We start from the raw sequence: 288358 nt of genomic DNA on the forward strand, positions 1-288358 counted from the left end.
AGGTCTGAAGTTTTCTGAATTTCCATCCATATCTCTTACTATTTCCCCAAATGCAATGAATCAAACTTATCTAGCTCTCTTCCTGACATTTTACCTATCCACACTCTATTATGACTCAAATATTAATATCTTCATGAAATAAACATATATGAATACTTAGTCTCCTGTTTAAAAGAGGAGTTGAACTTTTTTGAAAATCTTTCCTGATTTTTAGCAGCACGACCAAAAATTTCGTTGGTATGTGATTACCATGCATTCCTAAAATTAATGTCTGAGAGAATGTGATGCTGCATTTATGTCTCTTATGACCTTATTCCTCCTTAGGTTTTGAAAGCTTCCCGTTGTCTACTGAAAGAGTTACTACTCCTGCATGTGACTTTATAAGGTGTATAGTGTAGTTTCAATTTAGGTTACCAGGCTCATTTTTATCTTCCATATTGTAGACATGTCTTACTAGAACCTGAATTCCAATTTTATTGGAATTCTCTCCATTCTCTGAATAAACTATTAATTTTTATGGTTTTTGTTACTGCTCTGTCAGTTTCATAGGTTATCCTGGTCTTTCTGCTTTACTTCATGAACTCATGAAGTAGAGTTAGCTCAGCGTTCCTTTTACAAATACTATTACTTTTTTTAACGGAGAAAAATTTTTGTAATACTAAACTAGACATCAACAAAAGCATGATATATATTCTCAAGGTCTTAAATTAACAATTGCTAATAATTTTCCAATTTAGTTTATTTTTAAGAAAAATTACTGTTTGAGAAAATCACATAATGCTCATTATAATAAATTCGAATAATGAAGCAAAGTACAACAAAAGAAGTTAGAAAGGAAAACAATTATAATGATTCTCATATTCTTTAAACCAATTTAATCTTTAAATTCATCAATGCTCATGACTAATTATTTTAACATATCTCTTGAATTCCCAAATTCTTAATTTTTATTTAGCCCTTAAATGACTATATTTCACCTGCCAAGTAGTTTTTTTAAGAAAAACTTAGGCTCTATCATGTTTGGGAAAATCAACTAGTTGCTGCTGTATTTGATGGATATTTTGCTGTATGTAATATTCTTCTGTCATACTTTTATTCCTTCATAATTCACATGTAAACAAACAAATAAATCTCTGTTTCATTGAGGTTGCTTCTAGAATTTTGTCTTGTTCTTTTTTTGAAATATACTTCCTTGTTTTTGCACTTTCTTTGATTCTCTGTGTTAATTTCCATGCTTTAGATAAACAGCCATCTCTTCCAGTATTGATGGAATGGTCTTGTGCTGGAGATGAAACTTAATCTTTCAGCTAGCCTGAGCTCATTATTGTCTCAAACCTTTGTGATTGTTAAGCCATCTTCTTTGTTCTTAGTGCCTCTCAGTATTTGAGGGAGCACCAAGACCTGTCATTCACAAAGGAGAGGCTGTCATTCAGCACCTTGATGCAGAATGACTGGAAGCCAGATTCTCAGGCAGCATCTTTTAAAGTATGCAACCAGACCTCTTTCAGGGAAATACTGGGAGAATGGCATTTCTGTCTGCTTCCTCCTCACTTAGCCCTTAGGGGGAACAGCTGGTTAAGAATTGTTTCTTTGTTTGCTACAGTCCTATGTGACTCAGGAATTCGAGTCTTGCTCATCACCAGATCAAGGCAATCAAGGGGTAAATCCCTAGGGTTGCAGCTGCAAATCCAGGCACCTGATGTGTGCAACAGCTCCTTCCGGGGGACAGTGGTCACTTGGATGTGTGCTCAATTAGAAGCCTAACCATTTATCTAGAGTTTTCCTCTTTCAGGGAAAGACTGGGAGATCGTCATTTCTGTCTGCTCCCTCCATGCTGAGCCATGGCTGGGGGGTTGCGATTGCCACACACACAAGCCCATTAAGGGCTTGTGAGTACTCAGTGTGGCAATCACAACCAACTGTTTGTTATAGTCTTATGGATCTCAGGGATACAAGCCCTACTGGCTTTCAGTTCTAGGTGTTTTGGGTGCTCAACACTCAAGTGGAAGTCTCAAATGTTGCGTGCTAAATGTTGGGTCCAAACCCTTTGCTCCTCAGGGAGAAGCTGGAAGCTGTGAGTTCCCTCCTAATTATATGTCACTGTGCCGGAGTTGGGGTTTAGGCAAGAGTGTATCTCAGCCTAGCCTACCCATTCTGACAAGAGTGATTTCTCGTTTAGCCAATGTGTAGGAGCTACTCAGCTAGTTTCCGGATTTATTTCAAAAGAAATTGCTCTGAGCGTAGCTGTAGATTCAGTACACCCATGGAGGTAGGTGAGTTCAGGAGCCTCCTATGTCACTATATTGGGCCAGAACCCGATAAATCTGTTAATAGTTTGCAAGCCATAGATGTCTCTGTCGTCGCTATAATAACAACAATTATACAGACAGTCCTCATTACAATGATTTGACTTACAATTTTTCAACTTTATGATGGTGCAAAAGTAATACACATTCAGTAGAAACTGTACTTTGAATTTTAAATTTTGATCTTTTCCCAGGCTAACAATATTCGTTATGATACTCTCTGATGATGCTGGGCAGGGGTAGTGAGCTGCAGCGCCTAGTCAGACATGTGATCATGAGGGTGAATAACCAACACGCTGCAGTGTACTGTGTTGTCAGCTCTTTTTCAATATTGTGTTCTGAGCACACTTCAGATAGGCTGGGCTAAGCTATGATGTTCAGTAGGTTAGGCATATTAAATGCATTGTGACATGATATTTTCAATTAATGATAGATTTATCAGGATGTAACCACATCATAAGTCGAGGAGTATCTGTAGTAAAGCTTAATATTTATTAAATAATTGATGTATGTAAATTGTATTAATATAACATAATTAGACATCTAATTTTTAATGAATAAGAGGTATGTATATCTTGTATCATTCTGACTACAAATATTATAATAACCTCTAAAATGTACTGAATATGTACTATCTGTAATTTTCCCATTTTCTGGTAATTAGTAGTGTCTTGGCCAGCATTCAAACTTGGTTTTACTTAAGTCCAAGTCTATTCTATCCAATCATTGTCACTTGACTCTCTGCTCTGGTCTTACCTGTACCTCATTCCCTTTAAAATGTCCTCTTAGTAGTTCAATTTCTATGAACGAAGTGTTTCTCTGAGTATAATGCTCACTTTTTTCCTTGTTTTATCTTCCTTTCTTCTTATCCCTTGTCATCAACTGGTACTGTTTAGTCTTTATTAATAGTATCTCCTTTGTCTGTGAAGTTTGAATTAAAAACACGGATTCTTTATCAGAGGAGTTTTTATTAGACTCTATTTGAAAAATATGTGCTATATTTTTAGCTAGTGAGATGCCCAATCAACATTCTATGAAATGACTTACCACACACTTGATGGTTATGTCCTTTACTAATGTGAATTATAAATAAGAGGCCTTGTTTACCTAAAAAATAGTATGTGAAGTGCCTAGAACTTGATATTCCTCATATTTCCCCAGAATAATATATTAATACTTATATATAGTAATACTTATAAATGGTAGTTTATTACTATATTATCATTAGGTTTAAAGTTGACACTTTGTGAATTGTCTCTAAAAGTGGAGCAGTTCTGTGTGTAATGCAGCTTTTGTAAAGTTGATATTTTTCTTTGTTTTGTTTATGATTGTAGTTTTTTTAAATTTTTAAACAAATTTATTTGTTTTTATTAGTTTCATCTGTACTAAACAATGTAATAGTTAGACATTTCACAAAGTGATAACTCCCCACCCCAATAGATTTCCCCTCTGGCATCGCATATATCTATTATAATTCCATTGACTCTATTCCCTATGCTGTACTCCATATCCCATGACTTCATATATATTAAATTATAGTTGGCATACAATATTATTCAGCTTCAGCTTCAGGTGTACAGCACAGTGGTCAGGCATCTATACCATCCATGAAGTGGTCTCCCTAATAAGACATGTGCCCATCTGACACCCTACCAAATATTTACAACATTGTTGATTGTATTCCCCAAACTGTCTTTCATATCCTGTGGCAATATTGTAGTTACAAATTTGTGCTTTCTAATCCCCTCCTCTTCGCCCTCATCCCCATCCTCCTCCCATCTAGCAACCCTCAGTTTTTCCTCTATATCTCTGAGACTATTTCTGATTAGTTTGATCATTTAATTCAGTTCATTTTTTTTTCCACATGTAAGTGAGATCATATGGTGTTTGTCTTTCTCTGACTGACTTATTTCACTTAGCATACTGTTCTCTAGGTCTATCTATATTGTTGCAAATGGTAAGATTTCATTCTTCTTTACAGGTGAGTAATACTCCATTGTATAAATGTACCACAGTTTTTTAATCCTGTCATCTACCGATGGATATTTCGGTTGTTTCTATGTCTTGGCTATTGTGAATAATGCTGCAATAAACATAGGGGTGCATATATTTTTTCAAATTAATGTCTTGGATTTCTCTGGACAGATACCTAAGAGTGGAATTGCTGGGTCATAAGGTAGTTCTAGTTCCAATTTTTTGAGATACCTCCATATTGTTTTCCATAGTGGCTGCACCAATCTGCAATCCCATCAACAGTGCACGAGGGTTCCCTTTCATCCACATCCTCGCCAGAGCTTGTTGTTTGTTGATTTATTGATGACAGTCATTCTGTCTGGAGTGAGGTGGTATCTCATTGTGGTTTTTATTTGCATTTCTTTAATGATTAGTGAGGTTGAGCATTTTCTAATATGTCTGTTGGCCATCTGTATATCCTCTTTTCTTAATTGTTTTTGTTTTGTTTTGTTTTGTTTTTTTGGTGCTGAGTTGAATGAGTGTTTTATAAATTTTGGCTATTAACCCCTTATCAGATGTATTATTGACAAATATTTTCTCCCATTCAGTAGGCTACCTTTTTGTTTGATGGTTTCCTTTGCTATGAAAAAACTTTTTAGTTTGATGTAATACCATATGTTTATTTTTTCTTTTACTTTCCTTGCCTGAGGAGATATATCAGTAAAAATATTACTCAGGGTAATGTCTGCAATTTACTCCCTATATTTTCTTCTAGGAGTTTTATGGTTTCAGGTTTTACATTTAAGTCTTTGATCCATTTTGAATTTGTTCTCATATATGGTATAAGGAGGTGGTCCAGTTTCATTTTTTTGCATGTGTCAGTCCAGTTTTCCCAGCACCATTTATTAAATAGACTATCTTTACCCCAATGTAAATTCTTGCTTCCATTGTCATAGATTAAATGAACAGTTGATATGTTTTTGAATGTTGACTTGTCAAAAATTATTCACAAAGGATCTTGAAACACAGAGAATCACTAAATGTTAGTGTTGCTATTGAAACCTGTTACTTTAGTGTACTGTAAAGAAAATCCAATAGTTTTATAAATAACGCTGATCCTGTTGTTTACTTACCTGTTACCATAACAAAATGCCTATGTATATTTATATACTCCAAAGATATCAAAATCTAGAAAGACTGTCACAGAAAAATATTTAATGGATACCAGCTATTATGGGTTGAATTGTATCTCTCTAAAAATCATATGTTGAAGTCTTAACCTTCAGAACCTCAGAATGTGACCTTATTTTGAAATCGAGTCATTGTAGGTATAATTAGTTAAGTTAGGATAAGATCATACAGGTGTAAGGTGAGCCCCCAATCCAAAATGGCTGATGTCATAAGAAATGGGCACGTGAAAATAGAGACACACAGGGAGAACATTATATGGTGAAGACAGAGAATGTAGTTATGCAGCTCCAAACCAAGGAATGGCAAAGATTAGAGGCTAAGAAGAAGCAAAAACGATTTCCCTACATTCAGGGAGTATGGACCTGCCAACACCTTGATTTTTAACTTATAGCCTCCAGACTGTGAGACAATAAATTACTGTTGTTTTAGGCCACCCTGATTGTGGCATTTGTTACAACACTCTTAGGAAACTAACACACCAATTTTTATTTATTTTTTATTCAAGGCCATTATTACTGTGCTTTAGCAGTTATCAAGAAATTAACACCTAGTATTAGCATATTTTAAAGTTCTTATTAAATGCTCACTATGCTTACTTTTCTATTTGCTATGAGCCCCACAATATGTTATGTGTTATTATTTGCATTAAATAATTATCTTTGGCAGAGATTTCAATAATAAGGAAAAAAAGTATTTTTTATATGTCCATATGCTTTGCGGTGCTCCTTATGTTTGACAGAGATTTCGATAATAAGGGAAAAAGTCTTTTTTATGTGTCCATATGCTTTGTGGTGCTCATTATTCCTTCTTGTGAGAGCAAAACTTTACCTGGTGTCATAGTCCTTCTGCCAGAAGGACTTTATGTTTTTAAAACACATTTTGTAGTGTATGTCAGCTCGTTATACGATCCTTCAGCTTTTGTATAAAGAAAATACTTTCATTTAATTTTCATTTTAGAAAGATATTATCACTAGGTATAGTTTCTAGGTTGATTGTTTAAAAAGATTTTTCTGTACAGTAAAAATGCTGCTCCACATTTCTCTGGATTAAGATTAAATTAAGACCCCTTAATTTAGGCATTTATACATTGTTTTCTGGGATATTAGACTTGAGCTCCAGGGAAAAATGAGAATAGTTATTGAAAGAAAAGTTTACTTTCATTTACCTATATCTATGCAGTTTACATCTTGACCCCTATTGCAGTCACTCTATAAAATAATCCTCTGTCTTCAGATAAGAGAGGTTGTGTATGGTAACTAATTAATTTTGAAATCTCAGTGGCTTAACACAACAAAGGTTTGTTTATCACTCCTATTACTTATCCCAAGTCAGTGGGCAGAGGACTCTGCTCCACATAGTCTCTCAGAGACCCGGGATAATAGAGGCCTTGTCATTTTGTAGCCAAAGGGTCATAATAGAGGTCACTACAGAGGGGAAGAAATAGATGAAGAGGGAACATCTATTCTAATTGACTCAACCTGGAAGTAAATATATCATTTCTGTTCATAGTTGGTTCAATTCACCAATTTAAAAAATTATATTAGACTTTAAAAAGGATACAAGATGTGATTTAAAAAAATACAGTGAATGTTTAAATAAAAAAAATATTACAGTAAAAGACACATTGCCATTAATCCCTCTCAAAATAGTCCCACTCACTTCGAACACACTTATTCCATCATGCTTGCTACTTTCTGAAGCAGTTCTGGAAGTCCTCTTTCATGAGTGTCTTTAGTTGCACTGTCGTGGCTGCCTCGATGTCCTGAATCAATTAAAAACGTTTATCTTTCATGGTCATTTCAGATCTGGTGAATAGGTGGATGAGGACACACTGTAATGTTTTTATTTGACAGAAATTACCATGCCAGAAGCGATGTGCGATATGGTGCATTGTAATGACGCAGGATGAAACTGTTTACCCACTTCATATTAATGCATTGTTCTTAATTTATGGCACACATTAAAACACACCTTCTCTCAACTGTAGCTCACACCTGACTGATTGCACCAAGCAAGTTGAAACTTGTCACACACTGTTTCTAAGGTTCAATGTGCTGCTTCCCTTATTGAAGATCCTTGCCTTTCCTTTGGATGGCACTCAGCAGCAGTATTAAACATATATTTTAATCACATCTTAGGAAGTGTGCTAAGATGTTTGCAAACAGAGACAGAGAGGCTGAGAAATTTTTTATTATTTACTGGTGTGACATTGGTTAGTAAAATTATACAAAGTTGAAAAATTTGGAGTCAATGAAAAATAATAAACAATAAAAAGTTAAGACAAATTAAAGTAATGAAAAATGGAAAAAAAAAGAATATAAGTGTTTGGAAAAACAATTTGATTTCCCAAGATTTCTTTTAACTACTAAGAATAGTTGCTAAAACTGTTCTGAATTTGGGAGTTAAAACATCTATATTAGTAAGATGACATTTACTTCTGTAACATTCATGAAAAATTTGTTTATCCAAAACCACCTCAGAGACTTAAGAAGTCACATCAATGGTCCTATCATGCATTGACTAATCGAGTAAACCAAGCCTAATCTAATGAATATTTGTTTTTTATTAACATGTTTTAGATGTTCAGTAATAATGTCTCTACAATTGAAATATGCATTATGGATATTGGGTATTTTTTTTGTTTTTTTTTTCTGTAATTTTTATTAAATTTAATGGGGTGACATTAGTTAGTAAAATTATATAGGTTTTAAGTGTGCAATTCTATAATACATCATCTATAGGTCCACTGTGTGTTCACCACCCAAAGTTAATTCTCCTTCCATCACCATATATTTGACCCTCTTACCCCCTTCTACCACCCGTGCACCCCCTTACCTTGTGGTAACCACTAAACTCTTGTTTGTGTCTATGAGTTTTTGTTAGTTTGTCTTGTTCATTTGTTGCTTTCAGTTTTATATCCCACATATGAGTAAAAGCATGTGGTTCTTGACTTCTTCTGTCTGACTTCGCTTAGTATGATAATCTCAAGATCCACCCATGTTATTGCAAATGACAGTATTTCATCTTTACTTATGGCAGAGTAATAGTCCATTGTGTATATATACCACAACTTCTTTATCCAATTATCTATCAAAGGACACTTCAGTTGTTTACCCCCAAAATCTGAAAACATTCATCTGTAAAAATATATGTACCCCTATGTTCACTGCAGCATTATTCACAATGGCCAAGATCCTGGGTACTTTTAATATTATTCTCTTGCAGCACATATGGTAGTTGTGATTATATCCACCTAGTTTTCTAATTCAGTTTCCCAAATGAGTCCGTCTTGTCAAATAAGCTGCATAACTTAATGGCCTAAGAATTATTTATCCTAAAACATATTGGGGTGTTGCTCAGTCTAATTCATGTTCTTGCTTGAAGCAATCTATAACTTATTTCTGGGAGCCACCAAGTAGATGTCTTTGAGATGAATGACTTGATCAGATTGGACCCAGTGAAGATTGAAACTCTAATACTTAGAAAACTGGTAACAGGAAGGAACAATACTAGCATTGTACCTATGTTTACTGTATGCATTTTTTAAAATTATTTTTTTTAATTTAACCATAATTGGTATACAATCTTCTAATGGTTATATTAGTTTCAGTCATACAATATATTGATTTGATATTTTTATACCTCACAATGTGATCACTCCACTCATTCTAGTAATCATCTACCACCATGTAAACTTATTATGATATTATTGACTATATTTCCCTTTGGGGATGAGTGAAAAGGGCAAGAGAAATACTGCATGCATTTAAAAAAAATTAATAGGTGTTATATTTTTAGAAAAGTTTTAGATTTACATAAAAAATAAGTAGATAGTTCACAAAGTTCCCATATACCTCCCTACAGTTTCCTGTATTATTAACATCTTACATTATGGTACATTTGTTATCATTAATGAACTAATATTGATACATCATTATTAACTAAAATCTATGATTTTCTCACATTTTTCTTATGGGCCTAAAACAATAACAATTATTTTTTCCAATTTTTCATCAGGACTGGACTCACTTGGGTAGTTTTGCTCCATATTGTTTTTGCTGGAGTTGGAACTTACAAGATGGCTTCTTCACTCACATGTCTGGCACCTCAGCTGGGATGGCTGAAACAGCTGAGACCCAGGTGAGCAGTCCATGCCTTCTTCCACCTCTCTATGTGGTCTTTCCAGCAGCATAGCCAGACATCTTCATATGGTGGATCAGGTGTGTCAGAGTGATGTTCCAAGGGAACAAGTCCTAATGTGCAAATGTTTATCAAACTTTTGCTTGTGTCACACTTGCTAACTTCCCATTGGCTAAAGTAAATCACACAGCCAAGACCAAAGTCAAAGTGAAAGGAGACTACACAGGGTCATGAATATCTCTAAGAGTAGTCTACCACACTGCAAGAATGACTAAAATTAAATTTTTAAAAAATGTTGGTGAGGATGTGGAGCAGCTAAAACTCTTATCATTCTGCTAGTAGGAGTATAAATTGGTCCAACTATTTTGGCAGTACCATTAAAGCAAAATACATTTACCCTATGACTTGGCAATTCTACTGCCAAGAGAATTGAGTAATTATATCTACAAAAAGATTCATATGGTAATATCTTAGCTTTATGCATGAAAGAAAAGCAAAACAAAACAAGAAACAATTCAAATGTACATCAACAAGATGATGGATAAGTAAATTATGGAATAGTTATACCATGGAATAACATACATAAATAAAAAGAACAAAACTGCTATACTTGACAGCCTGGATGAATCGCACAGACATTATGTTGTGCAAACGAAACCACACATAAAATACAGTCTATATAGTATGATTCCATTTAAGAGTAAAATTCCTGATTTTAGCACTGAAACGTCCATATCCATGAAATCTCTCAATTCCAGGCAAACTAGAATAGGTAGTCATGCTACATTCATATGAAGTTTAAGAATAAGCATAATTAACTCATGTTTATAGAAGGAAGAATAGGCATTATCTCTGGGTTGTATATTGAATAGAAAAAGACAGGAGGAACTTCCTACAATGTGAAAAATCTCTATATATTGAGCTAGATGTTGGTTACATGGATAGATACATATCTAACAATTCATTAGCTGTACTGTTAATTTTAGTGCAGTTTGTGTGCATTACTATATAAATATTATACCTCAATATAGATTTGGGAAAAAAAAATTCTGTACTTACAAGGTGTGGGGAAAGAACAAAATTTCCTTTACCCTCAAGTTTCCTTTGCCTGGTCTAATAATCAAATAGATGTGAGACAGATTAACAAGAGAAACTAACAAAATTTAATACATACATATGTATGGGAACCCCGCATACATGAGAGTCAGAGATCCCACATGCACAAGAGGTTCAGAGATAGAAAGGAAACATGGGTACATAAGACATCCTGAGCTAAGGATGAGGTAAGGTGAATTGGCGTCTTCAAAGGGTCATTGCAGGAAGATACGAAGAGAAGATGGTTAGTACATAGAAGTTTGTCCTGCCCTACAGACAGATCAAAGAGGTCATCTCTGATAACCTCTTATGAACAAGGCCCTTAACTCAAATTCTAGGTAGTTAAGGGAAGGGCAGAAGTTTCTGTTGAGACTGCATGCCACAGAGGCGCATCTTAGGGTGACTTGTTCTGATCCCCAACACTGGCTCTGTGATCTTAGCAATTTCTTAAAACAGTCTGAGCACAGCTTTCTCACATGTAAAGCGAAGATAACAGTAATTATCTCTCATGTTTGTGGTGAAAATAAATCAAATGATATTTATAAAGTGCCTAGCATATAGTAGACATTCAACTAATGTTGGCTCACATCTATGCAAATCTGAAGGTAAATGCCTTTCCCATGGGAAGATTTTCTGTTTCAGAACTTCGCTTCAGTGCACTTTCCATGCTGAGTCATGCATTAGCTTGTGACAAGTTATTTTCTTTAACAACTTTTCCTCTCAGCAATCACCACCTGTGATGAAAACACAGAGAAGGAAGCTACCTCCCGGCAGCTAAAAATAATAGCAAGCAATCTTTTGAACTATTTAGCTTGAGGAAAGAACAAAAAGTTATTTAGTCATAAGAGTGGTTCTCCACATCATGATGTATTACCCGCTGTTTTCTCAGGAGATGTTTCCTACTTCCTGTGAGATATTCCCAGGAAACTTTTGCTGAACGGTAGTCAATTGGTGTGAGCTCTTCTGCAACCATTCTTTTGTGAAAGTAACTCAACGTTCTCATTTTGGAATATGAATGACAGCAGAATGTCTAGTTCCTTTAAGTCACTTATGGCTCACACCACAGCTCTCAGAAGGAAGGCCTGGAAGGGTCCCCATTGCAATACTAAGAATACATTGATTCTAAGTATTGAGCAGCATACCTTCAGGCTTACAAGTCCAAACTCTGCAATCCCACTTTGTTCCCTCAGTTTTATGCTATTACAGAACGAAATATTCATGTTTCCATTCAGTTGAATTCCTGAGCATCTGGGAACTCTATAAATCTGACTAGGAATTCTTGGGACTTTTGGAGATAGTTTGGCAGAGGGCCAGGCATATTGTATGTCCTTGCCATTCGGTCCAGTACAATATTTTATTTGATTCTCTGTTTGTCTCCCTTTACATTATCTCTGGAAAAAGTCCACCTCATAAGCAAATATATAGAAACATATTGTGCACCTACAAAGCTCATCTGAGAGGGATTTTGTGGACATTAGCATTATTCGGAAGACATTTGGAGTTAAGAAACATGTTACTATATATTTTTCACAATGAGAACAGTTCTAGTTCCCATGATATGATGTGGACTTAGCACTAAAAACCTGGGTTTGAATCTAGTTCCACTCCATAAAGCTGTGCAACCTAGGACAGGTTACCTAAAACTCTGCAACTGAATATGTGGAATAATAAATAATGCATGCCCCTCAAGATTGTTATAAATCATTTATAAACTCATGTGTGTGAAAGAAGCTAGCACAACACTGTTTCCTTAGTAAGTGCTTATGGCAGGTTTGTGCTGTGTTCATGAAAATGGTTCCTGAAAGTTCAGGAAGTCCATCCTGAGAGGAGATTGTGAGGACAGGGGTCAGAAGGATAATGTCCTTACCTCATCCACATGAACCAGTCCAGACATGTACACAGGTCTTCAGCTCATGCTAATGTTTCTACCCCACTTCTGTGTTTTGGCCTTGATCCAATGTTCTACCATTGAGAAGGGATCTCTGCAACAAATGCGTGATAAGCCTTTGAGAAATGTTAAATCACAAAGCCATTAACTGCCTCAAGGAATTAGCTGGCCATTGCTTATTTCTGAGAAAATCAATAGTTTCCTGCCATGTTTACTAAATAAAGGAACTGAGCCTTATAGAGCATTGAAGATTTTAAAGCCTGGAATGTCTTTCTTTTTCTTTCTTGTGACTTTGTATCCCTTTGTCTCAAAAGGAAATTCTGCACAGATTAGAGATACCTGCCGAGAGCAAGAGCAGCTTGTACACTATGCTGAAATGAATTTCTAATTTACTTCATATAAAGACTTAGCCACGTGTTTTATAGTGTTTCTTTTAATAGTTTGAATTCCATTTGTATCATTTAATCTACTGTTTTGATGCTGGCAATGATATAAAAATTAATCTTTATTGACACGCTGCTTGAATTGAAAACAAACTGGAACATTTACACCTCTGTCGACTTGATTTTCTTAGAACAACTACGAGTAGAATGATTTCAGTGTTCAGCATAATTGCTCAGCTCTCTCCTTCTCTGGAGGTTGGAGTGAGTGGACAGTGTAGAACTTAGAAGTAGACATTGTGGAGTGATTTCAGGAAGTCAGAATCACCAAGACCTCCCCCCATATCCTTCATGAGGCCTTATTTATAATTAAAACCCAGGTCCTTCACGTAAGACTTGTTTCTTGGTAAATAAGCAAATCCCTCCATTGGCACCTCGGTTCTTTCCCCGAGTCCTGCAAGCCCTCCTCTCTTAGGTGATGTTAAGTGTCACGGAGAGCTATCTAAGGCGCAGCTGCCACCGGCACCCCTGGGAAACCCTCAAACAGCACTTCTCTGGGAGAAGGAGCAATCTGCTCTCTCAGCCCAGATCCTGAGCTTCTTAGTTTTCTTTTAAAGCAGAAATTCCAAACATTTACCCAGTACCTTTCCATCTGTAGCTCAGGAGTGAGTTTGTTTTATTATACATTAGTCATATTCTTCCCTTTTGTGACTTGGTGAGAAGCACAAACCCAGCCAAAACAGCTACTCAGGGATTTGCCAAAGGAGTGCCCCTGCCTTCAGTTGCTGTTGTTTTCTTTTCTTCATGATAATACTACTGCCAGATAGAGGACTATACACAGTCCAGCTATGACAAAACCTGTACTTCTGTGGAGTCAGATTCCCAGCACTCTCAGGTGATGACAAAGAAGCGAATTATTCCATGGTCCTGCCTGTTTTGTTTTCTTGATTAGTCTCTCTTCCTCCCTGAGGTTTTGCTGCCTGCATAGTTACTACTGAACTTCCATTTCCTCCAATCTTGGTGCTTTGCCCCTTCTCCTATGTAGCAGATTTCCCTCAAATCAGTACTTCTCGCTGTTCTCCAGCAAACTATAACTGATACATCATCACCAGCCTTGATGTGAATGAAGATCTGCGAGCAGATTTGGCACTATCTAATCAATACCTTGTTATGACCAAGCTCAGTATTATGGCTCCAGAGACTGAAATTGGACTGGGAATTATAATATGAGGCAAAGGCTGGAAAGTGAATGTATTAAAAAATCAGGATTTGAGGTGGCCGGATGGCTCAGTTGGTTAGAGCGCGAGCTCTTAACAAGGTTGCTGGTTTGATTCCCACATGGGCCAGTGAACTGCACCCTCCACAGGGTGCAGATTGAAAACAGTGGCTTGAGCTTGCAGCTGAGCGGCTGGTAGGTGGCCGGTTTCCTCAATGGTCAGAACGCAGTGCTCATACCACCAAGGTCGCCAGTTCAAGTCCCACATGAGCCAGTGAGCTACGCCCTCCACAACTAGATTGAAAACAACAACTTGATTTGGAGCTGAGCTGTGCCCCCAAAACTCGATTGAAAAAATAACGACCTGGAAAACGCACTGTTCCCCAATGTTCCCCAATAATTGAAAAAAAAAAAATCAGGATTCTAGAAGTTGTATCCTGATGGTCTAGAGAAGTGCTGTCCAGTGGAACTTTCTGCATGATGGAAACATTCTACAACATTTTGTATTGTCTAGTACAGAAGTCACTAGTCACATGTGGCTACTAAATACTTAAATGTGACTAGTGCAACTGAAGAAATAAATTTTTAATTTTATTTGCTTTTCATTAATTATAAATAAACACATGTGAGAAGTAGCTACTGTATTAGATAGCTTGTGTCTAGTAGGAAATACACTAATTCCCAGGGAGCCAGAGAGAGCACTAAAACCAGATATAGATCCCAGTGTGAGGAGCCAATGATTATACTCAAAGGCAAGTTAGGCAGGAGTGAAAGATAAAAGGGAGGAGAGGGGAGAAGGCCATTACAAGTACTTTTCTAGAAAGCTATCCTATACTACTTGATTTTATCAATAGGTTGGATTATTCTCAGAACTTGATGGAGGGACACTGGACCAAAAATGTCTAGATGACCCTTTTGTGCCCAATGTTTCCTCCTTAACAGATCAGTCAGCTTTTCCTGAAAGAGCATATATAGCTCAAAAAAACATGAAGATCAGCACGATAGCTTTTACTTTTGCAAATGAATGGTACAGCTTTGATTTGAATCAATTATTTTTATTAGTTTTTAGTTTAAAAGGGCTTCTGTTTACTATTGAATGTTTCCAAAGGAATCTGCATGGATTTATTTTTGAAAAGTACTCCTGGGGCGGCCCGAGTTGGTTAGAGCGCGAGTTCTCAACAACAAGGTTTCCGGTTCAATTCCCACATGGGATGGTGAGCTGTGCCCCCTGTAACTAAACACTGAAAATGGTAACTGACTTGGAGCTGAGCTGTGCCCTCCACAACTAGATTGAAGGACAATGACTTGGAGCTGATGGGCCCTGGAGAAACACACTGTTCCCCAACATTCCCAATAAAATTTTAAAAAAGGAAAATACTCCTCACCTTTATTTAGAGATTCCAGGGCACTTGTTTAGGGAAGGCACCTAGAAATAGCGCTAATAAAATGAGTTCGGAGATAGAATCAGATATCATCTCAAGCAGTCAAAGACAAGCTGCTTATATTTCCAGGATATAGGAGCATCGAGGAGAATCGCCACCATATCACTCTGTCCACGAGCATAAAACAGCACCTACTCAAGAGTGTTTAAGCAGGGAAGAATTTATTATTCATTCATTTATTTAACAAATATTTTACTTGTCCAGCACTGTTCTAGGAGTTGGAGATAGATAAATTACAAAACATTTCCCTTACCCTCAGAGGGAGGGAGTCAACAGGTAAAAAAATAAAATATGTCAGAAACCGGTACATTTAATAACGACAAAATCTGTATAAAAAGGGTAAGTGCTGGGTTTTACTGTATTTTACATTGGGTATTCAGGGAAAGAATTATAATAAGATAATATTTGATATAGGCTAGAAGGAAGCGAGGGCAGTAGCCATGTGCACATAGGAGGAATACATTTTGAGACTGAGGAAACAGTAAGTGCAAAGGCCCTGAGGTGAGCGCATGCATGTCATGTTCAATGAATAGTGTGAAATGTTCTGAGGGAGAACTGGAGCAAAAGATCTGAAGAAGGATGGTAGAAAAGTGATAGGGACCAGATAATGTTTGGTCTTAAAGAATGTTATGAAAACTTTTATGCTGAAAAGTATTATTGCATGCCACAAGATTGGAGACAATTACCTGGGAGAAGTGAAGATAGATAAAAGTGGTGGTCCAAAGACAGTCTGGAAAATTCTAAATGTTCATATATCAAAGAGATGAAGGAGAAACAGAAAGGAAACAGAGAAAGAAGGGCCAATCATGTAGAGAAGTGAGTGTGATGTGCCTGAAACCAAGTGAGAAATGTGTTTCAAAAGGGAGGAAGTTATCAGCAGGGCACATGCTGCTGATAGGTCAAGTAATGTGAGGGATACAAAATGCTGTTGGATTTTGCAGGGGTTAAGTCTTGGTAATTGACAGAGTAGCTTGCCAATCAATGAGAATGAAAACATGCTTTCAGTGAGTTTTGAGTTAATGAAAGGAAGAGTCGAGAAGACAGGTGAGTTAGAATACTCTTCTATAAAGTTTTGCTTTGAAAAGAAAGATAATGGCCATGGGAGATCATGGAACAAGGTATGGATTGGTAATGATGGGAGAAATTGTGCCATATTTCTATGTGCCAATGGGAATGATATAGAAGAGAGAAAAAGTGATAATCTAGAAGAGAGGGGGTCTTTGCTGAAGATACTCTTGATGATGTGAGAGGAGGTGAGGCCAGGTACACAGCTGGAGGAGTTGGCCTTAGACAGGAGCAGGGACTGATGTCTATACTAACAGGGTAAGGCAAGCATAAGATAGAGATGCAGGAGCATAGGCAGATGTTGGGGTAGTAGTGGGTGGAAGCCTGTTTTATATTTGCATTTTATCAGTAAAATAGAAATCATGGTCATCAACTGAAAGAGAAGGGGGAGATATTGGACATTTAAGGAGAGGAAAGTAAGTGTGACTTTGATGTCTAGCAGAGCTGGTGAGTGAAAGGTCTTGGAAAAAAAAAAAACAGTATGTGTTTGGGCATCCCCAAAGTCCTACTTAAAGTGACTGATCATGGATTTAAAGTAAGTTGGCGTGATCCTGTGTCCTTCTCTAGCCATGGTCATTTGCCCAAGTTAATTTTCCAATTTTACTGGATTCTTCACAGAGAATGTAATGGAGAGAGAAAGAAAAGGATATTGAGGATATATGCAAGGGGGTGATTACAATGATAAACTATGGAATATAAACTGGGTAAATAGAGAAATGAAGACAGTATACGCATGAGAAATGGTGAAAGGTGGTAAGATCAATGGATTAAGGGTTTAGGTGGGTTGTAAAATTGGGAGTGCTGGGGTCTTAGAGAGAACAAGCCAGAAGATAGAATATGGTTATTAGAGAACAGATTGCTTAAAATGAAATCATGGACAGTGTGGGGTTATTGGTTAAGAAAATGTCTACTGTATAAGAGTGGGAGTCAATGGGTAAGAATGTGTAGAAGATCAGATTACTGGAAGAGGTTAAAAAAACTCAGAGGCCAGGGCAAAGGGCCAGGGCAAAGGTGGATTAAAACAACTAGGAATTATGACAGGAGTTATTTAAGAGAAGCGATGGTGAGTTAGGATTGAAATCTTTAATATATAAAGGGAATGTTCTGAAAATCTGTTAATAACTGGGATAGTACATGTTTAATCTAACGGTATGAGCAGAAAAACTGAGGTGGGTTTAGGGATAAGGAAGGGACAATGGTGTAGAATCACAGATGAGGAATGGAGGACATCTTCCCTATTTCCAGGCACCAAGGTAGCCGGAGTGAGAAAAAGAGCTTCAGAGGAAGCAACGTCTCAGGGAAAAACCAGTTTTCAATTAAAGCAAGAAAGCACAGAGAATAGAGCATATAGGGAAATCTATATATTTTTTTAAATTTTTATTGGGAAATATTGGGGAACAATGTGTTTTTCCAGGACCCATCAGTTCCAAGTCAAGTCATTTTCAATCTAGTTGTGGAGGGTGCAACTCACTGGCCCATGTGGGAATTGAACTGGTGACCTGGGTGTTATGAGCACTGCACTCTAACCAACTGAGCCAACCGGCCACCCACTGGCAGCTCAGCTCCAAGTCAAGCTGTTGTTTTCACTCTAGTTGTAAAGGGCACAGCTCACTGGCCCATGTGGGAATTGAACTGGCGACCTGGGTTATGAGCACTGCTCTCTAACCAACTGAGCCAACTGCCGCCCCTGTATACTTTCTTACAGGTGAGAGATTGTCAAAGTACTTTTGTCTGTCTGTTGTCTTGATATTTCAGGAATACATTATTCAAATAGTGGATTCTAATGTCTACCTATAAAATAGAGCTTCTGTGGCTAAATGAAGAGAAGGGAGTGTACAGATCTCCACCCTGTCTCCTCTTGTCAGTCAATGAACTACTGATGGAGGGTTACTAAAGGACTGTCACCTGGGGAATGTCATGATTATTTTATGTTTTAGGAAGATCACTCCAATAGATCTGAGGAGAAGAGATTTAAATTGGGAGAAGTTGGAGAAGGGGAGACTGGTTGGAAGCCTATTATAGTGGCCTCCTGCAGACAGGACAATAGGGGCATGGCCTCGGCCAGTAGGGATGCGAAGTGGGGCCGACTGAAATGAGGCTGTTGAGGTACTTGAATTTAGGGAGAGAAGGAGAAAAGGAGTCAAGGCTTTGTGTTTAAGATTCACATACAGAAGGACTAGGGTTTGTAGTAGATAACTCAGAGCATGCCAGGAAAGCACACATTTAGGGAATATCAGGTCATGTAATAAATTCAATTTGGCATAAATTGAGTTTGTGGTACTGGAAAGCTATTTAGGTAGAGGTATTCAATATATAGGTAAAATATGTGCCTGAGATCAAGGAGAGAAGTGGTAGTAAAGATGCAGATGTGAGGATATTGGTAGCGATACCATGGATAAGGGCAGGCTGGCTTAAGGAAAACATGCAGAGAGAGAGGGAAAGGCAGCAAGGACAGAAATCTAGTGCACACAGCATTTTGAGATGGTCGGACAGAGAAAAACAGGTTCTGTTAGTGCGTAGGCATAGCCAGAGAAATTGCTGGAGACCCAGTTAGTATAGATCTGATTTTTGCTCACAAGTATTCCTCCCCTCCCCACCCTATGATGCCCCACCCCACCACGGTAGAGGGAGTATACTTCCTTGCTTAAGCAGGCATAGCAAATACACCATCTGAGCAAAAGCTTTAATTAATGTTCATGGAATGGTTCTGTGTTTTTTTTTTTTGGTTTTTTTTTGCTTCTGTCCTCTACTATGAAAGCAGCATGGGGCAGATGGTATCTAATTATCATGGGTCCCAAAATGAGAAGACATATGGAGCCCAGCCAAACGGTAACCAACCTATAGCCCTTATGTAATGTGAACAAGAAATAAATATTTGTTTTTTAAGACATTGATGTTGGGAGTTGTTTGTTGGTACAGCAAAAATAGACCAATGTTATTGGAGTTGTGCTGGGGAGGGAGATAGTGAGATAACACAAAGAAAGAGGTGTATCAAATAGAAGAGATGTCACATAGCATTGGAATCGAAAGATGCTGTTGAATATGGTAAGCTCCACATATGTGAGCACAAGATACCTGACAAATATCCAGGATCAAGGCTTACCTTTGACTAGACAATGAAGTTTATTTTGGACATTCCCCCTCTTGTTTACCCAATCCCTCCCTGTTATTTTCCCATCCTCCTGTCTCCGGGTGTCCCTCAGAAACAGAATCCTCTTTTTTCTCAGTTACCTGTCCTTTGTATTAGTGTCTCCTTTGGATTCAATAGACTTTGAACCTAAAGAATGTTCCGATTCTGTGAAAAACAGTGGGTGGATACTGGTACATTTAATCACACAGCATCCCACTCAGAAGGATGTTCTGCCCTTGGTAGAATTCCTCATTTGTTTGGCTTTGTAGGTTCATTTCTAGTATCCATATAAGATAATACAAAATCTGAAGGGTTAATCAAGCTGTACACATTCTGTCTAACCACATTTAATAAAATGAATGCTCAAATTCTTTCATCAGGACATGCTAACTTGAAGGCCTATGCTTTGTAATTATCGGCAGAAGTCAGTGGTTACAAACTGAAGCTTTGGGGTTCATATCTGGGCTCAGCAAACTCCTTGGTTTGTGAACTTGGGCATGTTACTTAACTCTGTACCTTAGTTTACTATTTTTTAATGGTAAAACACGATAATGTCTTTTGCATAGGGTTTGATAGTAGTTAAATCAGAAAATGCTTAAGAAGCATTTAGCACAGTGATTGGCACATAGTTAGGACTCAATAAGTGTTAGCTGCTATTATATTGATAATGTCATTATTATTACTAACCCGTTTCTTAAATTTGCTTCTTTGTATATGTAGTAGAAATCCCCGCTTAACTCTAATCTGGGATTTAGATGTGTTTGAACATGAACTAACAGGGCTGCTGTGAGGAGTTAATTTGAATGAGTTTGAATGAGGGTTTTTAGTGAATAGAGAATGAGAGAATATATTCTTGCACTTACGAAGTGATAGAAGATAGTTTGGTATGTCTTGCAGAGACTAGTTCCCCATCATGGTTCAGCCCAGCCTAGCCTAGCTGGTTCACTTCCAAGAACTGAGAACTGACATCTACAGAGAGAGGGGCTATACTACCCTAAATCTGTGTGGCTTCTCCTGAGGCACTGTTTTTACAAAGGATTCCTCTGGATATCAAGGTAAAACAACAGTGTTACTGTGAGAACTTGTGTTCTGGAGTAGAAGAGACTTTCTCCATCCTTCTACCTAGAACAGCAGCTTCAAGCTAGATAGCGCTCTGAGAGTGGACTCCACCAACACCTCAAAGCACTTGGGCGGCTCTTAGAGACACCATCTGCGTCATGAATGCCAACCTCTTCTGTGTGACTATGGCTGAAGAGGTAAGACATGCTTCATGTGGGTTCTTGGGCAATGGACACCAGTGATAATGGGATTAAAGCAGAAGAGTATGAAAAGATTACTTGAGAATTCCTACAAGATTCCTCAGAGATAAACATGGGTACTTCTTATAAATTGACCACATTTTAATTCCTAGCCTGGTGTAGCCTAGGGCCTACATGGACTCAGGCTGGGAGACATATAGTTGAAAAGAGGGCTGATGTAAAAAAGTAGCTAAATACCTTTCTGGTAGATTGGTGGAGTTCAATATCCCCAAATTTCTTTCACCTCCCCTAGTGTATGTATGAAATTCCATATAATGATTATGTTGTATTAAAAGTAGTACTGAGTTTATGAAGATACTAAAAGAAGGTTTTCAAAAGGGAGCAACTATGAGGAGCATGAAGGTACATATTGGGTTTATGAAGTAAGTTGGTGAGTGGCTGATAGTGGGAATAGGAGGATGGGAAAGTCACAAAACAACAGTTGAGGCCATGATGACAAATTCTGTGAACTTCACAGCTGTGTTCAGACACTGTATAAACTCTCAATTTAATGAACTAAGAGTATCCATTCTAGTACACAGGCACCATACACTTTGTCCTATTCAAGTATTACACATGTCTAAAGAGTGTGTGTGTGTGTGTGTGTGTGTGTGTGTGTGTGTCTCTGTGTGTGAAATAACAAAATACTAGCTGCTGTAACAGATATATCTTAAAATGTAAGTGGTTCAGCATAGCAGAATGGAGGGTAGGGATGTTGTACGGACTCAGCCACGTGTAGCTTATGACTTTGAAGTTCAACTTGTGTGGTGGATATGGAGATGCACCACCCAGGTCACCCTTCAGAGAAGGACTTGTTGCCCCAGCTATTGGGAGTGTCTTCAGACGTCATTCTCTTTAGAAACTGCCACAACTCTAGAGAGCTGCCTGGCCACAGTCACTTTCTAGAGTGGCCCACCTCCAGAGACGGATTGAAGTGGGCGTACCAGCTATTTCAGCTCAACGTGAACTGACTCTATTGGGTTGTATTAGCTCCTGAGATCCCATGGAGTCAGCTAAGGCTAGCCAACATCAGGCCTGCTTCACAGCTCGGCTGGTCCTTCCCACTTCGCTTTTTCCTCTCCTTCCCACAGGAATTGGTCCCTAGGCACTCCCTAATAAACACCCGGATCAGAGTCTGTTTACTATAAGAACCGAACTTTGAGAATTCCCTTGCAGCCAGTGACAGAAGATAAACGTCACCCACAGAAAGTTTGCTCTGAAAAGCACACATCACATCCACTCACATCATTAGCTGGAACTCAATCAATCACCTTGTCAATTCCTCCAGCTCCTCATTTTTAAGGAATCAGATATCCAGAAACATTGGACGGCTTACCCAAGATTACATAACTCATTCTGTAGTTCAGACCATTGCATTCCTTATTCTTCTGAGGAAGTAGTATGGTTTTGTTTTTCCCTTTAGATAAGGAGAGCCATGTAACTGTCCATCTCTTTTTTTGTCTTTGTTTCAGGAAAGTTCAGATACAAATTCAGAAATAAATTAGAGCAACTGTGTAATCCTTTATGGGATACTTTATTTATTTTCCTCTTTGTCATGACCCACTCTTCTAATTTATCTTTGCCCTGGTACTGCATTTTTCATTTTTCCCATTTACAGTTTATCATGTTATTGTGTTTCTGCTTCAAATTACCTCAAATTTTTTTTTAAGAATGAGTCAGCGTATATATAAATAAATGAATAAATAAATACATAGAAGCATGATTCAGTTTTCTTTATACCATAGCATCCTATTACTAACTCTTCCATTGCAGTGGAGTGTCATTATAAGGATGTTTCCATCTCATTATAAAATGAACTAACTAAACACACAGAAGGTCTGGTTTGAATAAAACTTATACGTAAGGCACCTGTTAAATAGCTACTGCCTATTAGAACTTCTAATTTCCAGATGGGGAATGGCAATGCAATTTATGATTTATGATTCAATTGTAAACTTTTTAAAAGGATGAGTACCTATCTGCCAGATAAAGTTTAATCAAATAAAATTCAATGAATTTTATGTTTTTGGCAGCTACTCTGTGGGTTCAAAATGAGCCATTCCAAGATGTGGCTCAGTGGTATGTAGATTACATTGAGCTAAAGGCAACTTTAGCCACAAGTTCAAGAGAAACTTCTGCCCTCCCTTCAACTACCTAAAAGAACTTGAATGAGGGGCATTGACCATAATAAGCTACTATCAGATATAACTTCTTTTGACCTACCTATGGGGCAGGGCAAATTTCTATTTACTAAATGTCCATTCTTCTTAGCATCCTGCAATGACTCTTTGAAGCCCCCAAAGTGCATTACTTCTTCCCTAGCCCAAGATGTCTTCTATACCTCAATCCACCTTTCTATCTCTGAACTTCTCTTGCATGTGTGGTCTCTGAATTTCTCATGCATGTGGATTCTCATACATATGTATGCATTAAATTTGGTTATTTTCTCTTGCTAACTTGTCTCATGTCTATTTGATTATTACACCAGCCAGAAGAAACTTGAAGGTAGAGGAAAGTTTCTCCTCTCCCACAGTTGGAACTGTGAACAGGATAAACTGACTGGCTGGAACCCCACCACTTACCCATGAGGCTGCTGCAGATGAAGAGATCCTGGGGCATCTGACACAGGCTGGCAGAAGGTAAGGGTTCTTACCATATCAGCACACCCCCAGATCTCTGTCTGCAAGATCCAGTGGAAGCAAAATACGTGAGACTCTTCTCTCTCTTCTAAATTCAATTGGCAGGAAAAAATATTTGTGAAATTAGTTTCTTGAGCTAGACGCTCTTGGTTACTTGATATGAATACTCAGGGGTTTCATTTTTCTCTGTCTGTCTGGTTTCTCTTGTTATATGTCCTGTGTGTTTGGTCTCATGACTAGCAATAATATTTTCTCTATGACCTGCAGCATCCAGAGGGTGTATTTGCCAAGGCACCCCTATTTGTTCATGACAAGCTATCAAAGGAGTTTTCTGGGCCTATCCTGTTTCACACAGAGATAGTCTATTATTTCTACCAGCTGGATGATGCATATACATTTGGTGGGCAGCCAAATAGTCTGTGGATCTACTTAGGGAATCTTCAACCTTATCTATTCAAGGGGGGGAATCACATGATTCCCTGTGTTTTGGCATAGCTGTTTAAAGATAGATCTCCCCATCTTTCTTAAGCTAATTCTGGGAGTCACTTTCTTGAGAGCGTTGCCTCTTTTTCCTCTCTCTTTTGGGGATGCCTCTTGTGCCCATAGAATTGTTTTGAGTCACTATAGATCCTACTGTGAAGGCCAGATGATAGATCCTTTTAACTAGGAAAAAAAAAAAAAAAACTAAATTGGAAAAAAAAAGAAAGAAAAATGTTTTTAGACGGCTCCCATATTGGTATAACAGCTAGTCATTAAGATTCCTTTAATAAGATGGGCAGAGATTAGAACAAAAATCAAAGTCCACTAAGATTCCTTCCTATGTACCTTCAGATATTTGCAAATACTTAAAAATATTTAGGGCATTGGAAGTGCAATTGTCCTGCACTTAAGAAGAAGCAATGAATGAAAAAGAATGGTGAAATCTTACTAAAAGACAACCTGAAAATTTTATGTCCAAAGAATTTGGCTTGGTAACTGTCAGGTTGAAAACTCCAAAATAAGGCTTGACAAAAATATGAGCTAAAGTCTATTTATGGCTAGAGTCCCACCAAAGTAGTGCTATTCCTCAAGGAAATTATAATCTAAAATTAAAATGGCTGTTATGAGTAATGTGCCAATTAAAAAGGAAAAAAATATCAGGATAAATAAAACAGACATTGTTGGGGTTAAATCAATGTTTTTAGTATAGTGCTATCAAAAGCTGAATGGGCCAGACTGACCCGCTCCCAAAATTAAAGGACCCCAAACAAGTCTGCTCTATTTACCCCAGTGTGGAGAATTTAAAAGACTACAAGGAAGTAATTACAATGAAAAACCTGAACAGCAATCACTTGAGGCAACTGTTAGGTGGGTTAAGTCAAGTTAAATACAGGGCTAAGGTCCTTCAGTTGGATCCCTTGTTGGGGAAGCAAAGCCTTTTTACTCAAGAGTGGGTAAAATGGTCAGGAGATAGAAAAGACAAATTTTCCAGATATGGTAATTCATGAACTTTGGTAACAAAATCCATGGTAAAGTTCTGACTCAGGCTAAAATTAGATTAAAAGAACATGCAAATGTAAGGATTAATAAGTTTATGAAAACTGGACTGTTTAAGCAGGATTTATGTTTTAAAAAAACTTATGTCAACTTTGATTGAATCTCTTACCTGATTATATTGTGGAATTAGAAATTGTGTCTCATTGGGAAACTGGGACATAAAGGCTGTCAGTTCTGTTTTTCAACGGTCACAGGGAAAGACTATAGAAGGTAACTTTGCATCCTCTTGGGTCCATGGGATTATTTAATACCACCAGAAATATTTACTGTTTATTCCAGCTGAAACCTGACAAGATATTCGAAAGGATTTAATAACTTTTTGATTAGAAATCTGGCCAAATTGGAAGATAATATATATAAGATTTGCTTAGGAGGGTACTCAATTTATTTTCTTGTTTGGGTATTATTTATGTGTCAATCTTGTTTTATGTGTACTATTTTAATTCACTTCGAAGTAAGAAGTAAAATGGAGTCTGGGTTTCTTCCTCCCCTCCCCCATCATCTTCATCTCCAGACATGTGGCAGTCACCACCTTGTGCTCAGGCTCTTTCCTGGAAACATTGTCCTCTAGAAAATCAGCCATGTTAAATTCAGACGTTCTGAACCCATTCTATTTACTCGCTGAGCTTTCCAACTTTATTATGCAAACTTGCTTTCCATTTTCTGTTGTTTGTGTTAGTTGACAAGTCTATCTTAAAGGGCACCCTTGAAAGAAACGATCTCAGACCTCTAGCAGACAATGGAATACATTCTTTGATTGGTTATACATTAATTTTAAAATGGCTTTAAAGGAATTCTTACAGCATGCAAACATTTGGTCATCTGAGCAAAATCTTAACTTAGTCCATATGCCAGAAACATAATTTGGATCCAGTTTTTCTTTTGAATTTTGTATTGTATCTGGGACACAAAAGCTACCATTTTAAAACGAAAGCTATGAGATCTCTCTCTATGTTTATCTGTATGCATAGGTATATCTATGTATGTGTGTTCTAGATATGGCATATTTTTATTGCTGAATGGTATTGCTAATTTATAACGTTACATTGGCTTAAACAAGTGCTTGTATGAGAATTCTCAAAAATATAACAACAAGAAACCCAATGCTATTCAGAATCATATGACCCGAGAAAATATTTGATATTAAAGCTGGTTTGAGTTTGGTTTGGTTAAATATCAGCATTAAATAATACTTTACTTGGTTCACTAATCCAATAAGTTTATATTATCTCTGCTGAAAAATTTGTCATCGAGAAAAAGAACTTGGTGTGATGAAATTTTCATAAGTAATATAAACTTAATTGTTAGAGCAAGTAAATTAAATAAATGTGAATGGAATAGAAAGTTTCTTTTAGGTTAACTCTTTAGCAATTCAATGTGTACTTAAAAAAGGGTTTTTGTTAGCTAAATTGAACAATGGATATTCATTGAATGTCTAGATCTTTCCCAAATAAGATAAAAATAATGAAACATTAAACCTATTAAACATAAGTTTATCTATTTTTTGTTTCTTAATACAGAGAAAGATATTTGGGTATATTAGTAAACATGTTTTATGCTACAAAAAATATTGTCCTATGAGGGAATATATTTCTAGAAATTATTAAATGTGTTCATAAATGTATCACTCTAAAGAATACTGATATAATAGTTCACAATTGCTTACTTCTTAGTTTTCCATATAAATTAATTTTTTTTTAAGGTTAAGAATACTTACATGTAATTAAAGCTACAGAAATTAAAAATAATAGGAAAAACAACTGTGTACATGAGAAAAATAAGATATCTTTTGGCTAAAAAAAAAGGTGTGGGATATGGAGATGTGTTTTTCTTAAGGCAAATTAAGCAATTTTATCCTGATTATCTCTGAATGGTGAGAGAACAAGAGTGTCTACTAAAAGGGACACAGAAAGTTGTGAGAAGTTTTTGAAAATGGCATCTTGAGAAAGGAAATATGTGAGGTCAAGGTGAATAAGATTGAAGTAAATTTAATCAAGCAAGTGAATTTAAATGTCAAAAGTAAGCTGATTTGCTTTTCTTTCTCTGCTCAAAAAGGACAAAGTTTCTGGGACAATTTGTCTACTACTGATATTGTGAAAAAGTTTTCTGCCTAGAAAGCAAAGATTCTATATTTTACCAAAATAACGTTCTATGTTTTACATTGCCTTAACATTTCTTGATTATTTAAGAAAAGTGAATCTCCTCAATAGTAAGAACTTAGTTTTGCTAACAATTATGTAAGCTTCTGTATTTGTGTTTGAAATCTTCTATTGCCATTTTGATTAAATGGATAATTAGTATGGGTTCATAATGACTTATAATCCTATTTAGTCAAGTGTCCAAACCTCTTGATATATTTTGACAAACTTCCCAAAATTTATTTAATAAATAGAGTCTTGACCTAGGAATAACTTTGAGATATTCCAGTAGTGCCCTTGGAATATCTCAAAAGATTTGTTTTTTCTCCTTATGAAAGATAAATATTAAACTAATTAGGTCTATTTTGGTTTGTTGAAATTACATGGGAAGCATTGTCAAATGAAAAATAACAGTGAGCCTTCTTTATGTAGTGTTTGTTTAAGTATATGTTATAAATTCTCCAGAAGTATATATGAAATTTCTGGAAGTCTGAGCTATCCTAACATAACATGTCTGTCACCAAAATTGAGGAACACACTAAAAGGACTGAACCTGAGTATTAGATTGTGGCACGTGTAGATGAAGTCCATTCTGTTTTTGTACAGAAATGACCCCTCATTGCCAGACTTTTGCCATCCTCATAGTCTTGTAACATTGCAACAGTCTATTTTTGAATCAGAGACATTAAGATGGGTAAACGATGATTGTAAATTAAATGAATAGTTGGGGCTATGAGATACCCAAGATGGCTGCTTGTTTCTTCCTGTTTCCCTAGGATATTTTTTGTTTTTGTTTTTGCATGTCTTCATCCACTATAGTACACTCGGGCTGGAGTTCATTCAGTTGTCGCTTAGGTTATCAATATGTTCCTGTTGTTGTATGTCTTTTCTGGATGAATTGAAGGGTTTCCCTGCCACAATGCTGATGCCCTTACAATGGCAAAGGAACTGTTAGAATATGTGTGTCCCATTTGAAGTATACCTTCCACAATCTCTAGTGATCAAGGCACCCATTTCATGAGCAAATCATACAAAGCTTGAGGGACAGTCTTGCAAACTTCTTGGAATTATCACTGACCCTATCACCCTCAATTATCAGGAAGGTCAAGAACACTAATGGGAAAACTGGATTCAAGCTGAACAAGTTTAATTACACAAAATTGAATGAACTGATGAAGAATGATATAATTATATGACTTTTATTTGAAACATTGCTGATTTTTAAACATTTTTTTCCAGATATAAGGAATTTTTCTTTGTCTTAAACTACCTATGACTTATAGCAATTTGTAAATTACATCTTTGTAAGCAATATTAAAACATTAATTTTTTTCTTTCTACTTGATCCCTCCAGAAATTGGAAACTCTCAATGAATGAATATTTTGATTTTCATGGCAATGTTTGTTTGCACAAGTTCAATAAGAATCTGTTCTCTTTGTAAGAGGTTATAATTAGAAACTGGTCTCATAACCAAGGCTTTGACTGGAATGTCATATTTGAGAGAGAAATGTATAGACTCAGATACGACCAGAAAGCTTTAAGGAGTTAAGATTGACTTTGGAAGCCAATAAAAGCAACTTTGGGAAAACAGCCTGGTACCTTGCTTCCATGGCTCGCAGCAGTCTTTCCAGATAAGGAACAAAGGTTGCTTCCTGGAAGGTGAAAATAAAGAAATTCAAGATATTTTGGGGACCTCAAGAGGAGAGGAACTCACTTGGTACTGCAGGCCTTGGCTGATGGCAAGTCCTTGCCTTGGCTTTTCTGACCTTGAGAGGCCTTTTTAAGTTCAAGCTGAAGATTCCTTATGAAAAATTCCTGAAAAGCAGATAAAAAAAGCATATGTGGTTAATTGCTATTCTTGAAGGACTTATACAAATAATAAAGCCAAGTTTATTGAAACTAGTCTTACTTTGCAAATAAATTAGTCTTGATTTGGCTGTGTCTGGTAAAAATGGTGGTGATTTTGGAGAGAAAATTTTTTTATACAAATCATGATATACCTTTGAGGATATTAGATTTTAGTGCTTGTTCATTGTCTTTTGAGGGGTTTTTGTTTTGTTTTGTTTTTCCTAATGTTTTACCTGTAAACTGGATGGGATCCTGAATTTTCCTAGGTTTCTTAAATATTTGGCTGCAATTCTCCAAACTAACATTTTCATTGTCCCATTCATTGGCTTGGAATCATTGAGAACTAAAATTTCTCTTTCCAAAGCCATGCAAGCTAAAGAGGGACAACTTGATATAGACTTCAGAGAAATCACAACAGTTCATCTTTGGACAATCTTCATGCCTGCTGCAAAAAGATCACCAGAGATATTCAAATTGCAGACTAGGAGAATTTAGCAAATCGTAACTGCCTATCTTCACTTCATCTGAAGATGATTCAAGACAGACATCTAGAAATCTTCTTGACTGCCTGCCTTCAGAACTCAGAAATGGGGATTACAGTCTGCTCTCATCATTAACCTTTGTTTCCAAGAGATGCCTCTTATTAAATAACGGATTGCTTGCACCATAGGCTTAACTTTAGGAGCCCACCGCCTCTTGAAATAAGGCACAGCTGTTTCACTGAAATGAACTTTTCTCAAGACTGACACTGGTTTAATGGGCTATAGGACAATCTACCAACCCAGCTTCTGGAATGTGAAACTTCTAAGTTTCAGAGGAGGGAACTGTGGGGATTCAGGAGAATCACACCAAAGAATGCCTCTGGGGCCTGCAGGTTGTTTAGAGCTAAAGGCAACTTTAGCCACAGGCTCAAAAGAAACTGCTGCCCCTCCCTTAACTATCTAGAAGAACTAGAATGAAGAGGCCTTGCCTATAAGAGGAGATTATCAGAAATAACCTCTTTTGACCTGTCTGTAGGGCAGGGAAGACTTCTGTGTACTAAGCACCTGCTCTTCTTATCATGCTGCAACGACCTTTTGAATCCCCCAAGTCACCTTGCCTCATTCCTAGATGTCTTATGTACTCATGTTCTCTTTCTATCTCTGAACCTCTCCTGCATGTGGGGTCTCTCATCCTCATGTATGCGGGGTTCCCATACATATGTATGTAATAAATTTGGTTATTTTCTCTTTCTAATATGTCTCATCTCTATTTTATCAGCCAAAAAGAAACTTGAGCATAGAGGAATAATATTTCTTCCTCCCCCACACTCTCATGTTATGTATTGTAAACCTCCACTTTATGTTCAACAAAACATGAGTTTGGAGAGGTCACTGTTTGCTCATAGCTGTACAATGTGGGAGCAGCAGCCCAGTCCTCCTTGCTTATATATTTTTTTCATTAAAACTTCTGTTTAATACAGGATTTCAGTGTCATTGTAAAGATAACATGGTAGCAATATCTACATATTCCCATCCTAACACCCATCATCCAGCTTTTCTCTTGAATTATATGCTCATGACATTTGAAACAACAATTCTGACTCTGGCTCCTCCTGTCTTCTCCTTCTATTATCTTGCGAACATTCTTCCCTCCAAATTCTCACCCCACTCTGCCCTCTCCAGTGATGTCCCCAAGCCCACATGTCTCATGTCTTACTCTTAAGGCAGGCAGTGAGTCTTGTCCAGTTCAGCTCTCTAAATTAAAGGAGGTTTGTGTATGTGTGCTGTCCTGAGATAAAACCCCAGAAAGTATCTCGGGAGGCCCTTCTGCTGCTATACCCAAGCTTGAGTCTCAGAGACCTGATCCCAGGTGAACTATTTCCTAACAAGCCTTTGGTTTATAAAGTCTTTCTTATCTTTCACAGACAGCATGTGTTTCCCTGGACTTGGGTTATTGTGGTTTTTAGTTGAAGCCTTTCCTTAATAGTTATGTTTAAAACAATTTGTCTAGGCTATAGCCAATATGGAAGAGTCGAATGGGCTCTGGAAGAAGTGACACACTGATCTGTACTCTCGGTAGAGGAACTTTAGCTCTGGCTTCCATGGAGAAGTTGCCTCTGTGGGGTGATTCATAGCTTTCCAAAACTTCTCTTGTATGATATATCAGCCCTACCAGTGTGTCAAAGATATTCTTCTCAAAATTATAGCTGTGGTTGCAGTTCCTTAGGTAATTTATTCTCATTGAAACCAGTATTATGTATTCACCCATTCCTCATTCATTCATTTCCTTATCATTCACATATTTATTCAACAAAGATGTTTTGAGTATACTGACAGCCAAGTGCTAGAATATAAGCTTCATGAGGGCAGGGGCCTTACCAACTTGTTTATAGCTATATCTTCAGGGCTTAATACTTAATACTATGGCTATCACTGAATAAATATTTAGTACATTTAATATACTATCTGTTGTGCCAATTACCAGTTGCTTGCACCAGCATCCACTCTCCTTTTCCCTTAGTCAACGGAATCCTGACTTTGAGCTAGGCATACTGTCACTTGATCTTCCTTGCAGCTAGTATGGTCATGTGGTTTTTGTTCAGGCCCATGGCATTCAGAGGACCTGCAGTGTGATACTACTGGGAAACTAGTTAAAGAGGATTGGTTCAGGTATAAAGAGTTATTTTTTTTATCTATCTCTTTACTATCTCTTCTAGTTGGGAAACTAGTTAGAGAGGATTGGTTCAGCTATAAAGAGTTATTTTTTTATCTATCTCTTTACTATCTCTTCTAGTTTACAACATAGATTTTTCCCTCACTATTATGATTGAGGAATAATGAACATAAAGTAAGATGTACAAATCTTCATGACATAGGTCAATAGACTTTTACATGTATGCACATCCATGAAATCGTTAACCAGATTAAAATATAAAATATTCCTAGCACCCCGGAATGCTCCTTCCCAGAAGTAACCACTATCACTGTAGATTAGTTTTTCCTGATTTTGAACTTATTGTAAGTGAAATCACTTAGTCAATCAAGCAGGGTCCCTTCAGGAAACAAAAATTACACCAATAATTTGAACAGGGAAATTTATTATAAAAGAATTGTTAACTAGTAAAAGAATGATCTAGTAAAAGGTACTTAACCAAGAAAGTGGATAAAAGAAGATGCTGAGGAGTACACAAGCAGCAAGTACAGATGGCAGCTACTACCTCTAGGGCTTTAAGTGATCAAGGAAGACACTGGGAGCTTAAAGAGGACTCCTCCCTCATCCCTGCAATTCAGACCTGGTTGGAGAGGGTTTAGCTCTCACAGGAGCAGGCAGCCTTCTGGGGACTAAGAACCTTTCTGTAAGTTATGGGCTGGAGATGGTGCATAGATGTGGCCCACCTGCTGGTAGAGAGACTGGCTTGGATGACACAGGCCTGTGTGGGTCTGTGAGTACGGCTGATGTGAGCACTACCAGGCCACCCACACGCCAATCTGCCAGCTGTCATGCACACCAAAAACAGTATCTTGGAACCACATAGGGGAGCTCCTTCTTCCTACTACAGATTTACAAGGTCTCTGCAGAACCATTTATTGATAAGCTTGAATGAACTGGCACAAAAAGAATGTTTACAGGGTCAAGTACCTGGATCACAAAGCAGGGCAAAAAAAAAAAAAGAGTAGATTTGGAGCTTTTGATAACTGTCACGTATATAACATACACTCTTCGTGCCTATCTTCTTTCACTCATAATTATATACACACTGGATTTGATAGCTGGAGCTCTAGCAGCCATCTGAAACTATGAAGTGACCTTTAGATGTGAGCCACGTGTATAAGATGGTGAGCGGAATGATAGGAACCTGGGTGCCTGGTGACAGCAATGGAGCTGCCATTCCATCACAGGACTTCTCAAACCTGGACGTTTTTAACCTGGGAGGGAAATATTACTTTCCCTTGTTTAAACCATGTGATTTCCTTTTTGCCCTGATATATGCAGTGGAACCAAGTGGAACACATGCTTCAAACTGTTCACAGTTTGGGTGAGACTGACGTGTAAACAAAAACAGTATCAGAATGAGAATGATAGTGGAAGGAACTAGAATTGATTGTTTTCTCTGTGCCAGGCCCTTGTGCTAGATACTGGGATACTGGGGAGAGTCTGATCTTCCTATCATTTTATTTTGTGTTCTGAGTGTCATATCAGCCACCACAGATTCTCGGTATATGTTTTCTGACTTTCAGTTTAGTGCTTTATTCTTTAATAACCCAAATGTTAGCTGGGATCACCTTGCCTCTTAAGAATTAAATAAGGTTTCCTAAATATCCAATTTTGCCCCCCTAGCCACCAAGTCTAAAACTTTTTCTAAAATTTCAGTTTAACCGTTGGGGATGGAGAAGGGGAAACGTGGTTGGGTACTGTGTTCAAGTTCTTACAGTTACTGCTGGTTAGAAACTGCTTCTTCAGTTTATGGATGAATTTTAAATCTTATTAATTTATGCATAATTTTCATACTGTATCAAGTCAGCTATGAAATTCCTAATATTTATTAATTTCTATAAAAATATCCACTCATACAAATCATTATTTATGAGTAATAATCTTTATTGAAAGATACTGAAGCAGTAGGCAGAGTAGTCTCTATTTTTAAAATTTATATTGTATTAAGTCTCTTGAAATGTAATATATTTAGATGGTACAAAAAATGTTGAAGTGGGACATGGTAAGTAGTCAACCAAATTTTCTATAGGTTGCTGGTCTTTTATAAACTGATAATGTCAATGAAAAAACATCCAGCCTAAGAGAAAGCTTATGAGTTTGTTTGAGCCAAACTGATAACAATTGCCGGGAAGAAAAATCTCAATGGATTGAGAAAATGTTCTAGATAATGGTGGTTTTTGCAACTTATTTTATATATTAGAATCAAAGGAAGAGGGTCACATGAAATCCTTTGGTGGTAGATTAAGGGGGTGGGAGAAAGCAAAGTGGGGAAATCTCTGGGACTGGATAAAAAGTAAATTGGAGAGACTAATACTTTGTTTACATTGGTGGGTACAGGATAGTTAATTTTACAGCACATAGAAATGAATTAAGGGACAGCAACAATGAGGGATTCTGAAATTTCCTGCTCTTGTGTGGGGGGCTGTGTCCTGAGTGGTTTGGAAAAAGGGATTACTCTTGCATTCCAAAGGTTTTTTATCTTAGATACAAAAAAGACAATAGACAGGGTCACTTAAGGTAAAGATTGACCTTTGTCAAGATTGACCTTGGCTACAGACCAAGGATGTGACTGCTAGCAACTACCAGCCTTTAGTTAGGAATTTTTATGCTCAGACCATCCTATGTGGTTAATTTTGGTCTCTGAGTTTGTAGGGCCTGCCATGCAGGCCTTCCCTGAGTTTGTCAGGTTTAGTATTGGCCCTCTTTTTTAATTTCCGTCCACACCAAACACTCTTAATACGTAAAAAGAGTCATTTGTGATAAGGTTGCAAGTAAATCTATTTTCTGTTTGTCTTTTTTCTTTTGATTTTTCTTATAGTGGTTTTGCCATGATTTTTTTTTTTTTTTCAAATTCATATAGTCACCCTTTTCAATCTTTTATTTTCTGTTAAAGCCTTAGGATACTGTATTTTAATTAGAAGGATTATCCACACTTCATTGTTATAATTAATTCTCTCAATTTTTTTCCTAGTGGCTTTAGGGCCTCTTTTCTACATATACATTTAAATCATTGATCCATTGGAATTTGTTCTTGTATAAAATGTTAGTTTATATCCACTTAATATTTTCCCAGATGGCTACCCAGTTATCCTGATACCATTTATTTAGTTCTTAATATTTCCCCTTTGATTTGAGATACTGCTTTTATTATTTATTGAATTGCCACTTGCATGTTTGTATTAATGGCTTCTATTTTGTTTCATCACTGTCTATTTTTAAATCTGTATCACATGGCTATAACTATTTAAATTTTATATGTTTTAATAACTGATAGGGCCAGTTTCCCTCATTACTCTTGTTTTTCAGAATATTTTTGACTATTCTTGACTTGTTTATATTTTCATATGAGTTTTTAATCACCAGGTATAGTGCAAGAACAAAATCCTCTTGGTATTTACACTGGAAACACAGTAGAGCTAGACTGACTTTGGAGAATTTAATCCTTTTTCATATCAAGTTTTTCTATCCCACACATTCTTTATTTGTTCATGACTTCTTTTGTCCTTCAGCAGTGTTTTACAGTTTTATTTCCATAGATCTTATCCATTTCTTGTTTTTCAGTTAATTCCCTTGAGTATCTCAGCGTATTTCATGTTATCTTTAATTAGTAATAACTTCACATCCTCTTTTTAGACTATCCAGCCCCAAATGTCAGCAGTGTTGAGGTTGAAAAACCTGTACTACACTCTACTGCCTTCCACCCATACCAACCTTCTTTTTGTTCTTCCAATATACCAAACTTCTCCCTTTTTAAGACCTTAAATTAGCTATTTCCTCTTACAGGAATATATTTGCCTCCAGATTTTTACCTACCTTTCTCCTTGTCATTCAGATGTCACCCTAAATACCTCTTTAGACAGGCATGTCTTACCTAACAATTAAGAACATTTCTTTATAGAAATTATCACTTCTGGTATTTTAAAAATAGGTTTGATGGCAGTGATGTTTTCTGTTATTATTTACTAGTGAGTGCCTATTGCATAGAAAAATTCAGGGTTTGTTAAATTATAAATAAGAGTTCTTTCCTTTAACTCCTACACATTTCCCCCCATTTCTCCTTTCCCTCACTTACATCTTACTTTTGGCCATCAGCACCTCAGTTTAGGAAAATCTAATATAGAAAACCTCTCTAGCTCAAATGAGAAAAAGCAACAAGGCCTGATGTCCAAAGTCCCAGTGGAGTCCCTCTATTCTTCCTGCCTAAAGTCCAAATTTTTCTCATGTCACATTATCTACAACTGGGAGAGCACCTGTCACCACCTCTGTCCCAGAATGGGCAGGCTCTTCCTTCTACCCAAACAAGCCATCCTGAGGAAAGATACAATTTCTTGGCGTGTGTAGCTTGACTGTCCTGGGGGTAGTACAAAGGCTCAAAGGAAGAGCTGCAGGGTATAGAGCCCCAGGGACTAAAGCAGAGCCTCACACCCTTGGCTTTTCCTTTCTCTTTCACGCAGCTTCTTATTGGCCTGTCCTTGCTTAGCTTCAGTCTGAAGAAAGGCTTCTCCAGGTCACTGAGGAAATGTTGTCTGGCTATCTTCTGGTTCCAAAGGGCTTGTGTAAAGGGAAATACCATTATTGGCCCTTCATGGATCACATCATCACCCCTGTACCAATGACCACATACCCAGGAGTGAATGAAGAACTCTGATTGGCCAGGTGCTGCTCCCCTTCCCTTGGTGACCAGAGTGCTCATTTCCAATGGCACTGAGGTTTGGATGGGGGAGAAATGCAGGGACAGGCAAAAAGTTAGCTACCAAAGTCCCTCACAAGCTCTTATTAAATAAGCCACTGGAATTGGATACTTGTCCATTGTGTATATGTTATTTAAAAGAAGATATATATGAGAACTGAATTACATAAGATATTCAATTAAATATTAATAGTTGCTGTTTGTTTTGTGATATGCTTGTTCTTATTTTAGTACTTTTTATTTTTTTGTTCATGGTGTTTAGAGAATTTGACCTAGATTTTCAGTACTATCTACTCAAATTTTGTTACTCTGTTATTATAGTTCAAAAGCCCAATTCTTTAACCCATTACCTTCCCAGAGGTATTAGTTCTATATGAGTCAAGTCCTATGACCTAACTCACGTAGGTAGCTATGAGTTTCTGCCAGACCCATGATGACTTGTGTGAGTTATGGAGAAGGGTTTTATCAGTCTCAATGCCTAAATTCCAGCTTCAGTACCAAACTGCACGAAAAGATTCACATGAAATTTCTACTGTGCAACTGAGAAGAAATGTGGCTGGGCCTGGAGCCCAGAGGATCTGAGACCTACTGCAGACTCCATCCTCTATTCTCTATAAAACTTTGGGAAACCACATAAATTTCTCAGACTCTCATCTGTCTTCATCTGTCAATGGAGATTTTGTTGCCAATTTCATAAATTCTGAGAAAAATACATACGTAAATTCATCCTATAAGATGGAAAGCACTATATATTTTTAATAATAATAATTATCAACCTGCTTTAAATCTTTCAAGTAACGAAATAGGTGATAAATACCCAAATCATGAACAAATAAAGTTCTAAAATGCATTTATTATCGGAACTGTTCATTTTCTAATAGCCAGCTACTTTGCACATTCCCCATTTCAAACACATAGAACTTGTCCTCTCTGTAAGTGTTTCCTTGAGGAAAAAATAGTATGCCATACATTTTCGAACACCACCATAATGTCTGCCATAGAGCAGGGCACCTAGACTGCTATCCATAAATTCATGTAATATTGAGTCATGGGACTGAACCATGAGGTGAGTGAAAGTAGGGTTGAGGCAGTTAAGGAGGGAAGCCTGAAAGCCGCACTGGAACTGGAGCCTTTAGTTATTGAGTTCTTAAGTGTGAAAGCAAGTTTAAATAAAATGTTATAGGTCTAGAATAGACTTCCCTTCTCAAGTCCCACTCTGCCTTCAGCGTTCTAACTGATGGTGGATAAACACAGAAAATAGGGCAAAGTAGGGGAAAGCATGAGCTTTATTAGGACTGTCTGGAATGGCCAGAGGAAAGACTATAATGGCACTTCCTTTCTATTGAACCTTGGAAGCCTCACAGCTTTGATTTGCACATTAGGTGCAGAGAGAGACTGAAGTTAGGGCCTGTCTGGAAGAATCAGGTGCATCTGGACTCTCGCAGGTCGTACTAGTTTCATATGGCTGCTGTAACAAATTACCACAAACTTAGTGACTTAATACACACTTCTGACTTTATAGTTCTGGAAGTTAGAAGTCTAAAATCAGTCTCTGTGGGCTAACATCAAGGCGTTGACAGGGCTCGTTCCTCCTGGAGGCTCTACGATGGAATCCATTTCCCTGTTTTTTTTCCAGAACCTAGAAGCTGCCCACATTCCTCAGCCCACATGTCCCTCTGCTACCATCACCATTGTGCTTTCTGTCTGACTTTGAGCCTTTTGCCTCACTTAGAAAAACCCCTGAATTATATTGGGCATATTCAAATAATCCAAGATAATCTTCCTAGCTCAAAATTCTTAATTTAATCACATCTGAAAAGTCTCTTTTACCATGTAAAAGAGAGGTCTAAGAACTCAAGAGAGAGAGTGAGTCATAGGGTCACAAGAGCTGTTGCTTGAGGCTTAATGTGGTGACCCACTTCTTATTTATTGTGGTCCAATGATTGTCAGGCTTTTCTAAGTCTTGCCAACCAAATTAGTCACTTGACCGGAGGGGCAAGTCCAGGTGGTGGTGAAGAGAGGATCTGTAAAAGTATAATAGCTATCTACTGCACCCTCTTGAGGAAAGAAGCACGTGTCTTCCCAGGAAGATATGCTGGTTAGAGGATGAGGGATGGCTGCCTCCTTTTCAGTTCTCTCTAGAGCCAGCTTTGGAGATGGATGGATATATGCACGGAATAAAGACACCGAACACAGACCTGTTCCCAATTCATCATCCTTCTTTTTTTTTTTTTTTTTTCCATCATTGGAACCTCTGGTTCCATTGTCACATCTCTCTTTTTTAAAAGATTTTATTAGGGAAGGGGAACAGGATTTTATTGGGAAACAGTGTGTACTTCCAGGATTTTTTTCAAGTCAAATTGTTGTCCTTTCAATCTTACTTGTAGAGGGTGCTGTTCAGCTTCAAGTTGTTGTCCTTTCAGTCTTAGTTGTGGAGGGCGCAGCTCAGCTCCAGGTCCAGTTGCCGTTGCGAGTTGCAGGGGACGCAGCCCACCATCCCTTATGGGAGTCGAACCGCAACGTTGTGGTTGAGAGGATGCACTCCAACCAACTGAGCCATCAGAGAAGCAGCTCAAGGTGCCATGTTCAATCTTAGTTGCCATGTTCAATCTTAGTTGCAGGGGGCAGAGCCCACCATCCCTTGCTTCTATTGTGGTTGAGAGTCCTTTGGCCCATGTGGGAATCGAACTTGCAGCCTTCGGAGTTAGGAGCATGGAGCTCTAACCGCCTGAGCCACTTTCTCACTGTCTCTAACCACCTTTTCCTTTTTCTTTATTTCAAATCTTAGGGCGAGAAATAGAACAGATAAGAGGGAAAAATAGAACAAAGATCAAAATAAGTCACAAGGAAGCTGAGCGGAGAAAGAATATGGACGACAGAGTGAAAAGAAGAGTTGTTCAGGGAGAAGTGGAGAAAGAAGTGACTTATCATCCTTGGATTGGTGACATGCTTCCAGCCCCCACGGCACTGCTGTCAGTAGAAAGACAGTGTGAGCCACAAATGCAGACTATCATGGTATTTTAAATTTCTTAGCAGTCACATTAAAAAAGTAAGAAGAAACCCATCATATTCAACATGTTACTTTAATATGCAATCAGTATAAACACTTGTTAATGACATATTTTACATTCTTTTTCTGTGCTAAATACTTGGAATTTCGTGTGTATTTATATTTGCAGCACATCTCAGTGAGGTTTAGCCACATTTCAAGTACTCAAAGGCCATGGCTAGTGGCTGCTGTATTGGACAACATAGCTCTAAGACATTTCGCTTCTCTTTTGATTCAGTTTTTTGGGAGATAAATTAACTCCTCAGAAAAGACAAGGATTTATGAAGGATGCTTGACTAAGAGAGTCAGAGAAAAAAAAACCACTTTCTTATTTTGATCCGCTCCACAACCTGCTGTGCAGATAATCTTTCAGTTTCCTCTAAAGGAAGCTGATACTTGAATCTTACATTTTCCACAGTGAAATCAACAGAAAAGAGAACAAATTCTAGAAGACATTTTGCACTTCCAGGAAACAGAGGCTGCATTAGGTATATTTAGCAGGTGGATCTGTTTACTGTGTTGTCTTGTTAAATGCTATGTTATTATTAATACCCTGTGTGAGTTTCAATACTTGATTCTGGTTATGACTTTATGTTGACTAGAGATGTAAGAAAGGAAAGTTAATGTGTTGTTATGGCAATGGAGTCTCGTGGAAGTAAGGAACAGAATAAAAGGCAAGGCGATTTTTTTTTCATCTCACACTACTACGTTCACATTTGCTATGTGGTGCCTTGTTTTCTCTCATCTTGCTTGCCTTATTTATTTACTTGTCATGGCATGAAACTTTAATTGAGGTGGGGCTGGCTGTCTTCATATCAAAGAAACATAAAAACAGATCCCAGGGCAGTCAGCCAGAGACTGCTCTTAGGCGATGCTCACTAAAGTAAAGTGAAGGTGCCAAGCAATTATCTGGTGATTCAGATCAATGTAGGTATTATTCATTCCTCACTCCCCAATATTCTTTTTCTGTTATTGGACCAGAATTACTAGTGAAATCTGCAAAATCTTCACTTTATGCTGCTCCTATAGGTTCTGTGTTAGCCTGAGGCCCACTCACTGGGGCCCAAAGACCCCGTTCTCTTTATCATGCCCCGGCATCTCCAATGTCAGAACTAAAAGGGTGTTTCTCGTACGAGTCAGGAACAGCACAGGATTTTGATTGTAAATTATTTAAGGTTTTCCAAAATCATTATTAAATACGGGGGGTTGCCAAAAAGAAATGTATACACATGCCTTGTATTCATCTTTTGTTATTGGTATATATTGATATTATAATTTTAATACAGTTTTTTCCTTTCTTAAAATGTGTATACATTTTTTGGCACCCTCTGTATGTTTTATAATATGTCCAAGGCGTATTTGTATATGTAATAAGATGTCCAGTGGGACAACTGCTGTTGTCCCAGAATTGTAGTTAAGGTCCTAAACTGAGGACAAAAATGATTTGGCAGCTCTGGGAGCAAATTTGTTAAGACGTGTATCAGCCATGGTGCTCCAGAAAAACAGAACTATGTAGTAGGATGTGTGTGTGTGTGTGTGTGTGTGTGTGTGCGCGCGTGTGTGTAGATCTAGACTAGTAGATCTACAAATGTAGATCTAGACCAGTGTTTGGCCAAACAATTGAGCACCATACTCTAGCCAAGCTAACACATAAAATTAACCACCACAGAGGTAATTATTGAAAAAAATATATTTACAGGACGTATTGAGACTCCATGATAAACTAATTATACAACTTAACTGAGAAGTAGGAGGAAGAAAAGAATGGCAGAGATGCAATGTGTTGACTCCCTTAAACAAACTTTTCTGGTAATTTATAGATGCATGTGGGTTGTATGTTTGTATATTTGTGGAGGGGAAAATGCAAGTAAGAATTATTTTTCATTCCTGTGGCTGTTTCCTTCAGAGACTTGACAAAGCTGTGCAAATACATAAAGGATCTTGTGTGTTCTGGGTCCCGTTAGCTCCACTGATTCACATTTGGACCTATGTTGGAGAACTGAGTGAGATATTATATGTCACTGCAAATCTAGCAAAAAATGATGATGATGATGATGATGATGATGATGATGATGATGATGATTGGGAATCTGAAATAGGGAAAGAAGAGATTCCTGCATGAACTCAGATTATATGGGGTTTTCGTTATAAATGTAAAAAGTAATCACAGTAATACAGTTAGGCTTTTAATTGTAGTACTAAGAGTATGACCTAATTTTGATATTAAGTCTTAGACAGATTTGCATGACTCAGGTAGGTTTATCTGTAAAGAAGGCAACGTATTTGTGTGTATGTATGTATTTATGTATAGATGTATGTGTGCATGAGTGTGTTCATTTGCACATATGTAAAACAAAAAAGGATTAAACCCTATGTTAGGCTACATGGCTTCACCATGTAGCCTGAGAGTCACCATGTAAATCTGAGAGTCATTTCTCCTTGTGAATTTGGGGTTGGGGCACTTTTTGTGGCCACTTTTGCTTGCACACACTTTAATGACTTCCTGCTATGTGTTTGCATGTCTCTGTCACTTTTATTGTCACCAATGTTCAAATGAGATCTTTTCATTTTGTGTGAATTTATTCTCTGATTTGTTTACAAGCTTCAGTGGTTGTTTACAAAACGCCTCCTAACTCTGTAGAACTCAGAGGCTAAATTCAGAGAATTAATATATTTCTTAAAGATAGTTACCATGTGAAATATTGCACAATTCATCCCTCCAATTCAGGGACTCCAGCACAGAAGCTGTAATATGACCATCCTTTCTTGATATATTTATACCAAAGCATTATATTACCCTTTAATTCAAGAAATTATTCTGAAACTCCTATTATAGAGCCTTAAGCAAATAGCAACAATAGCATGCAAAGATAAAGCATACACTTAGAACTAATTCAGTCATTATAATTTATAAATAGATGTAGTTCATATTTAAAAAACAAATCTTAATGCCATATTACCAGAAATATCTTCCTGATTTCCTTTTATTTTTATTTCATTAGGTAAGTAATGGAAAGAATGTCAGGTTTTGTACAGCTAAAGAAAAGCCCAGATGGGAATTGATTACAAACATTTATTAAGTATCAACTAACTGCCTACTCATATTCTTGACTCTGAAAGAAAATTTATGGGGAGGAGAGGGAGGTATTAAGGAAAGAAAAAAGAAATAGTACAACTCAAAATGTTGTTTGAAATACAAATCTCAAAAGTCAACACATTTATAATAACATGATAAATAAGGAGATGTAAACTTAAGAATTGTAGGAGTTTAGAGGGAGAGAGTAACAAAAGATAACATGAGTAGAAAGAGTTCATGAAAAAAGTGAAGTTTCAAGTGCAATATAAGGGATGGTGCTGAATGAGAAAGATTTTCATAAGCATGTAGGAGGAGGGCTAGGATTTCAACAAAGAGGGAAGAGCCATATACACAAAGGTCAAAAGAAGGGAACAAAGATGACAAGAGTATAGTTAGAGAAAAGGCTGTCTTATCTAAATGTGAGGCTTCCTGTTGGATAGGAGTGGGAAATAGCTTTTATAGTTGGGGAGAAAGACAAAATGTAATGGACAATTAAGGAGAAGATTTTATTCCAGCTATTGCAATAGGGGGAGTATTCATTAATGAGGACTATCTCAAAGAAAAGAGAAAAACATGGAATTTTATGAAACTAGACAGTCATTGAGGAAGGGTAGAGGTGGGTCTTATCTCAAAATATGTAAGAACAAGGCAGTTCTTTGCTGTTAGCCAGAACACAGAAGGGTGAATGGTTTTCTTTGCTTTTTTTTCTCTGTATTAAATTTTATATTTATTTATTTATTTATGTATTTATTTATGTATTTATTTATTTATTAACTGTCCCTGTTTTCAGCAAGCCCAAAGCTCAGATTAAGTTCAATGTTGTCTGATGGTAAGGAGCTATATATATGGAGGTCTTCACAAGGCAGACAGAGAAAGTTAGAAATGAAAAGGAGGCTAACAGGGAACTACAAAGGTTACATGATGAAGGTATTGTTCAAAAAGAAAAGGAATGCATCTTATTCCACATTTGGTTCCAACATGCAGGATAGTGTGGGATGAGCAGGTGAAAGAGAGAGCAGGTAGACGACACAGAAGATTGTTAGAGAAATCTAGAGTGAGTGGAGAGACTGGAAGACAGTGAAGTAAAATCTGACTGGATGGGTAATGTAGTATCACATATAGAGAATAAAGGGGAGGCGTGGATAAAGTTGATACTCTAACTGCAAGAAAAGAACAGCATGGTAATTTGGCAAGCAGAGTGTTTGAGAAAGAAGAAAAAAAGAGTAATTTGTTTTGGGAAATAACGAAAGTCTATAAAAAGAAGCAACTGAGCGAGAATATACTTTATAAGTTATACGTATTAATGTCTAATCACTATGTTGTACACCTGAAGCTAATATAATAGTTTGTCAACTATAATTGAAAAAAGTTTTTTATTAAAAAAAAATACAGTTCAATAGGACTTTCTTAATCCACTTTGAGATTCTTATGCTATAGAGTGCTTCGTAGGAAAATGATTGGCAGTTAATGGTGCTCGTGTCACCAAAAATTAAAATTGTTTAAAACTGCAATCCATGCAGTTGCTGAAGATTAAAGAATTTTAGCAATATGAGTCACAGTGAAGATGTGTTACAGAGAGAGGCTTGCTGGACTTGAAATCAGAGGATGGGGTTTCTGTCTTGCTCACAAGTTTTGTGGTCTTGCAAAGCACTTAACCTGCCTGAGATTCTATGCATACAGAAGGATAATATCTTTTCTGTCAATAAGAAGAAATAATGTGTTAAACTGGTTTGCACAACACAAGAGCTATGTAAATGTAAATGTTTTATTTTACTTTATTCACTTTGCACTTATTGCCAGAAAGCATTTGGGACAGCCTACATGTGTATAAAGAATAGAAAGATAAAATAAACATATATAATAATGATGGTAGCGTCTATTTCTTGAACATGCACTATGTGATAATCACTAAGATGCATGTGTTATATGCATCAGCCTCATAATATAGGCGACCTTTGAACAACATGGGTGTGAATTGCACAGATTTACTTATACATGGATTTTTTTCCAATAAATATTGTAAATGTATTTTATCTTATTATTTTCTTAATATCTTCTTTTCTCTAACTTGCTTTATTGTAAGAATACAGTATATAATACATATAATATACAAAATATATGTTAATTGACCATTTATGTTATCGATAAAGCTTCTGGTCAACAGTAGGCTATGAATAGTTAAGTTGTGTGGGAGTCAAAAGCTATATGCAAATTTTCAACTGTGTGGGGTAAGTGCCCCAACCCCCACATTTTTCATGGGTCAACTATAACCTTAAGGAGCAGTTACTTTTTTAATAATAATTTTCTAGACAAGGAAAATAAGGCTGAGAGAAAATGAAAAGGTCACACAGCAATGGTGAAGCCAGAATATAAACCCACGTATGTCTTGCTCCAGAGATTGAACTCTTAATATTATACTATAGTGCCTTTCAGAAATCAAATAGAAAAATCAAAGTAAGGCAGGAATTAAACAAAAATGGCACCAGGTATAAGGTAACACTAACTTTCACAAAATAGAGTCTTGTACATGTGCTATCAGCAAGACAGAAGTTAGGCTCTGAATATTACACTGAAAAGAACATATGATCAACTACACAATTTACAGTGTCAAGATAAAATCACACCAACTGCTATGAAAAAGTAGAATTATTCTAATAATAACACTAAAAGGAAATGTCTCCAGAGCTCTCAGTATGTTCAATATAATATACGTCTTCAGCAATATCCTTAACACCGGCAAAATGGTGAATATCAGATAAAGTACTATTATTATCATTGCATATGTAACATGATGTTAAAATTAGTTTAAACCAAGACACAGATACAAAATAGATGAGAATATCCAAAGCTAGATCACATATGCACACATGATATGCCAGTTTCAATTCTCAACAAGATAAATTAAATAAATGGTTGTCAGAATGAAGAAAAGGCAGATTTGTAGAGGCATATTTTTAGAAACTCTGTTATAATGCTGTGAGTCCACCTCCACCCCTCGGGGGTAGGTGGGTTGTAGGGTTGTCACCTTCTTTACCTACCTACTTCTGGGAATTTGATCTAGAGCCTAGGGAAGAGGAATTGCTTTTGCTCCACTTCGAGGTGACAGTTGGAACAGAGAAATGATACTGAACAGAAATGATAATGAAAGAGAATGGGAATGAAACCAGCCACCTCAGGAGTGGCAGCCTGTGAGCCAGGGGATTGTAAAGTCACTGCCAAGAATTCTAGAGGGAAAGGGTAGTAACATTCAACCAGGGGTGTTACTGACTGGTGACCCAGGGGTCTATCTGTTCATTGCCTAGAGTCCAAGAGGAGAAAGACATCATTGGCGATCAGGAGAAGCTCACTAGCTTAACCAAACGTACAAGCCTGCCCAGAGGACTTCCTGAACTAGCAGAGCAATGTGATGGGAGACATTATTCTGTTACTGTGAACCTGGGGAATCACACATTCACTGTTGTTGCAAAGCATGATGATTAGATGTCAATCGTGCCTTGCCAATTGAAAGATGCTTCTTCACATGTCCCTCTCAAGAAAACACTTTGATCAACTAAGAAGCATTAAAGAGCACTGATTAATGCATTAGATTTCTTGAGAGATCATAAGGAAAAGCGCATGTTTCAGTTCCACATGGAGGAAATGAAAGGCCATGGAGGGATTCGGTGATTTACTGGATGTTTTGAAGAGAACAAGGAGCTCTTATAAAGAATCATTTTAACACTCATTTATTTCATCTCTCAGTTTTAAGTCTTTTTCTCCATTTACTGAGTTAGAACATCCTGCCCTTTGTGGAAGGCACTTGGCTCTCTGTTATCCATGGCAAAGGCTAGAAGGCATGACAGAGCTTACTGTTAAATCCCTCACTTTAGCATTAGTGAGCTTTTGTGCATACTTCGTGTGCCTGGCATTCTGGGAAAACTCTCATCCCCATTCTCTTCTAACCTACAGATTTAGCTGGACATTGAATATTTTGTCCATCGACTGATTTCTCTCTTTTGATATTTGCTGCTTCCTAGAAACAAAGGCTATCACTGTTCAATGACCCTCTTTGTTTTTGGCCTATAATTCACAGGCAGTTGAAGTTGTTATGAAAATGGGTTTTCATCACCACTCAGGGCTACCCGCATGCCAGCACTGAGACTTAACATTTTATATCACTGTCCTCTCTCAAAACACCAAGGACTTTGCTTTCTTTTTCTTCTCTTTTTTCAGAGGCAGATGACTGAGCTAAGCCATGGGAAAGGGTTCAGGTGAGGCTCAGCAAAGTCTCACTCTAAGGCACCTGTGTGCAAACATCTGTTGGATGACTAGTGAGTGCTAGTTGGGCAGATTTGCTCATAGCTCATCCTGAGGAGGGAATTTCAAATTTCTTAACTTTTCAGTTTCTGTTTGGTCATACAAAGGCAATGTTAGAACTGTCAAATTTTTATTACATGATCAGGTGTTATCTCAGAAGAATTCTTGAGGGACAGAAAGGAAGAACCACTGAGATTGGAAGAGTTAGACAACAGGGTAGTGACTTGCTTAAATTCAGAATTTGTAAAGGGAGAGCTGGAATGAGAATTTATTCTCTAGCCATGTGGTCTACCTGTCCTAATAACCCTGTTCCTGTCTTCTAATGCAACCACACACAAAAATCAAGCAGATATTTAATAAGGAATAGGGTTTCCATTTTTGATCCAGATGTACAAAGTCAGACAATTAAGTTCGAGAACTCATCCTAGAAAAAGTGCTACATACCTCATTGCTGAATATCACTGTGGTCACCTTCGAAGTACTCCCCTTGGGAAGCTATGCACCAACGACAGTGCCTAGTCCACCCCTCAAAACAATTTTAGAACTCTTTTTCTGGAATGACCATCAGAGCTGTCGTTGTACTACCATTGATGTCCTGAATGTCATCAAAATGTCTTCCTTTCAATATTTCCTTTATCTTCAGGTAAAGAAATAAGTCATTGGGGGCCAGATCATTGGAGGCCAGATCAGGTGAGTAGGGAGGACGTTCTAATTCCGTTATTGGTTTACTGGCTAAGAACTCCCTCACAGACAGTGCCATGTGAGCTGGTGCACTGTCATGATGCAAGAGCTATGAATTGTTAGCAAAAAGTTCAGGTCGTCTAACTTTTTCACGCAGCCTTTTCAGCACTTCCAAATAGTAAACTTGGTTAACTGTTTGTCAGTTGGTACAAATTCAAAATGAATAATCCCTTTGATATCAAAAAAAAAGGTTAGCAACACTGTTTGCCACAAGTTCATAAACTTAATTGTCCGACCTCTTATTGTTACGGATACCAGGACTGGAAAGAACCCAAGCAGCACTCAGAGAGTTAGGAGAGTCAGCTTTATTACGCCAGCAGGCTCAGCAGGATCCTTCCCAAAGACTGAGCCCCTAGCAAGGTTTTGAGCAGGTTTTTATGGCTTGGGGACTTCCTGGAGTTGGGGAAGCGGGTAGGTGTCATCTGGTGATTGGCTCGGGGTGTGGCTTGGAGGGGGATTATGAGGAAGTGGGCTGGGGCTTAGGGTGGGGACCTCTCTCTCCGCTTGGACCACCATTTTAGGTCAGTTTCACGTGGCAGGGAACCATCTTAGGTCAGTTTCTCCATCAATATGGAAAATATCAAAATGGTTGGTGACTTGTCTTTTCTTAGATTTTACTTGATAAGTGAGAGGATTTCTGTAGCTTTCATCAGTAGTTAGAAAAGGATGTGCACATTCTCCGATTTATAAGATGATGGAGAAAAAGTGTATACATTCAGTAAGTCTGTTCAGTCAAGTAATAACAGCCTGAGTTTAAATTGCCATTTTTTAAATTAGTTTCAGGTGTACAAAACAATGTAATAGTTAGACATTTATCATTTATATCCCTCACACTGTGTCAACCTCCCTTCCCCCATCCACTATCCCTCTGGCATCGCACACAGCCATTACATTTCCAGTGTCTCTATTCCTAATGCTGTACTCCGCTTCTTGTAACTATATACATTTTTTATATATATATATATATATATATATATATATATATATATATATATAATGTATATATATACATTTTATATATATATGTGTGTGTGTGTGTGTATATATATATATATATATATATATATATATATACATATATAAACTTGTAGTTGACATTCATTATTGTTCAGCTTCAGCTTCAGGTGCCATTTTTAAGCACAAAATCTGACAGGCTTTGCTGGGAGAAGAGCCCAGGGGCTGCTCACTCTCTTTCCTTATCTTTGCTTCCTTTAGCATTTCTGATTACCCCTTAGTTTTAAGTTTTGCATTTATTTGGTCCTTGTAAATATCTTCCTTCTGCATATGGCCCTTTGTCAAGATCTCTTCGGCCCACACCCTGTCACTTGATAGTAGCTATTTAGTGCTTCCTGTGAGAAGACTACCTTCTGAGGATTTAGTGACTTAAATTTGGGGGGTTGCAGCCAATCCCCCATGCCTATTTTTGCTTTACCGTAAGAGGGCCTAACACTGAACAGATGTGTCTAATTTGTCTATTTGTTGGAAGTGTTCTGACACAAAATTTCTTGATCCTTGTTATTTAACTCTAAGGATTCTCTGAAGATTAATGTCAAATACAGAATGTTCTTTGTTCTTTGATCTTATGAGGAGTGAACTATTTTTCCCTTATTGACCTTCTACTTATAATTAATTATTAGGTTTAAATCTGATTTTCCTGAGTCTCTTCTGATATGGATCTGACCTAGGTTGGTATATGCTAAAAACACATGGTTCATTCGTTTTATCCTTTTTCTTTTTCTAAATTGTGTTCAGAGATTTAACTTATAGCTCTTTATTTATTAGTTATTAAAATAAAAACACAAATAATTCAACCCTCAAAATAGATATTTTTATCACATATTTAAGGATGCATACAAATTAAAATCAGATTTTAAAATGTAGAATACTTAGTATAGCCTGGTAACTTAAAAAAAATGTTTTTCCAATGTTCTTATCAATTACTGCTAAATTTTACTTTAGCTTTCCTTATGCTAATTTAAGGTGAATAGCTACATTTCTCAAGTAATTAAAAATAAATGCTCATTCGAGTTCTGATTTGCTTGCTACAGCCTCGTTAGCTCAAGCTCATTTACCTCAAAAAAAAAAGAAAAAAAAAAAAAACTGCACTACTCCCCATATACCTGCTTTAAAACTATCAGAAAGAAAACATTAAGTTCCTTTTCAACACTCCTGAATAATTTTTAAGACACCCACTTCCCACTTTGCCTCTTGTGCATATAATTCTCAACTCACCAACAAAGGTCCCTGTTCACTGTTCAGTGTGCTTCCTTCCTTGTGAGCAGCAACATATAATTCAGAGCTATGAAGGCACCAATTAGGGGTATCTCTGGAATGAGACTCTGCTATGATAACACCTCCCCAATTTTGCTTCTCATTGTTCTAGGAACTAACGTTACACACTTGTTATTTAACTCAAATTAAATTATTTGTGTAGACAAGATTCACCGGGGGGCTGATAAAAACTGAGATTAGTGACCTGACTCCCAGAGGTGCTGAGTCAGGAGCTCCTGAGTGGGAAACAGGAGGTACATTGTGAACAGCCTGTCATCTAACTCTAATGCAGGTATTTTAGATGAATCTTTCAGAAATTCTGCTTTATGTTTCCCAAATAATGTTGCACCGCAATTCTCATCCACTAGTAAAAATTTCAAATATATTTGAACAAACAGGTAAGAGTGAGTATATTTAAACATCAAAACAGAATTACTAAGGAATACTAATAACACACTCTTTGAAAAGTTAAACTGAGTGCTATTTCAGGCTTACAAATGACTTCCCTATAACAACACTTCTATTTTTTTTTTTTTTAGAACAGGTTTCTGGAGATCATAAAATGCTAACACTTATGTTAGGTAAATCCATGTACACTCTGATTAAATATCCACTGAATAGTTATATAAATAGTTATATAAATGTATTATCAGTATATTGTATACCTGAAACTAATATAATATTGTATATCAACAGTAATTGAAAAATTTTTTTTTAAATCAGATGGCAAGTGATAATTATATTATTTAATTGTGAGATAGATATGTGAATATCTCTCTATAAAATTGATTTGTTCAGATTCAGTAGCTTCTGGATGCTAGGAGAATTTAAAACATTTTTTCTCAAGAAGGTATATACTTCAGGCAACAAAACTAAAATTGATGGGGGAACTGACCTAAAATGGTGGCCCGAGAGAAGAGAGAAGGCCCCAGCCTAAGCCCCAGCCTACTTCCACATAACCCCCTCCGAGCCACACCCCAAGCCAATCACCAGAGGACACCTACCCCTTCCCCAACTCCAGGAAGTCCCCAACCCATAAAAACCTGCTCAAAACCTTGCTATGGGCTCAGTATTTTGGGAAAGATCCCGCTGAGCCCACTGGCATAATAAAGCTGATCTTCCTAACTCTCTGAGTGCCGCCTGGGTTCTTTCCAGTCCTGGTATCCATAACATTCTTGGTTCACTGACCAGGAAACCCAACCGCGCTAGCCCCTTGAGCCAAAGGTTTGGGCGAGAGCAGGCCATAGGGTGGTGGGAGAGCGCAGACAGAGCTAGGCGCACCCTGCTGATTTCGGCAGGCCTAGACCGGTGACCTCCCACAGGCTCCTGCTCGTGATGCCCTGGTGGACCCCCAGTAGAGAGAAAGGATGGACAGTCAACCAGGACATCAGACACGGTAGGACCCGGGAGCCCAGACCCACCCAGTTAGGCCTGCCTAAGGGCAGAAGGGGAGCCAGATCACCTCCCTCTGAGTCCCACTTCGGACTCTAGTTAGGGCCGTTCCGGGGGAGGGTGTATTTCCTCCCTAAATGAATGTGTCTGTGCTTGGTTCCAAACAGAATTCTGTGTGGCTCCACGGCCTGTCAGCTACAGAGCCCGAGTGAGCCCCAAACTGTGTTCCGTGGTAGTGTCATACGGCATAACGGTGATTCACACTCTCGGAGTGTGACCGGGCCTGGGGCTTACACGGGCACACCTTAGCCAAGATGTACCCAAAGTTCCCGAGAGGGAGATGGCCAGGCAGACACACCTGATTGAGACCCTTCCCTTGTCTATGCGACATGGAACATCATGGGAGGGAGTCACGGGAAACCCACGGTTCTAGACTGCATGTTAAAGAATTTCAGGAAGGGTTTCGGAGGCAACTACGGGGTCAAAATGACCCCTGGACATCTCCGCACTTTATGTGAACTGGAGTGGCCAAGTTTTGATGTGGGATGGCCCCCAGAAGGCACTCTCAACCTCCCCACGATTCACCGAGTCTACATAGTTGTCACCGGATGACCCCAGGACATCCAGACCGGTTCCCTTACATTGACTCGTGGTTGGAAATAGCCCGAACCCTTCCTCCTTGGGTACGGTTCTGCTCCAATAGTAAGGGACAAACCAGGGTCCTCGTTGCATGGAACCCACCAGGCTGCACCCAGAAAGACATGACTAAGACCACTTACCAGGGAGACCCCAACAAAGAGCCGCCACCACCTCCCTATGCACCACGGCCAATGGCTGGCGCAGCCCCGCCACTTCCAGACACTCCACTTCCAGCCTCGGCCTCCCCGTGGTGCCAATCCAACCAGCCCGGAGCCTGACTTCATAGGATTAGCGGGAATTGAGTCGGACTGAAGAGGACCGGGTTCGTTCAAACTCAGCCCCCACAAGCCCACGGTTGACTTAGATGTAGGGGGCCAAATAGTGACTTTTATGGTAGGTACTGGAGCAGAACCACGCCGGTGGCACCACTCAGGGACCGCAGAGTCACCATAATGGGAGGCACCGGGTATCAAGCTAAGAGCCGACCGTTCTGTCAGCCTCGGACTTGTAAATTAGGATGACATACTGTGTCACATGATTTCCTCTACTTACCAGACTGCCCAATCCTGCTCCTGGAACATGCCCTTCTTACCAAGTTAGGGGTGCAAATCTCCTTCGAACCATCAGGCCAAGCCACTATGTCACTGCATCCCCTGTCAGAGGGACTTATTCTGTCTATCACCACCCTAAGGGAAGAATAGAGGCTTTACAGAACCAGCAGTGTAGAACAGAACCCAGAAGCACACAGGGCCAATTTCCCGGAGGTTTGGGCTGAAGATAACCCGCCTGGGCTAGCAAAACATAAGGCCCCAGTTTTGGTAGAACTGAGACCTGGAGCTCAACCCCAACGGCTACGCTAATACCCCATCTCCAGGGAAGCTCGGGCAGGGATTCAAAAACACCTCCCGATCTCAGAGCAGGAGGGATACTCGTAGAGTGCCACTTGCCATGGAATACGACCCTCCTGCCAGTAAGGAAGCCTAATGGAGAATACCAGCCAGTACAAGATTTGAGAGGGGTAAACCAAGCCACAGTCTCCCTACACCCCGTAGCCCCAAATTCATATATTCTCCTCAGTCAGCTGCCCCTGGAGGCCAGATGGTTCACCTGCCTGGATCTGAAAGATGCATTCTTCTGCATTCGGTTGGTGTCCCAGAGCCAATCATTGTTAGCCTTCAAATGGACTGAACCTGATACCGGCCAGCAGCTCCAGCTGACATGGACTCCGCTCCCACAGGGATTCAAAAACTCCCCAACCCTCTTTGGTAAGCGCTAGCCTCAGATTTAGCCACCTTTCCTCAAAAAGAATACCGCTGCACTCTGTTGCAGTATGTGGATGATCTGGTCTTAGTCTGTGCCACCGAAACCGAGTGCCAAACCGCGATGCGGGCACTCCTGTCCCACTTAGCCGAGACGGGGTATAGAGTCTCCTGGAAGAAAGCCCAGCTCTGCAGAAAACAAGTACAATACTTGGGCTTTGTCATCTCCAAAGGACAGTGGGCCCACAGCACTGAGTGGAAGAAAGTCATCACCTCCCTCCCTTGGCCCACCAACAATCAAGCACTCCGTGATTTCCTCGAAGCTGTCGATTCTGCTGGATCTGGATCCCTGGCTTTTCAGCAATAGCCCAGCCCTTATATGAGGCTCTAACTGGTCAAGAAAAGGGCCCCCATTTCCCTCAGGGCCCCAGTACACCCTTTTACCCCAGGAGATCAAGTCTGGGTCGAAGATTGGAAATGCAAGCCCCTCTGACCCCGGTGGACAAGACCTCACACTGTCATACTTGTTACTCCCACCGCTCTTAAAGTTTCAGGCATAGCTCCGCGGGTCCATCACACTCGGGTTAAAAGAGCCCAGCTGGAGGACGACACCTAGATCGCCCAACCTGACCCAGCCCGTTCACTCCGTCTGACCCTCCGTCTGACCCTCCGTCTGACCCTCAAGAAACAGCCTAGATGAGCCTCGCTGCCATCTGCCCGGCCTCCGTCTTCGCTGTCATTGGACTCCTACGATTTCTAGCCTTTGCTGGTCCTCTTGGCTCCTACCCCTGGCCGGCCCACTCCTCAAAATCCTCCTCCTTGCTACCATCAGGCCATGCATAGTTAATGCTGTCATACATTTCATAGAGACCTCTGTCACCTGTCGGGCTACAGCCCAGATCCTTGCCCTACAGGGTTATCGTCCTCTTAGCCAATATGATGATCTCTAAGTTGTTACCACTTACGATCATCAACAGGGGGGACATGCTGGGGGAACTGACCTAAAATTGTGGCCCGAGCGAAGAGAGAAGACCCCAGCCTAAGCCCCAGCCCACTTCCACATAACCCCCTCCGAGCCACACCCTGAGCCAATCACCAGACGACACCTACCCTTTCCCCAACTCCAGGAAGTCCCCAACCCATAAAACTTGCACAAAACTTTGCTAGGGGCTCAGTATTTTGGGAAAGATCCTGCTGAGCCCACCGACGTAATAAAGCTGACCTTTCTAACACTCTGAGTGCTGCTTGGGTTCTTTCTGGTCCTGGTATCCGTAACAAAATAACAAAGTGGAACTGTATTAAAATCAAGAACTTCTGTACAGCAAAGGAAACAGTAAATTAAAAAGGCAATCTATAGAATGGGAAAAAATATTCACAAACCATATATCTGGTAAGGGGTTATTATTCAAGATATATAAAACTCATACAACTCAATAGAAAAAAATAATGAAAACCAAAACAAGCAAACCAATTTAAAAATGGCCAGAACACATGAACAAATATTTCCAAATATTCCAAAGAAGACATATAAATAGCCAACGGGTACATGAAAAGAAGCTCAATTTCACTAATCATCAGGGAAATGCAAATCAAACCCATAATAAGATACTACCTCTCATCTGTTAGGATATCTGTCATCAAAAAGACAAGAGATAACAAATTCTGGTGAGGATGTGGAAAAAGGGAAACTCATACACTCTTTTTCGGAATGTAAAATGGTACAGCCATTATGAAAATCAGTATGGCAGTTTCTCAAAAAATTAAAAATAAAACTACCAAATGGTCCAGCAATCCCACTCCTGGGTATATATCTGAAGGACCTGAAATCAGTATCTTGAAGAGATATCTGCACTCCCATGTTCATGCAGCATTATTCACAATAGCCAAGATATGGAAACAACCTAAGTGTCTATCAACAGATGAATGGACAAGGAAGATGTGGTATACATATGCAAGGGAATATTATTCAGCCATGAGAAGGAAGGAAATCCTGCCATTTGTGACCAACCTGGATAGACCTTGAGGGCCCTAAGCTAAGTGAGATAAGTCAGAGAAAGACAAATACCATATGCTATCACTAATATGTGGAATCTAAAAAACATGGACTCATAGAAACAGAAAGTGGAATGGTGATTACCAGGATCTGGCAGGTGAGGGAACTGGGGAGATGTTGCTTAAGGGTACGAACCTACAACAACTAGATAAATAAGTTCTGAAGATCTAATGTACAAATGTTGTTTAAAGGTACAAACTTGCAACTAGTAGACAAGTAAGTTCTAGGCATCTAATGCACAGCATAGTGAATAAAGTCAACAATATTGTATTATAAACTTTAAAGTTGCCAAAAGACTAGATCTTAATTTTTCTCATCACAAAAAGAAAGGATAATTATGTGAAGTGATAGAGGTGTTAGTTAACACTTTGGTGGTATTCACATTGTAACATATAAATGTATCAAATCAACATTTTGTACATCTTAAACTTACACAATGTTATATGTTGATTGCATATCAATTAAAAAAATAAAAAATAAAAGTCTATAAAAAAGAAAAATTGTGTGTGGGACAGCCTCATCCATGGCTTGTGGTGGTAAACATCTGCAGTCCCCAAGCTGAGTAAAATGTGAAAAGACAGTATAGTAGTTTGTGAAAACCAGTGTTCTAAATGGAGTTTCAAGAATTTTCCAGAATTTTACCTCTTTCTCAATAAAGGTCAATTTTGCTACTAAGCTAAAAGAAATATTGCAGTAATTTTTCTAGTTTTTTTTTACCTTAATTTTGATTCCTTTTTCGATATTGAAAGTGTTCATTAAAAGCTTTCATATAAAATTTGTTATATATAAAAAGTTACCATTATTATCTAAACAAAGAAGAGGAACTCAGGTGAAATAGGAATTGTTGAAAGCAGAAGGAAGAGAATGTTAAATAAAAATAATATGATTGTCATGAAAATCTTCATAGACGTAAGAGGAAATCTGTACTAGAATCCTCACGCCATCACTGTGTATCCCTGGGATGGTCACAGTTTCTGTTAATATTTGGTTACCCCTTCTCTAGAATGGAGTTGCAATAAAATCTTGATTTTAAAGCAGAGTTATTATCAATAATAGTTTCAGGAGATTTTCAACTTCCCTGAAAAATGGCTTCTTGAGCCATTTTCTTCAAACCTTACCGTGAGCCCCACCTTACATTTACATTGATGAATATACCTGGGGTCATCAAACACAGCGTTATACAAGTTGTGTGTTGTGATACATTTTGTTGTATATAGTAATTTATTTTTAGAACGGTAAAACCAAAATTTGAAATGATTTTCATTTTTAAATTAATTAGAACAGATTCAAGATTTTTCTAATAATATATCTTGCAAAACTCATTATTTGCATAGTGACACGCTTTCTAAAGTCTACATGAAGGTATTGAGCTTAAAGACACACTATAGGGAACTAACTATAATGCATACCATATAATCCAGTCTGTAGCCCAAAGTGAATGACCTCACTCTTAATAGTTCTATTATTTTAAAATTATTGTAATATTTTATATCGGGGTTTTATACTTTTGTAAACGAAGTGTTCCCTCTACCAAGGATCACCTTACTCCATCCAACTCTGTGATTCTCAAAGAATGGTTTGTAAAGCACCTGTGTCAGAATTATCTAGAATGTTTGTAAAAATGCTTATTCCTAAACATTACCCCAGATTTAATGAATTACGATTTCTGGGGTGGTGCCCAGAAATTTGCATGTTCAGTTTGCTGATGCATAGTGCAGTTCGAAAATCACTGCTATAGTACATTGTCTTACATTTCCACACTGTGACTGCCTTCTGCTACACCCACCTCACTGTGCCCTTTCCTGATTATTTATTACCATCTCAAAATGCTGGACAGAATGTTGTCTAAGAGAATGTTGATCCTGCCATGGAGATGCCAACATAGAGATGAACATGGAGCTGTTGACATTTCCCTTGGTTGACTGTGTCTTTACTCTTCACAATATAAATTCAGATTCAGAATTAGAATATTAACAGCATCACAGTAACTCCTATAACATATCCTCTCAGTCACCTCCTTCCCCAAAAGTAATCAGTATCCTGAATCTTATCACCATCGATTAGTTTGCCTGTCTTTGAATTTTAAATAAAATTGGATCATATAGTATGTCATCTTTTGTTTTTGACTTCCTTCACTCAATATTCTGTTTGTAATATCACTGCTCCGTGTAATGGCATGTAGCAGTTCATTTATTCCAATTACTGTATACTATTCTATGTGTAATTTACAATTTTTTAATCCACTCTGCTGTTGATAGAGATATAGGTTTCATTCAGTTTGGACTTGAATAATGCTATGAACATTCTATGTATTTAGTTATACTTTATTATTGACAGACGCTTTTTCCACTATGATTTAAATATTTGCATTTTTATTTCTATATTTTTTGCTTTATATATTTTGAAGTTATATAATTAGGTGCATAACAAATTAGTACTTCATTAGTTTTAGTAAATCAAGCATGTATTTTCTAGAAATATACATGTATCTCTAGTGTAGCCACTAGAAAGAATGCATAACTCACAAGCTAATAACAGTAAAATGAACTAATAAAAAATCCAATTAATAAACATAAGACAAGAAATGAGAGAAAAATAATTTAAAACAGGCAGGAAAAAAACCCAAATAAATTGTAAGAGGGTAAATTTTAATCCCCACATAGGTCACTGGTTACATCAAACATGAATGGACAAAATAATACAATTAAGAAGACAAAGACTTTCAGAACTCTACGATTTTACAAGCAATACACATTATATACAAGACAATAAATGTTAAAAATTATATTTTAGCTGGTACCATAGCCACATCAACTTTCTTTTGGTTTTGTTTGCATAATATGTCATTTCCCATGATGTTAATATTTTAATATCCACTGTCAACTTGTAACTGCTTCTTTGAAGGTAATATAATTCTTTCAGTTACTTTAACATAACTTTCCTTTGTTTTGTTTTTTAATCACTTTGGCTATAATTGGCTAAATGTAGGTTTCTTTATATTTTTCCTACTTAGATTTGTAGAATGTACATCTCATTCTTGATGTCTTTTGTTAATATAAAAAACTTATTATCTCTTCAAATATTTTCTATGTCTCATTCTCTTTAACTTCTCTTATTCTTTATATATTAGAGCATATGTCCCATATACTCTTTTCTATATTTTTCACCCATTTGGCCCTCCATGTTTCATCCTGTATATTTTTACTGATGTATCTTACTAATCTTCTCTTTTGTTGTGTCTGATGTGTCATTAAACCAATCTAATTAATTGTTAATTTTAGTTATTCATCAGTTCTATACTTTGACTTTTTAAAAGATCATTTTTTTGTGGTAAATTTTTCCATCTTTCAGCACATTTTGTTAAATTTATAACAATTGCTTTAACGTTCTTGTCACATAACTCCAATATCTAGATTAACTGTCAGTCTGTTTCTATTGTTTTGTTTGTTTGTTTGTTTTTGTTTTATTTTTGTCTTGTTATTTTGTTTAGTTAGTAATTTTTGAGCAAATAATTGATACATGTTAGAAACATTTTAGATGATGTGGACTATTTTATCTTGTCCAGAGAAGATTATCCTATTCTCTGGTAAGTAACAAATAAAATAAGGTTATGTTACCGCAATCAGAGACTGAGCTGATTCAAGACTTTAACCTTCTTCATAACTTTCTGTTTATTTCTGAGAAATTCCTCACTCTTAGGGTTTAACTGCCCAAGTGTCCCTCCCACCTGAGGATTTGGGATATTTACCAAGCTTTTCCTTCTTGGTGTGTCCTCTAATATTAGGTGCATAAAAAATTAGAAAATCATTAGTTTTAGTAAATCAAGCATGTGTTTTCTTGAGATATACATGTATTTCTAGTGTAGCCAGAACTCTAATTTTTGTCTCCTTGGTATCACGAGACTCCTAAAACTCTGATTTTTTTTCAGAGGTTTGCTGTTTGGCTTCTTTATTCTTAAGAATTCAGCAAATATTTCATGGGAAAAAATTCCAAGTCTCAGAATCACTTCTCAGCACTTCTTTTCATTCTGAGAACTGGAATCTCATAACCTGGCTGCTTTGACTTCCAACTTTTATTTCCTGGGCTCCATGAAATTGCCAAAATCTCTGTTGACTTTTCCACCTTTTACCAACAGCCCCACTGTCTGATTCTCAATATCTCACTCCAAGCCAAGAATCAGAAAATAGCTCTAAGAAATAAGAGTAAACAATACAGATATTGGCTATTTCTCCATAGTTTTCTCATCAAAAATCTCAGTCACACTAGTCCTTAGGGCTTTAGCACCTTTCAGATGCCTTCAAATAGATTTTTAAAAATTATCTGTATTTTGTAATTGTTACGGGTGGCAGCCTTGGTCTGCCACACCCATTCCATTATAACCTTAAATGCAAAGAAAATATAGACCAGTGGCACTTATGCAAAAATCATAAGTAAAATACCAACATAAGTGATTGTGGAGAAAGGTAGTCTCATATATGCAGTCACTCAACCCCCACAAAGCCACATGAGAATGGAAGTTGTGCCCAGAGCACTTCCTTACAAATACATAAAGTATCCTCATAATCTGTGCTAGAGTTGTCACCTTGTGTAGGGATAGTTTTCCTAGTTTCAGACTCCATGTGTACTCCTTTGTTCTGCTTAAGAATGTGCATCATATGGCACCTGGCCAAACCCACTACTATATCTATCCCCTGCAGGGAGAGGACAGATGCAGCATAAGAGGGTACCTTCAGACAAATTGATCTTTATCAACTGCTGGGAGGGACCCACTGGCCATAGAGTACAATGCCCACTATTAAAGCTGACCTTGTTCTCTCTCTTTTTCTATGTGAGTAAATTGTTGTGTCATCCAGTATTTGACTGCATTGTGTTTTCCTTGACAACTCTGATACCAAGATGCGGTGAACAGAAATTTCAGATTTCTGCTCTTCAGAATAAGTGATAGATGCTACTTGATCGACAATAATCCTGTAGTAGTACCAAAATATATTTTAAGCATTTACTAGTTGTTCCAGTTAGCTATTGCTACACACAATACTAAGTAATGTAGAACAAGAGCAAGATCACAAACCTACAATTTGGGGAGCACTTGGAAAGGAAAATGCATCTCTGCTCAATGCAACATCAGCTGAAACAGTTTGAAGGGTAGAGGTTATTCAATGACTAGGAGCTAGAATCATCTAAAGGCTTGTCATTCACATATCTGGAAGTTAATATGCGCTGGCAACTGGAAACTCAGACAGGGCTATTTAAAGAACAACTTCTCATGAATCCATGTGGCTAATTGTTTTCTCACAGATGGTTTTTGGGCTCAGTGCGTATTCCAAAAGACAAGAGAGAGTACAATGGAAAGATCTGAGGACCTAGTTAAGGGATTGCAGAAGAGGTCAAATAAGGAGAAATCCAGATGATATTGATATCTTAAGAGCTTAGGGCTTCATTGCTGACTAATAGCTACACAAATACAAGGCTTGATGGGATTAGTTCTGATGGTCCAGAAATATATTCAACTGTTTCTGGAAGTTCATACAAGATAAAATTGACATTATAAATGGTTGTGTGGGAGTACTCCCTGTATACTCTTTATATAGAAAACAATTTAAAAAGGATACTTATCTCGCGTCAAATACAAAGTAAATTCTATATGTGTAAAGACCTAATTTAGAAAAATATATTAAACTATAAAAAGGAAATATAGGAAAACCTTTGTGTCCTTGGAATTGGAAAGTATATTTTAGTCAAGTCGCTAAAATCACAACACAAAGAAAAAGATTAATCAATTTGATACTGTTAAAGATAACATTTTAGACTGACAATGGCATCATAAAATTAAGAGAAAGACTAGAAGTTAACATCTACCACACACATATGTGTGCATATGTGAATATATGTGTGCATGTATGTGTATGAGATGTGTGTGCATGTGTGTATGTGTGCATGCGTTTGTATATGTGTATATGTGTGTATGTATATATGCATGTATATGTGTGTGTATTCAAGTGTACATGTTTTTTAGTGTATGTGTTTCTATGTATGCATGTGTGTGTATATATGTTTGTAAGTGTGTATATGTGTATATGTATAGATAGGTGTGCATGTGTGTGTCTATGTGTGGGCTTGTGTGTATATGTTTTCAGGAGAAAGAGTTGCTACTATGGGAATGCATAGTAGCAAAAATCTTCCTCATTTTGAGTATTTTGAGATGCAGGCTCTCACCAGGGGCCTTCTTGGTAGATGCTGGTCATGGTTGTTCTTCCCATCACAGCAAAGGCCTGCTGGGCAGGACATCTTTTACCACATTGTGTTTGTTCTTAGCTAAGTGTTCTTAGCTAGGTGAGATTGGTTTGTGTGCTAGCAAAGGTAAAGGAGCCATGCCTACAGCTAAATGCCCAGAAAGTATAGTTAGCATTTGTATAATGTTTTACAGTTTACTAAAGTGCCTCTACATAAGTTAATTCATTTAATAAAGATTTGTCATAAAAGTATGTTCTTTCCACACTTTTTCACCCCTTATCTCACATTTAGTTGCATAGTGGTATATTTGAAGACCTTAAGAATAGATGGAAAATCAAGAGATAAAGAAAACCCATCAAATCACAGAGCGGCACCACCCAGACCCTACTCTGACTGCAAAAATTAAAGCAACAGGGCATACAGGCAGAGCTGTTTGGGTAGAGTGAGAGGAGTGCGGTTGAGCATGCATGTTGCTGTGCCATGGGAAGAGGGTCAGGAAAAGGAAAGTACAAGTGTGCACATGCACGCAAGGCTGTCCCAACCGGAGAAAGGGCAACAATACACAGGCACTAAGAGTCCCGCCAGGACCCTGTTCTGACTGTGCATAATTTAAGCAAAAGGTCACCCACGCAAGGCTGCCTATGCAGAGTGAGAGAGGCCTGGCTGAGTGCAGAAGGAGCTGTACCACCTGAAAACAGCAAAACCAGCAAAGTGCTGAGGTGCTTAATCACAGGCCTGCCCCAACCAGAGAGGGGGCCGAGCTGGTGGGGCACTGAGATGCAAGAATGCAAACCAGACCTGCCCAGACCCAGTTCTGATCACAGACAGTGAACGCAACCGGGCACAGCAAGAGGTCAGGGAGGAGCTTTGTTTACATCAGGCAACCCAGCCCAGATTAGAGGGCAAGGAAGCATGCACACACAAGACTCTCTCAACTGGAATCCACTGTTTCAGGCCAGGTAACACAATAGACAACACATGCTTGCCCCAAATACTACTTTCCAGGCAACGCTATTCAACATACAGTCTACACAGAAATCACTCTTTCAAAACTGGAAGAAATAGCTATTCTATCTAACTCATAGGATAAAACACAGAAAGTCAAACAAAATAGGTAGACAGAAGAATATACCCCAAAGAGAGGAACAAGAAAACCTCCAGAGAAAAACTCTAATGAAACAGAGATAAGTTATTTGCTTGATAAAGAATTCAAAGAAATGGTCATAAGGATGCTAAATGAACTTGAGACTATAACAGAGGAACTCAGAGTGAACCCTTCAGCAAAGAGATAGAAAATGTAATGAAAAAACAATCAGAGATGAAAAATACATTAGAGGCAATCGACAGTAGGTTAGCTAATACAGAAAAACAAATTAGCGACTTGGAAGACAGAATAGTGGAAATCACTCAATCACAAAAGCAAAACAAAAAAAGAATTTCAAAAAATGAGGATAGTATAAGAGATATCTGGGACAACATCAAGCACCCTAATATTCATGTTGTAGGGATTCCAGAAGAAGAAGAGAGAGATAAAGGGGCAGAAGGAATATCTGAAAAAACTTTTCATTTCTAGGAAGGAAACAGACATCCAGGTCCAGGAAGCACAGAGAGTTCCAAAGAACATAATCCCAAAGAGACACTCACCAAGGCATGTTGTAATTAAAATGGCAAAAGTTAAGGACAAAGAGTCAGTCTTAAAGACAGCAAGAAGGAAAAGACAAGTCACATATAAGGGAAACCCCATAAGGCTATTAGCTGATTTCTGCAGAAGCAACTTTACAGGCCAGAAGGGAGTAGCATGAGTTATTTAAAGTGCTCAAAGAAAGGAATCTACAACCTAGAATTCTTTATCCAGCAAAGTTATCACTTAGAAGTGATGGAGAGATATAAAGTTTCCTAGACAGGCAAAAACGAAAGGAATTCACCACCACTCAACTGGCATTACAAGAAATGTTAACAAGTCTTCTTAATGCAGAAAACAAAAGGCCATAACCAGCAATAAATAATACATGAAAGGAAAATAAAAATAAAAATATCACTGGTAAATGCAAATATGAAATAATCACAATGAATCAACCACTTAAAAAGATAATAGGAAAGTTAAAAGACAATAGTAGCAAAATTAACTATAACTACAATAAATAGTCAGGAGACCCACAAAACAAAAAGATATAAAACATAACATAAAAATCATAAAGATTGGAGGGGAAAGTAAAAATGGAGTGTTCTTAGAATGAAATTGAACTTAAATGCTTATCAGCTTAAAATAGATTTCTATAGATATAAATGGATATATATGAACCCCATAGTAACCATAAACCAAAACCATACAAAAAATACACAAAAAATGAAGAAAAAGGAATCCAACCAAAACACTAGGGAAAACTAACAAATCAAAAAGAATGAGATCAAGAGAAGAAAGGAACAGCAAAGAATAACAAAAACAACCAATAAAAATTTAGCAAGATGGCAATAAGCACATGCCTATCAATAATTACTCTAAATGTAAATAGATTAAGTGCTCCAATCAAAAGACATAGGGTGGCAGAAGGAATAATAAAAAAAAAGACCCTCACTTTAGCTCAAAAGACACACAGAGACTGAAAGTGAAGGATGGTAAAAGATATTCCATGCAAATAGAAAAAATTTTTTAAAAAGCTGGGGTAGAAATATTCATATCAGACAAAATAGATTTTAAAACAAAGAATGTAAAAAGAGACAAAGAAAGACATTACATAATTTTAAAGGGGTCAATCCAAGAAGAGGATATAACAATTGTAAATATTTACATGCCCAACATAGGAGCCCTCAACTATATTAAGCAAATGTTAATGGATATAAAGACAGAAGTTAACAGTAATACTATAATAGCAGGGGGCCTTAATACTACACTTACTCCAATAGATAGATAATCCAGACAGAAAATTAGTAAGGAAAAAATGGCCATAAATGCCACATTAGATCAGTTTGCCTTGATAGCCATTTATAGAGCATTACATCCAAACACTGCAGGTTACACATTTTTTTCCAGTGCACATGGACCATTTTCCAGAATAGATCACATACAAGACCACAAAACAAGCTTCAATAAATTCAACAAGATTGAAATTACAGCACGCATTTTTCTGAGCACAAAGGCATAAAATTAGAAATCAACTCCAGGAAAATAAACTGAAGAAAACACAAATACGGAGAGCTTAAACAACATGTTTCTAAATAACCAGTTCATAATAAATATTATTATATAATATTAATATAATTAATATAATTATTATAATAATTATTATAATTAGTATCACCTATTACTATATTACTTTTAATACTACTACTTCAACAATGGATAGATCATCCAGAGAGAAAAATAAGAAAACACTGGATTTAAATTACACATTAAACCAGATTGATTTAACAGACATTCTACCCATCAGCAGAATATACATTATTCTCAAACACACATATTCTTCAGGATATATCAATTGTTAAGCCAATAAACAGGTCTTAACTAATTTAAGAAGATTGAAATCATATCAAGCATTTTTCTGATCACAATGTTGTAGAATTAGAAATCAATGAAAAGAGGAAAACTGGAAAAATTTACAAATATGTGGAGATTAACCACGTTTCCGAACAATGAATGGGTCAAAGAAAAATCACTAATTCAAAAAGATATATGCACCCCTATGTTCATTGCAGCAGTATTTACAATAGTGAAGATATGGAAGCAATCTATGTCTTCATTAATAGACATTTGGATGAAAAAGAGGTAGTACATATATACAATGGAATATTACTCGGCCATAAAAAGGAATGAAATCTTGCCATCTGCAACAACATGGATGGACCTAGAGGGTACTGTGTTGAGTGTAATAAGTCAGACAGAGAAAGACAAATACCATATGACCTCACTTATACATGGAATCTAAAGAACAATGTAAAAAACAAACCATCATAACAGAAAGAAACTCAGAGATACAGAGAACAAACTGATGGTTGCCAGATGGGAGGGGGATTGGAGTGTTGAATGGAAAAGGTGAAGAAATTAAGAAGTAACTGACAGTTACAACATAATCATGGGAATGTAAAGTACAGTACTGTGACTATAGTCAATAATATTATAATAACTATGTATAGTATAAGGGGGGTAACAAGATGTATCAGGTGCTTACCTGTAAGTTATATAAATGTCTAACCACTATGTTATATACCTGAAACTAATATTAAATGTCAACTGTAACTGAAAAACAAGAAAAAAGTATAAGTAGATGATGTGATTAGTAAAATGCAAATTAATTGCATTAAAGTTGTATTTTAGTCTGCAAACCTTTTGAGAGCAAAAGACTATGTTTATTCAGTATCATATTTATCACATAACATGCACCTAATATATATGTGTTAAAAACAAATCTGATATGGATATGTAATTCTCAAAAATTGGGGGTGTACTAAAATAAAATTACAATTTTCAGAGGAATCAACATTTCTTTCTTTTTTTTTTTTAAAGAGATTCTCATAATTCAAAAGTTTCAAAACAACTGAGTAAGACTTCCAACTTGGGGTTGAATCTTTCCCAACTATATAACTGTATAGCTAGAACAAATGAAATTGGGTGTATCTGCTAGTAACATGGTCCCAGTACTGCATGTAAAATATAAGTGGAACTGCTCTTCATATCCTTGCAGGACAGAAATTGCCTTTTCTCTTTGTATAAAAACTACTGAGCTTACGCTACATTGTTAGACACTCAGTGGGTATTAGAAAATGTTAATTGGATGCGGAACCTGCCTTTGCTGTTCTTGCTGCTCCTGTGCAGCCCTGACATCTGTGTCTCTGTGCAGAGCTTCCGTACATAAAGAAGGGAGATGCTAATCCATATCTGGGTAGAAATGTAAGCTATTTTTATGAAGCAAAGAGTTACATAATGAGCCATGAATGGTGTGTGCACCTCTGGTATGAGACATGACTTTCCAGATATATTTAACCAAACAATCTCAGTCCCAAATAGGTCAACTTGAAACAGATCCTAATGCAGATTCCTCAGCTTAATTCTAACAGAGATATTTTTCCCTGCTTATTTCTGTCTATTTTCTTCCTAAGCTCAGTTATCTAAGCTGGGAATGACATCAGTATTAACTTGACATTCTTCTATTAAGTCAACAAAGTGCTTAGGGAGGAAACCACATACAACATTTATTGGTAAATAGATGAAACAGGAGACATGTCAAGAATCTCCTTGAAAAGCAGCAAGTCATTACGTGAGTCAGAATGAGTTAAAACACTGCAGTGTCTCCTTCTAATATGCATGTGGTCACCTTCAGCTCTGAGCCCATTTGTTCTGATACTCAGCAGGGAAGCAAATAGACAGGGTGGAGCCCCATGAATTAACATTGAACTGGGGCTGCCTGTAATTACTAAAAAGGCCTCCTTAGGCAAGAAACTTGAACACTAAACCTTATTTTAGAGTTTATTCAGGTTTCAGGCAAAGTAGAGGAAATTAAAAAGAAGTCAACTGATTTATTGTCTAGATTTTTTTTTTAATTAGAAAGTACTGCCACACCCAGGAAATGACAAGATGTGTAATATATACTTACCTCTAAGAATACTTAGCACTTTTGGGGTTGAGTATTTTAGTATTTCTAAAAAACAAAGCACATAAATTAATTTTGGGTATCACTAAGTCTGCAGAGCACATTCCCCCCCCCCCCGCCCCTTCTTCTTTAATATTATGCTTATTTCAAAGAAGCCTAAATAAATTCATGATGAGAATTCAGTCACCAACTGTTTTGTCAGCTGGTGTTGCTTTTTTTCCTAACAGAAGAGTTTAATTTTAGATTTTCATTTTAAATTAAGAGACAATCATTGTAATAATTTTACCTGTAATACACACAAAAAAATAAACTTAGTATTAAATGAGTTATTTTGGAATTCTAAAAGCAAATGTTAGAGACCTTAATTCATTTACTGCCTATAAGAATGGCAGTAATACTCTCCTAAGGTAGACAGAATTCCCTCCAATAAGTCATATTGCTGTTTCTAAAGATATAAGTAATAACGCTGTTCTATAAGAGTTTTTTCTTCCTCCTCTAAAGATAATTCCAATTCACAGATCCCAGATAGTTTCTATCAGGTGAGTAAACTATATCAAAATGCCAGCTACACTGTTTGGTAGGCACCTTCCTCAATGAGGTAGGTGCTTGGAGGATGTTAATGTGTCTAATCATGGCACAATTTAATAAATAACTGTAGTTCAAATAGTTTAAATCCATCTTATTCTTAGGAAATAGTTACTTTACTTTGAAAATTTTATTTAAGATATATTATATCAGGACTTGTTTAGAAAAGTCCATTTACTAGTTCTCTTTCTTGGTAATTGTGGTAACTGTTGAAGAGAAGTGGGGAGAGAAAGAGGGAGAGAGAGAAGGGTGGGGAGAGAGAGAGAGAGAGAGAGACAGAGAGACAGAGAGAGACAGAGAGAGACAGAGAGACAGAGAGAGAGGAGAGAGAGAGAGAGAAGCTTCCCTTCAGGGTGGCAAGAACTAACATATAAACTTTAGATTTGTGAACAGCAGCCATTTTGTACCATTAAGACTGGGAAACACATAGGGTGATCTGTGCTTAGAGAATCGCAGCAGATCTGTAGAGAGGAGCAGGACTGAGAATAAAGGTAAAAGCTTGGAGGAATTCCTTGTTTTTCAGGATGCTCCAGGCAGTGAATCTCTTCAAGAAACCCCATTGGGATGTCCAATGTCCTTCCAAAAAGTTTTCTTTTTCAGCTTAAGTTAGTTTGGCCTTAAATTACTTGCATTAAAAGGATCTTAATGAATCATCATCATCAGAATTGGAAACAATAAGAGACACCATAAAAATATCTTCCTTGGAAAGACACCAGTGACCAGAGTCGATTCCTCTCGCTCCTATTGTCTACTACCATTTTGTTGTCCTTGTTAGTCTAAAGAAAAGCTGGTTTATTATTGTTATTAACATTTCCCCACTTTTTAAATATCCTGTTATTACTATTCTTTATCACAAAGCACTTTGAAATTTTACTCAAAGAGCTTTAGCTTTATTTACTATTAACTAAAACATGTAAAACCTATTATTATTAAATCAGTATAGATGCCTGTTAGAAGGATGAAATCCAGTGTGTTGGTCTGAATATCAGGTAGAACTAAACACACGTGTATGTGTGTGTGTGTGTGTGTGTGTGTGTGTGTGTGTGTGTGTGTGTGTGTCAAATATCTTGAAGGTAATCCTCAAACCAGAAAAACACAAAGAAATGACTGGTGGACCTACTCCATCATTTCCTAACTTATTTTCCTTACTCACCCTGCTTCCCTCATTTAGCAGACCATCAGCAAAAACTGGCCACCTTCCCTCTAAGTAAATCATCCTCTTCTACCCATTATCTGACTTTTGTGAAAAAGTGAATGAAGAAGGGGTCAATTGAATGACCAAGCAAATAACCTCTGGTAGGTAGGGTGACACTGTTACAATCATATCACCCTTACCTCCAACACTTCACCTTCTAAGGTTTGTCTACAGAGGTATTTAAAATAAGGCAGAATAAAAACGCCAAGGGGTGGCAACTCAGAAATCTTAGTATGACTGAGATGGAAGTTTTTGAAATTAAGGTGGAAATATAGCAAATGAAAAGCAAAAGGCGATCATTTTAAAGATCATGACTTTGAAAGCTCCTACAAATAGTATCAAACACCATAATTCAATCACCACAGAATATGTAACCTCACAAAGCAAGGAGAAAAGGAAACCAAGCTCACTGACTTGTATCACATTCCGTGTAATGAAAACTGTGTGAAAAAAGTGTACTTCCCCATTCTCCTTTCCTACATATTACCTGACCCCCAGATTAAGTGCTTTGGGAAAGTTAGGGTACTATCTAGAGTCCACAAATGGTTCTTCTTTTGTTGATATCACTACAATCGCCATCATTTTCAAAATACTATCCCATTTTTGTCTATATTCAAAAATCCATTCCCTGGCAAAATGGCTATGTAAGCCGTGCACAAGATTACATTTACCAGGTACCTTACTAGGCTCCATCAATGATTCCTAACTCTGGTATAATCTGAACTAATGTTCAGATATATGACTTATATTGAAGAATCTATTTGGCAGTTGGATTTTAGATATTATAGATCATCTCCACAGGTGTACCTCAAGTATGAGAGCATTTTTTAATGTTGCTAGGCTTAATGAAATTCATTTTAAATATTCATGAGTCATTGAGGTATCTCCTGGACTCTTGATTAAAATTTTCTTTAACTGGTCTAAACACCAGGATGTCTGCTAAATATGTTTATTTTCTCTTTACTTAAGCTGGTGTTTCTCACAGTAAAGCATTTAATTTTGGAATGTTTCTTTTGACCCTCCAGTGTCTTTTCTCTAAACTATAAACAAATTCCTAACGTTAGATGAAAATAATTAATTGGAAGGTAAAAAAGGCACTTTAAAACTAAATAATGTGAGGGTTATACATTGTTTATACATCTTTTTTAAAAAAAGAGTTTTCATTAAAATAAAACCAGTTGAGAATCAATTTAATCTCAGAACTTTTATTTTATTGACTTCAAGTATCATGTGAATAAAACAGTGATGAAGATTTGATTAAAATCAACTAACGAATGGTTGTTCTTTGTTGACTAAAGGTTCTGGGCAAGGAAACAAGATACCAACATGAATAAATCATTATTTTGGTGCACAGAAGCTCATAGTCTAGTGGGAAAAACAGGATATAGGCAATTATCACATATTAGATTATAATAAATATTAAATAAGGGCATAAGCAACAAACCATGGGGACTCAGAGGGAACAGAAAACATCTCTGACTAGAAGAATCAAGGGTTACAGAAGGCTTTGAATGGCATTTAACCAAGACCTGAAGGCAAGGTGGGATTACTGGACAAGTGGAGAAGAGGTGGGAAAGGTATATTCTACATTGAAGAAATAGCAGGAGCAAAGGCTCTGATATCTGAAACTAAATGGAATATTTGGGAAATGGCATAGTTTGGGGAACATAGAAGTTGTTGTTGAGCGAAAAGTTAGAAAAAGCCTGGATGTAGATGACAAAAGGGGCTTGACCACTAATATGAGTCGGATGGCCTTTTGAGAGACGGCCTTTTGTGCTTTTTTTAGCAGAGAAGCTCCATAATCAGAACTGTGCTTTTAAAAATAGCCAGGGACAGTTGATATAGCCACTCAAAAAATTAAGTTCTCAAAAAATTAAGAATAGAATTACTATACAGCCCCGCGATTCCTTTTTGGGGTATCTATCCAAAAAATCTAAAAGCATTTATCCAAAAAAAAAAAAATAAATAAATAAAAAAAAAAAATAAAAAAAAATATATATATATATATATATATATATATATATATATATATATATATATGCTATCTTTATTGCAGCATTATTCACAGTGGCAAGACATGGAAACAACAAAAGTATCCTTTAGTAGATGACTGGATAAAGAAGATGTGGTACATATACACAATGGAATATTACTCAGCCATAAGAAAAGATGAAATACTGCCATTTGCAACAACATGGATGGATCTTATCACACTGAGTGAAATAAGTAAGACAGAAAAAAGTTGATATATATATGATTTCACTCATATGTGGGATATAAAACTGAAAGCAACAAACAAACTCATAGACACAGACAACAGTTTAGGGGTTACCAAAGAGTGAGGGGAGAGGGGGGATGGTAGAAGAGGATAAATGTGATCAAATATATAGTGATGGAAGGAGAACTGACTCTGGGTGGTGAACACACAACACAATGTATAACGATGTATTATAGAATTATACATTTGAAACCTATATAATTTTACTAACCAATATCACCTCAATAAATTTAATAAAAAAATTAAAATTAAATAATAAAAATAGCCATGGAAAGTGGGGAGACTGCACTGAAAAGGCAGGATGCTATTTTGATCTTTGCCAAAATAGAACTTTGAGAAATTATTTTTTTATTACAAATCATGTTTTCTGTTCGTTTGTTTTTAATGGCTCTGAAATAGGAGGCATGTATGTTCAAACACAAAAATCCCATTTTAGGATAGGTATTTCAGTGTTATGGTCTGGTGGATGATATAATCCTGGCTATCAGATGCTTTGGCACATCCGTTGCATCCCAGACCTGATTTTTCATAAAGCCGGTGCAAGAAGACATAATATGACATTGTGATCAGGAGGAAACTTTTATCAGAAATACTTGTTAATCCTACGTAAACCTGATCCCCATTACTTAGGAGGAGTGTATGTGTAATATGCTATGTAATTGCTTCATTTTCCCAGTATATCTAAATTCAGTCTCTTGAAGTATGAAAGGGAGCTCTGATGGAAATATGAAATTTCCCTTTAAAATCCCAAACCACAATATTAAAAAAATTATCATACTCATCAGTCTGAAAAGCAGCATATAATCACAGCAATCAGACCTCAACTTTTGTTAAGAGAGTAGAGGCTGGTGGTAAAAAAGTGTGAGTGCTGGAGCTAACTAAACCAGACTAGGTGCCTTTCTGTTTACTGGTTTCAGCTTCCTAAACTGTAGAATGAATATAATAGTACCTACTCATTAAGGTGTTATGAGGATTACATAAGATAATGCTTATTAAATTCTTGATACATCAAAGCATTTAATAGATGTTAATTGCTATGCACTGCATCGTTGCCTGCCACATGGTACACACATATTCTTATTAAAGACCACTTCTAGTTCTTAAGTGACAAATATTTGTGCTAAATAGTTTTTCATGAAATTTTTCTCCTTTTCTTTATTTGTTATTGATTATTGATTCTACTGTATGCTTGGCACAAGCCATTTTCATTTCAGTTATCTGTATCTACATTATATCCTTTAAGAAAATTTAAGTTAGCAGGGCATTCCTCTGCCTGGAATCATTGATATTTTTCATCTGCACAAGCAAAATCATTGAATGCCTTTCTCAGGCGCTCCTCCTCACCGGCTACCCCATTATCTTCTCTTATGTTGTTGGTTTTTTGTGTGTGTGTGTGTGGTTTGTTTGTTTGTTTTCTTTCCTTCTAGTAACCCAAACTGCATAGCCCACAGGATATCTTGGGCCTTTTTGTAAATGAGTGTGAAAAGGTCAGCATCCTTGGTAGAGAAGAGCTTATTTAGTTTGCTTTTCATTTCACCTAATAAAATGATAAATTTCCAGTTTAGTCTCAGGTTTATGAATTGCCAAAACTGGTTATACTGATATTGCAGGCCTACCTGATTTTGTCATCATGCGTTCTTCATTTGCGTCCTGTGATCCAATGAGTCTTCCTTCCTTATTTACACACACAGTCCATTCATCTTTTCATGATGTTGATTATCATAAGGTTTTCCATCTGCAACATCTCCTCCCTAATGTTGGCTTCTATCTAAAATGCATTCATCCTTTAAGTCTCAGCTCATTTTCACCTCTTTTGTGAATTTTTTCCTGATGACCTGAATCCTAGGAGATCCTCCTCTAGCTACCTTTTAAAAAAAAGATAACAGTTATGGTCTCCACCAAACAATTAAGCATTTTATAACATATTTATTTGTTGAGGGTTCCCTCTGCATAATTTTTCTTTCCTAAGAATTTTATCATCTATTTGAAATTATTATTATGCCTTATAATTTAACTCTATTGCCCTCAGCATCAAGCAGATTTGGACCAATAGAAGCTTCTGAATTAGTATTTTTGGCAGATTGATTAAATTCCATATCAAAATTGTTGTTCCCATTTTATATTACAACATCACTTCTTCACAAAATAATAGAAATTGTGTATGCAAAGCCTATAAAGTTACTTTTAATCAAAGATTAAAAAAAATGTATTCTAACTAGGCCAACAGGAAAAAAAATGACTTAATTGTTTTACTATTTGTCTACAATAGATTGGCTAGAAGTTTTTATTTTTTTGTAAGTCAATAATTTTTTTATTATCAGACCGAAAATATGAATAAGCCTGCGAAGGAAAATGTAATGTGGGAGGTTGGTGACTGACATATGTGCTGCATTTGTGCTTTTAAATTCTGAAAGGATGAATTAATTTCTTTTCCACCTACATCTTTTGCATTAAGTAAAATGTTTTATTAGATTTGTAAGTGTTAACAAGGTTATTTTCCATCAGGCCAGGTTTGTATATGTATGTATGTATGTATGTATGTATGTATGTATGTATGTATGTATATATGCATGTATGCTACACTTAAAATCCAAATTCACATTGTATTCTATTAGTACATCTTGGAAATTCACACCATGAAGAAGATCAGTGACACATATGGTTTAGGGATCCAAGAACTTGGAAATTGGTGTTCCCTTTTAAAACTAGACCATGTCAGTGACATGGAAAAGCTGATGTGCAGTTCAGCTTTCCTGACTCATTCCCAGGGATCTGTTCTGGATATGAAAAAAAAAGGAGAGCGATAATTGATGCATAATAATACAATCAACAATAGAATAAGCCTTACTACATGTAATTAAATCTTCACTTAAGCTTCAGAAGGCAGTCACTCTTATTTCCATCTTACAGATGAAAACACTGAGACAAAAAACAGGTTAAGTAATCTGTCCAAGGTCACATAAATAGTAGATGACAAAGCTAGATTTCAAACACTTTCAGTCTAGCTCCAGAGTCCACAATTCAATTGCTATACTATAATTGTCTCTTTGTCCATCATAATAATGTTATATTATTATGATCAGTACCATTAGTTGGAAAAATGTAATCTGCAACATACTGGGGCAGAATAATTATATTTCCATTCCCTTAAAACACACACACACTCTCTCTCTCTCTCTCTCTCTCTCTCTCTCTCTCTCTCTCTCTATCATACCACTCTGTCTTAAGTGATTAGCTACAATTTATAGTTTTATAAATGGTTTATAAGTTACATGTTAATCCATTACTATGTCTATTGCTAAACAGAGAAGAGTGTTTTTAAATTCTGTATCAGACTGCCATAAGAAATCACCACAAATGAGGTAAATAGAAGTCTTAAAACAACAGAAATATAGTCCCTCACAGTTCTGGAGGCAAGAAATCCAAAATCAAGGTGCTGGTAAGGTTGTTTCTTTCTGGAGGTTCTGAGAAAGAATGTGTTCCATGCCTCTCAGCTTCGGGTGGTTGCCGATAATCCTTAGCATTCCTTGACTTGTGGACACATTACTCCAATCTCTGCCTCTGTCTTCAAATGCGTTCTCCCTGTGTGTATCTCTATGTCCAAATGTCTCTCTTTTTATGAGGACACCAGTCATCAGATTAGGTCCCTCTCTACTCCAGTATGATCTCATCTTAATTTGATAATATCGGCAAAGACCCTATTTCCAAATAAGGTCACAGTCACAGACACTGGGGGCTAGGATTTTAACATATCTTCTTGGGAAACACAGTTAAACCCCCAGTAGGTACCTCTGGCCAATTTTAGCGTTTCCAAGCTATAATTCTACAATGAGGCTTAGTCTAGGAGCTCGTAGCTGCTGGTTTTATAAAACAGCCCATTTAAGACCAAACTATGAGGGAGAAAAAGGTTTCCTTTATTAGTTTATGACTTATTTATTTAGTGTGTTTGTCTATTTGATTTTGAAAGTATCACCTAGGAGCAAGCTGTGACCAAAAAGGAGCATTTATTATTATCTGTTTCCCTGTGCAAGCAAATTTCTACCAATGGTAGTGAAGAATGTACAAATTCCTCAGCACTACTTTGGTCTATCTTGTACCTAATATTAACTCAGTCTTTACTTACTAAGTTGCTGGATGCAATTCCTGCCATGACTGCGTTCCCAAAGGAAATGTAACACGTCTCACAAAAAGGACACCAGCTTATTTTACTTTATATTTAATTATATTAGATTTTCACAGTTTTTATTATTTTACTCTAGTCTTTTCTACAGTTTTCATGTCTATTCCTTTTCACCACTAATAATCATGTACCTGTTTTTAATTTTTTTCTTGATATTACAATATGGAATGTCTAACATTTATTCTCACAATTGTAACAATAGAAAATTAGTAAATTACAGAAACTTAAAAAGGATATAAGAATACTAAAGATAGTATTTTGATGTACTGGTGTATATTCTATGAAATTGCATTTTCACATCATTAATATTAATAACATATCAGAATTATTTACCACATTATTAAGTACTCTTAAAATGATTTCAAAAGCTGAATAATATTTTATCATGTCGCTTCATTATAATTTAGTTAATAATTTCTCCTTTGTTGAAGTTTTGGACGGATTTCCAATTTTTCTTTATTATAAATACTACTGTGATTACCAATTATGGACTTACATAATTGACCATAATTGTGATTATTTTCATAGTACTTATGCTTAGATGGAGAAATAATTAGTCAAGAAGTCTGAACATTTTAGAAGTTCTGGATTTATATTAATCAATTTATTGTAGCCAGATTCCACCAGTTTATATATTCTAAACAATGGATAAAAGTGTCTTTCTACTGTAGGTTTACCTTAATTCAACCCAATTGTGCAAATGCACAATTCTTTTCATTAACTTCTTTGTTACTAGCCTACTTAATCTAATTGTTAAAGAAAATTCTTGAAACAGTAAATGGTAAAGGAAAGTCTATTAGAATATCATGAGTGAAGGAAAAGGAAGAAAAGAAAATAGTGATAAATAAAATAGACTTTATCCTCTTGAGATTCTAAATTTGTTCAATACTATCTTTAGTATTCTTATATCATTTATAAGTTTCTGTAATTTACTAATTTTTTATTGTTTGTTGAGGCAAAAATGATAACATTGATGAGATTTTCAATGCATGTAGAGAAAATATTTAAGATCATCATATATAAATCGGGAAGGGTAATTACACAAAAGGAGACATGGTCTCCAAATGTTATTCAAACTGATAAAATGTCAAAACCAGTAGATTGTAATAAGTTATCTATGTACAATGGAATACTTATAGCAATTACTAAAAGTATATACACAAAGAGACCCAAAAAATAGTACAGAAAAAAACACTACAGAAAAAATAAAAGTGAAATTCCAAAAATATTTAAATAATCCACAGAAAGGCAGGAAAAAGAAAACAGAGAAGGAAAAATTGGGAAAACAAACAGAAAACCAAGAAATATGATGTCAGACATATCAACTATTACATTAAATGTAAATGACTTAAATGAACTAATTAAGATTGTCAGAGTGGAGAGGGAGAGGAAATGACCCAACTATATGATGTCTATAAGAAACTCACCTCAAATATAACATCATAGGCAGGTTGAAAGAAAAATGATGCAAACATTAAGCAAAAGGAAGCAGGAGCCTCTGTATTAATATCAGATAAAGTAAAATTCACAGCAAAAGGAATTATCAGGAAGAGGGAGGGACATTATATAATGATAAGAAGGTTAAACCATCAAGAAACAGAATTTCAAAATATGTGAAGCAAAAACAAAACAGAACTGAAAGGAGAAATAGACAAATTCACAATTATAGTTGGAGACATCAACAAAATTGATAGACTAACTACATAGAAAATCAGCAAGGACATAGAAGAATTCAACATCACCATCAACAAATCAATATTATAGAATGCTCCACCCAACAATATCACAGTCTCTTCAAGCACTTATAGAACATTTTACAAAATAGATCGTACATAGGTCCATCAAACAAACCTCTATAAATTTAGGATTTAATCATACAGAATGTGTTCCCTGGCCACAATAGAATCAAATGAGAAATCAGTAACAAAAAGATAACAGGAAAATCTCTAAATACTAGAAACTAAACTGGTACTTCTAAGTAATCCATAAATCAAGGAGGATTTTTCAAGTGAAAACTATTGAACTGAATTAAAATGAAAATGCAATTGATATTAACATGAAAATACAATTTGTAGAATGCAGCTAAAACAGTGCTGAAATGTAAATGTATAGTACTAAATGCTCATATTGGAAAAGAAGAAAAGTGTCAAATTAATAATCTAAGCTTCCACCTCAAGATACTAAAAAGTAAAAACAAAATTAATTCAGCAAATGGAAGAAAATAATAAAAATAATTGCAGAAATCAGTTAAATGGAATGCAGTAAAACTAGAGAGAAAATCAGTGAAACAAGGGGCTGGTTCTATCAAAGGATCGATAAAATTGGCCAAATTCTATCAATAGTGATAAAGAAAAACAGGGAGTGTCACAATTTTCCAATATCAAGAATGAAACAAAAATATCACTACAGACATTGCAAACATCAAGGGATGATAAAGGAATATACTAAGAACCAACTCTGCACATGTAAATTTGACAATCTTCCTGTGATTCTACAATTATTTAAAAAGAAAATCAAATGAAATAAGAACAACTTTTGAACACTTTACAGAAATAGATATTCAAATTACAATTAAATACATGAAAGATGCTCAAAATCATTATCCATAAAGAAAATGCAAATTAAAATCACTGGTCATCCAAATGATCTCAAATATGTTTACATAATTTATTTAGATTGCAGTGAAATAAATTCATTGAAATTAATTGAAATTTAAATAAACTTGTAAATTTTTGTGGATTATTGATTTAGGAAGCATTGCTTCGAGGAATATTCTATTTCTCTATCCTTGGTCTTTGATTTCCTAGTTCCTATCAGCTCCCATTTTCACACAGCCCTTTAGACTGATGAATCATTGTGAACTTCTTTAGTAAGCTTCTAGCTCAAAACCCTCCAGAAGGTTGCCTCCAGAATCTGCTCTAAGACTTCATGCTCTTGAATTCTTGAGGAAGAAGCCCTGCTCCAAGTCTTTCCTCAATCTTCTGGCAGTTAATCTGCCACCCTCCACGTCTCAAACACTCCACCCATCATTCTTCATGGCCAGCACATCCACAACCAGGAGCAATATTCCGCTGCTATGTCTGGGTTGTTAATATATTAAACATAAGGGACAGGTCAGCAATTAGTCTGAACTTTCTCACATCTTTTTCTTATACCAAGAGGAGTAAACAGAGAAACAAGGAAAACAAACAAACAAACAAAAAAATGTCTCGAAGGCAGTTTGTGTTCAGATCACAGAATCATATGAAAGTCAGATTAAAATGTTTGACATGAGTTTAGGGATTGGGCTACCATGGAGTTAGGGACATTACAAATGTTTTATTCATTTGTTTGGAGAAAAACTAACATGATTTGGTTTATTTAGTAATATTATTACTTTGTGAAAATTTAAAAAAAAACAACTAAATATTTTCTGAATTTGATTCAAGTCACTATCCCTGGAGGAAGTTTCCATCCCAATCCCAATGCCCTGTGTCATAAGTACAACCATTGTTGGCATTTATAACTCTGGAAATGATAAGTAACCTATAGATCCCTTAAATGTTAAGAGGGTTGTAAATTATAAGAAATGTGATGAATTTGAAGAAGAGATAGTACACAGGGTAGGCACTCTGGTCTTATCTAGAGAATAAATCAAGAACAGGAGAATCCAATCTTCCCCACATTTTCCAAAGCTATGAAACACTGCATTAAGTCGCCTCCGCTTGGACTTCTGCTGCATTAAGTGGCCACCATATTCTTGCTTCTGGGAACAGAACTTGGGTAGCAAGACTTAGAATGTCCTCACCCTGTCATGTCTCTTGAAAACAAATGATGGTAAAGATGACATGAATGTGGAAAGGTCAATTTCTAAGTATTAGCTTTTGCATTTGCCACGTTATAGGAGAAAAGTTTTAATAGTTGATAAATATGTTTAACTTTTTTTCTCAGGTTCACAAAATTTAATTCATCTCTCTCCTATTTGAACATGGCTTTGAATATTTCCAGCATAACTATATTACTAGCATCACTATGAAATTTATGGGTCTACTAGATGAGGGTTTCTCAGCCTCAGTACTATTGATATCTTGAACCAAATACTTCTTTGTTGGAACTCTGTCTTGTTCATTGTAGGATGCTTAGCAGCACGCTTAGCTTCTAACCTCTAGGTGCCACGACCATCCCTTCCCAGTTGTGGCAATCAGAAATACTTCCAGACATTAGCAAATGTCTCCTGGGAGACAAATTTTCCCTGGTTGAACACCTCTGTGCTAAATCAACCTACCTGAGAGGCAGAAAAGCATCAACTAGAATTGAGGTACAGAGAAATGTGTTAGAAGATTTGACCTAAAGATCTGTCTCATGAGAACAGGGATCTTTCTGCTGTCTGCATTGCTTTACCTCCAGAACCTTTCAGCAGTGCTTGGTAGCACATAAGGGCTTGATAAATATTTGCTGAGTGAATGAATAACCACTCTGAGAGGAGATGCTGGAAGAGATTAAGCAAAGACTCAAAGTGGTTACTGCTCATGAATTGATGTCAAAGTTCTTAGTAGATAGCACTTAGAAGAAAATTAGAGACAATCTAATTTTATGGTTAAATCGATGTAGCTCTCATTAGACGTAGTTTCTAATGGGAAGAGTTGAAGTAATTTCGCAACTGACCTTGAAAAGTTGGGAAACTCCTTCACAGACATCTATAGACAGCCATGAATAGAGTGTTTCTAGTTACTCACACGTGAAAGTCTCTGGGATTGTAGTCACACTTTGACTGCCAAAGAAGTTTGGGGATAATGTGGGTAATCTAATGATTAAAAAGACTCCACCATGGATGGTCCTATACCATCCAATGCTTAGTGATAAATGAAGGGAGACAACATGTCCAAAATATAGGAGAGTGATTTTTAAAATCTACCTTGATGTGAGGCACATCTGTGTATTTGAGTTTATTCTATACACAGGCCTTCTGTAATTCTTTCCTTTAAAAACAGAAGAAAAACAAAACATAACTACCTTTTTAAATTAATTACTTGTTCTTTGGAAATCATTCCCAATCCTAGACTCCTCAGTTAATGACACGCTTTTTTTTTTTTTTAGAAATGCTTTACTGCGTTGAAATGAATGTTATTATTTCAGAGATGAGCTAACACAAAATTTTGGATATTAGAAACAATAATATTATACTTTTAAAAGCCACTATACCAAATCAGATTAACTTTGTGAAATGCCCAGCCCAAAATCTAGTAGAAAATATGTGTTAGACTAAAGTTTATTAGTTCATCCAGCCAGCATTGATTGCTATCCCAGTGTGTCAGGCACTATTCTAGGTGTTTGCAAGGCATCAGTGAACAACGCAGACAAAGAATGATGCTTTGCTTACATTCTCGTGAGGAAAGAAACAATAACAAAATTTATAATAAGTAATTTATATCTAGGTTAGAGAGCAATAACTTCTTGGAAAAAAATAAAAGAAGAGAAAAAGTCAAGCAGGAGAAAAGGTAAAAGCGTCACTGGGGGTGGGAAGAGTGGACTGTACAAGAATCAGTAATACTCATATAGGGAGAAGAGCCAGTGAAAATGCACCTCCACATAAGCCAAAACTAGAATGTGTAAAGATGTATGTTAGGCTAGGACTTGATTTCATTTAATAAATGGTTTTATTCTTACTTTCATTTACTACACTTGAAGTTTGCCAAATTCTGAGGGATCTGGATCTTAACTCATTATTTGGTTCAGTTCAAATTCAACTCATACTTAATGAAGCATCTGTTATATTCTAAGCATTTTTCAGTACTTTCTACATACTAGGTATGGCAATTAAGTTCGTGAACTTGTTGCAACGATGTTGCTAACCTTTGTTGATATCAGAGGAATTATTCACTATGAATTTGTACTAAATTAAACGAGGTTGGTAGATGAAGGTAAATGGGATCAAACATATGGTGATGGAAGGAGACCTGACTCTGGGGTGGTGAACACATAATGTGACATATAGATGATGTATTACAGAAGTATACACCTGAAACCTATGTAACTTTACTAACCATTGTCACCCCAATAAACTTTAATTTTAAAAAAATTGCAGCAATTGAAAAATTTGAAACAAAAAGAGAAAAACGTGTTAAAAAGATAAACAAAACAAATCAGAACCTTCAAGAACAATGGGACAATATCAAACAGTTTAACACAGATGTAATTAAAGTCCTAGGAGAAAGACATAGATAGGCAGAAAAATTACTTGAAGAAATAATGATTATTTTTCAAAAATAGTGAAAGAAATCAAACCACATGTTCAAAAAGTGCAGAGATTTCTAAGCACAATAAATATCAAAAGCAGAAACACAGTTTTAATAAGCAAAAAATCAAAAGAACACAATTAGGTACATGACAGTCAAATTATGTAAAATCAGTGATAAAATCTTAAGAACAGCCAAAAGAAAAAGATATATTAAGTATATAGAAACAAAGATAAGAATTATAGCAGATTTATTATCAAACTTATGCTGCTAGAAAACAGTGGAGTGACAGCTTTAGACTACAAGATATGTTAAAGGAAGTTCATCAGGCAGGAGTACAATAACTACAAGGAAACTTGGACTAAAGTGAAAAATACTAGACAAAGCATAAGTGAAGTAAATATAAAAGAAATTTTTTATATTTAATCTCACTTTAAAAGATAACTATCTAAAGCAAAAATAGGAACACTTTACTGGGGGATTTTAGCATAAAGAAAGTATAATGTATGACAGCAACAGTTCAAAGAACGGATGGAGGAACTGGCATTACATTGTTATAAAAATCTTACATTATATGTATGTTAAGTGGTATAGTATTATTTGAAAGCAGACTGTGAAATATAAAAATGCATATTGTAAAGCTTAGGCAGCCACTAATTTTTTTATTAAAAAGGTAAGACTAAAAATCCAATAGCGAAAATAAAAACGAATTATAAAATATACTCAGTTAATTCAAAAGATGGCAGATAAAGAGGAAAAAAATAGGACAGGCAGAAAACAATCAGCAGGTGGATAGATTTAAAACCAATCATGTCACTAATTATACTACATGTAAAATGATCTAAACTCCCTAAAAAAAAAAAAGGCAGACATTGTCACACTGGATAAACAAGACTCAGTTATATGTTGTTTCTAAGAAATTCCTTTTAATATAAAAGAAATAGAGATGTTAAAAGTAAAGGCATGTAGAAAATGCACTACACAAACACAAATCAAAGGAAAGTTGGAGTGGCTATGTTATTATCAGACAAAGTAGACTTCAGAACAAGGAATATTATTATACATAAAGAGTGTCATTACATGATGATAATGAGTTCAATTCATCAAGAAGACATAGCATACAAAACCAATGTATGCACCTAATAACAGAGTTTCAAAATACATGACACAAAATGATAGAATTGAAAGGAAAAATAATTTCACAACTACAGTTTGAGCATTTGCCACTATTCTCTCAGTGAGTGATAGAATAAGTAAACAGAAAAACAATGAAAATAAGAAAGACCTGAACAACAGTGAATCAGCTTACCTAATTGACACTCAGGACACTCCATCCAACAAGAGAAAAATGTACATTCCTTTTAAGTACACAAGAGCATTCATAAAGATACATCACAGTCTAAGGTGCACAGCAAATCTCAGCACATTTAAAATAATCGAAACACACAAATTATGTTCTTTAACTAAAAGGAAATTAAACTAGACATAGACATCAATAACAGAAAGAGATTTGTAATATGCCAAATATTTAGAAAACAAAAACATTTTTTTTCCAAATAGCACAAAGATTAATGAGAAAGTCACAAGGGAAATTAGAAAATATTCTGAATAGAATAGATGGAAACATAACATAACAAAATTTATGGGACATTACTAAAGTAGTCCTTATGGGGAAACGTATAACACTAAATGCTTATGGTAGAATGCCAAAAAAGTTTTCAGATCAACATTGTTATCCCCATTCCCAGGCTCCAAGTCCCTGGCTGCGTGAGTCCTGCACAGTCTCCTTTGACAGCTCTCAGTTTCCATCCACTCACAGCGGACTCTACTGTGTACAAGTACTTGTAAGATCCAAGTTACCTTTCCTCCCTTTTCACCCCTCCCATACCCACTCAAGGGTTCCTAAGGGGGGGAAAGAAACACTTATCCTTCCACACCACCTCTTCGAAGGAATTCTCTGTTTTTCTAAAATATTTCCCTCATGAATCAGAAATGAATCATAATTCTTAAATATTGATAAGTTGTTGAAGTTGCTGAAAGAGTAAACACATGGACATTTCTCCTGAGGGAAATTATTGATTGAACTGGAATTGCTATCTAGCTCAAAAATGCTTTTGTCTTGTTTTGTTTTTCAGAAAAAGAATGAGGAGGTGGAAAAATATTTGTTTATTTGTTCAAATATATGATATAAATTATTTTTCTACCTGCTTTTTATATGAATGTAATGTTGCTCTCAGCCCCAGAAGGGAATCTAACCTCAGAGCAAAGCACACTGGTAAATACAGATTGACACATACTACAACTCCGCATTGTGTTTGAATAAGCCCAGAAAGTCAAAGGTGCTTTCTTTTCTCTTTCCTTTTCCCTCCTTCCTTCCCCTTCTTCCTTCGTTTCTCCCTTCCGACTTCCTTAGTATCTTTTTCTTTCTTTCTCTTCTTTTCCTGCTATCCCAGCAGACCAATGTCTATTGTGGACTCACATATATTTTTGATTGAACCAAAGAATCAAATGAACGAAGATGAATTTGAGCAATTACAGGCAGTTTAGTATTCCATTTTGAGTTGAGATCTGAGATCCTATAGTAAGCACATGAAGAAAAGTTTGCTGTTTTATTTATTTAATTTTTATTAAATTTATTGGGGTGACATTGGTTAGTAAAATTATATAGGTTTCAAATGTGCATTTCTATAATACATCATTTATATATCACATTGTCTGTTCACCACCCAGAGTCAGTTTTCCTTCCATCACCATGTATTTGATCCCTTTTGCCCTCTACTACCATCCCTTGGCCCCTTACTCTCTGGTAACCACTAAACTATTGTCTGTGTCTAAGAGTTTTTGTTTCTTTGTTTGTCTTGTTCCTTTATTGCTTTCAGTTATACCCCACATATGAGTGAAGTCGTATGGTTCTCAACTTTTTCTGTCTGACTCAATTCACTTAGTACGAGAAAAACCTGGTGTTTTAGTTTTTGGATTGGAGAAAGGGAAATCCAATTCAATTATGTAAGAATCCATTAGCTAATGAATAGTTTTGTCAGTTTTACCAGAAAAGTTTGGCTCAAATGTTTTGGTGGGCAACTGCTCAGCTCAGAAGAAACCAAAAAGAGAGAACGTGTGCTAGGAGAGATATGACCTGTACAAACTTACAGTGTAGGACAGAATATATCATTTGGTGAGGATCAAACATCTGAGAGTTGAGTTGAAGAAAATACAGCTATAAATTCTTCTCTCTGAGCATAAGGCTTTTGAATTTGTAATTATTTGCTTTGAAAGGTGAGTGGGTGTTTGAATTCATTGAGAACCTACACAAGTTACATGCTTCATGAATAAGGAACTGATTAATAAGAGTGGTCTATTTATGGAATCTATAAATGCCTGCTTCTCTAATGTAATGGCTTAAGGTTCAATCATCTGTATCATAAATTCAGAAAGACAAATTGCCAAGTGAGGGTTCACATTAAATATTCCTTCCTCAGAGATATTTCCTTGACCCTCTAGGGAATGCAGGCCCTCCCTAGTTGCCATTCTACCTTTTTTTTTTCTTTTTTTTTTTCTGTTTATCTGTCTACCTCCACCAGAATACAAGTTCATTCTGTTTTGGAAGCAGGAACTTAGTTTGTCTTGTATCTCCGTAACTAATAGGGTCTAGAACACACAAGTTACTCAACATTTAACTGAATGTCTAGCACACTAATTGCCAAACATACTCATGGATGGTGCCCATAAAGAGGCATGTTTAAATCTCCTAACACAAAGAATAGAGGCAGTCACATAAGGATATTACCATAAAAATTTGTTAAATAAATGAATAAATGGCTGAGTCAATGAATGCGTATAGGTATGTGATCAATCTAAAATCTCAGCTATGGACTGAAATTAAGAGACAATGGTTCTCAGTTTTGTGTTTCTATAAAATGACAATGGCTTGTTTCAGGGGCACTTCCATTTTGCATCACTCTTAAGACACCTGAGGTTCTAAACCAAAGAATGAAAAATTAAAATTCCCAGTTTCCTTATAATTATCAGCAGTTCCTAGAAGCAATTTAGTTCACCTCTATCTGCTCTAATTGAATGTGTACCAAGCATCCCTTTCCCACACATCTTCTTAGATTGTGTACAGCTATACAATTCATTTTGTCTCAAATTCTCTGAAAAGTTAACACTTGTTTATTTGTGTCATCACTGTCTCAGTCACCACAAGCCATGCTGACCCCTTCTACCTGATAGATGTGGGCACTGGGATGGGTACTAGGAGGATTTGCGTTGTGCCAGCAGAAAAGTGGAATACCTCCCGTCGCAGTATGATGTAGAATAATGTCCACATCTTATTTTCAGAACCTATTGATATGCTACCTTACATGGCAAAAGGGACTTTGGAAATGTGACTAAACTAAGTGTCTTAAGGTAAGGGATTAGCATGGATTATCCAGGTCAGCCAAATGTAATCACAAGGGTCCCTGTGTGAGAGATGCAGGAGGGGTCAGAGTTAGAAAAGATGATACGATAACAGAAACCAAGGTTGGAGTAATACAGGGCTACAAGCCAAGGAGTGTGGGAAGCTTTTTAGAAGCTGAAAGAGACAAGGAAATAGTTTCTATGTTAGAACCTACATAGAGAACTCGGTGCTGTTGACGCCTTGATTTTAGCCCAGTGAAACTCATTTCAGACTTTTAAACTTCAGAACTTTAAGATATTAAATCTATGTTGTTTAAAGACACAAAGCTTGTAATAATTTATTACAGAAGCGATAGAAAACTAAATTTAACAAATGAGCGTGATGCGAGACCTCACCTCAAGGAGCTTACAGAATAGCTGATTCTTGACATTCGACATATAGTTAATTGTCCAAGCCTGCATATCCCTGCATGGCCCCCTCATACCCTCTGCAGCATCCATCACAACCTTTACATTCCCACCTAGGCCTTCACCCTTCATTCCTAGTTAATGTGTTTATTGTTTCACACTTCAGCTAATGTAACAACCTCCTGATGATTCTTTCATTTTCCATGGACCAACTAGATTAATTTTCTTTCCAAGCTACTCAATCATGGAGCTCAACTCTCAAGGTGCTATAGGCTAAAGTGTCAATGCATCATAACTATCATCCAATGCATCAGCAGAACATCAGCCTCGCTTGGAAATTTTTAGTTCTCCCATATTCCTCCCATACAAAGGTCATCGTCTGTAGGCTGGCCTGTTGGTAAAAACTTTTGTTATATTTACTCTACCCGTCTAGTTATACCTCTCCGTACTTATTCTCTAAAACTGAACAAAATGCTCTAGAACACTCTATATCTTCCAATTTCTGCACCCTTTTCCTGCTACCTCTGTTGCCTAAAATGTTCTTCTTACAGTATCTATAGGGATTATATCTATCCCTCAAATTACAGACCCAAAACAACCATGACCTCTGGAAGAGGGCACCAGTATCACTTTAACTGGAGCTATCTTGCTGGTGATAGAGGGGAACGCCAAAAGAGATAATGTCTCCTTCATGTAACTTACTATTCAGTGAGAGTCAGATATTAGAACTACATAATTAATCATAAAATGACAACTATGCTAAGAGTCTCAAAGGAGAAGTACTCAGTGCTGTCAGAGCACAACTAATTAACCTACTCAGGAAGGCTGGGAAAAGCTTTCCTGACTGATCTGAGACCTCAGTGTTGATGAGGTGAGGGTGAAGACAGGAAATAGTCTAGGCAGAGGGTACAGCCTACGCATAGGTCTGTTAGCAGAAATGAGCATAGAATGTTAGAGGAAATGGAAGAAAGCTGGTGTTGCCGGCACATAGTGAGGAGCCACCTGGTGCTGTTGAAACAGGCAGAAACCAAATTTTGTGGACTGTCTCAGGCCATGTTATGGGTATTCATTTTTGTCATCAGAAGAATCATTGAAATATTTGTAGCAGGAAGGTGAAATAATCAGATTTGCAACTCACGAAGATTGCTCTGAATATAGGGTGGCAATCTATCATAAAAGATAATGACAGAGCGGATGCAACAGATTAATTGAAGTAGTGTTGGCATACGCTGATGATAGCTGGGACTCTCATGGTGATTGCAATGGTGGAAGTGGAGAGACATGAACAGATTTGAGACCAATTTAGGAGATGATATCAATAGGACATAATGAAGGACTGTATATGGGGGCTAATGGGGATAGAGAAGTCAAGGTGCCCTGGGTTTCTGGCTTTTATAATACAACAGAAGTTGGTAGAACCACTGACTGGAAGAGGACCAGGTTTGGAGTTTGGGTGACTGTACGATACCAATCACTGTAATTACTTTATGTAGTATCTTTCATAGTCAACCTTGTGTTATCATTTTAGTATATGCAGCACCCCTACCACCTGCACAGCGCCTAACTACATATCTCACACGTGGTAGAGACTCCATAAAATATTGGTTAAATGAATGAATTCACAAACCCCTGTCACACTTGCCAAGGCAGGTGAGATAAGAGCTATAGTGACTCACAAATAGTATAAAAAAATCTAATGAAAAATCATTCACCTATATCCTTGATTTTTGAGCAAGATTAGAAGATCAAATTGTAGGTATTTGTTCCAAATAATTAAAGTGGCTAATCTGTTTATTTAACATCTTCAGGGTTTATAATAACTGACAATTTTCTTGAAAACGATTATCTCATCTGTCAAATTGTGGTATAAGTCCCTAGAGCTGATGCTTTATAGTAAATAAATTATCTGGCTCCTAGAACTTTTGTTCTAGACCAAACATATTTTCCAGAAAGTTTATCCCCCAGACAACTAACTTTATTCCACTATTGGTTTGAGCTCATGTCATGGCTTCTTGGTGACAAGATATCTCCCTGAGTGTCTCCCTCGTGTACCAAAATCAGAGAGGCAACTCGGTTAAGTGAAGAAAGCTCTGGTCTCAGAGCAAGAAATCTTGGTTCATTGTCCTGGCTTTGCCATTAGTGAGTTATATAACTTGCATTAAGTCACTTAATTTCCTTGATCTTCAGTTTTCTCATATATGAATGGCAATTAGTCCTAATTTCAAAAGACTATTAGAAGTGAAGGACCTACCAAGAGCAAAGGAAATGTGTAATTGCAAACAATGTGTTGGTTACTCTGCATGTTAAAAGTCTTAGTATTCACATGTTTTAGGCTTGGTTTGATGAAAGGAATTTAGATTTGCAGCTAATGATTCCATTGCAACAAGATGATACTTGGTATTAGTATTACAATCAAGATGCAAGATGGTGCTGACCTTAGGAGCAGGCAAGTAAAAGAACTTTTACTAGCAGTTCTGTATGACGTGCTGTGAGGACACACACGTGCACACACACACACACACACACACACACACACACACACACGCACATATGCACACACACAAACTCCATTCAGAAAACAAAAGAAACGCCTTTCCTCAAAAACCCTGCCATACAAATAGGTAACTGATCTCAAACATAAGAAAAGCACAAAAAATAGACTGCAGCATACAAAAAAAAGATATCATGTTTATATGATAATAATAATAGCAAACTTATGCAGCATTTACTATGCAGTAGGAACTATTTGAAGTACTTTGGGTGCATGGCTGTGCTCATTTCCCATAACAACCTTATGTGATAAGTACTACTGGCATCTTCATTTCACAAATGAGGAAACAGAGGTACAGGAAGGGTTACCTACCCAATATCACAGAGTTACTGGCAGAACTGGAGTTCCATGCTCTCAGCCACTCCATGCCTCTCATAGGAGGCATGCCACCTCAGATCACTGAAAATAATTGTGTCCTAATTCCTGCCACACTCTGATAATAATATTTGTGTGAATAATTGGGGGAAATCACTGCATAAATTGTATAAATGTCTAAGCACTATGCTGGACACCTGAAACTAACATAAAATAATATTGAATGTCAACTGTCATTGAAAATAAATAAATAAATAAGTAAATTTTAAAAAGAATAATTCTTATGTTCTATAACTTGATACCACAGAGTTCTTAGTTGTCAGACAATTTTTTTACTAGTGACACATTTATTTTCTACTGATATAAATAGAAATAAAACCTTGCATAAGATTAATCATATTGACCTTAGTTTTCACCAATAAAAAATTTTGACTGGAGTGATGTAGAAGATCCAGAAAAGTGTCTTTTAACAATTTTAGAAAAGGGACAGATGCAGTAAAATCTGAAAAATATTTCAAACTCCAAATTCTACTTACGTAAGCTATTCGTTTTATCTAGAATGCTTCCTCCCTCCCCTTTCTCCTGGTTCTCCTTCCCAGGAAGATTCTTCTCAGGTATCACTTGCTACCAGGCAGCGCCATCTGACCATCCCCTTCTCCCTGCACTACTGATGGTCTTAGTGTCCCCCCTCCTATGCTCACTGCTTTCACAGCACCTGTGCTTCCCTCCATCGTGACACAAGCCACTCTGCATAGGGTGGTTTTTTTGTGTCTCCTCTGCATCATACAGCTCTTGAGTAATAGTGTCCTTCATCTTTATAACCTCAGCGTTTAGCATGGAATCGGGATCTCAATGTATGTGTGTAGAATGATGCACATAAACAGTTCTATTCTTTTTCATAGCAGGTTTTATTTAAGAACCACCAGTCTCTTCAGTGGGAATAGTTGATGAGAGGGATAAATGGTGAAATGATACGTGACCGATTCTGTGGCTATTGCAGATGTTATGTGTTGTGGGGAAGGGGGAGGGAGATGGGCAGAAGACTAGTGAAGTGGGGTATATTTTACTTCCTCCATCATTGTGACTCATCCATAAAAACAACGGAGGCAAATCCATGTCCTTGAACACTTGCATCTTTATCCTCCTGCTGCTGCTTTGGCAGCAGTCACCACCCACTATCACCACCACCCCAACTGGACTCATTAGCCAGAAAATACAGCACAGCCAGATTACATCACTCACTATGTTTCCTTGTCATCGTTAGCCAGTGTTTTACACTAGTAACAGATTAAGACTACATTTTCCAAAGAGAAATGATAAGTCCCCTGGATTTTATGGGACAGAGATGTGGGAGAGTTGGGGCTAAGTAAGAGGGACATATACTTGGTCTGACAATTAAATTTGCGAACTTGTTGCAATGATGTTGCTAACCTTTTTTTGACATCAGAGAGGTTATTCGTAACGAATTTATACCAACTGGACAAACAGTTAACCAAGTTTACTATTTGGAAGTACTGAAAATTCTGTGTGAAAAAGATGAAAACGACCTGAACTTTTCGCCAACAATTCATGGCTCTTGCATCACAACAATGTACTAGCTCAGATTAGTGATATTCAGCAATGAGGTATGTAGCACTTTTTCTAGGATGAGTTCACGAACTTAATTGTCCAACCTCATAATGCTATGCAGATTTTAATTAATTTATTTTTAATTCCCATACAGTGTCTGCATGGAATAAGTACATATAAGTGATGAAGGAATGAATGAAAACTCAGTTCTTTTGGAAGAAAAGAGGTAAGGAAGAGAAGAATGTCCAGGGATCAATTCAATTCATTCAGCATTTAGTGCAAACCAAACCCCACGCGGGACGTCAGAGTATGTAAAAATTAGTCAGGCAGCACTTACTGAACAATCTGTTGGAAAATGGAGTGGGATGTGAGACCCGTTGTGCAGAACTCTGGAGGACACGTGTGTCAGGATCTGAGGAAAGGATGAGAGAGAACAGGAAAGGCCTAAGAGTTCACAAGAGTTCACTGCATATGGTGACATGCACCTACACCTGGGTGTCGTCTTTGATGAAATCTTAGAAATTAAGATTAGTGACTATAATGATTTAAACTCAAGCAGATCTGGATTCTGAGATTTAAATTAGAACAGATGTCTTACTTTAGCTTTCTCCCCGGTCTCTTATCCTTTTGTGTTTCTAAAGAACTATGAAGTGAAAACAAAGAACTGCTCTTTTTTGTTTTCATGAAAACTGTGTTTATTTGGTGGGGATGGGGGGACATGATCATCTCTAACTATAAAACCCTGATGTGGACCTTAAATATGTGACTCTCTCCACACACAAGCTTCAGGTTTCATATGCTTATTTTCAATACTCAGTATACTAGTGTTTGCTCCAAAGGTGCTAGAGTCTTTTAATATGTTATCTGAAAGAAGTACCTCTCTCTGTCTCTCATTCTTTCTGTATCTCTGTCTCTCTGTCCATACATATGCATGTGCTCACAAAAGTTACATAGTCCTGTACCAGGTCCAAATTATTATTTCTAACTACTTCATAGATTTTTATTATTTTACCTGAACTATTTATGGAGCCCCTTCTATGCACCTCATAATACTATAATCATATAGGTGTCACAGTATAGATAGATGCATCTGTTAGTTGCCCCAGAACTATACTATCATATAGGCTGATTGAGGAGAAAAATATATATGTAAGTTTTAAATGCTTAGTGAATATATTATCGCATGCTAATGTATTTTGCTGCTTGTAATGAACTTTTTTTTTTTTTTACGTCATCTACTTTTACTCTCAAGCCACTAAGTGAGGCTGATGGGAAAGTTACCCATATCCCCATTTTCAGGATGAGGAAGCTGATAAAGGGCGTTAATAACCAGCCTATTGTCACACAGTTGGTTTAAGATATGGTCAGTAAGCGAAGTCACATCTTCTGAAATCTGATGCACTGTTCCACAATTGCCTCATTTGTCCTCTGGATAAGTCTAGGTAGAGAAAAATGCTCACATTTTTATGAAAGGACTCTGAGTCATAGAACTTGGAACCACATCGTTCTCCTGGGAGAGAAAAGCAGAATGGAGAGTCTGAAAGTGAATGGGACATGAGACCCAAATGAGAGAATGGCTGAGTGGGAATGAAGCCATACAAGAGTGAACAATGCTGAGTAGACATGGGAAAGATACCAGCTGGAGAGAGAGAGAGAAAGAGAGAGAGGAGAGAGAGAGAGAGAGAGAGAGAGAGAGAGAGAGAGAGAGAGAGAATATGGTTAATCAGTAATTGAAAGATGAAACTCTCTTCCAGGAAATGTTTTACATCTTTGTCCTACCAATAATAAGACCCACGAGGGGCCAACCATTAATTAATTAGATGGCTGGGTACATATAGATCTAGTTAAACCTTGGGCAAGCCAGGTGTAAGAAATAGGAGACATTTCTCCCTAAAATGATGCAACATAAAACATTTTGAAAATGCCAGCAGAAATTGAGAAGCCAATCCTAAAAGTTATATAGAAATGCAAAGGACCCAGACTAGGCAAAACAATTTTAAAAAGAAAAAGAAAGTTGGAGGACTTTCATTTCCCAATTTCAAAACTTATTCTAAAGTGACAGTAATCAAAACAGTGTGGTGCTGGCATAAAAATAGGCAATTGAAGTCCAGAAATACACCATTATACTTATAGTCAATTGATTTTTGGCAAAAGTGCCAAAGCAATTTATTAGAGGAATGGATAATCTCTTCAACAAATGGTGCTGGCACAATTAGTTACCTACAAAAGATTAATTTAACCCTTGTTTCACACTATACTCAAAATTTACCCCCAAAAGTGGTCATAGACCTAAATATAGAAGATGAATCTATAAACTTTTTAGAGGAAAAGAGAAGAAAATCTTTATGACCTTGGGTTAGGCAAAATGTCCTTGATATAACGCTAAAAACATGAGACTCAAAAGAAAAGAAAATGATAAATTGGACTTTATCTCTTACTTTTGGATATTTGAGCAGTTCAGTAAGCTCCAGCAGAAGAGTGGTGTACATTAAATTAATTGAAACTTCTTTGCGTCAGTAAGCTTTTAACTCATTCTCTGCTCTGATAAACTCATTAATTAACCAATAAGCCCATTAATTATCAGTAATTACATCCAGTAATTACAATGACAGGTAATAGTAATTGTAGTAGTTTCCTATGGCTGCTCTAATAAATTATCACAAAATAGTGGTTTAAAAATGACACAAATTTGTAATTTTATAGTTCTAGAAGTCAGAAGTCCAAACTCAGTCTCAATGACTTTTAAAGTTTCTCCTTGAAACTGGGCAAATTGTCAAGGTGTCAACAGGGCTGCTTCCTTCTGGAGGTTCCAGAGGAGAATCCTTTCTTGCCTTTTCCAGAATACAGACCAACTACATTCCTTGGGTCATGGCCCTTTCCTCCATCTTTAGAGCCAACAGAACAGCATCTTCAAATCCACGCTGTCTGACATCTGCTTCCTTCACCACATTGCTTTCTCTCCCTGACCTTCCTGTCTCTCTCTAATAAGGACTCTTGTGATTACATTGGGTTCACCCAAAAATCAAGAATAGTCTTCCCATTTCAAGATACTTAATTTAGTCACGTCTACAAAACCCCTTTTGTCATGTAAAGTAACACTTTATAGGTTCCAGGGTTAGAAGTGGACATCTTTGGAGGGTGATTATTCAGCCTACTACAATAATTAACAGTATTGTCAAATGTTAATTCTGAAGTTACCTAGAATATTGATTCCTTTAGAAGACACAATAAAACTAAACATAGCATTTTGATGTACAATTTAATCCTAATAAGATTTTCCATTTTGGAGGAAAAGAGGGGGGGTGGGGGAGAGAGGAGGCCGTCAGATTTCAAAGCTTATTCTGTATTCTGCACTTTTACTTTGATACTAAGAGACTAAAAATACCACCAAATGCAAATCACAGATACAGGGATCACGGTATGAAGAGACCATCACATTCGCATCCCTTGGTGTTTTGAAGGAAAGGGTATACTTAAGGGTAATTGCGGGACACCAGCTGGTAGAATGTTTAGAATGACGTCTTTAATTGTTTTAGTTTTCTTAAACATCTGGTCTCTTGTAGTAGACTTGTATGATAGACAATTTTAATTTTCTTTTGAGTTCTTGAAATAATTACTCCTGCCTTACTTTTGCAGTTTCCACTTGATTTCTCAGATAAAGTTTGAGATTATTTTAAATTCCAGATTATTTTAAATTCTAGATTTTGTGATTCTCTCTAATATAGTAGGTATAAGAAAGGTTTAATTACATTCTCCACATGTTAACAATTTCACAGTATCTTATTGAACGGAACAAGATTAATCCTAGACAAGTGACAGATACCATGGTTTGAGAAATTTGATATTTTAACGTCTGTATCCTGACATTCTGCCCTATAATTAGAGGTAGTTACTGTTTTCCAAGGAAAAAATATATTCATCTATTCATTTTTACTAATATTCTGCTTTGTTCACAAAAGGCCTTAAGAACTTTTTTTGTTTAAATTTGAAAATATGTGTCTGATGCAACTTCATTTGATATAAAAATCTCAATGGTACTTTTAAAGTGTCTCCTTGAAACTCTGCAACTCAGAAGTGAGAAAAGCTTCCAGGACTCGTTGGAGCCGCATTTTGGACTCAGGTATCTACTAACCATCTCAGATGGTGACTGGAATTGGCACACCAGCAATAGCTAATATTGCAGAGTGCTCTCCTGGATACATGCCCAGGACAGTGTGGACTCCTTCCACTACCCCTGAAATCTGGTCTGTGTCCAGCTGGGTGCTAGCACACTTAGTGCCACAGAGGGAAGGTGTGTCTCTGGCAAGGGTGGGTGCAGCTGCCGCCAATTGGGTAAACCTGTTCAGTCAGCTGCTGGAAGATTGATACTCACTGTGGTTGGGGGATCCCCCATCCATGGTTTGGGTGTAAACTTCAGCCTCACGTTGAAGTACTTTACAGGTACCTTCTTGGTTATCTTATGACAGCTGTATGCAGTAGGCAGCGTAGTTATTTCCATTTTACAAATGAGGACTCTGAGGTAGATAAGAAAATAATTTTTCCATCCTCTTGGTTTCCTTGGCACTTTTTCTGTCCCTAGTTTAAGGTATTATTTAATAGCGTGGGTTTTGGGGTCTATCAAAGTTCAGCTCCTAGCTTGAGCACTTACTACTTAAGTATTCGTGAGCAAGTTACTTAATTTCTTTACGTTTCAGTCCTCTGTAAAATAAAAGGAGTAATGATGACTTTCTCAAAGGGTTATCACAAGATCACCTGAGGTAGGGCCTATAAACTATTTAGAAAATGTCTGGCACAAACGAAATCTCAGTTCTCATTTGTGTTCTATTTTTCACTCCATTCTTTGTATTATAGTATTTTGTATGTGATTTCCTCCCCTGTTATAAGGTAAGCTGTTTAAAGAAAAGGACTCTGCCTTATTCATCCTGAATCCCTTGGAATACCTACCGCAGAACAGACTAGGTATTTATATTTATTCAATGTGTGATTTGCTTATTTATTCACATTACAAAACACCGTTGCTGTCCATATTGAATTTATTATCATCAGAAGAGTTTCAAACTTGTCTTCCAACAGCAGAGAAACCAAAATAAATGATGTGGTACCTATTAAATAGGAGTACTGTGCTGTGTATGATGGCTGGTGTGAACAGATTCTGTGGGAAAAGGGACTGTTTATCTGGCGATGTGCTTTTCTTGGCTCCTGCCATTGCTGGTGACACTCTCACTAATTATATCCAAAGGACATTTTTTTTCCGTAGCTGTTATTTCATTTATTTATGTGGAACTCCTGTTTTTCTGTCCTAAGCAAAAGAAAATAAGATTTGGGGAAAACTACAAAGTAATTAAGGCCTTGTTGAAAAACTTGGTAATGGAGTTAGAAAACTTGGAAAATATTCAGACATACCCATTGCCACATCTGAATAGCACATATCCAAAGAGCCCATGCAAATTAACCAGTTAATCAAGTTACTGCCAGTTATTTTCGAAGGTCAACAGACAGTTAGAAAAGTGTTTTGAGCATTTGAAAGGAATGAAATCTACTGATGATTTGTACCCAAGAAAAGTTGATTCAAGTAATTGGTTCAATTAAGTCTTAGTATGAGGGCTTCAGAACATCACATTTACTTTGTTCGCTGGAATGAGATCAAAATGAGGTAATTCATTTGGTGTGCTTTGGAAAAAAGTTAAGCCAGCTTTTATATGTAAAGCATTACATGGTAGTAGAAGAAATCAGCCTATAAACCCTAACAATAATAAAGCTGATATTATGGACAAACTCATCAGGATTAACTAGATGACTTAAAATGTGTTCTTATAACCTGTGATTCTGTGATCAATTGTGCCCATGATAATAACAATAGTAACCGTGTTTCCCCAAAAATAAGACCTAGCTGGACAATCAGCTCTAATGCATCTTATGGAGCAAAAATTAATATAAAACCCAGTATTATATTATATTATATTATATTACATTACATTACATTACATTATATTATATTATATCCAGTCTTCTATTATAATAAAATAAGACTGGGTCTTGTATTAATTTTTGCTCCAAAAGACACATTAGAACTGATTGTCCAGCTAGGTCTTATTTTTGGGGAAACACGATATTGTTTTTTAATATTTACTATGTGCTGGGTCCTTTACGTGTCATATGCCATTAAATATTCATTGCATTTCTAAGAATTCTGATTTCCATTGTGATTTCCATAAGTGAAGACCTGGAGGTTAAGAGAGCTTAAATGGCTAGCTCAAGGTCACACAGCTCATAAGAGGCCTGTATCCCTTAGACTTTCAAACCCATCTCTGGTTGACTCTAGATCCCTACTCTTGACTTTAAACCACACCATGTCCTATTTTCCATACTGTCTCTCACAGAGATCCCTACTTCCTTGGACTTCCTATGTGGACTCTTGGCCCTCTGTATTTCTGTACACTCTCCTTATTTTCAGTATTTTACAATTTTAAGTTTTAGAGAAATCAAAGTGATCAGAAGTATTTCACTTTTTAAAATGCATGATAAGACAGGATGATACGAATTCTCCAAAACTCGATCATACTGGCATTGGTACACTCAAAAGTGATGTGGAGACCACAGTATTCTGCTTTCACAATAACTGGTCCCCAGTGGTTGATGGAAAAGCAACATTTGATATGCTAACTGTGACACCTGTGTGCCATCTTTTTATTCTCTGAAAATAAACATCCCACCTTTCTCAAAAGAAATCAACGTGTTGCCATATTTATTTCCCATAAGACACAGATGTCTAATTTTAGTACATAAAATTATCTCAAAGATCATGAAAAACCTTGTTAATTTTAAAGATGAAGCCCAGAAGAGTTGTAACATGTCCAAGGTCGTATAGACGTCACACAGGTGTATTTATATGCACCTGCATCAAGCAAGCACAGTCACACTCCGACTTCCATTCTTTCACATATCCCTTTATTTACTGGTTCCATAAATGCTTATTTGTCACTGGCTAAGTGTCATGCATTGTATAAAGTCCTGAAGTCACTATCTCACTCCTTAAAATCACAGATTCTAGGGAATGGATACAAGAAAACAGGCAATATCAAATCTGGGCAGTAAGTGGTAAGCAGGGAAGTAGAGGGTGCTGAGGGTGTATATTCGAGCGGCATCTCACCCACCTAAGAGGAGATGATGTCAAAGTCAGATTTGAAGAATGAGCAGAAGCTAGCCAGGAAGTGATCCGTGTGTCTCAATTACCAGCGATGGATACTCACTCAGAGAAGAGGAAAGAATCATGCCATTCTTCTGACCTTGATAGATGAAGATTGCTTGTCTGCTGAAAATGTGGACTTTGATAAAGAGAAATCTTTTGAAAGGAATGCTGGCAGTTACATCATTAATTTCAAAATGACAGTGAGGACTCCAGGCCTGAAAAGCTTGATGGATTTAGGCTCATACATTCAGCAGGAAGGTAGCTCTCACTGAGATGTTTTCTGCAGGAAGGCCTAATCCTAAGCCAGGGAAAGTCATTCTAGTGTTAATGGATGGAGTAAGTCTGACTTCTCAGGACTCACACAGCACTCAAAAATGAGAATGAGACTCTTGCAATGGGATGCATACGTTGTTTTAACTGGGAGCTAGTATCCCATCCTTGGTATATTTTTTCATGGTGACTGTGCTGGTTATTTGCACATTTGCTCCACCCCCACATATATTCCCTTCCCCCAGGAGGCTGATTCTTACCAACTGCATCATCTGAATTTCCTTTCTCTGTGGCTTCTTACATAGTTCAGTGAAAGAAAAAATATTGCCAGAAGGTCATATGGTGGGAAGAGAAAGAGTATGGAGCATTTTTCTCCCACGCCCACTCAGCTTTAGTACTTGTGTGTGTCTCTCCGCTGAACAGTATCTGCTGGGCAAAACTTCTTCCACAGCTCTGGCTCCCACTGGGCTCCAGAAACACTACAGTTGACCTTTAAGCAATACAGGTTTGAATTTTAGGTCACTCGTGTGTGGATTATTTTCAATAAATATACAGATGGTCGTTCATGTCCCAGGTTTCACATCCATGGATTCAACCAACTGCAGATTGAAAACAGTATTTTCAATGGCAGTATGGGGATCCACGAATGTGGGGGGCTGACTGCATGCATTGTTCTACCCCATTTTATATAAGGAATGTGACCATCCATGGATTTTGGTATCCATGGGGGTCCTAGAACCAATCCCCTGAGTATACTGAGGCACAGCAGTATTTCAGTTTGAGGGGAGTCAAAAGTTATATGTGGATTTTGACTGCACGGAAGTCAGCCCTCCTCACTCTAAAGTCCTGCATTGCTCAAGAACCAACTATTTCTTTCCACTACCACATCACCCATAGGTTGGCAGTGGTTTCCTGCGTGTGTCAGTCACTGGTGTTCCCATATCTGCTGTTTTTCCCTTCACCCTGCTCATATCTCTGTAGTTCTTTTTTTTTCTAATTTTTTTTTTTCAGTTACAGTTGACATTCAGAATTATTCTGTATTAGTTTCAGTGTACAGCGTAGTGGTTAGACATTTATATAATTCATGCAGTGATCTCTCCAATTAGTCTAGTATCCACCTGGCACTATACGTAGTTGTTGCAACATTATTGGCTATATTCTCCATGCTATAATTTATTTACATCCCCATGACTATTTTGTAACTACCAATTTGTATATCTTAATCCCTTAAACTTTTTCACCCATCCCCCAACACCCCTCCCCTCTGGCAACCATGAGTTTATTCTCTGTGTCTATGAGTCTGTTTCTGTTTTCTTTGTTTGTTCATTTTGTTATTTAGATTCCACCCATAAGTGAGATCATACGGCATTTGTCTTTCTCTGTCTGATTTAATTCACTTAGCATAATACCTTCTAGGTTCATCCATGTTGTAGCAAGTGGTAAGATTTCATTCTTCTTTATGGCCAAATAATATTTCATTTTGTATATATATATATATATATATATATATATATATATATATATATATATCACATCTTCTTTATCCAATCATCTATTGATGGGCATTTGGGTTGCTTCCATATCTTGGCTATTGTAAATAACATAGGCATGCATATATCTTTTTGAATTACTGTTTTTTATTTCTTTAGATAAATACTCAGAAGTGGAATTGCTGGGTCATAATGTTGTTCTATTTTTAATTTTTTGAGGCCTTCCAAACCAGTTTTCATAATGACTGCACCAATTTGCAACCCCACCAACAGTGTACGAGAGTTCTCTTTTCTCCACGTCCTCACCAACACTTGTTTGTTGATTTAGTGATGATGGCCATTCTGATAGATGTGAGGTGATATCTCAACATGGTTTTATTTGCATTTCTTTGATGATTAGTGATGTTGAGCATCTTTTCATATGTCTATTGGACATCTGTATGGCCTCTTTGGAGATATGTGTATTTAGGTCCTCTGCCCATTTTTTTTTTTTTTTTAACTGAATTGTTTGTTTTTTTGGTGTTGATGTTTTAGTCTTCATTAAAGTCTCTATTTTCTGCCAGGACCCTGGCTGATCCAGTGACTGAACAATGATAACTCTACTTTCTATTTTATTTTGAGAAGTGGAAACATGTGGTTCTGAGAACAAAATACACAATGGCATCTGAAGTTTTTAAGCAAAACAATTGTTTTTATCTGAATAGAGAAGAGGAGATAAACATATCAAGTCTCTATTCCCAGGTGCTATAACAGGTATAAGGAGTCAATTTGTATAACACCACGCTGTGCATTGCACCCATTTTATAGATTATGTATGACAGGGCTGAAGAAAATTAAGAATCTTGCTTAACATCACACACACCTAGGGAAAAAAAAAAGGGGGGGGGCTTCGTTTTAAATTGGTTTTGCATGAGCTTTTCCCGCTTAAATCACAGGCTTACTCTCTCACTTGAAATATTTTTTCTTGGTTCCACTTTATGTAATTACCTGTGTCTAGATGTTTCATTGTCACCTCAAGATCAAATCCCTCTCTTGCTCTTGCTCTCACTCTCATTTTTTTCCTCTGCTCCAATGTCCCAGCTCAGCAAGGGTTGCAGGGTTCTACCTGTCTGTTTCATGATCTTAGAAGCTCAGAGACATGTATTTGTTATCACACAAAGTGAATCATAACAAACTAAGTGAAGCCTTCAGCTATAGCTCCTGTCCCAGATGAAGCAAAAATTTCTTTTCCTATTTCTTCTTACACTTTCTCTTTATACGATTAGCTATAATATACAAATGCCTAGATATCAAAAAGACCCATGCCCATTGCATTCCTATTCCTTCCCACTTTGAACACATCCAACAGTGGATAATTCATTCCCTTTTCCTAGCCACTCTCCTCTCTATACACAACCAATCAGGAAACATAGAATGGTTCTACTGTGCCACGTAAGGTGAAATGGGGTTGGGGGAAAAGGTGGCCACGACAGTGGGAAGTAATTGTGTGTGATGTCTTGTTCTTTCTCCTCAATAGATAATTATTTTTGAATTATTATAAAACATATATTTCTTGAATCATTCTTATTTCATAGTGTTTTTTTTACTCTTTATTTTATTCTACATCCATTTATATTCTTGTTCCTTAAAATATTTCCTCTAAATCCTTCTTTCCAGCTTTTCCTCCCGTGTGGGATTCTAAGCACTGAGCTTTTTGCTCCACCGTCCTGAGATTTTTCTCTGCTCTCATCATTGTTTCATGAGCACGTTAAGTCTCTCTTTTTATGTTATTGTTGCTGTAGTTTTCTCTAAATAAGTTAACACATGATGATGATGATGATGATGATAATGATGATTAGAGCAATATATCTCACACTGGAGTCTCCGCAGGAATGCTGAGTACATTTCTGAAAGTTCCCTAAAAAAAAAATTAAAATTTGGGTTTTCATTTGGTTTATGGTCTAAAAAATACAACTTGAAATTATCTAGGATCGTCTGGATGTATAAGCTAGGCCTGCTTGATTCCAGTACTTGCAGTAGCACTTGACTTCATTATTTCAATGAAAACAAACAGATTCTCATTCCAGTAATGTCAGAGGAGTTTGTATTAGACTCACCCTCCTGCTGATAACAATTGTAAACTCTGGACAAAATATAACAAAGAAAGTGTTTGAAATCACTGGAGAGAAACCCAAAGTATAATAGAAGAAGACATGCAATCCTTGGGAAAAGGGAAGCACCCTAGGTGAATTTCACCTGACTGATTTATCCGTAAGCCACTTCTCAGCCTGCAGTGCTTGAAAAATAGAGTTCAAGGCAGAAGTAGTAGTCCCTTTGGGTTATGGAGACTGAGGTTGGAGTCAGGGTATCCAGAAAGTCTAGAAATTGAGTGGGGGGAAACCTAAAAAGGAGATAACCTAAATTGTGCACCTGTAAGGTGAGATTGTAGGGAACTAAGCAGATATCATCAAATGAGAGTTTAAAAAGCTGAACAGATATTATAGCAGCTTCCTGAGCCTAAGAAGATAAAGATTACATTTCGGGTCCGGCCAGATTAGAAAGGCAGAATAAACAAAAAGACGACTATGCCTAAACAAAATATAGTCAAATCCTTGAAGACCAAAAAAAAAGATTAACTCTTAAAAGCATCCAGAGAAAAAAGACACATTATATTCAGGGGAACAATAAAACAGAGTTGTGTGACTTCTCATCACAAAGCAGAAGCCAGAAAATAATAAAATAAGATTTTAGAGTATAAAAAGAAATAAAAACATAACTGTTGACATATAATTCTATATCAAGAAAAAGTATCCTTCAACAGGATGGCAATAAAAAAAGATTTTCAAACAAATAAAATCTGAGAAAATTTGTTGTTAAGGTTACCACAGACTCAAAGGGTCCACTTACCTGAGCTCACTCAAGCCAAATAAGATGCAAGCAGGATTTTGCAGCAAAGAAAGTAAAGGTTTATTTAGGGAGTTGGTGCCAAGCCCAAGACACAGATGAGCTACTGCTCTCAAAAACCTGGCTCCCCGATGGCCTCTAGCAGCCAGGTTATAGAAGGGAAAAATCATTAATTGTGGTTACTATGGGAATTGGGGGCATTGGCTCTACTGATTGGTCGGGGCTAAGGCAACGGCAATTGATCATGGCTTCAGGTCCTGGTGTCAACATGGCATTGCTCGGTCCAGTTTCCGGGGGATACGGTCGGTGGGACCGTTCTGCTTTCATGAGGCCAGAGCGGAAATATAACTGAGCCCAAGGTGTTAGCTTTGTTTGACCAAAACCTTATTCTAGTTTGAGGTTTGGTTTTTGTAACTTGGTCATGGTTGATAGACCTGAAGCTTTATTCTTAAGTGAGTTTGATGCTGACCAGAGCCTAAGGTCCTAAGGGCTTAACGATTAAAGGAGTGTACATACAGTATATGTACAGGTAGGAGGATCTGGGGCAAAGAATGCAAGTGAATCATAGTTCTAGCTGGCAAAACAAAGCTACTTTGGAATAAAGCAAAATGCATGTTAAAGAAATGAAGAAATGTGCGGTTATAGCAACAGATACACATTACAAGAAAAGCAAAAGCAAGCTCTACAAATGGAAGAGAATGATGACAAATGGAAATTCAAATCTGCAAGAAAGAATGATGGTCACTAGGTCTGGTAAATATAGGGTAATTTTGTGGTGAACACACAATGCAATATATAGATGATGTATTATAGAACTGTACACTTAAAACTTATATAGCTTTCTTAATTAGCATCACCCCAATAAATTTGATAAAATTATCCATAATTTTCTTAAGAGTCTATTATGTGGTTAAAACAAAATTAACAAAATATTTTGGGAATTTATAACGTAAGTAGAAGTAAATATATAACAAACATAACACAAAGGACTAGAATAAATGGAATTATACAGTTGGATAGTTCTTAGAGACTATAATGTTATAAATGCTTATTATAATGCCTATAGCAACCATTGAGAGCAACCAGTAAAAAAGTTAAACTAAGAGTTATAACTAGTCTGTAGAAAAGACTTAATGTAATAGACCTGAACCTGTTAGAAAGTCCTGCTTGCAAGGTTGGGCTGGTATCTGGGAACTTGAATTTTGTTGGAGTTCCCACTGTCCATGTATGAATCGCGAAATTTGTAGAGAATTTTTATAAAAATTTATTTGAGTTAGACAGAGGATACACCTGAAAGCAGGATCTCAACAGACTGAGAAAAACTGCTTCTAAGAGTAACAGTTTGCAATTTCCTTTATGCATTTGAGATTATGGAGAGGACTAAGGAAGATTACACAAAAGTGGGAGAAAGCAAGGCAGAGATTGGGTTATAGTTCAAAATCACGTGCTCTGTTGAGGATGGTCGCACTTTAGAAGGAGGGGTCTGAAAGTCGCATTTCAAATGTGTATTAACCTAGATGCATAGAAATAAAGTACAGGGCTCGCTTAAGGCAAAGATAAGCCTTTTAGTAAAGAAGTTATAGGCCTGGGGTGTGACTACCCACCGTGACCTGCTCAGTTAGGAATTTATGATGACATTGGCCTATGAGGTTACTTTCTACAGAACTTTATTTTGTCCCCACCGCTGTTCCCTAAATGTAGAAACAATATGGCTTATGTTAAATACTCACCTTTCTTCTGGGAATCCAGAATTTTGGTACGTGCTAGGCAGAAGGTGTTACATGACCAGACCCCGATAAAAACACTAGGCACTGAGACGCTAAAGAACTTCCGTGGTAGACAACATTTTACATGTGTCTACATGTAATTTCATTGCTGAAAGAATTCAATGCACTTTATGTGACTTCACTGGGAGAGGACTCTTAGAAGCTTGCTCTATTTTCTTCAGACTTCACTTTGTATGGCTTTTGCCTTTGCTGATTTTATGTTGTATCCTTTCACTATGATAAACTGTAACTGTGACAATGACCACATGCTGAATCCTGTGAGTTTCCCTAGCAAATCACCAAACCTGAAGTAGTCTTGGGAAACTCCAATACAGCTATTAAACCAATAGTAAAATAAAATTTAAAAAAATTAAAACCCAGGTAGAATAAAAGTTGTATGTCTGCATTACATTTCATGCTAAAAATCTGAAGACATACCTATTTTAATTAAACCAACAAACTTAAACAGCTTTTATTTACCAAAGATTATCTCAAATCATTACATGAGCTCGAAAAACATTTGGGTGAGTTCCTATATTGCTGAGAGTTTTAGATATATTTAATTTGATAAGCACTTATTTTTAAGCCAATTAAATAGAGCTGTTTTACAAATTAATTTGTGCAATACCATCTGGAGGCAGAAAAATGCTACATATCTATAGCATGCATACATAGACATGCATGAACACACAGACAGATGAAAACAGAAACCTTATAGCTTTTGTTTTAAAATTTTATCCATGAGATACAATAATGCAAAACTCACTAGTTTATAAAAACATTGGATCCAAGGTGTGTTTCTGGCAGATAGCTACTTGCTCTGATGGTTAAGGCTTTTTACTACTAGTATGTGTGGAGGAGACAGTAGGACTTTTAATTCACTTTGTTTCCAAATAGCCTCCCCAACTTCTTTTCTGAGAAGAATCACCTCCCTGAAATTTGCATTTCAAGATACGCCCTAGATCACAGTTGCAGTAGAAGCCAGGGTAGAATATTTACACCTCAAAGGTACAGGAAAAGAATGCAAGTTCCTCCAAGAAAGATTTTGTATTTTTCCAAAATCTAGAATTTTACAAAGTCTACAAGCCTTTTGAAATGAATAGGGGAGATTTGGGGATTGGTAAAAATGGTAGGTGAGTTTTGAATTGCTTGCATTTTTTTCTTGTGAAGATCCAATTTATAAGACAAAGACCGTTGTTTTTAATTTCTGAAGGAATTGGGTTGTAACTTAAGTGACTGCAAAGTATTGAGCCCCATATTCAACCACACAATTTTCAATTTGCTTCTCTATATCAGGGCAAAGATCTTCAATTAATATGGAAGTCAAAAGATTCCTATGTTCTAGATTTAGAGCTCTGACTTTGGAATATTTTTCTTTCCTTCTAGGTACACTTATCTTAGGGGGAAAGGCCCCCCAAAAGGTTCCTATCAGGCTCTGAATATCAGCTTCCAATTTGGCCAACTTCTGACCATATGGTTACTTAAAAAATCCTTTCAAATATCTTGTCAGATTTTATTCTGTTCAAACAGTAAATATTCCTAACAGTATTGAACAACTCCATGGACCAAAAAAGCATCACCAAACAAGACTGAAAAGATGTTACCCTCCCAAAATCCAGAGCCACTCCTAAAAATAGCCCAAAGAAGAATTTAGACAATTCCCCTAGAAACTGGCAAATGGTAGGACTCCAGCCGCAAACGGAATGAAACCCTTATTTCTGTTTGGCCACATCAAGTGTCTACCTAAGAAACATCCAAACCTGTAGGTAATTTTTATAAGAGTTTATCTGAGCCAAAACTGATGACAATTGTCAGGAAACAAAATCTCAAATGTTTCAGAGAATAACAGTTTAGCAACTCCTTTTATGCATTTGAAATTAAGGAGGGAAGTTAAGGAAGATTACATGAGAGAAGAAAGCAAGGCATAGATTGAATTACAAGATTATGTGCTTTCGTAAATGTTGTTATGCCTTCAAAGGGCAATTACTTCTGGCACTTCAAAGGTGTGTTAATCTAGATGCACAAGAACAATGGACAGGGCTAGCTTAAAACTCTTTCACTAAGAAGTTATAGGCCTGCGGCATGATTGCCCACCATGACCTGTTGCCTTAGGAATTTATGGTTTATTACAGCACCTGTCTTCCATCCACACTACCCATAAATGGGGTGCAACACACATTTTTGTCTGGACATATTTTGGAGGCCCCCAACCTAACAGTTGCCAAGCCAAGTTCTCAGGACATAAAAGAAGACATACAAGAAGGCAATAGCTATTGCTGGGAGGGAAAGGATCCACAACAAATGGGTCTGGATATAGAAAGGAAGGAACACCATGCAATTTTACCTTTCCCTTATGAGGACACTACAGAGACCCAGGGGAGCTGACTCTGGTAAGACTTTTCATACTTTGCCAGCTTCTTCCAGTTTTACCAGGATCCCATTCTCAGGCTCCAGGGGGCATGGGGCTTAAAGTAGAGTGTAGCTCCTGTATGTACCAGAATTTGGCAAAGTTTTCTATTAATTTTAATTTCCCCTTGGCTGTTTAAAGGAATAACTGGTAGCAGTTTACTAGAAAATTCCTTGGATTCCTATCAACCCTCAGAGGGGTCCATATGGGAGCTCTTCTTTAAGGGTAGAAATTAGAGTGTTTGTAAGGCCACTAACTTGGTGGACTTTTGTTTACAGCCTGTAATCTCTTCTTCAGAGTGGAAAGGACATTGAAGTAGAAAATTACTAGAATCTAAGCACTCATGTAAAGGGGTACTTATATCAGGGGAGTAGTTGCAGCCATGTCAGTCTTAGTGTTTTGCTTTTGGTACCACTTTAATTTTTCATTAGCTTTTTACAATGACTCTTTCAATGAAGCTATTTTGACATCTTGAAGCCTTTTTGAGGCTTCTGCGTGCCAATTAAAGTGGATATTCCATCTCTTTGTTTGACTTGGAAGCTCTTTTTTAATTTATTTATTTATTAATGATTTTTATTTTTCATTTTGTTAATGTGGTGTATCACATTAATTGATTTACGGATGTTGAACAACCCTTGCATACCAGGAATGAATCCCACTTGATCATGGTGTATGATCTTTTTAATGTATTGCTGAATATAATTTGCATCTATGTCGGCCTGCATCTATGTTCATTAGCGATGTCGGCCTGTAGTTTTCTATTTTGTAATGTCTTTGTCTGATTTTGGAATCAGAGTGATAGTGGCCTCGTAAAAAGTATTTGGGAGCCTTCCCTCCTTCTGGATTTTTTGGAATAGTTTGAGGAAAATAGGTGATAATTCTTTTTTGAATGTTTTGTAAAATTCACCTGTAAAGCCATCTGGTCCAAGGCTTTTGTTTATTGGGAGCTTGTTGATTACTGATTCAATTTCCCTGGTGGTAATCAGTCAATTCAGGTTTTCTGTTTCTTCTTGAGTTAGCCTTGGAAGGTTGTATGCTTCTAGAAAATTGGACTTGAAAGCTCTTGAATAAACAATCTTGTCTAGTTGGAATGTCCCCCATAATGGCCACCATAATCCTAGGTTGTCTTAGTAAGATTTTGTCATTTTTGTAGATATCTACAGTTTTGGGGACCACAGTTCTTAAATATAAAATAAGCAGTTGTCTCAGACAGTGGAATGCTCAATTCTTTCAAATCTTAGCTCTCTCAGAGCTAAATTAATACCTAAGAGGGACATGTTGCTGGGACGGGGATTTTATATTGTTTTACAGTGTACCTCATTGTATAGAAATGTTCTTGAGATTGGAGGGTGACTAAGTGTCAATCTAACCCATTCCATAACTAACTTATCTTAGCTCAGGAGTCTCAGAATTAGATGGTGAGTACTCTATTAGCTTTTAAGTGTTCAATGTATACCCACCAATTATGTGGCTTTGGTTTTTGAAGTTCCCATTAATGATAGATATATTATTCCTTTACTTCATGTACACATTAACAGAAACCAACAGTACCGAGGAAATAGAATTGTGGACACCAGCAGGAACAAAAGAGATCATACTGAGGACTCATCAAGAGAAGGCCTTAGCAGAATACAATCAGCAATTCCTAAAGTAGAACTCTGGACTGAACCAGCAGACCCCCAAAAAATGGGAACTGCAGACTAACCAAGGCTTGGGACTTAGGCTCTGGGTGGAACTGTCTGCCAGCTCAAACTGACCTGCCAGACCATGGACTGAGACTATGGACTAACCAAGGGCTAAGGAGTGGCACTCTGTTGGAGCCTCCTGTCAGTCTATATTGATCAGTTAACCCGGGACTGGAAAGTCAATTAGATTGGAAGCTCAACAAAAAACAGCAGAGCTTGGAATCCAGAAAATCTTTCCCAGGGCTCTCAGAAATGGTGAGAAAGACAGAGAAATCAAAGGATTCACAAATACCAACAGCTGTGTTTCTCATTGTCCCCAAAGCCATCAGAAGTGTTGTTTGGATCACATCATTGCCACCAAACTATTAAAAAACAAAACATAATTAGTAAATTTTAAAGATCTTGTTGGCTTTATTCAAAGATCGATGAATCAGGCAGTATCCAATTTAGCGGATTGAAAGAAGCTCCCAAGAGTTAGTTTTTTGAAAAGAAAAAAATTGAAAATCTTTAGCTAGACTAACTTAGAAAAAAAGAGGGAAGACTAAAATAAATGCAATTATAAATGAGAAATAAAATATTACAATCAGTGCCACAAACATAAAAAGGATCATAAGAAACTACTATAAACAACAAACTGGATAATCTAAAAAAACTCACAAGTTACCAGAAACTTATAACCTACAATGTCTGAATCATAAAAAAATAGAAAGTCTGAACAGATCAATAATAAGTACGGGAGATTGAATCAGTAATCAAAAACTTCCCAACAAAGTAAAACCCAGGAGAAGATGGCTTTATTGGTGAATTCTACCAAACATTTAAAAAAGATTAATGCCTAATCTTAAACTCTTCCAAAATATTAAAACCAGGAAAGACTTTCCAACTCATTTATGAGACTAGCACTACCCTGAGACCAAAGCTAGACAAAGATACTACTAGAAAAGAAGCCACAGGCCAATATCCCTGATTAATGTAGATATAAAACTTCTCAACAAAACACTAGCAAACTGAATTAAATAGCACATAAAAGGGATCATACACCATGACCACATGGAATTTATCCCTGAGATGCAAGTTTGGTTCAACATACACAAATGAATTAATGTGATATATTACATAAACAGAATAAAGAATAAAAATCACATGGGCATTTCAATAGATGCAGGAAAAGTGTTTAACAAAATACAATGGCCTTTCATGATAAAAGTGCTTAACTATTTAAGAATAAAAAGAAATAACCCCAACATAATAAAGGCCATATATGAAAAACTCACAGCTAATATACTCTAGGGTGAAAAACTGAAAGCTTTTTCTCTGAAATCAGGAAGAAGACAAGGGATGCCACCCTCTCCACTTCTATTGAACATAATACTGGAAGTCTTAGCCAGAGAAATTAAGCAAGAAAATGAAACAAAGGCATCCAAATCAGAAAGGAAGAAGTAAAATTGTCCCTGTTTGCAGAGGACATAACTGTATAGCTAGAAAACCCTAAAGACTACCAAAAAAAAAAAAAAAAAAAAATGGTTAGAATTAATAAACAAATTCAGTAAACTTGTTGGATACAAAATCAACATGCAAAAATCAGTTGTGTTTCTATACAGTGACATTGAACTACCTAATAAGGAAATTAGAAAAACAATCCCATTTATAGTGGAATCAAAATAATAATTTACTTAGGAATAAACTTAACTAAGTATATAAAAGACTTGCACACAGCTGAAAAAAATTATAGAAGACACAGTAAAATGGAAAGATATCCTGTGTTCCTAGATTGAAAGAATTAATATTGTTAATTCTTTCAATTAATTGCATTGAATCCGTAGATAGCTCCCCAAAGCTATCTACGGATTCAATGCAATCTCTATGGAAATCTTAAAGGCATGTTTTACAGAAACAGAAAAAACAAACAAAATACTATCTTAATATTTATATGGAACCACAGAAGATTTCAAATTGCCAAACAATCTTGAAAGAAGAACAAAGACAGAGGTATCACACTTTGTGGTTTCAAAATATATTACAAAGTTATAGTAATAAATTAGTACAATACTGGCATAAAGGTAGACATATGGACAAAGGGAACCCAATAGAGTAAACTCACCAATATATGGTTAACTAATCTTTGGCAAGGGTGCCATGACTGCACAATGAGGGAAAAGAATAGTCTTTTCAACAAGTGTTTGGAAGTTACTATTCTCCCTATATTAAGTGTTTGTTAAATATTGAAATAAAAAAAATTTGTAACATTTATACATGGGTAAAAATAAAGACAATGATGGACACCAACATACCTATGTTTAAAAGGTAGAAGATTATTAGTATCTGTTTAAATTTTGGTGTGCCGCTCCCTGCTGTCATCTTAATTCCTACCTCATTCCTTTGCCACAGAGAGACAAAACTAGAATTAAATTAAATGTTGTGCTTATTAACCCTATGATATCATATAATATTATATTTGTGTGTATACATATACCAGAGGTGCCAAAAATGTACACATTTTAAGAGATGTTATCTATGTAGTACTTTTCGAAGTTGAATTGAATTAGAGTAGCAATGTATAGTATGATGGTCACTCATAAAATGGCGTTAATCAAATGAATGCTAGCATCATTCATTCTATTACAATTTTAATACAGTTTTTTCCTCTCAAAATGTGAATACATGTTTTTGGCACCTTCTGTTTATGTATATGTGAGTATATTTATATTCTAAGAGAACAACACATGACATTAATAAGATCAACAGATTCTGAAGTACTCTAGATGAGAACTACAGACTAGTCCACCACTGAAACGCAAGCTCGGCTAAAGGTTTTCACACACTTCTGGCTAAGAGAAATTGAAAGATTTGTAACACAGCACATTTTTACACTAGATTGTTGTACATAATTATGCTCAAATTAACTATGTGTTTCTCACTCTATTGATTGGATTTTCTTAGTCTCAACTGTAATAGAAGCTGACAATTCTTGAACATCTCCTTTATTTCAGATACTGTCATTCATTTTCTCATTTAATTTTCAAAACTCCTCAAATTATTATAGAAGTGTATATCTAGAAAGTAAAAGAAGCAAGATTTGAACTCAGGTATGCTCTACATCAAATATCTAGTCCTTTCTGCTACCTCTTGTTGCTGCTCTTAACGTATTCTTTTTGTAGTCTTCAGCAAGAGTTGGATTAAGAAATTTCCACATATTGTTATAAGTATCTAGGCTGCATGTATCCCCAATTAGCCATTGAAATACTGGTGCCCATAATAGTCAGTGGAGGGAAGGAATGTCTCTTACAAAAGATTAATTCCAGAATTAGTTCCTATTGCAAAGGCCTCATTCTAGCTCTTTAAATTTATCCCTCACTTGCCCTATATTAATATTCTGCTGCAGTTCTACTGTCTTTATAACATTCCCTGAACACTTTTGTTTATTCTGTAATTTTTCTCATGCTTTCCCTCTTATCCACAATGCCCATTCTCCTGCATTCTTCTTGTTTGTTTGTTACAGAGAAGTCCTCCTCTGCCACTCCCAGACACAGTGACCATGTACCTAGGACACTGTTTATCTGCATTGTTCACATGGCAAAAGACACATATACCCTTTGTTCCTTATTTACCCTTTGTTATATGCATGCCCTGCCTCCCCAATTAGATTGTTCCTCCTTGAAGGATAGTCTTATATTTCTTGCTTTTTTCCATCATATACTTGGTGTCTGGCTCTCAACAAGCCTTCAGTTAATGTCAGAGGTTGATGTTAGTGAGGGATGATGATAATGATGATGGTGACTAGGATGGTTATGTTAATTAATATCTTAAAAACTGGTCTGTTCACATGATAGGATGATATGAATGAAAAAAGTATAAGGCTAATATGGAATAATTGTTAGATGCTAAGCACTGTTCTTGTTTAATCCTTTCTCAAACCCTATGTGTGCTACTATTTTTCCCATTTTTAATGGGTATAGAGAAGCTGAAGAACTTTTCCAATGTAACACATAGTAAGTAGCAGAGCCAGAACTCTGGTCTTTCTTGGCCCCCAAAATCCATGCTTTTGAACTCTATGCTAATATATCACGAGAGCTGAAAAGCCTCGATGAGAAAACCAACTGGATGCATCAAGGCCCAGCCTGGAATGATGGACTAACAACTGCCATCTGGCAGTACATATTTGTTTTAAGAGCCTGTTGTCACTGAGATTCAAACCGGTATTTTGAAGTTATTGTAACTATCCAAGCAATCCTTTATTATAAATACTGGTTCCTAAGTATTTATAACAATTTAGCCCTGGAAGTATACTTAGGCACAACCTAATTTCACAAAATACCTTGCCCCTCATAAATTTAGCCCTTTATAAGACAAGTCACAAGAGGGTAAGAAAGGTACAACATTCTAAAATATTAGCATTCTTATAGGGGCTTTCACAAAGGAAAAACAGTACAATCAAATATAAAACATCAAATATAAAACATCCTTTTAAAAAATGTTCTTCTATTGACTCAATTATTTTTTCTTTCAATATGATGGAAATTGTTGCCTTTCATCTTTGTCACCCAAAGTCTCCAGCAATTTTCTTGCCAGGAGAAATGTCAACTTGGGGTATAACAGACTCCAGGCCTTTAAACCTCGTATGTTGACTGCAAGTTCCTTAGGACGTGATCTGCTTTTCCTGGCTTGCTTTTTTTTATATTGCTACAGGAATGAATATTAAGTATTTTATGTTCCATCATTTCCACTGTGGTATGTAATCATTACCATTAATCACAAGCTCTGAACATTTAGAGACTACATCTTCTGCAATGAAAAATAATAAAATGAACTAGTGTGTTTAGTGATCTTTGGGCTATTTAGAAGTTATGCCTCCAGTTGGAATAGAATGAAGATAATTTTGATGTTTTATATAGTAGAAACATGCAAAATGGTTGCTGAAAAACTAAAGAGGTTGATCCACTGGATAACGCTTTATCTATATTGATTTGATGTTTTTCAATAATTTATTAAATAAAACACCCCAAAATCTAATTTAAACTTTCTTGTCTCTATCTATGTAATTACTGAAGCACATTAGGCACCATGTCAGCCAAAAGTTTCAAAACAATAGTCTACAATTCTCTCTGCTTTTTAAAGACCCAGTCATCTCATAAACCACTTCAATGGAACAGCTCTTGCTAAGGTCATTAATGACCTAATAACTGTATATCTTGACGAACATGTTTTCATCTTATTCTTACAGGGCCACTATGATACTTTTGGGCACTGTTTACCTCTCCCACTTTCTTAAAACCCTTTCTTCCTTGGCTGTCCCTGGTCCACCTTGGATCTCTCTCTTTTTTTTTTCCTTATCTTTGTGGGTTTCTCTTATTTTTCCCTTCCCTAATTTCTGGTGTTCTACAAATTCAATCTTTCACCCACAGCTTTTTGATGCTCTACACTCTTTCTGCATCCGATGTAACAGTTTATGGTTTGAATTACTACTTATATGCTGATGGCTCCAAAAGCTACATTTTCAGTTCAAAGGAAGCCCCCAGAGCTTCAGACTCATATGTTCAAATGCATCTTGACTGTCCCATAAGAATTTCAAACCCAGCATATCCAAAACTAAATTTTCTATACTCTTCTCTAAGACTGTTCTCATTTCATTTTCCTTATTTTAGTGCCACTATCACTTGCCCAGTCACTCAAGCTAGGTACCTGAAAAGTAATCTATGATTTTTGCATCTCTTTCATACCACAGGCCCAGTAATTATTTGGCCAATTTTAACTTACATGTTGGTCTCAAATCCATTCTCTCATCTTCATCTTGACCATTATTAATATGCTATATTTCAGTCCTTCATTGTCTCTTGTCTATATTGTAATAAAAATCTCCCAATTCATTTGCCAGAAGTTTCATAGTTTAACCTACAAGGAACTCCACGATCTGACCTCTTCATACCTTTCCAACTTCATCTTTTGTGTCTCCTTCCATCTTCCTCATTAAGTAAACTGCCTGTTCGTTCAACACTCCTTTTCTGGAAGGCATGGACTTCATTATTCTTAAGCTTTTCTTGGAAGGAGACTACTCAGATAAAAACAATTATTTCTTTTATACTAGACACATAAAATATATTTTAAATAAATATATTTTCCAGGGGAAAAAATTAACTATAATTAATTTGGGATCATTGTAAATTTAAATATAAATATAAACATATATATTATACATATTAGCCAATATTGTCTTTAGGGTGATCAGGAAGACAATATCTTTAGTGCTTTATTTTGATTTCTAATCTCTGTGTGGTATAGTCTGTTACAGGTATTGTTGTATTTACTGCCTTTTAAAAAAGAAGTGTGTGTGTGTGTGTGTGTGTGTGTGTAACATATGGCATGAAGGCTTTTTGTGCAGAGTGACGGCAAACACTGATTGAATTTCATAGATTGTGATCTAAGAGCTACTTCTCTGTTTCTAAAAGGAGTTGCTGATTAAACAATGAGAGCGTTTAATGCAGAGTTCTATAATTACTGTAATGTCCCTTCTAACAGCTGCATTTTCTACGTGTATTTTTAGCAGAAGTGTTTATAAAAGCAGAACTATGTGTCCCTCTGCCCAAGGCCCTCTCTACCTGCATTCATTAATTTTCTTGTCTTCTTCGCTCAGTAAACAGTCATCCCACTCACCTTGTAGTGAAATATTGATTTTGAGGGAATTTATTTTAAGTGCCTGGGTATACTCACATCCTTTGCATAATAAAACCACTTTCTGGACAAATGTTGCATGGGTATTTGAATTTTAATGGATATTCAACGTTTGGATATGTGTTTCTCAATTTGGGATTCTGATGCCAGGAAATGTCAACATGTCACCAAATGTTCTTAAGAGCCTCTACCTCATTCCTGCCAACCTAATCCCACTTATTCATTCCCCAAGCATTTATAGGACTATATGAATAAGAAAAAGATAAAAGTCATGAATCATTCCCTCACTCTATTTACAGTGTAGTAGGGGAGGCAGGAAGCAAACTGAAATTACGAGATAATATATGGTGACTACCACAGCTAGATATCCACTGTTACCATGCAAAAGGTCTGGCTGCTTGCCACACGGAAGCCAAAACTCAAGAGGCAAAGTTGATGGAAAGAAAACTAGGTTTATTCCAAAATGTCAGCATTAAGGGAATATAGTAGACTCCTTGTCACAAAGACTGCCTTCCCACTCTTATACCACCAAAAGGTTTTATAGGCACGCAAGGAGAGGCAGAACAAAGAAAAGGAGAAGTTGGCCAGGCAATTCCTGAAAAAATGGCGCTTCTCAGTGGCTGGTGTGTCTCAGGGTCAGGAGCAGATCCCATACAGATGCAAAAACCACTCCCAAGTCACTAGGCCAGGCACAGACACACTGGGCTGGAAGTAAACAGAACCATTGAAACTGGTGGGTGTGCACAGTAAATGCTTAGCAAACAGTCATTAAGGTTTGGTGGGGGGGGGGGGGGGGGGGAACAAAGCAAAGAAACAAACTTTGAAAAAGTCTCAAGTCAACCTATCCTGTTAAATCGAATTACATCAGAGGTTTACATCTCACAATAGAAAATATAGGGTCACCGTTACACACAGAGCACTAAGGAAGCCCAAAGGAGGGCACTTAGCATCCATAGAATGGTCAAAGGAGCTACCTACAGAGGAGGAGCCGTGTGGGTAATGCTGAGAAACGTCATTGCTCTTGTCAGCCAAGTCCTTCAAGCCAACCATCCTTCCCAAAGCTACTTCCGGGTATTTTCATACTCTCCCTCAAATAATTTCTTACTTGGAATGTAAGAAGCTGTCATGTTGAATTCTAAATTAATTTACTGTTGTCATTTTTTATTTTAAAAGTTAACAATAGTTATCCAACAAACATTCACTGAGCACTTATTGTGTGCCAGGTATTGTACTAAGTGTCTAGGATATGAAAATGAGTAACACGCAGTTTGCATGCAAACTCCCAGTTATAAATTAAGTCACAGGGATATAATGTACAGCATAGGGAACAGAGTCAATAATACTGTAATAATTATGTATGGTAACAGACGGTTATTAGACATATTGTGGTGATCCCTCTGTAAGGTATATAAATGTTGAATCACTATGGTGTACACTACAAACTAATATAATATTGTGTGTCAACTATAATTAAAAATAAGTTTGAAAAAATAAAATAAAAAAAAAGAACTAGGCTTTTTATTATTTATTTATTTATTTATTTATTTATTTATTTATTTATTTTTAAAGAGGATAGTTTATTGAAAGCAAAGAGTGAGAGCTCCCAAGCAGGAGGGGGTCCCAAATGGGGGTGCCCCTATAATTTAAATAAATCAAAAATTAATTTTAAAGCCAAAAAAAGACACAATGCCTGTACTGAAGGAACTTTAAGAAAAAACAAAAAAACAAACCTTCAAATAATTAGTAATTAATATGTAAGAACAGTAACTGTGACATGTAGAGTTGTTTGTAGGGTCACAGAGAAAATGCATGTAACCCAGCAGAATTTAAAGTGGGACATATAAGGAAGTGAGAAGGCCAAGAAAGACCTATGCCTGAGGCAACAGCTGAGTTGAGTAGGTTGAGTAGGAGGAAATCACAGGGAAAGCCCATTCCCAGAAGAAGGGAGAGAATAAGCAAAGTGAAGGAGACTGGTTTAGTGGAAACACCACAAGGTGTGGTAAGAACTAAGGGAGGTGTTATATTTGGTAGTACTTAAGGCAATGTCAAAAGAATAGCAAGAAGTGAGGCTGCAGGGTAGGCAGGAACAGCGCTACATAGGGCATTGTGATTTCATGTGGTAATGTTGAGGCAGCGAACAACCTCAAATCTCACCAGCTTAAAACAATAAAGGCATTTCACTCATGTTATATGTTAGCCCTGGGTCCACTGTGGCTCTGTTCATGTGTCTTCTTTATTACAGGATTCAGGGAGAAGGGACCCCCTCATTTGAGACATGGCTATTCTTATGACAGAAGACAACGAGTTATGGTAGTAGAACTACACAATGACGCTTAATGCTTCTGTTCCAGTGTGACATGTGTCATTTCTACTCATGGGCAATTTCTGTATTACGACAATGATGGGCTAGATATTGTGGGTATAAATCCACATAAAGGATCCCCATTACATAGTAATTTACAGATCCGCTGGCTATAAAGTGTTTAAATCAATGATCCCAGAAGTGTGATAAATGATAGAGGTCCATACTAAGTGATCTAGGAGTAAAAAGGATTTCCCAAGAAAACCAAAGCTTGACTTGAATCTTGAAGTCTGAGATAATATTAGTTAGAAGTAAAAGGGAAGAAGGGCATTCCAAGCAAAAGAAATGGCAGATGAGAGAAAACGGAGGTGTGAAATACCTTTATTCAAGTTAAGGAAGTCCCATTTCTGATAGTATTTAAACTATAGATAATCATTGAAATTTATCAAATTATTTGGCTATAACTTTTGAGACAATGATACAATTATTCCCTTTTAGTAAATTTATGTGATTGATTTCTTTGATAGATTTTCCACTGTTGAACCATTATTGAATCCCTGGAATAAAATGTTTGATTGTGATTTATTACTTTAAAATCACAATAGATTCACTTACGTAAAATTTTAAATAGAATTTTGAAATCTATGTTCATAAATAAACTAGGCCTACATTTATCGTGGCTGTCGGAATCAAGTTCACACAAGTTTCATAAAATAAATTGGCAGCTCATTTTCTATTTTTCAGAAACAACTCTAAAATTGGGTATTTATTGGTTATTTTTCCATGATCATTTCTTATTTTGTGAATTTGCTTGTTTGCTGTTTTTATTATTATTTTTATTATTTCACTAGTTCCCAGCCCAGGTTGCTGGTAAAAATCACCATATAATCTATATCTCTATCTCTATCTCTATCTATCTATCTATCTATCTATCTATCTATCTATCTATCTATCTATCATCTATCTTATGTATCTACCTGTCATCTATATATCTGTCTATCATCTATCTTTATGTGTGATCAACAAATACGGTGAATGTTTAAATTTTAAAAAATTATTACAGTGAAAAACACATTGCCATTAATCTCCCTCAAAATACCCCCCCTCACTTCAAATAAGTTTATCCCATCATTCTTAACACTTATTTAATATTTTTTTTTATTGGGGCATATTGGGGAACAGTGTGTTTCTCCAAGGCCCATCAGCTTCAAGTTGTTGTCCTTCTATCTAGTTATGAGGGCGCAGCTCAGCTCCAAGTCCAGTCACCGTTTTCAAACTTAGTTGCAGGGGGCTCAGCCCACCATCCCATGTGGGAATTGAACTGGCAGACTTGTTGTTGAGAGCTCACACTCTAACCAACTGAGCCATCTGGCCACCCCTTGACACTTTCTGAAGCAGTTCTGAAAGTCCTCTTTCATAAGTGTCTTTACTTTATCTTCCATCATGACAATGCTCCATGTCACACGTCACTTCTGATATGGCAATTTCTGTCAAATAAAAACATTATGGTGTGTCCTCATCCACCTTATCTGGCACTGGATCTGGCACCATGCAACTACTGGCTCTTCCCCCAAATCAAAATGACCATGAAAGGTAAACGTTTTGAATCAATTCAGGACATCAAGGCAGCCACGACAGCACAACTAAAGATACTCACAAAAGAGGACTTCCAGAACTGCTTCAGAAAGTGGCAAGAACAATGGGATAAGTGAGTTTGAAGTGAGGGGGAATATTTTGAGGGGTATTAATGGCAATGGGTCTTTTACTGTAATAAGTTCTTTTATTTAAACATTCCCATATCTGCTGATCACACTATCTATATCTATATCTATATCTATATCTATATCTATATCTATATCCATATCCATATCCATATCCATATCCATATCCATATCTATATCTATATCTATATCTATATCTATATCTATATCTATCTATATCCCAATACTTAGGCCCTTCCCCATACCACAGTTAAGTTAGAATCTCTAGAGTAGAGATAAAGCATCTATTTTTTAAAACAATATACGTATTTTTTAAACCTTCCCCCGGTGATGCTAGTGTGCAGCCAAGAATACCCTTGAGTTAGTTCTTTTTTTATTCAAGTAAATAGCTTTTTAATAAGTCCTATATTTTTCTGTTTGAGGTCATTTTTTTTACTTTTATCTTTATTCATTTCTTTTCTTTTCAGTTTATTTTGCTGTTATTTTTCAAAACTTTTGACTTAATGTTTATAATCATATGTATTATATATTATTCCTATATTTTTATTATTTACATCGATTTACATACATTTCTATAATATACATAAAATTATGAATTTTCCTCAGTGCTGCTTTATTTTTTTTCTTTAAGACAATTTTGAGTTTATTTGCACTGTTTTTTCTCTGCAAATGATATGAATATATATTTAAATTAACTTAAACATTTTTAGGTCAGCTTTGTTATTATTTATTTTTTATTTCTTATTTATGTATTTATTTTTTTAACGTTTTTTTATTAGTTTCAGGTGTACGAAACAATCTAATAGTTAAACATTTATCGTTTATATCCCTCACACAGTGATAACCCCTCTCCCCCCCATCTACTATGCCTCAGTGCTACTTTAGATGTATCTTGTAGATTCTGATCTGTTGTGTTGTTGTTAACATTAATTTTTTAAAGTTCTAAATTACACCTTATAGCTCCTTTCTAGAGTTTTTGGATAGAATTTTTAAATTTTCAGATCGAAGGAATTTTTAAATAATTTGTTATTATAAATTTCTTAGATTTATTACATTTAGATCAGAGAATGTTGTCTGTATCCTCTCTGATTCTGGAATTTATTGACCATTATGTGGTCTAATAATATTTAATTTTCATGAAGTCTATGTGTACTTGAAAATATATTTTTATATGTATTGTGATCAGTGATGTATTTCTCTCTATAGATATGATTTACCTTATTATGATACTTATGCATTCTATTTTATATCTTTATTTATTTTGTTCACATGATCCACTGTGGACCTAGAGAAGTGAATTAAAGGATACATCTATTGATCTAAGCTACAGACCGGACTACAAAATTTGCAAGTTCTCCATCATACCTAGGCCCTCTCCTATACCTCAATTAAGTTAGAATCTCTAGAGTAGAGATGAAGCATCTATTTTTAAAGCAATAATTTGTTGCCATGATAATGGCTGCCTAGTCTTTAATGCTGCAAATCGCTCATCTGTACATTATTTAATGGTTTTTAAGCTAATTTTTAAACTTTGCAATCTTTTTGTTTCAGTTGCATTTCCAATACATAGCATACAGGAACAGTCTTTCACTAGGAGGGTCAAGTTGGAAATCATTCTTGAAAATTCTCTTTTACTCACCCCTCTGTTCTCCTCCTTCCTGCCTACACCTGCCCTCTATATCCAATCCAGCAGCAAACCCCATAAATATCATGGCAGAACTCTCACATCTACCATTTCTCTCCCTCCAACCACCTTAGTCCATGCTGACATCATTGGTTGTTCAGACTTCTTCTACCTAGTATCCTCTCTCCTGCCCTTTCCCCTTACCAATCCCTTTCCCTCATAGAAATCAGAATGATCATTTTTAACACTTGAATTAGATCTTGTTACACCTTTGCATAACATGTTATGAATGACTTCATCTAAAATCCAAACTCTTAAGGTAGTCCATGTGGGCCTAAATGGCCTTTTCCCTGACTAATTCCAGCCTCATCTCATGACACCATCTCCTAAGTGCCAAATATCCTAGCATCTTCTAGTTCCTCCAGCATAATGTAATTTCCATTCTGGAACTTTGTCTATGTTGTTTTTTTCTGCTTGGAACTCTCCTAGCTTCTCTCTTCATCTAATTAGCTTCTACTGCTATCCCAAGTCTGAGCTCTTAAGAAAATGTTATTTTCTCAAGAGACCATACCTGACTACCCATCTATATTAGGTCCTTCCTGTTATTTATAGAAAACCATGCTTTTCCTTCATATACTTACACAATTTCTACTTATATAGTTACATGTGCATTAGTTATATGTGTGTTAGTTGTCTCTCTCACACTAGTGCCCTGCTCCTTTAGGGGAGGGACTTGTGTCTGTTTTGCTTATCTTCAGGTATCTAGAGTCTAGTGTAGTTCTAGGCAAGTAGTAGATCCTCTACAAATATTTGTTGAGTTGCAAAAGTTATAATATATATAAGGAAACTCAATCTCTGAGAATGCATATAATTTTGCTTACGCATTAAAATTTTGAGATAACCCTAGTATGTTTTAATTCTAGTTGAACCCTACAAGGAGTTTTGAGAAATGTTCATTACACAAGTCAATAAATGTTAAAATAAAGTCAAAGGTTTATATTACTATATAAAATCCAGCTGGATACTGGCTGTGCAAACATGGCCATCCTTAGCCCTTGTTCTATGGGTCTCCATCCCTCCAAGGCAGGTACACCCAGTCTGGGCAACTGTGGCTAAACCTGCCCCAGGACTGTGGGTCCTTAGGCCTTAGAACATAAGACATACTTGGAGGGGATCCATTGCTATCCCATCAACACCACCATTAGATTTCATCTTCGAGTTAGAACCTGTTGATCATAAGAAGGCAACAGGGAAAACTCCTTTATCATATGAAATTTGAAAACATTAACAGGAACAACATCACTATTATTTTACCATGGAATTCTCTTAAAGGGAGACAGAGACATTCAAGAAGCTGAAATAGAAACCAGCATTTGAGCGTGGTTTTTTTTGAACCAGGAAGAAAACTGTAAAAGAAGTTAAAAGAGCAAACTTTCAAATTATTTTTCATCTTGGTTGGAAAGAAAAAAAAATTATTTGGGAGCTTTCTCAGGATAGGAAGTATTGATATCCTTGGCCTAATTCTTGTCTAGCACTCTTTGCACTGTTCCTCTCTACCACACCTCCCCCAGACTCTCTGCTATGGAGTGATCATTTGCATAATTAAACCGCTTAAAAGGAATGCTGAGAGAGTAGAACAAGCCATGCACTGAGCCAAATATTCTTCAAATGCCGTACTTACCTACATCCCCACTATACCAGGGAAACCATTAAACCATTTGAAGAGAAAGTGGAAGCTGTATACTGATATTCAAAATGCCCATGGCATATATTTTATGAAATCAAGAAATTTACCATGGGCCTACAGGCCTGAGGGCAGAGAGAACTGATGCACAGGCAAGGGGGGAATATGAGGGTCTGTGAGAACTGAAATGGAAAATTTAAATGCATCCTACAGCTCTTGGAGGTTGTCAAGGCTGAGCCCATATGAGTAAGGAGTTAATTCTCTCCATGGTTAGCATGACATACCCCATAAAATTCCAGCCCCTAGAGTCACTAGTTTGGGTAAATTACCTTTACGAAACTACTCCTAAGATGCACTAGGTTTTTTGGTTTTTGCTCAGAACACAGGAATAATACAAAGGGCTAATTTTGAATAGTGAAGAATTCTGGAGACTACAAGGGAAACCTCAAGCTGGTTAAATTTGATCTGAAAGGACATGACAACATAAGACGTTAGGCACAAAGGTTGAGTTGAGAAGAAAGCAAGAACTTTGCCTTTCCTTTAGTTTTGCCTTATGCTAACCCTCTCAATGCTTTCAGTCACCAGATGTTTAACTATTAATAATGTTAACAAGAAAAATCAGCTAAAATATGTGTGAATTGAAGCATCTGCAGGTTTTGGTATGTCTTACCTAATGAAAATGGACATGTTGGCCGGAACCCAGGGCAGTAGAGCCCTTCCTAGTGGAGGTTACTGAGCTTTCTCCCATATCACAGACTCCATTGCAACCATGGCCTGCATCTCTCCTGAGTAACATCTGTTGGCAATCATCCTGTGGGGTTTAATGATAGCCATATGTAGGGTGAACTTCAGCATCCATGGGCCATTAGTTCAAGCTGATGCCCCTCCTGTAGAATATATGCTTCATGAGAGGACATACCTTATCTGACTTGTTCATGGCTGTGTTAGCAGTATCTAAACCAGTCCTTGTATCATAGTAGGTGCTAAGTAATTACTGAATCAACAAATGAATGAACGAACAAGAAGCTGAAGCAGAAGCTGAATAGAGTGATCAACTCATCTGGTTTAAAACTGAAAATCCTGTATCCCAGCAACCACCTCAGGCTTTGGCACAACAGGATGGCCAATGACCCTAAAGCCCAATCATATAGGTGAAACCACAATGTACACTTGAGAGATAGCCATCCAACAAAGGTTTTTGAGCATCTAGTATGTTCCAGACATTGCACCAGGCACTAGGATTGGGGCAGTGAATAAGATCCAAAAACACCAAATGGAGCTTATATTTGTATGTAGTAGTCGTTATATACACAGATCAACAGACACACACACTATAAGATCAGGCAGTGAGATGTTCTATGCAGAAAAATGAAGCAGTAAAAATGATTAAAAGTGACAGGAGAGGGACACTGGTTTGGATATGGTGGTCAGCAAGTCTCCCCATTGTAAGCAGTGTTCTGAATGAAGTGAGGGAATAAACTTTGAGGATGTGTGGGAATAAGTGTGTTGAGAAGAGGAAAAGCAGACACATAGGTCTTGCAGCAGGAGTGCGTTAGGCCTGTTGGAGAATCAAACTTTGCTATTGTTTGAACTACCCTCTGGAGTTCAGACTTGTAGGAAAACAAGGCTGTGCGATCACCTTTCTTCACTTGTACATTCCTTTGTTCATTCACTTATCTCAAAAACATTTTCCTAGGTGTCTACTGCTTGCCAGGGGCTATGCAGTATCCTGGCATACAAAGATGAGATTGCCTCATTCTTGTCCATCCTTTCCCCTAAGGGATAGGGACTCTCTCCAGTATTCTCAGGAGTTGTCTGAGGTTATATGCTGAACAGACTAAAGATTTTAACCAGCCCTGCAGCCTGCTTACGTCCTACCAGTGCCATAGCCTAAAACATCCTGCTTTAGGTTGCACCCACGAGGCTCGTCATTGAAGCAATCACACAGAATTGGATAACTGAAAGGACTCACAAAACTCCATAGGGTGTGCCCTTCCAGGGCTTTAATAAAGGTACGGACATGGTACCACAGGAAAAAGAAAGCACAGGCAAATATTAAAGAGTTCTGAGACTTCTAGGTCCAGTCCCCAAGGTCACATACAAAGATACCTTGGTCTCAGGGTACAAGTTTACAGAGAGTCTTTTATATCCCACTGGTCATGTGGTTAAAATCAAGCTGTATAACCCATTAAATTGGGGCAAACCACGATGCTTTGCATTTCAGTAAACAATGTACAGAGAGTAATACATGGTGATTCCAGGGGAGTTTTGTACCTTTGTCAGCATGTTATAAATCATTAGCTACTACTTTTCATCCTTATCTTAGCTGAAGGTCAGTACCAGACCTCCAGGTGCCTTTGCCACTGTGACTGCCACTGACTCAGCACTAAACTGCAAAAAAAGTGAAGCTTCATCGGTGCCCATCTTCTTTCTCTGCCTGCTCATCACATCCAGATCCATAAGTTAGAAACCGATTTATCACCCGGTGAATCCTGAATTTACAGCTTCTGCCCATATATCCAACTCTGCACTTAATATCACTGCTTAGATATCCAGTAGGCATCCCCAACTTAATAGGTTCAAAATAGAATTCTCATTTTTCTCTCCATACCCTTCCCACTCCCAGTCACCCCCATCTCACTATGTGGAATAAAAACTCATCTAATTATACAACCCCCATCTCGGGATATTTTCTATTTTAAAAAAGATTTTCATTAAATATAGGTAACATATAATATTATATTAGTTTCAGGTGTACACCATAGTTATTCAAATTTATGTACCTAAAGAACTGATCACTATGATAATTTTTTTTTTTTAATTGGGGAGTACTGGGGAACAATGTGTTTTCCCAGGATCCATCAGCTCCAAGTCAAGTCACTGTTTTCAATCTAGTTGTGGGGAGTAAAGCACACCATCCCATGTGGAAATTGAACCATCAACCTTGTTGTTAAGAGCTTGCGCTCTAACCAACTGAGTCATCTGGCCGCCCCCAATCTATACTTCTTAATTCCTTCACTTTTCTCACCCAATCCCCCTCCCATCTGGAAACCATCAGTTTGTTCCCTGCATCTATGAATCTGTTCTGTTTTATTTATTTATTTTATTCTTTAGATTCCACATACAAGTGAGGTCATATGGTATTTGTCTTTCTCAGTCTGATTTATTTCACCTAGCATAATACCTTCCAGGTCCATCCATGTCGTCGCAAATAGTAAGATTTCATTCTTTTTTATGGCTGAGTAATATTCTATTGTATATATGTGATGAGGCAGAAATGCTTAATAAAAGTGATCCTGAAGGAGGACTGCCCAGGCCTGCATCTCCTCCCCAGGAACTGCCCAGTCTCATCTCCTATAAATAAATCTAAGATGTCCAAACCCTCATAAAAAGACGAGATAAGACCCAATTGGTATTAATTGATTTGTGGATATTCAACCAATCTTGCATCCTAGGAGTAAATCCCACTTGATCATGGTGTATCGTGATTTTAATGTTTGCTGAATTCAGTTTGCTAATATTTTGTTGAGGATTTTTACATCTATTGGCTTATAATTTCCTTTTTTTGTAATGGCCTATAATTTTCTTTCTTTCTTTCTTTCTTTCTTTCTTTCTTTCTTTCTTTCTTTCTTTCTTTCTTTCTTTCTTTCTTTCTTTTTTTTTTTTTTTTTTTTTTTTGTCTGTTTTTGGAATAGGGTAATGGTGGCCTCATAAAATGAGGTTAAGAGCCTTTCATTTTCCTGAATTTTTTGGAATAGCTTGAGAAGGATTGGTGCTAATTCTTTTTTGAATGATGGGTAAAATTTACCTGTGAAGCCAGCCAGTCCAGGACCTTGTTTGTAGGGAGTTTTTTTTTGTTTTGTTTTGGATTTTATTTTATTTTAGTTTTTTTTTTTTATTAAAGCTTTCATATCCTTAGTAGTTATCAGTCAGTTCAGATTTTCTGTTTCTTCTTGAATCAATTTTGGAAGATTGTACATTTCTAGGAATTTATCTATTTCTTCTAGATTGTCCAATTTGATGGCATATAATTGCTAATAATATTTACTCACAATACTTTGTGTTTCTGTTATTACTTCTCCTCTTTCATTTCTGATTTTATTTATTAAATAAAATGTCTCTATTCTTGATGAGTCTGTCTAAAGGTTTATCAATTTTGTTTATCTTTTCAAAGAACCAGCTCTTGGTTTCATTGATCTTTGTTTTGTTTTGCTTTTTTTTTTTTTAGACTCTATTTTATTTATTTCTGCTATGATCTTTATTATTTCCTTCCTTCTACTCAATTTGAGCTTTGTTTGCTGTTCTTTTTCTAATTTTTTTAAGTGTAAGGTTAGATTGTTTATTTGAGATTTGTCTTGTTTTTTAAGGTAGGCCTGTATTGCTATGAGTTTCTCTCTTAGAACTGCTTTTGCTGTGTCCCATAGTTTTAGGTCATTGCATTTTCATTTTCATTTGTATCAAGGTATATTTTAATTTCTTTTTTGATCTCATTGTTGACCCATTCATTATTTAGTAGCATGCTATTTAGCCTCCATGTGTTTGTCAGTTTTTTTTCTTGTAATTGATTTCCAGTTTCATACCATTGTGGTCAGAGAGAACACTTGATATGATTTCAATCTTCTTGAATTTATTGAGACTTGTTTTGTATCCCAACATGTGGTGTATCTTGGAAAATGTTCCATATGCACTTAAAAAAAAATGCATATTCTGCTGCTTTGGGGTGAAATGTTCTAAAAATATCTATTAAGTCCATCTGGTGTAGTGTGTCATTTAAGGCCACTGTTTCTTTATTGTTATTCTGTCTGGAAGATCTCCTCACTGATATCAATGTGTTGTTAAAATCCCCTACTATGATTGCATGACTATCCTCCTCTCCCTTTATTTTGGTCAATATTTTCATTATATTTTTAAGTGCTATGTTGGGTGCATAAATATTTATAAGGCTTATATCCTCTGGTTGGATTGATTTTTTTAATCATTATGTAATGTCCCTCTTTGTTTCTTATTATAGCCTCTGTTTTAAAATCTATTTTGCCTGCTATAAGTATTGCTACTCCAGATTCTTTTTTTTTTTTTTTTTTTTGTTTCTATTTGCATGAAATATCTCTTTGTATCCCTTTACTTTCAGTCTGTATAAATTTTTCAATCTGAAGTGGGTCTCTAGTAGATAGTATATGTATGGGTCTTATTTTCTTATCTATTCAGTTACCCTATGACTTTTAACTGGAGCATTTAATACATTTATATTTAAAGTGATTATCCATACACAGTTATTTTCATTTTATTATTCATCTCTATGTCCCCCCCCCCCCCACCCCTTTTGCTTCTTAAAGAAGTCCTTCTAACATTTCTTGTAATATTGGTTTGGTGGAGATGAACTCCTTTAGCTTTTTCTTGTCTGGGAAGCTCTTTATCTGTCCTTTGATTCTAAATGACAGCTTTGCTTGGTAGAGTAGTCTTGGTTGTAGGTCCCTGTTTTTCATCACTTTGAATATTTTATGCCAATCCCTTCTGGCCTGCAAAGTTACTGTTGAGAAATCAGCTGACAGTCTTATAGGCGCTCCCTTGTAAACTACTAGTTACCTTTCTTTCGCTGCTTTTAGAATTTTCTTTTTATCTTTGATCTTTGTTATTTTAATTATAATGTGTCTTGATGTGGGCCTGTTTGGATTTATCTTGTCAGGGACTCTGCACTTTCTGGGCTTGCATGCCTATTTCCTTCATCAGGTTAGGAAAGTTTTCAGTCATTATTTCTTCAGGTTCTCAGTCCCTTACTTTATCTCTTCTCCTTCTTGCACCCCTATCATGTGAATTTTGTTACACTTGATGTTGTTCCAGAGGTCACAGAGCCTAAATATTAAATGAAGCATTCTGAAGCACTACCAAAAAGAAAACCTCGAAATTAAAGCTGCTTCTCCCTGATATAGGAAACCTGTGAAAATTCCTGCTGGGAAAAGTAATAATACAGAATAAGGTCACCTAAGGACTAAGAGAAGGAAGCAAAATCAATCTACCCAAAGTGGGATCGTGTAGAGTTGGATGAGGGCGATTTTGATATAGAAAGAAAGTGGGTGAGTTTACTTTTTGGTTAAGGTGGGTAATATCCAGTCAAAAATAAAGTTAGTTATGTAATTCCTGAGATGACAGCAAATTCTACTTATAGATCAACTCAAAGAGTAAATTGTTTATTTAAGAAAAACTTCAGGTTTTAAGAGAGTTTTCAGAATGTAAAAAGATTTGCTGAATTTGGCTTTTTGACACAAATGCAAACAAAACCAAACATTTGTGGAAACCCAAATATACCTGCATTAGGAGTCACAATTGAGACAGATACGAAAAAGTAACTTTCTCATGAAAAATAAAATTCATGAGAGTACTGCTAAATAGGCTCTTGGCCTCTTACATTTTAAAAAGTAATCACTTCAGTTTGTTCTTAGGATTGCTAATAGTAGTACTATTTTTAATAGTCCCCCAAAGGTAGGACACAGGTTTATTGCCATCTCAATTGAGAGGGGAAAGTTCACTTGCTAATGAAGAGAGCCAAGTAAGAGTGGGGCACAGCAAAAAAGGGAAACCAGCAGAAGCAGCATCTTATAATGAATCAAGATTCACACACTGGAGGCATCACATTTTTAAAAAGAGAACACTAGCTAACAGCACTCACTGAAGAAACAATTGTTGATGTTTTCAGTTTTATAGAAGAGTGGCCCCAGAAGTTTTCATTTGCATGCTACATAAAGATGACCTTTGCAATAGTAAAAAGAAGATTTATACATGATCAAATATAAATAAACAAAAATAAAACAACTTTAAAAGTTGACTGTGTTGATCTTAAAAGTAAGCTTATAAATGTGTGACTTACTAACTAGTCTAGTAAGTTTAAAACATTTTAAAAAGAGGATAATAGTGACAAAATATAACTGGATTACATTTACATTTTAAAATGTTTGGAGTAGGATAAAATGTTGGCATTTTTTAAAAATATGTGACAGTATTATATAAATAATACTCAACTATAATAAACTTCTACGTGTGTGGGTGGATTAGTGAGGAATGAAGAAAAAACTGCCAAATTAAAAAAAACCTCTGTGTTGTGATAAAAAAATCTGTATATTTGTATGACTGATTTGTGTGAAAGTAAATATTAATTGGTAAAGCAACCCACTAAACCAAACTGTCTAATTTGGTGAATCATAAAGATTAAATTACACTGCATTTCTTTTTCTTTTTTTTTTTAATTGAAGTTTATTGGGGTGACAATGGTTAGTAAAGTTATATAGGTTTCAGGTGTACAATTCTGTAATACATCATCTATAAGGGGAGAGGGAGTGGTAGATGAGGGTAAATGGGATCAAATATATGGTGATGGAAGGAGAACTGACTCTGGGTGGTGTACACTGCATTTTAAATGCAACTTGATCACATACCCTATTTATTTTTCTCAGATATTAATTAAAAGTATAGTCTTTTCATATGTAAGCACTTTAGCTATAGAAGAAGCTACAATACATTACGGCACTACAACTGAAAATGAAAAGTACTGTTTCCCTGAGTCATGAGATAGATCGCTGGTGCTGAATTAAATCATTTTAGATCAATCGTGGAATGTGTTTCTGCCCCAAGGAAGAAGGCTACAAGCAGAGGATTAAATCAGAAAAGGCAACAGCCAGCACAGCTTAAAGATTCTTTTCCATGTCAGTTTTCCCAACTTTTCTGCATTTAAGCATTAAGTGGCCCTTCTGTTGTGTGGGAAAATGTTGAAACAGTCTTCAGTGTGTGTGTGTGTGTGTGTGTGTGTGTGTACACACACACACACACATATATATATATATATATATATATATATATATATATATATATGATTTAATTTCATAAGCCATCTAGGATTTTTGTTTGTTTGTTTGTTTTTTTCGCTTAAAACTAATTGAAAGTTCTGTTGGACAAACTCTACTGAGTACTGAGAAATCAGTGGAGAAAATACAGTCACTAGCTTTGTTTATTATACATTCAGATTCCTTAGTACAACAGTTTTTGTCTTTGAGCTTCTACTGGTTAAATGTCTTCCAGAGAATGTGCAGTCAACATTTCTTCATCTCAGACTGAGCCTGCATCTGAGCTCCAAAGCACATAATTCATCTATATAACTCAGGGTTCCGTTAGTTTAGCCTTGAAATACCTTTCTAATTAAGCCAGATGTGATATTTTCTCTTCCTTTCTCTTTTTTCTTTCTTTCTTTCTTTCTTTCTTTCTTTCTTTCTTTCTTTCTTTCTTTCTTTCTTTCTCTCTCTCTCTCTCTCTCTCTCTCTCTCTCTCTCTCTCTCTCTCTCTCTCTCTCCCTCTCTCTCTCCCTCCCTCCCTCCCACTCCCTCCCTCCCTCTCTTGCTCCTTCTGTCTCTCTTTCTTTGTTTCGTCAGTCAGTTGTTCCTTCATTTTTGTGTGTTGACAAAGCTCTTTTTAAGTCTCCTAAAGAATTAACACCATGGCAAAACTGGTTTTGGCAGAATCTGAGGATTATTACAGTCTTTCTGTGCTCTCAAAAATAATCTAAAATTTAGGTAATCTGTCTTTAAAACAGGATTACGGGGGGGGGGGGGGGGACGACTCTATTTAAATTGGCAAACTGCCAGCATGTTGAATTACTTCTCACATTTCCTAAAAATATTGAGTTATTTCAGTCATGTCACTTTTATTTTAATTTAGTCCCTGAATTACATTGAGATGTTTTCTTATGTTACCTGTAATACCTGTAAGTGGAAACTTTTCCAAGAACAACCAACAACTTTTATACAGTGGCTATTGAGATGACCGTAAAAGTGGCCTCACAGCTCTTCTGCTTTAAAAAACTAGTTGCTTTTGTTTACTTGCTTCTTTGTTTAAAGTTTCAGAGCCCATGCCTTTAGTTCAGCAAGCCCTTGCTGCTAAGTGTTCAGACAAATTCTGTAAGAAGGCTAAAATGTAACTTTGGAGAATAGGGAAAAACACAGAACCTTCTCATCAGCTCTGCACTAAAGAATCACAGTTCCCTCCAGGACGTTTAAACAAACAAATGAAAAACCTCCAATTTGAAGCTGCAAGTTATTTTCTGCATCCAAAATGAGACTTAAATTTACATTTGAGGCAGATTGTCCCTTTCCATTTTATTTAGAAAAATAATTCAAGAGAGTTTAGTAAATTAAAAAAAAAAATGTTTTAAAGGTACCCAATAATAATTCCTGGGGAGGATACAAAGTCTTTATTAACTAATAACCACATTTTGCATTGAGGATTTAAGGGTCTTATTAAGTAAGTTTTTTTTCTTTAAAGTTTATTGGGGTGACAATTGTTAGTAAAGTTACATAGTTTTCAAGTGTACAATTTAGTGTAAGTTTTAAAATGTGAGCCAGAGTTCTATGTCTTTTGGACAGATTTGGAGGGAGAAGGTGTGTCTTGCTGTTTGAATATAGAATGGCTGTACTGAAAATGGTTGCTTGGCTATAGGGATTTGAGAGGGTTCTTGTGCATGCATTGTGGGAGTGCCAGAATATATGGAAGGGAAACACTCATGCAAGGCATTCATCTTATGCTGGTAAAGGAATTACAAATGAAATTATTTAGTATTGACCTGATCTGGACATTATACCAAATATGTAGTTATTTAAGAATGGCTGATACAGAACGCTCGATACTGTGCCATTATGTTCTGAAGTTGCTGTCCTGCTTGACTCCAGGAAGGAAGATGGTGTACAACTTCAAGCGGTTCCTGGAACCCAGGATGCTTTCATCCAATGCGACCTCCAAACCTGACAATGGCATATTGCACTTCTAAGCACTGGAGATGGGCTTCTTTCTTGGTCTAGAACTACCTAAACTAGTACTCTAAGGAAGCAGTACATGGAAAAAGAGCATAATTAGGTCTCAGCACAACCTGGAATAAAGGGAGTTTTACTCCTATACGGTTTGCAAACCAGGGAGACATAGCCTAAAACATGAAGTGAAATTGTGATCCACCAGGGGAAGTTAGGGCAGAGTATTTACAAACCAAAACTGCAAGAAGCCAACTTTTAAGGGGATTGGTTGGTAAGGGAAGAGAAATCATAAATATATGTTATACATTTTCTGATCAGTTGGGGCAACGGGATTTTCCATTATCAGGTAAACAGCAGAGCAGTATCAGCAAGTGCTGTTACAAGATATGGCAAACATCCTAGTTCCTGCAAGGCTTGATAAAAACAAGATATGGTCAAGATCCTAGCTCCCTTGCAAAAACAAGTTTTTGTGATTAAACAAACAATATGGAAAGTGCCGTTTGTCACATAAGCAGAGAGTCCAAATTACAAAGAATTCTGAATAATTGGCCACAAAATTATTATATTATGGTGCTGAAGTCCACAGAGGTATAACAGGTGGAAGGCAGTTCCTATGGGATGGCATCTCTGGCTCCGTTTTAAAGTGGTTCCGTTTATATTGTGTTTCACAGGATGATGTCCTGACTTGAATTGTCGAGAAAGCTCATCAACACAGAAAAATGAAGCTAACTTACTGTGCTGGGGTCTAGCCACTCCCCTTCCTCCATGAAGGAGACAGTTTGATCCTTCCTTAATATCTCTTGCTCAGTGTTTTTTATGGTGTGTGTAAACTCTTACAATTTATGCTGCATATATATAATAGAAGGGTAGAATTTCCATTGGAATGCCAATTTGACAGGTATCAGGGTGCTAAAGTGAATGTAAAAGTGACTCCCCCACCCCATGTGGAAATTAACTGAAAAAATGTCCCCTAAAAACCTGCTGCATGACGCCTGGTTCCTCAGCCTGATCAGGTATGGGGAAAGGCTTCAGAGACAATGGACAAGAGACTGGTAAAAATATTTGTTTGGAGATAGCTATTGTCAAGCTGTGAGTCACTCCTACCAGTTTTGCAGGAGGGGGTGGCACTACCTTCTAACCACAAGCAGAATGAGGGGGGCTTCAGTGGGAACTCTCAGGGAGCTTCAACATGGCTCCATTCTGGGAAATCTAGGGGCTGGAGAAGCCAGAAGAGGCTGCAGTTTTGGTCTGCCTGCACCCCCCTGATCGTGAAAGCAAATAATATGTGGGTATTTTCCTGAACCACAGTGGGTCTTGTTGGAGAGAATCCCAAGTGAGAATGTTTTGAGTCCTGCCCAAAAGAATCACTTAATGGAAAGGGTAATTCTTAGCAACTAGAGGCTGTAAATTTGTACCATACACCCAGGGCTGAGAGTGGGGCATTAGTGACTAACCAAAGTAGAGAAACATCCACTCAGGTCATGAGAACTATAGCAGGAAAGGTCCCAGTAGGGAACCTCTGAAGAGCCCATGAAAGCATCACATTGATAAAGATTCAGAGAGAGTCATCAGCCAGGCCCTCCCAGGTCTAACAGATTTAATCAGCTGCTAGGACAAGTAAGCACAAAACCACCTAGCCAGGTAGGAATTGTTTTACCCTTTTTCACCTCTACTCTTAGAAGAAAAACAAAGCAAATGGGGAGGAAGGGAACAGGAGTGCAAGTTCACCTTCCCTACCTGCAACCTTGTAGGTAACCAGAAGGTCCAAACTGGGAGTGGGAGATGTAACTCAAAGCTATATTTAAAGCTTTGATTATTATGTGGAATTACACATTTATCCTAATTATGAATTGAGGTTGTGTTTGTCATAACCACAGATCACTAAAAGTGAGCAGAAAAGCCATGGGAACCGCCAAAACTCTCAATGGGGGCAGGGGAAAGTCATGCCCATTGAAGAAAGTTTAAAGGGATAAGTTTTTAAAAGTTTGTTAAGAAAAATAAAGGTATGTATTGATAGCCTTCTATAAGCTGTGCTTGTTATATGTTAGGTTATAAATAAATGTGAAAAGTTGAAGGGAGTGGTTCTTTTTTAGTGTACATTTTTAAATTTTTATTAAATTTATTGGGGTGACATTGATTAGTAAAATTATATAGGTTTCAAGTATACAATTCTATAATACATCATCTGTATATTGCATTGTGTCATTAATAAATGTGGAAAGTTTCGGGGAGCGGTTCTTAATCAGAGTTTTATACCAGGGTCACCGAAGGAGACACTGCAACTCATGTGCTCAGATTCAACCCTGGATATCCCGAATTGTCTGTTTGTGGTGGAGTTCCAGCAGGTGTGTTTTTTTGGGGAAAAATATTTCCAGAACATTCAGATGCTCATCCCTGATAACAAGCAATTTACTTACGTAAATCCATGGCTGCCCGTTCAATAATAAGGCATTGAAACAGAACAGATTTGGAGAGAAATGTGACTAACTTTTTGAGTCAGAATTAATTTTGAGCTGGATGAGCTACATTGTATACATATCATGCAATATTTCTCACAATATGTGAGGATTGGTAGCTAGTGCCAAAGGAGTAACAGCTAATGCCCTAAAGAGCAATCTGTATGCATAAACTGGAAGCAGGAGGCAGTTGACATGGGGACATTGCTGAATGCAGACAGCCGCCCAAGAAGGGGCCTGCAGGGAGCATTCAGGAAGAAGAATGCAGTTTTGCTCATGCGTGAGGATTATGGGGGTGTAGGGGAGTGGTGGATGCCTTTAAACATCACCTCTGAGTTTCTGAAACTCTTGTCACACTTGCAGCTCCTTTAAGTGGAAAGAATGCTAAGCAACTGGAAGTGCATAAAATCTTATGCAGTCTTCATTTTTAAGTTCAATGATATAGCAAATTATAGTTAAGAAAGTTCAGAGGGAAAAATCAATGTTTTATATTTTATGGGACTGCTAGAATTAGTTTGCTTCTATCAACGCGTCTTTTGAGTTCACACTTATTTTGCCGATAGGTCAACACAATCAGTGACTGCATTGAACAGAACATGTCCACATGACAAAATCAGCCTCTTCTTGAAGCTGTTGTAGTCAGAGAGACAGAATCTATTATATATAACTGAGACTTTTTCCCTGCCTGAAAGGATATTTGAGAAGCTATTAATCAGTTCCTTTAGTTAAAAAACAATCACAATAATCTGTTTAGTGCTTTACATTTTTCAAAGTGTTCTCAGGGACAATACATTTTTTTTTCACTCATAGAAATCTCAGGAAAAAGGTATGACAAGTACTAAAATTTAATCAAATATCCTAAAAACTGAAAGTAGCTACAATCTTTGGAGCTCCAGAGGTGTAATTGGTTACGTCTTACTTATATGAAAGTAACTACAACCTCTAAATGATTAAGCAAATTACTTTTCTCCTGGACTGTGCAGACAAACAGTAATTCTAAATAGCTCCATGTTTTACGTGTGCAATTCAATAGGAAGCTTTTGACATAACAAAATCTGACTAATGCAGTGCCTTTTCAGAGGCTTACTTTACCGAAAGGGGACTCTGCGAGAAATAAGGAAAGTTGATACAGGTACTATTATGAAGTGGGTCCAGGACCATTTCAGACCTCTAACAGTAAATTTTCTGAATTTGTGTGTCACTTTCAAACAGCCAACCAAGGGTAAGGTCTACCTCTTAAGACTTGTCATCATTGGTTTTCTGCTCAACAGCTGAGTTGCCAAAGATGGAAACACTTCTGAGAATTTAAAGAAGTTGGTCTTCCTCAGAACTAACAGCCCCTTCTCTCATACAGGAGAATGGGGTGTCGAAAGGGCAAAACTGAACCAAGTCTGAAACAGAACACCCCAAATCTCACTTATTTAACCATAAGTTGAATGATTCTGGAGTTTTTAATTAGGACCTTAGAGAAAATATCCATGAGATCAAATTTAAAACATCTTCACGCAAGGCCATATAAGATCAAGTGAGTAAAACTCTTGCAACTCATTTGTCTTCTCGTATTTCTGGCTATAAATTCTTATGAAAATGTTTTGTAGACTCTGTTAGCCACAGCTCAAATTTCTAAATAAGGAAAGTGCATCTGGTTTGAGTCCCGATTCCCCAGAGTAACCATGTAGCCTTCCTTGGTCAAAGCTGCTTAACTTCTACTCACCGTCCTTTTCACAACTGTAAAATTGGGATTACTACCAGCTACCTTGCTCATCTTTGGATGTATTAAGATTACATGAGATAAAATATATGAAATTATTTCATGAATTTCAGGCCACTATAGAAACAGCAGATTGTCATTTCTGTAAGATGTACTGTCCACTGAGGTCATATTTTGTCTTCACAGTTGCTGTTTGCAGCCCTTGTCCTACAGTCTCACTTCTCTCATCATTACCCAGTACTTTCTACTCCTTTCTTGCATTGACCTGGCTCTCAACTTTGTAGGTGTTGCCTTATGCTCTGATCTTGGCTTGATGACAATTGTCTTGTCTATGTTGACTGTTCACAAACATCATACCTGAGCAATCCCTGGCTTCCAGAACGCCATCCTTGTATCAGCAGGTCTGTCTAGTGGCTCTGCTAGGATCTGCCTCCAAAGGAGGAAGGGGATATATCCCTTTCTCTTACCTCCCGACTCCCATGGCCATTTCCTAGGTGCTGGCAAAGTGACTCTATATGAGGATGAAGGACAAGCTAAGAATGAAAGGGGTCTCATGTGTTCTTCACAAGGGTCAGCACTGGGACAAGCATGAATCTGCAGGTTGTGCAGGCACATGGGACCCTTTCCCCCTTGACTGCTTCAGATCCAGCCCTGGGCTCACTCCCAGATGCTTTGGAAATCGGGGGCAGAGAACCTCTTTTGCCCTTTCTATTCAGGGCAAACCACCTTGCCATAGGCAGGAAAGAGAACACAGCCCACCATCCTGTGCATTTTGACGTTTGTGCCGATGAGCTCCTTAGCAAAAATAAGCACCACAGAAGAGCATATAGAGAGACTTAAACTGTTTCTTTGCTCCCACTTTTAGGCAAAGCTTCAGAGTCACCCTATGAATCACAATACACCGGAAAAAAAATCTTTCACAAAATTCTTCAACATGGGATTTAAAAAATTCTCACAAGAGAAGGAATGGAAGGGAAAATTGACATATTATATGCCAAGAACTTTGGAGGATGTTTTTCAATGTGACCGCATCTAATATTCACATCAATATTACAAGGCAGCTAATGGACATCTGTCATTTGAGATCACCCACTATGTTATAAACACCCTCCTAACATTTTTATAATTTTCCACGTTATTAATTCTGCCTTCCGATGGCATAATCAATTCAAGGAAATGTGCCACTCTAACCTCCCTTCCAAGTACGTTGCAGGCAGGAGACCTTAGTCAAGCCCACCAATCAGATGAACCTGCATGAGTCTTCAATTTGGAAGTGAGCAGTATGAGTCTGAAGGCTTGTCATGGCATTTATATTACTGGTATAGATGACAGTAGAAGGGTCTAGTTTGGGAAGTAGTAAGAATAGTTGCAGGAAGGGTAAGTTCCTGGAATGTGTAGCAGTTGCAATTAAGCTGAGTTCTGTCAGGCAGATGGGAGGCAGCGGCAGCAGGTTTCTCACTGGGTCACTACTACAGCATGGTTTGCATTATTGTTTGTGAAAGCTTTGCTGAGAGTCTGTTTTTCTAGCCCTCCCAGCAATTCTGAGCTACCTAATGTGCTTTAATAAAGTCCCTTTTTGAGTATGAGATAACTGACTCACAGAGGCTAAACAATTTTCCAAAGGTCACACAGTTAGGTAGAGACAAGATGAAAATAGGAAAGCGGTCACCTCCCTAAGATACTGAACTGTTTACTGAAACATGTTGATCTCATTTTACCATCCTCTCTTATATGCTGTAATATTTAGCCTTCTTTACTCCAGGCTAAAACTTACAGACTGAGAATGTGACCATCCGAACGCCATAGTCCTTGGGGTAGAGCGGGGAGTTTTGCAGACAATTACAGCAACTACCCTTGGCATCAGCATCTAAGTGCTACAACACGCTCTCAACTGAAATGACCGTCACTGACTCAGACGTGTTCCGCCAGTGGTGGGTTTTGCACTCTGTGACTCTCTCTGAGTCATTTCAAGGTGAACATGTGTCACTGAACAGAATCCACAGCTGTTTATCAGACAGAAGCATATTGCAGAGGGTTATGAAGGGACACAAGAGCCAACGGGCTTGCTAGTGACTCAGAAGAGGCCCGGGGGGGGGGGGGGGGGCGGAAGTGAGACCTTATACTGTGTCCTGTTTTTCCACTCCTGTGTGGTTTTCATAGACGTCTTTTTGTATTTTTCAACCCAGGCATCTTAATGGTGATGAAGTAAGTGGCCCTTTCGGTATCACACATTTAGAAATATAAAGGGACATGCATGCAACAGATGGGCAGGCAGAAACAAACAGTCCCCAAATTGAAATATGTTCACTGAGACTAGGCACTTGGGAATTATATAGAGCAACAGTTTAATCCCAGACTAATACCTCCCACCCTTCTGCTGACATGTTCAGAGAATGAAATTGACTTTGACGTCTTTCTAAGGAACTCCACTGGGAACCAAATCTGCTGAAAGTAGTCATTACAAATAAAAGAGTAAACATTTTTAAATTATCAGATTCGCTCCATTATCTGTCTTCCATTATATATTCTGCATTGATCCCAACACACTGTGCTTTAATATTCGGTCTGAAATACAGTACGTACTAACTTTCTTTCTTGCCTGCCTCATTAAAATATTCCTCACATGCAATTACGTTTGTATTTTATTTTAGTTCTAAGCTACCGCACTTGAAGCTAGATTTTAGTCTGATCCCAAGATTTTACTATAGGAATTAAATAAAGTTGTTGCTTATTGGGAGGTTCAATGATATGAATTCTATGTGCAAAGCCTCACAGGCTGAAAATAAGATGTGTTCAAACCACTTGACCTCCTGAATCAGACTTTTTAGTACCAGATTTTTAGTAGCAGAATTTTTATTCCAAATGAAGTCTTATTCAAAACCCCATAATATAAAAATTGACATAAAATATATTTTAACAAGGTTATACATTTAAAGGTGCAAATTTTTCTTGTTTTAACATCAATGAGAACAGTGAAGCAAGCCATCTTGAAAAATACAAAAATTTGATATCAAGAGTGTGATTGACAGTTACAGTCATATTAGTATCTACAGCCAATGTATTCCTGTATACTTTGGATTGCACAGTAACGACAAAAAATATAATCCACACAGATAAACATTATAAATGTGGAAATTTTAACAGTTTCCTTTGAAACCTCAAGATATTCTTCAGTAATTTGATTCTAAATTTTTTTTTAATTTTTTAAAATTTTTCTCAAATTTATTGGGGAGGCATTGGTTATGACATTGGTTAATAAAATTATATAGGTTTTACATTATATATTACATGATGTAATACATCATCTATATATTTCCTTGTGTGTTCACCACCCAGAGTCAGTCCTTCCATCACCATGTATTTGATCCTGTTTACCCTCTTCTACCATCCTCCTCCCCCCTTACCTTCTGGTAGCCACTAAACTGTTGTTTGTGTCTATGAGTTTTTGTTTCTTTGTTTGTCTTCATTTGTTGCTTTCCGTTTTATATCCCACATATGAGTGAAGTCATATGGTTCTCGACTTTTTCTGCCTGACTTATTTCACTTAGCATGATAATCTCAAGATCCATCCATTCTAAACTTTAAATAAGAGTACTGTAAAATTGTATTCCAAAGTTGAATCTTATGAACTTAAAAATCAAACAAAAAGCACCCAAAACTTACAAGTTCCAAAATATCTGTAATACAGTATCATTGTGATGTAACCTCCCATATACGCCCTTGTTATTACACAATTCATGATTATTCAGTGGCCAGGACATAGACTAGGAAGATATGTCTAAGCATTGCTGAGCCTTTATTTCATTGAGTTTTGTGTGTGACATAAACATGTATTAGGATTAGGGGTGCTGACCTCCTGAGCAGTCAAAAATCCACATATAACTTTTGACTCCCCATCCCAAAAATTTAATTATGAATAGCCTACTATTGACCAGAAGCCTTACCGATAATATAATCAGTCAATTAACATATATTTTGCATGTTATATGTATTATATGCTGTGTTCTTACAACAAAGTAAGCTAGAGAAAAGAAAGTGTTATTAAGAAAATCATAAGGAAGAGAAATACATTTACGGTAATTATTGAAAAAAATCTATAAATGGACCTGCACAGTTAAAACCCATGTTGGCCAAGGGTCAACTATACTTCCTTGTACATTTCTATGTAAAAAACATATACAGACTACAATTTGCATGAAAATACTACCGTTTGCATGACAGCACACTCATACACACATACACAAACACAGAGTTTACTAGCACCATACGTTAACAAGCTAGAGGTTCTCCTCATGTTAAAAATGTAATATATCACCTATGAGTAGCCCAATGTTTTCAAATTATGATTTTAAATTATTAAATTTAATCAAACACAAAATTTTCAAAACTTCTGAAAGATAGCTTCTCTGAACTCTGAAAACCACTGTCATAAATCACACCAATAGATTGAAAAAAAAGTTTAAAGAGAGAAAGCAAACTCTTCATCTCCATTATCAGGATTGCATAAAAGTAGGACTAATACACTCCTGTCGCCAGTCCACCAGGAGTGTTCAAATGTGGGTGGATCTGATGTATCAAATGGATCCCTGTAACCCATCATGTGAAATCAGCATGGCAGAAACCACTGGAAGCTGGGTTTCAAGCTACACATGTTGCTAGTGATCACATAAACATGTTCAAAAGATGTAAGTATATATGAAAACCTTCTTATTCATAAAATAGAATAAAATAATATTTGGCCCAGAATCTTGATCCCAGTCAATAGGTTACTTGCCGTGCTTCCAAAGAAGTCTGAGGAGGGGTCATATATTTTGAGGGCTCTTGTGTGGGTAAAATGTATTCATTCTGTGCATGGAACACATGTTCACGTCTTCCTCTGTTATCACAAAGCAACTTCTGTCTTAGCGTTATCTTTAGTGGATGTGTATATTGTCTTAACATGGTCTTTTATCCCTTTGAAGTGGCTACAAATCAATAGTTTGTCCATCAGCCCATGGCAATAAGAGACTGAAATGATCAAGAGACATATATGTCTTGGCAACGACCTGCTGCCAATGAATGTATGAGACTGATCAGAGGTGAGGACACTGACAGGAATATGTAGTCCACCAAATATGTTTACTTTCAGCGACAGAAACAGTATTTTGCTGTTGGCATAGGAACTTTGTGGTGGAAGATCCATAAATCATTTAGTGCCCTGTCCATGTGAACTGTGTAAACAACACTGACTTTTGGCAGGATAGATACACATTTTGACATTTTCAGTGACTACAAAGATTAATAATGTCACTGTACTCCTTTAGCTCACTTCCCTCGGAACTCTTCTTGTTTTAAGTATATGCAGTATTTAAATGAATTCCTACCCTGATTCCATGCACCTGCCCCACTTACTTTTGGCAGCATTAAGTATGATTTTACTGTTTCACAACCCATAAATCATTAAATCTGTAGGCTCTCCCAAAAGATATAAAAGTTTCTGCTTCAAAGAGGAACCAAGCAGAATTTGATTCCTATGAAACTTGCAATGTTGGACAAACCTGCTAAATAAATAAGGGGCTTCTCATTGCTGAAGAAAGGGTGGGATTTCCCTGGAAGCATGGCCTTGTATTTTTTATTCAATTACCATAGCTGTTGAAGAACTTAATCCAAGCTCAGATTTGCAGGCCAGGTCCAAAACGGGCCTGTGGAGGGTGAAGAGTGTGACTCATGCTAGATTGAAGTAACCAGGAAATTTCTACTCTGGTTCTTGGAACTTCTCATTACAGAAGACTCCTGAAAAGTTTGGTCTTCTGTAATGATGAGGAGTAAAACTCTAGCTAGAGATATGTGTCACTTTCAGGTAGACCTTATTAACCGTAGATTAACCTCAGAGACATGCAGGATACATTGGCAATTATTGGTCTTAAACATAGGACTTCACCACAACACTTTCAACTGATGAAAATTCACAATGTACGATGTACAGAAAGCCCTCGATGGACACTATTGAGAAAAAGGAAAGCAGACTTATTCTTTTCTTCAACCATCCTAGGCCTGAGTGTAGTTAAAAAGGAAAAAAAAAATGAGACATACATTTTTCATGGGGCTCATAATTCAAGACCAAGCCCAAATTTATTTCAGACTATTTCTGGAACAAGGAACCTGGGATCTTTTATCACCCTGTTCTTTCTAATGAATGAAAGCACATTAATTCAACAATAGCATCTTAAAATCATAAACAGTCTTAGGAAATAATATGTGTTGGGAGTTGTCAACCAGAAACTCAAACCCCGTGACTCACAAGCTAATCAATGTTTGTCTCAATTGAAAGAATTTGAAACTTCTCTTTTAAAATGTGTGTTTTTCTTCTCAAGCTTGTCCTGGTAATGCTCTCAAGAGGTAACTTTGAATTATTAAGTTTCCCCATCTTCAGTTGTCTTTCTAAGGAGCCAAGGAGACCTTGGTAAATGATGACACACTGGCACAAAAGGAGCTCCATCCAGCAGTCAAAGGATCTAAGAGACAGAGTTCCATCAGTTAGCCAAATGACCTTGGACAAATCTCTCAATTGCTCTGGTGCTTGATTTTCTTCTCTGAGTAATGAGAAGATTGAATAAGATGGCCCTTTGGGTTCTCTTTAGATTTAAAGTTTTATACTTCCTTGACTTATGCTAAGTCTATTTTCTCATTTGAAAAATGTGGAACATAATGGCTACCCTGATTATCTCATAAGTTGTTTTGAAAAATATATAAAATGCTGAAGGTAACATCATTTACACACATTCTGGGCCAATTATATAAGCCCTTTATAATGCTATTCATTTTCTATCTAATATGTCAAAGAGCCTGGCCAATATTTAGATTAAAGATAGTGGGCTCTTTATCCACTGTCTTGCTCTACCCTCTAAACTATAATGTTCTTTAAAAGTCACTTGTCTCTTCCTTGTGTTGGTGTGTGGAATGACCTTGGACAAATCTCCAAGTGAGAATTTACAGATGTGAAATTAAATCTATTGACTGTAAAAATACCACAGTAAAAAGGGTAGTGATGATGTATCTAGAAAGACAACAAAATAAATTTGCATATCATGGATCCAACAGTGGGGACAGTCTTTTATATTAGAATTGTAATCCTTCTTTCAGAATAAATCGTTAGCTTTAGTACATATTAAATTAACATGTGGTAAGTTCCTTTCCTACCTTAACAAAGCATGGTTTTAAGCTGAGGGAAATTAATGGAATAATTTAATACTCTCATTTTGGAAGTAGGTAAATTGAGACATGGGCTGGTTAATGGTTTGTACAAGGTTGTAGGACTACAATGCTTGGTGCTGGGCCTCATCTGCCTCTCTTCTGACCCCCAGTCTGCTGCTCATTACATTACAGTTCCGCAGTAGGAACATGGAGCACTCAGAGAAAGGGGAGAAGACTAGATTTTATCATAATCCACAGTATGGTTCCCTATGATCCAGCCTTGTCAGTTAATACCAGCTATGTCCCCTTTTGTCCTTCACTTGGACCCATAGATCACTAAAGAAGGAAGTGCCATGGCTCCCAGTGCAGCGTCCCTGATTCCAGTAATTCCTCTGGGACAGAGCACAACCTCATCATATCCTGACATTTTGATCAGCCCACAGAGTTCTGCCAACATCCTAACATTAAAATCACTGAGAAATATCTAAATTTGTGTTGAAAAGACTGTTAGTAAAATTCATTGAAGGGATGAGTCAGAACTAGCTGTCCCTCTTTTTTCTTGATTTCACTGTTTTAAAAGTAAAAAGAAATCATTAGGAGAAAAAAAGTCTATACCCTAGGATTTTTAGGAAAAAAAATACAAGCTATTTACCAAAATACTGTAAATTGTCAGATTCCTCTCATTGAATCTGCAGGCTAATCAAGTATGTATTTAAATAAAAAACTGGATAGTATCTTTGGTGACTATACTTCAGTTTGCTCTTGCAATCAAAGCACATCTAATAACACTTAAGGAAATTCTGTATAAAGGTGAAATTTTAGCATGGCTGGAAGGAGTATTTTACAAATGAAGAATATTAATATCTTAGTTAGTAGAAAAACAGAGAAAACAGTGTCTGGTAAACTCGGAACAGTGACTGTAGTTTTGAAATGACAAGACTCTGAAATGGCTAATTATTATCCAGCAGATAATCATTAAAATATTAGCTCACGAAGTGTGATTATGGTGCAAGCCTACACAAAACTAACTGCATATTTTTCTACTTATTGAGACTTGCATAGTTACTTTTCTTTTATTATTATTATATTGCAAGAATGACATGATATTATGTAACTAGGCTGAGACAATCTCAGCACCTCCAAATATGGTCTCATGCTGCCTTTCATGGAGGAATTCTAGAATAACACCAGGTCATGGGAGCAAATACCTAATATGCCCCAAGCTCTGAGTAATGCAATCATTGTGTTCACCTTTCTCAATTCCCAGAAAAGTAGCATTTTTTTAACATTGAACTCACTCTGAGCTCTTTCCTATAGATGCAGTTTTTTCTGCTAAAGACCATATTAAAAGATAATTATACAAGTTTATTGGAATCCTGTGAGGAAAAAAAAGAGATAGGCTTGATATCCAGGTATAGTCTGTTAACCACAGTGAGGTAAATAATTTTATTCAATTTGTAAATATTTGAAAATATAGTAAAGTTGTGTTTTTTGTTTTGTTTTTTTCACATGTACAGGAATAAAGGAATAATCACTGGGAAATAAAGATGATTTTTCACCAAACTGTGAATCAAGACTCAAAGGTTTAGGTCCCACTTGAACTATGACTCCTATTTTTCAAAATCATGGTTATTGGAGTATGTTTTATATATAGTAAAAATCACTCTTTTTAGTGTGTAGTTTTGAGTTTTGATCATGCATACATTTATGTAACCACCAGCACAATTGTCTCACGTGGTTCCAAGCCCACCCTAGTTCCACAGAAATGGATTGGAGGAATAAGAAGGCCACACCGAAGAAAACTATGCAGTAATATCATTGAGGGCTTCACTAGAAAATACAATCTGCCGAACCAAACCCTCTTTATTTTACTAGGTTTAAACCCAGAAATTTATCAGAATTTGTCTCATTTCAAAAAATCTGAGAAAAGAGACTTTTTGGATTCCTGGACAATATGAACTTCCATGAGGCAAAATTGACCCGGAGGAAAAAATAGACTCATCTACAAGATAAATCACGACAGAAGGATGGGATATCTCAGGAAAAGTGTACCTCAACTTTTTTTCCCCTTAGGGTACACTTATATGGTTGTAGGATTTTATATTCCCCCTGGTGTATTTGAGATGTGAATACTGAGAAAGGAAGAAGAGAGCCATACCTGAGTGATGCCACCATTTCTTAGTTGGCACCTCTCTCCCAATATCCCTGAGGGTTTGGGTCCAAATCTTTTCCTTCTGGTAGATGTGAAGCCTGATGGGAGGACTATGGACCTAGATCTATCATACCCCACAGATCAATATGCAGTAGGATGCAGCCACTCTGCAAATGGCTGGACCTCCAGCTGTAATCTCAGGATAGTTGTCTTCTTTCACATAGGGCAGAGCTCTCTCTCTCTCTCTCTCTCTCTCTCTCTCTCTCTCTCTCTCTCTCTCTTTCTCGCTCTCTCTCTCTCAGAAAAAAATTGTTAAGGTAATCAAATCCAAGTAGATGCTATCAAACTTTACTAAGAGATAAAAGTAACATAAATTCGTCCTGGACTGTTGTTATTTTTCATAAAAAATAATTCAGTGGAATATATTAAATGTCCCTTCTATGACTTGATTATTAAAAAGTCATATATACTTCAATTATATTCTTCTGGTAACACAGCCATATGCTGAGATTTGTGTTTAATAAAAGTTGTTTCCTGACTTCAGGATTGTCCACGTCTTTGGGGCTCACTTTATGGAATATGAACAGTCATTGTTAATTGTGATGTCTAAGGTTTAGACTTTCAGATGAATATTTCCTTGCCCTTATTATTCAGTTTACATAGAATCAATATCTGAGGTAGCTGAAAAGTCTAAATCTATCTTCAGTCCAGAAACAGCTCAACTGATGAAGCTCCTACCTCTTCTGGGACTAGAACCATATGTGATTTCATGTTATGTTTCTGGAGAGGGCTAAAGCTTGAGAAATGCGGAAGTTGCTCTCGCTAAAGAGGAGAGAAGGATTCATGACTTCTTATACCAAGATGATATATCTCATGAGTGTGAAAATAAGACCAGTTGGTTATGGAAGGGAGGTGAGAATATTGGGAATGGCATCTAGAAAAGTTTCATTCCCTGGAAATCTGGGTGGGTAATCAAATGCAGCACAAGTTCTTTAGTGTGGCACAGGAAACAAGAATAAAATAATCTTAGTATTATAGAATTGTACACTTGAAACCTATATAATTTTATTAACCAATGTCACCACAATAAATTTAATTAAAAATTTTTAATGAAATAATCTTAGATGGAAATAAGCACCCATTCCAATCTGTAAAGAAATGTAAAAATGAAATTTGTAAACTGTAATACATTTAAACTCCCTTAAAAGTAAAAAAAAAAACAAAAAACAAACAAACAAAAAAAAAAAACAGCTGTGTGACACAAGTTAAAGGGAGTCTATTTTAAAAAGCCAAGAGATGATAGTGGATGAGCACATGCTTTATCTTCTGCATCACCAAGATTCACCCTCTTCCTCACAAATTTTTTTAAAAAGAGGAGAAAAAAAACACTGAAAGAATAAGAATTAACAAATGAATGAAACAGCTTAACTGATTTTTGGAAGTCAGAAAATAGGGAGATTAATGGATCCAGTGGGCAGAGATACTGAAGTCTTGAGTATGTTTGAAAGACGCTACAAAACTCTGGAGCATATCTAAGCTGAGAGTCAGCAGGTATAGCAAGGAGCAGGAGGAAAGAAGGGACTGAAAACCAGAGGATTAACTGAAGATCAATAAATATGTACTGCAGATCACTAAATCAAATAAAATAGGTGCACCCATACTATGTAGCCAAGCATGCAGAGTGCAGGCAGGAGGTCTTTGCTCTTAAGGGAAAAATCTGGTCTACTTGCCTTTAAGTAAGTTAAACAAAGTGTTTGTAGAAAACTAAAATGTATAAGGTACATACTAACAAAAAGAATAAAATTCTCTTGATTCTTAAAATCGGAACTTCTAAAGTTCCAGCCTGTCAACTCCTGCTTCCGGCTATGATTGGAATAACAGGATCTAATTTATGATTTTCATTAAACAACTGCAAAAACTGGGAAAACTACATGAAACAACAGTTTTCAGACATGGGACAAAAGACAGTGCAGGACAGTGATCCTTGAGAGAATTCAAACAAGTGAGACAAGACCTACAATTTCTGAGGTTACTGCCTGAAGAGAATTTCCAGGCTGCAGAGCAATTATTTTTATCCTTTATTTTGTCAATGTGGTGTATCATATTGATCAATTTGCATATGCTGAACCACCTCGTGCCCATGGCATGAACACCACTTGATTGCGATGTATTGTCTTTTTAATATATGAGGTCTGACGATTAAGTTCACAAACTTGTTGCAACAATATTGTTAACCTTTTTTTTTATATCAGAGGGATTATTCATTATGAATTTGTACCAACTGGACAGTTAACCAAGTTTAGTAGACTTCAGCAAGTTTTCTATTTGGAAGTGCTAAAAAGGCTGAGCGAAAAACTTAGGTAAAAACGACCTGACAATTCATGGCTCTTGCATCACCACAATGCACCAGCTGACAAGGCACTGTCTGTGAGGGACTTTTTAGCCAGTAAATAACCTCCCTATTCACCTGATCTGGCCCCCAATGACTTATTTTTTTACCCAAAGATAAAGGAAATATTGAAAGGAAGACATTTGATGACATTCAGGACATCAAGAGTAATATGACAACAGCTCTGATGGCCATTCTATTATAGAAAAAGAGTTCCAAAATTGCTTTGAAGGATGGAGTAGGCACTGGCATTAGTGCATATCTTTCCCAAGGGTAGTACTTCAAAGGTGACTGTAGTGATATTCAGCAATGAGGTATGTAGTACTTTTTCTAGGATGAGTTCGCTAACTTAATTGCCTGACCTTCATATTACTGTATTTGAATTACTAGTATTTTGTTTAGGATGTTTGCATCTATATTCATCAGAAATATTGGTCTGTAATTTTCATTTTTTTGTGTTGTACTTGCCAGGTTTTAGTATCAGGGTAACTATGGCCTCAAAAAGATCAGTTAGGAAGTATTGCCTCTTCTTCAATTGGTGTCTATTGTAACTTCTCCTCTTTCATTTCTGATTTTGTTTATTTGAGTCTTTTGTCTTGTTTTCTAATGAGTCTAACCAAAGGTTTGTTGATTTTATTAATCTTTCCAAAGAACCAACTCTTTGTTGCATTTATTTTTTTCTATTACCTATTTCTTCTCTAATTAAGCTCTAATTTTCATTATTTCTTCCCTTCTACTGACTTTGTGTTTCACTAGTTCTTCTTCTCTAGTACTTTAAGGTGCAATGTTAGGTTGTTTGAGTTTTTTTTTGTTTCCTGAGGTAGGACTGTAATAATATAAACTTCCCTCTTATTACTGCTTTTGCTACATCCCCCAAATTTTGATATGTCATATTATAATTCTCACTTGTCTCTACATATTTTTTGACCTTGTCTTTTTTTACTTTGACTCACTCATTGTTTGGTAGCATGCTGTTTAATCTCCACATATTTGTGTGTTTTTCTCCTCCATTACCTTTTACAGTTGATTTTCAATTTCAAAGTATTGTGGTCAGAGAATATGCTTCGTGTCATCATTTCAATCTTCTTAAATTTGGTGAGGCTATTTTTGCATTCTGACACATTGTTTATCCTTGAGAATTTTCCGTGTGTACTAGAGAAGAATGTATATTCTGGTATTCTGGGATGGAAAGCTCTGTAAATATTGATTATGTCCATTTTGTCTAATGTATTATTTAAGGCTATTTCTTTATAGACTTCTTGTTTAGATGACCTATCCATTGCTATCAATGGAGTATTTAGGTCCCTTACTATAATTGTGTTTTTGTCAGTTTCTCCTTTTAGTTCTGTTAGTAGTTGCTTTATATATTTTGGTGCTTCCAGGTTGGGTTTATATATGTAATGCATTCTTTATCATTGTAAAATGTCCATCTTTGTCTCTTGCTACATTTTTTATCTTGACATCTATTTTGTCAGATATAAGTATTGTTACACCCATTTTCCCTGGATGCCACTTCCTTGGAGTACCACTTTCCACTCCTTCCATTTGAGTCTGTTTGTCCTTGCAGCTGAGATATGCCTCATGAAGGCAGCATATAACTGGGTTTTGTTTTTTTCATCCATCCCGCTACTCTGTGTCTTTTAATTGATGAGTTCAATCTATTTACATTTAGGGTGATTATTGATATATGAAGATTTCCTATAGCCATTTTATCTTTTGTTTTCTGGTAGCTCTGTGTCTCCATTGTTTCTTTTCCTTGTGTTTCTATCTGTTATTTAAGTTGGTGATCTTTTTTCTCCATTTCCTCTTTTTTTATGTTATGTGTTTCAGTTCTAGATTTTTTTGTGGTTACCATTATTAGGTTTATACAAAAAAGTTTCATGTAAGAGTAGTCCTTTTTCTTCCGATTGTATCTTATCTCCATTTACCTGTATAAGTTCAGTTCTTTTCCTCCGCCCCATTTATGTTTGTGTTGTCACAAATTACTCCTTTTTATTCTGTGAGTTCATTTCCAAATTACAGTAGCTATTGTCTTCTTTTTTAATGTTATTACTTCCTTTAACCGTTATGTTATGTTTAATTGTTTAATATCTTATTCTGAACAAGGGTTGAAATTTCCTACTTCGCTCGGTTAGTCATCTTACTCATAGTTTTGTATGTTTTTGTCTTTTGGTTTCAGATAGAAGAGTATCCTTCAGTATTTCTTGTAATGCTCGTCTTGTGCTGATAAATTCCTTCAGCTTCTATATGTCTTGAAAAGCCTGTATTTTTCCTTCGTATCTAAATACATAAACATCATCACTGTCAGGTACTACAGAGAAGTAGTAATAAACAATATGCAAAAATGCTCCTCTTTGTAGATTTTTAGAATATCATTATCCTACCATAATATTAACCATCATTTTTATAAGGACTACAAGTTACTCTTAAAAAGATACGGTGTAAAAGAGTTTTAAATATATTAATTTAAACAAAGAATTAACCAACTCAATAATAATAATAAGATATTTGTATATTATTTGATACATTACTTTTACACACAATATCCCTTGTGGTCCTCAAAATTAAATTTAGTAGACATGATTAGTATTCCCATTTTCAACAAAGTACACCAATATGCAGATACATAAAGTTACTTGCCCAAAATAATAGCCAGAATTCAAGAAAGTCGGGCCTCAAATCCAAATCTTCTACTGCAAAAATCTTGCTGTCATGTGTTTGACAGTGCAGTTCCATTCACTAGGGTAAGTTTACATTAGGAGAAAACATTCCACTGCAACATTAGAAAATTCAGTAATGCCTAACTTTAAAAAAATCTCTTCATATTACTCTAAGAATATGAGTCAGATTCTGTGGCATTAAATACGAGTTAGTGGCAAACACATTATATCTATTTAAACATAATTACGTTACCAGTGTTCTTACTACATCAAAGCTAATTGAATCTCAAATTGTCATTGTTGCCATTGATGTAGAGTATACCAACAACTCATGTCCTTCAGGAGGGTCCAATCTTATCTTTTCTTAAATAGTACACAAATAATTGAGCTAGGCAAACCTAAAATCTTTGCCATTGTGAATGTTTGGTTGGAAATATTTTGCATATCACTTAAAAACATTAGTTGTATGAGTTTATTGTTACCCATTCCCAACCCAGATAGAAAGAAAATAGACTGAAAGTAAAAGTGATTAGTGATTCCCCCCAAGTAGGTGCACCAGTGTTCCAATTAGTAGACTTTAGCAGAATTCTAATGTGTCATCAGTGATGATAAGTGCAGAGCATACCCACTACCGAATTCTCAATTAAAAAAGGAAATTAAAAAAAAATCACATAGATTTACACACAAAATTATTTTCTGAAATAACCCACCTAAGGAGCTGATATGTAGGTATTTCAGACATACTTGGCCTTTGATTTATATATTCCCTCTGAAAGAAGTTTGAAAGAAAATTTGAAACAGCTATATGCATTTCTCCTTCCTGTATTTTTTTTTTTTTTTTTTTTCATTTCTCTCTTTTGCTCTCCTTCCAAACAGTAAATAGAAATCTGGTCTTAAGTCTGTAAAAAAGTAAAACTGAGGTCCTTTCCTACTCTGAGGAATACATAGATGAGGCATAATTGCCCATTTACCCTTTGTAAGCAAAGACTTTCAAGATCCCTTGCATCAGCTCTACAAAGTGTTTTCTTTCCCTTTGTCAAACATGTGCTGCAATTTCTCACTTGTCTGTTCTTCAAGATCTTACTAAAAGCATCTCTTTTTCACAAGATTATCCCAGGTTCTCAGTTAAAATCACTATCTCCTTAACTTATTATCTGAGGTACTTTGTCTCTTTATCACAGTGTGATGATATTTATATGAATTATATCTATATCAACATCTAGGTCTTCATGTATATCTATATCTATATCTGCATTTACTCTTTCGCTATTTCACTTGACTATAAGTCCCTAAGGTCTCTTTTACCTTTAATTGTGGGTAGCATAGTGCCCAGCATACAGTATTTGTCAAACTGGATTGAAAGCCAAATAGGCTGAAATTTTGAATTGTCTCTTTATTTACTCCTTCCAGTTATCAAATGTATTGGATTGTGTGAACCTCCTGATTGATTACTAGACTTACTGAATCAAGCTTCAGCTGGATGTATGCCACATTTAATCAATGATGTCATACTGCCAGATTTCACATTGCAAAGTGACTTTGATTAGGTTATCTTAAATATTTGGAATGTTTGTGATATAGACTACTGCAAAGTCATTTGCCTAGAATGCCTAGATTTACTTGGTTAGGGGGCCGAAAACTCAAGGTAGGATTTCAGAGGCTGATATAATGGGTTTTTTTCTTGTTCTACTGCTGTCTTTCTATATGAACATAAATAAGCAAGTTACTTAGAATCCCTTGCAAAACAAAAACAATAGCATAGTTCTCATAGCTTAGCAACTTCTCAAAACCATTATGTGATAATATCTATAGAGTGCTTTATGCTTATTCAGTGGAGAGGGGCTTTGTAAAAACAAGTGGTTTCATTAAGGAAATACCTACTGGAACAGGGTCATAATGCCCAACACTTGCCACTAGTTCTGTAATTCTCTGAAGAGCTAAACTATTCATAACTGGAAAGAATTTTGGTAATGTGAGCATAGGGCAAACTCAGTTAACCAAGAGAGGAACTACAGACCTCAAGCTATCAGCATTTCTTCAAACTGAGAAGGCTCACATCCTTCTCTAGTAACAACAACAATTAATACTTATTTAGAGCACACTATATATCAAGAACACATCTAAATGCTTTACATGCAATACAGCAATTAATTCTCACAGCAACCCTGTGGAAAAAAACAATATTATAATATTATTCCCATTTTATAGATGAGAAAAATGACACTTGAAGAGCTAAGTAAATTAATGAAGGCAATTCAGAAATTGCAGACCCAAGATCTAAACACAGATTATCTGATCCAATGCCCAGGAATTTAACCACTATAGTTACCCAGTTTAAAGGGTAAAGGACGAAATATTTGAGGTCCGACAACTGTTTGCAAACTTGTTGCAATGATGTTGCTAACCATTTTTGATATCAGAAGGATTATTCATTATGAATTTGTACCAACTGAACAGTTAACAAAGTTTACTATTTGGAAGTGCTGAAAAGGCTGCATGAGAAAGTTAGACCACCAGAACTTTTCACCAACAACTCATGGCTCTTGCATCACATCAATGCACCAACCAGCTCAGACGGCACATCTGTGGGAGTTTTTAGCCAGTAAACAAATAACTGTATTGGAACAACCTCCTTACTCACCTGATCTGGTCCCCAATGACTTATTTCTTTACCCGAAGATAAAGGAAATACTGAAAGGAAGACAATTTGATGACATTCAGGACATCAAGGGTAATACGACGACAGCTCTGATGGCCATTCCAGAAAAAGAATTCCAAAACTGCTTTGAAGGGTGGACTAGGCACTGGCACTCATGCATAGCTTCCCAAGGGGAGTACTTCGAAAGTTACCATAGTGATATTCAGCAATGATGTATGTAGCACTTTTTCTAGGATGAGTTCGTGAAATTAATTGTCAGACCTCAAATGGGGGGAAGAAAATCTGTTTTCCTTCACCTTGTGACAGACGAATTTTTCATGTGATTCATGGGTTTAAGGTTAGACAACACACAAGTTACAGAAGGGAAAGTAGTAGAGGCCACAGCTGTGGTCTTGGAAGTATTTGAGTTCCAGGAAGACCTGCTATGGCCTTAAGAAGCCTAGGTGGAAAGGTAAACAGCATCTCCAGTAAGGTGATGATCACATGCTTCCTAGACTTCAGCTATGCTTAGTGTCATCGTGGGATCAGCCCCATCCTAATTTCTGCCTCACCAAAATTTTCAGCTTTGTCTATTATTAACTAGGAAAAGACATGATTTCTTTACTAACCATTGTCACCCCAATAAACATTAATTTATTGGGGTGACAATGGTTAGTAAAGTTACATAGGTTTCACAAGTATACAATTCTGTAATACATCATCTATATATGAATGCATTCATGTGTTCTCAAATTATTCCAGACTATCTCCTTTATGTTTTAAAAGATTTCCTAAACGGGTAAAGAGAATGCCATAAAGCTAGAGTACATGGAATTCAGCAAAGGTTTTGGACAAAATACTCAAGCATAGGCTGATAATATCCTAGGTAGATGGATTTGGACCAGAAATATAGCAAGGTCAGTTTAATGGAGTGTATCTAGTTTCACGCTGCAGAGATTTTCCTTATCATCTTCAGTGTTTCCATCAGCTATTTAGATGAGGACATAAAAAAAGCAATCATATCTTATTTGCAGATTTCAAAAAGCTGGAAGATACCTGAGAGCTGAATGACAGAATGAGAAACCAAAGAGTTTAGCAGGCTAGAATGAGGGATTCAAATTAATAAGATATAAACAAGGCTTGACTCATTTTATGTATCTCTGGAAAGCAGACCATAATTGGCCAGTAGACATTATTTAAAGGCAAATTTCAGTTTAATATAAAAATATATTTATCACAATTAGTACTATTTTAAAACATTTTAAATAAATATCTTAAGAAGAAAGTTAAATATAATGCCTAGACTGGGAAGTTTTATATTAGACAAAATTAGTTGCCTAAATGGTTTTCTCTCTTTAACAGAGTACTTAATAGTATGTAATTTTATAACAAGGTGTTATGTATTTTTGTATGTCCAAGTAGTTATTGGAAAAATAGAGAATATTAGCCTCTCTGTAGTTCAGTGAGTTTCTTTGAAGAATCAGCTCAAATTTACTTTCCTGCTTTGCACAACTAGGAAACAGAATGAAATATAAGAAACAATGATATTTAGATATAGAATGAGAATCACAGGAGAGTAGTCTCTCATAGATGGGAAGACAAGTGAGATGAGTCCTATGAATTCTCCAGCTTATGGACTGGGCGGGGAGTGGGAGGACTTTCCAGTCTGCAGCACAGGAATGGGAAATCAAACAGTCTGGCACATTTACAGAAATGAGAATACAGAGTTTGAGGTTCAAGGAGATCTAGATGGCTATAATTAGGAGGATAAATACTGGAGAAGATGAAGCTACATAGACAAAGAGCTCCACAGAGCTGCAGGGATTATCTTGACTCTTTAGCTAAATTCTAAACTGCAGGTGTGGGAGACAACTACAAAAAATGGAGGGAAAACCTACTGATGAAAAATAGGCAGAATAATCCTGGAATCACATAGTACTGGTAATAGCTCAAGGTCCAGCCAGCAGGAGTGAAAAACCCTCTTAGTACACAAAGCATTGAGTGTGTTCCTGAGAAGGATATTAACTCATTAGTTGGGCTAAATTACATCTAGACCAAATGCTGCTCTGGATGAATCCCAACGGAGCTTAAAAGTGAGACTGGAAATCATCAAACTGATATCAAGTAACTTAACTGCCTGCCAGAATGATATCCAACAATATTTAATGTAATATAACAAAATTCAGTCCATAGCAATGTAAAATTCACAATATTCATTCAACAACATCTATAAAAAATTAGTAGGCATAAAAAAAAATACAGGCAAATAGCACCTATAACCAGGAGAAAATGCAACAAGTAGAAATAGAACAGAAATGAAAGAGATAATATAATTAGCAAAAGAGATGGTCATTTAACTTCCCTCAGGTTATTTATCTATGAAAATTAGGCATAATGGCAAAAGAATAGACACAAAGATCAACAGAATGGAATAGAGAGTTCAGAAATAGATCCAAATTTGTCCAATTTACTTTTTCTTAAAAGATACAAAAGTAATTCATTGGAGGAAGGGTAGCCTTTTCAACAAATGGTTTTGGAGCAATTAAATATCTATGAAGAAAAACAAAAACATTGTCCTAAACTTCACACATTATACAAAAATTCAAAATGGATCATGACTTAAATGTAAAACATAAAACTAAAACAAAAAAATCATAAGAGAAATCCCTCAGGATACAGAGCTAGGCAGAGTTCTTAGATTGACACCAAAAGCACAATCCATAAGAGGACTATTAGTAAATTTGTCTTTATCAAAATAAAAAACATTGGCTTTCAAAAAGATTTCATTACGATTATGAAAATACAAGCCAGAAAGTAGGATAACATGTTTGTAAAGCACATATTAAACATAGAATTAGTATCCAGAATATATAAAGAAATTTCGAAACTTCACAGTATTAAAATAAGTAGAAAATGAGCAAAAGACATTGCACAGAAGGCGTACAGATGGCAAATAAGCACATGAAAATATGTTCATCATTATTAGACATTAAGGGAATTAAACTGAAACCAAATTGAGGTTGCACTACGCATCTATCTGAATGGATAAAATAAAATAATAGTGAGTACAAAATGCTGATGAGGATGTGAAGAAACTGCATCAATCATACATTGATGGTGGGAATGTAAAGTGGTAAAGTCACTCTGGAAGAAAGCGTAGCAGTTTCTTAATAAATATTTGCAATTAACATACCACCAAGTAATTGCACTCTTGGGCATTTGTCTAAGGGAAATGAAAGCTATGTACACACAAAAATCTATGCACAAATGTTCGTAGTGGGTTTATTTATAACAACCAAAAGCTGAAAACAACTTGGATGCTCTTCAAATGGGTGAATGGTTAAAGACCCTGTGCTATATCCACACCATATAATACTACTCAGCAATAAAGAAACAAACCAACTATTGATGTACGTGATAACTTGTGTAGATCTGCATAGAAAGTTGAGTGAAAAAAAAAAGCCAATCCCAAAAGACTATAACTGGGTGACTTCATTTATATGACAGTGTTGAAATGACAACATTTTAGAAAGGGAAACCAAATTAATGATTGCCAGGGGTTAAGAATGGAGGGGAAAGCAGAAGATAAATGAATTTGACCATAAAATGGTAACTCAAAGATTCTTATAGTGCTGGAATTGTTCTGTAGCTTGACTGTATCAATATAGTTATCTTGGCTGTGATATGTCACTACAGTTTGCAAGCTGTTACAACTGGGAAAAAGTGGGCAAAGAGTACACAGGATCCTTCTGCATTATATCATACTTATGAATTTACAATGATCTCAAAATAATTTAAAAATTTAAAAAGTGAGAAGTCCTCATTAATCACCCACAGCATGTAGTGGAGACACCAGAGGTGACACCTCAGTAGTAATATTGAACAGTCCCCACATCTGCCTCCACAAGGCTTAAAAAAAGATTTTCAGACGTCATCAAAATAGTGGCGTGAGGTGAGTCTCTGTAAAGCTCCCCTGGAATTTACAACTAATCGAACAACTATAACTCCACAAAGGACTCCCTGCACAGCAGACAGGCAAGACGAAGAGGCCCACTACTGAATTCACCTAAAGGTGGGCAAATTACGGGAGAGGCGGAGGCAGGAAGGAAGAAGTGAGGAGACGGAGCTGCTGGGGCACAGGACACAGACCTAGCTCAGTGTTCTGAGCTCGCTGCATCCTAGAACTACTGCAGATGCGGGAGAGGGAAGAACTTGGATCGCTAGGGTTCTGTTTATGGCCCACAGGGCGAGGGGACAGCATATAACACGACTGAACCCAACGCACATGGCAGAGACCTCGGAGAAAAGACTGAGGGAAGAATGCTGCAAATGGTGGTTTAAGCCCTCACTGCGGAGCAGAGAATGGAATCCTTAGACACTGAGACTAGCCGCCCCTCTCTACTCTCCCAGAGTTTGCCCCGCCCCTACCTACCCGGTGCTAGAAGTGGAACAGTAGCAGTGTCAGATCAAAAGAACAGAATACTTGCTGTTCTGAGAACTGTGGACCAAAGACACACATTCGCAGCCCAACTAGTTCTGGCAAAGGGGAGGGAGCTGTGGAAGCAGGACCGGCTGTGGTGGTGATCGTCGCCATTGCTCTGGGCCACCTCTCACAACTCACCCCGCCGCTGGCCCCACCTATCTGGGCGGATCCCTGCAGGAGTAAACAGAACTGCTGAAACATACGGGATCAGAATCTGGTGCAGGAAGAGCTTTGGAACTTCAAAACCTCTCTGCATACCCATACGTACACTGCGCCCTGTGACCAAGGCAAACTATTAACATAGGAGAAGCCTGTCTCCTAGGGAATCCCCCCATTGGGTGAGAAGTTGGAATAGCGCAGAGAAAACATAGCACTACCGTGAGAGAGAGAAAGAAAGGCTGCAGTCAGAGAGAAAACAAAACATTCTACCAACAAGTACTGGAAAACAAAAAAAGACCTCTTCCTATCAACCTGTTGCAGATGCCACTCCTGTAGATGTCTAGGAAGAAGAAGAATAAATCAGTAATTGCCATGAATAACCAAGGCAACAAGACAGCTCAGAAAGAAAGTGAAAAGTCTCCAGAAAAGGAACTTAAAGATATGGAAATATGTCACTTACATGACAGAGAATTCAAGATTACAGTTCTGAAAAAACTCAACGAGATGCAAGAAAACACAGAAAGGCAGTTTAATGAACTCAGAAACACAATCAAAGAACAACATGGGCATTTTACGAAAGAGATTGAAATTTTCAAAAAGAACCAAATAGAATTTCTGGAGATTAAGAACTCAGTAGAAGAAATTAAGAATGAAATAGCCATTTTAGGTAATAGAGTTGACCAGATGGAGGAAAGAATCAGTGACATCAAAGATAGAAACCTGGAAATTACACGGATGGAAGAAGAAAGAGATTTGAGACTTAAAAGACATGAAAGAACTCTACAAGAACTTTCTGACTCCACCAGAAAGAGCAATATAAGAATAATGGGCATACCAGAAGGAGAAGAAAGAGAGAAGGAAACAGAGAATATATTCAAATAAATTGTCGATGAGAACTTTCCAAACTCGTGGACAGAACTGGATCCTTGAATCCAAGAAGAAAATAGAACACCTAATTACCTCAATCCCAATAGGCCTTCTCCAAGGCACATTGTATTGAAGCTGTCTAAAATCAACGACAAAGAAAGAATCCTCAAGGTAGCCAGGGAAAAGAAGATGGTAACCTACAAAGGAAAGCCCATTAGATTATCATCAGATTTTTCTGCAGAAACTCAACAAGCCAGGAGAGAGTGGAATCAAATATTCAAACAATAGAAAGAGAGAAATAATGAGCCAAGAACAATATATCCAGCAAAGATATCCTTTAGATATGAAGGAGGAATAAAGACCTTTCCAGACATACAGAAGCTGATGGAATTTTCTAAAACACGACCTGCACTACAAGAAATACTAAAGGAGGCTATTCTCCCACCATCAATAGGGACAATTTGTGGCAACCAAAACATGTAAAGGGGGAGAGTAAAGGCCTGAACCAGAATACGGGAATGGAGGAAGTAAGCGTGCTGAAGAAAATGGAATACTCTATATATCAAACTTCCTTTTACATAAACTTAAGGGTAACCACTCAAAAAAAAAATAAAAAAAAAATCCAGAACTGAAATATATACTGTAATAAAAGAAGAAACAGAGGGAAACATCATAGAATACCACCACATAGAAATAATAGACAACAACAAAAAGGCAAAGAAACAATGGAGACACAGCCTTACCAGAAAACTAAAGATAGAATGACAGGATATCCTCACATATCAAGTATCACCCTAAATGTAAATGGACTGAACTCACCAATAAAAAGGCACAGAGTAGCAGATTGGATCAAAAAGTAAACCCAACGATACGTTGTCTCCAAGAGACACATCTCAGCTACAAGGACAAGCATAGACTCAAAGTAAAAGGGTGAAAATTGACATTCCAAGCAAATGGTACCCAGAGAAACTCAGGTGTAGCCATAATGATATCAGATGAAGCAGATTTCAAGGTGAAAAAGGTAACAAGAGACAAAGATGGACATTTCGTAATGGTGAAGGGGACTATACAACAAGAAGACATAACAGTCATCAATATTTATGCCCCCAATCAGGGAGCACCGAAATATACCAAGCAACTACTAACAGAACTAAAGGGAGAAATTGACCAAAACACAATTATACTAGGGGACTTAAATACATCATTGACAGCTATGGATAGATCATCCAAACAGAAAATAAATAACGAAATAGCAGCCCTAAGTGACACATTAGATGAAATGGACATAATTGACATTTGTAGAGCACTTCATCCTAAAACATCAGACTATACATTCTTTTCTAGTGTACACGCAACATTCTCAAGAGTAGACCATATATTGGGACATAAAATCAGCCTCAGCAAATTTAAGAAGATTGAAATCATACCAAGCATATTCTCTGATCAGAAGGCTTTGAAATTGGATATCAACTGCAAAAAGAAAGCAGGAAAAAACACAAATACATGGAGATTAAACAACATACTTTTAAAGAAAGACTGGGTCAAAGAAGAAGTTAGAGGAGAGATCAAAAGATACATAGAAACAAATGACAATGAAAATATATCCTACCAAAATTTTTGGGATGCAGCGAAAGCAGTTTTAAGAGGGAAATTTATCTTATTACAGGCCTATCTCAAGAAACAAGAAAACTCCCAAATAAATAGCCTCATGTTACACCTTAAAGAACTAGAAAAAGAAGAACAAGAGAAACCCAAGGTCAGCAGAAGAAAGGAAATAACAAAAATTAGAGCAGAACTAAATGAAATAGAGAACAAAAAGACAATAGAAAAAATTAGTGTGACAAAGAGCTGGTTCTTTGAAAAGATTAACAAAATTGACAAACCCTTGGCTAGACTCACTAAGATAAAAAGAGAGAAGACACTAATTAACAAAATCAGAAAAGAAAAAGGGGAAGTTATCACGGACACCACAGAAATACAAAGGATCATCCAAGAATACTATGAAGGACTATATGCCACCAAATTCAATAACCTAGAAGAAATGGACAAGTTCTTAGAAACATATAGCCTTCCAAGGCTGAACCATGAAGAACTGGAAAATCTAAACAGACCGATCAACAGTAACAAAATTGAATCAGTCATCCAAAACCTTCCCAAAAGCAAAAGTCCGGGACCAGATGGCTTCACTAGTGAATTCTACCAAATCTTCAAAGAGGATCTAATACCAATCCTGCTCAAACTCTTCCAAAAAATTGAAGAAGAGACTATACTCCCTAACTCATTTTATGAGGCCAACATTACCCTGATACCAAAACCCGGTAAGGACAGCACAAAAAAAGAAAACTACAGACCAATATCTCTGATAAATACTGATGCAAAAATCCTAAATAAAATTCTAGCAAATCGAATACAACGATGCATTAAAAAGATTATTCATCACGACCAAGTGGGGTTCATCCCCGGGCACAAGGATGGTTCAACATACGCAAATCCATCAATGTGATACATCACATAAACAAAATAAAGGACAAAAATCATGATTATATCAATTGATGCAGAAAAAACATTTGACAAGATACAACATCCATTTATGATTAAAACACTTAATAAAATGGGTATAGAAGGAAAATACCTTAACATAATAAAGGCCATATATGACAAGCCCTCTGCTAATCTCATAATTAATGGTGAAAAACTGAAGCCCTTTGCTCTGTGTTCAGGAACATGACAGGGCTGTCCCCTATCACCTCTGCTTTTCAACATAGTGTTGGAAGTCCTCACCAGAGCAATCAGGCAAGAGAAAGAAATAAAAGGCATCCAAATTGGGAATGAAGAAGTTAAATTATCACTCTTTGCAGATGACATGATGCTATATATAGAAAACCCTAAAGACTCCACCAAAAAGCTATTAGAAACAATCAACGGATACCCTAAAGTTGCTGGCTACAAAATCAACATACAAAAGTCCATTGCTTTCCTATATACTAACAATGAAATCTCAGAAAAAGAAATACAAAAAAAACAATTCCTTTTGCAATTGCAGCAAAAAGAATAAAATACCTAGAAATAAACTTAACCAAGGATGTGAAAGACCTATATGCTGAAAACTATAAGACTTTTTTGAAAGAAATTGAAGAAGACACAAAGAAATGGAAAGACACTCCGTGCTCATGGATTGGAAGAATCAACATAGTTAAAATGGCCATATTACCCAATGCGATATACAGATTCAATGCAATCCCCATCAAAATCCCAATGGCATTTTTTAAAGAAATAGAACAAAAAATCATCAGATTTGTTTGGAACCACAAAAGACCTCGAATAGCCAATGCAATCTTAAGAAAAAAGAACAATAATGGAGGTATCACACTTCCTGACTTTGGCTTGTACTACAGGGCTACAATAATCAAAACAGCATGGTATTGGCAGAAAAACGGACACATAGACCAATGGAATAGAATTGAGAACCCAGAAATAAAACCACATAAATACGGACAGACAATTTTTGACAAAGAAGCTAAAAACATACAATGGAGGAAAGACAGCCTCTTCAATAAATGGTGCTGGGAGAATTGGATAACCATGTGCAAAAGAATGAAACTGGACTGCTATTTGTCACCATGTACCAAAGTTAATTCAAAATGGATCAAAGACTTAAGCATAAGACCTGACACAATAAACTGCATAGAAGAAAACATAGGTACTAAACTTATGGACCTTGGGTTCAAAGAGCATTTTATGAACTTGACTCCAAAGGCAATGGAAGTAAAAGCTAAAATAAACGAATGGGACTATATGAAACTTAAAAGCTTCTGCACAGCAAAAGAAACCATCGACAAAATAAAGAGGCCACCAACTGAATGGGAGAAGATTTTTGCAAACAGTGCCTCCGATAAGGGGCTAATATCCAGAATATACAAGGAACTCATGCAACTCAACAACAAAAAAACAAACAACCCAATTGAAAAATGGGCAGAGGACCTGAAGAGACATTTCTCCAAAGAGGACATACAAATGGCAAAGAGACATATGAAAAAATGCTCAACATCACTAATCATCAGAGAAATGCAAATCAAAACCACAATGAGATATCACCTCCCCCCAGTCAGAATGGCTATCATCAACAAGACAAATAGTAACAAGTGTTGGAGAGGCTGTGGAGAAAAAGGAACCCTCATACACTGTTGGTGGGAATGCAGACTGGTGCAGCCATTATGGAAGGCAGTGTGGAGGTTCCTTAAAAAATTACGAATAGAATTGCCATATGACCCAGCAATCCCTCTCCTGGGTATCTACCCAAAGAATCTGAAAACATTTATACATAAAGACACATGTGCTCCAATGTTCACTGCAGCTTTGTTTACGGTGGCCAAGACATGGAAACAACCAAAATGTCCTTCGATAGATGAATGGATAAAGAAGTTGTGGTATATATACACAATGGAATACTATTCGGCGGTAAGAAAAGATGATATAGGAACATTTGTGACAACATGGATGGATCTTGAGAGTGTAATGCTGAGCGAAATAAGTCAGACAGAAAAAGCAGAGAATCATGTGATTTCACTGATATGTGGTATATAAACCAAAAACAACAAAAGAACAAGACAAACAAATGAGAAACAGAAACTCATAGACACAGACAATAGTTTAGTGGTTACCAGAGGGTAAGGGGGGTGGGGGGTGGGAGATGAGGGTAAGGGGGATCAAATATATGGTGATGGAAGGAGAACTGACTCTGGGTGGTGAATACACAATGGGATTTATAGATGATGTAATACAGAATTGTACACCTGAAATCTATGTAATTTTACTAACAATTGTCACCCCAATAAATTAAAAAAAAAAAAAAAAACAGAATCTGAAAACATTTCAATTCATCTAAAGAAGAGAGAAAACAGGGAGAAAGCAATACATTTACTGAATAAGTAGAATACAAATAGCAAATTTAAATCTAACCATATCAATATGTCGTTAAATGTAAATAGTCTAAATAGTTCCATTACAAGGCAGACATTGTCAGACTGGATTTTTAAAAAATAAAGTTAAGATAGACATTTGGGCTGTCTACATGAAACCCACTTTAAGTATAAAGGAAAACATAATGGAAAAATATGTACCATCTAAACACAAAGCATAATTTCTATCATGCCCAACCTTGCACTTGCAAGACCCTGAGAGTAAGTGTCTCCTTAAAGTTTGCTCCAGTTTGCCCTACATGCCTCACCATGGTCCCAGCACTGGAATGCAATTGTCAAACTCGTTAAGTTAAACACTTAAGATGCACAGATTTTAATGTATGTAAATAACACCTTAATTAAAAATAGAGCAAATTTTTAAAAAAGGATAACAGTAATTCAAAAAGGAGGAATTTAATAGATAAAATTTAGTAAAGATTAATAACTATAAAATGACTATAGAAATAAATTCAAGGGTTTTTGAATTTTTTTCTTTTGAAAAGGGATAAGTAAACCAGTAGATAACCTACCAAGAGGGGGTAGGGAATGAAGTTATTATTAATAAAATAAAATGCATGTGAATTTTAGTAAAATAAAATTAATGTAATTTATAAAAGAACCACCATAAGAGAAAAAATTCAGGATCATAAGTGAATATCTTTCTAAGTAATTGAGTTAAAACATCTAAATAAAATGGATATTATATTATAATGTATGTATTATATTAGTTTTCCAAATATTGAAATATAACATTTCTAAATCTGATTTAAATATATATGTTATTATTATATTAATGTATTGCTTGAATCCATTTGGTAATGATGTTTTAGGATTATTCCATTATTATTCAGAAGTGAGATTAACCTACTGCACAGTATTTTTATCAATGTATTTTTCATAGGGTTGTCTGTGCCCATGTAATGTTGACTTTGTAAAAATGATTTGGAAGGCTTTCTTGTTTTTCTAGGTAATGGAATATTTGCATAATTGGAATTAAGGATTAAAGAATTAGTTGAATTCATCTGTGAAATCTTTTATGGAGGGGGCTGTGTAGTCCTTTGACAACTTTATTTTGTTTATGGTAAGTGATCTGTTTAGACTGCCCATCTCTTCTGAGACTATTGTTAAACAAAAAACTTTCATGTCTGAAAACTTTTCTGAAAGAAAGTGTTTATTGAGGCAAAACTTAGCCATAAAAGTACCAGATCCTGGGGCATGCAGTCGCAACCATCAGCCGCCAGGCAACATATCCACCATCCTCAAGTTGAGAGCCTTTTTCATGCAGACAGTTTGGAGAAGAAAAGTGTAAGTTATTCTGAAAGAATTTACATTGGCTATAGATAAAGGAAATGGGAGAAGGTGAAGTGGGGCTTGTTATGGGATAGGTGCAAAGTCCGTAAGAAAGAGGTGTTTGCTTTTTAGTAATTGGTTGTGGAGAGCAATTCAGAAAGTTCATGCGTAATCAGGATGCAGCGTGTCTGATGGTCAGCTATTCTCTCTAGATAATCACAGAAATAGCCATGTGGAAGTTAATTCAGTTTCAACATACACTGAGGAACGTAAGCAGTCTTTTGTCGGTTTTGCCCTGCAGTTGTTAACTGATTAATCTCTTGTGTCTCTTCCTTCTACTCTACTGCCTGCTGTAATTTAATTTAGGACATCTCAGAATTTTCTCCTTGTCAATATTTTCTTGGAATAGTCTCTAGACAAAAGAGGAGAAAAATGTAAGAAACCTGGGGCATTGATAATATTATGCAGCTACCATACAATGTCTTTAAACCCTTGTATCTTCAGTTACATGTAGCTGAATTCAGTCCCGCAGGTGATAAATTAATGTTTGTCAAATGTAAGAATAAATTAATAAATGAAATACTCACAAATTAAGTATATCATGGATAAATGAAATGTATACAGATGAAATAATTTTAGCTACATGGAGAATTTTACATCCAGATGTGATTTTTATATAATGCGTGCATGCTTAATGTAACCTTTGAAGTACAAACATACTCACCAAATTCAGTACTACATTTTCTTTTTTTGCTCATGTTTAGTAAAACATAATCTGGCTTTTAATTACAGTCTCATAAAGTTTGTCATCTCTCTCGATAGGTAACAAGAAAGTTTGTGTGTAATGAAAAGAATAATCTCTCTTGCAATCTGAATGACTTCCTTACTCAGTTCTCTGATCTTTGATGTTTTTTACATCCTATTTGCCCCACAGTCATGTGTGTTAACAATAGGGCTTTATTGTATCAGAGAAAAATTGCACACATTTTTAAAGATTCACACATTTATCCAGTCATTCAACAAATAATTATTGTGTTTCCACACATGGTTCTAAACAACAAAGATACAGTTAGAACAAGAAGCTGACTGGGGGAAATAGTTGGATTTTGCTCAAATACTCATTCACTTGGCTTAAGAGCAGGTTTTTGTCATATTATTTCTCAGGATAGTTTACTTTATCATTTTACTTCTTGCAAAAGTCTAGCTCTCTACATGACTACTTAAAGATGCTTGTATTGTCCTGTAGTTCTCACTCTGATCATGGTGATATGAGGTCAACACAGTAAATTTCAATATAATTAATTAAAGAAGCCAAGAAAAAAGTAAGGTTGTTATGTATACAGTAGAATTGCTTTTGGGATCTAGAGTGATGCTAGACAATGCCCACAACTACAGTCCTGGAAAATATATTTATTCCCCTCAAGTAAGGTGGTGATGCAAAAAACACAATAGATTAAAATTTGGGTTGCATGGAGAATTCTGGCTTCTGTTTTGGTAATTGCTATCTTTTTTCCCCCACTATTAATTAAAGTTCTTTTTCAATAAGCCTGAGGTAAGAATGAGTGCCCTATAGTTTAATTCTTTCCAGTGGTTCTAGAAAAAGTAGCTAAGTCAATAATGATCAACTTTCTCAAATCTAATCATTTTCCTTAAAGACCATTATTCATGTTATAGGCTCTTTTCTGTAAAGTTAAATTTGTTATTTTCAGTCTCCAGCTACAGGAACAGTAACTTAAAAATCAAATGAACTGATATGATGTTTATCTTTTCTTAGCATCCCACTCACCTCACTACCTCCAGACAGCCAGATGGCTGTCTCAACTCACTGTGTAAAGTTTATTCTGTCCTAATACAAGGGATCTATGCGGTTGGTTTTGATTTACGTTACCCAAAATGCATGTGTAGAAGTCCTGAGGTCATGTGTGAGCTCCCAGAATATGGAAGGAGGGACTGCTTGCTTGGAATTCTAGAGTTGGGCAAATATTGCTCCTATATAGGCTTTTCTAAAGCCTCTCACTCATGACATTTAAAATTCTCTGTTATATATACCGCAAAATTTGCAGCCTTATTTCATGAATGTCTTTTTCCTCCAGCAGCAGTGTAATCAAAGGTGAGAAAGTGGTACTGGGTGATAGGGTTCACATTTCCCCAATGTTTCCTGCTTGAATTCGGTTGTTTTTATATAAGGGCATTAATGTAGTTCTTCCTAATCTCTCCAAATTGCTATACAATGTAAATAAGTATTTGCCTACCTGATTACATTGCTTTTTTGGCAAAATGAGAATGATGCTCTCTATTTAACTTGTAGGAAGAGAAAAATATATAGTGAATGTACCTTCTACATTTTAGAGGACTATGCCATTTGATACAGACTTGTGAGTTTAAATTTTCTGTTACCACTTTCTTCATCATTACTATCTATAGCTTTTCAATAAAAACCAGCTGCACAGTTAGAATCCCTCCCGTGTGAGAGCTACCTCCATTTAACCCATCATTACTTTAGTATCTGCTACTTGGATTCCCTTCATCATTTATGCACCTGGAGAATATTTTCAAATCCAAACTAGCATCAATGATTTTCCATGTATACTTATTTTTAAACTATGAAGTATTTGAAATGTTTAGACAAATGCAAAGAACAATGCAACACATTCTTGTATTCAATTATTTAGCCCCATTGATATCCCAATATTTTGCCATATCTATTCCAGATGACTCTTAAAAAAAAAAAATCATAGACAGGGGCCTTTTGTGCTGCCTTTCTCTCTCCTTTTCTGCTCTATCTTACCATAGAAATTAACATACAAATATATAATTTGGAATTCGTGATTCTCATTCATATTGTTATAGCATTACTCTCTATCTAAATTCCTTTTGAAGGTATATTCTTTTATATAGATGTTCAAATGCAGTATAAAATCTTATAGTACAATATTTTTCACTTGATACTATACTTTAGAGATTTAGACACATTTATATGGATAACACTAGTTTATTTATTTTCAGTGCTATAAAGTATTGCATCTTATGCATGTATTATAAATTATGTGTCCATCTCCCCTCAGTGTATACATAGGTTGTTTCCATATTTTTTGTTATTATCAAAAATGCTACCATGAATATTCTTGCATTTGCCTCCCTGGACATATACCCCTGAGTTTTTTTAGGAGGAGAATTGCTGAGCTATAGAATATGAGTATCTTCAGCTTTAACAGATATTGCCAAATTGTTCTACAAAATGGTTGTATCTTTCTTCTACTAGAAAGATGTGATAGTTTTTATTTCTCCACATTTTCTCCAGTATTTAGTGAGATCAGACTGAATTTTTCTCATTTTTGTGAAATATATCATTGTGGTATTAATTTGCATTTCTCTGATTGCTAGTGAGTTTAAATATCTTTTTCCATTCTGGTTTATTGGCCATACATATTTCCTCTTCTGTGAAGTTGCCTGATAGTTAGATTTCAAACTCACTATATTGTATAACTTTACAGAGAACATGTAATATTCATATTCTTAGAGATATCCCTTAGGGTTAAGTAACATGGCCGACTTTGTGTCTTTCATATTTAGATGTCTCCTTTCCTAATAATAGGCACCATCCAGGTTCCCAAGCTGGAAAAAGTAGAAATGATAGTGGGCAAAATGTGAATGCTACCGAGTCTGTCCATTTAAAAAACATAGCTTTTCATGAATCTCTATCCAAGAGATTTCCATTTCGATGTCATTGGCCAGCACTATGCCACCTGAGCCCCATAGTAGTGAATACTGGGTATGCATTATCTGCCACATTTACAGCATACCAGGTTAGTTAATACAGATAGAAATATAAGGAAGACTTAGGCCCTTCTTTCAAGTTGCTTAGGGCTGGTGAATTCTGGCCCAACTATTCCATTTTATTAATTTTATATGTGCATTTTTATGTAAGGGCATTTCCACAGACTTGTTATTTACAATAGCTACATAGCAGAACTACTCTTCATATGTTAAACATTTGACTTTTCTCCAGCTGTTCAGTATTATAAATAGTTCTTCCCTGAACATCTCAGTAAATATGATTAATTTTAATATAGAGGCTACTATTTCCTTAGAATAGATAGTCACTTGCAGTGGTTATGTTCTATAAAGTCACTGCAAACACTAACTCAGTGAATATTGAGTCATCGCTCCTGGGGAAAGAGAAAGATAGGTTGTTGCAAGCCTCTGGTCACATTTTTGTCAGCTAATCAGTGCATAATCTTGTTTCCTGTGATTTGTTTGAAGACCTTATTTTAATAGATATTGTTGATTTATTAACATTGAAATCATGGGCAACAGCATTGTAACTTATGCCTAAAAGAAGCTTATCTAATACCTGCGTTTTCTCTGTACAAAACATCACAGCCTTCTCATACTAGCTAGCACTCAGAACTATGCTTGGGGGTGCATACTAAACAGGAAAATTACCAACAAAACCCCAACAATGCCCCCGCCCCCCCAAAAAAAGTGGTTCTAAATAGACCCTGGAAAGAACACTTGTTTACAGTATAGGACACTCAAATCTTTTGTCCCTCTACACAGGTCTGTGAATCGCCAGGAGGGCACTGTGAATATGAATTTGGGAGTTGGTGAGTAGGCAAATTCACAAGCATAGAATTTGTGAATAATGAGGATAAACTGTATTTCTAAAAGTTAAATTATTGTATCTTTTAGTATGAATATTCTTTCAGTTCATATTTCTATTAGAACCCAAATGATGTATATTAGTCAGATTGCTAATAACAGAAACCAAATATTAACCAAGCAAAAAGAGGAATTAATTGGTTCCAGTAACCAGACCATGAGAGGAGATAAGATGCCTAGGTTCAGAGATTAAGTTTACCAGGACACTCTTTCCATATCTTATCCTTGCTTTGCTTTGAGATCTTCATTGTCTCAAACTAGCTTTACTCCGTGTTGCAAGAGACATCGGCTATACTCGCCCTGAGCTCACATTGTGTCAGCTAATCCAGAAAGAAAAAAATCTTTGTAACCTACTTCAAGTTTGAAAAACCTTATAGAAGGACTCGGGTGGAGCTGGCCTTGGTCCTGGCTTACCAGCTGGGATCCCTAGAGGTGGTGGGTTCACTACCAGAAGGGTAGGTGGGGCCTCGGTGGAGGTCCTGTTTGCTGTCTGCTTCATCTTCACATCTGTCCACATCTGTTCCTTCCCTAGCAGACCGTGAGTTCCTTAAAAGCAGAAATCATGTATTATTCACTTTAATACCCCATCATTTAAGAAGGAACTTAGAGTTGGTGCTTAAAACCTGTTAAATATTGCCATATTGCTCTCTAGAAGGACAACTTCTAAATGTTTACCCAGAGTCCTGACAACAATGAGTTTTATCGCTTTAATCCAAATTTTCTAGATACTAACCAAAAAATGCCTTAAAAAAATATATATATATATGTATGTATTAAACATTATACAAAAGGATCATGCAGGAGAACAAATGTGGATTTTAGGGAAATCCAGGGAAAAGCTTTTGCCTATGAGGACTTAAGTTACAGAACTCATTTTGAAAAAGCAATCCTTTGAAAAGCTTGAAATTCTTAACACCTTATGTTGAAGAAAGAAACACACAAAAGGGAAAAACAGCACAATATTAGTTGATTTTCCAGATATTTCAGTGAATTAAGAAAGTATTCCAAGGAATTTTAAGTAAATATAAAGCTTTATGGTAAATGGGCTTCCTATTTTGCAAACACTGTTTTACACAGTCAACCCTTGTATAAATTGGCTCTATCTGTAGCAAATTATATTAATGAAATGCTCTCAAAATCATCCTGATCAGAATCAAATTTGCTTCTGCCACTCATTGGTGAATACCTAGAGAGAACAGACTATTAGTGGTGGCTACTATTCCTGTTCAATAAAGATAATCACGAAATGTACTGTAATCCAATTATTAATTGCTTTTGTATTATCACTGTTTCCCATATTAGAGAGAATAATTAAAAATTAGTACATTTATGCAACATTTTATAACTCCTAAAGTACTTCTAGTTAGTTTCTCATTTGTTCCTATTATCAAGGAGAAGCCTAGTTATTGTTCCTGTTTTATTTGATATAATATCTTAAGGCCATGCATTAGTTAACAGCATGAGGTAGAGGGTCCTCAAACCCTCCAAAATATACATTTCAAGGACATTTAAAAGGATATTCTGTAGATGAAACTATTTACCTTAAGCAGCCAAGTGTTCTTACATTCCTTGATAGTAACTCATTGTTTTGACAGCCAATCCCATAGTCTTCATTTAAAAAGAAAAGCATTGTCTGGGAAGATTTCACTTGGAATGTAATGAGTACAGTCGTGTGAAAGAGTGAACGATCACAGGATTTGAATTAGAGGACTTGGGTTCTTGTTCATGCTCTGGTTGTCAGCGGGTGACCTTGACCAAGTCGTTCAATTTCCCCAGGCCTCATTTTTCTTTATGTGTAAATAGGGAAATAATGACATCTGTTTCAAAGAGTTCTTATAAAAATTAAATAATATATATGACAAATGCTGCAAAATTATATATCATTATATATAATTACATGAAAAATTGAATTTATTTACATGACTGAATACTAGACAAAAGGCTGCATGAGGGCTGAGTCTGTGTCTCTTCTATCTTCAGGATTCCCATTAATATAGATCATAATAGTTGGTATATATACATAAATAGTAAACACTTATTAAAATTTGTGCTAAGCTCTGTTCTAGGTCCTTTGCAGAATTAGAATTATCTCAGGTAATCATCTAACTATCCCCACCAAATAAGAATTATTATGACTCTTTTTAGATAAATTAATGCTCTGATATTAACAAATTTGCTAATCTCACTCAGCTAGAACATAGTTCAAATCCAGATCTTACCCTTTTCAATGCTTGTTCTTTAGATTCTATTACCATTTCCTGAAAGCATGTAATTGCCTTGCGTCTCTTAGTTATCCATGATGAAATAAAGTGAACCTACTTTCTATTGGACAAAAATAGACACCTAGCATTTGTCATGAGTGCAATTGTGTCCCAAATTGTTCTCCATGGAAAAATGGTGCCATGGAAGGCTACACAAATAAAAGGTCAAATTTTGTATCACTGCATAGAGATTCACAAAGTACTATCCAAAATAAGGGCTCTGAGAAGTCCTACACCAAGGAAATCTGATATATTTTCTTTAGTCAAAAGTGTCATTGAACCACGAAAGTCATCCTCTCACCACATATACTGACTAAAATCCAGGGAAATGGTATTTTATACATTGGGAAATACTGCTTTAGGAACGTCTGAGAGCAAGTGCTCTTTAACTGGATAAAACATTACCATTATATAAGACATAAAATTAGCTCACACTGCAACAGAGTTTGTTTCATCATTCAAACTCAACCATGTCGTCATTAATAGGAAGTAAACCAGAGGACAGTGATGAAGCACGCAGTGTTACTTAACTCAGCAGGTGCTTTGGAGACAGGTTCTGGGCCACACGAGCCTTGGTTTCTTGAGGGAGAGAATGCTAAAGTTGAGAGGTGAACAGTTTGTCCCTGGGGACACGTTTATCTTCATGATTTTACTTAAGGTCATTCCTAGGTAACTGTTCATTAAAAGCAGAAAATAAGTATGATTATACTATTAAATAAACTTGGGGTTACCATTTGGGTATCATGGATCACATGGCTTATAGAATTCTAGGATTCTCATAAACCAGTTCTTTATGGAGACATTGCCACTATGGAAAAGCGTACGGAGTTTTCTCCAATAATTAAAAACTGAACTACTATATGATCCAGCAATTCTACTTCTGGGTATGTATCCAAAGAAAACAAAAACACAATTCAAAAAGATATGTGTATCCCCATGTTCAATGCTCATTGCAGCATTATTCATAGTAGCCAAGATATGGAAACAATCTGTGTCCATCAATGAGTAAATGGATAAAGAAATCAGCCATAAAAAAGAATGAAATCTTGCCATTTGTGACAACATGAATGGACCTCAAGGGACATTATGCTAAGTAAAATAAGTCAGCTGGAAAAAGACACATACTGTATAATCTTTCTTATACGTGGAATCTAAATACATATATTAAAAAACAAAACAAAACAAAAACAAGCTTATAAATAACAGAGGACAGATTGGTGGTTCCCAGAAGTGGGGGTGGGGGTGGAAGAAGTAAGTGAATTGTTTTTGCTTTTTTTTCAGTTTAAGTAAATTGAATGAAAAAAAATTTTTTTTCCAAAGAAATTGCATGTAAGGCTTAGGCCCTTGTTGAAATGTGGGTAGAAGATGTTGGGCTGGACTAACTTCTCCAGGATGGGGTGATGGGGATTGTGTATTAATTTCTTAAATGCCACAGAAGAAGAAAACTTGTGAGCCAGGAAAGAATCTGAAGAATGTGGCACTGAAGACTATGCCACAAACCTACATTCATTGATTCTGAAGTTGCAGATAGCAGAGAGGGGAAACCTTCCTCTCCTCACAGTGGTCCATCGTAAGACCTGAAGTAGGAACTTGTACCCCAAGCATCCTGCCCTTATAGGAGAACTGTGATTGTATAGTTCTGCCTGAGCCTGAGGGGATAGCACAGTATTAGGAAGTTTGATTCCAGCCATTTATATTCCAAACATTCTTCAATGTAGTTTGACTAGCAATAAAGCTAATATTTCAATCTCCAAATATAGGATTCCTGCACTTATCTCTCATCGGTTATGAAATTGGAGGTGGGTGGTACTTAGGCATTTTTATCCCCTAAACTCATCAAAATAGTTTGTTTGCATCTTCTTGTGATTCCCCTAGCAGGGTTTGGGGAGTCAGCAGGAAGCACTGCAGATGTCACTCTTGGGTCTAACCACAACTTCCCTAGCAGTCACTTCGTTCCAGCCCGGGAAACTCACTCAAAATGGGAAAGAGCTTTTGCTCTCCTGTCAGCAACTTGTTTTCTTTAACTGATTTTGGCAAACTTATTCTATGTTCTTGGAAATTGGACAAACAAAATAAAGTTGCTCAACTACACTGACGTCTTGGTTCTGCCTACTATTTTTAATAACAGTACTGATTGTGGACTCATGGGCACAGAGAAAGGCTGAATATTCAACAACAAACTCAGAATATGTTCATCTATCCTACAAGAACAGAGACCATGCTTGACTTCTATACTCTATCTTTGATGCCACTAGTGTTAGTAGGCAGTAAGATACTGATTGAAAAAAAGGAAATAAAGGAGTGTTGTTAAGCACCAAAGTGTCAGTTATTGATAAGAATTTACCACAAATTTTTGTCAGTTATGTCGTGTATGTAGTTAAGATCAGAGTCTATAAATTATACCTGGTTCTCTTCTATTTCTTCCTGAGGTGGCATTCCCAAAGGATGAAGCCAGGAAAATGGCATTGCCTATGACAGGGTTTGGCTTCAAAGTCCACGTCCCAGCAGACTCAGACTCGGACAGGAACTTAGAACATTCGCTCCCCTGGCTTTCCAGCTTACAGATCGTGTAGCATCTTAGCTTCTACAATCACATGAGCTAATTCCTTAGTATGTATCCATCTAAATCTAGATAGATAGAAAAATCTATTCGTTCTATTTCTCTGGAGAACCCTGAGGATTCCAAATGAAAGAACCCAAAGAAAACATGGAAAGACAACGAAATTCTTAAATCTCTAATAATCACAGGAAAAATACCACCCTCTAGAACCAAGACTATCTTGACCCAGACCAAAGCTCCTGAACCCTAAAAAGGTTACAGTTATTATTAGCCTAGCAACTGAAGTATGAACCAAAATATACCATTCAGCCTTAGAAGAAATCAGAAATTAGACATTAACTCTATTGTAGAGAATAAGGCATTTCCCTTGATGAGTGATTCAGGCCCCAATTTGCTTAGGAGTTTTGTCCAGGATAGGGCTCTTTATTAGGAGAACTAATTGTCAAATCCTCTGCACTAAATGGATATGTGACAGGTCTACTGCTTAGAAAAAGAAAGGTTGTTACCAAAGGGCTTGCAATTCAAAGTGGATTCTTAAATTATAGTTGTGATTCTTAGGAGTTGCCAGAGCACAGAAAACATGGGGGAAATATCTGTCCACATAGTGAAAGCTGAAATGAAAAGTGAGAAATATGGAAATGAGAGAGATTTCCTAAATTTAGTTTTGGTCTTATAAGAAAACCACATCTCTATGAATAGAGGTAAACGGAGAAGGGAAAGGGTTACAAACAGAATTAGACTTAAAAATAGAGAATTAAAAGATTTGAGGTGGAAAAGAGATATGAAGCTTGAAAAGAAAGGTATAAATAATAAGTAAATGAACAAGTACTGAAAACGACACTTGAAGTTTTTATTTAATCTAAAGAAAATTCTCAAAACTCTGACCAAATAGCTGCTTCAGAAACACTTGGTAATTTTTTCCATAAATGCAAATCTCTAGATCCTAGCCCTCATCTGTTGAATCAAAACGTCTGTGTAATACCCAGGAATTCACATTTTGAACAAGGTTTTCATGATGTTTATACACTCTAAAATTTGAGAACCTCTAATATTAATGCATCTTAAGTTACTGTAATGCGTTCTGTTGTTTTGTTCATTTTTATTGATATTTTGAAACTAGTAGTATATTTTTTATTAACTGGAACTTTTAAAGCTCAGTGTTCCTATATAAGAAGGCTGGAAAAACCTTTTTATTCTACATTTGAAGCAGTGTATTCATTGCCAGGAAAAAACACACACACAAAAAAAAAAGAACAGGAAGGAGCAGATTGATTCTGGAGAAGAAGATGCACCATCTGAGCTTCTCTTTATTACAAATTTTGATAGTTTTAGATGAATCTTTGTAAGACCTGATATCCTTACACTCACATTATTAACCTCCAAATGAGTCCCAGAAAAGTCCTACAGAAAACGTGCCTTTTGAAAACTAAAAAGATCTTTTATAAGCATGTATTATTTTCACTTACATAAAATAAATATTTAGCACAAAAGACTCATTTTCAAGATCAAAGGAAAAAGGAACTGTGCAAAGCGTCCAGAGATCTGCCTCTATCACTGATGCATTTTGGGACTTCAAGCAAGTCCTTCATTCTCTGACCATCCATTCCTAATTTGTAAAATGAGAGCATTGGCCCTAAGGACTCTTATCATCCCTTCAAACATCAGCAAAATGTAGGGTTTTGTTTTGTTTTGTTTTTCTGTAGGGTTTAAAAATTGATTTAATATGAAACTATTTGCCTTGGTAGAAAAATACTAATTCCCATATATTTCAAAGTACGAAACTAGCACAGAGAATATATATTACTAAATTTTTAGGCTGTATTTAAAATATAGATGTTGCAAAGCATTTTGAAGCCTCAGAGGGAGTTTGGAGTTCTAAACACTTTGATATTATAAATGCAGAGACATGCCTTTTGACAGATGGGAGGAATTGCCAAGATTACACTGTGAAAAAACATATTGGTAAAATGGCATTTGGAGAGTAATTTCATTTCAGTAAGTGAGCTTTCTTAACTATTTTTATTTGTAAAACATCTTAACTATTTTTATTTGTAAAACATTTTAAAGAACATGCATTTCAGTATTACTACTAATATAAATAATTTACTAATAACATCTTAAACCCTTAGCTCTTGCACTACATATTATTTAAAAATCTAGATTTTACATCTCAAACATCTTACAAATTCTTTTGCCAGCATCATTTTAGAAACTTTTGATACCCTATCCTAAAATTCATGTCTTCTAAATTATCTCTAAACTTTAAGTTTTAAAAGGATAAAATAATTAGGAGATGATGTTTATATCTCAGATTCTATATTATCTGGAGTGCATTATAGGATATAAGTTGTACTATAAGATCTGTGATGGAAAGAACCCTAATCAGATTATCATCCATTCTTCTACCATAACCTCAGTGAGCCAGCATAAAACATGCAGAGAGGGAGGATTCATAATTGTCCTATATGATAATATTAACATTTCAGAATTCATTCATTATCCAGCATTCTCCCCCAAGATTTCACCCAAGCTCCATAAAAGGTGATTTTAATCTTGGATTCTTTTCATTGCTGGTTGAATAATTCTCTGTGGGCCAAAGGATAGAAGATCTATCCTGAACACAATGAAACACTGGCCTTCCCTTTAAGGCCTGTCTCTTAAGTTTAAAAAAAAAAATTAAATGTACAAAATACTATGTCTTACAGAATTCCAGGTTCATGTAAATCTAAATTATTGTTGTGCTTTCTTCAATCGGTAACCACAAGATTGACATGGGGATACCAAAGTCAATTTGGGGAATGTAATCAATAATGTTGTAAAGGTTTTGTAGGGTATCCGATGGACACTTGTCTCATTAGAGAGACCACCTCAGGGATGATGTAGATGCCTGATCACTGCACTGTACACCTGAAGCTGAAGCTGAACAATAATGAACATCAATTATAATTATATATATATATATATATATATATATATATATATATTTACAAGAAGTGGAATACACCATTAGGAATAGAGACAGTGGAAATGTAACAGCTGTATGCGATGTCAGAGGGGTAGTAGATTGGGGGAGGGGGTTTATCACTGTGTGAGGGATATAAATGATAAATGTCTAACTATTACATTGTTTTGTACACCTCAAACTAATAAAAATTTTAAAAAGTTATTATTGTGCTTTCTAAAAAAAAGTAAAAACTTCTAACTAAACCCTTCCTTCTCTAAAGATGTCTGCAGTAGTACAACTAGAACTCAGCAAATATTTCTCTCAGCACCACCAACTACACCCTCTCTCTGTAAAATTCCTTAATGGAAAAGATGAGCAAGAGTAACAATGAAGCCTTTTGCAGCTGCATTATTAGCAGCTCATGTCATTATCCAGCAAATACAGTGTTACGGAAAACCTCCCATCTTAGACTGTGAAGTAACTAGGGTTTTCATTTTCACCTGTGCCTATTTCAGTAAAGCAATCAACTTCAAATTAGACAATGCCAAGCTTCAGATTGCACAGGTAGTAATTTACTGTACACAATGTGGAGTCTATCCAGCAGCCACTCTCTCTGGCAACTCTGCCCCCATGTGGCCAATGTTCAGCAAGTCAGAGGGCCAAAGAGTAGACTGCAAGGGAAACGTACTGCTTGTGGTATGATTAACGGTCACACATGGTTTTTGTCCTGCATGGGAAGACAGGTAACTGTACTTTAATGAGCTGGGCATTGAATATGACTTCAAAGGACACGGGTTTCATATTCTTACTCTGCAACTTAATGGCTGTGTGACTTTGAGGTGATCACTTAACTTTCCTGATATTATTTATCCATTAACTTGGGCATAAGGGCAAAAGCCACATAGACACAAAGACACATAGACAAACAAATCAGAATAGAGAGCCCATAACTAGATCCACACAAATACTGTCAACTGATCTTTGACAAAGGACAAAAAGAAATTTAATATAGAAAGGGCAGTCTTTGTCTTTTCAACAGATAGTACTAGAACAATTGGATATCCACACACAGAAAAATTAACCTAGGCATAGCCCTCACACCTTACATGAGATTAACTCAATTGGATTGTATACTGAAGTGTAAAATGCAAAACTATGAAACTTCTGGGAACAAAAGACAGAGGAAAATCTCCTATTTGGCAATGGCTTGTGATGATACAACATCACAAGCACAATCCACACAAAAAATGGTAATTGTGATTTTACTAAAATTAAAGACTTCTGCTACATGTGGGAGACATTGTTAAGTGACGGAAAAGACAAGCCATAGGTTGGAAGAAAATATTTACAAAAAATCTTTGACAAAAGACTTATATCCAAATTATAAAATTGGACATAAAGAAATTTATCTTGCATTGATGTTAAATTAAATGAAGTGCCAATTGTAAAAGTTCCTGACATACAATTGGAATTCAGTAAAGGTTTGCTTGATCTGAAGGCAAATGTAATATGCTATAATGCAAATGGATATTTAAGTTTCTAAGTGCCTCATACACAGGCTCATAAAAAACATTCCTGGAGGGGTGTCCAAGATGGCGAAGTAAGAGGACATTGAGCTCACCCTCTCACAATACATTGAATGTACATCTATATTTAGAGAAAGTCCTCCTGAGTGACAACTGTGAGCTGATTGAACAGCCTCTGCACAACAAGCTAGAGACAGGGACTGCATAAAGTTAGAGAACCACCAGAGCTCTCTGGGAGCTGAGGGATCAGGATCAGAGGATGGGGTGAGCCCCATTGTTTAAATTTCTCCTGAACCCGGATAGTGGGAGGGAGTTCCATCCACATTCTATGGGCAACCTGCAGGGCTCTAGCAAGTCCCCAGCCATACTTACAGGAGCTAGAGAGCGCCATAGTGTACATAAAAGGGACACCTCCACCCAGAGATTGATCCAGCAGGAGCAGCAAGGTGCTGCTTCACTCTCCTGCTGGGCTGTGCACACAAGGGGCTCCTCCACCTGAAGAGAGGGCGCAGCCAATACGATGCTATGGTACCTAGTGTGGAGATACTGGGGTGTGACTGCATGCTCATGTGGGACTTTCTCTCCTACAAAGAATGCGCAACTAGCAAAACACTGGGGTACCCTCACACAGGACTGCCTGGTCCAGAGATAGTGGGGCACCGTTGAATGTGCACCCAGCCCAAAGAAAGCGCAGAGTGAGAAAAACTTTACGGTATCCATTTGCCCCATTTTGAGTGAGAGTGGTGCTGCTGTGTGTGCACTGGTGCAGGAGCTCCTGCCCCACCAGGAGAGAGTTCAGAACCACCAAAGTATGGTTGTGCGTGCACATGAGGCTGCCTCACCTGGAGAAAGGATGGAGTTGGGCAGGCACACAGAATGTCCCTCCTAGACCCTACTCTGACAGCGGATAATTTAAGCAACAGGATAAGCACACTGGGCCTGTCAGAGTAAGAGGGCTGTGGCTCAGCATGCAAGGAGTTGTACTGCTTAGACAGGGAACAGAACTAGCAAAGTGCTGAGGTATGCGCATAAGGCCTGCTCCAACAGGAGAGGTGGAGATGGTAGGGCGTTGAGATGCAAGCACGCAAAACAACCCTGCTCAGACCCAGGTCTGATCACAGACAGTTAAAGCAACAGGGCACAGCAAGAGGGCAGGAAGCAGCCCTGTTTACACCAGATTAGGAGGGCAAGGAAGCAAACACACACACCAGGCTACCACACAATGAACCCACTCTTTCAGGCCAGGTGACACACCAGGCACAGCATGCACCTGCCCCAACAACAACCAGCCTGCCAAACCTATTCAACACACAACCTACTCAGAAATTACTCTTTCAAGACTGGGAGAGATATCTATTCTATCCAATTCATAGGAAAAAATACAGAAAGTCAAACAAAATGGGGAGACAGAAGAATATACCCAAAATGAAAGGACAAGGAAAAACTCTAATGAAACAAATAAGTAATTTGTTTGATAAAGAATTAAAAGAAACAGTCATCACTTGTCTCATTAGGGAGACCACCTCAGGGATGATGTAGATGCCTGATCACTGCACTGTACACCTGAAGCTGAAGCTGAAGAATAATGAATGTCAACTACAATATATATATATATTTACAAGAAGTGGAGTACAGCATTAGAAACTGAGGCAGTGGAAATGTAACGGCTGTATGCAGTGTCAGAGGGGTAGTAGATGGAAGGAGGGGGGTTATCACTATGTGAGGGATATAAATGATAAATGTTTAACTATTACATTGTTTTGTACACCTAAAGCTAATAAAAATATGTTAAAAAAATAAAGTTTCAAAAATCAAAAAATAAAAGAAACAGTCAAAAGAATGCTCAACTGAATTGAGAATACAATAGAGGAACTCAGAACACTTCAACAAAGAGACAGAAAATGCAATAAATAACCAATCAAACATGAAGAATGCAATAGCTGAAATGGAAAATACATTAGAAATCAACAGTAGATTAGTTTAATACAGAAGATCGGATTAGTGACCTGAAGGATGGAATAATAGAAATCACGTGATCAGAACAGCAAAATGAAAAAAGAATTTCAAAAATAAGGATAATATGAGATCATTGGGATAACATCAAGCTCTGTAATATTTGCATGGTAGGGATTCCAGAAGGAGAAGACAGAGAAAATGGCAGAAAGAATACTTGAAGAAATAATATCTGGATCTACTTTCCTAATCTAGGGAAGGAAATAGACATCCAGATCTAGGAAGCACAGAGTTCCAAACAAGATGAACCAAAAAAGACCTTCACCAAGACATATTGTAATTAAAATGGCAAAAGTTAAGGACAAAGAATCAATCTTAAAGGCAGCAAGAATGAAAACACAAGTCACATACACAGGAAACCCCATAAGGCTATGAGCTGATTTCTCAGTGCATATCTAAAGAAAGTTTTTGGAATTACCGATGTGATTTATTTCAATGTCCTCCAAGGATTTCCTCTGGTTAAATTATTAGCCTATATTAGGCATATTAGCTTAATACAACTTTCTTATGGCTTAATGAAGAATTAAAATGTACCTTCCATGTATTTGCCTTTCTTTTTATGACCCAGGTAATTCATTTAGGAGCAATATGTTTTGTGAATTTTCTTTGTCGAGAGGTGGTTTTCGTGAGCAAAATTCCTTTCTGGGACTATCCCTCAAGGTGTTTACCGGTAGGCAGAGGGTAAAAGGATTGTGTTATCAATGTGGATAAGGAAAGTGTAGCTTTATGGGACTATATCATTCACTTACTTCATCAAACTGTCCATATTACATAAATAAAAGAACCAGAACTGAAAACTCACCACACCTGACAAATCTTTTGTCAACCTCTAGTCATTTTGAGAACAAATAATGGAAACCCATTCCTCATGTGATCAATACTCTAACTTCTGTCCTTCTGAGCCATGTGAAAACAAATAAACAAACAAATACACAAATAGTTTATCAATATAGAAAGTTAATAGGCATCTTTTTGTTGGTAATGAAATGATTGTTACTCCTAAAAGTTAACAATCCACATGAATCTAACAATAATTATACATGAAACTATTCTGCAGAAAGGAAGATTCTTATTCTATTTTGGAATTTAAAAAAATAACATTAGAACTCCTGTTCTGACAGAAAAATAATCTCTTTGAAAACTCATATTAATAACTTCAATATTGCATTAATGTAATTTTCAGTCTTTAATATATCTAGTATAATTGAAAACATTTTCAGTAATAAAAAAATATATATATTATTTATACTTAGCATAGAAGAGAAGGTGAACTTACTGTATTCAATTCTTTTCTTCATAACGGAAATAATTATCCTAGTATTCTTTAAAACTCCCAACAGTTTGTAAATGGTTTGGAAGCTCCACTTCCAGTATAACATGCCTCTTTTCTCATGCTCATATTCTTCAGTAGCCTCAACAGAAATTTAGAAACTGTTCCCAACAGGTATGAAGGTGACTCTGGATCATTCTGTTCCTTTCTCCAGCCCTGCCACATCGGGCTTATTTTTTCCTTTAGGTGGATGTTATCTTTCTCTTTCCTCTGTCTTCCTTCTTATCAAAATATGTTCTCAGAAACAGACCTGGTATGAGTCACTTTCATATTCTTTGACCATCAGTTGGTGCGTTATCTTGTTTTCAGGCAAAAAATTTGCAGATATCAGGAAATGGGCAAAAGAGGTGTTTTGAGGAAGCAAGCTCTTTATAGCCATTCCCCTGACATCCACAAGTTTACAGTCCATTTTTCAGTTGACAAGATTGTCATGTCATATACCTGGACAAACACGGCATGGGAGTGATGGATGGCCAGGTCAAGGCAGACACCTAGTGCCATGAAGGAGGTTCTCTTCTGCAGAGATGGTTGCCTGGGTCAGGCAGACCTTTCACTCTGAAAACTTTGCCATTCAATTCTCTTTACACACACACATACACACACACACACACACAAAGTGTTGGAAGCAAATTGTTCCTCTGCTTCTTTAGTTAGTCCTTTACCAAACATTTATTAGTTGTCTACCCTTTGTTGGGCACCATCAACTATAGGGCTAAGGAAACAGTTTGGGACAGGTTATGGGCTGAATTGTGCCCCCTCAAAAATTCACATGTGAATTTTTATGCAACCCTCAGTACCTCAGAATATGACTAGTTTGGAGATGGGGCCTGTAAAGAGGTAATTAAGGTTAACTGAGGTCATTAGTGTGGGCTTTAATAACTGGTGTCCTTATGAGAAGAGGAGATTAGGACACAGATATGTGTGTACACAGAGAAAAGACCAGGTAGAAGACACAGGTGGGAGAAAGAAGCTACTACCAATGAAGCTATTCTATAAGCCAAGGAGCGAGTCCTCAGAAGAAACCAAATCTACCAACAACTTGATCTTGTACTTTCAGCTTCCAAAACTGAGAAAATCAATTTCTGTCATTTATGCCACTCAATTTGTGGTATTTTCTTACGGCAGCCTATAAATTAACACAGCATACAAGGATGAATATGAGATTATCATTGCCTTCAAGGAGTTTGCTGTATGTCAGGACAGACAGAGAGGTGTGGGGCATAATATTCGAATGTTAGAGTTCTGGGATGCAGAGTGGAAAAGGCAACTGGTTGTTATTTCTAGGAGACTATCGACATCTTCATAGAGAAAGTGACATTTAAGCTGAGTAGTAAAGGATTAGAGCAGTTGACCCAGAAAAGTGGAGAAAAATATTCCAGGTAGAGAGAACAGCATGAGCACAATCCCCAGTGTGTGAAAATGCACAGTGCTTCTGAGAACCATCAACCATGCGCCTTACTTGTTGGACATGGGGACGATTACTGAGAGAGGAGGCTGGAAAGCAAGGCTGGAGCAAAGTTTTAAAGTGAGTAGAGTGCGCCAATAAGAAGCTTGAATTTCATCCTCTAGATTGTAGGAATTTTTATGCAATTATATCATCTGCATTTTATGATCTAAGGACAGGATATAAGAAAGATAAAAGAGAGATGAACCCTAAGCCAGAGAGACAAGTTAGAAAACTAATACTATAGCCCAGGCAGAAAGGTCAAAAACCTTAACAAGGACAGATGGACAATAGTGGCAAATTCAAGAGTAAAAGGACTTAAATTCTATACTGCCTACTATCTAGTCTTTGGGGCTATCTCTAAAGAAGATATTAAAATCAGTAGGATAGGAATGAAAAAATAGAAGTCAGGATCAGAGGTCCTGCAAATCCAAACCTCAGCCTCCCTGTGTCAGTGATGAATGGTGTGAATTCAGTATTGTCCTCTGAGCCCATGGAACGGAGCAGAGTGTAGAAAGAGACCATGTTTGCACAAGGACAACTTTTATATGTAAGTCAAAGTGGACAAAGCCTGGAACAGCCTGCCAAACAATACCATGGGCTCATTCTTCCTCGAGGCTTTTCAAAATCATTTCTTGGAAGATTTAGCTGGATTCCATGAAGATAAGGCACATTTGTGCATAATGTGTCCATAGCATTCTAAGCTCCAAATGGAAACAACAACACATTTCCCAGACTGCACCAGTCAGAGCCCATGATCTCCATAACCTCCAGTGTCTCTGGGTAAGTGTGTGGCCCCAAGTGTGATTTATCCAGTAAGACCAGAGAAACATGCAGCAAGACAGTGGACATGAGAGAGTGAACATGAATGACGGCAAAATCATTAGAATCTTGAACTGAGGCCAAATGGCCAGGAAGTCAACACGGAATACGATGAAGCACCCGAGTGTAGGAATCAAGTTGAGGAAGCTCTTGCTGATATCTACTGCAAACACTCAGCTTCTGGTTTCCCCTCTATCCTTTTCCAACTTGCATGCATCTCCTAATACTTTGTTCTCAAATGAGAATTTGAGGATAAAATGTCAATGTGCCACTTGTGATCTTAAGATGTCCAGCATTCCTCAAATTCTAAGTCCCTTCTCTCCAGCATAGTTACCTGAGTACAGGACAAGGGGCAAAGTGGGGCTCTAGAGTAGGCAGAAGAGTGAGAGTAGTCTGGCAGAGGGGTGCACACAGCCTCCTGCAGAGGGGAGGAGAAGCAGGGCTTTGCTTCCAGGCTGGAGACAGGGTTTATTTAGTCACTTTCCCTTGCCACAGCCAAGCAGCAGTACTGACAAGATGCCCTCCAAGATGAACCATAGAGCAAAAGAGTATTTTGGCATCAGAATCTTAAAGGGAGTCTTAGAACATCAGAAAAATGGATGGTCATTCTCACACTCTCCTTCTGAAATAAAAACAATCCCTCTCTGGGTGGCTGGATGGCTCAGTTGGTTAGAGCGCGAGCTCTTAACAACAAGGTTGCTGGTTCAATTCCTGCAGGGATGGTGGGCTGCACACCTACCCCACCCCCCACCCCCCACAACTAGATTGAAGGACAACGACTTGACTTGGAACTGATGGGTCCTGGAAAAAACACACCGCTATCCAATAAAAATTAAAACAAACAAACAAACCAAAAATAAACATTAAAAAAAAAACAAAAAAAACAACAAAAAAAACATTCCCTCTCTTATGTAACATATCACAATCAAAAATTTGTATTTCCATACTCTGTGAAAGTTCCTGTTCTCAGAAACCCTTCTCTATGTAAGTGAAGATCTTCTTGGTCCCCACTGTCTTGGAAATATAATTCCCAACTTTTGTTCTCCTTCTCCCCCACACCTGGTGGCCCAGGAGACCATCAGAAACTTTTCCCTGAAAGTAGTGAGCAAATGGAAGTTCAACATGTTCACGTGTACAAGTGCCTGCAATTAATCTACAAATGCCTGGTGGCCATACTGAGGAGGTGAGTCTGGCTCATGGTCCAGATTTCCACTGTCCAGCACCAGTGTTCACAGTGCATCTCCCTCAATTTCTTTTTAGACCATGATACTCAGAGTTGCAGTCCAACAACATCTCCCCTAATAACCCAAACTACCACAGCCTGAAGTTTTATCTTAGTAAGCAATTAATTACTCGGTGAACTGAATCTAAAGCTACTATTAGAATTGTGCGTCTTCCATAGCCCACAGAGAAGGTCACTGCCATGACTCGGAATTATAAGGGAGTCATGTGTAGGGCTGTTCCTGGGCATCATTGTACCGTTGATTTACTCCAGTTTCCACACATATATAACCAGGGTAGCCTCAGAGAGAAAAGAGAGGCATAAGAGAGTAATAAGTCACAGAGAGTCATGAGAGAGAGGGGAAAAAAAAATAGAGGGAGAAGCTGCTGCTGCCAAACCTATAATTCCAGTGACCTCTTTTATTCATAAGTGTCAACTCTACTCCTCCTTCTCTGATGTCTCCAAGACTCACTGCTCAGTTCCTTGGTCTCTATACCAATGTGGAGTCTTTGGAAATTGCCCTCATTTAGAAAATTCTAGAAGCAGTTTTAGTTATTATATGTAAAGTTTCATTTTTCAGGAATGGAGGAGAGAGCAAGCCAGTTCATTGATAGCCATCTTAAATTTCTTCCATGGGAAATGAGCAAGAGGGCATTAATGTTCCCCTCAGTTTGTCTGAACTTTATACAACCTTCTTCCTGACTATAGGTCCCTGACTTCCCTTTTCTTAGAGCATTTACTTCAGAAAACTTACAATTGTAAATTCCTTCTCTGCCCCTTAGAGATGAAAATCTTCTCTAAGCCTCTTACATCCCAGGAATGTCTTTCTCAAGGACTTAGAGTCATCCCTTTGAAATGTAGTCATCAAGGAAAATCATGGTCCCTACGGAAGGGTAAGAACCTAATTTAGATAATCAAAAGTTAGCAAACACAGATGGACTAATCACATTGAGGAACCTCACCCTTAATGTCCTCCAGTACTTTTCCACTAGTTCACTCTAGCACTTAAAAACTCACACACCTTTTGTTCAGTGGAGTTAATTTTAATCTCTCTTCTCTACTATGTATTGACCACTATTGCAATAGTCTTGAATTAAGTCTTTCTTGCTTGTCTAACTCATCTGGTGATATTTTTCTTTTACATAGCCCAGAAATCCAAATTGTGCATCTGTTTCAAATTAATTTCCTGCATTACCAAGCCTAAAAAATTACTTGGTGGATTCATTACTATACGTTTGTCAAAAACTCATAGAACATATACCAAGAGTGAACTCTAATGTGAACTTTGGACTTGGAGTGATCATTTTAGGTCAGTATAGGGTCATTGATTGTAACAAATGTACCACTCTGGTGGGAGGTGGTAATAATGGGGGGAAACTGTGAATAAAGAGGTGGGGATGAGGGTGCAGGGAATATATGGAAAGTCTGTATTTCCTGCTCAATCTTGCTGTGAATCTAAACTTGTTCTAAAAGTAAAGTCTACTATTAAAAAATGTAACAGCGTGTTAGATTTTTATAGTACCTTCAATGGATGCCTTGTGGTGCTGTGGAGATATTGGAGTAGAATCCATTAAACATCTCACTGAAAATTCAGAGCCTGAATCTAAGTAACTCTACTTCCTGAGCCATGCATGACTGTAAACAGCTTCATTTTAAAACCAAAAGTTGGTCAAAAGTTAGAAAGTAGGCTTATTTCCTGAATGTGGTTTATAAGCCCTGAAGGTGGACTGAGGAGATCTGATTGTCTTTTGAGAACTTTCTATAGACTGAGGTCCAGATCATCGCAATGCTAAGCAGATAGGATCAACTTTTGTTTCAATTAGTAAACATTTTTAAATGCTAAAATTCCTTAGGCATGAAACTAAACATAAATAAGCTTGCTTTAAATATATGTGACCCCACATCCTTGCAAAATAACTATAGTTTTAACTAAAAATTTTAACGTTTATACCATGCAGCAATTTTTAATTTCTTACAGAGCCTATCTTTCTTCATTTCCTTATTTGATTTTTTAAATCTTTGCTTGACCTTTATTTTCTTACTGTAGCTTCTGATTTATTATGGTTTCATTTTCCTGATTTAACTGTTGTGAAAAGGCTTTATATATAACTGTCTAAGTCCAGGTAGAATAAGAGAGTCACTCCTTGGTGGGCCCCTCTCCTATGTTACAGACCCCTATTGCCCTAGATAAAGATAGAGGATCCCACATGCAATTTCCTTTTTTATGGATTCCTATTTGATTTGCCATTGTAAAGGGCATATTGCTAAATGTTTCCTAAAGGAAAAGAGATTATGTAGCAGAAAACTAGATCCCTATGAATTATTAAACCCTTAGTGGTCATTTTGCTTTCATAATTTCACCTTTAAATAAAAGCTGTAACATTTACAAACCACTGTGAGACTTACGTGAGTAAGAACACTGCCTGGATATTTACAGTACCAAATTGCCTTGAGAGAAGAAGTGAAATCCCCTCTCATATTAAAATGCTCAGAAGCAATTAAGTGTGCTGTATATAGTATAATCTAAAGAACACTATAAAGGAAAATAAAAATTATGTTCAAACTAAATCAAATTATGTCCTAAGTAGAAGTAGCTTTATATTCACACAAACAAAAATATTTTGGTAGATGAACTATTTGATTGCTAGGCTTTATTTTTTTCTAACCCATAGACTGTCTTTGCTTAAAAATTCATGGAGAGTGTAGAAAATACCTTTTTATCAAATTCATAATGGCACACTGAGGAGAGACATGATTCAGATGAGTTCTAATTTCTTTTTAGGCTAATCACAAAGTAAAACTTCAGTTAATTAGCATAAAATTACCTCTTTTCACTCTTATATTAAATATCTCAAAATTTTAACTTGGGTGCCATTTTGACCATAGAGCTCGATCCAATGTACACTATTGTTCATATTATTTGAAAGGAAGGGAAGACCAAATACTGCCTCTCAAAATCCTTCCCATGCTTTAATGCTAAGTTGTCAACTATGTCCTCAGGTCTTACCTGATTTCCTCCCTATCTACCAGCCCAGTCCTGAGTTCCGCGAAAGTACTTAATCTATTTTGCTTTGTATTATAACTACTTACATAGTTTTTTCTCCACTAACACAAAATTGCATGTTTAAGTGCAAGTTCTTACAGATCAGATTGTAGGTCTAAATTTTCTGTAGCTTCTATAATAGTTCAGAGCCTCAGGCATAGAAGGCTGTCATGGAATGAATAAATTATTTCACATTTCAGAAAATTATAAATACATGGAATTAACTTTATTATCACATAAGCACTCAATTTTCTGATTTTCTCCCCACAAAACCCAACAAACACACATACAGATAACAAATATGGACAGTTTGAAAACCATTTTAGTGTGATTTTTGCACTCTCCTTTTTATTTAATCTGCTGCAAATGATGAAATATTGACCATAAACATGCAGGAAACACCAGCATGCCCAAGCCACAGCTTATTCACCAAATATATGGAGAACTATACTCCCAGCAGGTAACTTGTCATTGAGTGCACATATATTCACTATATCCCTACAATATTCCAGGCACTCTACTCAGGTAGGGGCACTGTGGTGAGCAAAACAGACTTGGTACCTTCCTTGTGGTATTTGCAACCCACTTGGGGAGATAGAAACTAAATAAACAAAAAATAGCAACATAATTACAATTTTGGTAAATGATACAGAAGAAAAAAAATCACACTAACAGGAAGTAATGCTAGGGCGGACCCCCTTTACAATGAATGATCAGGCAAAACTTCTCTGAAAAACTACTACTCTGGTTGAAATTTGAAGGATGAGTAATAATTATCTGGGGAAAGAGCATTTCACATACAACATGTGCAGAGATTTATTGAAGAACGGAGTGTGTTTTAGGAACTGTAATTCAGTGAAAAATGGTAAGAGAATAGCATTTTTGCAGATTGGAAAGGCAATAATCCAATCATGCTGAGCCATGAATGTTTCAGTGAGGCATTTGAAAAGAAGACCAGTTACTGTGTAGAGTATGGATTAGAATGGGAGAAAAATTAAAGGGGCAGGGGGGGAGTGATGTCAGCAATCTGACAGAGTTGAAAGCACTTGGCAAAATAACTACAAGAATAACAAAACTAAAACCTAAACAAGTCAATAGTAAATCTTTCCCTATCAACAAATTCTAAAATGTAAATATATTAAACTCCCCAATCAAACACACAGAGTGACTGAATGAATATGAAAACAATATCCAACTATATGCTGTCTACAAGATGCTCACTTTAGATTTAAGGACAAACAAAAGCTACAGGTACGGGGATGGAAAAAGATATACCATGCAAGTGGTAACCAAAAGAGAGTAGGGAAGGCTGTCTTTGCATCAAGTAAAATAGACTTAGGTCAAAAACTCACAAGAGACAAAGAAAGTTATTATATAATGATAAAACAGTCAATCCAAAAGGAAGATATAACAATTATAAATATATGCACCCAATAGCAGAACACCTAAATATATAAAACCAAACTGACAGACTGAAGGAAAAAATAAAGAGCAATAGGATAAAACAAAAGATGTTAATACCTCACTTTAACAACTGACAGTACATCTATAAAGATCAATAAGGAAAGAAAGGACATGAATACTCCTATAGAACAGATAGACCTAACAGACTACAGAAGTTTTCACCCAATAGCAACAGAATACACATTCTTCTCAAGTCCACATGGAACTTTACCCATGATACATCACACATTAAGTCATAAAGCCAGTTTTAACAAATTTAAGAAGACTAAAATCATGCCAAACATCTTTTCTGATCACAATGGAATAAAACTAGAAATAGCAGAATGAAATCTTGAAAATTCACAAATATATGGAAAACAAACAACCACTCTTGAACAACCATTGGGTCAACTAAGAAAGTCAAACATGAAATTAGAAAATATTTGAAGACAAAAGAAAATAAAAACACAACATACCAAAATTTATGGGATGCACGAAAAGCAGTACTAATAGGGAAGTTCATAGTGGTAAATGCCTACATTTAAAAAAAAGAGAGAGACAAAAAATAAACTAACTCTACTCCTGAAGGAACTACAAAATGGTTACAAAATAAAGCCAAAGTTAGAAAGAAGGAAAGAGCAAAGATTAGAGAAGAAATACACTAAAAAAAAAAAAAAAAACAAGAAAAGCAATAGAAAAAAATCAACTAAAATAATGAGTTGTTTTTTTGAAAATATAAATAAAATTAATGAAACTTTAGCTTAACTAAGGTGAAAAAGGGAAAAGACTCAAATGAATAAAATCAAAGATGAAATAAGAGACATTACAACTGATACTACAGAAATAAAAAGGATCTTAAGAGACTACTATGAAAAATAATAGGCTAACAAACTTGATAACTTAGAAAAAATGGAGAAAATTTAGGAACATAAACTGCCATGTCTAAATCATGAAGAAGAAGAAAAAAGTCTGAAAAGACCTATAATTAGTACAGCTATTGAAAATCAGTAACCAAAAATCTCCCAACAAAGAAAAGCCCAGGACCAGATGACTTCATTGGCAAATTCTACCAAATCTAGAAGAAGAATTAATACCTACTCTTCTCAAATTCTTTCAAAAATAAATAGAGAGAGAGAGAGAGAGAGAGAGAGAGAGAGAGAGAGAGAGAGAAAGGAGACCTTTCCACACTCATTTGTCGAGGCCACCATTATTGTGATACTAAAGCTAAACAAAAACACCACAAGAAAATAAAATCACAGGCCAATAATGCTGATGAACATAGATACAAACATCCTCAAAAAAATACAGCAAACAGAATCCAACAGTACACTAAAATGACCATACACTATGACAAAATCAGATTTATTCCTGGGATGTAAGAATAGCTCAACATAGAAAAATCAATTAATGTGATTTTCCCACATTAACAGAATAAAGGAGAAAAATCATATGATCATCTCAATAGATGGAGAAAGAGAATTTGACAAAATGCAACATACTTTTATGATAAAAACCCTCAACAAATTGGATCTAGAAGGAAAATACCTCATCATAATAATGACAGATAAAAAAATCCACAGCTAAATTTCTACTCATGGTGAAATATTAATTTTTTCCTCTAAGACCAGAAATAAGACAAAGATGTCAACTCTCAACACTTCTACTTCAACATAGTACTAGAAGTCTTAGCCAGAGTAATCAGGCAAGAAAAAGAAATGAAAGGCATTTAAATCAGAAAATAAGAAGTAAAATGTTTCCTTTTCGCAGACAACATGATCTTATATATACAAAACTTTGAAGATTTCATAATAAAAACTGTTAGAACTAATATATGAATTCAGTAAAGTTGCAGTATACAAAATCAACATACAAAAATCAGATGTATTTCTATACACTAACAATGAACTATCTGAAAATGAAATAAGGAAACCAATTCAATTTATAATAGCACGAGTCAGAATAAAATTCTTAAAAATAAACATAACTGATGAGGTGAAATTCTCATATATTGAAAACTACAAAACATTGATGAAAGAAATTAAAGAACACACAACACCCATTGTCCATTGTTGGAAGACCTAATATTGTTAAAATGTTCATACTACCTAAAGCAATCTACAGATTTAATGAAGTCCCTATCAAAACCCAAGTAGCATTTTTTTCAAAAATTAAAAAAAAAAAAGAAAAAATTTAAAAACGTATTTGGAATTTCAAAGGACCCAGAATAGTCAAATCAATCTTGAGAAAGAAGAACAAAGCTGGAGGTATCACACTTCCTGATTTCAAAATATATTTAAAATATAGTAAAAAGCTACAGTAATCAAATAGCTACAGTACTAGCATAAAGACAGACATATAGACCAATGAAACGGAATGGAAAGTCCAGAAATAAACTCATACATATATTGTCAACTGATTTTCAAAAAAGTCAAGAATACACAATGGAGAAAGGATAGTCTCTTCAACAAATAGTGTTGGAAAAACTAGATATCCACATGCAAAAGAATGGAATTGGACCTTTATCTTACACCATACACAAAATCAACTCAAAATACATTAAAAACTGAAAATGGAAGATCTAAAACTGTAAAATTCTTAGAATGTAGGGGAAAAGCTTCATGATACTGTTCTCGAAAATGATTTCATGGATATAAAACCAAAGGCACAGGCTACAAAACCAAAAATAAAACAGTGGGACTACATAAATCTAAAAAACTTCTGCAGAGTCAACAAGGTGAAAGCAACTTATGGAATGAGGGAAAATATTTGCAGACCATATATCTTATAAGGAATTAATCTAGAAAATATATAAGGAACTCCTATGACTCAATATTTTAAAAAATTAACAATTAAAAGTGGGCTAAGAAGTTGAAGAGACATTTCTTCAAAAAGACATATAAATAGCCAAAATATATATACTTCACTAATCACTAATCTTCGGGTAAATGCAAATGAAAAACATGAGATACAACCACACACCTGTCAGGATAGCTATTATCAAAAAAAAAACAAAAACAAACAAAGAAACAAACAAAAAAACAGTGTTGCTGAGGATGTAGAGAAATTGTGACCTTGCACTTTATTGGTGAGAATGCAAAATGGTGCAGCTTCTATGGAAAACAATATGGAGTTTCCTCAAAAAATTAAAAAATAAAAGTGCCATAGTCTCCAGCAATCCCACTTCTGGTTAATATCCAAAATAATGCAAATCATAATCTCAAAGAGATATTAGAGATTCATTGCAGCACTACTCATATTAGCCAAGATGTGAAAACAACCTAAGTGTCCATGAATGGATGAATGGATAAAAAATATGTGGGGTTCTGGTCAAGATGGCAGAGTAGGTAAGCCCTATGTTCAGCTGCTCCCATGACCACACCAAACTTATAATTGAATTATAGAGCAATCAGTGTGGAGAACCACCTGAACACTAGCTGAACAGAAGCCCTATAACTAAGGACATAAAAAGGTCACATAGAGACTGGAAGGTGGGGTGGAGATGTGAAATGGGGTGGTCCCACACCCACATGTGGCAGTTAAGAAACTGAATTGAGTAGCTTGGGTGTGAGGGCCACCATTATTCCTCTGTTGGGTCCTGCCCCAATGCAGCTTACAGGAGCAGGCAGGTTCCATATCTGAATCTGCATTAACTGGGTAAACACCGTCCCACCTCGGTGACTTTCTGAGACCGTGTGTTACCCAACTCACACATTGCCTTTGGCACTTTCAGTAGATGTGCTTCACAGGAGCCTTGGTCCATGCTATAAGTTTTCTTAAAAACTCGCCATGGTCTGTTGGCCTCAAGCAGGTAGCAGCTAGCTTTGTTGTGCCCTATGCCTTTTGCTCAGTGGCCCCAGTGCTGGCATGGAAGGCAGCTGGCCTCGGGTCACAGAATAGCCTCTCCCATTCACCTCTGGGACCAGCACAGGTATCTACCAACCAAAGGTGGATCCAGTAGCCCCAGGCTGAGTACAGGCAGCTGCTGACCTTGGCATATATTGGAGGCTCTCCCAAGAAGCCCAAGAACCAACATACCCAGTGGCCAGCCTTGGACCACAACAGAGCACCACCCCACTAGCTCCACAAACAGCACACTCAAGGTTGGTCTGGGCAGGCACCAGAGCCCCTTAGGGGTGAAACCTGCATTGTGGTCATGGTCAATCCTCACAGCAAGTCAGCCTGAGGGTCAGTCACACCCATTGACAAGCAAACAGCAATCAAGGCTCAACTATAATAGGAGGGCACACACAATCCACATTAAGGTGCATTCCTGGAGCACCAGGCTCAGGTGACCAGAGAGACTGTGCCACTGGGCCCCTTAGGAAACCTACTGTTTAAAGCTACCTTGCCAAGCTTGGGAGACATAGGAGATCTTCCTAATACATAGAAAGAAACACAGAGAGTGAGCCAAAATGAGGAAACAAAGAAATATGTCCCAAATGAAAGAACAGGAGAAAACTCCAGAAAAAAACCTAAATGAATGGAGGCGAGCAATCTATCAACAAAAATTTCAAAACACCGAACTTAGGAGAAGAATGGAACAACTCAGTTAGAACTTCAACAAAGAGATAGTAAACATAAACAACATATACAAACCAAAAAAAAAAAAAAAAGGATCAGTCAGAAATGATGAATACAATAACTGAAATAAAGAATACACTAGAAGGAATCAACAGCAGGTTAGATGAAGCACAGGATCAAATCACTAATGTGGAAGATAAGGCAACAGAAAACAAAAATCAGAATAGCAACATGAAAAAAAGAATACAAAAAAAAAAAAAAATAGGATACTTTAAGGGGCCTCTGAGACAACATCAAGTGTAACAACATTCACATCATAAGGGTACCAGAAGAAGAGAGATAGCAAGGAATTGAAAACCTATTTGAAGAAATAATGACAAAAAAACTTCCCTAACCAGGTGAAGGAAATAGCCATGAAAGTCCAAGAAGTGCAGAGAGTCCCAAACATGATGAACCCAAAGAGGCCCACACCAAGACATATCATAATTAACGTGGCAAAGGTTAAAGACAAAAAGAGAATCTTAAAAGCAGCAAGAGAAAGGCAGTTAGTTACCTACAAGGGAGCTCCCATAAGACTGTCAGCTGATTCTCAATAGAAACTTTGCAGGTCAGAAAGGATTGGCACAAAATATTCCAAGTGATGAAAAGCAAAGACCTACAACCAAGATTACACTATTCAGCAAGGCTATCATTTAAAATCAAAGGAGAGCTAAAGAGCTTCTCAGACAAGAAAAAGTTACAGGAATTCATCGCTACCAAACCAGTGTTACAAAAAAATGTCAAAGTGACTTCTTTAAGAAGAAAGAAAGATGAAAGAAAGAAAGAAAGAAAGAAAGAAGGAAGGAAGGAAGGAAGGAAGGAAGGAAGGAAGGAAGGAAGGAAGGAAGAAAGAGAGGGAAGAAGGGAGGGAAGGAGGGAGGGAGGCAGAGAGGGAGGGAGGACATAAGTATGAATAACAAAATGACAATAATTACACACATATCAATAATCACTTTAAACGTAAATGGAATAAATGTTCCAACCAAAAGACATAGGGGGCTGAATGGAGAAGAAAACAAGACACATACATATCCTGTCTACAGGAGACCCATTTCATATCAAAAGACACACAGAGACTGAAAGAAAGGAATGGAAAAAGATATTTCATGCAAATGGAAACCAATAAATAAATAAATAAATAAATAAATAAATAAATAAATAAATAAATAAATAAATAAAAGACTTTAAAACAAAGGACAATACATAATACTTAAAAGGTCATTCCAACAAAAATACTACATAATAATAAAGGGATCAATCCAACAAGAGGATATAATCTTTGTAAACATTTATGTAGCCAATGTATTAGCAACAAAATTCATGAAAAAAGTCTTGACAGATATAAAGGGAAAGATCGACTATAGTACAATAATTGTATGGGACTTTAACACCACAATGACATGAAAGCATAGATCATGCACACAGAAAATCAACAAGGAAAGAACGGCCTTAAGTGACATATTAGACCGAATGGATTTAATTGATATTTTTAATGCATTTCACTCCAAAAGAGCAGATTATGCATTCTTTTCAAGTGTACATGAAACATTTTTGAGGACAGAACACATGTTAGGCCACTAAACAAGTTTCCATAAATTTAAGAAGATTGAAGTCATACCTGGCAATAGTATGAAACAAGAATAAATTAAAAGAAGAAAACTAAAAACACAAATATATGGAAGCTAAATAATATGCTACTAAACAATGAATATGTTAACAATGAGATCACAGAAGAAATAAAAAGAAACTTTGAGACAAATGAAAATGAAAACACAATGACCCAAAATTTATGGAACACAGAGAAAGCAGTTCTAATAGGGAAATTCATAGCAATGCAGTCCTACCTTAAGAAAAATAAATAAATCTTAAATAAACAATCTAAACTTACACCTAAAGGAAAAGAAAAATAAAGGAAAACAAAGACCAAAGGAAGTAGAAGGAAGTAAATATTAAAGATCAAAGCAGAAATAAATGAAATAGAGTCTATAAAACAATAACAAAGATAAATGAAACCAAGAGCTAGTTCTTTGAAAATATAAACAAAATTGATTAACCTTCAACCAGATTCATCAAAAAAAAAAAGAGAGAGAGAACACAAATAAAATCAGAAATGAAAGAGAATTTACACTTGACACCACAGAAATACAAAGGATTATAACAAAATACTACAATTATATGCCAACAATTGGATAACCTAGAAGAAATGGATAAATTCCTAGAAACATAAAGTCTTCCAAGACTGAATCAAGAAGAAACAGAAAATCTGAACATACCGATTACTACTAAAAAATTAAATCAATAATCAAACCCCCCCCAAAAAAAACAAAAGTCCTGGACTAGACGGTTTCATATGTGAATTTTACCAAACTTTGACCAAAGAATTAACACCTATCCTTCTCAAACTAGTCCCAAAAATTCAAGAGGATGGCAGACTCCAAAGTTCATTTTACGAGACCAACATTATCCTGATTCCAAAACCAAACAAAGACACTGCAAGAAAATAAAATTATAGGCCAATATCCCTGATAAACACAGATTCAAAAATTCTTAACAAAATATTAGCAAACTGAATTCAGTAATACACTAAAATAGACCATATACCATGGTTGAGTGAAATATATTCCTGGAATACAAAGTTGGTTCAATGTATGCAAATTGATTAATGTGATACACCACATAAATAAGTGGATAAAAATAGTATGTTCATATCAATAGGTGCAGAAAAAGCACTTGACAAAATCCAGCATGCATTTATGATAAAAACTCTCAGCAAAGTGGGAATAGAGGAAATATACCTCAATAAAAAAAAGCCATATATGACAAACCCATAGCTAACATCATACTCAATGGGAAAAAGCTAAAAGCATTTTCCTTAAGATCAGGCACAAGACAAGCATGTCCATTTTCACCACTTTTATTCAACATAGTATTGGAAGTCCTGGCCACAGCAATCAAACCAGAAAAATAAATAAAAGGCACTCAAATTGGAAAGGAAGAAGTAAAACTGTTACTATTTGCAGATAACATGATACTGTTTAGAAAGAACCCTAAAAGTTCCACTAAAAAACTACTAAAACTGATAAATAAATTCAGTAAATTAGCAGGATACAAAATTAATATTCAAAAATCAGTTGCATTCTTATACACCAATAACAAACTATATATGGTTGGTTGCTGCCTGTGCTGGACCTGTGGGCATGTGGAGGTAGCCTTGTTGTGAACTGAGGCCAGCTACCACCAGTATAGCACCTGGGGCAGCTTAGCAAATAGCTCAGGGCTCCCTAGGCCTATGCCATCTGCCAGCTGCCCATAAGGCTCAACTATGAAAAGAGCCCTCCTTAGGTGCTATAATGCAGGATCTCTGGTCCTGCTCCCTGCACCAGGACGCAGGATATGGTGAGGTCAAAAAGGAACACCCATGGAGCCATGGATAGGGGGTTCATACCACTATATTCTCGCTGGCGGCTGGGTTGGAGATTCAGGAAGCAGGCTCCACACGATGCGCAATCTGTCGTCTGCTTCTCTGCCAACCAACCAACCCCCTAGCGTAGCCACGGCAGTTATATTAGTGACTAACTGGCTAACCGGTAACAGCTGATGACCACACAGCCACAGCGGACGGCCAACTGATTTCAGTTGATTGACATCTAATAACTGAGTCAGCACCTTTCCACATGAGGCTGAAAGCCTGGAAACTACTCTCCTGGCTCTGTCCCCATAAGTGCTCAGGCCAGGCTGCTTGACCGGGCGTTGAGAATGCCTTTGGAGAGGTAGCACTAGCAGGGTGGGGCTGGGTCCCAGGGAATCATGAGGTGTGGTCAGTGGTTTTTACAAGGTTAATGTAGATTCAGTTTTTGCACCAGTGCCTGGCCTGTGACCACTTCGCAAAATACTCTGAGAAGACTGCAGCCAGCCATCACTTGCTGCAGCCTCGCAGATCCCTGAGAGCTGCCCAAGAGTGGCTACGGAGCAAATTGTGTCTTACTGCCCACCACCAAAATTTCCTCGGCAGCTGCAGGCCATCCGCTACTGTAAAAGGCTTCCTCAGCTTCAGAAGTGAGGCAGGCCACTCTTTGGTTGAGTGCCCCAGGCAATGCAGTACTAGCTGTGTGGGGCGGGGACACAGGAACTCACCAAGGTGGTGCATATGAGCAGATTTTACCAGACCAATACAGTCTCAGATTTGGACCCAAGAGTGCCCCCAACAATGCAGCTCTAGGTAGGCGGGACACAGTTCCAGGGAGTTTGGAAAGTAAACAGAGTTAAGCTGTTCAACTCGTGATAAAAAAAACTAGTATAACCACTTACAGAATCACAAGGAAATAGTCATAGGCCAGTGTCCTTCCCATTATGGACAGAAAAACTCTAAATAAAATTTTAGCTGACAAATTTCAATAATATATTAAAAATGCATCATGATTAAGTGAGTTTTGCCTCAGGAATGAGACGATAAATTAACATCAAAAGATTGTTTGATATAATTCGCCACATTAATAGGACAAAGAGGAGAAATCATATTATCGTAATAAATGAAAAAAAAAAGTGTTTTATTGTATGTCAGCATCTCTTATAATACAAATTACCTGAAAAAGAGAACTATAAGGGACATTTTTTAACAAAATTAATTGACATGTAGCAGATTTGGCCACTTGTAACATCTAAAACTAACAAATTATTTTCAAAAATACATGAGGAACTTATACAAAATTGTGAGAAAAAGACAGGAACTAAATTAGAAAAATGGACAAAGGGTATGAATAGAGAAAATTTAAGTGTCTAAGAAATATATAAAGAAACGCAAAACTCTACCGTCAGAGAAGTACAAAATTAAAACAACTATAAAATCCTTTTTTTTTTTTAAATTTGTATATGGTTTATTAAGTAATTATATAGCAGCCATCTCTGTAACCGCTGCTCCAATCAACAGAACAGTCCCAGTACCCCAAGCCTCCCTCCTTTACTCTTCTGAGTCACAATCTCTTCCCTCTCCACTGTCTTCATTTTGTGTTAGTTATTTTCTTGCTTTACTTGGAAATTTTACCACCTATGTTGCATTCTAAAATACCTCTTTTCTTCCAACAAATTTGCAAAAGTCAGAAAGCCAGATCATAACATGTGTTGGTAAGAATAAAAGGAGAGGGAAAATCCCAATCCTTAATAAGATCCATGTATACAGAGCAAATGACAGTTCTTGGCAAAATAAAGTATCTGTACGCCCAGTGGCCCAATAATCACACTGCTTGATACATAGTAATCCAGAGAAATTCTCCCACAGTTCTTCAGTGGCTGTAAAGACATTCATTATAGACTTGTCTACAATGTAGGAGGACAGAAGCAAACTGTTTGTATAAGCAGGGAATGTATAAGTAAATTGTATATGATACATGCTATGAAATACTACGCAAAATTCAGAAGCAATGTCCACACACACAAAAAAATGGATAGATCATGCAAATATGCTGTTATTGGAAATTTTTATGAAAAAAATGAACTCTATAGCTCAATATCATTTGTGTAAATTAAGTATACCTAATAATAGCTAATATCTATGTAGTGCTTGCTATGTTGTAGACACTATTTTAAGCAGTTTATGTACATTGTCATTCACATTATCTCCCATCCAGATGGGAACTATTAATATTCTCATTGTCCAGATGAAGATTTTGAAGCACGGATATGTTAAATAAAAAGCCCCAGGCACATGTGCCTAGTATGTGGCAAAACTATGGTATCAACCCAGACAGGTGGATCCAGTATCCACACTCTCAGCCAGTACACTTATCTACCTTGCAAAACAACTCTGCATATTCTTCAAGGATATGTTAATCCAGGAATGTTTATGCAACACTTGGGACAAGGACACATGACATATTGATGGATACATGAAACACATGAGAGTAGCTGCTAATATGAGGGGTTGGGGAGTGGGGCAGGGTGAGGAGGGTAATTGTCATTGAGACCAGGGATTAAGGAGAAAAATAGTAAGATAAAATTCTAGAGGACCGATGATGTCAGTGTGTCATGCACTCATAACTCAAGTCTCCACCTCTATGCTTAAAGCAAACAAAACCAATATAAGGATGCTTAACAAAGTAAGAAAAAGATACATCACTAATTGAAAACATGATACATTGAAGACTCACATAAAAATTCTCAATACGTTCAAAACACTTAGTTCTTCTTTCAGCGTTGGTGCAAATTATTATTTCTTTGCTTGAGTTCTAGAGGAAATATAATAGCTGTCTTCCTTGATCCAAAAAGAAAAAAAAGACAGATGTGCACAAACTAAGGGTTCACCCAGACCATCACAAGATGAAACATGTTCATCTGGGAACCCTCCTTTCTCCTGTTAGACTGATGGGGCCTTAAGGAATGGACATTCCGAAGCATGTATTGTACTACATAATTTCAAAGGCACTCAGCTTAAATTGAATTATTCCAACACTTGACTGCGTTCTTACAAAAGGCAATGTCACACTTAATCTTTTCCTCTGTCGTCCATACTATCTCATGTGGACAGAAAACATTATTTATTTTTTGAGTGTTCTGCATTCCAGCACTTGGGAATAGCCACCAAATAGGCTATTAGAAACCTACTTGCTAAATAAAGAGAAAAATTAAATATTTAGGCAAAGTCTAAAATACCATTTGAGAACACCACCACCACCACCATTGTACCACCAAGTTCTAGTAAAAGAAAAAAAGGAACAGAAAATGCTAAAAGGTATAAAAGGTAGGGTTACAGGCACCTGTTCTAGAAAAATGGGGAGAAGACATAAAAGACACACTGGACCCATATCCTCCAAGCACTGTGTTGGGTAAAAATAAAAAAAATAAAAAGGATAGTGGGAGAAAAGTGAGACAGGTCATTGTTAGCTAAACCTATTTCACTTAAAACAATAATTATAAGTGTGTGTGTGTGTGTGTGTGTGTGTGTGTGTGTGTACACACATATTAGGTTAATGTTTAAATAAAAAAAATGTATTACAGAAAAAACAATATGGTTAATGTTTAAATAAAAAAATGTATTACAGAAAAAACACACATTGCCTTTAATCCCCCTCAAACTACCACCCTTCGTTTCAAACACACATATCCCATTGCTCTTGCCACTTTCTGAAGCAGTTCTAGAAGTCCTCTTTCATGAATATATATATATATATATATATATATATATATATATATATTCACATGATGTCCATTTTTAAAGCAATAAAAAAGCTCTATTTTTAGAAGGACAGGGATTGCCTCATAGGTTAACTTGAACAGCAAACTTGAGGTTTCTTTTCAATACATAATCCTATTTGTATCTATGTTGGATCAGAAGGTGTCAGATTTGAGAATCTCACTATAGTTCTGAATTTTTACTGTTGAGTCACTGGATTAAAAATAACATTTTTGTCTATTGTCTGCCCTTTCTACTACCCAGAATTCTTGGCACACAGCTTGAAAGCCCAAGGCCTAAGGACCTCATGGCATTTGGAGACATGCAAGCAAGAGTGAAACATTTGGCTTGATGTCACCATTCTTTCACTTAACTTAAAACGGCAACTGCAAAATTTTAGTGAATGGACTGAGGTGCTGTCTGGTTTGATTGCAGCTTCAGTGAATTTGTACCTCTGACCTCCACTGAATTGCTATTTTATTGCTTTTTTCAGCAATGTTCTCAGGTAAATCACAACTTCTGTCCCTATGGCAACCACCTATGTCTAAGATGTTACTGCCTCTTTTTCTGCCAGTAGAAAAACAGTTAGAAGAAAAAATAATAAATCTGGCTAGCGGCCCTTTCTCCATTATCACACCTGTATATTACTCTGAGTTGCGCATTTTCAATTAGGAATCCACAAGCTGAACTCAGAAGTTGTATGCATAAGCATGGCATTCCATCAGCAGGAGCAAATGAAAGACAAATGTGTAAATTGTATATGTGGTTACCTACTTCTGGCTATGAGCTAAAGACTATGTGTCATGTATACACAGGACAGATAAAGGTCATGCTCTGGTCAGAGGTAATTCCTAGCAATTCTGAGATAAAATATTTTCTTTTTCTCTGTTCATCATCATTGCTCCTTTTTCCCCGCCCCCCAGATTCCTCATATTTGATCAGTACATTACAGAGTATAACTGTTGGATAGCATTACTGAGGGACATTTATTAAAAATATGGAATCCTAAATTCCACCAGGACCTGGGGATGGAAAGCAATAACCCACACTTTAAACAGCTTCCCCTTTGATTCTTAAGAAAGCTAAAATTTGAGAACCACTGCAATAGACATTCTTTGAGAGACAGCACCCCATAAAACTCTTCTTGTATTCCCGGCATCTTTCCAATGCCCGTCAGGTTTAAAATAGATTCTGGCCAGCTCTCACGGTACTGACCTGCATCATGTTATCACTAAAATTTATTAAGATTCAGACCTGTCTCTGTCCTCTCCGAGAGCCTACAGACCATAATCAAGGGGATCTCAGGTGCGAGGAAAAATAGATGGGATAGAACTTCTCAGATTGGCTCTGGTTATAACTATAGATTCAGAAGTAACTGGTGTTGGAGGAGGTCATCAAGAGGATATAACTGCAAATTGAACCTTGAACTGTACCCAGGAAATTGGAGGCTCCTCACCCCTTCCCCTGTTCTTAGAATGTGTGCTCCGCTGCCTTCCCAACACTAGAAGCTGCCTCAATGACACAACCTTGAGATAATAATATGTTGTTGACACCATTTGGGCAGTATACATGACAGAACCCAGTTAAGGCCTCTATGTAAATTTTTAAGATTTGAGATTATCATGCTAAGCAAAATAAATCAGACAGAAAAAGTTGAGAACCATATGATTTCACTCATATGTGGAATATAAAACTGAAAGCAACAAACAAGACAAACAAATAAGCAAAAACTCATAGACACAGACAACAGTTTAGTGGTTACCAGAGGCTAAATTTGTGGTGGGGAGGTAGGAGAGGATAAAAGGGGTCAAATATATGGTGAGAGGAGATTTGACCCTGAGCGGTGAACACACAATGCAATATATAGATGATGTATTATAGAATTGTACACTTGAAACTTCTATGGTTTTATTAACCAATATCACCCCAATAAATTTAATTTTTAAAAAAGGATTTGGTGAGTGGGTACAGAGATCTATTCATCTAGTTGTCACTAAAGACACGTAAGTTCCATAGCTTATTAAAACTGACATCTACCAACTTGCAGTGGTTTGCCTCTTTCTTCAGTCTCTCCTTGCCTTCTGTGTATGGGGGCAAGTTCGCAAACCAACAACTGGTCTTTGATCCAAGAGTATGTGTTTGGAGCTTGTAGTCCACATCCTAAAACTATTATGTTGGACCTTAAGAGGAGAGCTCACTTCCTTTCACCTTTATCTTTGGTGACTTCAGATGGCAACTGTAAAGATCACTGGAAGGTACCAATAAGAAGAGCCTCTGCAAACCTGTGCAAACAGAGACGAACTTGTTTGCAAAGAGTTCTTGATCTCTGGTCCATTCTTGCCTCTAGCTCAGTGGGACCACCCTCCCTTCACAGTTCCTGCCCCAGAACTTTGCATGAGAGACACAGAGTCTGAAAGATGAGACCTGAGCTCACATTTAGTGGACGAAGTTCATTCCCTCAAAGACAGGAATTAATAGATCTTACACATTGGGTCAGGACACTAAAAAGTGTTTCAGTATATTCATTATTAAAGATGATCCTTGTTTTCTCTTAATGTGACCCTACAAAGAATACAAAATGATTCACTCTTTCCTTTATATCTCTAATAAGTTTTTCAACATGAAAACATATAATTCTCAGATAATAAAACAAAACTAAAAAGATTTTCACTAGTACATTATTTTTAGAGTGTACATTGATTAAGAATTGGAGAAACACTTCTTTGTGTTTGTTAATATGTGTAGGTCGGAGGGATAGGGGAGGAAGGAGAGAGAGAGAGAGACAAGAAAGAAAAGGGAGTAGGGTAGTATTTTCCATATACATGGCTAGCCCAAGAATTCTGGGATGTCAAACAAGAAGGCAGCTTACCAGGACTCCTTTCTTGTACGATGTATTTCTAGGAAAAAAAGAAATGGTGAAAGATATTTGAAGCCTGATACTTGGATTCTAGGATTAAAATTTTTTTAAAATCAATAATTAATAGAAAAAAGGCATTCTACAATCCCTGGGAACATGAAAGGATTGGAGAAAAATGGCAGACAACAGAGTATATGATGTTAGACCTGGGACAAGATTTCTAGAAAAAGAAAATATGTAGGAGTACAGTAGCTGCCATTTCTTAGTGTTAAAATAGTTGCATCATTGCAGACAGTTCCAAGATGAAAGAAAAGAATGAGCAGGCTGATGTTGAGGAGGGCAGGGTCTGGGGAAAGCAGGCACTAGTGCAAGAATACCTGTAGGGCAAATATAAGGGCTGCAGGTGAGGCACTGCTACTGCAGGATTCAAGGCTCCATGTTCTCAGGAGGGCAGAGGCAGAAAGAGCCAGGCTGCTGAGCACAGTGAATGAGGAGCCACCTAGATACAAGTTGCACCACCAGCCCCACTGAAAAGCTCTTTGGGCCATGAATTTTTAGGAAGCTCTATCTTGACTCAAAGAATATCCACTCCTTAGTATTTATAACTTGGAAATGTTGCTCCTTTTGGTTTACTTCTCACCCTCTGCTTCCCTGAATAGCCCAAACACACCATATTCCACCATGAAAGTCAAGTGTCTAATTTACTGGTGCTTTGCCTTGCAATACTTTTTTGTATTAGCTTTAGTTGCCTTCAGTGAAGGTGATTGCACCATCATTATGGCCAAAGAACAAGTGTAAATGATTTTACCACCATAGTCCTGTATAAACAAACCAAGGCAAAACTGAAATATAAGTGAAATTTATCTTTATTGACACTCCCCTCATTACCATCATCCACTTCCTCACAGTAAAATTGATAAAAATAATGACTTGTCTGATATCACACCTCTAAAAACAGAAAAAGACCCCTACAACATAATAGGCAATGTTACTGTTGCATTATTTCCCCTTATATGCCAGTGTCTTTGAAAGAGAACGGATGAGCTATATTTGTACATTTGTTGGATTTACTTTGTCATGTAAAATTATTCTGCTTTTCTTTTATTGTTATCTCGTGGCCTTCAGGAACAGATGTTTCTTTTGAGCATCTGGCAATTCTAGTCCTAAAGCGTCAACTTAGAAGGACGTGATTTAGTCTAGCAGCTTAGATTACTGCACAAATATAGCCTGGGAGGAGTGTATGTGCATGGGAGACACACACATACACACACACACGTTTATAAACCACAAGTATGGAGCTATGAGTCACCCAATAGAGTAAGAAATACCATAAGGAAATATAGAAGGTGTATTTCTCTTAACATTTCTGTTTCCAAAACTGTTTACATAATGGTTTCTGCTTTGGGTATTATCTTCAACAAGTGCAGCAAAACTAGATGATTCAAGGTCAGTTGTGCCATGATTGTCTAGGATTAGACGAATGTTCTATGCTTTATGTTCAGAATTCTTTACAGTGATCTTCAGTGTATGGTGAGCCTTTTTTGTCCTAACTGCCCACTGGCCTGATGACTTCAGGAAAGTGTACAGTAACTCCCAGATCTTTCCTGAGGTCTAGACCTTAATGGCCATTACCCTTTGAGGACACTCTGAAACATTTTTCTTCACTATACTATTTCACACATTCCTACACTGAAACATTAGCTACCATAGCCTGGCTGATTCCAAGGTATACGCTCTTAATTCATACCCAGTACTGCTTTTAATGGAGTTATTTTAAAACATAACATTACTCAAAGATAATAGACCATTTTTCCTGTAACAGTTAACATTTTAACAACATTTTAGGTGCAACTATACACAAACGTGTCCTCCTGCGTTTAATTCCAGAAAACACCTTCCTGAATATTAATTCCACAAATAAGAAATTAAAATATTAGAAAGTATTTTATACCACTTACAGACTTGAAGATTTTTTTGCACATTCTTTCTCTCAGTTTATTTATGAAAGTACATAACAACACTGGGGCCAATATTCCTTACTGGTAATGCTACTGTTTACACTTAATTTAGAGATTTTTGCTTCGAGGTTTCTGCCCTGAAAGAGGCCACATTTCCCAACGCCCCCTGCATCTGAGGGCCAAGCAGCTGAGTTGTGTTCAGTGAAATGTGGGTGGAAAAGTTATATCCCACTTTCAAGCCTGATCCATATAACCCTCCTATGTGATCCTCAACATTCTCTTTTCTCCCAACTTTCAGCTGGATTTCAGTGCCTCCGATGACTTCAACAGTCCCGTGGTGCAGAAGCAGATCTCCGTTGCCTGGCTCCCTGAATGACTGGGTGCGCATGAGCTCTCCCAACCATCAATAGGACTTTATGTGAGCAAGAAATAAATGTCCAGTTAGCTTTTTCTTTGTCTGCAAAATTTTAAGCCAAAGATCTGGGAACATCTTGTGTTTTTATACATATTTTAATCTCATGAGTATCCACTTATATTTGAAATGTTTTTCATAAAAAGATTTACCTTCATGGTGCAAAGATATGAGAGTCTTCTTCAAGCAACTTGACACATCCCTGGGATATTTACTTCCTGTGTTGCAAATACAAGAATGTAGTTCTCTACATCTATGGAGCCCAAAGAACTTCCAATAAAAGCTTGGGGAGAGGGGCCTAGTGAGAGACAGTTCTTCAGTCATTTGGAAGGTTTCTGGATTGTTAACTCAAAATTACCAAGAGCTACTAGCCATGGCCATTCTTACTCTGGATAACAGGAGACTTTTTAAATATGTTGCAATTGCCTTAAAAATGGATTTTAATAAATGAAGGCAAACACAACACCTCTCTCTTTGCCTTCATGTGTTTTTGTCTACAGCCACCACAAAAAGACACAATACTTCATCCTTTTACTGTTGTTCCTGAACATTTGTTAAAATATTAATTATTAGGGGTAAAGATAGATGTAGTATCTTTAAGTAACAAAGTGTATTTTAAAATAAACACATTAGAGTAGTATATTGAATTGATTGACAGCTTGAGCCTTGGGTTCAAATAGTATAGCTGCCATTTACTATGTGACCTTGGCTGAATTATTTAATCTCTTGGAGTCTCAGATTTATTTTGCTGCAGATGAAAATACCTTAAGTATTGGATCTCTGTGATATTTGAATTACACAATATCTCCAAAATGTCCAATAAAATTCCCAATGCTATATTGAGCAGTTAATCGATGTGGTTAATAATATCCAAATAGTTTGACTTTTATAACTGTAGGTGTAATATCATACAGATCACAACAGAGCATCCCAGTATTTGCTTTTCATGGGCAAAACCAAAAAGTGTATCAAGGAAAAAAAATTACCTTTCCAAAAACGGAAGCAGAATCCAAAGGAAAAACAAGGGAGCGCCAAAGAAATGTTCAAACTACAAATATGCAATCTTGTTACAAGGTCTGTGATTTACTTTGAAATATTTTAGCATAATCAGCGGAATATTATGTTTCATCAGTTAAATTTTCGAGACAGTCAGCTGGCATTATACCTGAGGGGTCACACTTCAGAGGCAGCTTCTCCAAGTCATTTAGCTGCTGGTATCTCAATAAACAATCGACAGTTTGCTAATTAGCATACCAGAAGACAAAATGAATTTTCATTGCTTGAACCAGACTTATTCTTAAGAATAAGTATCAGAAATGGGTCCTTATTAGAAGAAAATAAAGGTGTTCTATTTGTGTGGCTATAGAAGTCATGTGTGTCGGCTAAAATTGTGCAGAGACACTTTCCGTTCTTGTAAGAAAATGCTATAAGAATCCACCCACGTGTGTATCCCTCATCAGTATGGATGGTGTCCATGGATTGATCTCTAATTAGTTCTGTCTAGCCATCAGTTTAGGAGAATTCTAACTATAGGATGCCTATCATGTAGAGATGCAGAATCCTGCCTCAGAAATTTCATTGATCTGCCTGAGTGAAGTTTTCATATAAGGGCAGAAAGCTGAAATTTCATTGAGGTTAGAAAATATGATCTAAGAAATGTCTTGTGCATCCTTTGCTTATGAATATTCATCTAATGAATGTATCCATGTGTAGAAGAACTTGATTAGACACTTGCTTTCATTACCACCAGGTAGCAAGGTTATGGGCAGTAGCTAGATACCAAAAAGAACCTCATAGCTATGTATGATAAATAAGGTCAGTTCAAAACAAGCCTTCTCCCACCTTCCTCTTCTTTGAAGTTTTCTCATCAATAGCCAACTGCCATAATAACTATCCACTTTACTAAAGTGAAACATATGAAGCAACATAGCCCAGTAGTTCAGAGTTCAAGCCCTGTCACTTGCTAGCCACATGATAATGAGCAAATTGTTTATCTTACTGTTCTGAGTTCCTGCATCAAATAAATTAACCTAATAAAAGAACCTACTTTGTAGATTAGAGTGATGATTAAATAAGACGATACATATGAAGCCCTTAGAACAGTTTTACCAAGTCTTAATTATTTCCCAAATTCCCCTCTAGACACCAAGTTGGGTGTGGTAACAATGTTGGCTGACACTCCAATTGTTTCGCAGTTAAGGCTATTTTTAACTGTATCATATCACAATTGTTCTGTCTTGAGAACCCTTCAAGGGATTCTATTTGAACTCAGTCATGTGCCTTCATAGAGTTCCTCATTTAGATGCACCTGTCATTCTATCCAGCATATGCAATCTTCAACTTGAAAGCTGAGAAGGTGGAATTCCCTTAGTTTCATCTTTGGTATAGACACAGCCAATTCACTCACTTTTTCTAAAATTGTCCTTCAATTTGGAAGTGCCCTTTCTGTATTACAATCATGGAATGGCCCCACTTCTATAGTCTAGTAGCCTTTCAACTCTTGACAAAAGCAAAAGGAAGTTTCCCTGGAGTAACTTCTTTTTCTCGCCTTGCCCCAGACCCCACCTTGCACTGAGGAATGGCAGGTGTCAGGGAAGGAGGGGAGAAAATGTGGAGTGAGAGGGCATGTTAAAGGAGGCATCCCTTTCCTCCCTTGGATAGTATCTGCATTAATCAGCAAGTTACTCTCTTTCCTTTTGAGTAGCCTCTTATTTTGTTGCTTTAACTTCCAAGATTTGGATTGCTAGTTTTTGACATGTGTGGTATTAATAGGTGATCTTTTTGAGCCTAATATTTATTCTAGACTTCCAAAACAGTGTTTCTTATTTTATTGAACTTAAAATATTTATAAAAATACTTCATACTCTTGGAAAAAATTCTAAAAACATGGGAAGTCAATAATGTGAATTTAAGCAACAAACAAGTTAATGTACTTCTTTTTTAAAGTTGTTTTCTTCATATACTTGACTGGGAAAGGGAAACTAGCATTTATGGTACTTCATGAATATGCTGGACACAAATGAACTTCACAACATTCCTTTCACATAGGTATTAATATTGTCCCCCTATTATAGCTGTGAATATTGAATTCTGAGAAGTTAATCTGAACAAACCATATGTGACAGAAGTTTCATTTGGACTTCCAGCTCATATTCCAGGGTGCCATGCTGCTTCCAAGATGTCATTCACTGACACCTGCATTCAGTGACATTCCTTTCCCTAATGTTGACTAACCCTACAATGGGTTTTCAAATTTCCCCTCTCTCATCAGAACTGATGATGAGTTTGACAAAATGAATCACTCCCCATGGCGTCTGCCTCAGGTGTTCTTTGCCTCTGCACAATAGCCCAGGACATTTTCTAAAACTATTGCTTGAGGCAGCAGCTATGCATCCCAACCACAGGCTTTTCTGCCATGTTTCATCCCAAGAGGCAAAAAAGCAAAGCCATGAACCCCGTGGGAAAAGTGATATTCTAAAAATATATCCTCAGCTAAAAGAGTTCGAGTTGTTTGTCAGGTGGTGCTGAAATGGGCTATTGAAAGTAATGTTAGGAATGCCAGGGTTTAAAGTGATAAGAATGCAAATCTGAAGTTTGCCAGAGAGAATTGAATTTAGAAGGTTATGGGAATTATTAGGGAGACACATTTTAACTGACCAACTTTCTTTGTGTTCTCTTTGATAGTGATTGGTACTTCAACTTCTGAGGTAGTGAACCAAAAGTCCTCACAGCTACTTTTAATATAGTGAACACTCCAAACTCCAATTTATCAAAATTGTGTTTGAGGCAGCTCTGGAATAATACAAAAACCTCTGAGATTACAGTGAATAGCTTCAGAGTTACTTTAAGACTTTTGAAAACATTCAATTATTTTATTTTTCTGTATATAAATATGTTCACCACAGAAATATCAAGTAATATAAAAACATATAAAGAAGAAAGTAAAATTCACCTGAAACTCACTACAAAGATATAGCTAAACCACTGTTTACTTTTTCACATATCTCAATGCAAGTTTTATCTTTTGGACTTTTCTAATTCTTCCTTTGTATGCTATAGTACTCGTTAATTAATACTATCAAGAAAGATTTATTTGGTAGTTTTTATGTGCTAGCACTTTACCAGGTCCTGAAAAGATAACAACCTAATAACAGACTAAGGAAGACAGACGATTAAGTAGACAAGTATAAATGAGAATATAAAGCTGAGGCAATGGCTTCTTTGTTCATCTTCGTATCATCATTTTCTCAGTGTGTTGAGGAAGAAGGGAGATGATAAACAAATATCTGCTGAATGAATGAATGACCTTTTGAAACAGTGGATGAACATAACGTGTTACGTACAAGTAAGTAGCACTAAGGAGAAGCATATAAATATGGCCAGCAGAAGTTTTCAGAGGTTATGTCCAAACTACAGGTTGAATTATAAGAATTAATCTGGCAGGTAGAGTAGCATGTACAAAAGACACATTTAAAAGACCATGCTACATTCAGGGAAATGCAACTGTCAGAGTGACTGGAACTTAGAGTTAGTGTAGAAATATGGTAAGAGATGAATCTTGAATGATAATTGGGACAAAGTCACAATGGACCATCTATGCTAATCAGCTAGTGAGGCTGGAATTTTCTTGAGGTGAATGGGAAAAGACTTTAATTATAGAAGAATGGCATGATGTCCATTTCAAGAATCTAAACTATGTCCTATTCTCCTGTACCTTAGTCTCTCCAAGTTCAGTAAACTGACTTTTGGGAAAAAATAAATTGAGTCTCATGTGTCTCGTAAACATAGGCTAAGTTATTTGGATCAACACTTATGCTAAAAATAAATTGGATTGGATTCAATCATATATTCTTAAGCACATCCAATATTAGATAAGACAACTGCCTCAGGGGTTCTGGGGAAAGCCGTCCATGGGAAAGTGCCATTCCTCATTGGGAAACTACTCTCTAAGGTGTGTGAGGAAGTGGCCCATGGGCTGGTGCAAAACCTGTGAAGCTATCCAAAGGGATACCACACAAAGATATCCGTGGGGTTCTGTGAAAAGTGCCAGGGAAAGATGACCATGGGAAAGTTCCAATTTCTGCTGGCTACTGGACACGGATGAAGCTAGGTGCTACTGCCAAAGCCATCTGTACTTCAGAAATGCTGAAGAAAGTTGCCTAGATAAACACACTAGAATCCAAAGTAGAAATTCCCTTCCTCCTCCCGTATCCCTCTAGCACACTCTACTGACAAAGCTTAACATCATGCCACCTGGCAAAGGAGAAGTATTTACAATTCTGTTGTAAATAGATGTTCCAACTTTATTATTGTAGAGCTGGCAATGAATGATATTTGGGAATTTAGAGGTTACACCAATAATTGCCACATACAATTAAAAAGAAGAGGAAAGAAAGAAAGACCAGTGAGATAAATGCAATCTGAATAATTTAAAGTTGATATTGCAACAAGGATTTCTCCATCCTGAAAAATTTTTATTTTGTTGAACTCATAGAGTAAAAAGAACAGAAAAGAATATCCAGGGCCACCATAAACTATGAAATCCACAGAAGACCTTCCTGAAATAAACTGGGCCCAAACATTACAAGATCAATCTAAAGGTGAATCAAAAGTATGGGAACAGATGCACAGACAAATGGAATGGAATTGAGAACACAGAAATAAACCCACATATATATGGGTAGATAATTTTCAACAAAGGAGCCAAAAAACATTCAAAGGAGAAAAAGAAAGCCTCTTTAATAAAATGTGCTGGGAAAATTGGAAAGCTACATGCAAAGAAATGAAACTAGATTGCTATCTGTCACCATATACCAAAATTAACTGAAAATGAATCAAAGACCTAAACATAAGACCTGAAACAATAAATTGCAGAGAAGAAAACATAGGTACTAAACCTATGGACTGTGGGTTTAGAGAGGATTTTAAAATTTGACCTTCAAAGGTAAGGAAAGTAAAAGCAAAAACAAATAAGTAGGACTATATCAAACTAAAAAGCTTCTGCACAGCAAAGGAAACCATCAATAAAACAAAGAGCCAAGATATGAAATGGGAGAAGATATTTGCAAACAACACCTCCAATAAGCGGTTAATATCAAACATATATAAAGAGATTACACAATTCAACAACAAAAAACAAACAATCCAATTTTTAAAAATTGGCAGAGGACCTGAACAGACACTTCTCCCAAGAAGACATACAAGGGCGGCCGGTTAGCTCAGTTGGCAAGAGCGCAGTGCAACAATAAGGTTGCTGGTTCGATCCCCACATGGGCCACTGTTAGCTGTGGCCTCCACAACTAGATTGAAACAACTACATGACTTGGAGCTGACTCTGGGTGGTTAACACACAATGCAATATATAGATGATGTATTATAGAAATGTACACTTAAAACCTATATGATTTTACAAGCCAGTGTCACCCCAATAAATTTAATTTAAAAATAATAATTTTCACTTGATTAGAAAATGAAATAATAATATTTTGGAAATACTGGATAAAGTAAATTATATAACTAAAAATTTTTTAAGTAAAAAAAATAAAAATTCAGAACCTAGTATTATCCAAGCACAGTTTTAAACACTATGGTCTATCACTGAACTGAACTAGAGTCTATCACAAAACTGACACAATTTCCTATCTATATGGTGTTTTCATTAGGGAGATAATAAAAATTATTTTGATTAAAAAAAATCCCTTCCCCGTGGAATTTTACTATATCAAGTTTATAAACAGAGGAAAACATGAGCATAATAATGAGAAAAAATGCAAGGTATAAAGAATCAAAGAGAATCAAGTGAATCGTCTAGAAATGAAAAATATACAGTATCAAAATAAAAAATACTCACAACAGGATGGGGCTAACTGCATGTTAGACACTGGTGAAAGAGGAGATCAGAGAACTGGAACACATAGCAATAGAAACTGTTCAAAATGAAGCAAACAGAGAAAAAATAAACTGAAAAGTGAATAGAGTGTCAATGACCTTTGGAACAATATAATCTTACTTGAAATTGAAGTCTCAGAAGAAGAAAGGGTGGGGAACAGGGGATACTTGAAGAAATATTGGCTAAAATTTTCCAAATTTCATGAAAAGTATAAAGTCAAAGGTCCAAAAAGTTGAAAGAACCTCAAGTAGAATAAACAAAGTCAGGGAGCATTACAATCTAGAAATAGCTACTAAGAAAAATTAAAGAAAACCTAAATACATGGAAGAGAGATGTCATATTAATGAATTGGTAGACTCAAAATGTTAAGAAATCTACTCTCTAAATTAATCAAGCGATTCAATGTAATCCAAAGAAAAATCTCAAATAGTGTGTTCACCACCCAGAACACACAATGCAATATATAGATGACGTATTATAGAATTTATATAGATGATGTATTATGGAACTGTACACTTGAAACCTATATAATTTTACTAACCAATGTCACCCCAATACATTTAATTTAAAAAGATTTTGACATTTGAATGAATGTTGGCTTTTTCAGGGTTGTTGTTTAGGAAGCTGGACACATATTCTGGTGAGTGACCATTCCTCAAAAATATTTTGCATTTTCTATTTTGGAATTGCTTTTGAAGATTAGAAAATTAAAATAAAAGCTTATTTTTGATCATTAAAAATATCTCAAGTAGTATTTTTTTAGAAATTGGCAAACTAATTGTAAAAATTGTGTACAAATACAATTATGTAGAATAACCAAAATAATTTTGAAAAAGAATTTCCAAGTAGGAGGACTTAAATTTTCTAACTTTAAGACTTACTATAAAGTTTGTAAAATAGTGTTATAATGGCATAAAATAGATGTATATGGCACAAAATAGAAAATATTGAAAAAGATTCACACATCAGCTTTGACTAAGGTGCCAAGGCAGTCCAATAGAAAATTAATAATTTTTTCAACAAATAGTTCTGTAACAATTGTTAGCTATAGATAAAAACTATAAACCTTGACTTTTACTCACAACATACACAAAACTTAACTCAAAATAGATTGTAGATCAAATGTAAGACTTAAAACTACAAAACTTCTAGAAGAAAACATAGTAGTAATTTTAATAACGTTGGTTTGGGGAAAGATTTCTTAAATATAACATACAAAGAAAGCATGAACTGTCAAGTAAATTCAATAAATCAGGATTCATCAAAATTTTAAATGTTTTCTCTTCACAGGACACTGTCACAAAAATGAGAAGGCAAGCCACTGCTTGGAGAAAATATTTGCATAATATATATCTGATTAAGGCTCATATCTAGAATACAGACAGAGCACTTGTGACTCAGTAAGAAGAAATCAGAGAACCCAATTAAAAAAAGACAAAAGGTTTTGACACTGCACTAAAGCTGATATGGGGAAGACAAATAAAGACATGAAAAGATGCTCAACACTGCTAATCATTAGGGTAATGCAAATTTAAACCATAATAACACACCACTACATATCTCCTAGAATGAATGAAGGCAAACAAAAAAAGTTCATGTCCATTGATTCCACTTATATAAAATGCTAATTAATTTATAATGACAGGAAGCAGATCAATGGTCATCTAGAAAAGGTGTTGGAAGAGGGTGGGTGGGGGATAGGGAGGGACCTGAAAGAGGAAATGCAAAAAACACAAGGAAACTTTTGGCATCACGGATATGTTCAATATGTTGATTGTAATGGTGGTTTCATGGGTGTGTACATATGTCAAATTTATCAAAGTACACATTTTAAATACATGGTTGGTTATACATCAATTATACCTAAATATAGTAAGTCCTCACATAACATCATTGATAGGTTCTGTGACTTTAAGTGAAACAACATTAGCCATAAGCTAATAAGTTAAGTTCCTATGGCGTCTCATCAATGTTGTAATGAAATGATGTTGAATGAAATAGTGTTATTTGAGAACCTGCTGTACAGCTGGGAAAAAAATAGGCAAAACTAAATTATATTGAATATATAGATACATGCATAGGTGGTAACACTATGAATACACTGCATATATAGCTGTCAAAACTACAAAAAAGAACAAGTAAATGGTGATACTAAAGTCAGGATAGTGGTTACCTTGAATGGGTGTTGGGGGAGAGAAGGGTTTGTTATCAGTGAAAAAGACATGGTAGTTTCTGAGGGGCCAGTTATTATGTTCTATTTCTTGACCTGGGTAGTGATTCATGGGAGTTTGTTTTATAAGATGTGTGTGTGGGTGTCTCTGTCTGTGTGTGTGTGTGTGTGTGTGTGTGTGTGTGTGTGTGTTAAACACTTTATCTTAGTTACATTTCACACACACACAAGGTGAAGTAGGAAAGGAAGGGGAAAAAAGAGATGAAGGAGGAGGAGGGAAAGAGGAAAGGAGATAGGGAGGGAAGAGAACTAAAAAACAAAAAGTAGGATGGTGAAGTGGAAAGAATACTCAATTAAGTATTTGGAGACCTAAGTTGCAGTCCTGTTTCTTTACATGATCATTGGGCTACAGGAAAAGTCAATCAATCTCTCCGAGCTCATTAGTTTCCCATCTGAGGCTTATTACATTTCCAGTCAAGATGGTGGAGTAGGTAAGTACTGTGCCCACCTCCTCTCAGGACATCAAAATTACAACTAACCTACAGAACAACTGTTATTGAGAATCACCTAAAATCCAGCTGAATGGAAGCCCTACAACTATGGATATATAGAAGAAGCCACCTAGAGACTGGTAAGAGGAGCAGAGAAACAGAACACACTGATCCAATACCCATGTGTGACTATTAAAAATCAGGAGGATGTCTTGGCTGCAGAGGTTCCCCCCAAGAGGAGTGATGAGTTCCAGCCCCACACCAGGCTCCCCTTCCCACGGTTCCAGTGCTGGGGAGAGAAGTCCCCATAACTTCTGGAGGTGAAAACCAGCAAAGATTGTGACTGAGTGAGACAGTGAGACAGAGGGTAGCGGGAGTCTCAGGCTCTTAAAGGGCCCTCGCATGAACTTATTCACTGACGGACACACTCACTCTGTGCTCCAACTCTGGGGCAGTAGCTTGAAAGGCACGAGGAACATTCAGGGAGGAGCTGAATTGTCGAGCTGCAGAGTGTGGGCTGGAGGGGCAGTTTTCTCCCAGATGGAGGAGCTGGCAGAAGCCATTGTTTCCTTGTTGAGCTCTCCCATCTTCCTGTGTGCAGACAGTCAGACGCCGTATCTGAGTCTCCATCAAACTGGCTATCCCCTTTCATCTGCCCCACCCTAGTGATTCCCTGAGACCACACCCCACTCAACTTTCAGGCATACCCAAGTCTCTTCCAGTGGCTTTTCCACATAAATGGCCTGCCTTGGCTCATGCTATGGACTTTCCAAAATCTCTCAATGGTTCACAAAACTCTAATAAGCAGCATCTGGCTTTGACATTTCCTGTACCTCTGGCTGAGCAGGCTTAAGCCCAGCACTAGCAACAGCTGGCCATGGTTCACAGATTGGCTTCTCTCAAGGCACCTCCAAGCCCAAGGTGAGTGGCAGTCATTTGCGTATTGCTTTGTGGCTCATAGCAGGAGGCCCTGGGCAGAGCACTAGGCCTGTAGTGACCCCCTTTTAGGAGGCCCCACTACTGTCAGACCTGGTAGCCAGCTTCAGACAAAGCCAAAGCATGCCGCCACCAAAGATGGCACACCCAAAGGGCAGGCTTGGAAGTCATCAGAGCCCTGCTAAAGCAAACCCTGCTCTGTAGGATCAGCCCTTACACCACAACTCCTCCACTATAGTCATGGCCAGTCCTCACAATAAGTGGGAGGGCCAATCCCTCCCACTGACATGCAAACAGCAACCAAGTCTCAACTACAACAAAAGGGCACATACAACTCACACAAGGAACACATCTGGAGTATCCAGCTCTTGTAACCATGGAGACCACACCACGGTGTCTCACAGGACACCTACTACATATGGCCACTCTACTAAGACCAGGGTGCATAGCAGCCCTACCTAATACATAGAAACAAACACAGGAAGGCAGTCAAAACAGGGAGACAAGGAAACATGTCCCAAATGAAAGAACAGAACAAAGCTCCAGAAAAAAAGCTAAACAAAATGGAGACAAGCAATCTACTGGATGCAGAGTTCAAAACACTGGTTATAAGGATGCTCAATAAACTCAGGGAGAACTTCAACAAAGAGATAGGAAACATAAAAATGGAGAAAAAAACATAAAAAAGAACCAGTCAAAAATAGAGAATCCAATAACTGAAATGAAGAATAGTAGAGGAAATCAACAGTAGATTAGATGAAACACAGGATCTAATCAGCAATTTAGAAGAGAAAGTAGCAAAAACACCCAAACAGAAAGGCAAAAAGAAAGCAAAAAAAAAAAAAAAAAAAAAAGAAGGTAGTTTAAGGGACATCTTCGACAACATCAAGCATACCAACTTTTGCATCATAGAAGTATCAGAAGCAGAAGAGAGAGATAGCAAGCACTTGAAAACCTATTTGATGAAATAATGATGGAAAACTTTCCTAGCCTGGCCAAAGAAATACAAATCCAGAAAGTTCAGAGTCCCAAACAAGATAAATTCAGAGTCCCACACAAATAAAAATCATAATTAAAGTGCCAAAGGTTAAAGACAAAGAAAGAATCTTAAAGGCAGCAAGAGAAAAGCAGTTAGCTGTCTACAAGGGAGCTCCCATTAGACTGTCAGCTGATTTCTCAACATAAGCTTTGCAGGTCAGAAGGGATTGTTAGGAAATAGTCAAAGTGATGAATAGCAACGACATACAATAAAGACTACTCTACCTAGCAAAGCTATCATTTAGAATTGAAGGACAAATAAAGAGTTTCCCAGAAAAGAAAAAGCTAAAGGAGTTCATCACCACTAAGCCAGTATTATAAGGAATCTTAGAGGGACTTCTTTAAGACCAAAAAAAAGATAAATATGAATAATAAAATGGCAATAACTACATACCTATCAACAACCATTTTAAAAGTAAATGGATTAAATGCTCAAATCAAAAGATAGGGTGGCCAAATGGATAAGAAAATAAGAACCTTCCATATGCTGCCTACAAGAGACTCACTTCAAATTGACAAGTCACACACAGACTGAAAGTAAAGGATTGGTAAAAGGTATTTCATGAAAATGGAAACAACAACCACAAAAAAAGCTGAGGTAGCAATACTTGCATCAGACAAAATAGACTTTAAAACAAAGGCTATGACAAGAAACAAAGAAGGACTCAGTTATTCCACTTCTGGGTTTTTATCCAAAGAAACTCAAATGCTACTTCAAGGGACATATACATCCATATGTTCATTGCAGCATTGTTTATAATGGCCAAGATATGGAGTCAGCCTGCGTGTCCATGGATGGATGAATGGATAAAGATCAGGTAGTACAATTATGCAACGGAACATTGCTCAGCCTTGGATGGGAATGGGTTCTTACCATCTGCTGTGGCATTAATGGACCTGGAACGTATTGGGCTGAGTGCAATATGTCAGACAGAGAAAGACAGATGCAACGTGATGTTGCTTATATGTGGAATCTAAAGAACAAAACAAACAAACAAACAAGCAAAACAGCAACAAACTCATAGATACAGAGAACATTTTGATTGTTGCCAGCTGGGCTGGGGGTTGGGGGTGAGTGAAAAAGGGGAAAGGATTAAGTACAAATTGGTTGTTACACAGTCGTCATGGGGCTGTAAGGTATAGCATAAGGAATATAGTCAATAATATTATAATAACTATGTATGATGCCAGATGGGTACTAGATTTAGCAGGACAATAGATGGGAGGGGGGTTTAGGGCGCAGAGTGAAAAAGTTGAAGGGATTAAGAAGTAGATATTGGTAATTACAAAACAGTCATGGGGATGTAAAGTAAAGCATAGGGAATACAGTCAATAATATGCTAATAACTATGCACAGTGCTAGCTGGGTTCTAGCCTAGTCAGGGGGATCACTTCTTAAATTATTTAAAAGTCTAACCACTGTGCTGTACACCTGAAATTAATATAAAATAATATTGAATGTCAAACTAAATAAAGTATTAAAAAAGAGACTGAAATAGATGATTTCTTATAGCTCTTCCATCACTTTGAATCTCATGCTCAATCCCTCAGCAAATAGCTATAAATGGGTTAATACTGCTATTCAGATCAAAGACAAAAAACCTTATAAATCCAAAGGAACAAGTTTCTAATTGTAAAATCTTGTTACCAGTGAAGGGCAGGGGCCCGTCCCGCCAGACACAGTGTAAGAGAAGAGCAACTCCATCAGCTTTTCCCTCTGTTCCGGCTTCAATGTGGCAATTGAAAGGATTGCATTAGAGTCAGAGCTTTTGCGATCAAATCATGGCTTCCCTCCCTTTTCACGGGTTATGTAATCTTTCTGAATCTTGGTTTCTTTGTTTGTAAGCAAGAATAATAATAGCTCACACTTTCATTGTGCTTCCTATGTATAAGACACTATTCTAAGCTCATTACATGTATATTTGCGCATTTAATTCTCACAATCCTGGAATAGATACTATTATTATCATCCCCATTTCACAGGGAGGAAACTAAGGCTGATACTTATTATATGAAGTTATCATGAGCATCACATAAAATAATGTATGTAAAATTTCCTTGTATACTTAAAACTGTATGTACATATATCAGAGGGTGCAAAAAAATGTACACACATTTTTAAGAAAGGAAAATACTGTACTAAAATTGTAATACTCAATATATACTGATAAAAAAAGATGAATACAAGTTATGTGTATACATTTTTTGGCACCCCCAGTATTTATAGTATTTTGAAAGTATATGAATATCTGGAGAATTAGAAAACAAGCCATGGACTGGAAAAAATATTTGTATTTGCAAAATACATTGTTCATATTGACTAATATCCAACATATATAAAGAATTCTTAAAACTCAACAACAAGAAATCAACAACCCAATTTAAAAAATGGACAAAGATCTGAATGAACAGACACCTCATCAAAGAAGACATACAGATGACAAAGAAGCACATAAAAAAATATTCACTATCATACCTCATTAGGCAAATGCAAAGTAAAACAGCAATGAGATACCATTACATACCTATTAGGATAGCAAAAATCCAAAACACTGACAAAACCAAATGCTGGTGAGGATGTGGAGCAACTGGAACTCTCATTCATTGCTGGTGGGAAGGTAAAATGGTACAGCAACTTTGGAAGATAGTTTTGCAGTTTCTTACAAAACTGAACATATTTTTACATAAAATCCAGCAATTACATTCTTTGGGATTTACCCAAATAAATTGAAAAGTTATATCTACACAAAAACAAGCACAAAGATATTTATAGAAGTTTTATTCATAATTGCTAAAACTTGGAAGCAACCAAGAAGCCCTTCAGTAGGTGAATGGATAAACTGTGGTACATCCACATAATTGAATACTATTCAGTGCTATAAAGAAAGGAGCCATCAAGCCATGAACAGACATGGGTGAACCTTAAATGCATGTTCTTAAGGAAGGAAACCAATCTGAAAATGCTCCATACTGTATGATTCCAACTATAATGGCATTTTTGAAAAGGCAAAATTATGAAGACAGGAAAAATATCAGTGGTTGCCAAAGCTAATGGGAAAAGAAGGGATGAGTAGGTACAGCACAGAGGATTTTTAAAACAGTGAAGTACCACACGATACTATAATGATGGACATATGTCCAAACATGTACAATACTAAGAGTGAACGCTAATGTAAACTGTGGACTTAGGGTGACAATGACGTGTCATTGTAGGTTCAGTTGTAAAAATGTATCCCTCCAGTGAGGGATGTTGATAATGGGGAGGTTGTGCATGTGTGGAGATGGGGGGTACATGGGAAATTTCCATACTTCCCTCTCAATTTTGCTGTGAATATAAAACTACTCTATGAAAATAAAGTCTTAAAAAAATAAATGTGATCCCACCTTGGAGAAGACTGCATTTCAGCCCATAGAAGCAATAGATACCTTGGTCTACATTAAATGTTAATCTAGTAAATTTGTATAATACTCATAACACAAGATTATAAATCATCACATGATTAATTTGTATTTAAAACTACCTGCTCCAAATGGAGATATCCAACTGACTGCTAAGAGGAAGAAGACGTACATACCTGACAAGGGACAGAAGAGTATCTCAAAAACAAAAACAAAAAACACACGTTGATGGCAGATGACATCCCAGGAAAACTGCTAACACAAATATAGCATTTTCAAATACATTGTCCACTAAAGATAAATCCAAAGCATGTCAGGTATTTTCCTATCAATGATTGACAGTGCAGAGGTTGTTCAAATAACTGTATATATTTATTAGATGTGTAATTGTAATTTAAATATTATTCTGGGTGCATTTTTAAGTGAGAAGAAAATGAGGTCTGTAAATTCATCTAAAACAATCTTTAATACATGCAATTATAAGCCACATAAACTCAATATGAATATTTCATGAACATCTGCTTGAATACAAAATATGTGGCTTAAGCAAATTCAACATGAAAAATGCTGCAATTAAAACTAAAAGCATTTAAAAAGTACTGTCTTGAAAGTAATAAATTTTATTTGCAGACATTGATAAGGTTATGAAACAGTATATGTGGCAAAGAACAACAAAAGCTGAATAACTTTGACAAGTAATTTAATTTTCTCAAGTCTCAAATAGGGAAGTTAATGAGGTCTTCCGTTCATTTTCCTTCTGAGGTCACATTCCTTTTAGTTCAATAGTAGAAAGGGGACAATAACAATTTCATTATCAAAGAGTTAACACACTCTTATTCACCTCATAACCAGTATATGCAGTGTATAAAAATGAAAAACACGATAACCATCTTTTGATAAATTAAGTAGGTTTTCAACACCTGCATCCTTCTGCATCATCTCTTCACTCCACAGTTCACCTTGGCATATGCATACTTTGGTTCTGTAAGCAAGTGGATAAAAATGCACATGCTAATTTAGTGGAGGAAGGTATTAACATTTTGCTGTTCTTTAGACTATCAAGTTTATTCCCATCTCAGTGTTTTTTGTTTTTGTTTTTTAATTAATAAAACACACTGTTGGGGAATTATTTTAAAGAACCAATTCTTAACCCCATTTTGACTTTTACCTCCATTCCAAAATTATGTTGTTTTTTTAACTTATAAAACTCAAAGTTTTCCACTCAGGAATTTATATTTCTCCAGATCTTTATAAATCTAAAAAAATTTAAATTTAATTTCTCCTTCTAAAACAATATATGTTTCCTTATGAAAACTTAAAAATACAGAAAAGTATAAAAAAATGAAACATCATTTATAACAGTCATATCATGGTATTAATATTATATATTATGTCATGGCAGTTTTCTTATATAGTCATGGAATATATGATTTTAATGGGTAGTCTTATAATGGTTTTAATGCTTTTGTTTTCTTGTCCACCAGAAGGTATCAGTTGAATGAAAATTAGTCTAATTGGCTTATCTGCAAGAAAATTATGGGTTAGCAACACTCCAAAGTTCAACCTTTTTTTTTCTGGAAATCCACCAAATGTCAGTCTTTTATAGCAAGTTGTTTTGTCCAATCTATTGTCTAAACTTTCCACTTCTAGTTTACAGTTGGGGTATCATGGCCAGAAATACTTAAAGGCCTATCAATCCACTGCTGAAGTTCATGGTACATATTGAAAACGTCAGTAGATGTATAGCTCTTAATCAATATTGAGCAATTTACCAAGAGAAGCAATTATATGCATCTTTCTGTGGCTTAAAGTGAATCTACAACTTTTAATTATATTAGACATATAACGGGAAGGTTGGAAATGGCTATTGGTTGGTCTTGTCTTCTTGGAACAATAGCAGCTTATTAGTCAATCAAGTTCTTATTTAGATAAAGTTGAATCCTCACATTTCCTTCTTCCTTTCACTGCACCCCACCCCTCACACTATACATAACATTCGAACCAATACTGCCAAATAGCCTTCAGGATGTGTTCTGTCACACTTGCACCAACCAGTATTTCTCTATTTAATTTCTCATTTAACCAGACTTTTAAAAACTGGTTTTATGTCTACTATAGTGGTACGGAGCGCTGCTTTTTGTGAATCCAGAATACTCATTGACAAGTTCAGTAAATATTTCACCTACTCTGTCCTAATCATTTTTCTGGCTATTGAAGATCCAGCGGCAAACCAGAGAGATAAAGTCCCTGATCCTTAGAACTTGCATTTAGTAGTGGGGGACAGACACATATACATAAAGAGTTAAACAAACAAACAAATAAAAAATTTCCTTCAGTGAAAGATGCAGAAACACAGAACAGAGTGATATGATAGATGTGTGTGTGTGTGTGTGTGTGTGTGTGTGTGTGCGCGCGCGCGCGCGCGTTTGTCTACTTTTGTTAGAATGTTTCTCTCCGACAGTGAAGTGAGCTTTATTGTCACTGCTTAGGTGAGGGGTACTCAGCTCCGTGGGGCTCAGAGCAGACGTCGAACTTAGCTGGAGACAGGGCTGCCCAGTCTTGAGGTCCAAGCCAGTTCACTTGAGCCTCTGTTTATCTTGCTTTCAATTCTTTTTCAGTATGAGACATTTCCAAGCCCTGTGTTCATGCTCATTTACATACAAATATATTTCACCTATGATAGTTGATATTTCACATCAGCACAAAACACGTGCTTAAACATTTTTACTATGAGCTATACATACTACAATGAAGCATTTAGGTTGTGTTGCTCATCCCACTTTAGGCTCTGGGGTTAAGATGATTCAAAAAGGATATGCAGCTGAAGCATCCATGGGAATACAATGGAAGTTGTGATTTATATTTTCCTTCTTGTTGCTTCTTTCTTGCCTCTTGATTTTTTTGTCCACATGTCTGAAATGAGCTCCAAAATGTGAGAAGTTCAAAATATCTTCCATATTGGTACCATCAGAGTAAACACTGGCTGCTGGAAAAGAAAGAGAAATTCTGACTTTTCCTCCAGACTATCACAGGAAAATGTAAGGGAATTATCAAATAGAATCCCTTACATTCGAATCTAGTTTTATGTTCTCCCATTCATGAAGTCATAGATCTTTTTTACGTTGATTTTACTCCAAAAGATTCAATGTTGATACTTTCTCTCCTTTTCTTTCAAAATATGACAATATTTTAAAAATCCATCTCCATGTAAAGGCTTCCTTTTCTCCATCCCTGCTTTAAACCTTTCAGGTAGTAACAGTCTTCCACTTGTCCATTCACCTTTAGTGAATATTATTAGTTTACTAGTCTGCTATTGAGGTACAGAATTATAAAGTAAGGAGTGTGTTTCTTCAGAAACTCGAGACACAAAAGTGAGGTGAAAAATAATAAGACTTACTAGACAAAGCAGATCTAGTTCAAACAATATTTTTGGGATATTTAAAAAGCTTCAATTAATTAAATTAGTGGAGAAAGGGTTCTGGGATATTGAGGTTTTCCAGATCAAGTTTTAATCTAATTTCTATTTATAGTCTCCTTAAAGGTACTACTGAATATACAGCAATGTAAATTATCTAAAATGTATACGAGATTATAATGCAAAAATTCTCACCCAGAAAGCTTTTGTTTGACAATTTCTTTATAAGCTTTTACAATGTGGTCTGTGTTCACAAAAATCAAATCATAAAATAAAAGTACAGATAGTACATTTTAGTTACACTTCTATGTTTACTTTATATTGATAAATATTAAAATAGTCATGCAAATTCCAGATATTTTGAGGGTTGGCTCAGAGTGTTTTGCACAAAGAGAAATGTGGAACCTTAAGAGGTTACATTTGCTGGAATACAAGTATCCACAATTTGGGGTATGAATTATAATATACCCATGCCCACAATTTCACATTTAAGGTAGTTTCCAGGGTGAGAATGAGATCAAACACATTTTCACCTCAAAAGAGTAAAGGCCAATTTACTGACAAATTTCTTTCTGATTCAGTTGCAACATCATATAAAGTTCTCCAGATATTGTATCACATGTTTCATCTTTTACTTTTCATTTAAAAATAAAAATGTGTAATAATCCTTTCAAAATACCTTAATTCTGTGCTTTCCCTAGAAAATGGCTGGGAGTTACTATCTCCACCTGTTCTGCCAAAATGAGAGGTAGTGGTTTTAGGCCAAAATTGTTAAAATGCTTAAAAAGTTTCCTCCAACTCCTAACTGCTGGTACTATGTCATCATTATATATATATATATATTTTTTATTTGTCAGTGTCTAATCTCCAACAAACCCATCAGGACACTAAAGACTGCTTTGACACAAAGAGAGTTCTGTCATTGAAAAGCAGAGGAAAATTTTCTTGAAATCCAAGGCATCTAAAAGGAATCTTTCCTCAAGAAAATTACAACTGAAACTTGAAATATTTAATAAAAAAAAACACAATACATCTGCACATTTTCTCAAATTTCAGAAGATATTGAGTCTGAAATAATGAAGAGTGATTAATTTATGCTAACACTCTTAATTTTCCAAAGTCCACTTATTTCTCTGGCAAACCCAGAACCTAAGGAAATATTCTTTATCTCTATTATACTGGTGTAATTTTTATCTCCAGCATGACCCATGAGGGGAAACAGAGAATGCACATATCCACACAGATTGTCACAAAAATATGGGCCAAGCTGCAATCAACTTACATGGGCACACATGTTAACTGTGAAATTTTGTTTCCAGTTTCACAGTTTTAATCTGTCACTTTTTGACACATTCAAGTTATTTAATTGCAGGATATTAACCCTATCCTCATGTATAAACCAAAGAATTAATTTTACTATAGAAAAAGCATATTTTTTCCCTTTAAGGCAAGATTCTGAATTAGAATTTTAACTTGCAAAGAATATAGATGTTGAGTTACAGAGAACCAAGATGCTTCACTCATATGTGGTGCTTTTAGTTACCCCTTGAGGATAGTCATAGAATTAGCCCCTTTACCCGTCTCCCTGCTCCTTCATTTTAGACACAAAAATCTTGAGTGAGGCCTCGGCATGAGCATTCTAACAGGTCAGGCCTCACAGATTCCATTTCTGAATCAATTACAGTCACTTGAACTTCTCACCCTGCAGTTCTGTACCCAGGACTCAGAACCGGCTTATCGACAAAAGCATTTACTACCCAACTTTCCTTCTCTTAAGAGAATCACGGTCACTTTCTGTTGATCGTGGCAGAGACCTTGATGGTCCCTCTCCTATCTATTCTGCCTCATGAGTGGGTTTTCAAAATTTACTCTCAACTCCCATTAACTGTGGTAAGCCTAGTCTAGCTGATTCAAGCAGCTCTTTCTCTCCCTGCAGCATAGTATTAGGTTGGTAAATAAATTCCCCAGTCTAAATTAGTGTGACAGCCGTTTGCTTGGTCGCTGGTCCCCTTTGGAGAATTGCCCTCTGAGTTTTCTTCATTACTTTCAGGCTGCCAGCAATTCTTTTTTTTTTTTTTAATTAAAATTTATTGGGGTGACAATGGACAGCAAAATTACATAGGTTTCAAGTGTGCAATTCTATAATATATGATCTATATATCACATTGTGCGTTCACCACCCAGAATCAGTTCTCCTTCCATCACCATAGTTTTCTCCAGGAAGTGTTCTCTGATGTGACTTTCAGGCTGAGACATGAATGGAAACAAGGAACTAGTGATGCAAGGCTCTGAGGGCAAAAGTGTCCTAGGCAAAAAGAACTTCAAGATCAAAGCCCCTAGGATAGGTGTGAGCTTGGAGTTTTTGTTTGTTTGTTTGTTTTTGCATTTTGGGGGGGAAAAACAGAAAACCATGGAACTGGAGTGCAGTAAGGTCAAAGGAGGAAGGAATGTGAGGTGAGGCTGGAGGGGGAGGCAAGGGGCAGATATCATACTTTGCAAAGAGTATCAAGTTTACTCTTTGGTATGGTTGAAAGTCATTGGAGAGCTTTAAGCACGAATGATTCCATTTGATTTATGTTTTAAATAATCATTCAAGAAGAGTCGCACAGAAAGTAGGCTGTAGGTATTCAGGAGTGAAAGCAGTGAGATCATTTTAAGATTACAGGCATCATCTGGGAGGGGGGTGTAATGCTAGGATCAGAGGGAGCACAGTGAAGATGGGAAAAATGGGTGGATAGGGGATATATATACAGTATTTAGAGCTGGCTGACTCACTGCTGGATTGATTATGGGGTAACAGGTGACTTCTCGGTTTTTGCCTTGAGCAAGGGTAGTATTACTTACTGAGACTGGAAGACTCCCTAGGAACAGATTGGAAGGGGAGTTGGAGAAATAGAGAGTACCATTTTAAACATATTTGAGATGTCTTTTAGTCGTCCAAGTAGATGTGTTGAATTGGGGTTGGGTACACACATATAGATATCAGGAGGGAGATCAGGCAAACTTGGAATTGTTGCCCTATGGGATTTATTTAAAGCTATGGGACAGGATGAGATCACCTACACTGTGATAGAAGGATAGACTATAAGAAGGAGGCCCAAGACCTGACTTTGCAGCAGTCCATCCTTCATGACCATAGGAGGAAGAGAAGTGCTAGGAAAGAGCTGCAGTATAGGAAGGAAATTGTTAGTGTTACAGAAGTTAAGAGAAAAATATTTTCAAGGAATCCCTAGGGAGTAGCGGACTGGACCAAATATCCAAGTATGCTCTTTCTGGCCTCAGTGCCCAAGCAATACGGATGAAAAACCTTTTAGCCAACAACTACCTCTGCAATTCATGAGACAATTCTCTCCCTCCCCAAGGATTGTCTATATTTTCTGTGGGGCCAGCCAATGTGCTCTTTCTTCACCTGAAGTTTTTCCAGGTGAAACACTTTCAGTTAAAAGTACACTTACAACCAGTGATCTCATTAGAAGAGACCCCAACATGCCTTCCGCTTCTCCCCCCAGATGTAGCCTTCCAGGTTTTTCTGCTTGTACGCCTCCATTTTATGGTCTTGATTTGTTCCACAGTCATGCTAGCTCCTGTAAGTGCTGAAGCATCCCTTCATGGACACTGTTGGATGACGAAGCCTGGGATAGTAGGTGTGATCTGTTTTTAGAACTTAGGGATAGACAAGCATTTTTTCTTTTTTGGTTCCCTACATTCTTTCCGGAAACTACCAGCCGTGGTTAAATTTGGTTTCTGTTTTTGTTTCTTTCAGGATTACTAACAGGCGACCGATCTTTTAGGGTGATACTACCCCTTAATTAGCTATGTCTATAGGTCTATAATCCCAAACCAGGAAATTTCAGCATCTCTTTTAGGAAGTGGTGGGTTGAAGAGACCCACTACTTATCTTTGTATCTTACCTTTAGAATGAGCAGGAAGATCTTCATCATGTCAATTTGCAGAGACACCCAGTCACGGGTCATCATTAGAGGTTTACTGGCCACACCAAAGTCCACTAGCTTTGCATGAACAGATACTCTCAAGGTTTACAGAGTTGTCATCTCCTTATCATCCTCTGCTTCCAAAATTTCTTTATAAATTACTGTTTGAGTCACTACCCAGTGCTTGCTATGATTCATTCCACTCTGATGTGAATGAATGAGATAAGCCATGACTTATACTTTATTTCTTTGCTTCTAACATTTATAAATAGCTCAGGACATATGCATCTGATTATTATGGCGTTACATTTTCATTTTCATATTTTCTGACAATATTCTTATTTTATTAGTCTCTTGCTCTTTCAACAGAAGAGTATTTTACTGTGTGTGTGTGTGTGTGTGTGTGTGTGTGTGTGTGTGTGTTCAGGGAAAATAGGATAGATATTGATTGGAAGGAAATATCACTTTTCTCCACGAGGGAATGAAGTCTGACAGTTAAGCGTAGCTATAAAACTCCAATCACAGTAAAATGTAGAATTCTTCACTCCTCTTTCATTGCAGCTCAGGAGGAAAGCTATGATTAAAGCAGTAACAGCAATATGACTAGAAGGAAAACAGAGCAATGATGGCATTTGACTATGTGATTCATTTTCTGGTACAAATGTGAGGAACTCCAGGTCATAGAGAACAGGACACATTATTCCAATGCGTGATCCTGCCTAGACATGCTGAGTCTAGCATTCTATGTTTAGGAAAAGCAGAGCAAGAATTCCCCTTCTTTTATGTATCCAGGGTGGTCTTCCAAATATAACTGGAAGAATTAAATCACTGCTCTGTCTCTGAGATAGGAGAAAGGATGTAGTCATTTAAGAACTGCAGCAGACCCTGAAGCAGTACTTTCAGCATGTTAGCCGGGTGTTTGTGTGATAGGAGCCACAGCTGTTCCTTTTTCGCTTAAGATTCAAATACCTTCAGAAGAAGGAACAGAGAGACAGGTTCATTTACTTGGCTAAAGTGATCTCCCCTTTCAAGGTACTTAAAGCTCTTACAAAGGAATTTTACAGATGAGCCTTTGGTGATATTTATATGGTGGTAGAATGCTTTCAGTTGTTTACTTTCCAGCATCAACCCTCCTAATCCAGTATTACACTTCACCTCTTAACTGATTTCCTGGTTTCTGTGCTACTGTCTTGTGCCTAGTTTCTCTTTTTGCAGTTATTTGAATATATGCCCCAGCTGTAAATCCTCACCGACTTTACTTTGGGTCTTGTGTTGGTTATTGGATGATTGGCTCTCAGCCCAGACCCACCTTCCTTACTCTGCTTTGGGACATTGGGGTTGAGACCCTGTAAATCACACTTCATTTTTGCCATGTGGCTGACTAGAGGAGACTAAAAGCGAAAAAGGAGAAGGAATTTACTCCTTCCTGCTTTGCTTCCTGTTGCTTTGCTGCCAGTATCACTGCAGAGTTAGTGCTTCAGTCTCTATATGGCAGTTGGTTTCAGTACCAGCAGTTTCTTCCAGTTTGCTGTTTCATCCACACTCTCGGAAGCAGCCTGATTATACCCCTCCAAGAAGCCAGCTCCCGCAGGCAACCTCCCTCCTCCCAGGTCGGGGTGTCAGTTCCAGAGGACTTCTTTCCAAGCTTTTAAATTCTTGTAATCCCAACCTCTTCCTTTGTTCCTCAGACCTAGGGATGGTAGCTGCTTCCCACATTCACTTTCTCTGTGAGACTTCAGTGTCTCCCTTTTGTCTTAGAAGTTTTTTAAGACTTGGTTAACAATTGTCTATATTAAATTCTCTTCGTTAAAATAACTAAGTGGTTTCAATATCCTGACTGCATCCTGCCTGCAAGTCAAACTCATCCGTTAGCGTCCACTTCGCAGCGTTCCTGTAAATTCACCCCAAGTGACTCAGGCCAGTGGATGCTGCAGTCCCACATGGAGACGAGAATGAGCTTCATGGCCCCACCATGCCCCTTCCTGCATTGGTATCGCTTCTAGGTAGGGTCATTCATACCCCCAGGGTATTTTGTGAAAATGTTATGTCTAAATTTATCCGTAATCTGCCAGGACTGTCCATATTTTGCTTTCAAGCCTCAGGCTTCTGAGAAGTCAAACACTGCGCTGAGAACGTTAGCATCCCAGAAGTAAGTTACATTTAAATGGTCAAGCAATTCTTTGGGAATGAAGAGGTTGAAGGCTAAATGAAGACAAAAGGATAGTTTATGCCTGAGAGATTTATATAGATGCACGTAAGAAATTCAGGTCTCTTCCAAGGAGCTGGTGTGCTTTATAAAGTGCTTGTAAATTTTCAACTTGGACCTTGATATGTTCAATATACGACTGAGGGATTTTTCTAGTTATAATTGGGCCACAAGTTTTAGCTTAGTTTACTATAATTTTTATTCTTAATAAAAAGCACAATTTGTTCAGTGCTTTTCTTTTTTTGCATTGGTTACGAGAGACACATTAATTTATTGAAAAATTTTCATCATTCATCAGATGCCCACTGAATTTCTGCAAATGTTTATATACCTCGTCTTCCTAATCAGGAGACGGACAGAGGCTGGACTGGGCTGTGTGAGGACGATGGTGCATGTGCTGTGCCTGCAGCAAGGCTGGGGATGAAGGGAGTAGTGCTGCTGGATCTCTATTTTTCAATCCAACTAAATGCTAGATGAAAAGCATCTTATGTAAATCGTTCACTTTGTAACTTCTAAAAGAGTCTAGATGAGGGGTCTTTCAGAGTGGCGACTGAGTTAGGACTTTTTAGAAAATCTCTTATTTGTTAAATTAGCATCAGAAATTCTCAAATTGGGATATGTATGTGTATATATTACTAAATTCATCCAATCCCAAGTTATTTATGTCATGGTAAAAGGAGTGAGCTTATTTTGTATATATACAGAGGGTGCAAAAAATGTATACACATTCTAAGAAAAGAAAAAACTGTATTAAAAGTGTGATACAATGACACTAGCATTCATTTGATTAACACCATCTTTTGAGCTAACATCATACTACACAATTGCTACATAATTCAATTCAACTTGTAAAAGTAATACATAGATAACAGCTCTTAAAATGTGTACATTTTTTGGCACCCCTGAGATACACACACACACACACACACAATTTGTTCAGAGCAGTTTTAGGTTTACAGCAAAATTGAATGGTAACAAAGAGAGTTCCCATATACTTCTTTCCCCTCTACCCACAGCCTTTTTTTTTTTCTTTTATCACAGGAGAGCTGAGCTAAACAGATTTAATTCAACTTTTCAGAAGAGGGAAATAAATAATAGAGAATAAGTCATAAGAAATGATCTCATGTACTACTATCTCAAACCATTATCAATGTTTTACAAAATGCTCACACAGCAAATACGAAAAGCTTCAACACACTCTTCTTTCTAAATTTCTGCTGCAGTAAATAAAACATTAACAAACAATACAAATTTCTTCTGTACCCATCATAAAAGTAGAATGTTTGAATTACTAGTTTTTATGATGCTGTTTATACCTATTTTTATCTATACACTTTTAATTACATCAGGGCCAATACAACATCCGCCTCCAGACTGGAACATTTGTTACAATCAATCAACCTACATTGACACGTCATTAGCACCCAAGGTCCACAGTTTACATTAGGGTTCATTCTTGGTGGTGTACATTCTATGGGCTTTGCCAAATATATAATTACATTTTCCCCTCTTTATAGTATCAGACAGAAGGGTTTCACTGTCCTAAAAATCCTCTTTGCTCTACCCATCATCTCTTCCTCCCCTTAACTCCTGGCAACCATTGATCTTTTTCACTCTCTCTAGGTTTGTCTCTTCCAGAATGTCATATAGTTGGAATCATACAGTGTGTAGCTGTCGTGCGGGGAGGCCTGCGGGGTCTCTGCTCCCGCTCCCCATATAAGAACGCAGGACATGGTGAGGCCAAAAAGGAACACCCACGGAGCCATAGATGGGGGAGTCATACCACTATATTCTCTCTGGCGGCACTATACTCTCACTGGAGGCTGGATCCACACTGTCCGCAAACCGCCATCCACGCTTGCCAGCCCAGCCGCCATCTTCTTGCTAGCCCCCATTCTTCTCTCTCTCTCCTCTCTCTCCTAGCATAGCCACAGCAGTTATATTAGTGGCCAATGGCTCACTGGTTACAGCTGACGGCCAACTAGCCACAGCTGATGGCCATGCAATCACAGTTGATGGCCATTTACTACCTGAGCCAGCACCTGTCTATGTGAGGCCGAGAGCCTGGAAACTACTTTCTGGGGCTCTGCCCCCACAGTAGCTTTTTCAGTTTTGCTTCTTTCATTTAGTGATATCCATTTAAGTTACCTCCATGTCTTTTCATGCCTGAATAGCTCTTTTTTTTTTTTTTTTTAGCATTGAATAATATTGTGTTGTCTGGTTGTATCCCAGTTTATTTAACCCACTCACCTACTGAAGGACATTTTGGGTGCTTCTAATTTTTGGCAATTATGAATAAAGCTGCTATAAACATCTATGTGCAGGTTTTTGTGTCTACTTAAGTTTAATTATTTGGCTAAATGCCAAGAAGTGTTATTGCTGGATCATGTGGCAACAGTATGTTTAGTTTTGTAAGAAACTGGTAAATTGTCTTCCAAAGAGATTGTACCATTTTGCATTCCCATCAGCAATGAATGAGCGTTCCTGTTGCTCCATAGTCTCAGAAGCATTTGGTCTTGTTAGTGTTCCTGAATTTTTCCATTCTAATGATCATATTTATTTTTAACAATAATAATTTTTATTTGTAAGCACTAACTAGGTGTCAGGTCTTTTTAAGGTGATTTCCTGTTAGTCTCATTTAATCCTCACAAGACCATTATGAGAAAAGTTCTATCATTATTCCTATTTTACAGATGATAAAACTCAGGAAGAAAAAATACTAGGCCTAGTCCCAGCTAGTAACTGGCAACGTTGGAATTCCAACTTAGTAAGACCCTTTCTTTTAACGATTACTCTATACTTTCTCTCAAATATAAACTGCAACTTTAGAAGTAATGAAAACACATTCATCCCTTCATTATTTCCTTCCTCTCTTGAAAATATTTTCATTTCTTTTGGCAATACGATTCTTTGCACATTGTGAAAATGGAAAGTCCAGTCCAAAGTTGTCTTCTCAAGTACAAGAGTTACATTTTCATATCTCTATTAATTTAGAGCAATCCAAACATTTACTAGTACATTTGGTTCTCATTCCTGATTTACAGGAAATTTCTCCTTCTATGTATCTTGAAGAGATAGGCCAAAGGCTCAGATTCATTATTAATTGTGACAGCAAAACTATCACTAGAACTCACTCACAATATATAGTCTCTAAATTAGATTTGTTAAAAAGACTAACACATTTAAAAATACTGCATTATTGTATCTTCCAGAATCTACTGAGGGAAGGAAGCATAAACATCACATCTACCAGGCACCGGCTGGATGCCTCAGTACTAAATTGTGGTCCTCAGCCAGTAGCATGAGCATCATCTGGGAGCTTGTTAGAAATGCAGAATTTCAGGACACACTTTAGACATACTGAATCAGAATCTGCATTTTAAAACCAATCTCCAGAAGATGCACTCACACTGTAAAGTTTGAGACACACTGTAACAGAGGACCATATCATGTGGCCAGAACCCCAGTTACCATGCTTCAAACACCACAATCTATGGGAGCCATCCTGACACCACCAAGACAGACAGAAGCTAGTGGCATTCATCTTCCTAAGCTCATCCTCATTCTGCCAACCTATCATCAGGTACAGAGTAGAAAACAAATTTTTGCCAGTAGAACATTTGCTGATTCGACCACAAGTTATAGAAGTTTCACCTTCAGCTTAAAGGCGATACGGATTCATTAGAGGATTTTGAGAAAAGAAATCATAAGGTCAGATTGCATTTTAGAAAGATCACTCTGGCTGCAGGGAGGACAACGAAGATGGACACAAGCCTGGAGCCAGATGAGAAATTAGTGCAATTGAGAAATTAGGTTGTGTTGGCCTCATTAAGCAGTAGCAGTGGGAGCAGAAAGACATAGATGGACTCCAAAGGCATTTCAAAGGTACACTGTCAGGAACTGGTGATTAATTAGGATCTGAGCTATGAGAAAGAGGGAGGAGAGAAATGAAACCAAGGATTTTTGGCAATCTTTTTAAATCTTTTTAAAAAGAGAGAAATGACTTGCACTAAACATTTACTTTTTGAAATAATTTTTTAATTTTCCAATTACATTTGACAGACAACATTGTATTAGTTTCAGGTGTGCAACAGAGTGATTAGACGTTTATATACTTACAAAATGATCACCTCAATAAGTCTAGTACCCATACATAAGTTATCACAATTTAATTGACTATATTCCCTATGCTGTATTTTAAAGCCCTATGACTGTTTTTATAACAGGAAATGTACCTGCCTTAATCCCTTCCATTTTTTAACCCATTATCCCACTCCCCTCCCATCTGGCATCTCTCAATTTGTTGTCTGTATCTATGAGTTTTTTTCTGTTTTGTTTGTTTATTTTGTTTTTAATATTCCACATGTAAGTGAAATCATATGGCATTTGTCTTTCTCTGAGTTATTTCACTTAGCGCAATAACCTCTAGGTCCACCCATGTTGTTGCAGATGGCAAGACTTCATTCTTTTTTATGGCTGAGTAATATTCCATTCTGTATATGTACCATATTTTCTTTACCCATTTGTTTGTTGATGTACACATAGGTTGCTTCCATGTCTTAGCTATTGTAAACAATGCTGCAATGAACATATGGACGTACATATGCTTTCGAAGTAGTGTTTTGGGTTTCTTTGGATAAATACCCAGAGTGCAGTCACTGGGTCCTTCTTCGTCTCTTGGTATAGCCTTTGTTTTAAAGTCTGTTTTGTCTGATATAATTATTGCTACTTCAGCTTTTTTCATTTCCATTTACATGAAGTATCTTTTATCCATCCCTTTACTTTCAGTCTGTGTGTGTCTTTTAATCTGAAGTGAGTCTGTTACAGGCAGCATATGTAAGAGTCTTGTTTTCTATACATTCAGCCAACTTTTGTCTTTTGATTAGAACATTTAATCCATTTACATTTAATTATTGATAGGTATGTAGTTATCGCCTATTTATTATTCATATTTTTATCTTTTTTTCTTCTTTAAGAAGTCCCTTTGACATTTCTTGTCATACTGATTTAGTGTTGATGAACTCCGTTAGCTTTTTCTTGTTTAGGAAGCTCTTTATCTGTTCTTTGATTCTAAATTATAGCCTTCCTGGGTAGAGTAATCTTGGTTGTAAGTCCTTGCTTTTCATCATTTTGAATATTTTGGATTTCCACTAGACATTTAAATAGTGTTGGACAAGCCCAAGAAAGAACAGGCTAATCAAAAAAACTAGAAAGAGAGACTAGAAGTAAAATGAATCCCTTCCTACAAAGTTTTATTATGGTAATGATGACATTAAACCCAATAAGTATGAATTATTCAATAAATCACTCTGAGATAAATGCTTAGTTACTAAAGGGGGAAAAAAAACTCCTCCTTAACTTCCTGTCTCATGCCACAGATTAAATTGAAATAGATTGAAGAGTTGCATGTTTTAAAAAATCATTACAGATCTAGAATATAAAAACTAAAATAAATGAACAGTAAATTGATTCCATGATACATAAAGCTATTCTAAAGCATAAAAGAAAAATGTAAAAACCATTTTTTAAAAAGGTTGATATATTCAACTACATAAATGTTAAAAACATCTATATTGAAAAAAAAAAATAAATAAAGACAACCAAATGTGGATAAAAAAGATGTCCTACTGATTGAAAGAAAGAAATTAGAAAACTAATAGAAAAAATAGTAAACAGGACAAGAAATTTATGAAAAAAAAGTATAATTAGTAAAAAATAATTGCTAGTAATCATCCAAGTAAAAATTGAGATAATGATGATTTTCCTGTCAAGATGGCAGAGTAGGAAAACATTGAGTTTACCTCTCACAACCACATCAAAATTACAACTAAACTACAGAACAACCATCATTGAGAATTGCCTGAAGTCTAGCTGAACGAAAACCCTACAACTATGGAAACACAGAAAAAGCCATCTCGAGATTTGTAGGAGGGCAGAGACGTGGAATGGGCTGGTCCCACAATTGTGTGTGACCATTAACAATTGGGAGGAATATCTCAGTAGCAGAGTTCTCCCCCAAAGAAGCGAGGAGTTCCAACCCCACACCAGGCTCCCCAGCCCAGTGTGCCAGTGCCAGGGAGAAAATTTCCCATTACTTCTGGCTGTAAAAACCAGGGGAGATTATGGCTGAGTGAGATGGAGGGTGGCTGCAGTCCCAGGCGTTATTCTTAAAGGGCCCATGCATGGACTTACTTGCTGATGGACTCACTCGCTATGAACTCCAACACTGGGGCAGGAGCTCAAAAAATCCAGGGATATACAGGGAAGAACTAAATTGCAGGCATCAACCAGAGCTGGAGGTGCAGCTTTCTCCTGGACGGAGAAGAAAGCAGAGCTATTGTTTCTTTGTTGAGCCTTCCTACCTCCCAATTTGCAGACACAGGTGGCCCCCATATCTGAATCTCCATCAACCTGGCTAACACAGTTCATCTGCCCTTCCTGGTGTCCCTGAGATGCCACCCCACCCAATTTGAGCAACCAAGTCATTTCCAGTGGCTTTCCTGTACAAACGGCCTGGTTTGGCTCATGTTGTGGACTTTCTTAAAATATCACAAAGGTTCACAAAACCCAAAAGCAGCATCTGGCTTTGGCTTCTCCTTTGTATCTCTGGCTGAGAAGCCCTAAGCCTGACACTAGCAACAGCTGGCCTCAGTTCACATCTTGGCCTCTTGAGACACCTGCAAACTTAGTGTGGGCAACAGCCAACTGCAGATAGCTTTGTGGTTCATACCAGGTGGCCCTGGGCAGGGCACAGGCTGAAACTGAATTTAGCCTGTAGTGGGTCACCTCCCTGAGGGCCCAAGGGCTGGCACATCCCGTAGCCAGCTCCAACCCAAGTAGAGCATCATCTGGCCACCTCCAAAGATGACACACCCAAAGGACAGAATGGGTAAGTCCCACAGGCCTCCTAAAGACAATCCTGCTCTGTAGGGTCAGCCCTTGCACCACATCTCCTCCACTGTAGTCACAGTCAGTCCTCGCAACCAATCAACCAGTGGGAGGGTCAATCCTTCCCATTGACATGCAAACAGCAACCGAGGTTCAATTACAACAAGAAACCACATACAACTCACACAAAAGACACACATGGAGCACCTGGCTCAGGTGACGAGGAAGACTGCATCACCGGGCACCACATGACACCTACTACATAAGGCCACTCTACTAACCAGGAGACATAGCAGCCCTACCTAATACATAGAAACAAATACAAGGAGTCAGCCAAAATGGGGAGACAAAGAAACATGTCCCAAATGAAAGAACAGAACAAAGCTCCAGAAAAATAACTAACCAAAATGGAGACAAGCAATCTACCAAATGAAGAGTTCCAAACACTGGTTATAAGGATGCTCAATGAACTCAGAGAGAACATCAACAAAAATATAGGAAATGTAAAAATGGAGATAGAAAACATAAAAAAGAACCAGTCAGAAATAAAGAATACAATAACTGAAATGAAGAGTAGTAGAAGGTATCAACAGCAAAGTAGATGAAGCAGAGAATCAAATCAGCAATTTAGAAGAGAAAGTAGCAGAAAACACTCAATTAGAACAGAAAAAATAATCCAAAAAAATGAGTATAGTTTAAGGGTCCTCTGGTACAACATCAAGTGTAACATTCACATCATAAAGGTACCAGAAGGAGAAGAAACAGAGCAAGGTATTGAAAACCTATTTGAAGAAATAATGACTGAAAACTTCCCTAACCTGGTAAAGGAAATGGACACACAAGCCCAGGAAGTGCAGAGAACCCCAAACAATATAAACCCCAAAGAGGCCCCCACCAAGACACATCATAATTAAAATGCCAAAGGTTAAAGACAAAGAAACAATCTTAAAAGCAGCAAGAGAAAAGCAGTTAGTTATGGGATCTCTCTAAAAGGGAGATCCCATAAGACTGTCAGCTGATTTTTCAATCAGAAACTTTGCAGGCCAGAAAGGATTGGCAGGAAATATTCAAAATAATGAAAAACAAAGACATACAACCAAGATTATTCTACCCAGTAAAGCTGTCATTTAAAATCAAACAGATAAGGAGCTTCCCTGACAAGAAAAAGCTAAAGGAGTTCATCACCACCAAACCAGTATTACAAGGAATCTTAGAGGGACTTCTTTAAGATGAAAAAATAAAAATAAAAATGATCAAATATATGAATAATGAAATGGCAACAACAATTACTTTCAATGTAAATGGATTAAATGCTTTAATCAAAAGATAGGGTGGCTGAATGGACAAGAAAACAAAACCCTTACATATGCTGCCTACAGGAGACTGTCTTCAGATCCAAAGACACACACAGACTGAAAGTAAAGGGATGGGAAAAGGATATTTCATGAAAATGGAAGTAAAACAAAAGAGCTGAGGTAGCAATACTTATATCAGACAAAATAAATTTTAAAACAAAGGTTATAACAAATGACAAAGAGGGACCCAGTAATCCCACTTCTGGTTATTCACCCAAAGAAACTCAAAATGCTATTTTGAGGGGACATATGCATCCACATGTTCATTGCAGCATTGTTTACAATGGCCAAGATGTGGAGGCAGCCTGAGTGTCTGTCGATGGAAGAATGGATAAAGTGTAGGTGGTACATATATACAAGGGACTATTGCTTGGCCAGGGAAGGGAATGTGTTTTTGCCTTCTGTGCTGGCATGAATGGACCTGGAGGGTATTGTGCTGAGTGGAGTATGTCAGATAGAGAAAGATAGATGCAATGTGATTTCACTTATATGTGGAATGTAAAGAACAAAATTAACAAACAACAGAAGCAAACTCATAGATACAGTGAACATTTTGATGGTTGCCAGATGGGAGGCCTTTTGGGATGGTGGGTGAAAAAGGGGAAGGGATTAAGAAGTAGAAATTGGTAATTACAAAATAGTCATGGGGATGTAAAGTAAAGCACAGGGAATATAGTCAATAATATGGAAATAACTATATATGTAGTGCTAGGTGGGTACTAGACTAGTCAGAAAGATCACTTAAATTATATAAATGTCTAACCAGTATGCTATACACCTGAAATTAGTATATAATAATATTTAATGTCAACTATAATTGAAAAATTCAAAAAGGGTGGGGGAAGGTGAAGGGGATTAACATGTTCAAATGTCCAGATACAAAACAAATAAGTCATGGGGATATAATATGCAGCATAGGGAATATAGTGAATAATATTGTAATAACATTGGACAGTGTCAGATGGTTGCTGGACTTATCATGGTGATCACTTCTTCAGGTATATAAGTAACTATTGTGTACACCTGAAACTAATATAATATTGTATGTTAGCTATATTTTTAATAAAATCTTTTAAAAATCTTCTAAATAAAATAAATAAAAATAAATTTTCTAGTGGCCCCATTAAAATACATAAAAATAAATAAGTAAAATTAATTTTAGTGTTTTATTTAATCATGTTTATCTAAAACATCATTAGAACACTAATCAATATTAAAACATTACTGAATTATTTTAACTTTTTTCTTTTCTTCAAAATACAGTGTGTATTTCAGACTTAAGCATATCTCAATTCAGATGAGCCACAGTTTAAGTGCTTGCTCAGTAGCTACATATGACTACTGTCTACTGTATTGTACAATGAATCTCTAAAAGGATCTTGTTAGTCTAATTCATTTTGCACATTTACTGTAAGAATATTGTGGAAATAACATCTATGATGAACTAAGGTCTACTATTAGTCTACTATTTACCCAATTGGATTTTGCTCAAATACTGCATCTTTGAGAATCAGCTATTACAAGTGTCTTTTTGTTTTGTTTTGTTTATTGTGGTAAGAACACGCAACATGAGATCTACCATCATGATACTGCAGCATTCTTCTAATTGGCTTCTTACATCTACCTTTGCCTCTCTCCAACCTATTCTCCACATGACACCAAAGTATAATATCTTGGAGTTCTTTGAGTGCTCCTCACAAAGAATCTGTACATTCTTTTCCCTTTACCTAGGATCCTTTCCACACCCCAACCCTTGCCTCTTTGCCTGGTTGAGTCCTGCTAATTCTTCAGCTAGCTCTCAGCTCCATCATCATTTCCTCAGATAATTCTCCTCTGACGACCTCCCCAACTATAAGTCTCCTATAACATTCTCAATGGCACCACATGCCTCTCATTTATACCACTCATTATCACAGATGTTTGATTAATATTTGTTTCCTTCAGTAAAATGTAAGCTGCATAAAGACAGAGATTGTGTCTGCTTTGGCCCAGCACAGAGTCTAACACACAGTAGGAGTTCCATATATGTGTGCTGAATGAATGCCAGTCAAAATATCTCAGGTTAAATCTGTGCATGCACCATGCTTTCTAAATGAGTAAACATAGGAATCCCTACAAATAATTGTTGGAGAATTATTTTCCAAAAAGATAATCTTTGAGAAGAGACTCAAATGTTTAACTTTATGACCCCTGATTCTTGCTATGTCAATGAAGGAACTACTTGGAAGAAATTTCATTTCAGTTCCTAGTTTCATCATCGATCTTAAGGTTTTGAGTGTGCCCCACTTGGTGGCATGACATTTCTCATTTTACAAATTTTCAATTCTAAAACTAAAAAGGGAATGTTTCCCTCACAGCATAAAACATAGAATCCTATAAGCCAGGGAGAGAGTAGAATTTCAACTCTGAATCCCCTTCAAGAAGAGTCATCACTACATTAAAGTTAAAATGTGGAGAAATTTACTCTCTATGCTGAACTCAGAAACTACTCATATTTTCTGTACTTTATTCTTTCTTTGATTGGGGTCCTTAGCAAAAATATTACCTTTTCCCAAGATACATCCATTAAAAATGACTGTAATGAGCAGAGACTAAGTACTTGATGTCAATTGTTTTGGGCTATCATTTCACTGCTCTGAAACAGTTCTAATTAATGATTTGTGGTCTTTTTTCTGTAAATCAAACACTTTCAGGTCAGAGAGAATAAAAAAAAATCCCTGAGATAAAATGTACAATGATCAAAAACCTAAATGTAGTTCTTTCTAAGAATTGAAATCGTTTCTTGAGAAATTCAGTCGGTCTGTTTCATCATGAAAAAAATCTTTTGCCAGCACTTTATTTACAGACCTTCTTATGCTCATGGGATCCCTTGTTCCATAAAAGCAGGCGGTTTCAAGTTTTGACAAACCTCAGCCTACTACGTCACAGCAGGAAAACAGTCTCCCCATTCAGCTTCAGTATTATGTAGCAAAAAGTTGTCCTGGGCCCTTCAAAGGCTCAGAAACTTACCTTTTCTGTTCCTCTTTTCTCCTTTTTAATTCTTATCATGTGAACTCTGTTAGACAAGCAAAAGAAAATGAAATCCTGCTGTCAGCCCAAAGCACGTAGTATCACCTTTTATGAAACCGAGCTTAACTGGGATCTAAGAGGTTTAGCTCTATAGTAGGTTTCTTGCAATGATTATCTTGTCACCAGGGAAACTAACCTGAGATCAGACAACTAGACATGCAGCAGAGGAAGCTATCAATCTGGTTAAAACACATTTTGTAAATCATTTATACCCTGAATTTTTAAGGGTTTTGTCCCAACAGCCCAAGTTCTTTGCCATTATTTTCAGTACAGGCACACCTCATTTTATTGCATGCTGCTTTATTGTGCTTCACAGATACTGCTTTTTTCCCCCCAATTGAAGGTTTGTGGCAATCCTGCATCGAACAATTCTCTCAGCACTATTTTACCAACAGCATTTTCTCTCTCCATCTCTCTGTGCCACATTTTGGTAATTCTTGCAATATTTCAAGCTTTTTTTTTATTATTATATTTGTTATGGTGATCTGTGATCAATGATCTTTGATGTTACTATTGTAATTGTTTTGGGGCACTGCAAACCATGCCCAAGTAATATGGCAAACTTAATCAATAAATGTGTATGTTCTGACTGCTCCATAAACTTGCTGTTCACCTCTCTCTCTCTCTCTCTCTCTCTCTCTCTCTCTCTCTCTCTCTCTCCCTCCCCCCCCCCACCCCCACACACACCCCATCTTTTCTGGGGCCTCCCTATTCCCTGAGACACAATAATATTGAAATTAGGCCAATTAATATGCTTACAATGACCTTAAGTGTTTAAGTAAAAGGAAGAGTTGCACAGCTCTCATTTTAAATAACAAAATCACTTCAATTCTATGAAGTCTGAGAGAGGAAGGAAGTTGTGGAAGAAAAGTTTGAAGCTAGCAGAGGTTGATTCACAAGGTTTAAGAAAAGAAGCCATCCCCATAACAAAAATGCAAGCTGAAGCAGCAAGTGCTGATGTAGGAGCTACAGCAAGTTATCCGGAAGATCTAGCTAAGGTAATTAATGAAGGTAGCTACACTAAACAACAGATTTTCAATGTAGATGAAACAACCATCTATTGGAAGGAGATGCCATCTAGGACTTTCATAGCTAGAGAGAAGTCAGTGCCTCGCTTGAAAGCTTTACAGGTCATGCTGACTTTGTTGTTAGAGGCTGATGTATCTGGTAACTTTAGGTTGAAGCCAATGATCATTTATCATTCCAAAAATCCAAGGGCCCTTAAGAACTGTGCTAAATCTACTCTGTCTGTGCTCTATAAGTGGAACAGCAAAGCCTGGATGACAGCACATCTGTTTACAACATGGTTTACTGAATACTTTCAGTCCACTGTCGAGATCTACTGCTAAGAAAAGAGAGATTCCTTTCAAAATATCACCACTGATTGACAATGCACCTGGTCACCCAAGAGCTATGATGGAGATGTACAATGAGATTAATGTGGTTTTCATGTCTGCTAACCCAATATCCATTCTGCAGCCCATAGATCAAGGAGTAATTTTGATGTCAAGTCTTATTATTTAAGAAGTACATTTCATAAGGCTGTAGCTACCACAGATTCCTCTGTTGAATCTGGGCAAAGTAAACTGAAAACCTTCTAGAAAGGAGTCACCATTCTAGATGTCATTAAGAACATTTGTGTTTCATGGCAAGAGGTCAAAATATCAACAGTGGGGGGTATAACTGCAGATGTGGTGGCAATAGCAAGAGAACTAGAGTTAGAAGTGGAGCCTGAAGATGTGATTGAATTGTTGCAATTTCATGATAAAACTTGAATAGATGAGGAGTTGTTCCTTATGGCTGAGCAAACAAAGTGATTTCTTGAGATGGAATCTATTCCTGGTAAAGATGTTGTGAAAATTGTTGAAAGGATAACAAAGGACTTAGAATATCATATAAATGTAGTTGATAAAGCAGTGGCAGAGTTTGAGAAGATTGATTTCAATTTTGAAAGAAGTTCTACTTCCTTGGCTTCTTTGGGCAAAATGCTACTAAATAACATCACATGCTACCAAGAAATCTTCTGTGAAAGGATGTCAGTTGATGCAACAAACTTTATTATTGACTTACTTCAAGAAATTGCCATAGCCACCCCCTACCTTCAGCAGCCAGCACCTGATCAGTCAGCAGCCATCAACATCAAGGCAAGACCCTACACCAGCAAAAAGATTATGACTCATTGAAGGCTCAGGTGATGGTTAGCTGTTTTTAGCAATAAAGTCTTTTTTAATCAAGGTATGTACACTTTTAGACATAATGCCATTGCACACTTAATAGACTACAGTATAGTGTAACCATAACTTTGATATGTGCTAGGAACCAAAAAAATGTGTCACTCACTTTATTGCAATATTTGCATTATTGCGGTGGTCTGGAACAATGTCTGCAGTATCTCTAAGGTATGTCTGTATAGTAATAGTCTAAGTGAAAAAGGCTTTAATCAAACCCTAGCTACTTTCTCTATGAATTCCTTTTCATTTTCATCAATTTCTTTCATGCATTTAAGTTTTGATATTGAATTTCAGAAGCTTTAATTATGTTCATGTGCACATTATTCTATTGTCCAGAATTGTGCCCTGGAAACATATTCCAACTACATCCATAACATTTCAGGTAACAACACTAATCACCACACTTGTGTCTTGAGAACACCAGTGGACGTTCCTTGTTAATCATACTTGCATTTGTGTCCTATCCGTGCTGTAACATATTACCACAAACTTAGTTGCTTAAAACAACACACATTCATTCTCTCATAGTTCTGGGGATCAGAAGTCCGACATGTGTCTCACTGGGTTTAAATCAAAGTGTCAGTAGGACTGGCTTCTTCTGAAGGTTCTAGGGTAGAATCTGTTTTGTTGCCTTTTTCAGTTTCTAGTGGCCACCTATTATTCTTGGCTTGTGACCCTGTCCTCCATCTTCAAAGTGCGTGACTCCAATCTCTGCTCACATCATCACATTACCTTCTCCTCTGCTGCTAATCAAATTTTCTTCTGCCTCTCTCAATGAGGAGAGATAAAATTATATTTAGGGACCACCAGATTACCAAGAATAATTCCTCCATCTTAAAATCGTTAATTTAACCACATATGCAAAGTCTCTTTTGCCTTATAAGGTAACATATTCACAGGTTCCAGGGATTACAACATCTTGAGGGGCCATTATTCAGTCTACCATAAAACTATACTCTTGGTATCTTATGACAATACTATCCTTTTGTTGATTAACATACAACCAGCAATACAGCCAGGGTCCAATGCCCAGCCAATATAAATCAGGCCTACTTAGTACTTTATCAGTTCCTTAGTGATAAGGGTCTCCTCCTAGGCTCAAAGTGCAGGTTCTTCTAAAGACGAGCCAGTAAATTCATCCTCCCCAGCATCTCACCCCATACCAACACCATCCCAAACCTTTTTTAAAACACTTTCCAAATATTCAAAGTAGCTGATTCCAGTCCTTAACATTCTTCTCAGAAAAGAGCTTTTAAACATGAATTTAGGTGTTCTGCCAATGCTTCAAAATGCAATGCAGCAGCTTCCTCTCACATCTTGGAGGAGCTATTTTCATCTTGTGCAATTTAACACATGATGGTGCAAAATAGTTGACAGACACTGGTTTCCACATTAGGGAGGGAGCAAACTTTGAAAGTCAATGTAACTTATTTTTAACTTACATGTAAAATTATTTCCATAAGAAAGATTTAAGGGCATTTAAATGACCAAGACTTTTCTGGGCCACTTCTGATTATGCCTATTTCATTCAAGATGTCAGAGTCTGGCTAAAATAAAGATGAAAAAGAATTCACTTATGGTAAATGACATTTTATCAAGCCCATTGAGAAACTATCTCCCTACCCCTCCTCCACTATGACTTTTGTATCATTAATGGAAACATTATCTTAAACCAGTCTCATGCCCATTTCCTGAGGCACTGCACTGGGCATCTTTCTGCAGTTTTAATGCATCGATGACCATCACTATTCTTGCTTTATGGGATTTCAGCCAAAATTGAGCCCTTGTGGCAATATTCACATCTGAGCAAAAGTGACTTAATTTTCTAAGTTGGCTTCATGAGGCAAAGTAGCAAGTGCTTTATTAACATCTTGATAATAAAATTAGCCCATTTATCTAGTAATTGCATGCTTCCATCACATTATTAAATACATTTTTTTATGCTAAACTTGGTACATTACACTAAGGTAAAGTCAAATAACCATAAAAAAATTCTGGTTCCCTATTTTTTCAATAGGCTTGGTTGAATTTTAAGGTTAGCACTTGGCATGCAGCTTAAAATATAAAGTGCTATCTAACCTCTATAGAGGTAACATTTATATTGAAGGTCTCAGAGAAGAAAGCTAGAAAATTAGAAACATTATTTTAAAAGGTATCCTTGGGTTTTGAGAAGGTCTTTAAACTCCATTGGGTTAAATAAAGTTGTCCCCAAAGTTCTAAGACATTTTTACTTTTATTCTTTTCAGGAGGTGTGGGGGGGGGCAAAACAAGGTAGAAGGATTATATTCAATTTCCAGATGCTTTCACTTCTAGAACTTTGATCTCACACAAGTTGAGCAGCCTGATGTGCAAGCCTAAGAAACTAACCAGATCAAACACACTATAAGAAGCCGGCTTTCTATATGGATCAACCCCCCAGATATCTATCTTAACAGGATGATCTCTAGGTGTCCAGGTTTACTTCATCACTAATCTGAAAATCCGCACATGAACTCAAGTCCCAGAACCAAATAAAAAGGATTCAGCCTGAGCTTATTAAGGGGAATATCTGAATGAATATTTGATTCCAAACCTAACTTCTTTGTCCCCAGAATTCTTTCATTCTCTCTAACTACACAGAATCTTTGGAGACTGACCCAGCCCCCAGAATGTTCAACTGAAAAGGGGAGAATGTATCTTAGGTCAGTGGTAGATTGACCAGTCGAGGAATAAGTAGTGATTTTCTGAAACAATTTTCGAGTCTTTTAAATTCTCTGTGAACACACCAGGCAAATGATGCTTTAATCCATTCACTAATGGAAACTATGAAATGTACTTCAGTGGTGTGGGAGTTCCATTCTGGAAAATATCCAACCCCAGGTCCCCCAACTCACCTTGTACCCCACTCCAGAGACCAGGATATTGTGACAAGAACCTTTCTGATTCCCACAGAAGACACTTTTTATCTCTTACATGGAGTACCAACTAAAAAGTCATTACATCTTTTAAGAAACAGTGACAAATTGTAGCAGGAGAGCTACATGGCTTTATAATGAAGTGATGATTTAGTTTTTCTCTCTTAATTAGAACAATTAATTGAACATAATAGAAATTCTCAGGAGTAAATGAAAAATGGCCCAATCCCAGAATAGAGTATCAGAGAAAAGGAAAAGAAAAAAGAAAAACAGGTTTTTTGCGTGTTTATTTCATTTTTATTTATTTTTTGGGGGGGAGGGGTTTAATTGCAGGAATTGGTATTCAAAGAATTCCTGTGTTCCTCTTGCGTCTGTGTGTGGCTGATTGCAAGACGTAATCGGAGAAATTCAACTTATTAGGGCAAAGAAAAACTAAAACTAAAGGCCTAATTCTCCTATTAAAAATAAAGGAAGAGATGTTCCCTCTCCCTTTTCTTAGAACTTTTTTGTTTTAATGTAAACTTGTAAATTATCTCTGCCCTTTGAGACTGTCATGCGGGAGACCCTGCTCGCTGCGCCATTTGTCATGCGGGAGACCCGGTGGGGTCTCTGCTCCCGCTCCCCATACAAGAACGCAGGATATGGTGAGGCCAAAAAGGAACACCCACGGAGCCATAGGTAGGGGAGTCATACCACTATATTCTCTCTGGCGGCACTATACTCTCACTGGAGGCTGGATCCACACTGTCCGCAAACCGCCATCCACGCTTGCCAGCCCAGCCGCCATCTTCTTGCTAGCCCCATTCTCCTCTCTCTCCTCTCTCCCTTCTCTTCTCTCTCCTCCGTAGCCGCAGCAGTTATATTGGCGGCTAATTGGCTAACTGGCTACAGCTGACGGCCAATCAGCCACAGCTGACGGCCATCTACTACCCGAGCCAGCACTCCTCCACGTGAGGCCGAGAGCCTGGAAACTACTTTCTGGGGCTCTGCCCCCTCAGAGACATATTCAAATCTTCTTTTTTTTCCAAAGTGTCTTGGCAATTTACCACCCAGGAATGTTTTTCACAAGGACCTGGGAATCATCCTTTTCAATTTCCCAGGCTCCATGGGAGGGCAGGAGCCTAACTTTGGTTGAAGCCTTGCTCCAGGTTGCAAAACTACCTCCTGTGATAAAGGTATGAGAAGTTTGACTTGACTTTGTTGTATACAGCCAACAAGCTAATGCAGCTGGTCACACCAATTACCAGATATATTTAGGATGAACTATGTATAACAAAGGTGCTATTAAGTCCCCCGACTTCAGGACTAGTTATTGTTTATCATCTTGAGAACATGCAGGTAATGTTCTTGGCTATATAATCTGCTTGGTACATAAAGGAGTGAGAGTTCTTTCTGCCTCTGTAATTTCTTAGCAATTGCTTGAGATGAGCTTCACATTCCGGTTTAATACTTATTCAATTGCAAAACTGTTTTCTAGTTCTACCTCCTTTGTGCAGAGGTTTTGTAGGTTAGGAGATGATTTTTGTTTTCAATTATTTTTTCCCAACAGTAAGCCCTTTATCCTAAAACCCTAAGCCAAACCCACCAGGCTTTGAAGCCTGGATTATAAACTAAAAATCTCCAGAAAAAATATATTCCTTTAAAATTTTTCTTCTTGTTAACCATGAGACATTCTCTCCTTTCAGTCATGCAAAACTGATGAATACTGCAAAAATAAAACCTGTGTGACCATACTTTCTTTTGGTGGAGGTGGCAGGGGTTGGGGGTGGGGGCAATATGGAGGGTAGTCATGTTCTATCCTTTTGAGAGTAGGGCAGTTATATAGGTTTTTGTTTTTTATTATTCCTCTATCTTATTCTAAGACATTTCACACATTGTAAATCAATATGCACTAATAAAAACCCTTAGGGTTTCATGTAATTCAAATATTCTGGCTTTATTTCTAGCCATGAACCATATTTCCTCAGGACTCACTAATCTGTGTAAGAAACAAGAAAATATTTTTTTAAGTAATTTAAGTTTCTGTGGTTTATAACTCTCACTTTCTAACACAATACATTAGTCCCTTGAAAGATTTGCCTAACATTTGAAGAAGCCCCAAGAAAGGAAAAGGGCCAGCTACCAGAAGAGCAGAACAAAACAGAACAAGATCTCAAATGTAAGATAAAGGCATTATTGTCAAAATGGGCTGGTGGTCAGTTGGGTGAGAAGCAAGGGTGAATCCTAATTCACAATCATTAATCCCTCCTACCCCAGATCAGAATAGGTTCTAGAGACAGTGTCAGGACTGTGTCTGTAGAAGGAGGTGGAGGAGACCCAGCCATAGGAAAGGGATAGATCCAGAACTTAGGAACTCTTCATTCATTCATTCATTATTATCTGCTATGGACCAGTCACTATTCTAGATGCTGAGAATGTAGAGAATGCCCTCATGGAGGATTCTGTCTCGTAGAGAAAATAGATAAAAACAAGGAAACAGATAAGAAAATTTCAGATCATGATAACTGCTTTGAGGAAAGTACACAGGATCATGAAATAGAAAATGGCAGGGAGAGAGGAGGGATCAGATTGGATGATCAGAAGGGCTCTCTGAGGAATAGTATCTGAATTGAAACCTGACTAAGAAGAAAGAGGCAGTCCAACAGCCCAGGAAGGCTATGGCAAGAGCCTTTCAGACACAGAAAACAGCAAGCCAGAGTCAAAAAAAAAAAAAAAAATGGCCTATTTGAAAAATAGAAGGAAAAATCAGTTTGGCTGACTAGAAAGCTGGAGGGGGGGGTTGGAAATGGATCCTGTAGTATCAGCTATGTAAGAAGTTTGGGATTGTATTTAAGTAGGATAGAAAGGTAAGCAGGATTTTAAGGAGGAGAGTGGTAGATTCTAAGTTCCATTTTAAGAAGATCTCCATGTGGATAAAGATTGTACTTGTAAGTGGGTGCATTAGTCTGTTAGGGCTGCTATAACAAAATACCACAAACTGGGTGGCTTAAACAACAGAAATTTATTTCTTTTGCAATTAGTTTTAGAAGCCGAAAGTCTAAGATCCAGATGCCACAGGGTTAGTTTCTGGTGAGAACTCTCTGCCTGGCTTGCAGACAACCACCTGAATTACTGTATCTTCATATGGCTTTTCCTCTGTGTCTCTTCCTTTTCTTACAAAGACACAAATTCTATTAGATTAGAGTTCCATTCTTATGACCTCGTTTAACCTTAATTACCTCCCTAAAAGTCCTATCTCCAAATACAGTCATATTGGGGGTTAGGGCCTTATCATAAGAATTTTAGAAGGACACACTTCAGTACATAACAGTGGGAAACACTTGGACAAAAACAGTGAAAATAGGTAGAAATTAACAGGTTCCGGATATGTTTTGGCAGAAGAGCAGAAAGGACTTGCTGATACATACACACACACACACACACACACACACACACACACACACAAACATATATGTAAGGAGTGAGGGAAAGAAGAATTGAAAATAATAATTTCATTAACAAAGAAACTGGATGGATCCTTACTCTTACTTTTCATCTGAGAATTTCCCCTACAATTATTCTTTCCATGACATATTTGTTGTATTCCATTATATTCAGTTTTCTAGTTTTACTGGAGTAGTTTTCTTTTTCTCCCTCAAATTTTATTGTATCGCATTCTTAATCAGAAAGCCTCTGACCAAACCTATTATTTATTCTCTGCCTCATTGAAGAAGTACCTCCTTCCCTTTTTTTTTTTTTTTGAGTCTAGTGTTCACATCTTCTAGGCTGTTATGGGACCAAGCTCAAAACAGTCTTTGCACACCCAAGAAAGAACTTTCTAAGAAGTAAATAGGAATACGCCTGCTTAAAAATGTATAATGACTCTCCGTAAGTTTCAGGCTGAAGTTCAAATCTATAACTTAGTCCCCAAGACCCCTTGAGATCTGCCCCCACTTATCTCCCACCTCCTTTCCTTCCGGGCCCCAAACACTCATGACTCCAGCCATAGCAAACTACTTGAGGTCCCAGGAACACAGAAATTTTGTGCTTGAAATATATTATGCACTCAACCTGGAATGCCCTTCTTCGCATTATGTGTACTAACTCAGCTCAAGACAAATCTCTCGAAAATTTTCCATCAGTCCTCAGTTTGAGTTAATGATTCTCTATGTCCTCATAGTGCCTGGGGCATAGCACTATTATATCTTTTATCACTGTGCATTATTAGATTTACTTTTATCCTTTTGGCTAAAATCTATTTTTTTATAAAATAAATATGTCTTAGTTATCTTATAGGAGTTGATGAATAGACTACCTATCAATCAATAAATACAGGAGTGTATATAAAAACAAACCACGGTCCATACCATTTATGAAGCCACCTATTAATTTCTTAAGCTCTCCTTTATTTTACAAAGGCCCAACATCTAACTAAAAGAAGAGCCGAAAATACTAACCATGTCCTCAAATCCGTCAATTATCACACCCAGGACACAAAGCTTCATTTCGGAGTTATTCTGTTTCATCACTTATTCACTCATGAGTTAGAAGTGGGCAGCAGTTATCACAGCTTGATGAGTCCAAAAATACTGATCACCTCTCAGATACTCAGCCCAGAAAGACAGCTAACCTCATGGGTCACCATGTCAGAGCCACACATAGTGGCCACTCTTCTCTCAGGGCCAGATCCAGGAGTTTTCAAATAAGGAGTCTATGGCATCCTCTTATTATTTAAATTGGCATAATATACTATTTACTTGTGTTATCACAATTTCTTCTTTCTCATCTGGACAACATTCTTGCCTTCATAATATTGTCTCCCTGTGTAAATAGAATATTCTTCCTCTTTCTATCACAGTCCTGGTTCTCTCTCTGTCTCTTTTCAGTTCCCTTCTTAGATAATGTCTTACATCTTATCTAGGAATGTTTTATCCTAAGAAGCTAAATTCCTCAAGGTCACTTGTCTAAAGCAGGGAAAAAAACAGACAAAACAGATTCCATTTATAGCACATGCAATTGGTGAATGCTTCAGGTAGGAAGACAAATACTGTACATTACAATAATTACCTCAGTGGCCAGATTTCCTGGAAAGCAAATGAGGTCACTTGGGAAATGCTTCCTAAAATTTGCTTTGGAACACTAGTGGCCCATTGGTTTCTAGGCTCCGATGGAATGATTTCCCTGGTCTGTTATGCAGTCACCACAGTCCCAGGCAGCCTGGGTGTTACAGAGTGAACTACCCTGGGCTTTTGAACCCCTTGCCATCATACACTGTGCCAGACTATACATGCCCCTCTGGACTGATCTTCAAGAATTTCTGACTCGGGCTTTAAATCATTAGCTTGAATTAAAGGAAGATATATTTTATGATTGCTAAGCTTTTAGAAAATATTAAATGTTTCATAAACCATGCCATAAATTCATGAGATTTTTGTTGTCCTACCCCAGTTTGTCCAGCCAGCAGAACACAAAATTTGTCCTTAATACTGACAAGGACAGATATCAAATGCAAATATTATTTATGTCATCCTTTCTTGGGGAAGAAAAATAGACTTTCATTTTGATAATAATGATGTCAGTTGTCAGTTATGATGGTATCAGATGTCAGCTTTCAGTTAATACATGATATCAAGAAGCATTTTGTTTGAATTTCATGAGGGCTAATTTTAATATGTGGATATTTTTAATATTCTAGCAAATATATGTGCTCACACAAAGATTCACCAGTGCTTTAGATATGGACACCTCTTCAGTCTTTAGTTTTGGAATTGGAACACTTCCTGAATAAGTGATCTTTCTCTCATCTGTAATTTGGAATTTCCATCCCAAGAGAGGTGTCCTAAATTTGTGATCAGCATCCCAAAGACATATACTTACTTACTGAGAAGCACAGTGACCTTGGAGGAGAATAGCAGATCCTGGAGATTAACGCTGTGCAGTCTGTGGCTGACCCACATCCACACAGCTACTCACTAGGCCCAGGGATTGGATCTCCAAGGAGCAGTGAACATGGTCATGTCCCTCAACTTTTGCCTTATATTCTGCCTCAGCATTGCAAAATAGGCTACCAGTAGATCTGACCTAGGACAAATGCCTAAAAACCCATGTATAATTCAGCACATAAATCCAAACTATTACAGAGCCAATTTTCGTTCATTTAATCCAACAAAGAGCCATAATGTAAATGATTCTGTTTGAGAAGTTCTTCTCTTCTCTATATTATAGACTCTTTGAGGCCAAATACGTTGTCTCTTGAGAGCAGGAGTTCAGGAAATATTTGTTCTCCCAAATAAGCCTGGCCAGCTGTAAGCCCTGAAAGACTCACTACCTCCCTCACGTGCTCTACCCCTTCTCAAAACACCATCCCCACTTTCCAGACAGGCCAGCACCTCTTTGCTCTTTCTGCACTTGCTTAAGTATCTGCAAAGATTTCCTTTTACTGTGGATCAGCTCTCATTCAAGCAGCTTAATTGATTTGGGACTTTCAACTTTCTGGCAAAAGATGAAGATAGAGAACTTCATCCATCTTCTATCTTCTGGACTTGTTCCCTGCTAGACAAGCCAAGAGAATTTAACAATCCCTGAGCATGCTTCCATCTCTGCAGAAACATTCTGTGGCCTTATGCTTCCAATATCCAGAATTTTGGGGATGCCCTGCCCATTAGCTAACATTCAGCAAAGTGTAAAGGAAAAATAGAGGCATGATCTACAAAGTTCTTGGGATATCTGTAGGAAGCCTTGGCTCAATAAGTAGACACTTATCATGTGCCTACTATGTGCTAGGTTGTTATTAGCATTTCCTGTCTTGTATGCTGGCAACAAATCCAGATAATATTTAATAACTGTAATAGAGCAAACAAAAAAATGTCTGTTCCCAGATCCAGCCTGTCAGTCTCTAGTTTGTAAACTTAAGAGTTTCATATTTTGGGACTCCCTAAAATAAAAGATATGCATACAAAAGATAGATAAATAAAGAAAAGAAAAAGTACCCACAAACAATTGCTATCATAGTTAGGTATGTCACCTGTTCCCCATGCCCTCAAAGACTTGGGCTTATTTATTTATTTATTTACTTATTTATTTATTTATTTATTAAGATTTTATTGGGGAAGGGGGACAGGACTTTATTGGGGAACAGTGTGTACTTCCAGGACTTTTTTCCAAGTCAAGTTGTTGTCCTTTTAGTCTTAGTTGTGGAGGGTGCCATTCAGCTTCAAGTTGTTGTCCTTTCAGTCTTAGCTGTGAAGGGCGCAGCTCAGCTCCAGGTCCACTTGCTGTTGCTAGTTGCAGGGAGCGCAGCCTAGCATCCCTTGCGGGAGTCGACCAGCAACCTTGTGGTTGAGAGGACGTGTTCCAACCAACTGAGCCAGCCGGGAGCTCAGCAGCAGCTCAGCTCAAGGTGCCATGTTCAATCTCAGTTGCAGGGGGCGCTGCCCACCGTCCCTTGCAGAACACTCAAGGAACTGAACTGGCAACCTTGTGGTTGAGAGCCCACTGGCCCATGTGGGAATCGAACTGGCAGCCTTCAGAATTAGGAGCATGGAGCTCTAACCGCCTGAGCCACCGGGTTGGCCCAACTTGGGCATATTTATTAATGAGATGCTTGGTAGCTGCAGTATCAGATAATGTTTGAAATCTCAGTGACTTAACTCATGAAATGACATAAAATAAAACAACACAATTATTCCTTGCTCGCCTGACAGTTCACTCTAGTGGGTGGGAAAGCAGGCGCTTGGGAGGAACAGAGGGGCCTCTCCAGTAGGCTTCTTTCATCTTGTAGGTCCACGGTCTTCAACATGTGGTTCCCTAGGTTGCTCTGGGGAGAGGGGCTGAGAGGTTTGTTGTCTCCATTCAGCCAGTGAAAAAGAAAGGGACATTAATTGTCATGGGAGGTTTCTATAGACTATGTATAGAAGTGGTGCACATCATTCCTATCCATATTCCACGACCAGAACTCAGTCCTCTGGCTACACCTAAATGTAAGGGAGACTGGGAAATGTTGTCAGTTGTGTCTAAATAAATAAATAAATAAATAAATAAATAAATAAATAAATAAATACTGGTTTAAAAAATATATGATACCACTATTAGGGATTAAAATTGAATTATTTCAACAATAGCACACTGTTATCTCTATTTGCTGCTGTGAGCCTTTACTCCGTCTTACCCATTATTTCTGGGAGCTCCCAAAACATGTTTTGCCTTTCCTTGGGGATGTGTCCTTTGAACTATCACTTGCTTGATCTAGATTCCTCAATGTGCTTTCAAGGCTCCCAATATTACCTCAAAAGTGTAAGTTACCCACTGGAAATGCCAAGGGCTTTCTTCCCATGCCCCCATGTATGCTAAGCCTGTTGCCTTCTACACAATTCAAGGTGTTTGGGTTTTGTTGTTTTTAATTTGTAGCCTCTCTCTCATTCTCTAGGACTCAGATGTAGTCCAGAGATAAATCTAAATTTCAGGTTCTTTATTCATAATGTCCTCATCTTTCTAACTTTTCAGTTATTGAACCAAGCTTACTATGACTAATTCTCTTTCCTTAGAGAGAATCAGACCCCTCCCAAGAAGCCCTGTGAATCCTTATGTAAAATGATTTTCCCAGAAAACCCACACTACCAGTCCCTAGGAGGGCTCAAATATGTTTACATCCCATTAATGGATTCAACTTTGAATCAAATTGGAATCCTTTATTATATTTAATATAATTTTTTGCACATCAGTGAAATTGTAATATTATAATGTTCCTAAACACTATTGGACACATTTTTTAATTAACAAAATGTTTTTTTAAACTTTATTTCAGTCTTCTTTCATACCTCTAGGATTTCCAAAGAGCATAGCAATTTACAGATATATTTAGTATTAAAAAATCATTGGATGATCTAAAGAATCAACCTGAGCCATATTCCACCAAGAACACATATATCAGGAACAGTAACTTCTAATTCAAGATGCAAAAGTTATACCCAAATGAATATACTCTCTGAATTTTGATTCATAATAGTAGAAGCCTATTTGATGTCCTCAGTAGTTCATTAGAAAGTAAGTGTAAAAATGTGCACATATTACTATAAATAGAGTGGAATCTTAGTGACCATATAGTCTACCTAACACTATATATGTCAGTTTGTCAATTGACAATTCTGAAGTTTGAGAAATGACATTATTTACCCAAGATGACACAGCAAGTTAAAGAGCTTATTCAGGATCCAAGTCTTCCATTGACATATCCAATCCTTTCCCACAATACCATACTACTTCTTCAAGTTTGCATAGAAAGAGAGTTCTAAACAAAGTGAGCATTTATCACCTTGCCTTCTTTGCCCCAACCTCCTCAATCAAATTTTTACTCCTTCATCTCATTTATTTTGCCTCAGTAAAATTAATTGTCTTCACTTTCTCCTTCTCATGGTACTTCTCAAAATTTTAAATATTGGAAGCTATCAAAAACTAAGGAATTTCCAAGTGCACTATCAGCCTTGACTTCCATTTATGTTTTATGCATTACAGCTGTCTTCTAATTAAGTCAGTAATCAGCTGTGTGACTCAAGAAGCAGAAAGTTGCTGCTTTTCCATCACTTTCTTTTAGTATTTCAAGCATTTATTACATACAAATGGAGGACATCTGTTGCACCTGTTTTAAATTATGTATATTTATCAACACAAAACATGCCTTTGTGGTTTCAATACATCCTTGCACACATGATGCCTTTATCATTCACAAGATTTCAGTTATGAGAAAGCCAGATGAGAAGTCAGGATTTGAATTAAAAAGCATGTTCATCTGTCTAACTCACCCCACTCAGCATAATACCCTCTAGGTCCATCCATGTTGTTGTAGATGGCAAGATTTCATTCTTTTTTTTATGGCTGAGTAATACTCCATTGTATATCTGTACCACCTCTTCTTTATCCATTCATCCATTGGTGGAAACCAAGGTGGTCTCCATATCTTTTTGGCTATTGTAAATAATGATACAATGAATATTTGGATGCACACATCCCTTCAAAGTAGTGTTTTGGGTTTCTTCAAAGAAATACCCAGAGTTCTGGGATTACTGGGTCCTTCTTTGTCTCATTATAGACTTTGTTTTAAAGTCTATTTTGTCTGGTACAAGCATTGTTACCCCAGCTTCTTTTTTCATTTTGATTTTCATAAAATATATTTTTCCATCTCTTTACTTTCAGTCTGTGTGTCTTTCTATCTGAAGTAAGTCCCTTGTAAGTGTTTTGCTTTCTTATACATTCAGCCACCCTATCTTTTGATTGGAGCATTTAATTCATTTACATTTAAAGTAATTGTTGATATATATGTATATATATACATACATATACATATATATATTTGTTGCCATTTTATTATTCATATTTTTTATCTTTTTAATCTAAAGAACAAAATAAACAAACAAAACAGAAACAAACTCATAGGTATAGAGAACATTTTGATAGTTGCAATATTGGAGTGGGGTTGGGGGATGGGTGAAAAAGGGGAAGGGATTAAGAAGTAGAAATTGGTAGTTACAAAATAGTTATGGGGATATAAGTATAGCATAAGGAGTATAGTCAATAATACTGTAATAAATATGTATGGGGTCTTACGGTACTAGATGTATCAAGGTGGTCACTTTGTAAGTTATACAAATGTCTAATCATTATGTACTACACTTGAAACTAATATAATACTGTATTTCAACTATGATTGAAAAATAAAATAATTTTTCAAAAAGCATGTTCTAGACATGGAATGGAAATTAGCATTTAAGCTAAAATTCAAGACTTTATCTCAATAATTAACCACAAAATAATTCTCTAAATTTTGACTTCTGAAGATGAAGTCTATCGTGCTCTCCAACATCACTTTATTCACAATCTCTCTTGACAGTGATTTAAAGCTTTTTAAGAATATTAAGGCTTCTTTTGCCCCAAACCAAGACATTCTGGCTCTGTCAAGGTTGCCAATCCTGGGCCATGCGTAACAGGCAGATGGCACCTCATGGTCGCCCCAAGCATTATGTCAGCTCAGCTGTCCCGTGCTCTCTGGTGAAACCACATTGACCTGAAGCTGATTTTTCCTATAGCTGGAAGCCTTAGAATTAGATGCTTTAGGCAATTCATCCCATGCAATTAGCTTTGTGCTGCAGTCTTCCATTCTATCCAGAGGGTATCAGCAATTATTTTCTAGAATTGATGCTGTAGAGGGCTGTTCAGAACCTGGGCTCCTCAGGACTGAGACACTCTTTGAATCCCCTGATGCTAGGAGTATTGGCTCATAGCTTCATCCTTCTCCTGAAATTGCCCTCAGCGAAGGAAGCTGCCTCACCCCAAATTACACCCCCTCCCAGGAGTCTGCATAAAGTATTCTGCGATATGAGGCGTACAAATGCCCAGGCCCCTTGCCTCAATCTGAGACAATTCAGGATGGCTATCCCATCTCCAAAGATCCCTATGAGATCAGACAAGGCCTTCATGGCAACTTCATTACATCACAACTTCCCCCTCTGCCCAATCCTGCTTCTACTCCCCTCATAGTGGTTGTTTCTGAGAGCAATTCCCAATAAACCTCCTTCTAGAAAATCTCTGAGTCTGTTTGCAGAGAACTTGACCTAAGACAAAACAGATATGAATGACGATTTAGCATGATTGTAATAATACCTTGACAACAGTTTGATTCCTCTGCTATTCAGTTTAATTTATATAAACATGAATGAATAGATGATTAAATAAATGTGTGGGCATGTGTATATGCGTGTACAATGTATTGATTACTTCCTACATACCACACACCATTCTAAATGTTTTTCTTCTATTGACTCAAATACTATTCAGAACAATGCTAGGAATGCAGTGCTATTATTTCTAGATATGGAAACTGAAGCCCATGTCATAAAGCACTAATTGACAGAGCCAGGATTTAAACCTGAGCTAAAGACTCACACAACCAATGTAAGAACATTAAGGTGTCAAACTAAGGGTTGTGAGAGAGTGTTGCTTTGTTTGCGGCAGCATCATGGCTCTGGGTGATTAAAAGTACTACACATCTTTTTATTTATGCCTTATCTTCTACATTCCCAAAGGAGTCCCAATATGGAAAGGCTGATTTTCGTTAAAATAAAATTATGCATTTTGCTTCTGAAGTCTGTAATATTAATCCTCTCTCGCTAACAGTTGGTTTATGAATTATATTGTGCAATTCTTGTTACTGGGACATTTGAAAAAGTGTCTGGGGGCTTCTAGGAAAGCATTCATTGGTTATAAAAAGACACAAAGAAAGAAAAGGCCCCTGAATGTTTGTTTGGATGTTGTTTTGCCAAGTGGCAACTGGAACAGCAGCAGCCATCTGTGATCGTCAGGATGATAGCTTCAGGACAAAGTCAACAGGCTGAAGAGGGTAGAGAGGCAAGGTGGAAAGAACTTGAGTCTCTGACATCTTGTTTAGACTCTAACTTAACCGACTATAGACTCATCGTACCAATAGCTATTATCTTATGCAAAATAATAAAGTGGTTGTTTCAGCCACTGAGTCCAGGTCGGGGGTGAAGGGATTGTGACATGTAGCCAAAAGAATCCTAAGCATACAAAGCTTGTAAAGTTAGAAGAAAAATATGGAAATTTGAGGATTAATCCATAAAATGAACAAATATTAAAAAACACAGTAATTTATAGATGACAAGAAGGGATTTGAGAATTAGAATTAATAGAAAAGTAAGAATAAGAAAGCAGCATAGGTGATGAAAGAAAAAGGTCAAATATAACAGAATTAAAGCTAAAAAGAGAAATGAATTTTGCAAATCTTTATAGAATACTGAAACCAGCCCATCACTAAATCAAATTGCACAGAGTAGAAAATGATTTATTTCCAAGATCCTTCAATCATTTGAATATTTTCATAATATTGACCCCCCAGGAAGTATTCAGTTTGAATTTAGTGAACAAGTTTTGGGTACTAATAGTTTTACATGTATTGTCTCAATTGGTATTGTTTGTGTCATCTATTAAAAGAGATAACTGTGGCTTAAAGAAGCTATCGTTACATAGTTAAGTCTTATGAAAAAAAAAAAAAACACAGAGAAATCCAACTTTAATCAATTCAATGGGTACAAAAAAGGATTTACTTAAAGTACGAAATTTCAATCAACAAAGTTCTGACTACAAAACACCAGCACCCCACAGTGCCTATCCCATAAAATAGGGATAATCAAGGAAAACCTTAGAAATGGAAAAGTAGCAGGGAGGGAGCAATCACCCTCCTGGATCTCAACATTCCATAGGTTAAGTGAGGTGTAAATAATCTGCATGCACCAAGATCAAAGTTCCAGTAGTGAGGAGGCCTGCCCCCATGATATTCTACATATATACAGGGCCTGTGGTCAGAGAACATCCATGTGACTGATTCAGGTCACAGAAATAGACTTGCGAGAAAGGAGGGTCACAGAGCCCAGCAACTGGTGTGGGCATGCTCTTCTGTTGTGCTAACTCAGACCTACTAAGCCAGCTTTACGCATGCTACCAAAAGGGGAATAAATGCATCTCCAGAGCCATCCAGTCTTATTTCTTTGCAAGAATATAGATGGGCATTGGAAATGAACTAGAACTAGGTCTCTCTGTCATCTCTGTTACTCTCTCTGGACCTAGTTCACAACAAATTTCTATTTTTACACCTCTATCTGCACAATGAAAAACATGGCTGCCTTTAACTCCTGAACTTACATGTTATGGTCCATCTACAGAGAGAAAGACTGAACCTACTACAAATATCTGAAAGAAGAAAAATAAATTCATGGGCACAAGATAGCATCCATTATTCTAATAAACTATGGTCAGGGAGTTGGGTCATATCAAATGTGTATGGGGCATCCATTTCAATGCTGTGCAAGAGTGCTGGGCAAATAATCCAATATGCTTTCACTACAGAGAGACTGAGGAATTTGGCAATAGTAGTAAATGTTAGAACCCACATTTGAACTTCATTTTGGTAACTAAAAACTCTGTGATCCTCACTAGTATGTCACAAAGATGAATGAATGGAACTTGAAAACAACAGAGCTCGGTAATTAATTTGTTCCCACTGCACAATTCATATGCCCTTTCAGATTCTTCTGAATCCTCAGAATTATTTGTCTCTAATTTTTTTAGTCAAGATATTTTCTATACTGCTGGAAAAACTATTTTGAAGGAATAGCAAAGAAGCAAATTTCCTGTCAATTAATGTCTATTTAAAATATAAATTTGGAAAACCCTAAGTTGCAATAGTAGAATAGTTAAACAAATCATAATGTATCCGTATAATGGTGTTAAGCAGCCATTGAAAATTATGACTTTGAAATATTTCAATAACATAGAAATGTTCAAAATATATGAAGAAACATGATGCAGAACTATATGGTATAATACCAACTTTCTAAAATTAATATTCATGTAATATATATTCATGGGGAAAAAACTAGAAGAGTAGTTTGGGACAAAATTACAGGTGAATATGATCTTTTATTTACTGTTCAAATAATATAAAATATGTTCACTTTCATATTCAGAAAGAAGTTTTTTCTTTTATATAATATTTGTGCTGGAGATAGGTTATTATGAAAATTCATTTGTTGATTTGAACTTATTTTACACAAATTTAGGTTCCTTTTAAATTTTATTTCAAAAAGCAAAACATCATTAAAGATGGCAAAATCATACAAAAAGAATTTCTAAACAAGGTGAATAAAAAAATTAGGTAATGAACAACAAATCAAATTTGTGAGATATGAATTTTTTTTCTTTCATTCTTTTTAAAATACTTTGTTTTATAGTTGTATAGATATATTTACCTCCCAGTAAAAGTATAATTAGTGACAAATAAAGTAAAAAATCAAATAAGAGACTTTGGAAGAGGTTCAGTTTCTGATGGCAAGGAAGTGGGGAAGGAAGGAGGAAAGAAAGGAAGGAAGAAAGGAAGGGAGAGAGGGAGTGAGGGAAGGATAGGGGGAGGGAGGGAGGAAAGAAGGGAGAAAAAGAAAGAGAAAAAAAGAAAAAAGTTTATAGTTAAAATAGGTTTAAATGAAAAATGTTTTGCTGAAAATTCTATACAGCTAGAAGTTAAGGAGCAGAGAATTATTTGACGAAACATTGGCTTTTATTTTTTGTTAGCACTTACCTTATCCTGTATTGCTGTTATCTGTGTCTTACTCTATTTCCAAGACTGTTATTTCTTTAAAGGCAAAAATTGTTCTTTTCATATTTGTAGCCCTAATATCTAGCACACTGCTAGAAACGTTGAGAAGGTGAAATGCAGCTCCACACTACCTCTCAACAACTTGTTTTCTAGGTAATATCAACACATCTTGGCCAGTTTCCTCACCCTCATTCTAGTCATCACCCCCAACATACACACACAACTGAGCTTGCTCAGGGAACAGAATCCCTCCTCCTGAGGCCCAATCCTTTAGAATCAGAGTTTTTTCTGGGTCCATTCAACCACTTTATGACTTTTATGGTGTATCATTTTCAGGATCCAAAATTACAACTGTAAAAAATTACTTTTACAGTTATCGGTTCAGAGATCTTCAAACTAAAAATATTTATTTAAAAAATTACATGTCAGTATTCACTATTGTTAAGTTTAAATAAATATCTGTTTTTGCAGCTTGTCTTCAGCTTCTTTTCCCAGTCACATCTATTTTTTAAAAAAATAATGCACTGCATTCTATTTATCTTTTATAAAATTAATACATGCTGAAAAACAATTGAAAATATCAAAATCCAAGAATAAGAAAAAATGAATTCACAGATCTGCCATAGTAATAAATAGGCTTATGATCAATGTTTTAATGTATTCTTCCAGATTTTTTCTATGTATGAGGAGTTTTCACATTATCATTTATATTATAAAATTTTAAAATACAATTTTGCATCCTACTTTTCCTCACACTTAATGATTGACCATAATTATATTTCATGTCATTAAAATTTCTCTGTAACATTTTTAATGGTCACAAAATATTCTATCCTATGATGTGTTATGACTTACTTAGTCATTGCTATAGTTATTGTATGTGGACATTTAAGATGTTAACACTAAAATTAATACAATGTTATGACAATTATATCTCAATTAAAATTTTTAAAATAAATAAATTATGTCTGTTTTTTAAAGAAGATATTTCCCTTCTTGCTAATACTGTTAATGAGAGCTGTTATGAAAATCTTTGTGGACAAACCATTTTCCATGTCCTTAAAATGGAGACTCACTAATTGAATCATTGGGTTAAATGAAATGAACCTGTGGTAGACAGTTTCTTTGGTAGGTCTCAAAGAATTGGGCCTCCCAGTATTCCCATCCTTGCATAATTTCCTGCCCTAGAATTTAATTGAATCAATGGAATGTAGCAGAAATGTCTCTGCCAGTGCCAGGTCCAAGACTTAAGAAAGCCCGGCAGCTTCTGCTTTTGTATTCCTATAAGAAGTCCAACTACCCTGAGGCATTCATGCTGTGAGAAGGCCAACCTAGCCCTATGGTGTACTTAGGCTCTCAGCCAAGATCTCAGCTGAACTTTCCCCTTGTCATCAGCATCAGTGAGCCAGCCTGTGAGAGTGGACAGACTCAGTTGAGCCACCTCAGTTGACCCATATAGGGCAGAGATGAGAAACCCCTGCCAAACCCTGCTCAAATTACAGAATTGAAAGAATTATAAATTAAATGGCTGTGTTTTAAGCCTCCTAGTACAGGAGTAGCTTGTTATGCAGAATAAATGAAACAGAACATTTAATGCTTTTTCCTAACTTCTTAAAAAAAAGAAATTCATTATTTAAAAGTAGGTACTTTGAGGTCAAATTCATAAAATCCACTCTGAACCCAAGGTCCATAAGTTTAGTACCTATATTTTCTTCTATGTAATGTATTGTTTCAGGTCTTATGTTTAGGTCTTCAATCCATTTTGAGTTAATTTTGGTATATGGTGACAGATAGCACTCTAGTTTCATTCTTTTGCATATGGCTTTCCAATTTTCCTAGCACTATTCATTGTAGAGACTTTCTTTCCCCCATTTTATGTTTTGGGCTCCTTTGTTAAAAATTGTCTGTGCATATATACATAGGTTTATTTCTGGGTTTTCAATTCTATTCCATTAGTCTGTGAGGCAAGAAAAGTAAAAGCAAAAATTGATGAATGGTACTATACCAAACTAAGAAGCTTCTGCACAACAAAAGAAACCATCAACAAAACAAAGACTCAACCAACCAAATGGGAGATGATATTTGCAAACAACACCTCTAATAAGGAGCTAATATCCAAAATAAAAAAAGAACTCAGGCAACTCAACAGCAATAAAACAAACAATCCAATTAAAAAATGGGTAGAGGACCTGAACAGACACTTCTCCAAAGAAAATACAAACGGAAAACAGACATATGGAAAAATTCTCAACTTCAAGTTATTAGGGAAATGCAAATCAAAACCACAATGAGATATCACGGCACACCTCTTAGAATGGCTATCATCAATAAAACAAATAATAACAAGTGTTGGAGAGGCTATGGAGAAAAAGGATCCCTCATGCACTGCTTGTGGAAATGTAAATTGTACAGCCACTATGGAAAACAGTATGGAGGTTCCTCAAAAAATTAAGAATAGAAGTACCATACGATCCAGCAATCCCTCTTCTGGGTATCTACCCCCAAACATCTGAAAACATTTATCCATAAAGATATATGTATACTGGAAGAGCCACGATGGAGGAGTAGATAATCACTGTGCATGTTTCCTCCCTTGAACTCATTAAAATTACAACTAACTTATAGAAAAATCAACCTGGAGAACCATCTGAAGTCCCGCTGAATAGAAGTTTTATAACTAAAAATATAAAGAAGAAGCCACCTTAAGACTGGTAAGTGAGGTGGAGATGTGAACCAGGCTAATCTCAAACCTCCATGTGGATCAGGAGGGATCTCTCAGCCAGGGAGGTTCCCTCCAGAGAAGCAAGCGACCTGAGCCCCACACTGGCCTCTCCAGCCCAGAGTACTGGTGCCTGGAAAAGGAGCCCAACAATATCTGGCTGTGAAAAACAGTGGTGATTCCTACCTCTGAATGGGACAGTAGGCTGCGGGAAACCCAGACGTCCTCTTAAACAGCCCACATACAGACTAATTCACTCACAGGCATTCACCTTGGGCTCCAGAAGAGGGACGGTGACTTGGTAAGCATCAGAGACATAAGGGAGAGCAGACTGAGGGATGTGGCTTCACGGGGAGGACTAGAGGACAGTCAACATTTTCCCTGTGTGAGGTCCTTCTCCAGTGCAGCTGGCAGAGGGAACCATCTTTTCTGTGTTGAGCCCGCCCCCACCACAGCCAAATCTGAATCTGATTGGCTGGTGAGCTCTGCTGCTCCACTCTGTTGACTCTATGGGAACTCACCCCTCCAACTTCCCCAATGCTGAAGGCACTTTCTCAAGAGCAAAAAGCCCTACTCACATTGCACACTTTCTTGGAAAACTATCGGAGTCTGGCAGGCCCGTGGTGAAGGGCGACTGGCCTTGGTGTGCTCTGAGACTTTTGCTGAGTAGCTCCTAGCTCAGCATTGGCACTAAACCAGAGTCAACATTAACCTGATGATCACAACTCTTCCCACACTAATGACTCCCTGAGACCCTGCCTCACACAACTCATGTACCACATGAGCCTTTATCAGTGGCTGAAACTTAAGGGAGTTGGCAGGTGGCAGCAGGCCGTGGGGTGTCCTAGCCTTTTGCAGAGCTACCCAAAGCCTGGTCGGCAGGTGGCAGCTCTCCTCAGTTCACAGTGTGACTTCTCCCACATGCCTTCAACTTTAGCACAGGCAGGGAACAACTACTGATTGCTTTGCAGCTCCCACCAGGTAGTCCCCAGCTGGTTACAGGCAGTGGGTGATCTGGACCTACACCAGAGCCCTTCCCAAGAGGCCCCAGAATCACATACTTGGAGGTTGGCTTCAGACCATAGCAGAACACCACCCAATTAGCCCCACAAATGGTACACACAAGGCACAGTACCACAGTCATCAGAGCCCAGTGGGGCAAATCCCACTCAGTGGACAAGCCCTCTAATAGCAACCTGTAAGCTGAGTACATGGCCAATCAGTCTGAGGGCCAATCCCACCCACTGATGTGCCAACCACAATCAAAGAAAACCTATAACAGGGGCTACACACAACCCACATACAGGACATTGCTGGAACACCTGGAGCAGGTGATCAGGAGGACTGTGGCAGGGCCCCACAGAGTACGTACCACATAAGGCCACCCAGCCAAGACAGGGAGACATAGCAGATCGACCTAATTCATAGAAATAAACACAGAGAGGCAGCCAAAATGAGGAAACAAAGAAATATGTCCCAAATGAAAGAATAGGAGAAAACCCCAGAAAAAAGAACTAAACAAAATGGAGGAAAGCAACCTACTAGATACAGAGATCAAAACAATGGTCATAAGGATGCTCAAGGAACTTAGCAAGAACTTCAACAAAGAGATAGCAAATAAAGGGACATAGAAACCATAGAAAATGAAAAAACAGTCAGAGGTGAAGAATACAATAACTGAAATGAAGAATGCACTGGAAGGAATTACCAGCAGATTAGATAAAGCAGAGAATCCAGTAAGCAATTTGGAAGACGAGATAGCAAAAAACACTCAATTGGAACAGCAAAAAAGAAAAAGGAATCCAAAAAATGAGGAGGGTTTGAGAGACCTCTGGAACAACATCAAGCATAATAACATTTGCATCATAGGGATACCATAAGAAGAAGAAAGAAAACAACAGATTAAGAACCTATTTAAAGAAATAATGACCAAAAACTTTCCTAACCTGGCAAAGGAAATAGACATACAAGTCCAGAAAGCACAGAAAATCCCAAATAAGATGAACCCAAACAGACTGGCACAAAGATAAATTATAATTAAAATGGCAAAGGTTAAAGACAAAGAGAGAATCCTAAAAGCAGCAAGATAAAGGCAACTTGTAACTGATAAGGGAGCTTTCATAAGATTGTCAGCTGATTTCTCAACAGAAACTTTGCAGAAGGGATTGGCACAAAACATTCAATGTGATAAAAAGCAAGGACCTGCATACAACCAAGAGTACTCTATCCAGCAAGCCTATCATTTAAAATCAAAGGGCAGATAAAAAGTTTCCCAGAGAAGGAAAAGCTAAAGGAGTACATCACCACCAAACCAGTATTACAAGGAATGTTAGAAGGACTTCTTTAAGACGGGAAAAGAAAAAAAGAGATCAAATTTATGAGTAATAAAATGGGAATAGCCACATATCTATCAACAATTACTTTCAATGTAAATGGATTAAATGCTTCAATCAAAAGACATAGAGGGCCTGAATGGGTAAGAAAACAAAGCCCTTTTATATGCTGCCTACAAGAGACTCACTTTCAGATTGAAAGACACACAGATGGAAAGTAAAGAAATGGAAAAACTGTTTCATGAAAATGGAAACAAAAAAAAACAATAAGCTGGAGTAGCAATGCTTATACCAGGCAAAATCGCCTTTAAAACAAAAGTTATAACAAGAGACAAAGAAGGATCCAGTAATCCCACTTCAGGGTATTTATCTGGAGAAACCCAAATGCTACTCCGAGCGGATATGTTCATCTATATATTCACTGCAGCATTGTTTACAATGGCCAAGATGTGGAGGCAGCCTGGGTGTCTGTCAATGGAAGAACGGATAAAGAGGAGGTAGTACATATATACAATGGAATATTGCTTGGCCAGGCAATGGAATGGGTTCTTGCCATCTGCAGGGGGCATGGATGGGCCTGGAGGTTATTGTGCTGAGTGAAGTATGTTAGACAGAGAAAAAAAGACGCAATGTGATTTTGCTTATATGTGGAATCTAAAGAACAAAATAAACAAACAAAACAAAAACAAACTCATATATATAGAAAACATTTTGATGGTTGCCAGATGGGAGAGCAGTTGGGGGTGTGGGTGAAAAAGGGGGAAGGGATTAAGAAATACAAATTGATAGTTACAAAATAGTCATGGGGATATAAAGTAGAGCATAGGAAATATAGTCAATGATATAGTAATAACTGTCTGTAGTCCCAGGTGGGTACTAGACTAGTCAGGAGGATCACTTTTTAAATTATATAAATGTCAAACCACTATGCTATACACCTGAAATTAATATAAAATAATATTGAATGTCAACTGTAATTGAAAAATTTTAAATGAGGGGAAAAGATGAAGGAGAATAAAAGGTACAAATTTCCAGGTATAAAATAACTAAGTCATGGGGATATAATGTACAGCATGGGGAATATAGTCAATAATATTGTGACAGTGTGATACGGTGTCAGATGGTTGTTGAATTTATCATGGTGATCCCTTCTTTCTGTAGGTATGTAAATGTCGAATAACTATGTTGTACCCCTGAAACTAATATAATATTATATGTATAGCTATACTTTTAATAAAAATTTCAAAAAGCCTTTTATTTCAGTCTCTACTGTCTAATACAAAATGGTTAGCTTTCAATATAAAATTATGAGGCATATGAAAAGGAAAGAAAAATACACATACATGCATATTGCCAAGAGACAAAGCAAATCAACAACCCGTCACAGACATGTCAAAGATATTGCAACTATTTGGCAGGGTATTTAAAATAACTGTGATTAATATATTAAAGATTCTGATGGGAAACATGAATACCATACAAGATTAGTTGGGGAATTTTAACATAGACAAAAACTATAAGAATGAATCAAATGAAAACACTACAATTGAATACCACAGTGACAGATATGAAGAATGCCTTCAACAGGGACACTGGTACCCTTCACATAGCCAAGAAAAGAAGCAAAGAAAAATTAAAGTGTAGGGGGAAAAAAAACAGACCACCCATTTCTCCTGCCCCCTCTTAAGACATCAACATCCCCTCCAAAGTGCCAGGATGTCCCTCCATTAAAGCCCGTAACAATGAGTTTGAGAGAAAACAATTTTATGTAAAAGAACAGCATGATATCTGGATTTGGGCCAGTCTGTCCTTAATGCCTGCTTTTGAAGTCCAGGAGAGCTGTGCATACAATTTTTTTCTAGTCTTAATCTCAAGGCTTTGCCTAGAATATATATTCATCCATATTCCTATTTTTTAAAGTACCTACTATCTCTCAAGCTCAATGACAGCTCCTCTGTGAAGCTCTTGATCCTTGCACATCTGGAAGGAGAATATGGCAGTCACACTGCTTTGGCAGATGGAACTGTGCCCAACAGTAGCCTTAGTCTGGATTCAGTCTGGCATCCTCTTTCCCAGCACGAGCACCTGACTGAAACTCAGACATGTAGAGAAGATTATGGGACATCATCTTGCCCTAGTCCACCTCCCTCAATTTTAGTTCTACCCACTTATCCTTTCCTCTAAATGGTCTAAATGGATTGTTCCCCAAATTCGATCCCTTGAAAGGTATCCAACAGGAGATTCACTATAAACATCGTATGTCATTGTTGTTCTGAGCTTCTCGTTAGAAGTTGTTGCTAGTGCTGCTAATTACTAACCTTTGTCCTTTTGTGCACTCCCACCTTCTAGAAGGGTCTTACATGGATTACACTAGGACAAGTTCTAGCACCTGGGAGCTACGGGAAAATCTGGAACAGAGGCCACAAGTAAATGAGGAATACAGTCTCCTTCACCTTGGTGCATGCCCTGTTCTCCTCAACTACTTCAGACTGCACACTTCTTGACAGCTTACCTTTGACTTGCCTTTGATTTTCCGACCCTTTGCCTGCATGAACTTCCACCATCTCTGCTTGGCGCTTCAACTGCTAGTTGCCAGGTTGCCCTGGCTTCTGTCCTCTCAGTGTCCCCAGGGAACTCTGAGCAGTGAGTTGCTCCCTTGCTGACTCAAGGCTGGCCCTGATGCTTTTTCTGACACTTTTTTAGACTGTCAGCTTCATCTAATTCAGAATAATGAACAAACAAACAGAGCCACCTACTTCCCAGTATGGAGCAGTAGTCATCATTGAAAGCTTTGAGGCAGGTGATGATATAATCAGAGCTTAGTTTAGGGAATATATTTAAAAAACAACAACAACAACTGGCCATAGTGAAATACAGATTTGCCCCTAAGTTTTGTGGGGTCCAGGGCACGAGTGCAAAGGGAGGCCCACATGCCACATGTTAAAGGTTATAAATCAAGCTAACAAACTATTAAATAAAATATGGTCCATCCCCTTACAACTGACAAATAAATCTTCATAACAAGGTGGAAGGCCACAGGTACAAATAGAGAATTCTTCAAATTGCTTTCTGGGACATGGTAGAATAAGGGAAAGCTATTGCCTGGCCCCTGGCCCATTCCCACTTCTCTTCTCAGACCAGGCTCTATCCCATATGACAGGGGCCTTGAGCACATTCACAGGGACATGTCCAGGCTCCATCCACATTCCCACTCCCACCTCACATACCCCTCTCTTACAAACAATTACCCCTTGGCCACCTTTCAGGCTTAGAATTAAATGTAACAGTGATGTCGTCTGTCCTCAGGAGAATGTACCTACAGAAAAGGTTGGCCCAGGCCCAAGAATTGGGTTCTAGAAGAACAGGCCCTTTGCTAGGGAATATCCCACTGGCCTTCTGGATTCCTTACCCCATGGAGAGGTACACCCAAAGTGGTCCAGGAGGGGGAACTTCTAAAGCATGGGACATAAGACAGAAAGAAAAACAAACAAACAAACAAACAAACAAGCAAACAAAAAGCACAGAGTATCTAATCAACATGACTCTGCAAAATATGATGATGTATTTGCACAACAGTGAAGTCTGAGTTGTTATGTAGCTTTTCTTGACATAGTGGGAAGAACTACCCTTGAAGGGATTTTCCTCTCTCCTGTGTTCTATGGAGGCCAAACTGAGCCGATAGTATTAAAAGTGTTCTCCTTTACACTAGCACTGTAACCAAGGAGGAATTTATCAGAAGGGTGGGGTGTGTATTTTCGTAGGATGAGAGCAAATATGAAAGACAGAAGCGTTTTTGTTTTTTTAATTCTGAGCTAGTTCTGGGGGAGGGAGGGTCGAGGAGGAAGATAAACCTCACCGTGGGCAATTTCCATCTCATTTTATTCTAATTAGATGGCTGTCAGTACTCTTTGAAATCCTGATTCGTCAGGGTGGCCCCCTCTTGCCTAGTTTAGAAGTAAATATTGAGGGAAGAGATTGTACAAGTAAACACAGGGTTGGCACTTTTACTTATATATCATGTTACACAATTCCTTAATGACAGGAAGGGATGTAATTTAAAGGGAGAAATTGGCAATTAGTTAGCTCTCTTTGATTTACACAGGACCAGCAGTGGGTTGAATTGAGCTTCTTGAAATAATTACCAAGAATGAGGAAAGGACTCCAAAGTCAGACCCATGCCAATGACACACAGCTTATAACCTCTCATGTCTAGTTACCCGTTTCTAATATAACTGACCTCATCTCTGGCATCAGCTTGTTCTTTTTCTCTTAGTAGTCATTAAAAAGTACAGGCTGAAAACTCTTCACTCTCCCAGGGCAGAGTAGGAGAAAGAAACTCAGACATCATCAGAACCTACAGTCCAGGGCTGATTATGTCCCCAGGGAAAGTCATCGCTTTTAAGGAGTTCTGAAAGCAGCGACTACTTCCCTTTCACAGGGAAAACAAATCATCCTTCTGCATAGTTCTGATAGATCCACTTAAGATTTCAGGGGGCTATAACTGATTTCAGGGAACTAACTTAAGGGAAAAGACAGAGATGTGAAGCCTTTGCAATAAGATGGCGTATTTGAAAGGAACGATACTCCTTAGAAAGGTGGTATTGTGATGCTACACTCAAGACAATAAGATGAAAGTAGCAATAGTGGGCTCACGAGAAATCCTGGGATCAAGTGCAGCTCCGCACCTACTGTCTGTGTGACCCGCGGTAACTCTTTCAAGTTTTCTGGGCCTCAAATTTCTCATTTATCAATGAGGTATATTAATACCACTCCGTGGTATATTAAATGATTCAAGTAAGAATGAATTAGAAATATCTTCACATTGTTATTGTAAGGATATGATACTGAACAACACAGACATGAGTTACAACCTTGTGAAATTTAAAGTTTAGTAAGGGACATGTGCAAAGCAAGCAGCAAATCGACAGACTGCTGAGATGAAGGAGAGGGCGATGAACCTGCATTTGGTAATCAGGGAAGAAGTCAGCATGTGGACTGGAACCTGAAGGATGAGGAAATGCCAGTCATGAGTAAAACCTGAGCTAGAGACTCCAGGTAGAATGTGCAGAACTCCTGTGGTAGATAAAAGAGCTCAGGGAGTTGAAGAAAATGAAGCTGACTCTGGAACATAGTAAATGAGTGGGAGAGTAGCATGAAATGGGATGGAGAGAGATTCTGGAAGCTTCTTTTCTTTCATTTATGCTCTGGGCTAGAAAGATTTGCATGCAAAAGCTTATACTGAGCTGGAGAACAATGGCATGATAGCTCCTTCACAACAAGAACAAAGATTTAAATTTTAAAACTTTGCCTGAACATCCTCAACAAAATTCCAAATCCCCATTTACATTAAGCCTACAACATTCCAACATTCTTTCACTCATAAAATACAGGAAGATAAGAAACAAAGAGTACTTTATAATGACCATGAAGATAATCATTTGGTATCCAGGTCATTTGTCCATACCCCCCAAATAGGCCCATCTCCAGTGTGGAAGAGTGAGTAACTGAGATTACTTTGAAAGAAAATTTAAGCAATCTCAAGTCAAGAGCAATATAATTAGTTTAGGGCCCACTTGTGATTTTTCCATTTTAGCCATTCTTTGCTACACATTACCCAATTTAAGCAGCTGATCCACCCAGTTGGAAATGTTCTTAATTCATTGTTTACTGGCACCCCGTCAGGAAATTATTAAAAATAATAGCTGCCATAGTTTAGTGGTTACCAGAGGGGGAGAGAAAAGGGGGTTGGTAGATGAGGGTAAAAGGGATCAAATATGTGGTGATTGAAGGAAAATTGACTCTGGGTGTGAACACACAATGTGATATATAGATGATGTATTACAGAATTGTACACCTGAAATCTGTGTAACTTTACTAACAATTGTCACAATTGTTAAACTTTAATTTAAAATAATAATAATAATAATAATAATTAAATTGTTAAATAAACTTTAATTTAAAATAATAATAATAATAACTGCCCAATTTGTAAAGGAAACGCATTTGTCTATCTGGGGCATTGATCCAGAATTTCTCTTCTTTACTCCCTACAGCCCCAACCTGAATGGCCACACTCAAATCTCTGCCATAAAAATGAGGAACAGTCAGATAAATCCCAAAACTATTCTCTGGCCCTGACCTGTCTCCCACATACCAAAACTCTTTGCTAACCATCAACTTGGTAGTCCCATTAGTGTATCCCACTGGCAAATTCATTATCCAAAGCAAAACTGATCACCTTTCCACAGACCAGCTCCTCCCCAGTAAAGGTGCCACCATCCACAGGCTATTCAAGCAAGAAAGTTGGAACTCACCTTTACTTCTCCCTCTTCCACATTCAGTCAGTCATCAGTCTCTATAGCTTCTACTGCCTTGATACCTCTTGAGTCTTCCCTCCTTCCACCCACTTGTTTAGGTCAGGACATCATTTCTTGCCTGGGTCTCCTAGCTTCCCATCTGGCCCACCTAAATCAATCCTCCATAGATGTATCACAATGGTCTTTATCAAAGGCAAGCCTAAGTAATGTCAGTTTTCTGCTTTAAATTATTGTGCTGTCCCTCACCCCCTAGCTTTCCGAACAGGGGTCATATGACCTAGCTTAGGACATAAAGTCCTTCACAATCTGACTCCTTCCTATCTCTTTGGCCGTGCTTCTCCTCTCCTTTCACTAAGCTACTTGAACTTCCACACACATACTTTGTAGTTTATTTTTCTTCCATTTATTTTTCCCATTCTTCATTTAACTTCTTTTCATCCTGCAGACTCAGTTCAAGCCTTTTGCCTCCCGCTATCTTGTTAAACTGTGCTTCCACCACGCCCCTAAAACACACTCTTCCCACTGTACCTGATGCTCACAACCCTGGGCTACACTTACTGGTTTACTTGCTTGTCTCACTAAATTGACTATAAGACCCCTCAGGAGAGAAGGCATTTCTTATTTGTTTTCCCAATACCTAGCACCATGCATGTGTAAATACAGAACAATATTTAGCCAGTGAGATAGTAACTATATCAGTGAACTTATAACTATATAAGCCACAATATGAGTGATCAGGAAACTATAAAATATATGGAAGAAGAGGGAATTTTGGTTTCATCTGAGCATATTCCATATACATATGCATTTGATAGGAAAGGTTTTGTTTATGGTGTTTCATCAAGTGAACTATCTATAAAGACTATATTTAAAACATGGATCTTCTTTTCTATTCCTGTAGTCATTTTCCAAAGTAACATATCACCTCCCCCCATCACAAAGAATATTGCTCCACTACTGACACTGATAAATGCAGCGAAAATCATTGCAGAGAAACAGAATTTAGATGATTTGCAGAGTGCAAGTCTACAGTCTCTTAACTAAAATTCTGAAATCTAAAGAACTCTGAAAACAAAAGCTTTTTAGAAACTCATTTGGCATCAAAACCTGGCCTGACTTGAACCCAACTGATGACAAAACCTGAACCTAAAGGCTATTTAAAGTTATTATTTATTGCAACCTCAGCACTATTATTCAATACTTTTTTTCCATAATTTTTCAACACTTTCACCATAAAATCTAGTTAGCAGTTTTAAAAAAAGCTACTTTGTATTTTGTCCTCAAATATCTTGTTCTGTACCCTCAAATAATTTAAGGCTTTTTAATTTTCTCTTCCATTCCATACCTCCCCCCTACTCAGAATTCTTTGTGCTCACCTCCAAGGTAATTTAAAGGGAAACCATTCTTTATTGGCTAAGTTCTATTTATTACATTGCTGAAATAAACAAAAAAGAATAAAAATGAAATTACTTTTAGTGTCTTTGGATATCAAAATCATGGCAGCCACCTTCCACTCCAAAATTTTTCTCAATCAATCTACTCTGCAAGGTTAAAAGAACAGCTTCAAACTTCTCATGCTCTCTTAATTAATTTGTTATGTAAAACAATATTTTCCAGGTCTAAATGAAGTCTTTACCCAGGGACTCCAATTTTATATCAGAAAAAAATTTCAAATAGTTTCGAAAATTAAAATACAAAGAGAACCATAACATGATAAAGGGAAAATACGAGAATTTCCTTCCAACTTTAGAATAAGGGAGACCTTTGCAATTATTATACCTTAAGAAATTTAGAAACAACTTTTAAACACCTGATAAATTTGGCATAAAAATTAAAAATTTTTGCACAACAAAATCAAAAGACAAAAAGATCTTGGGGAAAATTTATATATTAATTTAATGAATGCATAATGAATTCGCACAAACAATAAAAAAATTAATAGAAAAATCAAACAGCATGAAAAAATAATTCACAGAAAAGAGAGTACAAAAAGCTTTTGAATACAGAAAATATATTTGACTACATTCATAATAAGAAAAATGCAAATTAAAATATATGGCACTATTTTTAATTTATCAGAGTGGCAACATTTTAAAAATTTGGAGACAAGCTTTGTTGGCAAAACTGGAGAAAACATGACCTATTGTGCGTTGCTGGTAAGAATGCATATTGAAACACTTCATACAGAGGCAATTTGGCAATATGTATTAAAATTACAAATGCATATATCATTTGATGCAGCAATTCTACTCTCAGGAATTTATCACGCAGATATAATAGCAGATTGTAAAAATGACACATGTATGTGGTTATTCATTGCAGCATTGTCTATAATAGAAAATGTTAGAAATTACCTCAATTTGCAGCAATATGGAGTTGTCTGTTACCATATATCCATTCAATGGAATACTGTACAGCTATTTTTTTTTTTTTTTTAAAGAATAGGAAAGCTCTTTGTGTACTGATATTGAAAGATATCCAAGATATATTTTTAAATGAAAGAAAAACAAAAGCATTGGACAAAATTGTATCTGGTATATATTTTTCAAATATTTCAGATACTATTTTCTAAAATGTTTCTTCCATAAAATCTAAGTTTAGACGTTAAACTCTTCTTGAACTAAACTTTCAGGGAAAAGGAAGTTTAAGGTACTAATAAAAGTGGGAAGGATAATATATTTTTCAAGTGAATTACTCAAAAAATGGCCTCTTCATATGGAAGGTTTTTCCATTCATTCCTTTAGATTTGGATAACATTGGCTTCACATATTTTTTCCACTGATTCCCTAGATCTATTGAAGAGTCTTTCACACACTCAGTTTTAGGATGAGCATTCTTTCAATAATATTATACTGAGTACCAATGATGGACATAGGCTCTAAATTTGTGCACCCCCCTTGCTTGAAATGTGATTCATTTGCAGAGGTAATTAATTCTATCAAGTCATCCCATAGAATTAAAGACATTTTGCACTGTTAAGAAGTTCTTTTACCTGGTAACTCTCTCTTACCCTTTGCTGATCTGTCTTCTTCCTTTACCTGCATTTTAAATTTTCCCCCTTTTAAAAGTTTTCAGTTACAATTGACATTCAATATTATTTTATATTAATTTAAAGTGTACAGCATAGTGGTAAGACATTTATATAATTTAAGAAGTGATCCCCCTGACTAGTCTAGTACCCACTTGGCATTATGCAGAGTTATTACCATATTATTGACTATATTCTCTATGCTTTACTTTACATCCCCATGCCTATTTTGTAACTGCCAATTTGTATTTTTTAATCCATTTACCTTTTCACCCTGCCACCCAACCCCATCCCAACTATCACCCCAATAAATCTAGTACCCTTCTGACACTATATATAGTTATTACAATATTATTGATTATATTCCTTATGCTATAACCTATGACTACATTGTAATAACCAATTTGTACTTCTTAATCCCTTGCCCTTTTTCATCCACTCCCCCAAACCCCATCCCATCTAGTAACCATCAAAATGTTTTCTGTATCTCTAAGTCTGTTTCAATTTTGTTTGTTAGATGCCACATATAAGTGAAAGCATATGGCATTTGTCTTTCTCTCTCTGACTTACTCCACTCAGCACAATATCCTCTAGGTCCATCCATGTTGCTGCAGATGGCAAGAATTCATTCTTTTTTATGGGTGAGTAATATACCATTGCATATTACGTACCACCTCTTCTTTATCCATTCATGCATTGATGGACACCCAGGTTGACTCTGTGTCTTGTCCATTGTAAATAATGCTACAAATCAACATATGGATGTACACATCCTTTTGAAGTACTGTTTTGTGTTTCTTTGGATAAATACCCAGAAGTAGAATTATTGGGTCCTTCTTTGTCTCTTGGTATATAGCTTTTATCTTAAAGACAATTTTGTCTGGTATAAATATTGCTACCTCTGCTTTTTTTCTTTTTTGTTTCCATTTTCATAAAATATCATTTTCCATCCCTTTACTTTCAGTCTGTGTGTGTCTTTCAATCTGAAGTGAGTGTCTTATAGGCATTGTATGTAATGGTTGTGTTTTCTTTAATCCATTTACATTGAATGTAATTGTTGATAGATAGCTGCACTTCCTGGGTTTGTAGGTCTATTTCCTTCTCCAGGTTAAGAAAATTTTCAGTCATTATTTCTTCATATAGGTTTTCAGTCCATTGCTTTCTCTTTTCTCCTTCTGGTTACCCCTATTATGTGAGCGTTGTCATGCTTGATGTTGTCCCAGAGGTCCCTAAAACTACACTCATTTTTTTTCTCTTTTTTCCTTTTGCTGTTCCAATCGGGTGTTTTCTATTATTTTGTCTTCCAAATAGCTGATTCAATCTTCAGTCATCTAGTCTGCTGGTGATTGATTCTAGTGCATTCTTCATTTCAATTATTGTATTCTTCACTTCTGACTAGTTTGTGTGTGTGTGATGTTTTTTTTTATGGTTTCTATGTCCTTTTTTTTTTTTTCAGTGAAGCAAAAAAAATAAGTGGGGCTGGTTTAGAGCATGTGTGCATGCTTGTGTAAGAGAGGAGACATACTAGTTTTCTATAGCTGTATAACAAATTAACACAACTTTAGTGGCTTAAAACAGAACACGTTTATTTCACAGTTGATGTGGGTAAGACCTTTATTGCTTAGGTCTTTGATCCATTTTGAATTAATTTTGGTACATGGCAACAGACAGCAATTCAGTTTCATTCTTTTCCACGTGGCTTTCCAATTCTGCCAGCACCATTTATTGAAGAGGCTGTCTTCTCTCCATTGTATGTTTTTGGCTTCTTTGTCAAAAATTGTCTGTCCATATTTATATGGATTTATTTCTGGGTTCTCAATTCTATTCCATTGGTCTGTGTGTCTGTTGGTGGGAATGCAGATTGGTGCAGCCACTATGGAAGGCAGTGTGGAGGTTCCTCAAAAATTAAGAATAGAATTACCATATGACCCAGCAATCCCCCTCCTGGGTATCTACCCAAAAAATCTGAAAACATTTATCCATAAAAACGTGTGTGCTCCAATGTTCATTGCAGCTTTATTTACGGTGGCCAAGACATGGAAACAACCAAAATGTCCTTTGATAGATGAATGGATAAAAAAGTTGTTGTATATATACACAATGGAATACTATTTGGCAGTAAGAAAAGATGAAATAGTACTATTTGTGACAACATGGAAGGATCTTGAGATTATAATGCTAAGCAAAATAAGTCAGACAGAAAAAGTAGAGAACCATGTGATTTCACTGATATGTGGTATATAAAAACTGAAAACAACAAAAGAACAAGACAAATGAAGAAACAAAAACTCATAGACATAGACAATAGTTTAGGGGTTACCAGAGGTTAAGGGGGGAGAGGGGCTCTAGAAGAGGGTAAACGGGGTCTAATATATGATGATGGAAAGAGAACTGATGATAAGACATCATCAAAATGGCGACGTGAGGTAACCCTCTGTAAAGCTTCCCTGGAATTTACAACTAATCGAACAACAATAACTCCACAAAGGACTCCCTGCACAGCAGACAGGCAAGACGAAGAGGCCCACTACTGAATTCACCTAAAGGTGGGCCTCTATGTTCTTTTTATGCTCGTTATCTCTCTGCTGAATTTCTCATTAAGTTCATTGAGCATCCTTATAACTATTGTTTTGAACTCTGTCTCTGGTAGGTTGCTTTCTTCCATTTCATTTAATACTTTTTCTGGCTTTTTCACCTGTTCTTTTATTTGGGATGTATTTCTTTGTTTCCTTATTTTGGCTGCCTCTCTGTGTTTATTTCTATGTATTAGGTAGAACTGCTCTGTCTCTCAGACTTGGCCAGGTAGCCTTATGTAGTAGATGCCCTGTGGGACCCAGCAGTGCAGTCTCCCTGGTAACTTGTACTGGGTGCTTCAGCAGTGTCCCTTGTGTGGTTGTGTGTGCCCTCCTGTTGTAGTTGAGCATTGATTGATGTTGGCACATCAGTGGGTGGGATTGACCCTCAGGCTGATTGGCTGTGGGGTTTGGCCACCTCCACAGCTTATAGGCTGCTGTACAGGGGGCTCACCCCACTGAATGGGATTCACTCCAGCAGGCTCTGGTGCCTGCTGAGACCACCATTTGGGTGTGCCACTTGTGGAGTTAATTGGGTGATGCTCTGTTGTTTCCTAAAGCCAACCTTAAGTATGTTAGTTCTTGGGGCTCATGGGAGGTGCCCTGGTGCAGACACATGTCACCCACTGCTTGTGGTCAGCCAGGGACTACTTGGTAGGAGCTACAAACTAACCCGCGTTTGGTCACGCCTGTGGTAAACCTGGAGGTATGTGGGAGAGGCCACACCATGAATAGAGGATGACAGCCACCAGTACCAGGCTTGAGGTAGCTCTTCAAAAAGCCAGGACACCCCAATTCCTGCTGACACCTGCCAGCTTCTGTAAGGTTTAGCTGATGATAAAGCCTCAAGCAATATGCAAGTTGGGTGAGGCAGGATCAGAGATTCACCAGGGTGGGACTAGTTGTATTCACTAGGTTAATGTAAATTCTGGTTTGGTGTCAGTGTTGAGCCTGAAGCTACTCAGCAATAGTCTCACAGCACACGAAGCCAGCCACTGCTCACCTGGGGCTTGCGGACCCCAGATAGGTGTCCAGGAAGTAGTGCAATGCAGGCAGGGCAGGCTGCTAGCCTAGAAAGTGCCTCTGCTGGCTGAGTTAGGTGGGGTGGCATCCAAGGCATTCACCAGGATTGAGAAAGCAGAGCTCAGCAAACCAATTCAGATTTTTCCATGGGCATGGGGGGGAGAGGGCTCAACACGGGAACAATGGCACCTGCATGCCGGCTGCATGGGAGAAGGACCCCACACAAGGAAAATGGTGATTGTCCCTCCAGTCCTCATGTCAAAGCCACACAACTCAGTCTCCCCCTGTATGTCTTCAATGTACCCTGAGTCACTGTCCCTCCATCAGAGCCCAGGGTGAGTGCCTGCTAGAGAGTGAGTCTGTGTATGGGCCCTTTAAGAGGACATCTGACTTTCCCACAGCCTTCCATCCCACCCAAATGACCAGAATTCCGACTATTTTTCACAGCTAGATATTATGAGGGCTCTTCCTGGCACCAGTAATCCAGGCTGGGGAGCTTGGTGTTTGGCTTGGGTCCCTTGCTCTTCTATGGGGAACCTCCATGGCCAAGATATCCCTCCTGATTCTCAACCACGACATGCAGATGTGGGACTGACTTGTTTCACATCTCTGCCTCTCCTACCAGTCTCAACATGGCTGCTTCTTTGTATCCTTAGTTATAAAACTTCTGTTCAGCTAGACTTCAAATGGTTCTCCATGTTGATTGTTCTACAATTTAGTTGTAATTTTAATATGGTCACAAGAGGAGGCAAGCACAACTTTTATCTACTCTGCCATCTTGGATCTCTCTCTTCCTTTGCTTGCTTTTCAACTGTTAGTATTCCCAAAGATCTTCTCACTCTTTATAATGTCTCAGGTAACCTCATTGACATCAATAGTTTCATTTTCTGTAATGAGATTGACTCCTGTTGACTTCATTTAGTCCTCTGCTGATCCCTCAAGCACATGTCCAAATCTGAATTCTTCTTTGCCTAAAATCTTTTTTTCTTCCTGAATCATAGTCACATTTTTTCTTTATCCCACCAGTTACTGAATCCTATTTTTTATCTCATATATTTATCTAATCACTGTAGTTCATCCTTATTACAACCACCTAGTTTAGATCCACTTTATGTCTCACACAAGCAGTTGCAATAACTTCCTAACTTGTCTTCTTCCTCTGTCTAACCTGTCCTCAAACCCATCTCAGCACAGCTGTTAGAATTTAACTTTAATACAAAAAATTGGTCATAATACTGCTCGCCTCAATCTTTTAATATCTCCCTGTACTTATATGATAACATCCATATACTACCTTGCCCAGTAAGCCAAGCCCCCAGGAAATGACTCTACTCCACCTTTTATCCATTTCCCTCATCATTCCCCTAAAACTACCCTGCATGATTCAGTCATATCCTTTCATCCATTTCTGAAATGCACCATGCTGTTTGTTCACTCCATGGCTCCCCACATGGCATTCCCTTCACTCTGTAAATCCTTCCCCTGCCCTTCCCCCATCTCCTGTCAATTAGCTCCTAGTCATCTTCCAAAATCCAATTCAAATGTAGCCTCCCTTGTTAAGCACTGTTGTCATCTCCACTATCCATTCTACTATACCTCCATTAAAATGCATATGGCACTGAGCAGTATCTGCTTGTTTAATGTGAGTCCATCCCCACTAACCTGCTGGTGTGAGGAGATCTAAAGCAGGAGTGTCAATTTCCTTATCTTTTCATCCCCACACTTAGCACAACATCTATAAATGGATGTTCAATTGATTGTGGTTGAATAGAAGTTAATTGAACAATAATATCTATTATATGTTTGTTTTTATAGCTCCAGTGTCAGAGTGAGTTAAAGATGAAATGTTTGAAAGATTAGAAGTGGGATATCTTTAAAAACAAGTAAAAGAAACGAGTTTAAAGAAATATCACAGCAAATGTTCAAGAAAAAGGGGTAAAAATGATGTGTCTGCAGTAAGGGGTGAGGATGAGAAGAATATCATGATTAATATATGCCCCCCAGGAGCGCTAGCAGTGATAAACTTTCTTCTTTTTCCAAAACCCTAGTAAGATAGCAAGACTTGCACATATTGCCTTATCTTTTCACTTCCTCTGGATTCACTAGGAATTTATAGATACAGAATCATTTTTCAACTGTGTTAATGCCCCTTAATATATTAATCAGTTTCTGTTGTACCCGTTTCCAATTCCACTCTTGTCACCACTTGCTAGTAACCCCAGTCCAAGTGTTCAACTTCTCTGATACTGGGTAATCAAGTACTACCTTTGGGAATCAATTCTCAAGTAATCCTTCTTTCCTATTGCACTTTAAAATAACACTCCTTGTGCCTGTATCCTAGTCCTGAAGAGGCTTGCTCCTGACTCGTTAAATCCATTATCAAAGGAACTTGAATTAGCCTCTTCTTCTAGAAAACAGCCCAGAAAAGGAGAACAAGCTGGATTCTTTCTTTATTCCTATTTTTCTCCTCTGGGACCTTCCTTTCTGGCTGAATAGATTTCCCTAAGTGGCTGCTCTCCTTTTTAAACATCATTTCCTAGCTGTCTAATCTGTAAACATAGTCCTAGTGTGATTTTCTTTGCAACCCTGGCGCCTGCTTCAAATTAAACTGATTTTTGTTTATCAAGTATCTAAAAAACTGATTTCTGTTTATCAACTGTCTCAAAAAATGTTTTCCCCTCTTTACTTCTCTATGCGTCTTCCTTCTGACTCCCTCGTAATCTCCATCTCTCTCTCTCTCTCTCTCTCTCTCTCTCTCTCTCTCTCTCTCTCTCTCTCTCTCTCTCTCACACACACACACACAGAATTTATAGACACAAATCTTTCTCAACAATTACTAATGTTCACAAAGCACACATTTACATTTAAGATGGCGCCAGACTCTTAAGACAGATGCACTTCCATTTCCAAACATACTTTTGGGAGATATATTTTTGCCGACAAAAGAGAAATGCCTAAGAGACAAACACTCTGGAAAGTAATTGGAAAGAAAAAAGTTCAAGCCAAAGTAAGAGAAAACTTTATTTCCCTCTTGGCATTACCAGAATGCACGCTGGCCTTTGTTGTAAAATTCTATACGTGTGCAGAAGTGACAGAAGAAAAAGATTTAGATTTTCAATGGGATGAAATATCTATTGCTTAATAAAAGCCAGCACAACAATTTCAGAGAAAAAAGAAATAATATAGAGGTGCCACAGGAAGATGGATATACAAAGTGGTTTCAGAAATGGCTTGACTCTGCTTTCATAAATAAGAATCTAGTTATGTACTTGGTCAATATATACTAGATAGGACTCAATATCTATCTCTTTATATTTGTAAGATATCTTTTTCCTTATCTGAAGGATTACTAACAGAGTATTATACCCTAATATTTTTACCCAAGTAATCACAAGATTATATTCCAAATATGTACACTTTTTGTAGTCCTTATTATGTTTTTCGATCTCCTTAACTCCAAGGTATTTTTGTTTGCATTTGTTTCTGAACCCAATTCCTACTATACATCTCATCCACATTATCCTTACACACACACACACACACACACACACACACACACACACACACACACGCGAACACAATTTTTCACCAAGAGCATTTACCCAGTTTTAAACTGGTAGGAATTAAGCAATATATTTGCCCCTTCTCATCTTTTAAATCTCAGTTTAAATGCTAACTCCTCAAACGACTTTGCTAAAATAATTTCTGTAGTTATTCTTAGACCACAGCGACTTATTTTCACCATGCTACAGTTATTCAAAAGTGTAATTTAAAAACTGTTTAATTGTTATAAGCTGACTCTTCCAATTAAACGTAAGCTTCATGAAGGCAGGGACCATTTCTGTTTTTCTTGTTTTGTATCCTCATCACCACATAGAATTGTGTCAAACACATTGTAGAGGTTTAATAAATACTAATTACTTAACTAATTAATTAATTAACAAACAAGTATGTATTTTTAAATTTTCTATAAACACACAAGTACATAGGACATAAAGGGATTTAAGATATCTGCTTACACAATGCTTGACACCAAAAATCCTAGACGATAGTATATAAACCAAGCCAACTGTAACAAAATATGAAATAAAAATGAAATAAAGCAGGTAAAAGAAACTAGTGAGGACACCATTCCTTGGTAATCTGAAATGGCCAATGGATTAAAAAGTTTTCTATTGCTGTTTAACATAAAACAATACACATTTATTATCTGACAACTTCTATGGATCAGCGGTGTGCAAAAGGCTTTGCTGGGTCCTGTTTCATGATTTTATAAGGTTCCAATCAAGGTGTCAGCTGGGGCTGCAGTCTCATCTGAGGCCCAACTAGGGATGCATTCACTTCCACGTCCCCATGATTATTGGCAGCATTTAATTTCTTGTAAGCTGTTTGACTGAGGACTTTCTTACTGACTGTTGGCTGGAAGCCACTCTCAGTTTCTTGCCATATGGGTCTTCTTAATACAGCTACTTTCCCCCTCAAAGCCAGCAGAGGAGAATCTCTATGCAAGACAGGGTGTACAATCTTATGTAATATAATTTCTTATATATATAATCACATACATCCCATCACATTTGTTATATTCCACTAATTATAAGCAAGTCACAGATCCCAGGCACACTCAGGAAGGCGTCTGCAGGATGGGAGTCCCAGGAGGCAGGGATCATGGAGACACCCTAGAGTCTGTCCGCCACAAATGGAACAGTAATTATGAGCCTGGTTCATCTAAGGATATTAATAAATAAAATATTTTCTGGTAGTAAAGTATTTGCTCAACCTCACAGGCTTCTCCAGAGTTTTATGAATAAGATATCAAAATAACTCACATGAGTAGTTTGAGTGGTAATGTTCACCTAGCAGAGTTTTTAACAGTGATCAATGTTAAGAAAGTACATTAAACAATGTATCTGTAGAATTACATTAAAGACAAAATGGAGTAAATAAGTAAGATGATAAAATAGCATTAAAAGAGCTAAAGATTTTATGCACAGGAAACTATATGAAAGCCAGAGGTATGTGAGTGTTCTGTCCTCAACCTTGCATTGTTTCACTGTGAGTAGATTATGCTTTCTTGCCCCATTGGCTTTGGACTTGGTCATGTGATTTGCTTTAACCAATCAAATGTGGGATGAGATAACAGTATATCAGCTCTGAACAGAGACTATAAGAGGTATTATAAGTTTCAGTTTGACCCTGTTGCACTCCAGCCCTCCATGATGAGAATAGCTCATCTCACCAAGATCCAGGAATGAGAATATATGCCAAGCCTAGCAAAGTCCAGTAGAGCAATGGCCAACCCTCAGATTTAGAAACAAAATTAATAAAATACTTGTTGTCATAAGCAACTGAATTTTGGAGTTTTACATTATGCAACATTGCATCAACAAAAAGCTGACTAATACAGTATAGAATTTTCCAAGTAACTGATCCACAAAATGAGAAGTGACTTAGCATATTCTCTACAATTAAATTGTGTTTGTTTCAAAATGAAAGTGTTTCTATACCCTACAATCTGATTTCTGCCAACATTATCGTTAATCTATTATCATTGTTGAAGAGCAAGGCTTCAGTGTAAGGCTTAGTAATATAAATCCCAGAATTAAGTTTCCCACTCTGGTCCAGGCACACAGGGACAAACACAGCCTTTTCTTACGGGGGCAGGGACCTCTACCATTAAACTTGACACCCTAAAGAGAGTAGACCTGAGCTGGGCTCCTACTTCCCAGCTCAATAATCTAACATCACTCCTCCTTCCATGGTGGGGAGAGAATCCAGAAGTGTTACTCTAAGGAAGTTTCTGGAAGAAAATATCTGAGGAATGCCTTTTGTATTCTAAAAGCATTAATCTCTTTCAATCCAGTATTTTCACAGCACTTATTAAAGCTACCTTGTATTCAAGCTATTTATGTCTGTACCTGCCCTACCACTTAATTGTGACTCCCTAAAGAGCAGAGGCCACAGTTTCTTCATTTTTAAATTTCCTGTGACACACAGTACCACAGAAAACAGGCATTCAGGAAATGTGCGTGAATTGAATTTCATTGTTCTTGGATAAAAGTTTCTCCTTGCTGATCAATAACTAGAGGCAGGTAACCTAAGGGTTAAAAGGAAGGAAAATTGGTAGAGTATCATTTTAGGCAAAAATTAGGAAATTCTCAAGTTCTTTACGATAGAAAGCTAAATGTCCCATGCCTGGAGACCTGAGACTTTAGATCCATATTTATGCCCAAATGAGCTCTAATTTCTGATAGCACCTGTTGAGGTTTATTTTTGAAGAGTTAGCTCTACAACACTCTAAATATTGCTGATAATCATAGTCCATACATTAACAAAGATATAAAAAGTTGCATATCTAGCTTAATAAAACAGATCAGTCTCCTGGAAGATTTGAATGTAACATACACAAAAGTGTATTTTTAAATTACTTCCTAGATTTGCTGACTCATAGCCTGTCACTTTTACATAAATATTAACACAAAACTACTTTCTGAGAGTCAAACTTTAAACAAAACTAACCATGCACCCATTCGGAGATGAAAAATTATATAGTCCCTCACAATAAAAAGTGCATTCTGTTCTAAAAGGAAACAACTGCAGTAATTGAAAATTCCTAAACTCAATGGAGAGTGTTTGTTTCTGAAAACTGGTTCCAACTTCACAGAACTGAAAGATACTGAGGTCAGAGTGAGCAGATTCTGTGATTCAAAACAGGTATCCAAGCAGAAAATGTGCTAGAATAAGGAA

This window comes from Rhinolophus sinicus, chromosome 16 (assembly GCF_057876585.1).
Source record: "Rhinolophus sinicus isolate RSI-liver-muscle chromosome 16, RSI-T2T, whole genome shotgun sequence".
NCBI classification, from domain to species: Eukaryota; Metazoa; Chordata; class Mammalia; order Chiroptera; family Rhinolophidae; genus Rhinolophus; species Rhinolophus sinicus.